The sequence below is a fragment of the Trachurus trachurus genome (genome assembly GCF_905171665.1).
Source record: "Trachurus trachurus genome assembly, chromosome: 1".
Lineage (NCBI taxonomy): Eukaryota > Metazoa > Chordata > Actinopteri > Carangiformes > Carangidae > Trachurus > Trachurus trachurus.
The window spans coordinates 730,171-973,963 of NC_139891.1; the positions used below are offsets into that span (position 1 = coordinate 730,171).

At 41.2% G+C, this 243,793-nt stretch overlaps 2 protein-coding genes across 2 annotated transcripts; one reads left to right on the forward strand and one right to left on the reverse strand.

The window, feature by feature from the left end:
• Positions 1-16,147: 16,147 nt before the first annotated feature.
• On the forward strand, positions 16,148-243,284 carry sorcs1 (sortilin-related VPS10 domain containing receptor 1; the record flags this gene model as incomplete). Its single annotated transcript, XM_083980323.1, has 27 exons — positions 16,148-16,861; positions 129,649-129,716; positions 148,502-148,601; positions 173,730-173,888; positions 180,534-180,607; positions 185,263-185,327; positions 187,595-187,713; positions 187,925-188,014; positions 189,646-189,825; positions 192,807-192,953; positions 195,459-195,561; positions 198,043-198,119; positions 199,588-199,679; positions 200,030-200,137; positions 206,598-206,715; positions 209,000-209,133; positions 210,831-210,944; positions 216,641-216,812; positions 218,587-218,773; positions 219,488-219,621; positions 220,963-221,086; positions 224,696-224,808; positions 230,204-230,338; positions 232,450-232,549; positions 234,174-234,279; positions 236,311-236,468; positions 241,879-243,284. The coding sequence occupies 27 exons, from the start codon at positions 16,148-16,150 to the stop codon at positions 241,938-241,940; spliced, it is 3,753 nt and encodes a 1,250-aa protein (XP_083836449.1). The 3' UTR covers positions 241,941-243,284.
• Positions 28,729-33,636, reverse strand: LOC310992385 (uncharacterized protein). The gene is made up of 3 exons (XM_083980423.1): positions 31,416-33,636; positions 31,238-31,300; positions 28,729-31,122 (listed from the first exon to the last, which is right to left on the reverse strand). The coding sequence occupies exons 1-3, from the start codon at positions 31,509-31,511 to the stop codon at positions 30,355-30,357; spliced, it is 927 nt and encodes a 308-aa protein (XP_083836549.1). The 5' UTR covers positions 31,512-33,636; the 3' UTR covers positions 28,729-30,354.
• Positions 243,285-243,793: the final 509 nt, after the last annotated feature.

Below are 243,793 nucleotides of genomic sequence, written 5' to 3' on the forward strand. Positions count from 1 at the left end.
TACAAGCAAATCTCATAAACCTTTTTAAATGTGAAAACAGCGGAGACTTATTCAAGATTTGCGGCCACATTAAGTGAAATTATTAACTTTACCGATTATCCATCTGATTATCTGTCCTGCTGCGAGCGAACAACTTCTATCAGTCGTGACTGACTGTATATAAAAGTAAAATATAGGCTATAGTCTAATATATAATGAGCTCCTGACGCTCAGCTCAACGGGTGAGGAGGCGGAGACTCGGCGGAGACGCTCAGAGAGAAAGTCAACAGCAGCAGATCATCTGATCTCTCCCTCCGTACAAACGCTCCGTTCTGATCCAGCTCCACTGGACTTTCAAAGTAAAGGTGACGCAGCTTTAAATGAGTTAAATAGTGAAACAGCGGCGCTTTTATAGCCGGTTTTATGATTAAACTCTGAACATAACCTGGTCGGGACCAGGTTATGAGCTAAGCATAAGTTACCATGGTGATCTAGCCTCGTTAAAAGACAGCCACCTTCGCAGTACAGGAGAGGCTGGCTTTACACTCAACATACCTCGCTAACCCACTAAACTGGCTTCGCAGTACAGGCCTCTGGGTCTCTGCTCCGTGTCCAGAGCCTGGTCGGGTCGGGACACGCTGTTTACGCTGTGAACCTGCTCGCTAATGTGTAAAAAAAATAAACGGAGGGATTTAGAAATAAAAGCCTCCCTCAAATAACTTAAATGAATGAGTAAACTTGTTTCGCCTATCAGTATTGCCCAAATGCAAATATTGAATACATCTCTATTTTCACAGTTAAAAATGTCTTTGTCACCTAAACTACCCCCCCCCCCCCCCCCAAAAAAAAAAAAAAAAGAAAGAAAAGAAAAGAGAAACACTGTAGCATATTTTCATACGCACACCCAGCCTGAATTGCGATCAGTAAAATATATAAAAATATAAAACAACATTAAAAAATTAAAGTTGTTCCTCTGGTTTATTTTGTTTAAATGGATAAAGCTTCATAATTAAAAGTAGCGCAATGTCCAGCCGTCAGAAATTAAAAGCAGCCTCTTATGTGCATTAAGTGTTGCTTCGGACTGTGATAGCGGGTTTTTTTTTTAGTTTAGTTTTTTTTAATCGCTCCTACTCTCTCCAAACAAGCTGCTCATCTTGGCCGAAATCAGCGGGGATACGGGGGATATTTAATTATTTTAACCCGAGTCTAGATGGAGGTGGGTGCAGGTCGTACAGAGCTCCACACACACTGGGACAGAAGATGAGGTCGATGCTCAAAACACTCCTGCTGTAAAAACTCACGCCTTTTCTTCCAGTGATTGTGGCATCCTCTTTATAATGCTCGTCATTTTTTGCGATCGACAACGGGGGAAAAAAACCCGGATTTGCCAACAAGAAACAGCTGAGAACGGACTCAAATAATCAAGCTACCGCTAATGTACTATACGACTTCCGGTCGTCACCGGAAGTTCCAACACAATCTGACAGCGTTCCACTGACTCCATGTGCCCCGGAGAATAAGGTGAATAGAATGAGGCTATACCCACGTTGATACTGGCAGCCAATCAGAATCAGAATTCTTGTCATGAGCCAATCAGAATCAGCAGAATCCTGAAATGTGTGTCGTGCAGGCTGTTGTGTGCGGCGCTCGTAAAGGTTCCCCGGCTCCTAAAGCCCATCCGGACCGATTTAGATGTAACACCGGTCAAAGTTCAACTGGAAATATTGTGGATTTACCATGTTTAAAGGTTTAACATATGGGCATCCAAAGGTTTATGTTAATTTGGACAAATGTTTGGGGATAAAGAAATGAAATCTTTTGAACAGCTATCGGTGCAATATGGTTTACCGAAATCTCATTTATTTCGATTCTTCCAAGTGAGAAGCTATCTTTTTGATGTTGTGAAAAAGAAATCTATTCATTTGTCATGCCCCAAGTTCTCCGCCACGTTGTGACTCGGCTTTTAGTTTGGGGTTTTTGACTGTCTTGTCCTGTGTAGATTCTTGTGTTAATTTGTAGTTCTGGGTCCTGTTTCCTTTGTGTTGTGTTGTCTCGTTTTCCCTGTTATGCACTGGTTTTCTGTTTTACTTTGAAGTCTGTGTCTGATCCTTGTCTTCCTGTTAAGTTTCCCGCCCGTTTGATTACCTCATGTGTCTCACCTGTGTTTGATTGCACCACTTGTGTCTCGTTCCCTCGTGTGTATATAACCTCTGTGTTTCCATTTGGTCTCTTGTCGCGTCATTGTCAACCCATGTCCACGTTGTTCCATGCTGTGTTTCTTTGTTCCGGTGCCTTGTCAAGGTAAAATAAAGCCTGTGTTCTGTAGTCTGCAACTTTTCACGGCAAAACAGCAAAGGTAAGAGGACATTTACAACCATGTTTTGGCCACGCAGTGTCTGTGTTTGCTCGACTTTGCTGGTTTTTGTCTTCTCTCTCTGCCGTGCTTCTGTGTAGCCGCGGGTGCTATGTATCGTTCGTTCCAATCTTTGTAGCCGGCTCTTTCATATGAGCGGTAGCTGATGTGTTTTGCATAATGTACAGTAGTATACGAGCCAGAAATGTGGCGACTGGGTCCACACAGAGGTGCTTCATGAAGTTTGATGTTTAGTTGTTTATTTGAGTAGTGTTTAGGTCATAGAAACATGGTTTTTACAGGTTGTAGCCCAGCTTCTGTTTAATTTGACATATAATACAGTATGACTATATTCTTTCATAATTAGTGCAGTGGTGGCTCTGTGATTGTTCTGTATGTCTCGGTTTTTAGCAGCATCATTAAAGGGCAACTTCGTTTTTTTTTTCCACCTGGGCCCTGTTTTCATATGTTTTTCTGTATACATGAGTGATGGATAATACTTTTATTGAGGTCGCTCCAGTATTGAGCCGGGCAGGCAGCCTGCAGCCCAGCTAACGCTCTTCAACCGGGCAAGTGGTTCCCGTCAAAGTTCAACCTATAAACGTCTGCTCAGATGTGAGGTCAATTAAAATATTTTGAAATTAGTAATTGTAAAATGTGGCCATGAGTGCTGGTGTACACTCACTGTGGGGGTGAAACGGCCTATGCTGCGTCACCTCCTCCTGGATCTGCCTTTCGCTTTCCCTCTCCTCCTCCTCTTCTCCTTCCAGTCAGTTGGCAAACAGCAGGGATGGAGGTCAGTCCATCGGGGTGGGGAGCACTGACAGTTTGCCATTCTGAATGGCAGGGTTTTCTTTCAGCTTGTTGTTTTAACCACCAGGTTGGTGGTTCGTCTTTTTTCCCCTGTACTGTTTTCCTGTTCTAAACAGTGAGTGCTGGGTGCAGGTCCAGCATCTTCCTAGGCTTTTATTCTTTTGATCAGAATCTCCATTCAGTGTCATTCTGTTAAGTTTACAGTCTTTTTTTTTTTTTTGAAAAGGGACAATGTACATAAACATTTTAACAAAATGTAAATGCATCAGTGTTACCTAGAAGGCCAATTTTCAGCGGTAGCCGCTTTGCCAGTTGTCAAAAGGCATCTGTTACACTAACCTTTGTCAAGCTGTTTTAATTGACATCATCTTCCTTGTTAAGTTTAGTCACAGATTCAAAGGGACAAAAGAGGGCTTAAACAGTTTATTGTAAGGTTGCACACACATACATGGCTGACAGGGCTGAGAATGGAACAGACAGGCATGGATTTCACGGAAAAGGCATCACAAAGCTTCTCCAAAGGGCAAACGGACAGGTGGGAGAAGAAACAGACTGCCAGTCATCAAACACAGCAACACATCTGGTTCCAAAAAGAGTCAAGCTGATGCTTTACCACTTGGTAGAATGGATGCTGAATGCAGAGGTGGGTAGTAACGCGCTACATTTACTCCGTTACATTTACTTGAGTAACTTTTTGGATAAATTGTACTTCTAAGAGTAGTTTCAATGCAGCATACTTGTTACTTTTACTTGAGTATATTTCTTCAGAAGAAGCTGTACTTTTACTCCGTTACATTGAGCTTCATTCCGGTCGCTACTCGCTACTTTTTCTTATTGATCCAATGTGAAAATTGTTTTGTTTTAATGAGATACTTCCGAGCCTCTGTCACATGACTGCGTTTCACCAATCAGATGTAGCCACTCGCGACGTTTGCCTCCGTTTAACCAATCAGACAGAGCCAAGCAGTCACATGACCGCACACAAAATCTCTGCGGTAAACAGGACGGCCACTCCGCCTCAAATTTGAGAAACTGCAGCTAGTAAATGATTAGGATGACGTCAGCCCTGGTATGTCGTGGATAATAGTGGATAATGTCCATCAAGGCAAAGATATTCAATATAAACCGTCTTTGGTGAAGGTTCTCAGTCATCCAGGTCATCTTATTTTTCTTCCTCCCCAGGAAGTTTAAACCCCATACACACCTGGAGACACTCGGGGGTGTGGTCATGTGACTTTGGTTTCACTAGAAACCAATCATAGGACCACCCACTCTGGGTTTAAATACCTGGTTCTGGCATTAGTCTCAGACAGTTCATAGACCTATGTAAGTTATTGTGGCTGAATTTGTCTTCATTTATGTTACTTTGTAAAAAAAAAAAAAAATTAGGCTATTGTCTTAGTTGTTAACTCATTGAGTGCCGCGCTCCTTTCCAAAGTTTTAGTCAAGTGTACCGGCAATTTAGACCATTTTTGACTTTTTATGTAGAGCCATGGTGTATTCTATATTATTGCCACCAACACATACTGTGGCTCAATTGAAAGGTTTACCTTAATGCTTCAAGTGGCCACAAACCGTTTGTTTCTACGTGCCTCTGTTCCTGAGAAAAGTCAAGCTAAACATGGCTGGGTTTCACCAAAATCCCTCCTTTTTTTCTAGAAAAGGAGATAGAGCGTCTTTTATGAAAGGTGCGCTGTTTGTGTCTGTCGCTCTTCTGACACTCGCATTTCTGGATCAAAGGGCTCGTATAAGATAAATATATACAACAATGGTTGTTCTATTCACAAAACCACCAGCGGGGGCGGGGGGGGCGCCACTAAACAACAATAACACAGACGCACCGTGCCGTGTCACAGCTTCTCGCCGCGGAGCGTGAGGGTCTGTCGGCCACCGCGGCTCGGGAAGACCGGTCCCGCCGGTGGTCGCGGTCCTTCTGTGGTACGGGTCGGTGATGCCGGTCTGCTTTGGCCCAGAGACCATCAGATTTTACCGCGGGGGGACTTTGGGGAGGACACGGTGTTGCTCGAGGTGAAGACCGGGCGGGACTGTCGGCTGAGAGCTTCCTGGTTCTGCCTCGAGCTGCTGCAGCAGCGCGGGTGAGAGCAGAGCAGCTGCGGAGCAGCTGCGCTGCATCTGCATGCAGAACTCCGTTTGCAGAAGCCGAGTTATGATAAAAACTTCCAGATCATGAGCTGTCATGTGACTTTGATCGTCATCTATTTCAGTTCTCCTCGTCGTAGAGTCCCCAAATTTACATATAATGTGTATTAAAGTGTCTATTTTCATAATATAAAAAAAAAGCAAAAAACGAAAAATCTCGTTTTCGGCACTCAACGCATGGGAACGAAAAACGAGAAATTACGTGGTTGGCACTCAATGAGTTAAATGTTGTTCTTTGGCAATATCTGAATTTTTTCATTGCTATTATATTTCTGTGTATTTGATTAGGCCTACATTTACGCGCTGATCATTGAGCGAACAAATCAGAGGTTACTCAGCAGTTACTCAGTACTTGAGTAGCTTTTTCACCAAGTACTTTCTACTCTTACTCAAGTAAATATTTGAATGGCTACTATTTACTTTTACTTGAGTACAATTTTTGGCTACTCTACCCACCTCTGGCTGAATGTGACGCCAGTGTTTAAATACTGTAAGTCTGCAGCCAGGAATGTCTTGATGAGGAGATGCGGTGTGACTGGATCACACCCTGGGGACAGACTGGAAAACCATAACACAAGAGGGACAAAAAGGAGACACAAGGGGGCATGAAAACACATGACAAACTGAAGAGGAGAGAGCGAGAGTTGTCCATCTTAAACAGTTCCAAAATAAACATGATAGATTATTTGCATCCAACTGTTCTTGTCCATCCTTGTTGTGGACCTGTTGTAAGCCTTGTTGTCTTGAAATTATGACGTTGTAACAATAGCTACTCAAACAAATTCATATTCAATACAAATTGTCAATTATATGATTTCATTATCGATATATTCATAATTCAAATGTGTCAAGTGATAATATGACAGACACATTTGACATGTGAAACTCCTTTGGTGTTATGGAGTTTTATAGTGATTTCCAGCTCATAGTTTAAAGCAGAAGTAAGTGATCCGGTCGTTTTTCTGACTTGTCAGCCGATGGAGTTAGCAGCCCCCGCCCTCGTCATGGATCTATTGGTCCTCGTCCCTACGTCACCACATTCATGCGCATCCCTTGGCTGCACACACAGAGAGGACCGCCCCTTTATGCCGTTCTCTCTCCTCATTGGATAAAGGTTGTAGGATACAAGGAAAGTTTTCTCCTCGGCTTACAGCAGAGCAGAGTGACTGACAGACCCGTGTTTCAGACCAAACACTCTATATAAGTGATAGCCGTCGGAAGATATAACTATTTAAGACTTATATTAAAGCAGAAGTAGGCGATCCGGTCGTTTTGGCTAATGCTGCGTTCCAGGCAGGCTTTTGAAACCGTAAATTACAGCTTCAGGTCACAACTTACGACTTTGTAGCGTTCCAGGCAACCCACTCGCGTTTCTCCGACCTGTTTTACCGGTGAAAGTCACTATAACGGCCACTCGTAACTTCCGACCCGTGAAATCGTACCAGATCGAACTGATACGACTTCACAGGTCGGAAAAACACGAGTTACGGGCTGCCTTGAACGCACCATAACAGTCCTCGTCCCTACGTCACCACATTCACGGCGTCCCTTGGCTGCACACACAGCCCTGCATGCCGTTCTCTCTCCTCATTGGATAAAAACTGTAGGATACGATAAATGTTTTCTCCTGGGCTCAGAGCAGAGCAGAGGGACTGACAGACCCGTGTTTCGGTCCAAACACTCTATGTAAGTGATTGCTGTCGGAAGATATACTGTAAATATATTTAAGACTTATATTAACACAAATATATCACTTACTTCTGCTTTAACACAAAAATTCTGCTTACTTCTGCTTTGTCATAGTTCACTCACACAGGCTTGGGTGTTGGGTGTGGTGGTAGTATTTGCTTTTGTGTGAATGGAATGAGTACAATCATGAATAACCATAAAGTTTACCTTCATGACCTGACCTGAAAACTGGCTTAGGGGCTCCTCTTCATGAACCAGAGGCCCCCAGTACTCTTAGTAACAGATTCCTGGCAGCAAAATGTGCTGCACTGCACTAACTGTATCAAATCCTTACACTGAACATTTTTTCTGTTTCTAACACATCAGCTTTGAGGACATGTTCACCTGCTGATATCTCCCACCCACTAACAGGTGTCATGACGTGTTATTCACTTCACCTGTCGGTGCTCAGAATGGTAGCCTATGCCTGATTTGTGTATATCCGATGAGAGTCAAGCTTGTGCTTTACAGTATTCTGCCATGTAAAGCAGTCCCTTGCTGACAAATAGGCACTCCTGAAAAAATTACTTTTAGATTGTGTTCAACTCAACTAAATGTAACTTAGAACTTTTATTTCCCTCATTCTTTCATGAATTACAATATAAAATGTAGTTTTTTTTTTATTGCTTATACTGCCTTTTGCTTTTATGCCTCTAAGACTTTTTATATAATTTGTCAAAGAACTCTTTCAACATCCATAGTTTAAAATGGGCTTTAGAAATACATTGACTTGTACAATTTTTATTTTTTTTACATAGCTAGTCCTTGTTGATAATTAGCTGATGTCTAGCATTCGCTATGCTAACAGTGCTGTGATGAAAGGTGAAATTCCTCTTTATCTTCAGCACCTGCAGATTTTGTAAATGACCCGCAACTTGTAGCTGTTTACAACTCCATTCAGCTTGACTGAGGCCCCAGTTGCAGCTGAAGAAATGACAATCCAGAGCCTGTTGCCCCCAACCATGCTTTGCAGCAACAGGGGGCAACAGTGCTGTTTTCTGTCTCAGACCATAACACATTTTCTCATAGGTTTGGGAGACTTTTAATGTATTTGTTTGCTAAGTTTAGCCAGACTTTGATTTTTTTTCTTTGTGAGAAAAGGCCCCCATCTTGCTAGTCCACCCCATAGTCCAGACATGAAGAACATGGGATATTGTTGTCACGTAGTACACAGGCAGTACTTGCCAGAAATTCCTGCAGCCCACTCAGTGTTGCTGTCGGCCTCTTGGCAGCCTGTCGGACCACTTTTCTGCTTGTCTTTTCATCAATTTTAGAGGGACATCAAGTTCTGGCTTGTTTCAAAAAGTGACATTAGCTGAAATGATCTCTGAAGTATCTTTGTCTCTTTTTTGGATCACAGTCCAAAGACTGGGACCTGTTGTCACTTTATGTGTTAGTTAAATGTGCTTGGTGCATAATTTGATCTTTCAGGTCAATATAGCCTAATGTTATGGAAACGTGTAGTTAAAACAGTAATGGACCTTCTGTTAGTGCAGAAGACTGTTGTAAGATGAATCATACATGTCAGAACCTCTATTTAGAAATGTTCTTTCCCTAAGTGATCATATCACCACAAAGTTAGACACGTGTTCTTATAGAGGAATGTTTGCCATGTGGGAGTTTGTTCATTTAATCCTGTATTCAAGCCCAACAGTCCTCAACTGAAGCTGATATTCATGCATGTGACCTGATATGGTAAATGTGTAAATATATATGATGCACATTTGAAGCTGGTGTATGTGATCCATGTCTTAAAGGGACAACGAGGAGTTTCTATTCGGTTATAAAAAAGTCTCACGTTAATGTGGATGAATCTCCGCTACCCACACTTGTTAATGGGCCCATTTTCGATAAATATATCGTTCTGTCTCTATCGTTATTTTGTTATTATTAGTGGTGGCGGAGATGCTGGTCGAGCCGACCAGCGTTTTTTACTTTCGGTTTCGCAACGAGTCATGAGAATAACGCAGCTGAATCGCTGTTTATGGTCGGAACTACGACGGTATGTGAACCTCTTGAACCTCTGACTTTAATTCTTGATGAATGAAAACATGAGTCCGTCTTGCGCCGGTCAAAAGAATTTTACGGTGCGCGGAGGCTCATAAATGTAGTGTGAAAACGCTTCGCTTTTCCAAAACTCCTCGTTGTCCCTTTAACTTGAGGTTTGATTTCCTGTCTTTCATTTCTGCTGCCGTTAGATAAGTTACATGGACTCACTGTGAAGCATGAATGGATTGTGCTTCATGTCAGCTTTCTTTGGCAGTGAACATGATTTTTTTTTTTTTTTTTCAGGGAGCGTGGTAGGAGTGGTGAAAGTGGTGTTAACGGTCCTCAGCCCTAATTGCATTTCTACCAGAAGTTATATGAAGTGAAGGTAGATTGGACACCACAATGAGTCACTGTCAGAAAGTAGCTATGACACCAGACCAACCACAGCAAGCTGGTTTGTTGACTAAGAAGAAATGACAGAAACAGAAGCAAAACAAGAGGCAAAATTGATGTTGTTCTTCAGTTGCAGAGACGGTGAATAAAGGCGTGCAGTTTAATGCTAAGCCTAATGTTTGTTCTGGAATGGTAGGTAAGCAGCTGGTATTTGCTTTCTTTTTCTTTTTCCTTTATTTGTTAGAGAGGGACAGTGTACATTAATGAATATTTTAAAAAGATAAAATGTAAATGCACCCAATTATAGCCAAAAGGCCGTCCGTTCCGTTGGCAGTCCCCCTGCCAGATGGAGCATGGCAATGAGACCTTTTCAACTTGAGTTTGAGTTGAGCTTTGGGCACGGCATGTAGCAATTTGAAATACTCAAGTATAGCAACTTTCTACCAGAGCTGACATGTTCTGATCAAATGACAACATCCAGGGCTAAAAAATGAAGCCAACATGAAAGTATCAAAAACAGTGAGTGGCTTCAAAAGTGAGTCACTCCCTATAGCAGAAATAAGGTATAAGTGATGTTTTATGTCTGGTTATGATCCTTCACAACAACTGAATGGGGAGTTAACCTCAACCCTACTCCCTTGTTTAAAGCAGAAGTAAGCGATCCGGTCGTTTTAGCTAATGCTGCGTTCCAGGCAGGCTTTTGAAACCGTAAGTTACAGCTTCAAGTCACGTTCCAGGCAACCCGTAACTCGTCTTTTTCCGACCTGTTGCCTGTGAAAGTCACTATAACGGCCACTCGTAACTTCTGACCCGTGAACTCGTACCAGATCGAACTGGTACCACTTCACAGGTCGGAAAAACACGAGTTACGGGTTGCCTTGAACGCACCATAACTTCTTGTCAGCCTACGGAGTTAGCAGCCCCCGCCCTCGTCATGGATCTATTGGTCCTCGTCCCTACGTCGCCACATTCACGTGCATCCCTTGGCTGCACACACAGAGGACCGCCCCTTTATGCCGTTCTCTCTCCTCATTGGATAAAGGTTGTAGGATACAAGAAAAGTTTTCTCCTCGGCTTACAGCAGAGCAGAGTGACTGACAGACCCGTGTTTCATACCAAACACACTACAGTATGTAAGTGATTGCCGTCGGAAGATAGAACTATTTAAGACTTATATTAACACAAACATTCCGCTTACTTCTGCTTTAAGGTAGGGCCATGGTCAGGTTAGCCTAGATTTGAACTGAATTGGGGATTCAGTAAATCCAAAGGAATGATGGTGGAGCCGAAACTTCAGTGCATACCAGTTTGTGGCAAGTTTTACTCATCCACCTTTCACTCAGTACTGACAAGACGCCATTGGAAAAGCTATACAGAATCCTATGGGTGGTGTTATTAAAGTTGAATCCACATTATACACAATCAATGGTTATGATGTAATTTGTAAGGCTTGAATAATGTTGCTTTTTATCTTACGGACGTCATGCTTACTCACACAATTACACTCGGTGACAAAGAAGTGATGCTGGCTGTTCCAAATGACGCCCTTGCCTGAAGCACTGATGAGTAAAAAAGAGCCTCATCAGACTATTCATGTGACAGCGTGGAATCTTTTGAAGTGATGTGGTTCTCCTCAAGTTCATGAATAAGTCATCTAGGGCACGACTGCTGAGGTAAACAAATCAGCAAGATGAGCTCCAACTGCAATAAAAGAATTGTAACAGATTGTTCATGTTCAGTAGACTGACTCCTGATGCTTTGCTTCCTCGCATAAGGTTGTAGTCTCTTTGAACATCCAGCACAGTGGTCTAAAAATGACAGTCATAAATAATTATTGTTGCCTCACTGCAAAGACACTGCAGTTCATAAGCAGCAAATATTAATATTTCAGCTCCAGGAGGAATGCTTTTAAAGCAGTTACTCATTTGGGCCCTTCAAATGGATTAAGATGGATCTTGTTCTCCCTCTTACCTGGCTTCTCAACCACCACCCACATCAACTCCCATATGGTTGATGTTGATATGGAAACCTCAAGATCGAAGCAGGAAGCAACGGTGACAGCCTCAGAAATGTTCTCCCACCACTCTGATTGTATTCTTCTTGGGGAAATAAATAGAAAATCTGATGAATAGAAGCTAATTGCTTATCTTTGCTGGATAAAACCATGTGAATAAACAGCAGGTGGGTTCAATTCTGCTAATATTAGAACACACAGCTGACTATGCGACCAATCACCAGCACTTTCCAGAAGAGAAGAAGAGTCAACAGGATGATGAAAAGAGGGGAATTCCTTGGAAAGCAGGTCACATCTCAGAAGCCTCTGAGAGCTGCTGGTAAGAGCTGGCTTTGTGTGAGAAATATGCACATTTCCTCAACTGAATGAATGAAGTCACTGTGTAGACGGACAAATCCTTCCGTCTTCCTCTGTTGTTCACAGACAATTATAATTTCAACAAGCCAGAATAGTTACTTTACTTGGGTTTTCGGTATATTGCAAGAAAACATCAATCTGTGGCTTTTCTATTTGTTCTGAGCGAATTAAGGCGAGTGTAATAAGGACTGAGACTTGCCCCTAAGTGCCATTGGAAACTGGGCAGTGGAGCATAAACTGCTCCAAGAGAAAGTCCAATGTGAGGGGAATGAATAAGAGCAACTCTTTGCCAACAAGTAGTCTCTATAGAGAAGAAGTGAACTTGCAATTTCGGTGTAGCATTTTTGAGCAGGAAGAGACTGTCAGTCAAACCATTCCATTATTTGACTGACAGTCTCAACGTTACTGTATGCGTTGTTTGAGATGACAGTATTACTCAGTACCATCCATATTCATTTGGAAAATCTCTCACTTCCATAAGTCTGGAGCCTCATAGCCTTCTTAAAATGGATTATCCAATTACTGCTTCTCAAATGCCTCAACAATAAAGAGCAGAGTTGCAGTCCAGCTCAGCCAATTTGGGGAAACTCCTTGAAATTCAATCCATGAATTGGAAATGGAATCCTAACTAACCACTAGTCTATTTCTGTAGGCTGTTTTTTGCCTCATAAAGGATGGCTTTGATTCTGCAGTTAGCATCTCAGATACTCTTATTGTTATGGGTGGATGGCTTTGCAATTTATGGCAGACTGAGACACAAACATGCCAAAAAGTGTTAGAAACTGAAAGACGGTGAACTCACATTCTGAACCCCCTCTTCATAAGCCCTCAACAAACTGATTGCTCCTGACCCTGTGCATGCTCTCTGGTGTGAATAAATACCAATAAAAATATGTATGTTACTAGGAAACTTATCTATCTGAGGTAACTTTCTATTTGTAGTTGAACACTATATATTTGTAGTTATTAAAAGCCTGCACTTTTTTGGCTCGTGACCCCATTTTGACATCACAAATTTCAGGCGACCCCGTCAATCAAGACGGCCAGCTCACATATTTTTTATATGCTGCATTTTTTTTTACTTGATTTATATTTGAGAAAGTGAAAGTATACAATACAGTTGTTTAAGATTGTGTGTGCTGTTTTTAAAGGTGTACAGAAAAAAAAATTGAATTTGAGCCCACTCTGGGTCATAAAATGAGTGTAATAACTCATCTATCAGACGATGTAGGCCAAACTTTGTGCAAAATTCTATGTTTGAGTAAATCCGGGCTGAAAGTGTGTGTTTTTTTTTCGCATTGGATAATGCAGGCGCACGGATTATACGTCAGCCTGTACACGATTCACCAGCCACTGATATTGGATCCATCATCCGTCATTCAAACGTCTGAGACACACACACGGAGCTCGGTCTTGCCCCAAGCTTTGAATATCCCGCCCGCTCGATAACGACCAATCAAATTCGTTTTCCTTACTCGGGTAAACTCGTGTTGCAGCTCGTGACAACTCGGCGCGACAAACAGGACAAACGGCCATTTCTGTACAGCTTTAATCATAATTGTAAAAAGAATAATAATTAGTTAAAAAAAAAATTATCATTAATTTTTTGTTATCAATTACTAGACATTTCAGGCAACCCCATTTGAATTTCAGGCGACACATGGGGTCCGGACCCCAAGGTTGAAAAACACTGCTGTAACTTATCTCTCTCTATATACTGTATATATTTGTGTTTGCATGTGTACAGGCTTGTGAAAAGGCTTTGAATCATGTTCCCTTTACTGTGTTAAGTTTGAATGCAAGAACATTATCATCTGATTTCTGAAGTTCACACCCTCATTATTTATTTGCAGTCTGAAAGTGTCCATCCAAATCAGACAAGTCAGGCCTGCACATTGCCTTATGTAACATCGTCAAAAATCCATTTCTGCTATTGGCAGAACATTGATCCACTGTATGGATGGTTAGTCCAGGAGGGGGCGGAGGATGATGTGGTGTGAGGACGGTTACGGCAGCAGACACAGAGACACAGAGACACACACACACACACACACACACACACACACACACACACACACACACACACACACACACACACACACACACACACACACACACACACACACACACAACTGGATGATAAGTGTCTGTGAGCCATGATATCCCGTTCATTGCAGTGCCATTAATCCAATACAATATGTCTGCTGAATGTTATGTGCCACGAGGAGAGGCAACACTTATCATGTTTAATGTCTTAGGCTCATGACTGTGGAGGAGTGCTCCCCCCAAAAAAGGGGGATGTATTCACACTTCCCTTCCCAGTGTAATTCAAAGGGTTATTTCATCCATATTACAAAAATGAACAAACAATTATATTAAAGGGACAACGAGGAGTTTTGGAAAAGCTAAGTGTTTTCACACTACATTTATGAGCCTCCGCGCACCGTGAAATTCTTTGACCGGCGCAAGACGGACTCATGTTTTCATTCATCAAGAATTAAAGTCAGAGGTTAAAAAACGATCAGATACCGTCGTAGTCCCGACCATAAACGGCGATTCGGCTGCGTTATTCTCATGACTCGCCACGAAACCGAAAGTATGGAAACGCTGGTCGGCTCGCCCAGCATTTCCACCACCACTAATAATAACAAAATAACGATAGATTTATCGAAAATGGGCCCATTAACAAGTGTGGGTAACGTAGATTCATCCACATTAATATGAGACTTTTTTATTGTCACAGAATTTTTCGTTCTGCCGACGGAGAAACTCCTCGTTGTCCCTTTAATAAATACAAATAACAATTCTCCATCAGAGACAAAACGTGTTGCACCCTATCTGATGGACTTGTAAATAAGCAAGACAATTATAAACTATTAATTTGTTTGTATATTTCATTAACCTACAGTAATAATCATAATACAATAATCTCCCACTGGTGCTGACTTCCCCCACTGATGTAGACAGGTAGAACGTGCAGCTTCCCACACCAGGATCAGGACCTTGGAGAGGGCCCTGCTGATTTCTGCTGCTTTACCCAATAGGTGAAGTGAATGGAGTTATATTTATGCGGCTCGATTTAGATTTGATTTGGGTTACCAGTGTTTCTCATTACTTTTCACTGAATGACCTGTGCGCAACAATAGAAAACATCTTCATTTTAAAAAATGAATTTGATTTATTTTTATTTCAGAGGTCATTGTGTATACATTTTTTTATAAACAGACAAAGCGGTGAACAGTGACCCTTTTTCCCAAACACATGATGCAGCATGTGCTGAGAGGAAACATTTGTCTAAAGACACAAAAATGAAACATCCCTTTTGGCAGATGTGAAACTCTTTCACTCTTCAATCTTAATTTGCTGTAGCCTGTAGATGTTTTTCCTTGTGGTAAAATGAATCACCTCTTAAGGCACAATTCGTCCATTTTATTCCCACATGACAACATATCCTCTGCTGTGAATTAGAAAGCAGCCAGCTGTTGGAGTATTCTGTGGTCATTTCTATATCCTTGTCTGCTGCTAAGTACTCATCAGCAACCACCATAACCTCCAGTCATTAGACACAGAGCACCACTGCCAAAATCAGGGATGAACTTCCGCACTTGTTGTTTCAGCCAGTAATACGCTCACTCCACTCACCTGAGACACTCTGATTTGTTCTAGACACCAAATTATGCTTAAACATGATCTCTCTCTCTGTCCCCCTCTCTATTTTCTGTTCTTTTTTTGTTTGTTTTTGCAAAGCATTTAAATATTCATTATGCAGTCCAGGCAGCAGGTTTCACACAGGTGATTCCATCCTTCTTAGCTATTATATCATCCCATAGAGATGTAATATAAGTCATACATATAAATATATTAATATGTTACAATTACCAGAAGCGCACCTGGAGGCCTAGAGGCTCTGCTCTCCTTGAAGGGAGGCTGATGATAAAATTTGCAACAGGAGGAAAAAAAAACTGCCAGGAATAACTTTGTCAGAAAATGTGGCAGTGAGGAGAAATAGAAGAGCAGTAGTGTATAACGACTCTATTACTGCCTGCTTTATTACAGGCGAGCATATGGTGGGAAATAACAAATATGGAGAAAGACAGTCGCAACATTATCCTCCATCTCTTAGTCTGGATCTTCAGCTCCTCCCCCATGCGTGCGGGGCTTTATTTGATCAAATCCTTCAACTTGGACCACTTAGGCTCAGTCGCACTTTTTGCAACACTGCGTTTGGGCAACACCACAACTTGCGCAGCAGTTCCTCTCCCCCGACCGAGCGACAATTAACGCCCCGGAAAGACAGAGAAAGGAGTGGGCAAAAAAAAAAAGGACTTCTTGAATCCACAGCATCCTGTCTGCCGCCAGCAATGGAGACGCGGGTCATATTTTTCCCAAAGTGGCATAGTGCGCTTTGGTTTTTCATTTTGATCATGTTCAGTTTCTGTCACATCGCCAAAGCTGAGATAACTTGCAGGTCGTGCCAGCCTGGAAAAAAGTGGCACGCACAGGAATTGCTATTGAAATTCGACAGAGATGACTCCTCAGCGGATATGAAAGGAGAAGTTTTTGGTCGCGGACACGGAGCAGGGAGAGCCGCGGCTGAAAGCGCCGAAAGTCGGCGGCTCCGTTTTGCGACGGGGCTCGATGAATACGCTCCAGATGGGGCGGAAGACACGGGGACAGGGCTGAGGCGGAATACAGGCAACCTGCGCCCCGCGGCAGATGACATCGGTGAGAGCGAGTTCACAGAGGTGAAAGTTTCCTCTGTGAAAACGAGCGGTCAGCAGAGGAGCGGTGATGCCGACCGTTTCAAAAAGCGCAGGAGGAGGAGGGATAGTGCTGATGATGAGAAAGTCAGGCCACTCGGATCAACCCAAAGTCAGAAACCGGGAGAGGAGGAGGGCACCGGATCGGCTGCTGCACGTAGGGTGACGCGCTCTGAATTGCGCTGGAGTGGAGAGGAGCGGAGAGCCGGTGGTCCGAGACAGGAGGAGCTCAAACTTAATAGTTCCACATTCGCCTTGACCGGGGATTCATCTCACAATCAGGCTATGGTGCACTGGTCCGGTCAGAACAGCAGTGTGAGTAACGTAATAATGTTCACTTTAAGCATCATTCATTCGGAGGAGGGAGTTGTGGATTATGTTCACCGTCAGTCTGGCAACCAACTCCCCAGGAGAACCCCATCTCTGTCTGATACACTGACTAACCTCTGAGGTGTGTGTGTGTGTGTGTGTGTGTGTCAGTGTGTGTGTGTGTGTGTGTGTGTGTGTGTGTGTGTGTGTGAGAGAGTGTGAGAGAGAGAGATAAAGAAGAGCAACAATCTCTCACTTTTTAATTCAACTGCTGCTACATCCTCGTTCTGGTCAGCATCCTTTCACACCACAGAATAAATTGGTTTAACTGTTATAAATTATTTTGATACAGAATATCAGGAGAATCACAAGACAAACATCACTATGTGAATATCATCATGTGTTAAGTTGCAAATTAAGGGACAGACGGATGGCTATCACTGAGCAGAGGAGAGGAGAGGGCATCTCTCAAGGGCTTTTCAGTCTGAGCTGAACGGATGTTGGGATAAAGCTGTTCATGTTGAGCATGGAGTATTTTTGACCAGAGGGCAGGATTTTCAAGTAGTGTGGTAGGTTGTTGGAGAGGTTAAGCAATTTCAGGCCTTTTCTAAAGCCACGTTTTCTGAGGCACAGGCCTAAAACACCTGCATGCTTTGGAGCTGAGATGTCATGGAGTCTTTTCAGCCTGTTGGCCTTGAATCCCTTCATGTAATGACAGGAATGAGAAGGGGAAAAAAAGGAAAGAAAAAAACAAAACAATCCAGCACTGGAGAAAACATAAGAAAGTTGGTGTGAGAGTTCAGTCAGTCGTGTGTCAGAATGCGTAGTTATTTGAAGATGATCTCCTTTATTTTTGCAGAAGTCTCTGCAAGAATGCCCAATGAGCTTCTGTCCCCACTGAGCATTCATGTGTGGTGTATCTGGCAAAGGTGCTAGATGTGTCATTCCGCACAGTGTCGTCCATTGTGCAACGTTTTATTGTTTGTTTCTCCAACCTTTTTATTTTTTTCATGATGCATTTTGTTCCCTCATTCAGAGTCTATGCAATCACACTTCATGTGTACCAATTAATTATTTTAGCCAGTTAAAACTCTGATTAACACTGGAAGAAAAAAGTATTTGGGAAGCTTAACTTAAAAAAAAATGGCAGTGAAACATATGAAATCAAGTTTCTTCCCTCAAAAAAATCAAAACAAGATAAGTCTTGACTCCTACATACTGCATAACTCGGGTTACACCCACAACGTTTTGCCCTGTCTGTAACAAAACCAGTCGGCTCTGATGTCCAGCACTTCTCACTGAAATCCCGTCCTCTGCCTCCGATGTTTGAGTTTAGAAACTGAAGCTTGTGACAAAAAGTGACCTCGCAAAGGGAAACAAGGAAAACCTGAAAATGTCAGAAACGCATCTCTTTATTTTTCATTGTTATCTCTGCCGCTCCTCTTCTGCCAGTTTGTGTTTACCCTCCAAACAAAAACAGTCATTACTATTTAGCAGCGCTGTTTGATTTTGTGATGTGAATAGATGCTCCATGAAACAATTTGCCCCTATTCTTTCAGTTGACGCAAACAACATATTCCAAACGTGCAAAGATAGAGGAGCCTGCATTAAATATGTAGCGTTGTTGCCATAAGCGGGAACAGACGTCTTCGGTCTTTACAATCAGAGCTGCTGTAGAAATAAACAGATGAACTAACAACATGGCACGCAGTTGAAGTGAAACGGAAACAGCTGCTCTCAATATTTAACCTTTAAGGCATTTATGAAGCGTCCCACATTACCAGCATCCTGCCTGTCACTTTGGATTGGAAGTTATAATTGGCCACAGGAGTCATGTATCAGAGATGTTCACAAGTCTTTTTTTGCAAGTCCAAGTCAAGTCTCAAGTCTTTGGTCACGAGTCCAAGTCAAGTCTCAAGTCTTTGAGGGGTGAGACTTCATCAAGTCTCAAGTCTTTGGTCACGAGTCCAAGTCAAGTCTCAAGTCTCTAAAAAATAAAAGTCTCCTGTCTCTTCTGGTTGTAATGACCCTTATCATCTGCTGCTATCCGGTCTACTAAAGATACAGCACAGCTATATCTAAGAGATTCAAAGCATTTACTGTAGGTTAATATCACTCCTTTATCTATAGGCTACAGTATTGATTAGTTGTTTATTATATGATCACTTTAAACAGGATATTGCAATGCAATATGAAGAAAACACACAAGGAAAGCTTTCCTTTAAAGGAAACTGTATTCTGAGTCAAGAAATAATCAAGGCTGCTCTGCCCCTCTGCACTGGCCTTTTCTCTCTTTTTTTGCTTTGTTGAATTCAGAAAACCCAGATGAACAACATGGAAAATGATTTAGGCTGTTAATTATAGGTCATTAGATCTGGGTGGTATAGCCTAGCTCACATCTTTATGTGCAGCAAAACCTTTCTGGATCCGCATCGTTGTTATTATTTTTATTAGCTCCGTCAACTCATGGGGGCGTGTCGACACATGCAGACTTCCATACGGGCCTTCAGTCATATTTCGCAGCAAAAACATAAATAAACAGGAGGATTTACCCTACAGTAGCCTGATATGTGCCCGTTATGCAGCAGCTAGTCCCCGTGAAGGAAAGTTTCACAACAAACGGGCGTTGTGCATGTAGGCTACGGACGGTGCCGCTATTAAAAATTTAAAAAAAAGCCAGTTCACAGTCACCTGTCACTCACCCGCAGCTGACTGCGCTGTCAGAGGAGCTCTGCTGCTCCTCTCTCTTTAGACACTGGTGTTTGGCTGCACTCTGTAGGAGTTCAATATGAAGATCTAACCTCCATCTGAATAACGTTACCGGCCATGTGGCGCTGCTCCGCTAGTGGTGTGTTAACGGCAAAACAAAACAAAAAAAAGAAAAAAATAGATCGTCGGTCGTCCTGTCAGGAGGGAGGCACGAGCCAAAAAAAATAAAGATTGTTCACGAGTCTCAAAACACGAGTCCGAGTCGAGTCTGAAGTCTTTAGGGCACGAGTCCAAGTCAAGTCTGAAGTCTCTGTGGGTGCGACTTAAGTGCGACTCGAGTTCGAGTCGCAAACTCGAGTCCCCATCTCTGTCATGTATACAGCAAATACAGTAAAACACATATTGTTGCAGCATGCAGCAGCCGAGTGGGCCGCACTTGATTTAGGGCATGGTGGGAAAATGTCAGTGTGATAAAACAGGGACGGACTGAAGCCACAGGATTCTTATGGCCTTTATTTGTGCCTCCATGTGAATCATGGTTCAGCTGTGGAAGGATCTACATTTTCAAATTTAAATCTTCACTGTGGGAAAAGTTTTTACAAAAATGTAGTGGCCTTGATATGACCTGCAGCTCCTGTGTTTCATCAAACCCTTTTATTTTAAATCCATTCTGAGATTTCCTATTTTGTTTGGTTACAATAAATGTTTTGGTGCCACCACAGCCTTTCCTTTTGAGCGTGTCAGCGTCAGTGACTGATTTTTTTTTTCACAGTCACTAGAAAGGCATTTGACAGACAAAGAGAATTGCTGTGGAGCTGTGTAGGTGGACAGCATTGTAGTGATGGAAAGGAAAGATCTAAAGAATGTGTTCTTCCGCAAATGAGACAAATCCAGGCACGCATTTTATTCAAAGCTAAGGCTTTTAGACGAGCATAGATTTTCTTTCGGCACTTGTAGAATGTTGGATTGCATGTTAAAAAGTTGGTAAAAAAAACTCACCATTGAGCAGCAACACATATTTACATTTACTATGATGATTTACAAGTTGTTAGCTGCTGTTAACATCAGCATGTTTGGCTGTCAAGTGATTAGGTTCATAAGGTTCATAACAATTTTGTTGAATTAGTATCAAAATTGCAATAAGGCCAGATGCAGTATCAAACAGCAGGAAATGTGTTGCTAGAGAGAAGCCTCGGCATACAAACTATACTCTTCTCTTGTGAGGGAATATACTTGCTTGGTGAAGACCCTATATGATCATTATTATTTTTATCTATTCCTGTGAAAATGAAATGCAAAATGACCATTGCCACTAAAATAGAATATCTCTATCAGTGTGATCTGGGATTGGCTGAGGCAGAGATTAAGCAGGTTATAGAGGAGGAGTATACACAACATCGTTTGCATTATTTGAAATAGAGAAGGTCTGGACTCTCCAGAATAATTACCCAGAACTAACTGAAGACAAAATAGATTACTAACTAAACCTTTATTCATAAATATGTACTTTATATTTTATTTTTTTTTAAGTTGTTTACGTTTTAGAGACAGACTCCCTGGTGGTGTTTGACCAATGAGGAATAGCAGTATTACCAGCTCCACTTCTGGTTTAAGCTTCACACAGATTTTCTAAACAGGCTAAAGACTGTTTACAACCTGTCTGAAGGTCTGATTGGACATGGTTGTGACTTTATTCAAGCTTCCAGGATATAAAAGTAAAGTATACAGCCATAACTGCAAAAGTGAAATTCCAAACGTTATAAATCATAGTTATCCTTTCCTTTGTACTTCCTGTTTGATGGCAGCCAGAAGCCTAGTGTAATAAAGAGGGGTGTACATTCTTCATTTAATTTGAAGCCAGTATTTATATAAATATTTCATAGTCATACAGTATTTTTGTTTCTTTTTACAAATATTACATATCCTTGAAGAAATTGGTACAGTCTATGTTTGAGCTCTTTGTTCTCAGTGTGTTCTCAGTGCCTCTGTATGAGATCCATGGGAGATGTGTGTGTGTTTGTGTGCAGTTTGTGTGTTTGTGTGCAGTCTTTTTGATAGTGAGCAAGTAAATGTGTCCCTCTAAGGCAATAGGCAAAATAAAACAGCAAACAGGGAGATTATTTGCATTTTAATCCAATCAAAGACTGTGTAAGGAGGAGCCAGCTCTGCCACCACAGGGTTGGGGGGTGTGGGTGAGTGACAGGCCGTTGGATCCATGACTCAACCACCGAAGACCTTGTAGTGTGAGCGTGACAGAGTCATTCAGCTGGAGAAGGTTTCAAACCTGCACTGCTTCACAGCAGGAAATTTGTTTGGGAACTCTGTCAGTTGCGTTGTGTGGTCAGGTGTGTAGTTCACAGCAGTGACATGTGCTACTGCTGTGTTTGACAGCAGAGGCTGTTGTGTATGGAGGATATTTAGGAGCAGCCATCATCTTGCCGAATGGAAACTTCACCACTGATGTCTCCACATGGCTGATATTAAATCTACTATAGCTTTAAAGTTGCCGAAATCACGATTATTTACACTATTATGTATGGACATGGGGATGGGGCAAGGCAATTATAGCCCGTTTTTACAAACAGTTTGTCTCAAAGGACTTCACACAGCATCATAACAGCATCCTCTGCCCTTAGATGCTCACATCCACTGAGGAAAAACTCACAAGAAAACTCTGAACAGGGGGAAACAAATCTTTATTGTACAATGACCTGCAACTGCAGGGCAGCAAGGTTATTATAGTTTTAAAATGTTTCATTAGTTTTTAATTTTATTAATTTTTTCTATTCCAGTATAATTTTAGTTAGTTCAACCAGTGATTAACCTTCGTCTTGTGTTAGCTTTTTACTGCCATCTATGGTGTTTCGGGTCAGTTTTGACTCATATTTTAAATTAGCCGTAAAATACACTAAATACATTTTTTTTTTCATCCAATTTGTTTTTCTTCTTTTGGTTACATTGTTAGGCTCCTTATCCATGAAAATATTGGTTTTAATATTTTTGGGTGTGGGCCTCTGGGCCTTTTTTGTCAGTATGACCCTTGGCTTCAATTCAACCTTCCTCTTGTCAGCTTTCTGCTTCCATCTATGGTGTTAGAGTCGGTTTTGACCCGAGTCTTAAATCAGCTGTAAAACACACTAAAAACAATTATTTATCATCCCATTTGTTTCTCATCTCTTGGTTACGTTGTTAGGCTTCTTTATCCATGAAAAGGTTGGTTTTGCAGTTATGATTTCAGTTTTAACTGTAATTATTATTATTCTTATCGTTATAACCGGGTCAAAATTGACCCGAACACCACAAATGTTACAATTTTCACCAGAGCATTTTAGAACTTTGTGAAAAAAATTTTTTTTGTTTTATTTTGTTTAAATAGAGGTTCCTGATAAAGTCAAAAAGTCTTGATTCTATAAACAAATTTATGTGGTACTTCTATGCATTTAAAACTTTAAAACGGGTCACTGGTGACCCGAACACCAGAGGAAGGTTAAGCAGTTTAAGTTTTTTCAGGGATTTTTCCCTTTTAGTTGCCTCACACCAATGTTCCCATCAGTCCTCATCCGCAGTATTTAGATGAGTGTTTTGAGTGTGGTAATCGTTTCCGCCATGTAGAGTGTGGAGCTGGATGGCCACAAACACAGAATGAAAGTTTGATCAGATGGATTAATAGAGAGGGGCAAATAAACTTATTGTGGAGCTGCAGCAGAAGAAACGAGGGAGATGTGGTTGGTAAAACAAGAAAAACCTCGGCAAACGAGGAAGAGCTGCTGTGATCAGTGTTGGGCAGCAGGTGCCCACTGACCAGAGGGATCACAGACGGAGTGAAGGCAGCGGTGACGTCTCTCAGTCCTGGTCCCAGAGCTGAGCAGCCAGGGACTGGAGAGGGAGGAGAGGAGAGGAGAGGAGAGGAGAGGAGCGCACAGGAGGAGAGAGGTGTGGCGTGCGTAACAGCGTTTAAAGGACTTTTAACACATCTGAAAAAACTGCTACAGCTACCCAGACGCGAGGAAATGCAGAGATATAAGAGCTTTTGCCCTGGAACATTAATTCAGTATCCGCAGCTATTTGTGCACAAAGCTGCGCCAAGACTTGCCTTTCAAACGTGCTAAATAAAGACACAAAAAATGCCACCACAATCTGTTTCAGGTTTGGTAAATCACATTGCGTGTGCTAAATACATTTATTTGCATCTACTCCTCCCAATATTTTGCACGTTCTGGCAGAAACGCCCATATTAAGTGCAATTTTGCCCGTTTGAGAGACGCAATCCTCGATGTGCCCGGTTAGTAGATCAGCTTTGGGGACGGCTCTCCATTTCGAAACACCTCCATTCGGACACCCCGCTGTTCTGAAGCCCCCCCCCCCCCCCTCCACTCCGAAACACCGCTATTCCGAACGTCCGCCCGAAACACCGCTGCTGACAGCAGACTGAGGGAGAAAAATAAATACATTTTGCTTTGGTTGGGCTTAGGCAATGAAGAAAGAAGTTGGTGAAGTTTAGTAAAAAGACCAGGCAGATACTAGACAGGCTAGAAGCATAACGTTGTATGTCATTAATATGAAGTATTTGCTTGTTTTGCAGTTAATTATGCACATGATCCGTTTGACCCCAAAAAGGAAAAAAAGGATCATTGCGCATTGCACAGCCTCCGTTTCCTTTCTGATTACGTCCGTCTGTCCGCTCGGAATGGAGAGGTTTCCCCCAATAGCCTTTTCGGAATAGCGGGGTCTTTTGAAAAAATATAAAACCCCGCTATTACGATGAATGGAAGTCTATTTTCGGAAAGGCGGGGTGTAACCATCAGCTTTGTGCGTGCAGTCAAGTTTGCACACGTTTTTATACACGCAATCCTTTAGTAGATCCGACCCTGAGTTGATTCACCTAAGTCTTATAATGTGAAGGAAAATCCTGTATGCTTTTGCGCCCCTTGTTCCCACACTAGAGAACTTGGTCTAACTTTCTTGTCGACCAAACGGCACTGCTCTCCCTCTGCCATCTTCACTAATCACTCATACTGATTTTTGAATACCACCGGTCACCACACACAATTTGCCTCGTTCACAGTATTGACTGAGTGCAGTGCAGGCTTCGGGGGTGGAATCCCACATGCACATGTCTTTCTGAGTAAAATCCCAATAATCCAGGAAAACGGCAAAACAATAGGTTTTCCTCAAATATATATGTTTTGCGATCATTTGGAGCCAAAATCGAAATCACGATTAAAATTTGATTAATTGCACAGATGGATCCACAACATGCACTGGGAGAGCACTATTTACAGTAGGAAATGTCAGGCATTACAGTAAGTACTTGAGTCTGGCAGTCAGACGGATTCAGGCTGACATATTGTCTATCAGTCTAAGACGTTTACTCTTGAGAATGCACAGACGCAGAACATGTCCTGCTGGAACATGTCCTACACAGTAAACAGGAGTGGGTAGATTATGAAATGAAACCCTGCAGAGACAGCAATAGTTTCTTCAAACTGTAAAATATCAAACGATTTTGTCACCAATTAATGAGTTGATCACATGACACTCTTTGAAGCAGAGTGAGAAACTCACTCTCATATGCTATCTCAGTCAGTCTCGCACTACCTTCCTCAGTGCTGAGGGAGTCTATTTATGGTTATGTGTGTTGTCATCGCAATGGCAACACCCAATCTACTGTAACACAAACCCCAAGATATATTTCACCAAAGTCACATCTCCCCTGTTCATTGATGTTATTCTCATCTGGTCATTGATGTGCACAACCTGCTCTACCAACATGTCAGAAATTCAATAATTCAAAACAGAATGATAATATCAACTATGTTTTCATGATTTTGTGCAGTGAGTAGACTTCATGTGAGGATGTAGACGTGTTAAAACAAGACATTGGGGAAAGATTTGACAATAACAGAACAGAATAACAGAAAACAGCCCCTTTGTCTTTAATTTGAGGGCTGCACTGTAGCCAATGTGAAAGTAGAAGATGTGTTAAGACATCACTCTCAAAGATGGCAGATGACAAAACATCATAATCACATAAACAGAAACAGGTAGAACTGTGAGCATTGCACCAAATATCTCCGGATTTCTAAAATGATTTCCGTCATTCAAGACAGTGACACACAGAAATCTAATGAAAAGCACCACAGAAAAAAATTTAACATCTCTAGTGCAAATTAATAGTCAAATGAACAGCACCTGTAAGACCTCAAAGTTCTGTGGCATTACGAGAGTCAGCACAACCAAATGAATGAATGACCAAATATGAAGTTGATCACATGAAATTGCTAAAACGAGTTAAGTTCAGTACAAAAATGGCCCCAACATTGCACATATCAAATCCAAATGTCTGACTTTCTGTATGTTTTAGACCATGGCTGCCAGGGGCGCCTACTGTATTACAAAGTAATATGGAGGGGTCTTAGAAGTGTCAATGGAGCATTTTGTGAGATGTTTTGTGAGTTTCCGAGCATACAGTATGAAAGCCCTAATTAAGCATAGCAGTTTTGTACCTTGTGTGACGCGTCACAACTTTTCACTCAGTTGGCTCCTTCCAGACCAAGTTCTCAAAACAAAGAAATATTTTTGTGTAACAATTTGACACACGTTCGGATTTTAAACTGCCAAACTGTTTCACCAGTGTAAATAAAGCTTCTAAGGAGTCAAATTATGTTTATCTGCTAGTCTCGACAATGTAAAATATGACAGAAGAATGAGAGGAAGAAACTATCATTGCCTTATGTTGATTACCTTGCTTGATTAAATTGCTTATTTCCTTCACACACTAGACATACTTAATGCTCCTAATGCTTCAGCTGTGACCGTCAGGGTTTGTCTTGTTTTCACCTGCCTTCATGTGTGAGTGTATGATCATGGCAAAATACTGTCAAGATGAAGGCCAGGTTTGAAAATGGGTTTGTTCCATCCCATGAATATAATGTAATTATAGAGTCTGTACACCTTCACAGCCCTCACAACCATTAGTTATTCATCAGATGTTTTCTTCAGCACACCACTAGACTTGACTCCCTGATCAAATGAAAGAGCTCCTCATCATCATATCTGAACAGCTTCCTCCTGCTCATTTATTGGTCTTTTATAACAGCCAAATAAATCACCTCCAAATTCTTCTTTACCTTGTGCTGCAGCAACACTCACCTGGCTTTACCCTGCAATTACAAAACAAGTCTCCAAATCAGGTGGTGAACAACCATTTGCCTTGCCAGCGGACTCTAATCTGTGAGTGTTTTTAGACCTGTTACTTAGCACATCCTGCTGACAGGAGAGAATGGGGAAAAAAAAAACAAAAAACACATCACAAACGACAAATATAACCAAAGCCACTGTGTGGGCTAAGTGATCCTTTGGGTACATACCTGAGAGAGATCAGGCAGGCGGATTCTGTCATGTTCCGCCAAGCAGCGTTTACTTGCCATCAAGCTGCATATGCCCATGAACAGACCAGGTTCCCAGTCCCTCTCTCTCTCTTTCTGACAAACAATCTGTGTGAGATGCTCAGATATGTAATCAAAGTCAACATTTCCTTGAGTCTGAAATTATACGCAAGGAAACTTTGGAGAGTGATTTATATACTTTGTCGTTAATACTGTATGTTGTGGATGTCGAAGACCTCAGGAAAACACACTTTCTCCACAGAGCATCATTTATATAATTCCTCCCACCTTTCTGTTTTACTCTAAGTTCTGTTTCAATCATGCATACCTTTCTGCCCACTTCTGTTACAGAACACTCAAATCTTTGTGCCATCTATTTACAGCAAGTGGCCATGATATTGTTTTCTTGTGACCACAGAAGTTCATTTACACACATTTACTACTAAAGCCCATACACTGGAGGCCGGTGGGTTATAGAGTCTTGTCCATAGCTTTTTTAGATAAAACTAAATATGTCTTTTTGAAGTTATTTGAGGGCATGTTTCAGCTTTATTGGAGAGGACAGTGAGGAGAGGAAAAGCAGGGAGAGAGTTTGAGGGAATAACATGCAGCAAAGATTGTCTTCTTCGAGAGTTGATTCTGCAGAGATGTTGCTAGGTTTTCAACATTATGAGTCACAGGTGGTTCAGATGAGTCCCAGAGAAATTCTACCCCATCTCCCTATCTTATAAAATCAAAGTCTGGTCTCAAATATGCCAAGTGCATCTCTCAGCTTTGTAGATTTGTTAGTGTTACACGCGATGCCTGCTCTTGATGCAACATATTTATTTGTGAACTTGAACTTGTTCATCATGTAGGCTACCTACTACTTCTGCTACTTAATGATATGCTCCATACTCCTGTAACTTATATCCAATTAACACAAACAATAATACATTTTATCAAAGACATACACTAATACTGAACATAGACACGTTAAACTTGGTATCATCAGTTTTTATATATACATGTATATATATTTTTTTTTTCATAAAGACATTTTTTAAGGAGAACTATAGTCTCAAGCAACAAAGATTAGAAGTGTATAAATAGGAGCAACTATACCAGTTATAAAAAAATTCTATTTATTAGTTTTTTAGCATATCAACAACAGTTCTAAGGGCTACGATATCAATGGTAAATAGCCAACATTCTATATACTAAAAAGGAGGGAGGGAAATCAATAAAAAAAAAATTCTCATATCATGTAAGACTTTATGTTTTTATATGTTAATTGAGTGTTGTTGCCCTCCGACAGGTGATGCTTATCAAAATTATTGGCAAATTGGCAAACTTGGCAGTCCTGACTACTGCTGCTTAGGGCTGGGACGATATGCTTTTCTCCCGATTCGATTCTTCTACGATTTTTTGGATGGCGATTCGATTTAAATTGCGATTCTACGATATTGCCGATTCTCTCGATTTTTAGTCTGCATTTTTAACATTTATCTGCACACAAATACTGTAAAAGCCTATAAATTAACATACTCCATTATAAAGTGAACTTAAACCCTTTTCAAAACCTGTACTCTCTGTATGTAAAAAAGGCTAACAAATGTACATTGCACAATATTTCAAAAAATTCAAAAAAAAATTTTTTTCAAAAAATTCTAAAAAAATTCAATTCAAATACACTGAGCCTTACCCTCGTTACAGCAGCTAAACCACATTCCTTACATGTAGCATTACTAAAGGAAGCCAAGTAGACACGCACACATACAGATGTTACTGGTTCAAATTTGCGGACTTCACGCGTGGTTCACGCGAGACGCCACAAGACTCATGCATTTTTTTTCTTTGGCGAGACAAGAGGTTTTAATGAAAAGCCTCAATGTGCCAAAACAACCGCCAGGTGGCATCTGTGAGAACGGAGGACGACAGGCGGATGACTCAGTGATCTGTGCAGTAATCCACAGCTTAAACTCTAGGCTATTAAACTAGAACTAACTACTGTATACCCTGCCTAAATCACAGAAAATATTGTAATATGATAAAGCCTGTCTTGCTTTATGACTTGATGATTATGTATCACAAATTATGAAGGATCATCTGCGCAAGGCAAAGATGATAGCATCAACAAAACACGGCGTAACACACGCGGCTGTATGGGACAGGCTTTTATTTAATTCAGAACAAACCGCTTAGCAAAAATGGAAAATATAGTCTATAATAATTAATTGATCTGTTGTTTGGCCACTGTTTGAAAATAACCCGAATTATGAGCAAATAATCTGATCCAGAGCAGCAGTCATAATCAGACTTCTTCTAAATAAACCTTAACATTCAATAACTGGGTCAGGTCGGACCATGGGGTTATTTTTTCTCTTCTTCTTCACAGGAGAAAATGAGGTGCCGCTCACGGACGCGTTGATGTTTTGTGATTTATCTGCTGCCTTGACTCTGCCCTTTATACATGTGCGTTCAGATTAACAATAAGACAAGCCATGGTTGAGTTTATTGAGTTTTAGCTGCTCAATCTCATTGTTTCAAAGAAAAGGGATTGATTTTTATAACGAAATGAAACGAAAACAATATTATATTGATACATTGTTGTAAAAAAAATCCAAAAGAAACGAAAATGAACTAAAGAAAATAACTTTCACACACACACATTAAAACAGTGCGATTGGTTGAAAGCTGATAATTAGCCATGTGCTTATAAGCTGATTGGCCGAAACCAAGAACAAAGCCGCGTGAATGGCCAATCGCCATGTGTTAACGGCCGACATGTAAATCAGCTGTTTCGATGGGCGTTATATGAATAGAGATGTTAATGTGGTACTTTGCACATAGGCTGTATACTTTCTGTAACTGGAAGAAAAACAGCCAGCTGGAAGAATGTGTTGCCTAAATCTTTTACTGTGTGGGAGATCTCCACCAACGTACTGTAGCCGGGGAGAAAGCAACCGTTCTGCTGCGGGGGGAGGGAGGGGGGCTGTCGGGGTGGAGGTGCTGAAATGGAGAGCTGTCCCCCACAAGGTGCTAAAGTGAGGGAGAGGAGTGGAGACGCCGGTTGATTTGAGCGATTTAAGCAAAGCAAAGCCTGGGCTTTTATTTGGTTTTATTATATGCTTGTGGTTTTTCTCTATTTTTGCCTGTTTTCACTCTGCACCTGCCCTAATGTGTGTCTCCCTTGTCTCTAGTAAATGAATATTTCCCACAATAAAATGAGTCTTTAGAACAAAGAACTGATTTTTTTCTCTAGCTTTATAGAGCTTTATAGGCTATAATAACCTTGCTTACTGCTTTTTGAATCACTTGACAAAATAAGATGCCTCGAGCAAACTTGGATATGAAAACATTTTATTGAAGAAGAAAAAACACACACACATTGTAGCATCAAGTACTGTAGGCTACTGTAGGCTACAGTAGGGTGAGGATAGGACCCTCAGATGATCTTCTCGGAGTTCGCAAGAACTCGTTGATCTTATCTATGCAGTATTTCAAGTCCTTTCTGTCCATGCCTGGAAACTCCGTTCTCAGTGACTGCACTACAAAGTTCTTCACATTTTGTGGCAGTTCATGTTTCCCCCGGGATCCGTCCCAGTTTGTCGTTTTGGCCCAGGCTCGGTAATTGTCCTCTGAAATGACTCTCCGGAACAGTAGGCACCCAAAACGTCCCACCTGGCCGTGGCTCTGGTGACGGACTTGAGCATGGTCTTCAGGTCCGACATGCCTCAAGCTTACATCGGGGTGTTGGTGAGAGATGTTAATGCTGTCCGAGGTTGAAGATAGAACCAGCGGAGACATCGAGGCTTGCGACGAGGAAAGATCAGGAGTCGATGTGTGTCGTGGGATCGGCCTGACGGGGGTAAGGGGCGTAACCGGGATGCGAGTTCGCTGCTCGCGGAAAGCATCTCGCAGTTCTCCGATCCCAGCTCGGATCTCCTCCATGAAAGCCTGCCCTCTTCCTTCGGAGTTCCCGCTCTCTCTGAGGTTTTGATTTTCCTGCCTCAGGGTTGCCAGTTCATCCTCCATCCGGGTAATTTTTGCGAGCAGGGTCTCTTTTTCTGCCAGAAGCTTGCCTTTTTCCTCTTTCTCGCGCTGCAGCTGCTGCGTTCTGTGGTCCAGGAGCATATTCAGAGCAACATCACCAGGAACACGAGGAGCCACCAAACGAGAAACCTCTGCCTGTGGTTTGAAAAACAAACAAGTAATGAGTCATGGTTTACGGTATAATAAACAAGGGAGATAGAGTAGTATACAGTACACGGTATAAAGTGTAGTCTAGGCCTATGACACTTACCGCTTTTTTTTGGATGAGACGCTTTGCTGGCGGGGCAGACGATTGTGCGGTTTTTGCTGCAACCTGTAACAAGGAAAAATAGCAAAGAAATTAGAGACTGAAAATTAAAAACGTTGATCTCTTCCATTAGGTTGACAAATGTTTGATTCTCGCTTGTAAATGTAATGGGAAAAAATACCTTTTTGCGCCCCCGTGCAGCAGGTGGTGAGTTCTCATCTCGGGGAAAGAGAGCCTTGCTGACCTTGGATGCTCCGTAGAAACGTGCGCTCTTCATCTTGAAGCAGTTGAATTCGGTCAGCTAAAGTAATCAGTAGGTCGAGTCGAGTAATCAGCAGGGGGCCATATAGCCCATATGGTACAGAACTGAGGACGTGATTGAACAAGGCAGCAGAGTTACAGTAGGGTAGCCACGCCCATTAGGCGAATGTGAGACCCACAGTAAAAGAAAAAAAATCATTTTAGACCAGACACGCCCCTTGGGAGAGGCATCCTAATCAACGCCCACTCAGCAAGAATAAATTGTTGTAGCCTACTGTACATGGACTACATTTGGTTAGTCTTCATTGAGTTGGACTTCGATTTACTCAGAGATGGCTATGATCGACGCGAAAACGAGTGAACTCATCAAGACTCTGCGGAGGAAAGGCTGGACTGCACGAGCCATCGCTGCACATCTCAAGTCGGCCGGAGTCTCAGCCTCCCTGCGCACAATTCAGCATCATTTCCTGCATGCAACTGTGGAGAAAAGAGTCTGTAAACCACGTAAACTGACAAGGTATTGCCAATATATATATATTTTCATTATTATTATTATTATTATTATTATTATTATTATTATTATTATTATTATTATTATTATTATTATTGTTGTTATTACCCTAACAATGTCTCTCTATCAGTCAGGTGGTGGAAAGACTAGATGCCATCCTGAAAGCAAACGACGAGTTACCTGCAAGAAAATTGAAAGAGATTCTTTTGCGTGACCACAACATAAACATCAGTTTATGGTCGGTGCGGAAGGCGTTGCATCAGCTTGGCTGGAACTATGGGAAGTCAAGGTAAAACATTAGGCTCTTTTGCATCTTGCATTGAAATTTGAAATTATGTTACATTTATTAGTAATGAACTGCTCGCTTAAGCCTAATTTCTACATATTCTGCAGATTTGTTCCTATGACGAGGGACAAAAACAAAGAAGCACGTCTACTCCAGGCTGAGAAATGGAAAGCTGCTGGGGAGAAATTCGACGATGTCCTCTTCACCGACGAGTCGACTGTGGCCCTTGAGCGTTTTGCCTTGAAGTGCTGGAGGAGGAGCAACTTTGCAGGGACGCCAAAGCCTAAAGCTAAACACCCCCTCAAGCTTCATGTCTGGGGTGGAATTTCACGCTGTGGCCCTTGCCCGCTTCTCATTTTCGACGGTGAGTGGGGAAAAAACGTAGTTTGAATATATATAGACCTACCTAACAATTTAGTCTGAAACAGAGTTAAAATAAAAAAAATAAAAAAATGAAGAATAAAAAATGTTGAAATTAAGCCCGTTATGTCACCCACAGGCATTATGGACCGACACTTTTACCAAGAGGAAATCATCCGAAAAGTTGCTGGTCCATACCTCAGAGAGCAGTATCCGATGCGCACACATCGATTCTTCCAAGGTATCATCTTAACACTTTTTTAAAACCATCCTTAACATTCTTAGGCTACAATAAAGGCAATGTAATGATGATTTAGTTGGTGAAATCTAATGTTTTCTTTATTTTCCCTCCACCAGACAATGATCCCAAACACACTGCAATCAGTGTCAGAGCCTGTATGAAGACAGAGGGAATCAACTGGGTGCCAACACCAGCAGAGTAAGTTAGTCATAAATTTGGCGTGATTACCTGCATTAATAATGATGCATTTATAATTGGGATAAATTAATAGCAGGAAATAAGTGCTAATCTATCATATTCTTCTGTTTAGGTCACCAGATCTAAACCCGATAGAGCTGGTCTGGGCTTCGATGAAGCACTACATCCGCTCTGAGGCGAAACCAACTAACAGGGAGGAGTTGGAAGCAGCGATCCAGACATTTTGGATGGAGAAGCTGACCATCAGCGTCTGTAATAAGTACATCGATCATCTGGACAGTGTCATTGAGAAAGTTATAGAACTGAAGGGAGGAGCGACTGGCATGTGACCGTAATCGATATCCTGTCCTGGGGATGCTGTTTGTGTGCCTGCTGGTGACTGTAGCCTAATATAAAGCTGCTGTATATTTTAAATAAAGCTAGAGTGCAGTCACTGAGAACGGAGTTTCCAGGCATGGACAGAAAGGACTTGAAATGAAACTTGATGCTACAATGTGTGTGTGTTTTTTCTTCAATAAAATGTTTTCATATCCAAGTTTGCTCGAGGCATCTTATTTTGTCAAGTGATTCAAAAAGCAGTAAGCAAGGTTATTATAGCCTATAAAGCTAGAGAAAAAAATCAGTTCTTTGTTCTAAAGACTCATTTTATTGTGGGAAATATTCATTTACTAGAGACAAGGGAGACACACATTAGGGCAGGTGCAGAGTGAAAACAGGCAAAAATAGAGAAAAACCACAAGCATATAATAAAACCAAATAAAAGCCCAGGCTTTGCTTTGCTTAAATCGCTCAAATCAACCGGCGTCTCCACTCCTCTCCCTCACTTTAGCACCTTGTGGGGGACAGCTCTCCATTTCAGCACCTCCACCCCGACAGCCCCCCTCCCTCCCCCCGCAGCAGAACGGTTGCTTTCTCCCCGGCTACAGTACGTTGGTGGAGATCTCCCACACAGTAAAAGATTTAGGCAACACATTCTTCCAGCTGGCTGTTTTTCTTCCAGTTACAGAAAGTATACAGCCTATGTGCAAAGTACCACATTAACATCTCTATTCATATAACGCCCATCGAAACAGCTGATTTACATGTCGGCCGTTAACACATGGCGATTGGCCATTCACGCGGCTTTGTTCTTGGTTTCGGCCAATCAGCTTATAAGCACATGGCTAATTATCAGCTTTCAACCAATCGCACTGTTTTAATGTGTGTGTGTGAAAGTTATTTTCTTTAGTTCATTTTCGTTTCTTTTGGATTTTTTTTACAACAATGTATCAATATAATATTGTTTTCGTTTCATTTCGTTATAAAAATCAATCCCTTTTCTTTGAAACAATGAGATTGAGCAGCTAAAACTCAATAAACTCAACCATGGCTTGTCTTATTGTTAATCTGAACGCACATGTATAAAGGGCAGAGTCAAGGCAGCAGATAAATCACAAAACATCAACGCGTCCGTGAGCGGCACCTCATTTTCTCCTGTGAAGAAGAAGAGAAAAAATAACCCCATGGTCCGACCTGACCCAGTTATTGAATGTTAAGGTTTATTTAGAAGAAGTCTGATTATGACTGCTGCTCTGGATCAGATTATTTGCTCATAATTCGGGTTATTTTCAAACAGTGGCCAAACAACAGATCAATTAATTATGCATGGCTGACGGTGTCACTTTGTATCGGCCGCGTCTTCTATCGAGGGAAAGTTATTTATCCTATGTTTTATCGCCCAGCCCCAAAGTGACACAGACCCGTTCATTCACAAGAAATCATCCAGCTGCACTCTCAAACAAGGTGCGGAGTGAGAAATCTGCGGCACTACTGCACAGTACTGTAGTTGGCTCATTTTAAAAACACATTTTGGAGATGACGAGACAGATGACCGAAAAAAGAGAGTGAGACGTGGGCTATAGTCTACTGTAGCTGCCGTCGTTACATTTTGTCATTGAAAAACTAGGCTACTATATTATTTACTGTCTGCAGCTAGTTCTCCTTTCATCCTCTTGTATTCTGTATCATGAACAGCGCCACTCCTAATCGCGGCTATCAGGCTGTCAGCATTGTCCCCAAAACGTCTGAGCAGTATTTAGTACGGTGCTGCCACCTAGAGGAAAACAGTTGTGGTGAAAAGTCACGCGATCACGCGATCCTGCAGTGCAGGAAAAACCCCGCAAATTTGAACCAGTAACATCTGTATACGCACACACTTCTCTGAGTGATCATTTGACAGTAAATTCATAGCTGAAATCACAGGCCAGTTTTGTTGTAATAATTTCTGCTGATAGGTGCGTGAAGGAATAAAACATGTTAAAAGGTGTGATATTTGGAACTAAGGAAATCAAAGTTTCCGGAGTCGGAGGGAAAACATTACAGCTTGTATCTGTATCCTGCACTTGACTGTCCACATGGGTACAGCTTGTCTAAGTAGGTGTACTTTATATTGAAGTGGCATTATCTCTTCACAATCAGTTCATCTGTATTTAGCCCAGGGCTGGTGACAGAACTGCAGCTGCCCAGCAGGTGCCCTTTAATGCGATTGATACTTTGACGTGAATAATAGCAATCCAGGTGATTGGTGTGTGGGAGAGAGGAGCGCTGCACACTGTTGAGAGAGCAGTGAAGCATGGCTTAGAGAGGAACACTCACACATCACATTTTGTGTGGACATTTGTGACAGTTGGTTGAGTAAAGGTAATTTCTGCATATGAGTGTATTAGTTACAGCAAAGCGTTAAAATGTCCTTACAATACATGAAAAAGTCAGATCATTGTTCAAGTTCATGGAGATAAAGCTGATAGTCTCTGACTGCAGCTTTTCAGGCAAAGGAGCTCATGGTGTTTATACCTGCTTCCTCTGAAACTGCTCCCCCCTCATAGCAATTCAGATTTACAAGGATGATTCTCCGAGCTATTGCGAGGTATAGTCAGTTTCTGGGGGGGAGAGAGTCCCATCTCACCTGCTGATCAGTGTTCAAATTGCAAAGGACATTTCTGTGGCACAAATTGAATCCCTGTCAATCTGTAAACTCAAGGAATGCATTTGAGAGTGAAGATGAAAAAGGTGTTTTTTAGGAGTAAAGCATGTTGACTGCAGCAGATGAGATGGCTGGGCAAGTTAATTGACCAAGTGTTATATTACGTGGATTTACAAAGTGGTGGAAACAGCTGAAAGAGAACCTTGAACGACACAAAGAAGAACAGGTGATGTCTTCTCAACACACACTGGTTTTCTTTGCATGTATAACAGAATCAGACATAAGAAGAAACCTTGTGTTGCCCACTCATGCTCTTGAAACAGACATGGTACACCAAGTATTTTTTTCATCAATAATAAAGACAACAGAGCTTTTTTCTCTACCTTTGCAGTAGCCCACACACTTTCTGGCTTTGCACGTAGATGACCCAACACAGAAACTCACAAATCTTTTAATCAGCCTGTATCACATTGCTATTCATCATGAGCAGTACGTTTTACAGCTTTCTTTTGCAAATGCTGCTACTTAAAAACAAACAAACAAAAAAAGAAAGAAAAAGAGTACAATCAATGCTATTAAGATCTTTTGCTGAAATTATTTTTTCTCTCTCTAATCTTTCTGGGTGGTGAAGTTCACAAAATGTCCCTTTTCTTTTAAGCAGCTCAAGGTGAAAGGTGTGTGAGTTTATCTATCTATCTATCTATCTATCTATCTATCTATCTATCTATCTATCTATCTATCTATCTATCTATCTATCTATCTATCTATCTATCTATCTATCTATCTGAGGATGTACATTTTCATTATGGAGTCTGAAAAATAACAAAAGTGACAAAAATGAAAGCAGTCAACATCCATACTAAGAATGTGTCAGAATAAGGTGAACTGCATAACAGCACTGCAAAAAAGTGTGTTCTAAAAAAGGGCTTGATTTTTGTGTATGTTGCTTGACATCATCTTCCCTTCTTGACGTTGCTTTCAAGTAGGCCAGGGATCCCCAATAGGCGGCCCGCGGGCCACATCCGGCCCGCGAGAGCAAAACATCTGGCCCGCGACGATTCACTGACACTGACGCACCTCTTTATGTTCTGAAGGCTGCATGACAGAGCAGGTGATTTAGCCAGATCCAGCCACTAGGGGCGCTATCGCGCTCTATTAGGCAGAGTGCTGCTGCTTATGAGAGAGAGAAGAAGAGACTGACGACGGTGTGGCCGGCAGAAGTTGTTTGCTACTTTGTATCGGTTGACCTGCCGTTTGTGGTTCAGTGTGCGTCCAGAGAAACAACCACACACACACAACCACACCTTCAACACACACCACCATAAAAGGATCGACTATCTCCTGCTTCCTTCTTCATTAAAGTCTTGGGGGAACTTTATAGACTGCGTTCTAACAGACGCACACCTCGCCATTACAAGTCAGAGAAACCAGGCTGCACTCATTAAGCCTCCATCACAGTATGAAACTAAGTGAACAACAGATAAGGTCTGCACTGCTCTACTGTATTTCGATCTCATCCTGCTCTGTACGTCGACCTACACTTGTGTAAAGAGTGAGCGAACTGAAGACGTACCGCGCGATGGAAACATAGGCGCGGTATTTTTTTTATTTTTTTTCCATCGCGCGGTAGGCTACGTCTTCACACCAGCAGCTGATCCACCGGTCCTCTGAGTGAAATATCCAAGTAAGTCAGGTAGGCTTATTAATAACATGACCTGCACCAAAAGGTAGGAAAGTGACTGGACTGATGAGTTTTGTTTTATTTTACCGGACCATGCCGACGCTGAGAGAAAGAAAAGTGACACCTCTCTCTCTCTTTGTTTACGTGTGTCTGCCTCACACAGTCTCTCAGGTGGCTCTTCTTGAGGTGAAGGGTTGTACAGATGCTGACAGATGTAGGCTATTTGTGGGCATTTTGCAGATGGGTTTAAAAATCTGCACAAATGGTATTGATGTTATGCATATGTCAAATATGTAGAAAGGTTGCTCCTTTCTTGCTGTGTGTCTCTATCTCTATTTATTTTTGCCATTGTGAATATCAGAATATATTCCACATACAACTACTGCTCCCTTCTTATTGTCTTACTTTATGTTACACCTCTATTTGGGAGCTCTAAATTAAAATGCTAGGATGCTTTTATTTTATCTAAACCGCAGCAGTGGCTGTTTTTCAAGAGTGCAATTTTTCTTGTTTGACCCTTTGGGACTCCCATGCCTAAATTATTACTTCTAGAATGTACTATGCTTTTCTTAAATTTTATCAACAATGATAACAGTGATAGCATTAACATTATCTGTACAAATATCAACTTTTACTGGCAAAAAAAAACCTGGACGTTTTGGCCCTCGGTTTGGCACATTTCACATACTTTGGCCCTCGCTGAAAACTAATTGGGGAACCCTGAAGTAGGCTATCTCTGTAGTGCTTGTTTCAGAGTTGTGGGTTGTTTTCCCTGTGCCTGTGTGGGCCCTCTCCAGGTTCTTGGGCCTCTTACCCCTAAAGGCGGGCGTACACTGCACGACTATTCGTCTGTTCACATCTCAAACTGCACGAGCTTCCCTCTTCAGTCCTACGTCTCAGATCAGTCTCAGACCTTCACTAATTGCACGTCGTTCTACGATTGCTCTCCACCACGATTACCCTGCGATGCCGCTGAGATTTGTGCTGCTCTATAATTGCTCGATTGTAAACATCAAATTGACATTGGTTCCTGATGTTGGTTCCTATAGCAGAGTCCATGGTGGAAGATCAGACCCACAAACACACAGACAGACAGCGTGCATCACCTCCAAGGCTGGTGCTGCTGAGAGAGAGTGAGAGAGAGAGAGATACTCTCTCCAGCCAGCTGACGTGTAGTTCACCTGCAGCTGTCAGAGGAGCCTCGCTAGTTCTCTCTCTGGCCTGCACTTTAAAAGTTCAGCTGATCAGGTCAGCTGAGCTGAGCCAGAGCACAGTGGACGTGGCTGCTGGTGTATAGGCTCGCTATTTTATACTGTAATGGCAAGAAGAAAAAAAATCGTCCTCAATCGCTGATTGTCTGATAGTAGCCTACGTGTGTGTGTATTTGTCGGGCTGATCTTCCACCACGGACTGCGCTGCATTACTGATCATCACCCGGTCACCCTGTCTGTCACAGCTGTGGTCTAACTTCAGCTTCTCACTCCCCTGTCCCTCCTCTCTCTGTCTGCCCATTTGAACTCCATCTGACGAAGTTCAGCATCACATTCAGGTTCATAAAGGCTCTGTGCTAAAACAATCTGTCATGGTAAAAACTTGTCGTATGTGCAGAATCGTGACGTAGGACCATACATTGTCCGTCACCACGAGAAATTTTCTTGAAGAAAAAAATTCAGAAATTAATCGGGAGGTCGGCGACTCGTCTTTAGGACGTCGGGACGTGACGCAGAGCCTCACTAACCATACGTCCCGATTATGCTCACGACCCCGCGATCCCTCTAAGATTATGCAAATTAGGCTGCGACTCGTCTGGGACGACAAAATCGTGGCAAAATCGTGCAGTGTAAGCCCGCCTTAAGTCCTAAGAAATGTACCGAAAGATGTAATGGAGACTCTAAATTATCTGTATGAATGTGAATGTGAATGTGGGTTGTGTGTATCTGTGTGTGTTGTTTGTCTCCATCACACACTGGTGTAGGTAATGAATTGCAGGGCTGGGACGATATGTTTTTCTCCTGATTCAATTATTTTATGATTTTTTGGGTGCCGAATAGACTTAAATTACGATTCTTCGATATTTCAGATTTTTTGGTTTGCTTTTTTAACACCAGACCATGTGAAAAAGTTGAAGGATGATGATAATGTCTACAGACTGGGGGGACAACCGCCATACTGACATCACACCAGTCCGACATAGGCCTCTAATTGTGTAAATGGCAACACTTAATTTTCTATCAAATGTCCCATCATTCCAACAATTCTTGCCTATATGGTCGCAATGACAGTATTTTTTTCTTTTTTTAAACATCCTGCTTTTCCGACAATTCCTTTAATAGCGTATTGTTTTCCCCAAAGGATTTTGCACTGGTTGGGCTTAGGCAATGATGAAAGTGAGTGTGAAAGAGAGTTGATTAAGTTTAGTAAAAATACCAGGTAGAGGATAGAGGACGATGGCATGTCGGAATAGCGGTATGTTGGAATGGTGGTATGTCGGAATGACAGAATGAAACCCTACATACTATATTAGGAGCCATATTTCCCCCAAAAATGTGCATCACATGACCGTCAGTGGTAACACTTTACAATAACCATAGTTTATAAATGGTAAATAAACCATTTATAAATGGTAAATAGACCATTTATAAATGGTAAACAGATAGTTTACTAATGTTTAATCATCATTTATAAACAGCATATAGACCAATTATAAATGGTAAATAGATAAGTTATTAATGTTTAACCATAATTTATAATTGGCAAATAGGTAGTTTATTTATGTAAGTTAATAGTTAATTTACCATTAACAAGCAATTAAATTATGATTAAAGCAGATATCAGTGGAATGTTTTTGTTAATATAAGTCCTAAATAGTCCTATTTTCCGTCAGCAATCACTTACATGAAGTATTTCAGCCTAAACACGAGTCTCTCCGTCACTCTGCTCTGCTGTAACCCGAGGAGAAAATTTTCCTTGTGGGATACAAGTGTTATCCAATGAGGAGAGAGAACGGCATGAAGGGCTGTGTGTGCAGCCAAGGGATGCGCGTGAATGTGGTGACGTAGCACAAGGACCAAATGATGCCTGACAAGGGCGGGGGCTGCTAACTCATGGTGCGTTCAAAGAAACTCGTACTTTGTGTTTTTCCTTCCTGTGAAGTCATACCAGTTCGATCTGGTACGAGTTCACGGGTCGGAAGTTACGAGTGGCCGTTATAGGGAACTTTCACAGACAACAGGATGGTAAAAACACGAGCTATGGGTTACCTGGAACGCTACCAAGTCGTAGTTGTGACTTGAAGCTGTAACTTACGGTTTCAAAAGCCTGCCTTGAACGCAGCATTAGCCGAAACGGCCGTGAAGCTGATATCTGCTTTAATAATATTTATTAATTATTAATGGACTATTTATTAAATGTTTATATAGGGTTTAAATATTGGTTGTAAAACATCTATAAAGATTAAAATGTGTATCAGTGGCACTTTGTAAATGGTTAATATTTGGTTTACAAACCATCTATAAACTGAGATGGTTATTGTAAAGTTGCAACATATGTTTGTAATACTTTGTAAATGATTAACAATTGGTTTATAAACCACCTATAAACATTACTTAGATGGTTATTGTAAAGTGGCGACTTATGTTCATAATTATTTAAATGATTAATACTCTGTTTGTACTGTAAATCATCAAGTGACATTTATTTGACTTATTTTAATGGTGATCTATAACAGAGTGATTATTTTTTGCAAAAGAATAGGGTCTGATCATCATATTGAACACATTTATGAACAGAGTCAATAATGCAACACTGTACCACAGATAAACATGGTGGTAGGCAAAAATGGTGGGATTACAACACAACAATGACAACGTAATTTTAAATTTGATGATTCAATTTGAATTGAAGTTAAAATTAAAGGGATAGTTCACCCAAAATTCAAATTTGACTCATTATCTACTCACCCTCATGTCGACTAAGGGCTGGGAGAAGTTTCAGAGTCCTCCGTGGCTTCTCTGAGTTACAGGGGGTCTCGGCGTAGCAGTGCATGTCCATATGACAGTAGCGAACAGGGCTCACTTTTCTTCGTCCAAAAAGACACACCAAAAAACATCCAAATACCTCCACACAGCTCGTCTGTAATGTCCGTCTCGTATTGGAGCCCCAACATGAGAAATTGTTCCGAAAGAAATTAAATAAGTCTATATTTTAAGCTTGTTAGTAGTGGAAGCTCCCAGTGTCCCAGTTCAGTGCTCTGCCTGTGCAAATTGCGCAAGATTTGCACGGAAGGGAAGAAGAACAAGAGGGACATTACAGACGAGCTGTGTGGAGGTATTTGGCTGTTTTTTGGTGTGTCTTTTTGGACGAAGAAAAGTGAGCCCCATTCGCTACCGTCATATGGACATGCAGTGCTGCGCCGACCCCCCCTGTAACTCAGAGAAGGCACGGAGGACTCTGAAACTTCTCCCAGCCCTTAGTCGACATGAGGGTGAGTAGATAATGAGTGAAATTTGAATTTTGGGTGAACTATCCCTTTAATTTTAAAGTGCAGTGTGCCTGAATGTTGTATCATCAATTCAAATTTAATCAACAAAATTAAGTTGTCATTGTTGTGTTGTAATCCCACCATTTTTGCCTACCACCATGTTTATCTGTGGTAGGGGAGAGTGGGGTAAGATGAGCCAGTGGGTAAGTTGACCCACCCCTTGTTTCTAGGAAACTATAGGAAAAAATAGCATGTGACCAAATATTAGGGAGGCAGGCATCATTTCATGGAGTCTGTGAAGGTTAGAACCATGTGAGTAAATTGGTTTAATATTTGACCCAAAAATCATTTTTCACTCTCGCAAGTGAATTTTGTTGATCATAAGTTTTATGAGAATTGTGTTTAGACTAAACGAGATTATTGTAAATTTGTTTTATACCTCGGTTGTGGTATCTATGAGCTACAACATGAGGTAGTAAACTTAGCATGAAAGTGCACAATTTTAGCTGTGGGAGTAATACACCCAAGCCAAGGTAGCTGTGGGGTAAATTGATCCATTTGGCCATGGGGTAAGTTGAGCCACCTATCCTATACACTTAGTGAATGTATTTTGGCTGTATATGTCCAATGATTAAATAAAGATTCTGTATGTTTGTGATTACAGTAAGTGTGTTCCTATAAACAGGAAAAGTTGTTTATAGTGTGCCAAACTTTACTTTCGAAGAAAAATATCTGGGATTCTTCCCAAGATGCCACGTAATCGCAAAACTCCCCATATCTCAGTGAGTTGGTGGCTCAGCAGGAAGTCCCTGCAGTTTGTGTTCACCTGTAACCTGGACAGATGAAATATTAAGTAGAGGGGGAGGTAGGAGATGGATGGAAGGAAAGAAGGGGGGGGGGGGGGGTGATCAATTTACCCCACTCCTATGGTCAACTTACCCCATTCATGGGGTAAGTTGAGTCACAAGACCACTTTTTTTGAACATGCTATATTTTAAGAACAGTTATATTTACACTCATTCTGTTAATTTGTAGGGATGCAAAACATCCTGAAATATATGCAGATGTGTTAGTTAGCAACAAAACTATAATTGTCTTGATGTAGTGATCCTGAATACAAAAAGTGGCTCAACTTACCCCACTCTCCCCTACAGTGTTGCATTATTGACTCTGTTCATAAATGTGTTCAATACGATGATCAGACCCTATTCTTTTGCAAAAAATAATCACTCTGTTATAGATCACCATTGAAATAAGTCAAATAAATGTCACTTGATGATTTACAGTACAAACAGAGTATTTATCATTTAAATAATTATGAACATAAGTCGCCACTTTACAATAACCATCTAAGTAATGTTTATAGGTGGTTTATAAACCAATTGTTAATCGTTTACAAAGTATTACAAACATATGTTGCAACTTTACAATAACCATCTCAGTAATGTTTATAGATGGTTTATAAACCAAATATTAACCATTTACAAAGTGCCACTGATACACATTTTAATCTTTATAGATGTTTTACAACCAACATTTAAACCTTATATAAACATTTAATAAATAGTCCATTAATAATTAAAAAACATTATTAATCATAATTTAATTGCTTGTTAATGGTAAATTAACTATTAACTTACATAAATAAACTACCTATTTGCCAATTATAAATTATGGTTAAACATTAATAACTTATCTATTTACCATTTATAATTGGTCTATATGCTGTTTATAAATGATGATTAAACATTCGTAAACTATCTGTTAACCATTTATAAATGGTCTATTTACCATTTATAAACTATGGTTATTGTAAAGTGTTACCAACTTCTCTTTTCAAAAGCCTGGACTGGGTGCATCTCGATTCGATTCCAAATCAATTCTCATAGCACATGCACAGAATCACCTGTAACAATGGTTCTGCTAAATAAAATAAAAAAATAAAAAAATAAGGACGGAGATGCGCTCTCCAGCTGGTCCACCTGCAGATCCAAAGATGAGCTGTCAGAGTTCCTCTCTCTTCAACCTGGTGTTTGGCTGCACTTTTGTATGAAAAGAGTTCAAAATGTGAAGATTCAACTTCCATCTGAGCGCTGACCAGCTGATCCATTGCACAGTGGATGTGGCTGCTCAGCTGTAGCAGCATGTGTGTTTTCTGACAGCAAGGAAAGAAATACAGGGATCATTCTCTCAATCGACGATAGGGGATCTGGTTGCTGATCAGCATAAGCCTATAGTCACATTCAATAGACATTCAATATTTAATCTTATCAGTTAATGGTTATTAATCGGTTAACAAGCATCAATTATCTTAGCATGTTGCAACGCTGTGTAAAGAAGCCTGTGAGGGTGCGCAAAGATACAGAGGAAACGTTAATAAAAAAATCAGTATTTGAAGTTTAAGAATCAATCCGGAATCGTAGAGGATACGAATCGCGATTCTTACGTGAATCGATTTTTTCCCCCCCACCCCTAATGGATTGATGGATTGTTTTTAAGCACTGCGAAGATGCTGTGTCCCGATAGAAGTTTGGAAAACTCTGCCTGCAGTTGCTCAGTCTTTCATATGTTCAGTGCAACCTGCAGGAGTTTCTGAGGATTCATGTCATGCGTTTTGTTGATACAGAGGAAATAACTGCATGACAGCTGAAAATGAGTTCAAAGCGTCTCCCGACGTCTTTACAGCAGAAATAAACCAGTGAGAAACTCTGTCAAATGGCAGAGAACGACATCCGTCACAGACTATGAGCTCAGTGAGCCTAAAGTCTGAAAAAATTTTAGTCGGAGAAAATAATTATGCCAGAGGAATGACACAGACAGAGAAAGAGAGAGAGAGAGAGAGAGAATCCAGATGCCAGAGAAACTCAGTCAGTTATTGTTATGGATGAGGAAATCACACTACAGATCCATTTTCTATAAGTCATGTTTTAGGAGTATTGTATTTGTATGGTGCATAGTACAATCAATCAACTTAATGTGAAGGATGATACTTGAAGACACAGTGCTCACTTCATCAGTGAGCATTCTTCTTTTAAAGGGATAGTTCACCCAAAATTGAAATTTCAGCCCTGAAATGCGAAATTGTCCCGAAAAAAATTAAATAAGTCTATATTTCAAGCTTGTTTTGTAGCGGAAGCTTCTCGGAGGACAGACCCGGACAGACCCTGGTTCGTCCAAATTTGATGAACCGGGAAGAGGAGCTTCCGCTACAAACAAACAAGCTTGAAATATATTATTTAATTTTTTTCGGGACAATTTCGCATTTCGGGGCTTCAATACAAGACGGACATTACATACGAGCAGCATGGAGGTATTTGGATGTTTTTTGGTGTGTCTTTTTGTTACGAAGACAGTTGGTATCCATTTGCAACCGTTATATGGACATGCACTGCTACGCCGAGACCCCCTGTAACTCAGAGAAGCCACGGAGGACTCTGAAACTTCTCCCAGCCCTTAGTCCACATGAGGGGGAGTAGATAATGAGTGAAATATATTTTTGGAGGCTTTTTTGCCTTTAATGTACAGGAGAGTCGAGAGAGAGACAGGAAATGGGAGGCAGCGAGGGGAGGGGATGACATGCAGGATAGGGCCCCTCGGCGCGGGATTCGAACAGGGGCCGCCTGCAGTGAGGACTATAGCCTCAACACATGGGGCGGGTGCTCCACCAGCTGAGCCAAACACCGCTCCCCATCAGTGAGCATTCTTGCGCTCCATTTACTCACTGGTTGTGTTGATACTGCCCAAGGGGCAGACTGTACTTTATGACGGGGGATGAGAGGGGGATGAGAAATTCGTTATCGTCCATATTGTTGCCTTTTACAATATTATAAATAGATAAATGCATATCAATATCCAGATAGATATTATATGTATCATTCAGTCCTGGTAATGCCCGTAAGGCTTCTGGTGGCCTTTCCTCCCACCAGAAGCTGCCTTCATCAGCTCTTGTTAAAGCAGAAGTAAGCGATCCGGTCGTTTTGGCTAACTTTGACTTTGACATCTTTATTGGCCAGATACACAATGTTTTAAAAACGAAAACATACGTCAACACAACTGCTGCCAAAGGGATAAAAACACAAAAAAGCCATCGGCTTATTTCCATTGTGGTCCCTTAGTGAGTGAGTGTGTGTGTCCGTGCGTGTCGGTGGGTGTAAGTGCATGTCCATGAGGGGAATGTGTGGGTGTGCCTCTTCTTGTCAGCAGATGGAGTTAGCAGTCCCCGCCCTCGTCCCTACGTCACCACATTCACGCGCATCCCTTGGCTGCACACACAGAGAGGACCGCCCCTTTATGCCGTTCTCTCTCCTCATTGGATAAAGGTTGTAGGATACAAGGACAGTTTTCTCCTGGGCTTACAGCAGAGCAGAGTGACTGACAGACCCGTGTTTCAGACCAAACACTCTATAGAAGTATTGTATTGTATTCTTTGGATCCCCATTAGTCTACATAAAGATGAAGACTATTCTTCCTGGGGTCCACAAACTCTATATAAGTGATTGCTTTTGGAAGATATAACTATTTTGGAAGATATAACTATTTAAAACTTATATTAACACAAACATTCCGCTGACTTCTGCTTTAACTATTTTCATGTTTTTCCATATTCTGTGTTATAAACTGTTTTCTTGTCTGTAACAGCATCTATTGCACGTCTGTCCGTCCTGGGTGAGGGATCCCTCCTCTGTTGCTCACCCTGAGGTTTCTCCAATTGTTTCCCTGTTAAAAGGGTTTTCTATGGAGTTTTTCTTCAGTGGATGTGAGGGTCTAAGGGCAGAGGATGTTGTTATGATGCCATGTAAAGCCCTTTGAGACAAACTGTAAAAATGAGATATACAAATAAAATTGCCTTGCCTTGCCTTTCAAGGTAATACAAAGTAGCACAAAGAACGAAGGCACTTCCTGCTTTTTGGCAGAGCCCATCTGCGTATCGTCATTCTGAAAAGACACACAGGGGGCAGATGAAGACATCTGGACATAGACTACCTGCCACATCTGCTAATGTCTGAACACATTTATCTCAAACCCGTCGTTACCATGTGAATTACCATGATGCTTTGATCGGCCAAGCTCCTTGTGTCACAGCTCTTGATGCCAGCATCCAGCCATCACAGTCCATTAGATAGCAGCAAAGTAAGGATGTTGACACTGCAGCTACACTACCACTGGTATCTTATTTAGAAGGAAATATCCACCTACTACAAGCAGCCCAGAAACATGCAGAGATAATGCAACTTATCCGAAAGATAGTGAATGGGTGTGGCTGGAACAAATCAAGGACAGATCAGCTAATCTACTGTGCATGGTAAATTTCTTCTAATAGTTCAACTACTGAACTGTGTGATTATTACCACTTTCATGCTCCATGCTTCTGTTTTTAACATAATTACTGCTTTCATTTACAGATAAATTGCATTTTCTTCTTTTGCGACAAAACATTGTTGTTTCAGCTGATACTTAAGTTATACTAATAACCCTAACCCTAACATCAGGTAAATAAAAGCCCTAGCCAGTATTTGAAAAAGTACATAGTATACCTTCAATCCAACGTTTATTGTCATACAAATAATGTACAGCAATGCAATGCAATGGAATGCAATATGCTGAACACCTTCCCTCAGCCCCCAGTTAAAATAAATTATATAAGTATGGGAACAATTCTGTTATATAACTAAAGTAAAATAAATAACCATTGCAATACTTCAAGAAAGCAGCCATGTTTGTAAACGGAGCTGTAATACAAAGTCTTGTGAAGTTAGTTAGTTATATAACAGAATTGTTCCCATACTTATATAATTTAACTTATTGGCTAAGATCCATCAGCTCCCATTATACACTGTTGTGGGGATGCAGGGACAGACAGAACTACTGCAGAACAGGAGAGATTAAGAAGAAAATCCTCTGATTCATTCTTTTCAACCTAAAATTTTAGGAAACTATAGCCCCGGGTTGAATTTGCCTGAATTGTCCCAGGCTACAGCTGGTGGAAGGACTGGTTGGACTATAGAGTGTCTGAACACAGAAGATGTCAGCTCATTAGTATTTCAGGTCTTCCTGTTGGACATCTGCAGTGAGTCCGTCCATCGGACGGATAGGACATTATAAATGAGGTGGAGTGAAACCAAATCAGCCTACTACAGGTAAAAAATGCCTGGTTGTCACACCTAATTTAGTGCCATCTCTGCACATTACACCTCTCATACAGTACTTCTCTCTGCAGTTGAGATAATGCACAGTTGAGTCAAAAGAAAGCTCTAGTTCAACTGTGTGAGATAAGGTGATACTCCATGTGATTACCATTGTGTGAGCAGTGGTAGGCACTTCTCATCTTTGACTCTCGCCCGTGGAGGAGTGTGAGTAGGAGTAGAGTACAGTGCTGTTAAATCAGGACACTGCTTCTCATATCCCCAGAATCTAAAGGAGATGCGTTGGCATTTAAAGAAACCCCTCCAACAAAACTCAAGTGTTTATCTGTGAACAAGTCTATGATATTATATAAAGATACAAGATACAAACTGGTTTGAAAAAGTTTGGTTGGCAACAGTGTGTGTCTGTCTGAAGCTCAAACATGTGGCTGAGGCTCTGGTCTTTTCTTTAACCCTTGCTGTGTTGCTGTGGCTTTTCATGTTCTTGACTCCATTACATGTCATTATTACACTGGTTGACATTTTCCTTCATTACCATGAAGTGGGCAGTGGAATTAATATGAATATTTACTATATATAATGGCCTGCTGTCAGGAATAATGACTAGGTGAATGGTGAATGAGGTCAATGAAAAGACATGTAAAATGAAATTTTCAGATGTCTTACATGTTTTTGAAGCCAAAATTAAAACGGATAAATCACTGTTTTTCTTGAGAGACTTTCTTTCACAAAAATGCATTTTTCTCAGCTTTCTAGAAAAAAAAAGTGATCTTTTTGGTGCAACCAGGCTCTATTCAACTTGTGATATATCAAGAATGGAACAAGGTACAAACAAATGTTTTTTCCCTAGTTAAATAGAGAGTCTCCTCTTTCCTTTGAGCTGTTTGGTGTTTTCAGAGTCATAGTACAAAATATTCTCTGGGTCTTGAAATATTACTCAAAATGCCCCAAAACGCTGGCACTAAGTATTAGAAAGTATAGTGAAATAGCTTTTGCTATTTTGTTTTTTTGTCTTTTCATTGGACATATTGACAATAATAAACCCGTAAAAATAACAAACCTATTCTTTAAGTCCCTTCTAAACAGTTTTAACAGATTGTAGTTGATGTCTCAGTGGAAACTGCATTTTATGACCTTTAGACCATCGCTGCTACAGCTCTCTTATTTATCCCGTGAATCAGAGTTAAAATATTCTGAATATCATTTATTTTTCAGTAACATGGTGTTTTCAAGGGATGCAGGTGAAGTTCCAGCAGAGCTGCACTTTGAACTTCTTTGCTCCAGTTGGTAACCTTCCAGCCAGAGGACCTCCATACTGAGTGGGCCCATGCAAATCAAAGTGATCTCTCTCCATATCTGGACAACTGCCAAAGCATGTGTTGCCAGCTTTACCAGGTGCCCGTGGCCCCCATGTAGGGGCTGGAGTCAGGTACAGCCCTTCAGACCAGATGGCCTTTCCATGGGACTACATCACTCAGCCCTCCCCCTGAACCCTTCTGGAGACAAAGATTTTTAAAAGGCAGAGATGCAGTGCTGTAGTTGTAGAAACTGTACTCCATGTATTAACTCATATATTGCGCAGTATAAATGTGTTAAATCATTTTTTTAGAAGTCTGAATGTAGATTTGTCTTAGAGGACCTTACAGTCTTCCTGGGTTTGAAATAAAATGACAGCAATTCTTCACACAGTATATGGCTAATCAGGACACATTTAGATTCAATGTCCATCAATGCATTCTACAGAGCCGTTGGCCATGTAGCCGCTTTTCAACACTTCTCTCAGTGCTTGATTGCCGTAAATCTAGGAAGGAACAATCAATGGTCAAATGACATACTGCACTGCGGCATAGAATGCTGAAGGAAGTTGAAGCTCACAGTGATCTGGTCATTTGCTCCACACACAAAGCACTCTCCCCCTGCAGGCATGTGCAAGGTCAAGGTTACAGGTAGAAGAAAAAATGCATGAACATATATTTCTGTAAAAAGCAGTTCAGACAGCAACTCATGCGAGACATCCCTCGGGCTACATACAACCGAGCTGTTGATAGTTTGTTATCTGTCCGTGGATGGAGACTGAGCTCAGACAGCAAGTTAAATGGTTTTTAATACAAATTAAGAAGATTTTTGAAGGTCATAAAAAGTGTTAATCTGTACTAATCAAAATATCTAGCTTTTTTTTTCTTCGGCAAATCTCAGATGCAGTCAATGGTAAAAGAAAAGATCACTTAATTTATTTTTGTGATAGTACATCTATCTATATAACAACGGTACCGTTATATTTATGCTGCGTTATATTTGAATCCTCAGCAGATACAATATTCTGGTGGAATGAAATTCAACCCTTATGAAAGCCACTACCCACAACATGGCACCTTTCACGTTTGTCAGTGGCAGATAGAGACAGCTGTATTTGCTTTGTGTGGGGGTACTTCCTTACATCTCCCTCCTTGCACTGTTTCTTTTTCCGTCTCACTCTGCTGTCAGATGTTGACTGAATCAGGTTAGAGATGGGAGGTGCAGAAACAGAGGCACCACTGATGAAAATGACAATGTATCTACCCTGTTTGGATATTGAGATGCACAAACTTGACTCCATCCCCAGGAAAACACAAGCTTATGTAAAAAAAAAAAAAAGGAAAAAATGTAAATGTGTGCTGCAGGTGTGCATGAGTAATTGGAAAGGGGATGGAATTTAAACAGGGCTTAAAGAATGCACAAACAATAACTACTGAAATATTATATGCAAGTCAGAGAAATTCATCATTTCCAACATTTACAGAATGGAAGGCAAGTACAGGAGGAGCGTTTTCTGATCTACAGGCAACACTGAGACAAAATGATACGAAGTGCTTTGCAGATAATATGACGAATGGCAGAACTCTGCAGGGTTTATTTGATGACTGTCACATTTACTGCTTTGTCATTCAACTAATGTCTGACAATGTCAAGACTATCTGTTTACCTGTTATCATCCGTGATGTTTGCTCCCATTATGCTTGGATCAGGCTTTATCACCTCCAGAATAACATGATAATTATTCTGAGCAGAGTGTTGAATAGCAATCGAGTATGAAATGTAAATGGTATAATCTGTTTTCTTCTGAGGGATGCACTGATGACTTTAGGAAGTGATTTAACACCCATGGTGACAGAGTCATGTGTTGGTCAGAGCGCTCCATCAGGATGGTGAGACAGTGTCCGTAAGGCTGCAACCGAAAAAAGAAAAGCATGAAAAACTTAAAATACTTGAAATGACTCGTGTTAAAGATTCTAACAAATATCTGGAGAAAGGTTGTATTTGTTCCTGTGTCCACCAGAACGTTCTTGCATCATTTGGCCAAGATTTAAACCATTAGTATGAACTCATATTTTGTTTGTGTTTGTGTTATGGCCCTGGGCCTGCCGCCATTTAGTGGCTCGGTTTTCTGTTGTTTTGGACTCTTGTTTTCTTCACTTCCTGTTTTATTTTCAGAGATGGACAGAGTACTCGACCCCTGTACTTGAATAAGAGTACAAATACTACTGGTCAAAATTGACTCCGTTACAAGTAAAAGTAGCTCAGTCGACATGTTACTCCAGTAAGAGTAAAAAAGTACTTGCTTTTAAAGGTACTTAAGTATCCAAAAGTACATGCTTTTAAATTTACTTTAAGTAAAAATGTGAGAGTAAGAGTAAATTTCCTATTTTTCACATCAACGAATTAGCTAGTACTATAATTTTTTCTAAATGAATTTAAGGACCTTTTAACTCTTGTTTCTGAGAATTAAGTCTTTGAAACCCCCTGCACTGATGTGCTGCTTTAGGGGTTAGGGTTTCCTTCTTTGACAAACACAGCTTGTGTCCAATAGGATTTTAGAAAAAAGAAAAAAAGAGCAGACCTGAAAGTAATGAGTACTTTTCAGCCTTCCTAGAAATTAACTTGAGTAAAAGTAAAAATATTTGTCTTGGAAATGTATTCAAGTAAGAGTAATAAGTACCAAAGAAATCTAATACTCAAGTAAAGTACAAATCCTCTGGATATGTACTTAAAGGACAATTCCAGGCGAATTCAACTCGGGGGTGTATTTTCATATCATTTTAGGTCTCAAAGCCACATTTTTTTTCCACAGACAGCGTCAGATGGCGACTCAAACATGCACCGAGAAGTTTATTTACTTCAAGCAAGCCGACATGTTTGTAAAACTAGATCTAATTCAAAGTCTCCCGGAGTCTCGCGCGAGCCCGAAGTTGCAGTGCTGGTGTGTTCAGGTGCAGTGGGAGCTACCGTTTGTGTCATAAACACAGGAATATCAACTCTTGACTTGCTTGAAGTGTACATTTTTTTCCCACAGACAGCGTCAAACATGCGCCGAGAAGTTTTTTTTACTTGAAGCAAGTCAAGAGTTGATATTCCTGTGTTTATGACACAAACGGTAGCTCCTACTGCACCTGAACACACCGCGCACGGCAACTGGGTTTCGCGCGAGACTCCGGGAGACTTTGAATTAGATCTGAAACTGAAAATCTTTAGATTCCTTCTTTTAGACCTAAAATGTTAGGAAAATACACCCCCGAGTTGAATTCGCCTGGAATTGTCCTTTAAGTACAGTACTCAAGTAAATTTACTCCATTACTGTCCACCACTGTTTATTTTGTAGTTCAGTTCTTGTGCATTTGGTTCTAGTATTACTTCCTGTGTTTTCCCGCCTCACTCTCCTTGCACACCTGTCCTGTGTTTCACCTCGTCAGCCCTGTCCTGCTCCTTGTGTGTCTCCACCAATCAGCTTTCTCTCCTGTCTCCTCACCTGTTGCTGGTTACTTTGATTAGTTCGGTTTGTATTTAGTCTTGTGTGTCTTTCAGTTTCTTGTCGGATTATTGTTTGTTGTCATGGTGTTATGTTTTCCTGGCTGTTTTAAGCAATTAACACTTAAGTTTGCAAGTAATCTGCCTGTGTTAGCTCTTGCACTTGGGTCCTTCCTCCTACAACCCTGACAGTTTGATCAAAATACCTAACGTCATTTTGAGTCAGAGTATAGATCCTTCTGGTCAAATACACAGTTGCCAATAACGTTGGAATAGATTTTTGTTTTACCTCTTCTCATGAAATAATTGTAATAATGTGATTTATTCATGATAGATCAAGTGTATAATTAACTAACCTACTGTTTTTAGGCAGAGATTAAAAACAAATTATTGTTCTTCATTAAAAAAATAGAATACAATCCATTACTCTGACTAAATTCTCTGCTTCACGGTAGTACTTAATAGAAATGTCGTGGATTTAAAAGTACAATATTTCTGTCAGAAAAAGTAAAAAAACTAAACAAAAAAGTGATTGTATAGACACTAGAAAAATATTCATATATGCTAAATAGTAAACCACCTTGTTACTGTCCACTGGGTTTGGTCCAAACCCACATCTGGCTGTTGATGTGCAATCACCATTCACACCTGCACTGATGTAAACATGATGACACCTAGTTGAACAAGCACATTTACATTTTTCATTTACAGTGCTGTGACATCAGAGCAAACACTGGACACACACCTGCCACATCCTCAGCATGATGCTGTTGTGAGTGATAAGAGCCCTTTCACAATGCCACATCTTTTTTTGACATTATTTTACTCTTCAGCTGTTTAGAACTGCAGTAATAAGTGTTAATGTCGCTGTATGACAAATGACAGTGAACTGTAATATGAAAGGCACCAGATACATTCCTATAATAATTTATTGTGTGATAATGAGTTAGATTTCATGCAAAGGAAGCAGCAGCTAAAGGTGGGTCTGATTATACAAATAATATCCACCAGTTGAACATAACAGCAAATTAGTTAAATGCCAATATTAGTAGGTACAGGTATGTGGGCATTTTATCAACCATATAGCAACTTCATACTCCAAAATGTGTTCAGTTTGCAGTTAAGATTTTTCTGAATATGAACATTAAACATGGAGGCATATCATATGACTCATTTTGTGAGGGGGAAAGAGATAATAATTGATCTATTTATCAGTACAAAAAATGAGCCATGAATAAAATCTATTAAAGTGGCTTTCAGTACTAAAGCAGAATCACTGAGCACCTCTCTCCTCCAGGGTCAAACATCATTGTGCTATGTCCATATAATCAGATTAGTCATATCGTTACAGCTTTTTAAAATACATCCTTGACAAAATTATTTCCACGGATGAAAGCAAATCATTGACTGAAACCTTAAACATTCGTCATTGTACACCTGAAAACCTAATGATCATACAGTACATTAATGCATTATCTTTAGTGCCATGAAGTTGAAGCTGGCCTAAAAGATGCCTCCAGATCTCTGTAGGAGCTGCGTTCATTGACTCACAGAAACGTTTCCTCCCTCAGCTTGCCTCTGAACACTGTCTAGATGTGGTTGAAGCTCGTCTACTTCATTTTTTCTGTTATTTTGCTGAGACTTTTATTCCGTTTGTATCTGCTTTCAGTGCAAGAACTTCCAGTTCTCCACATGGGAATCTAAAATATTGCTGGTTTGAGCGCTTTCACTTCATGTCACCTTTTTTAAAAAGCATATGCTTCTGTGCCACTGATGCACAGTGAAGCAAGCATGTCTTTGTTTCTTCAGGTTACCGCTTTTGATTACTGTCCTTAAATGTGGTTGCTTAGATTCCTTAAGCTTAACGTAGTGACAGGGCAGCCATGTAGGATTGTGCCTAATGAGATTTCCTTGTAATTTTCCCTTCGCCTGCGGCTTCAAGAGACTTGCTCAGTTCAAGTGAAGGTCTTATAACTGTATTCCTCAATTGAAGGACTTCTTCAGATTTACACCTCAAGCAAATTTCGGGCTGTTAGATCCCTCTGCACTGCACTGATGAGTTGATCTGAGGGAAAGAAAAAAATAATTAAAAAACTGCTTCACTCAGATGATGAGAGATGGAAGCATGCTGTGTGCAGCAGCACTTTGCAGGTTATAATTACTGGAGAAACAAAGATCATGTCAGAATAATGCAGGCAAAGAAGGGATTTTCTGTCTTTCTGTCTCGTCAACCAGAATCCATAAAGAAATGACTTGATGATTATTAGAGCAGCTTTAATTAGTGTACATGTTAATGATAGAAGGCACAGTCTTGGCCTGTTAATGATATCCAGGTATATGTATTAAACTTGCAACTTGCTCCTGGTTTTATTCATGTAATAAAATAAAATCTCAGTCTTTGCAGCATCCAGAACACTTTTTTTCTCTGTTTCTCTGACAGTGTGTTGTTTTCATACCCAGACTGTATAACCCACTGGGTGTGTGGAACTGGAACCTTCCGTATGTTAATAATGCTACAGATAAAAGAGACATCTCCAGCATCCACATGGGTGTTGAACTTGGTTAATGGAATTCACACAGGAGGAGTTGAGGCAGTTTTTCAATTACCATCAATCATTAACTTGTTAATTTCAGTGATTAATGTTGGCTTCAGTCTCTTTTGCTTCATCATGTCTTCATACACATATTTAGCTCATTAAGATGTTTCCTGCCAAAGCAATGTCATATCAAGGACAAATTAAGGGAATTAAAAAAAAAATGTATCAAGTAGAAATGAATGGGGATGCATAATTAGATGTCTTCATTAACAGTGATTTAATACTTAACAATGAACAGAAATGAAATGTTTGCTTTCAAAAAAAAAAAGTTTATTGTGATGGTTGCAGTGGCTGCATGCTCACACTGCAAATGTGGATTTCAAAGTGATACCAGTGATCAGGAAAACATGTCAGAGAAAATGGGAATGTCCTGAGTATGACAGTTACTATGATTAATTATGAACAGATACAAATAAGAATGTATCTTTGTGTAGCAGCAGGTTACAGGATTTGGTGCTGTTTCAACCAGCAGTCACAGGCCATGCATAATGGCTCCAAGCATATGGTATAAGATCTGAACACACACAGATGTAGATGGCTTTAGCTTTTAAATGTAGATACTGTGTAAGAATCAGTTATCATCTAGTATATTACCTCATAATCCAGTCTTATTTGATGTGTCTGTTCCTGTCTTACTGCCAGACTAATTACCCCGTGGGACATATACAGTAAATAAAGTTGAACAAGTTCTTCTTATCCAATATGAAGCTTGGTGCTTTGACATCCTGACAGACAGTAGATGAAATAGGAACCATTATGATTTATGTTACATCCTAAAATAACACAATGATGAGCGTAACACAGTGATTGAATTCAAAAGTACACAAATTTTGATGATTGACTGACTGAAGTCAAAGAAAAATAGCTAAAAAATAGTTCCTCATAGATTTGTATATGTTGTTGTTTTTGAATGAGTTTCATCTGGCTCTATTCCACCATGTGTATATATTGAATTAAATTTAAAAACCAAAATGTTCCCAGCAAAGTGTTATGCAATGTCTTTTTACCAGAAATGTTGGCCAGAAAATATAGCCTGCACACTTCCAGTGTGAATCCAAACACACAGACATACTGATACACTGATTCACTGATACACTTGTGGCAGAGATGAATGTATTCAGTTTTGTTTTGGGATTGAGTGTGCAGTTTAACTAAATTGTATTGCTTGCAAATTTTCATGCACACCTGTGACTGTAAGACAAAGTAAGCAAAATGTGTAGCTGTTCCCTCTCTCTCTCCTTACTACCTCCGATGTATAATGCAATAACATATTTCTATGAGGGTGGGTCGGAGTACTCCACCTAAGCTCTCTGTCGCCAAGTCATGTTGTTTTGCTGTAATTATAAAGTGGGAAAGGCAATGAAGTTTCACCCTGATAGACATTGTGCTTATGTTTTCGAATAGTTGTTTTTATTAGATGTAGACTGAGAGGTGGAGGTGGGAGCAAGCTGCTGTGGTGATGCATCAGCAGAGGGTCACAATACATTTTGGTCAAAAAGCTTTGGACATATTTACTTCATATTATATAAAATAAATAAGTGTGCCAGCAGCCTGTCAGTCTGCTGTCTCTGGCTGCATGTGGGATACGCCCACCTCCTGTCGAGAGCATAGTTTTTTCGACTTGCAGCGGCTGCAGCTAAGATAAAATGAAAATTGGACAACGGTAAAGTGGAGGAGAAAAATGCATGCTTATGTTGCTTCCCACACGGAAAGAACCTATAGGTTTTAATATAGGTTTGAATGTGACATACATAAAATTGGCGGTTTTCATATATATGCATATATGCTATATATACATTATATGGTGCATATATGCGTATATATGCACCATATGCAGCATATATGCACAGATAAACTGCATATAGGGTTCATATATGCACATATCCTCATGATGATATATGTGCTATGATATCTGTGCATATATGCGTATATGTAAACGGCCAATTTTATGTATGTCACATATATTCAAACCTATAAAACCTATAGGTTCTTTCCATGTGGGCTAGCAGCAACATAGCTCACCCATGAGTGTAGATCATGCACTAAAGGTCCTAGAGATGCAGGGTTGCATGTGTCAGTGCATGTCAGCACCGCATACACAGGCAGACAAACATACACACATGGGGTGTCACATCGGAGCGGTGCAGTGAAACAATAACCTGAATATAACGAGTTGAGCATTGCTTCTTCTCACTGCTTTTTGAATATATGTATGAAGAATATAATGATTGTGCTTTTCTTTTCATTTTTTTCTGTATCTTGCTTAATACAAATAAACATGTGCCATGTTCCAAAAAAAAAACTACACTCGCAGTGTAGTGAAAAGCCAAACCTGCAGGTTAACATGTAGGCAACTGTAGAAGGAGATATGTTAAGATGATACCAGGGCACACAGGTTCTGCAAAGAAAGACTATAGCCTGCAAGTGAGCTTGTGCTGTCAGACAATTCTGAAGACATTCTCTGGTTTCTTAAAGGGATAGTTCAACATTTTGGCAAATTGGCCCATTGCCATAACCGCTATAGTCATAGCAGTAGGTTCGTTAGCTTTAATTGTCGGTGTAAGCTATTTTTAGAATAGTGCAAAACGCTGTTGTGGACAAGTTGTGAGCTGCACAATCACCACGCTATGAGATAATAACAGAACGTTACGAGACAGAGTTGTTTTAGAGGTAAATAGGCCTACATGCAAACCCGCTGATGCGCATTGCGTTCAGGGACAGTTTTTCAGCAAGTAGATTCTGTATTTACCCTGTATTTTCCTCGAAAACGGCTCCATTTTGTAACGTTCCATTATTATCTCATAGCGTGGTGATTGTGCAGGTCACAACTTGTCCACGAAAGCGTTTTGGAGTTGTTGGATTTTGTATTTGATGAGTTTGATGAGGGAAACCAAGAAATTCCTTTAGCCTCCGTAGCGTAGCTCTGAGCAGCCTGCTGCTCCGCTCCGCTGTTCTAAAAATAGCTTACACCGACAATTAAAGGTAACAAACCTACTGCTATGACTATAGCGATTATGGCGATGGGCCAATTTGCCAAAATGTTGAACTATCCCTTTAAGGCCTCTCAAAATTAGACATTGTGTGTGACAAATTGGATGAAATAGACAATGGACAATTTGTAGTTCAACTCCATTTGGTCACAAATTGGACAGACATGTGTTATCTCTTCCTCTATATTCACATGTTGCTGTTTCTTCCCCTTTCCCCTGCAAGAGGGTGATAATCCAGACCTTCGGTGTCACTTGTATTGCATGTTTGTCCTGATCCCACAGTATTCCACTGTATAATGCTTCTTCCTGATCTTCCCCCCTAGAGGACCATAACTCTCTTTATAATGTCAGTGGCATTTTTTACTCTGACTTCACCCTGTCAGCGCCCAGAAGAGAGGACAGGTTGTGTATATCCATCAGTCATTGTGTGTAGTCATTATTTCAAGCCAGACATCAAACAGGTAGGAGTTTCAGCACTCTGATGTGCACCATATTGTAATTTGTAATTCTTTTTCACATCCCCTTTTTTTGCACCAGGAAAGATTAATGCTATGCCCTAGCTCGCTTCGGAAACTTTTTTATCACTCTAACTGCAGAATGATGGGTATCCCCATTAGACTAAATAAATGAATAAAATAACAAAAAACTTCAACTTGAAACTTGAATTCAATCAGCATGCTGCACATTTACCAAGTCAATGATCTGTCTCTCTCTAACCAAATTATTGTTTTATTAGTTTTTATTAGTTTGTCAATGTCTGAAAGCTTGTGAACACACATTGTGATGTATCAGAAAGTGTCAAGTAAGGGTTTTTTTGTATTATCATTGTGAAATGGAAGTTGAAGGGTGATAGAATTTCTTCCTGCATGGAATACCTGGGTTTGATTCCCAATTGTAGAATTCCCTTTTTTGAAGTGCAGTTTTTGTCATTTATGCCATTTTCACTGCAACAATTAGGAGAGAGAGGACATGACATGCAGCAAATAACAAGAGCTGGGTTCGATTCCAGGCTACATGTGTAATGACTAGAGGTGTGACGATACACTCGGCTCATGATACGAGGCAATACACAATATTGGGTTCACAAGAATGAGACGAGACGATATTTTAACGTTTCGTTCAAGAAAACTACAATGACAAAATATATGACTGGCCAAACAATGCAGGTGCATTTTGAAATGTCATGAGCTTTTAACTGTTGAACTTCTTTCCACAAATTGAAATAAATAAATCTAAAAATTATAAAAATTAAAATAAAATAAATAAAATAATTTTATTTTTTATGCAAACAATATGTGCAAAGCTGTAATCAAAGTACTACTCTGTCAATACAGAGTGCAGAAAAGTGCAAACACAGGCTGACTTTTTTTTTCCCCCAAGCATGATACTGACAACATGCCAACTGACAACTACACAGCCTAAGCTATGGTCATGTTCTTTTTCAAGAAGATGAGCATGTCCACATTTCTGGCAGCAGTTGAGACCTTTGGGCACTAACTATTTCTCCTGCAGTTGAAAAGACACGCTCACTTGGAACAGAGGTTGAAGATACGAGCAGAGTTGTTTTTGTTTTTTTTTAATTACCAGTTTATTTGGTCCTCTACTGCTTTTCATATGTTGAAATATAGCAGGTATGCAGGTATGTTGTGCACGGTATTGGATTATTTCTGACTGTGGACACAGGACAAAGGGCAAGGCAAGGCAATATAGCCCATTTTTTACAAACAGTTTGTCTAATCAGTTTGTCAGCAATGACAACAAAGTGGAATGGATTATGTGTTGATGACAACACAACACTGTTTGCAAAGAAGGTTTCTACTAGGGGAGAGAAACTGAACCTGAAAATGGCCCTTTTTTTTATAAAACTGTGCCTCTGCCACACACACATGCCTTAAAGAGGAACTAGGGAGGATTTGTAGCTTAACTATGCTACAACATTTTACCTTAATTAAACATCTTGGGAATAATTGTGATGGTTTAATAAATGGCTTAACTTGTCACAAGGGAGAATGGAGGCTCTCTGTCTTCCACGTGTGTATCACTTATTGTCTCTTGCTGAAAATCAACCTTACAAGATCCGGGCTGCCACCCCGGTGTCCCAGCTCTCGTCTCTGTGGCATGCGACACAAACACACCCTGTGACCCGTAATCTCTTGTTTATGACAGATTAAACTATACAAATATCATAACATTGTATGATGTATAACCGCTCAATTGATAAAATTCTTGCCAGGTTTGTTGTAAACAAATGCACATGGCCAGGACAAGGGTTAGCAAAACAGCAGAAAAGCGACCGGACTAACATAGTTAGTCAATATTATCAATCAAAAAACTTGCATGGAGTGCTGCATGGGTATCAATTGTCTTTGTCTCTTGTCTCTACCTCTGGTGCTCTTCAGTGTGAGGATCCAAAGACTGGGTAGTAGCGGGAACTGAGGCACTCAGAGTAGGGAGGTGATTTTAAAAAGCCTTTATTGCAGCATGGCCAAACAAATTAAAACCAAGCCAACGCATTGCGGCCACAGGCCTTCATCAGGGCTGGTATAAAATGGCCGCCCATATGTAACCTGTATATATAGGGAGAGGTCACATGACTGCCCGCCCAGTCATGTGACCTCTCTCTATATATACAGGTTAATTTGTTTGGCCATGCTGCAATAAAGGCTTTTTAAAATCACCTCCCTACTCTAAGTGCCTCAGTTCCCGCTACTACTTAGTCAATATTATCTTGGAAATGGGAACCCCATGCTCTGCACAGTAAATGTACAATACATGTATACATGTTGTTCCTGTGGAAACAATGCCATAGACAATGAAATCAAATGTGTGATAAACATCATACATGCATACAGAGACCTCTTACTTTCCTAAAATCTGTCACCAATTTCACATTAACACCTACCGTGTCTGGTGAGAGTGCACACCTCACATATTTCCTTTACCATTTGCACACATGAATGAAATGCAAGTATAAAATAAGTCGGATTTCAGCAAGCTGAGCAGAACATAAGTTTGGTGGCTCTGGTACTGCATGGCTGTGTGTAGATGTCCTGCAGAGAGGGGAGAGCTGTCCTGGAAATGAGCTCAGCTAAGTGCACCCCCCTCTGCAGAGCTTTACATTCCTGGGCAGAAGAGATTGTGTACCACACCGAGATGCAGATATATATAGTCAGCACACTTTCTGTGGCCCGGGGATAGAAACTTTTCAAAATCACAGGGGGGACCCTGCATCTTCTCAGTGGTCTGAGGTGATACAACTGTAAGCAGCAGAGAATATTAGTAGCTAAATGTCAATTAACATCATTGGCCAATTTATCTAACATGTCTAAAAAGTATGACAATGAATTGGATTTGCATTGTAATTACTGATAGGTCGCCTAATCCAGTGGATCTCAACTGGTGGGTCGGGACCCAAAAGTGGGTCAGGGACCCGTTCTGGATGGGTCGCGGACAGCTGGTCAAAAAAGTAAATAATATTTAATGCACATCTGATGTTGGACATGTCTTTTATTTTGAAAAATAACTTATATCGAAAGGTACACGAGACACTTGAACACATGCAGTTGTAATGGTCCTCCTCACTTTCTTATTATTTGCTCCATTTGCTCTGAATGCAAAGATATCAGTTTCTTATTAATGTGGCCTGAATGCAGTGAAAATACCTTGTTTTGTTTTGTGGGTCTTTATTTTGCAATTTGATATTTATTCACTTTTGTGAATATGCTCTGAATGCAGAGATGCATTAGAAGTCAAATATATCATTTTGTTGGTCTCCAGTTTGATATTTTTTTATTCACTTCCGTACATGCAGTTGTCATGGTCCTCCTCAGTTTCATTCATGTGCTCTGAAATGCACTTTGCTCAATAAAGAGCAAAATGAGTTTTTAAAGGCTTTAAAAAGAAAATAATCTTGGTTTGAATTCTATAAACGTGGGTCGCGACTTAATGACCATGGGAAAATGTGGAGCCCAGAGTGAGACCAGTTGAGAACCCCTCGTCTAATCAGTTAAATAGCCTACTACTATACATGGAATAGAACATGGGCATGACTGACTGACAGGGTGATCCAATCATGACAACACCAGCCTGCACTAATAAATAGAAATTAAGCGGTGGCGGCTGGTCATTCAAGTCATCGTGTCTCAAGTCACAAGTCATCAAAATAGCGACTCAAGTCGACTCGAATCCAAGTCACAGTGACTCAAGTCCCCATCTCCGGAGATAGGTACACCAACATACTTGTGTGTGAGTGTTGTTTATGATCCTCAGTATTGTATTGTTCAATGAATCAGTAAAAACCTGAAGGCAGTTGCTATTACCTGTGGTACAATATGACATAATGGTTGCTATTATGTTTTGTTTTGTTTAGTTTTTTTGATGTTCTGAGATTCACTGCATTAAATATGATTTCTTTTTTGTTTAATACATGTGTACTTTTCAGCAAAAGCAAATCAAAAGACTTTGTGCACTCTTCACTGTGAGTGTGAATTGAGATTCTTTGTTATCCCCGTTAAACAGCTGGCCCAGACAGACAGCTGAACCGAAGCTGTTTCTGCTTTGGGTTTGTTTTCAAAAGGCTGCAGAGAATAGAGCTTTATGGGGAATTGCATTACTCTGCATAATTACAACACATTATGTACCGTCATTTGTCATCCTGTGCTAAAAAGCTCATCAGACAAATGTTTGGTCTCTCAGTTGTTCCTTCATTTGTAATAAAATCAAGTTTCATTTCAATGCAGCAAGACTGTCAAGCAATTTGTAAGGATTTTGGTTTTGTTCACGTGTGTGAAGGCTTAATAAATTGGTCAGGTTACAGCTTATCATCCATATCAATTCATTCTATTATATATGAGTACAGGTAATTATACTGTAGGAAAAATAAGCTACTAACTGTGTTGTTTTGTAATGAAAGGTAATGTGCTTTTTTAGACCATACTCAGATGAAATACTGTGAGCCTGGTATAAAATTGCAGAGATTTCTGCCAACACTCTCTCCACTCAACATTAATATATTCATAAAGCTATCGTATTTAAAGAAACAGTTCATAATTTATGGTTCTGAGTATGAGTTGCATCAAGTCAAGTGCTGAAGCTTTTGAGCAGCAGAGTGGTGGCTGGTTGGTACAAACCCACATCTTTAGCTTTTTAAGACTGTGCTCCAGCCAAAGATGGCTTAAAAAGAGTGAATAGAAAATAACAATATTATACCAAATGTGATTTGCTTCAAGTGACAGGACTACATGGTCTAGAGGCCTTTGAATAATAGGATTTGGTTCCTTATGTATCCCCAGTGAGCGCGGATCCAACTAAAGGAAGCCCTAAATAACAGTAGCTTTGGTTGCCATTGTTAAACCTGTCAGCTGGTGCCCATGAGATCCAATGAGGCCTGAGCTAAATATGCTGTCTGTAGGACTCTTGACAAGCTGGAACAGAGAGCAGCTCAACCAGTAGCTTCTGGGCTTTCTCCAACATTGGCTACTTTTTATGATTTATGTTGTTTTTTTACAGTCAGTTTTACTTAAGAAATATAAGAACACGGTGTCCATGGGGTGGAACAGACCGACACGAGTTTAGAAGTTATCGAGACACTTACACTCATTCTTAAACACTCTTAAGTTTACAGCACATACAAGTTGTGTGATGTAAACTTAAGAAATGTTTGTATTTCTAATTATTATTGTGAACCTTTTAGATGAGCTTTCTTGATTTTTTCTTTTTCCTTTTTTTCATGTCTAAAAGTACTTTAGATAATTGGTTAGACTTGTTATGTTATATTTGTTAGGATCCCCATTAGCTGTGCTCTAGAACGCCGCTAGTCTTCCCGGGGTCCACAGTTAAAACCAGTACATTTAAACATAAATCTGCAATCACAATATGAAGACAAGTCAACAAAATCTCACATTAAATCTGTACCATCAGATTATCATCTACATCAAAGAACCTGTGTAAGATAACTCAGATGTACAGCAGTTATAAAATAAAATAAAATAAAATAAAATAAAAAGAATAAAATAAGAGGGTAGGGTAGGGTAAACGAACTGTACTAACACCTAACCAGCAATTTCTGTGCTTCTGAATCCCTGACCTCACTTACAGTGGTTATAACCAATAAATGAATAAACCAATAAAAGTTGGTAAAACTATGGATCTGAACTATGAAAGGTTTGCAGAACTCAAATTTAACAAACAAGTTTTTCTTTATGATACCATAATGCATCATATACTATTCAACGGCCAGTTGAAGTAGGCTACTGGATAGTGTGTTTAAAATGTCACTCTGTGCTTTTGTGTTTGTACTAATTACAATATAAATATACATAGACTCTTAAAGGATGAGTGGTCTGTAACACTGGTCCAGAATCTTCCTTCTTTATTGGCTTTGGATGCAGAATATTTGGCTCTAGATGAATTATCCTGGATCCCCAGACCTTTCATTTGTCAGCACTAATGACCGCTGCTCCCTCCCTCTCGCTCTGCTGTTGTTTTACCTGTGATAATGGATTGATTTTTTGACTAAGAGGCGAAGCAGCTGTGAGTGAGTGAGAGAAAGTTTGCATTGAACTCATTAAAGTTTGTACTATCCAGTGTTTAGCACAGTGATTATAGCAAAGGAGCCATCTGCTTGTGGGAACAGGTCTCCCATCACAGCTCTGTATAATTTACCATAGCAAGTTTGTTGTGCCCATCAGAAATCACAAATCCAGAGGGGTAGAGCTGAGGTTTGTGTCACTGTGATCTAAAATAGTGGGTGTGTCTTAAGTGAGTAAATATTATATAGATGATGTTGAGCTCTCCTTGTTGCTGTCTGTGCAGTGAGTTTATGGAATTGGCTATTAATCTGTTTTTCAAAATTGTTTTCACTAACTGAGAAATGGAATAGGCTTGTCTCTTATCAAAGGACAACATTACCATATTTCTCTTCAGCCCTATTAGTATTCTGAAATGTTATTCATGTTACCATCTAATCTCCTCTGTTATCCTCCTCACCAAATAATGATTTATCATTTGTGTAAATGTATCAATGAGACAAGCTCTTGAGGTGGGACAAGTAATGTGGGATTTTTATCACAAGCAAGAGCAGTAGTCACCTCTTGTAGTTATAAACCTCTTGCTGCAGACAGTGTTGCCAGGTGCCACAGACCAAATTATTGCAAAGGACACAAATAATTGAGTTCAGAATATACAGTATACATATCTTTGCCAAAGGCTGTGCCATGGGTCACAAGATGTCCATGGACTCACACAGGCAGTGCATTTTTTAATTCATTCTCAAGGACACTGATTTATCTTCATCTTTTTTGTTCCATCAACCAAAGAGAACATTGAAAAGAACCACAATAAATGAAACACAACACTCAAGTGTCATAAAGAGTTGCTGTGACTGGTTTTCTCAAGTGTCTCAGTGTTTGGCAGACCCAGCATCAGTGTAGTAACACATTATTAACAGTTGATCAGAGTGCGATAAACCATCAGCTGGTTGGTTTGTTACTGTTTTAGTGTTAGAGGAAAACGTTTTCACACACAGTGAAATTATTAATACAATCACCACAATGAACACAGTTTTGGTTTAATCTTAAAACAAGTTTTGCTGCTTAAAATTAAATAAACTCTAATTTAGTGAACAAAATTGCATAAAATTCAGCTGACTTTCAGTGTCATCACAATACAGGACACTTTGGAGTCGCTATTCAGATGATAACAGTAGGAGTGGTGAGATTGAACCAAGAGAGCACAATTGCTGGACAGAAAATTAAAACAAGGAGCCAATACTGTAGATCCCGTAAGGTTCCCCAGACCTGAAGTGACAGTCAAACTTTTTCCAAAACTTATTCTGCAGCTGAAAGAACATAAATGTGATTTTCTTTCTTTTTCTTTAAAAAAAAAACAAAAAAACATTTAAAATAAAACATTTTTGTAACTGCTTTATAACTACAGCAATTTGAAGACCTTCACAAATAATAACAATATTAGTCATGAGGTGTTGAAAGAACACATTGTTAAGAAAAGGCCACACATCTGACATTAGAGCTAATAAATTAAAAGAAAATAAAAATAAAACATGATCCCTAAAGTGTGACACATTGAGCACCAAACAAATGGCTGTTTGTTATAGATTCTTGATTGCCTGCATTGAACCCAGTTTGATGGAGAGCAAACGGGCTGCCATCCCACAGAAACATGATTGATGAAGAATTAGAGCTCCATTTTTCAAATATTACCCCACAGTCTGAGGGACTGATGGTCTGATCGCTCCTATCTATGTATAGAGTCTCAGTGAAGTGCTAAATGCAGGAAGAAGTTTGAAGATGGTTGTCTTGCACCTCTGGATTTGCAAAGACTCCTGTTTTATTTTTGGCCACCTTCATTTATTTAGAAGTCAATTTTAGTGTCTGATTTAAGTGCCTGCTCCATTTGTTTCAGCTAATAAAGCCTGCAGCTTCAGAGGGATAAAAAAAATGTTCATTACCTCTCAAAGTTCATTGGGTTTTTATCAGTCCTGTTAAGAGGGTTTTAAGTGCCTTGTTAAGCTGCCCATTTATTCAGGCCATATTGATCTCACTTGGCTGCCGCAGGGCTGGCCAAATATCATATTTTTGAAATCTTAATCTTGACTCTGTAAAATGCTTACATGCTAATTATTTTTGAAAAAGTTTGACTTTCTACACCCCCTTCCAACCATTAGTGGTCAATAGTGTTTGATATTTCTCTACATGTGGTCATTATTTGTGTCACTGCTGCAATTACAGCATCGGTGTGTATTGATGCGAAAGCTTTTGCTCGTCTCTGGTGTTTCACTGTTAGTTAAACTCGTGACAGAAGACTCAGCCCTGATCCTCCCTTAATTGTACTATGTTGTTGTAACTTTTCATCATCTCACCTTTGTTCTTGCTCCGTGATCTTTCAATTAATAATTTCCTCAAGCTGTATTTGATCTCGATCCATTGATTCTCTACCACTCAGACATTCTTTCACCATGTTCTGTGATGTCCTCCTGCTGTGGTATAACAATCCAGTAACTGCCTATTCCAGTGAGGGCACCGTGCATGAGACAAAACTTTTTCTTTAGCACCTATGACAAGCCAGAATAGATCAAGGACGAGCACAGTCACGATTCACTAATAGTTTCTTCCCTTCTCCATCACAAGCAAGTTCCAGACAGTGTTACAACTGCTGTAACTTTCTCTCTGCCATCACCCCCACATCCTCTCCTCACAGATGAAAGTTTCTCTCCTCCTCTGCTCCCCTCTTCTCCCTGTTCACTTGTCACATCTTTTGCCTGCCATAAATATAGACACAACTTTAGCATTTTCTAACACTTTTCACATTCAGCCCCATCTATCCATTTCCATGCCTGTCGGGCAATGCAGTCAATTATTTGCATGTCTGCAAGCAGCACTCCATATATCCTTTTACACAGATGCAGATATAGAACCAGGTACAACACAGGTACAAAACAACAATATGAACCCATTGAACCCACTATTATATACAACAGCTCTGGAAAAAATAAAGAGACCACTCCAAAATGTTCTTAATAAATCAGCTTCTATACATGTATGGCAGCCATCGATTCCAGTGTCTATTGAACTGCAACACAAGCACCTCACTCTACTTAGCTGATCACCTGAACCAAATCATATTTATTGAGGAAGAAAGATTATAAATAAATAAATAAAAACACTGCTACGATTAGAAATTGGGATTATTCCACCAATTTTGATTTCTAAACTCTTCCTAAGTTTAAAACGTAGTGTTGTGTTGTTTTAAAATGAATATTAACTTGTTTTCTTTGCATTATACAAGGTCTGAAAACACCAGAATTGTTTTGTTATTTTGACCTGTTGCCATTTTCTGCAAATAAATGCTATATATTCTTATTTCCAATTTGGGAGAAATTTTGCCAGTAGGTTATAGAATGAAACAAAATGTTCATTTTACTCAAACACATACTATGAATAGTAAAACCAGAGGAACTGATCATTTTGAAGTGTTCTCTTAATTTTTTCTGTAGCCTATATATGAATATTGACAAAATATTAAAGTGATTTTATGTATCTTTTCATCTGACCCACTTTGATAACAAATGAGGTGCTCCTGTATATTTTGACCAATGGAGACCAACAGCTGTGGCCAGAGGTCTTAGTAAGGCGAAGTCGCCCGAGGATGTAATGCGTTCAGACAAGACAGCTTCCAAAGCAGCAAAATATTTTCCACTGCTTTGGTCGCTCTTCACGTTATTGACGTCAAAGTTTGATCGATGAGATCAAAATTGATAAAGTTATCTACTTCCCATGTTGGCAGGCGATCGCTGGTATGACTCCTGACCGAGATGATCTTTACCACCTGTCATTCTCACAATCTGTCTCCCTCCTTTCCTCACTGTCCCTTCGAAATAAATTGCCCCCAAAAAACAACTGTAAAAACTCTTCAAATTATAATAAGTATAAGGGGGTCACGTGTTAAAAAAAACACTTACTGTATAACAAGGAAGGAAGCTCCAAAAGAACTAGACTCAGGATAGGGCAGATCAGCTGGGTTGACGGGAAGAAATTGAGGGAGAGAGGAGAGAAGAACGAGATAAAGACCAGGAACAGCCATTTACTGCTGTATTCAAGCACTGTCAGACTGATTGCCATAAGGCTAAGCATGATACTAATAATTTAAGTAATCTTAATAATAGTATTGGCAATAATGAGAACAGCACCGCTTCATGACAATAATAGAATGAATAGTGAAGATTGTGTGGCAGATCGACATTCCACAGAGTCAGAGATATACCTACAGAATGATGGCAGAGGTGAGGGACACTTATCCACTCATGCACAATATTAAATGTTGTTAGGATCAACCACATGCCAGAGCTGCCTTTTTCTGCCTAACTGAGTAGCCAGATGTTTCTCAGTTATAACCAGGCACAGCACAGACCAGTCTATCACTCTATTATGCTGGACATAGCATGTAACTGTGCTCATTAATGTCAACATTTCACAGATGATGCTGTTGTAGTTTTCTCATTCACAACAATACATGATTGACAATAATTACTATTAACAAATACACCTATTGTAAGGTGGATCTGGCCAACATTGTGGGGAAGAACATTTACACATAATAAGCAATGGCGGCTTGTAGCCATGGAAGTTAGTTCCAAAGTGGACATGCCTAGTTACCATTTTGACTACCTCTTGCAGTTAAACACTTTGGTTTCAACAGTGACGGATTTAAAAAGCTTCACAATTCAGCATTGCAAAGGTCTGTGAATTGCTCTGATCAAAAACAGTTATTATCAAGTAGGAGTTAAGGAAGAAGGAGTTTATGTAAATGGCAAATGAATAAATAATAACCAATAACTCTGAACTAAAGTTGTTGTACAATTTCTGCAGAGAGGTGAGAGGCCCGATGACTCAGCTGAGCATTTTCATGACCATCACACACTGCGTCACCAGGATCAAAATACTTAATTAACCTTCTACAGCAAATTGTTGTTACACAGCTCCAATTCACATATACAGTAGAATGAATAATAATAATACCTATATCTAATTTTCAGATTTTATCAGAATTGTATACAGATTTGTTATTTGTTATTGCACATTGTGAAAGAAAACTGTACAGGGATTGATCAATTGATGGATTGATTGATTCATTTAGAGGAGGGAGTTACGCAGGAGTCATTCCCTGTGGTGTCCGAATGCTTCTTCAGCTGAGCAGCACGTCATGGAGAAGAGAGTGTGAAGAGTCATCCAATATGTCTTTATTTTGGACAACATCTCTTTTCTCTGACACTATACTGTCAGAGACTCCAGCTCCCTTCCACAACGTGGCCAGCCTTGTGGATGAGCTCATTAAGTCTGTTGGTGTCTTTCACCCACAGTCTGCCGGCCTAGCACACAGCAGCAGGATGGCACCGGCCACCACGGACTCATCAAAACATCAGCGTCGTCTAGAGAATGTTGAAGGACCTCAGGCAACTCAGAAAACAGAGACTGTTTGGGCCCTTCCTGGAGAGGGCATATGTGTTTCTGGCCCAAGACTCAAGTCAGGGATCCAACTCCATCATTGTCCCTCACAGTGCTTGACAGCTCGTCCAGGTGGGCCGAGGCATGGCTGAGCAGGTAGATGATTGCATCCTCAACTCTAAGGGCTCTAATTTCATAGACCTGCCTTGGCCTGGCCTGCCCTGCGCCAACGGGGTGTGTCCAGGCGCACTTTGCAATTTTTGTGCACAACACAGCACGGCGCAGCCTGGCTTAAGCCCGCCTGTGTCCCTCCCACTGCCGCAAATGGCAAAGAGGGAGGATTAGGAATTAGGAATTTATTTATTTAAAACAGGGACAATGCACAAAAACATTAATCTTGTAAGACAAGAGAAGGCAAGGCAAGGCAAGGCAATTTTATTTGTATAGCCTGTTCTTATAAACAGTTTGTCTCATAGGGCTTTAGATGGCATCATAACATCCTCTGACCTTAGACCCTCACATCCACTGAGGAAAAACTCCATAGAAAACCCTTTTACTGTACAGTAACAGGGAAAAATTGGAGAAACCTCAGGGTGAGCAACAGAGGAGGGATCCCTCACCCAGGACGGACAGACGTGCAATAGATGTTGTTACAGACAAGAAAACAGTTTATAGTTTATGTCACAGAATGTGGGAAACATGGAAATGTTAGCAGGAGTTGATGAAGGCAGCTTCTGGTGGGGGGGGGGGGGGGGCAGGCTGGTTTAACAGCAGGGGAAAGGGTGGGAGGGGGGGCGATGCAGGCGGTGGCTGGTGCAGAGAGATGGAGCTCCGGTGGATCTGTGGAAACACAGAGAGAGTGCGAGACACCAAGGCCAAACTACAAAGTACAACAGAAAATGACAGTTCAAAAATGAGAGGAGAGGAGAGGAGGGAAGAGGAGAGGAGAGGAGAGGAGAGAAGAGGGGGAGGGGGAGGGGGAGGGGGGGATGCCTTGAGCAGTAGCAACATTTGCTAATTTCCACCTGTAGTCCCTGGGCAGGTGAGAGACAGACAGAATACAATGTTAAGATGGTTGAATAAAAGTGATATGATCTGATATAATAATATTTTAAAAATAGACAGAGTAAACTAGCAAAGGCAAGGAGCAAGCGCGCCAAATCATGAAATGTACAATAGAGTTAAATGAACAGCACATACTCTCTCTTATTCTCATCACACATTCAAACACAAGCACATACAGAGACAACAGTCCAACTATCTCCATCCCCATTCTCACCCTCATCTAATAACCACACTCATGCACATATTAATAACTAGACACATTTACATACACACTCACATGTAACTCAGCAATGTGTGCAAGCTTGCTTACTAAGAAACCAGCACTTACGTAAGAGAGGAGAGGAGGCGTGGAGTGGGTTTAATACAGCCGAGTCAAATCTTCACCAATCAAATGAGCTCCTCTCCTCGCCTTTAAATGCGCCGCGGGCGAGACGCACTACAAGTTTCATTTCGCCATGGTGTTAGACGGCCAAGCTTCTCCCAGGAGGAAACTGATGTTCTGGTCTGGGAGGTCCAAGCTCGCAGTGTCCGAATATATGGTAACATGAACAGACCTCCACGGGCTGATTATGCAAAAGTAGTCTGGGAGGAGGTTACAGATACTGTTACCCAGGTTTGCTTTGACATACTGAGAACCGTGGCCCTGTGTAAAAAAAACAAAACAAAAAAAAAACCCAGACCCTTTTCCCACTAATAAAGACGCTCACAAACCTATATTTAAATTTAAATTCCGTGTAACAAAGATAAGTAGTGCGCACACTGCACAGATCACAACATAAACAAATACCATGCATAATGTGAATGAAATCAGAAGCAGCTGTTCGTAAAGGACGCATCGCAGAGCGTCTCTCTTTTTCTTTCAAATTTTCTGAGATGGGAGATGCCGAATATTATGCTCACTATCTGATGCCGAGGCTGAGAGAGACGATAGTTTGTTTGTTTTTAGTTTCTCGTTATGGTCGCGTGATGATGCGGCCGCTCGCCCACTAATAAATCAATAAGTAAATAAATAAATATACCAGATCATCGCAACTAGTGTCAACACAGCAGCGACATGCAGTCATCCACCCTCACTGTCCTGCTCTTGGGACATCCACGGCTGCTTTTTAGTCCCAGTCCCTCCCTGGTTTCATCTGTGTTAATTCAGTCAGGCTGAGTTTCCATTACGCATGCCGACAGCCTTTGATCTGTCATCAGTGTGACGGGACAGTCGATATAGATATAAATGTATGTGCTGATTCAGATAGTTATGTTAAATAGTGGTTGTTGTGATTATTTATTGCATTTAAATGTGTCTGACATTCTGGAAACCTGCCTGTGAGGTTTTAGTGATGTGTGTCCACTGTGCGCCGGTCAACCAAACTACCACTGCACCGGCTGCACTTCGCCTTGCGCCGAGAGTAGACCAGGTTGGAGCTGGCAGGCTTTCAGCGCACCTTCGACGCAGCCTGTTGGTATGAAATTGTCACTGGGCCAAGCCGAATCTGTTGACACCTCCGCCGCCACACCCATCTGGGTGCACCTCGGTCTACCAAATTGCCAAATTGGCTGCGCACGGTGCTGTGCCGGACGTGAAATAGAGCCCTAAGTCTGGGCATCTATGCTAACCTCTGTAGGAGCCACCATTGTTGTTAGCAAACTGCAGCTTCTCTCTGTTACCAGACATAACACAGCTAACACACCCTCATTGCTGCCAATGGTTCTAGCTGGTAGCCTGGTGAGACACATTCTCAGTCCTGAGGAATCCAGGTTATCTGGTCCTGTGAACCTCTTTAAGAGGAAAATGGCAGTGATGTATCGCTGTTGCTTGGTGAAAATGATTGATATCACACATTGGAGGGACTAAATTGCCACAATTTGTTTGGATCCTTGGCAGAGAATATTTTGCATTAATAAAACATTATCAATCATTAGCATGAAACTGTGAGTAAGCCTGTATGCAAATCATTCTCCCGTTTTAGGCATGTCTCTCACTAAGACGAAAACACATATGTCTTGTCATTTGCAATCCTCCCAAGTCTGGAAAATTTGAATGAGCCAAATAAAATGTGTTAGTGTGCTTGAGGCTCAGCACTTAATCATGTTCCTAGGACGAGCATGGCGAAAAAGAAACATATGATTGAGTAGATTTTTTCCCATTTACTTTGGTTGTTCTATTAAGTAATTAGGCTAGAGAAGACAAAATGAATCAAGACATGATCTCTTTCTACTCATGCAGTGGCTCCTATGTTTTCTTAATGTTCTCTTTCTATTCTTTAAAAATACATCACAACATAGCCACCACACATGAATAAGCTTTGCAAAAAGAAAAGAAAAAAAGAAGTCCGGGTTAAGAGAAGTCAAGTTGAAAAAAAGTGACAGTTCCTTACCCTGACACTCCATTTTTTGTTGTATAAATAAAGATGGCAAGGCAAAGGAAAAAGGAAAAGGAAAATAAGGTAATAAGTCCCTGTAGAGATGGGAGTAAAAAAGACATATAAACCAAGAGTGTATAGGAATTAAGAGTGAAACTGACAGACGCTGTGTTCATTCACAGATAGTTTCTCTTACCTGTGGTATTTGGCTCTGTTTGCTGTGATTTCAACACTCCTAATTATTACATCAACTGTTTACTCTCCAAAATATGTGTTATATCCTCAGTGAGTGACAGATGTGAGTTATGCTTAGCCTAGAAATCTAGACGCACCCTAGCGGCAGCAAAAATATTTGCTCCATAGGTGGGTCTAGAAACGAGCCATAGGAACTTTTTGAGTCTCGAACACCGTTTGTGTTCACCAATCACAGCGCTCTATCTGTTTAGAGAGTCGTTGGGCAGGCTTAACGCGATGGCGACATACATTTTAATTGGCTTGTCAGGCTAACGTCATCCTGCTCTTTGCTCTGATTGGTCGTAGCGCTAGCTAGCGCTACCCTATTGCGTGCAGAGGCAGTTTGAAAGACAGCCTTCATCCCGCCCCCTGGATTGAGCCGAGGTCTACCGGTCGTTTCCAGACTATACATTTTAGTGATATAGTCTGGCTTGTCAGGCTAAGTTATGCTGGCTTTCATGTGAAAGTATAAGAAGACAAATAAGTTCAGCTACATCAAACAAATGCAAAGAAATATCCTTACACTTGACTGTGAACAGGATCCCAAAGCTGTAAAAAAAAATTATATATATATAATATATACTGTATATTTCACTGCAAAAACTCAAATATCTCACCAAGAATATTTGTCTTTTTTCTCGTCAAAATATCATTTCTAGTCAAAACAAATCTCATTATACTTAAAATAAGAAACATCACATAAAAGGTAGCTTGTTATTAGACACGTTTTACTTCTTTCAAGCTGATTTTCACTTGAAATTAAGTAGAAAAATTTGATAGTGGAGCAAGTTTTTCTTCCTCATTACAAGCACAAAAAACCTGCTTTCACTGGCAGATTTTTCTACTTATTTCAAATGAAAATTTGTTTAAAACAAGTGAAAATGATCTAAAAACAAGTAAATTTTTAGGTGATGAGTCTTATTCTAAGTGGAAAGAGATTAGTTTTGACTAGAAATGAGACATTTTAACAAGTAAAAGGACAAATATTCTTGGAAAGATTTTGAGTTTTTGCAGTGTTGAATGATAATCCACAGCATTAAATATATAACATTCTTGGTGGTTACAGTTCTATCTGGTCCACATTGCTTACCTAGAAATCCTGTTCTTCTCCTGTCAAATGCCGACCTATATGAAGCAGGTTGCTGTGGTCTGGTTTTGATGCTCCCTGCATGCTAATTGACAATAGCCTTTATGCTATTTATGTTTGTAGCATGTCTTTGAGTTAGGTCTGTTACACTGTCTTGGAAACTGAGGCCAGCCATCCTCAGTGTGAGGGTTTAGATCCAGTAGAGGTTTAGAACACTACGTACCCTTCACCTCTTCTGTGATCCAGGAGTGACAAACAGTCTGCAGTCTGCTCGAGGCCGGCGCGTCTGTTCAAAATCTTCACAAAGTGGCAAATGACAAGACCTCATGCTGTCTCATTGAGTTCTTTGAGCTTTTAGAAAGATCCTGCTGAGCTGAAAGCCTTTTGCACAAATTGTGCTTAGGTCACTGCGGATTCTATAAAACTGGGGATAATAGATGAAAATTATTCTTAGTCACACTCCAATGAAGTTTGTTAACTTTAATTTTTTTTTTTTGTCTTCAACTTTTCCAGAAGTCCCCACAATAAAGCTAGGATCAGGGCTGTACATTACTTTTTCAGCTCCCGCATCATTTCTGTAGGCATCTTTTCATATAAAATCTCAAGGCAATTTCTTTCATATGAAAAATTTACCGTCTGTGTAATACAGCCTCAGATTTGGGGCTGTGAGGGTGAGGAACGGAGCGACCCACAATCCTATCAACCCCAGAGGGGCCCCTCTCATTGGAGCAGTGCTGACAGCTTCCCACAAACCAGTGCCTCCATCAACTTGAAGGTATTTAAGGTGGAGACATTGAGAAAAAAAAAAGGGGAAAGAGAAACCAACAGAACATTTTCTTTTGTTATCAGCCATGCTCGGGGCTGGGTGAGATTTCCCATGAGGTCCGGAGTGCAAACAGACCTCATGGTGAAGTGAGTGAATGAACCTCCTGCAGAAGTGGTTGGGGCGGCTGCGCTCCGTATCATGGGACTTCAAACTAAATCTTCCTGGACATCAGAAGCCAATCAGCTCCTCAGAGAACCTAATTCAATCAACACATGCAGAGCGTCCTGATTTTCACAGCTCTGTAGTGTTAAATTCTAAATGAAAGATTTCCATCTGTGCGCGTTTTCCCTTCTGACCTCATCATCGCTTTAAAATCAAATCATCCTGACAAACGTAATCCCATGTTATGCTGAGGTTTATGTACTGATGAGTTCAGTGGCACTTTCCAAATTGGATCAGAGGGTGTAGTCTTTCATTGTGTTCCCAGATGTTTTTGGCCTATTGGAGAGGGCCGTAAGACTCAGGCTACTGTTCACACCTTGTCAGCAATAAAGGATTCCTTTGAATCTGTCAAAGATCTTCTTAAAATGCTCCACAGTTTGCCAGTGTGCACGCTGTGGCTGGCTCTCTGCAGCAAACAGTCTTCACAATCTGTTTGCAGCACGTATGTCTGATTACTGGGTGAAAGGGGTTGTCTCTGTAATGGAAAGGAAGAGGCTTACAGTAAGATTTCTGTTGGTTTGTCTGTTTAGAGGCAGACATAGTATATTATTTATATATATATTAGTATATTCACATCTTAACTTGTGTTATTTATCTTTTCTTTCTTTCTTTTTTTTTTTTTAAACGTATGACTTTCTTTCTATGAAGTAAAAACTCAGTTTGAACCTGTCAGTGTCCTAATGTAATGTCCCATAATGTTCACCAAAGACTATGGCTGATCTTAAGCCCATGTTGGAAGTTTGTGAAGTAAATACAGATTCCTTTAGTTTGAAATGTTCGCTCTGTTTGCCACAACCAACACAAGCATTCCAAGTTGTGTTTAATTCCGACTGACTTTCAGACAACTTGTACTAGTTTGCTCTCTTTGTTGATTCAACTGTTTTTCTACACCCATGTCTACAGGCTTTGTATCATATTTCTTTATTCTAATCTACGGGCTCTACAATCTTACAGAGCATCTTTCACTTGTATCTGAGAAATGTGTGACCAGAAGTTTTTACTACATACTAAAACTCAAGTAGATGAGTTATGTATTGTCCACCTCCTATTCTATTTAACAATACAGATTGATATCTTAAGTCAGGGGTTCCTTAAACTTATCAGCCCACGACCCTCCACTATCCCCAGAGGACATTAAAACATTAAAAACACACACTAATATACAAACACGGACATGACAACAACACAACAGAGCAGAAGAGCCTTACAACAACACATATACATATAGTAATTTACTATAAGATAAAAGCAGAATACCTCAAAGTAATATCTATGTAACTTATGGGTGAACATTGTTGCTGTCTTTCATTTGAATGTTGGCAGAAGAATATCCCCAAAACAAAAAATGTACCAGGCTGTAAATATGTTTTTTCAAGCAACAGCAAGTCCAATCTGGGTTGTAAGATTGGAGACGCAGACGGCCACTTGAAGATCATCCTCCATGTTTAGACATGATCTGTAAGCTTCTAAATGTTACTTTTCAGTTTTTAAATAAATAAATAAAAACAGTATTTCTAAAAAAAAAAAAAAAAAAAAATTCTGGAAATAATCTCAGAACCCCCCCCAGATGCCTCGCTTTTCCAACCCCCACTTTAGGAACCCCTGGCTTAAGTACTTGTATTATCTGTTTTTAATAGAAACATTTAACCATTCGAGTGTGTCCGCTTTTACCGCACACTGCTGTCATGCATGTGTAGCCAATGTTATCTGTCCCTCTGCGTTGTGTTTCGGTACGGACTGCCCCAGGTGGGGTTCGAACCCTGGTCTCCCGGTCCTGGCAAACCGTTGTGCCAAGAGGTCAATGACCGCTTGGCAGTCGGGTTTGCACGTCCCTTATGGGTGAGTGAGTGCACACGGACACTCCGTTACACATCTGCGCTTCTGTGCGTGTGAACGCCAAAAACAGAGAAAGAGCGCTATGCAGAGATGAATGAACAGAGCGATATTGCGTTGGTCAAACCAAAAGCCAAAAAATCTATGTGTGGCGGACGTAATTTATTTGTGACGGGCCGCCACGAATAAATGAATGTATGGGAAACACTGAAATTAGTGCAGTAGCATTTAAGTGTTATCAGGAGTGTGTAGATTCACTCCTTCACTCAAAGTCTCCTTTACACACATTTGTCCCAGGGAGGGAACTAAACCACCAACCAAATCAGACCTTGACAGACCTGCTGTCTGTGGGAAGTCATATTGATTTGGCTCATTGGTCATATACAGATAATAGGCCTTAGCCCTGTCCTGGAGGAAGCCATACATGTATGACAATTTGAGAAGTCTTCATGACAATATTCTAATGAAAAGTCTTTACGGTAAGTTGCAGAGGTAGCAGCCTGGTAGTAATGAGGAAAGAGTGACTTTGGTGTCTGGCAGAAGTCCCTGCTCCCCCAGTGGGACAGAACAAAATTTACATAACTAACACCTTGATTTGCTGTAAAGTGAAATTAGGGCTTGCGTTACGTTCAATTAACTCTACGGAGCCTGTAATTAAAACCCAGTGATCCCCCACTGCTCAATATTTCTGTGCCAGGAGAGAGAAACAGGCCCAGGGGGTGGGAAGGAGATTGAGAGAGGTAGACATGGGGAGAGAGAGAGAGTGGAAAGGGGGGAGAAAAAGAAGTAGAAAGATAAACTGCTGCTTCATCATGTTTTCATCAAATATGACCTTGGCAGTCATAATGGCAGGGCTTGAGATATCACTGGAGAAGAGCCACACTATCCATAAGTTGAAAGTTAATGTGAGGAATATCGGCCCTAGTGGCCCCTTTACACAGCCCTTGCCAGCTGTTGTATGGAGATCTGTGGCTGAGTTACCGGCCCCTAATGAGATGTTTTCTCTTAAATTGATTACACTGGGGACATATTATGTTCTTCTGCATAATAAGTACTCTGCCTTTTAGGTTAACTATTTACTATTCCATCACAAGTCCCTTGCTGTTAGCTACTTGCTGTACTTCCTATCATTTAAGAGGATATGGGACTAAATGCTTCTTTTAATTCTGATTATTTCTCATCCCAGCGGATGGATTAAAACAAAGACAAAGTGAATTTATCCCTCAGTAATCACATCTCTGATTCCTGCTTTTGATTCTTGGGGGGGAGTGATGATGAGGCGTAAAGCATTCCTCAGAAGTGCAGCATTGCAGACTCACGACTACATTGCTATTCGGGATGGATATGTACGTAACACTTGTCGTTATGATCTGTTGTTACTTTAAAACTCGCAGTTCAGCTCTCATGCTTTTCCTTTATGCATGCCATTAATCTCTATTATACATCTATCTGAAAGTTGCAAAGTGACAGAAAGGCAATGTCTGTAGTGTCCCCTTTGCTCATAGAATGCATCTTAAGTGGCTGCTTTATGACATCAGTTTGAGAATTCTAACTAAGCCATAATCCCTAAATTGACTAAATTGCCTCCAAATGTACCGCAATGTTTAATTCATGAGCAATAATATGCAGGTAATAAACTGAATGCAAAGGGCCCGAAATTTAAGCAACCCGATGCTGCCTGACTTTAAGATTCTGCCCACTATCACTGAGATTGTGTTTGCTGATTATTTTCAATGTTTCGAAAGGACTGTAAAAAGTATTAACTTTATGACCTCCATTAAATGCAAGGTATTACACTGCCTGAAACAAGGTGTCCATAGCCAAATGAGGATGAAAGATGCTGTATGTCATGCATTTCAATTTCTTTCCTTCTCTCTCTTTACCTTTATTTTCCTTACATTCATCCTGACTCTTTAAATCCAGCTTGGCGTGTTCATCTTGTACATGTTCTGCTTATGCCTGCAGTTCCCGGTCCAAGCTATCACCTTTACAAAAGGCAACATGGCACCTAATGGTTGCACTGTGAGGCATACCTCTTCTTCGAAAGAGTTTTTTTCTTAATCACAAAAAAAAAGTTAATCCTCAATCAATGAAAATGTAAAGCAGTGGCTTTCTGTTCTATTTGTGCTGATAGCAGCTTAAGGGATTGCTACCTAGGGGCTCAGACCGCATTTGCAAGTGTCTGGCATGACTCCAAGTTGTGCCTCGCCTGGTGCACACACCAGGAAAATAATTTGTTTTACATTTCTTGATGCACCCTTAAAGAGTGGTGAGGTGTATCAATAAATGGCCTACAAATGTTAGCTGGTCTGCTGATGGCTATCAGAGTTTTCTTTCTTTGTTTTTGTTCTCCTTGGTTGCTTGAAGAGGTTTTCCATGACCTTATTTTGACTACCAGATACATATTGACTATAATTTAAAAGGCTCTTGTGCTATACAGTACTCTTCTCCTTTCTATTTTCCCTTTAACATATTAAGATCAGCATGCATGTTGTCCTAGCCATATTTTGTTTTGCTGACACCAACAATTCCGCTCAGTCATAAAAAGCTTGTTATGGTAATACTTTGTCAGCTCGCGTGTCAGACCCTGATAAGGGAAGTTGGAACATTATTCACCCTTGAATCTTTATGGCTCTCACTAAGCAGCTCTGTTTAAAGGTCCCAAAGAAAAACTGCATCAAAGGGAATCAGGTTGTGGAATAATGGCTGACGTTAAAGTTGCATTAATGCATGGTGCAATTCTCTGCGAGCGTTGATGAAAAATTACAGCTTAAAGGGATAGTTCACCCAAAATTCAAATTTCACTCATTATCTACTCACCCTCATGTCGACTAAGAGCTGTGAGAATTCTCTCTATGAGAGTCCTCTGTGCCTTCTCTGAGTTACGGGGGGGTCCGCGCAGCAGTATTTGTCCATATAATGGTTGTCAATGGATACCAACTTTCTTTGTCCAAAAAGACACACCAAAAAACATCCAAATATCTCCATACTGCTCGTCTGTAATGTCCCTCTTGTATTGAAGCCCCGACATGAGAAATTGTTCCGCACAGGAAGAGCAGTGAACCGAGACACTGGGAGCTTCCGCTACAAACAAGCTTAAAATATAGACTTATTTAATTTTTTTTCGGAACAATTTCTCATGTCGGGGCTTCAATACAAGAGGGACATTACAGACGAGCAGTATGGAGGTATTTGGATGTTTTTTGGTGTGTCTTTTTGGACGAAGAAAGTTGGTATCCATTGACAACCATTATATGGACAAATACTGCTGTGCGGACCCCCCCCCCCCCCCCCCCCCCCCCCCCGTAACTCAGAGAAGGAACGGAGGACATGAGGGTGAGTAGATAATAAGTGAAATTTGAATTTTGGGTGAACTATCCCTTTAAAGCTGTGTATGTTTAGGTGATGTAAGCGTAAATAGCAGTGTTGAAGTAGTTGTTAACCCTATTTTCACTGTTGCAGTGATGGCAGTCGTGGTAAAAGTTTTTAAATACAACACTGAACTTTTCCTAACCCATGCTGCAAGGCACCAAAATTACATTCTGGCCTGGTATTTGCCTACAAGGTGGCAGAGCATTTTATTGATGCCGCATCAGTTGACTCATTTGTATTGTGTGAACACTCATTTTGCCCACTATAAATCATATCTGCTGCACCTCCAAGAATAGCTCAAAGCTAATACAGATTCCTTCCACCCTGACACTGTCGTAATCAGATTCGCCACCTGTTTGTCTTGCTGCTGGGACATTTTTCACCTCAGAGGCTCCTAATTATGTGTCATCTGATGCAACTCTTGTCATAACATCATGGAGCTGTTGGGAGAGCTTCCAGGATTTGCATTAGATTTGGGTTGGGATACCATGTGTGCATGTTTATCATCTACATGCTCAGAGAATGATTAATTTCATTTGGATACAGTTGATGCTGATGTTTGTGTTGCTGCAAACTTCTCTGGACCTATTAAACCATTCCATGCTTTTGCTGTTTAATAAAGCACTTTTTTAAATTACAGCTCTGAGGTGATTAAGGTGCATATTGCTTGTAGAACCAACACCTTTTCTTGTAGTTTCCTTCCTAGATATTACTCCCTCATGGCATTTGCCCTGTTGATGGTGGAATTTTCATTCGTCATTTTACGTTTTTTAATGACAGTTATGTTTGCACAATGACATAGTACATTCAATATTGTTACCAAAAACCGAAAATATAATTTTGCAGAGCTAATTAAAATGCCTTTCCCTCTGACACGCAAACTAAATTATACCTCCAGGCACATGGTGTTGATTAAATTCAAATGTATATATTTTTTCCGAGGGACTGAAATAGATCCAGCTATGTATATAACTTTACAAGTTTAAATGTTGAAAACTTTTTTACCAAGTTGTTGTTGGTATCATTGCTATTATTATTGGTATTATTCAGAGTATGTCAGAGAGTGCATGCCAATGGTGAAAATAGAAAGGCACACCATAAAATGTTTTGGAAAATCAGCCCCAGGCCTGATTTGTCAGTACTAGAGCCTGGTGAAAATGGAAGCAGAGTGAATGTGTCTGAACTTAGACAGATGCGATACCAAATTGGCGGGCAGGAGTGTGATAATCAGGGTATTGGAGAGGGAAAATTGCATCAGAATGGAATCATAAGCCTGGGCAGAAGTGAGGATTTACTGATCTCTGACCCTCTGTTTCAGAGCTCAGGGTTTTAAGTAATGAGATCTAGGCAGCGGAACAACTCTACTATGAGAACGACAGACCTCAACATGCTGGGAGCAGAGCATCTGCCCTTGCACCGAGCACAGCCAATGGATTTAAACCTGTTTAGAAATGTGCAGTGGCAGCAGTGAAAGACATAAAGGGTTAAGGAGGAGGAAGGAAAAGAGGAATGACATTTTGTGGCAATAAATAGACCTCGCTTGAAGGTATAATGTGCTGAAGAGCTTCCATGGTGGTCTGATGTTGAATATGTTATCCACCGGCCCTCTGACAGATTAGATTTTTTAGTGAATTCAAATGAAGCTGCAAATACCGAGTGTTTCTCTCGTCTCTCAGTATGTGCAGTGGGGAAGGTTTTCCAATTCAGATTTCTGAACCTCACTATATTTACAAATGAACAAGTATATTTTTGTTTCCCCTCTTGTGAGTAATACGGAACACCTGCAAGGTTGCAATTGTTATGCACTGCAGATGCCATAATCAGCAGGTTGTGTTGTAATAAATAAACTAACTGAAGGTTTCCTGTGAAGGTGAAGCTTCTTATTTCTTCACTATTATGATCCGTCTCATTTCATGGACATTGGGAGTAGCTCAGATTTAATCGACCAAAGAAAAGGAATTGCAACTGTAAACCTACAGTTAGACATGAGTCCCCTCTCTCCCGGTTGCCTGCTAATTGCTTCTCACATGTTATTTTGGCAGGAAATGATCCCAAGTTAAAAAGAGTGTCAGCCAGACAGAGCTGGAAACCCTTTCATTAATTCTGCCGTCATCGCTGGAATGATGAGATAATGTTCTGGAAAAAAAAGTTGCAAGAGGGTTAAAAAGAGTGAGATGCAGAATTACAGACGTCTGCAGTCTGCAGAACCCTGTTCTGTGACATCATTTAAACCAGACAAATTAACCAAAAATAATTAACCTAATTGGACTAATTTAGTTCATTATCTTTCTTCCAGATATTGTTTGTGGCTGGAATTAGTGTATTTATCTTGATGCTGAATAGGTTTATTCAATTATCTGTGACAGCTAATAATAATTAATTCACATCTAATCAGCATTTTATATTGATTATAATATTCAGACTCCTAAAGAGAATATAATTTCTCTCACTGAAATAAATCATCTATATTTTTCAGGTGGCTGTACAGTATGCAATTGCATTTACCTTTACCAATTAGGCCGGCAAAACCTTATAGTCTCATGTTGCTTCTCATCTAGTTCACTGTCATTGTGTAACTGTTAGGGCCACGTTCAGTGCTCAGTGGATACAGCTGGCTCTCTCTCCTGCAGATGAGGGTGCGGTCTGAAGAAATCTTTGCTGCGCTGCTGTCACGACTCCTGTCATATTTTGAATGAAAGAACTTAAAGTGAGTCAAATTAACCATGACAATAAACCATTATAATCAACCTGTTATACTTATAATTCAAATTTAAAGTGATTCAAATACTAAGTGCCTGGCATCTCTGCATCATAAAGCATGAAACAGGTTCGCTCCTAAAACACATAATGCAAGGTTGCAGCAATGTGAATCTGAAGGTTTTACACTATCTGTTGTGTTTATGTGTATTTTGTTTATGTCAGCCAAGATGCACCAGAAGGTGACTGTAAGACACACACATTGCATTTTGGTCCAAAAAAGTAAATATAACAATTTACTCAGTTCAGGTCAGTTTAAAAAAAAAATTGCTGCAGGAATAAACCCTAAACCCTGTAAATAGGTCCTTTTAAGATTGATCTTGTTCCAGAATCATTGTGTTTCTGACATTCTCCTGTTTGAGTCCATAACATAAACACATCTGTAAATATCCCCCTCTTGTTTTTGGTTTTTGAGGTTCACTAAAAATCACTCTGCTGTACAAAACAAGTTCCGCGGATTGACTTGCTTTATGTTTATTGTTTTGCAGTCATCTAAATCCAATCAAAGGAAGCATGGTGATGTTAACTCCTGGCAGGGGTTAGGATTAGATATGTCATTCCTGCAATTTAACACATACACATACATTTTATCCCCATTACTTTTTTCCATATACACAAACGAATTCCAATTAGATCTGGAAAAGTTTCGTTTGTTCAAGTATGCAGATGATATGGCCCTGGTTGCCTTATTAAAGAAGGGGGACTTAGTCGGAGAGGAAGCATATAGCACATGTGTCATCTCTCCAGAAGTGGTGTGATGAAAGTTTTATTTTATTTTATTTTATTAGAGATCAATGTAACAAAAACTCAGGAACTTGTCTTTCATGAAAAGGACCCTGTGCAGCCCCTTATAATTAGGGGACAAATTGTAGAGGTAGTAGACAAGTTCAAATATCTAGGTACATATATTGATTGTAACCTAAATTTCAGTGAAAACACAGACCATATTTTTAAAACCTGTAACCAACGTCTCCATCTACTGCGCAAGCTCAACTCCTTTAGAGTGAGTAAGCACATTATGGAAACAGTTTATAAGAACCTGATAGAGGGCATTCTAACTTTCAACATGGCAATGTGGTACGGTAATCTAAACATTAAAGGAAGAAGCAAGCTGCAGAGAATAGTAAACCTTGCCTCAAAAATCATAGGGACAAGACAGAAACAATTAAGTTGTATGTACGAGGAAGTGCTGAGGAAAAAAGCTGTCAAAATAGCAAATGATCCCTCTCATCCACTCAATAGGGAGTTTGAACTTCTTCCCTCTGGTAGACGTTATAAAGTACCAAGGGCAAATCGTAATATTTTTTAAAAATTCCTTTATTCCTAATGCAATTGGGGCACTGAACACCATGCCCCGTTGATGCGTTGATGTGATGATGTGTTGTAATGTAACTGCCACTGCTGTCCTGCTTTTTGCCATCGAAGATGTCTGTGTGTAAGTGTTGTTGTTGTTGCTGTTGTTGTCCTGCTTGTTGTTTTTTATGAGACCAAAGACAAATTTCCACATCGTGGACAAATAAAACTAACTAACTAACTAACTAACTAACTAACTAACCTTGGACCGACCCAGTTTGAATTTCAGAGCAGAGACAGTTTAGCTTGTAGTTGCAAGCTAAACTGTCTCTGCTAATGGTGGATAGAGAGAAAAATCCTCAAAATGACAAGTTCAGATGCAAAGTCTGTTCTGACTCAAGTGGTCAAGGAAATAGTCAAGTCACATGTCTTTTTTTAAACCTAACCAAGAGAGGTCCAGTACACCTGCTTCTGTAGGATCAGGTTGTATTAGGGTCAATGACATGATGCAACACACTCAAATGTGAAATAAATGTTATTCACTTATGCAATGCAACACTATGTTGATAAACTACATAATTCGTGACACATTATTTAGAGGATATGTCCTGCCAAGTGTTGCAAATACAGTAAATATATATACATATACAGATGTTACTGGTTCAAATTTGCGGGGTTTGTCCTGCACTGCAGGATCGCGTGATCGCGTGACTTTTCACCACAACTGTTTTCCTCTAGGTGGCAGCATCGTACTAAATACTGCTCAGACGTTTTGGGGACAATGCTGACAGCCTGATAGCCGCGATTAGGAGTGGCGCTGTTCATGATACAGAATACAAGAGGATGAAAGGAGAACTAGCTGCAGACAGTAAATAATATAGTAGCCTAGTTTTTCAATGACAAAATGTAACGACGGCAGCTACAGTAGACTATAGCCCACGTCTCACTCTCTTTTTTCGGTCATCTGTCTCGTCATCTCCAAAATGTGTTTTTAAAATGAGCCAACTACAGTACTGTGCAGTAGTGCCGCAGATTTCTCACTCCGCACCTTGTTTGAGAGTGCAGCTGGATGATTTCTTGTGAATGAACGGGTCTGTGTCACTTTGGGGCTGGGCGATAAAACATAGGATAAATAACTTTCCCTCGATAGAAGACGCGGCCGATACAAAGTGACACCGTCAGCCATGCAGCCGGCCTGGACTTTTTATTTTTAATTATGAAGGATCATCTGCGCAAGGCAAAGATGATAGCATCAACAAAACACGGCGTAACACACGCGGCTGTATGGGACAGGCTTTTATTTAATTCAGAACAAACCGCTTAGCAAAAATGGAAAATATAGTCTATAATAATTAATTGATCTGTTGTTTGGCCACTGTTTGAAAATAACCCGAATTATGAGCAAATAATCTGATCCAGAACAGCAGTCATAATCAGACTTCTTCTAAATAAACCTAAACATTAAATAACTGGGTCAGGTCGGACCATGGGGTTATTTTTTCTCTTCTTCTTCACAGGAGAAGAGGAGGCTATGTGCAAAGTACCACATTAACATCTCTATTCATATAACGCCCATCGAAACAGCTGATTTACATGTCGGCCGTTAAGGCAAGGCAAGGCAAGGCAAGGCAATTTTATTTGTATAGCCCGTTTTTACAAACAGTTTGTCTCAAAGGGCTTCACATGGCATCGTAGCAACATCCTCTGTCCTTAGACCCTCACATCGACTGAGGAAAAACTCCATGGAAACCCTTTTAACAGGGAAAAACAGGAGAAACCTCAGGGTGAGCAACAGAGGAGGGATCCCTCACCCAGGACGGACAGACGTGCAATAGATGTTGTTACAGACAAGAAAACAGTTTACAGTTTGTCACAGAATGTGCGGAATATGGAAATGTTAACACATGGCGATTGGCCATTCACGCGGCTTTGTTCTTGGTTTCGGCCAATCAGCTTATAAGCACATGGCTAATTATCAGCTTTCAACCAATCGCACTGTTTTAATGTGTGTGTGTGAAAGTTATTTTCTTTAGTTCATTTTCGTTTCTTTTGGATTTTTTTTACAACAATGTATCAATATAATATTGTTTTCGTTTCATTTCGTTATAAAAATCAATCCCTTTTCTTTGAAACAATGAGATTGAGCAGCTAAAACTCAATAAACTCAACCATGGCTTGTCTTATTGTTAATCTGAACGCACATGTATAAAGGGCAGAGTCAAGGCAGCAGATAAATCACAAAACATCAACGCGTCCGTGAGCGCAGCGCACCTCCTCTTCTCCTGTGAAGAAGAAGAGAAAAAATAACCCCATGGTCCGACCTGACCCAGTTATTTAATGTTTAGGTTTATTTAGAAGAAGTCTGATTATGACTGCTGTTCTGGATCAGATTATTTGCTCATAATTCGGGTTATTTTCAAACAGTGGCCAAACAACAGATCAATTAATTATTATAGACTATATTTTCCATTTTTGCTAAGCGGTTTGTTCTGAATTAAATAAAAGCCTGTCCCATACAGCCGCGTGTGTTACGCCGTGTTTTGTTGATGCTATCATCTTTGCCTTGCGCAGATGATCCTTCATAATTAAAAATAAAAAGTCCAGGCCGGCTGCATGGCTGACGGTGTCACTTTGTATCGGCCGCGTCTTCTATCGAGGGAAAGTTATTTATCCTATGTTTTATCGCCCAGCCCCAAAGTGACACAGACCCGTTCATTCACAAGAAATCATCCAGCTGCACTCTCAAACAAGGTGCGGAGTGAGAAATCTGCGGCACTACTGCACAGTACTGTAGTTGGCTCATTTTAAAAACACATTTTGGAGATGACGAGACAGATGACCGAAAAAAGAGAGTGAGACGTGGGCTATAGTCTACTGTAGCTGCCGTCGTTACATTTTGTCATTGAAAAACTAGGCTACTATATTATTTACTGTCTGCAGCTAGTTCTCCTTTCATCCTCTTGTATTCTGTATCATGAACAGCGCCACTCCTAATCGCGGCGATATGTGATACATAATCATCAAGTCATAAAGCAAGACAGGCTTTATCATATTACAATAGTTTCTGTGATTTAGGCAGTGTATACAGTAGTTAGTTCTAGTTTAATAGCCTAGAGTTTAAGCTGTGGATTACTGCACAGATCACTGAGTCATCCGCCTGTCGTCCTCCGTTCTCACAGATGCCACCTGGCGGTTGTTTTGGCACATTGAGGCTTTTCATTAAAACCTCTTGTCTCGCCAAAGAAAAAAAATGCATGAGTCTTGTGCCGTCTCGCGTGGACCACGCGTGAAGTCCGCAAATTTGAACCAGTAACATCTGTATATACAGTATATATTTCAATTTAATGTTTACAGAATAATGTATTTATTTTATATATAAGTACACTTAAATACAGTGTATTTGGATAAAATATCTAACATTTATCATTCTTTTGTGTTTACACCATCTGACATTTCAGGGACATTCAATCTGACTTTTGTTAAAAAAATGGTGCAAATGTCATTTGAAATGACATGAAACCAACATGAATACAAAATGTACATTTTAACAAATCTCTTTTAAAACAAAATTTCTTTTAAATATTTCTGAATGAAAAATCTGTCATTTACCCATTAACTGTAGTAGATAAGGCTGGATGACTGAACAGTGTTCATCACAACAAACAAACCTTTTCACACAAGACATGACGTACGTAATAGTATAAAGACATACACTATTGAAAGATGTACAAATTTAACAAAAGGACTAAACAGTGTCTTGATAAGCCTATAAGACTACAGCACTAGTACTAGAGGTCCTTAAAACAATCATTCTGTGCTATATTGATGGGTTGTGCTCTGCTTGCTCCAGTTAGCTCCTGCCTCCAGCTCACCACAGAAGTCTGCTTAATTCCAAGCATCAGTGTAAAAAAAAATTGGACCTGTCCTGCCATTGAATCCCTGCTTAAAGAGATAGGGATGATTGGATGGGATGGTGGAAGACAGTGCAAAGACACCTGCCCTTACAACTAGAAAGAGAGGTGTTGCCTTTGATGAAATTGGATGGAGGAGAGTGAGGGGCGAGGTGCAACACACTGTGAAGATTGACTCTAGACTGCAGTGTGGAGACCTGCATGTGGTAAGATGAACAAACTGTGAGCAAACAAATAAGGAGTAAAAAAAAGAAAGAAAGTTTAGGCCTCTAAGCCCCACCAATCCCCCACCCCACCCACCCCCATACATATTCCATCTAATGCTTGTTTGTTAAGAAAAGTGTTGAGGTGTTTGACTTGAAGAGTAGATGAGTCTAGTTTACTGCATGACCCTACTGAACCTTAAATCTCCCAAACTACAAAAAGTTTAAAGGACAAACACACTGTTATCTTTAACATTTAACACTTGACATTTAACCAAAACTAATCTATTTATTTTGTTCTCTCTACATAGAAATTATTACACCAAGTATTGTCAAACCCAACAGCTGAAACACATTGTTTCTCCTGTAGTTTTGTGGCTGACAATCGAAAATCAGGACAGATGGACCGATAATAAAGTTCAAGTTTTGCTTTCTCAAAGGACAGTACACAAATGCACCAATGAAAGATGACTGTTGATCGTGTGGAAATGAAATCACAATGTGCTGAAGGGAACTTTACCCTTTACCGCCATGCATGCTCAGTTCTTAGGAAATGACAGTTGCAGGAATTTAAGGCTGTTGTTGTTTTTGTAGGACTACTGCTGTCTTCTTATTTTCTCTGTATGTGAAAACAACTTGTGGTTTTATAACAGTGTCATTGCATAGTCATCTCGACTGATGAGTGCTAGGGTCTAGGGCCAGGAGACATATTTCCTTTTTGACAGGAGGTGGTGATGATGCATTGATCCTACGACACACTTGTCACAGTAGCAATACTTATTTTCATTGATCCACCCATCACTTCTGCTGGGTAATGTTTGGCTGGACTGCAGCAGCGGGGCCGGCCTTATAATCGTGGATGTCACTGACTGACTGACTGACTGAGAGATGGTGAGGAACTGAGGGGAAGAGGAAGAGTGCTTCCAACACCCTGAGCCTCGCCTCCATTACAGCAAATATACTCCTTACATCACATGTATCACTTTTACTAAATGAGACACAGGAATAATTAAACACAAGATAAAAGGAGGAGAGAGAGCACAAGAGAGGGAGGGTGACAAAGGTCATTGGATTGAGGCAGGAACACACTGGATGCCTAGCGTGATATGGCGGCTATGGAATAGAATGATTGTCATTTCAGCACACATGTTAGCAGGTTAGAGCCATGGCTGCATGAGTTCAAGCTGGAGCCCTAAGCCCAAGGGGCCCGAGGGGCAGGGGTGGGTCTCCCATGGTGGCACCCGTCCCCCCTGCAATCTGATTGGCCACCCTGTGTGCCCCCCCCCCCCCCCAATGGTCATTGACTTGTGGCAATGTCAATCATTGTATAAAGCTCTTCACCACTATGTTCACTGTACAGAGCTACAAGCACTTACTTCTGACTAAGGCTCTTAATCAACTCTGTACGGCAAACATCCCAGTGTTCTGTGTAATAAATAAAGAAATTGCTTATTATCGTTGTCAATTTCACCATTTGAGTAATGCTTGTTCTGGTTATTCTGCATACATTGACTGTTACACAAAACACTGAGATGTTTATTGTTCAGGGTTGAGCTCTAACTACTGGGTAAGAGTATAGGATATTTCTGTTCACTGTGAAAATATATTGTGTTGCTTATTCTGCTAAGACTTCTTATTTACAAGATAGAGTTGATCTTTGATTGACTATAATTTTAATATTGACAAGTGGAAAATTAAAAGATCATAGGCATGTGAAAGATTAAATGTGGCCAATAAAAGCAAGATGAAGACAGCCTTCATTTTTGTTTTGTTTTGTTTGAAAATACTCTGGACCCGCCCCTGCCGAGGGGCCTGAAAGCCCGACGGCCCGAGGGCTGGGCTTTGGGCCAATTACTATACACATTAGACACGGGCTCAGACTTCTTTTTAACCTGCCAATTAGAAAGATGTGTTTGTGTTTAAACGCAAACACATTTAAACGGCGACACTTGAACGCAGCAAGCCGCTGCGCCCCTCCCTCCCCGCTCCAAGTCAATCACATCACTGTTGCTCGCATCACATTACACTGATCCCACGGCAAACTGAAAACAATGGACAACAGGGAAAGACTCAGTACTGAGTAAGTTTAAACTCATCATAACCCTTGAAGACGAGCCGCCTGGGTTCATTCAGTGCAACTTTTGCGCACTGCTGCAGCTGTATTCCGCTCAGGGGTCCAGGGTGCCATTCCAAAGGGCCGCCATTCCGAACGTTTACTTTCATGTTTCGGAATGCCAATATTTTTTGAAAAGGAGTGCCATTCCGAACCTGAAAAAATGTCCACCATCAAAAGGATTAAGGCACCTGGCACCTCATATAGCAGAAGCTATGGTAGTACAGTGGTTAGAGTATCTTCCTCTGGTGTGGGAGGTCAGGGTTTGACTCCTGGAGGAGCTGCATTTTAGCAGAGACTTTCTTGGCCTCGACCTGATCTTTTCACTAAACTTAACCAACTTCTTTCTCCATTGCCTAAACCCAACCAAAGCACAGAGCAAGGACATTTCTTTTTCAGCAGGAGCGCCGCGGCTGCATCAGGCTCACGCCTGGGTGAAATTTCGAGGGGGGGGGGGTCTGGTCTATGTGCCGTGGGCGATCGTGTCAGGCAGGAAGTCAAACACAGAAATACGAGAGAATCCGGTCAATTTTCAAAATCATAACAGTCATAACAACAATAATCAATTAGAATATAATGAATATAGCTTAATAGCACGCTGAAACGTCCAATTAAACTATTTTTATGTTTGCAACATTAACAGCCTACAGATTGTTATGGAGGGGGAGGGGAGGAGGAGGTTTAAAAAAAAAAGTTGGGCTTGATTCGGGTTCCGGCCTGCGAATTCTAACTTGTCAGTCGGGGCCGGGCTTGGGCTCCACCCCCTGATGCCAGGGTGGGGCATGGGCCCAGATTCTAGGCCTGTGCAGGCCACTCGTCCAAGCAGTAGTGCAAAGAGATAAGACCTGTTGATGCTATAATCACACAATAAGAAGCAACATTCCATAAAACTAACACCTGTCACCAAAATGTCCAAATATATTTTTTATGAGTTGCATGTGGAGACAGCAACTATAGACTGGCGTTTTCTGCCAATAATAACTCATCTCATGGCAGGCTCCAGGGTGGCTGACATGATAGAGCGTGTGCCATTGGAACTGGTCTCTGCTGTGGTCGCCTACATTAGAGTCTGTTTATATGTGTCATCTACTCTCTCTCTCTCTGTCAAAAAGCAAAATGCCGAAAAATAACAGATCGACAGTCTGTCTCTCCTAACTTTCTCTCTTAATAAATATTAATTAATTGATTATTTGAATAATCATTAAATCTTATCAATTGCCTCATTAACTGAACCCCCTGTTCCTCTACTAATGCTGCTGTGGACTTTTTGTCGTCTTTTATTCACTTGTTTTTTGTTACTGTCACTTAATTGTGCTACTGGGACCTGACTAACAAATGTTGTTCTCTACATGTTTAGAATGACAATACATGAATATTTAATCTTGTGAACACAGCTGAAATGTCAGTCCAAGTCTTTGTCTTTTTGTATTTGGTGATTTTATCAGTTGATACTGCAGTTATACAATCAAGACTTGACCAGTGTTGGTTCGGACAGACACATTTTAGGTTTTGACCTATAGTTTGACTGTACAGAAATTGCAATCTCAAATGTAACCCACAGCTTTTTGGCAGGTTCTCAGGGTAAATGTAAGAACTGGGCAATATTTTTCACGTTTATGATTTATCGATTTTAAGCCTCAGTAGCTTGTATCTGGGGTTGATTGTCTTCAACATGTTGATGCATGCTTTTAAATTGTACATAAGAGCACCACATCTTTGGTGATCTTGTGGTGATTCGCCACCACAATACAAAATTACATTACGAATCATTATATACAATGTAAAAGTTGCAAGTCAAAGTGATTAACAAACATAATTGTTCACTCAAATTTGCTGCTGTATTTATTGGAAAAGCTTTGACATGTCTCCCAACTGTATCTGCCAAACAGCAAACAACAGATACACACAGTTTGCACTACATCACATTTGCATTTTTTCATTTGGCAGGAACTTTTCATCCAAAGCAACTGTAGGACATCAGTAACTGCAGTGCAAGAGGAACGTCTAAATATTAATAACAATATGTCTCTCAGATTGAATTACTTAGCCTACTTAACAGAGATGACTCCACTGTCAAGCAGCTCTTGGCATTTTTATTCCAGCCTCAACAGGTTAAATGCTCCATCTATTCTAATGTTCTATAATCACTCTCAGGTGCATATGTGAGAGACCCATTGCTGTTAGAGGAGACTCCATGATTTTCTTTTAATTATCTGTGAATGTAGCCTATTATTTTTATAAACATGGTTAAAGGTTGAATATGTAGAATATTTATTAAAAGCTATATTTTTTCAAAAATAATACATCCATGGGGCCTTTAGAGGGGTACAGAATGAAAGTATTGCTTTTCCACAAAAAAAATTTTTTTAGTCTGAATTATTATTTTAAATTTTTTTGACGGGCTCGACAACTGACTATCTGTCAACGTTCTGTTTACATTCGTACCTGCCTGTAGCCGACATGTGGCTCAGTTCTCCGCTGTTTTCCTGCCTCCTCCCGGTCGTATGCGTTTGTTTCCAACCAAGCCTTTTTAATAATTAATCGGTGGATCAATGGATTATCATATACTTGTTAGGATGGGTGTATTTGTGTAGTCTTATCTGTCATAAACACGTTTATCGTCGCGGACTTTCGGTGCCACGGAGCTCCTTTTTTCTTTTTCTTTTCCAACTTGACGAGAGCAGTGACAGCGGAGGCTCTGAGCAGCAGCGGTGTGGAAGGCAGAGAGCCTCCACTGTCCCTGTAACAAGCTACAAGTCATTTATTATGCTGTTAATGACGGTAAAAATGAAACATAAGGTAAATATCCTGCTTAGTCCTCCTCCTCTGCTGTCCTCTGATCAGAGCGGAGTCCCTAGCAACGGCCCGTTTTACCTAGCAACGGTCTGGCAATCGACTGCTGGAATTCTTTTTCTGTTGTTGTTCTTGTAATTCTACATAGTCAACCTTTAAACTGAGTGTGAGTTAAGAGCAGTTGGGAAATAGAATGTTCACCAACAGGTAGCGTGTGTAATTGTCATGGTTACGAGTGTTCTTTTGTTGTTGCTATGGTAGTTCCTGTGAGACGGGAGAGCGAAAAAGAGAAAGAAACATTGTAACGCCGTAGTTTTTGAGACGGAAACAAGAAAGTTACATGATAGCGCAGCAGTTGTGTGAAGAGAATAAACGGACCAGACGTGAGACCGAATCCGTGAGTCTGCCTGTTTATGACTGCTGCAACATATTTTGGCGAGCCAACCCAGGAGAAAAGTTGAACCGCGACCGAGGAAGAAGCTTTTCTCCGAAAAAAACCTAGACCAACGGACAACAACGGCCGAGAAAAAAACAACCGTTGTGATGGAATTGGAGATATTACTCGACCGTGTAAGCGCCAAGCTTTATCAGCTGAGCCGGGACGGACTTATGGAGGTCTGTAAATATCTCAAATGTTTTGAAACAGATGAAACAGCTGCTAACAAGAACAGACAAAGACTAATTATGACCGTGCAATCAGAGCTGGACAACATTGAAGACAACATGGACGTTGACGACGCGGTGAACACCGTAAAATTACTGTTAACGTTCATGGAGAGCGGAAGCGGCGACGCGGCGGAGCGGCAGTCCGACCGGGCGGCAGAGAGGGGAGAGAAGTGTGTGGAGCAGGCCCGCACCGCTGTCGATGAAGACATCAGAGGCGTCGGTGAACAGTTAATGACTTCCGACGTGAGTCACGTGACCACCGTCAACACCGTCCAACCACAGTCTCCTGCGAAGGTGCCAGAGGTGACCATCCGGAGGGAGTTCCGCATCTGTGGCCAGATCGGCGAGGGAGGACAGCGGGAGAAGCTGTCTCTCATCAACCTCATGCACCAGATGGAGAGCGGGCTTCGCAAGGGTCACAGTGAGTCAGACGTCATCGAGGCTGTGATTAGAGCCATCAGTCCAGGCTTGAAGCTCCGTGACATGCTGGAAATTAAGACTGATCTGACCCTGCCTCAGCTTAAAATTATATTAAAGGGGCATTACAAAGAAGATGACACATCAGATCTATACCAAAAGCTGGTCAATATCTCCCAGGGACCAAGAGAGTCAGCACAAGACTTTTTGTTCAGTGCCATTGAACTTAAAGACAGACTCCTATATGCAGCCAAGGGAGGAGAGACTGAGGAACACTACAACGCAACCCTGGTCAAAAAGAAGTTCCTGAGGTCAGTGGAGACTGGACTGCTGAATGACAATATAAAGTTTCAGATCAAGCCACTTCTGGATAATCTGAATGTGACTGATGAGACCTTAATTGAAAAAGTGACTGAGGCAGCAAACCTTGAATCTGAGAGACTCAACAAGTTGTCGAGAGCTGGTACCAAGCCACCGAGAGTGAATGAGCTGCAGACCATCGGTGATGCTGTTAACAGTTCACGGAGCTCCTTCACCTGCCCTAAACCATCCGAGAAGAGCACAAAAGGCCCTTCCAAGAAGAAGTTAAAGCCAGTCCAGCTCCCACCTCAGCCTGAGATGCATAAGCTGGTAAACGAGCTTCAAACAGAAGTAGCGGAGATGAAATGGATGATGCTCGCTTCTATGGGCACTGGGAGACCACCGCCTTCAAAGCAGACCGCAGAGGACATCCGAGGAAGAGGTTGCAGAGCCTGCCAGGACAACGGCGAGGGAGCCAGCTGCTGCCATTGCTTCAAGTATGGTCAGCCAGGCCACACCTCCAGGGGATGCAGAGCTCCGCAGGTGCAGGGAAACTTCGGAGGGTTACTGCCAAGGGACCAGCAGTGACCCAGCATCAACCATCAGAGTCCCGCCGCTGCCACCACTGCATTCAGGAAGAGGATGCCGAAAGAAGGTTCCAGTCCTGCACAGGTGAAGAGTCTGATGATGATTTTCCAGCAGTGACATTCACTTGGCATGCGGTTGAACCCCAGAGTTCACCTGCACTCAACCCCACTGCTGCAGAGTTTCACCCAAAAGCTGAAAAGGCTGATGCAGAACAGGGTGAGGTGTTTCCAGGTGTTGGGGAGGGACATGAGCACAGAGCACACACAACTGAGGTGGAGAACATTGCAGAGGATGTGGTTGTCGCAGACACAGTGGCCTCAGAAGATGAAACCCTGGAGGTCCAGAATAGGGAGCCTTATCCAAGGAGACAGAGGAGGCAACCTCAGACGTTGACTTATGAGAGACTTGGTCAGCCAAGTTCTAGATCAGTCTCTACAAGAGAAATATCTGTTGGAGGTTACTAGCGGCCGTAGATCAGTAAAGAGAAACAGATATAGTTAAGAGACCAGATGTGAAAAAAAAAAAAGATGTATTCATTGTGTTTGTTTTGTATATTGAGAATGGCTAAATGCTTTAAAATGTTAAAGGTCCAGTAAGAGAGTTATAGCCTACCTAAGAGCTTTCAGTGAATGTGATGTTAGAGAACACAGATACTGTTGGCCAAGTTTGTGTTCATTGTGTCTTGAGTTTTAGGACTGCTAAAAGACTAAGAGATCCATTCAATGGTGTGCTAGGAATTCATGGCATCGTAATGTACATTAAGAATTTAAGTGTTTGGGTAGTAAGACTGATAACATTAGGAGCAGACATGACTGCAGTGCACGGTAGTCTGAGTGTCTCATGAACCAATGGTTATAGCCTAAATGTTAGACTGTTAACATGCCCATTCCAGTTCATTACTTTCCATGTATTCATGTGTTGGTGAAAAGGTGTAACAAAATGTCGGGACGCCATCTTTTTTAAAGTGGGGGTGAGTGTGAGAGACCCATTGCTGTTAGAGGGGACTCCATGATTTTCTTTTAATTATCTGTGAATGTAGCCTATTATTTTTATAAACATGGTTAAACTGAGTGTGAGTTAAGAGCAGTTGGGAAATAGAATGTTCACCAACAGGTAGCGTGTGTAATTGTCATGGTTACGAGTGTTCTTTTGTTGTTGCTATGGTAGTTCCTGTGAGACGGGAGAGCGAAAAAGAGAAAGAAACATTGTAACGCCGTAGTTTTTGAGACGGAAACAAGAAAGTTACATGATAGCGCAGCAGTTGTGTGAAGAGAATAAACGGACCAGACGTGAGACCGAATCCGTGAGTCTGCCTGTTTATGACTGCTGCAACACATAGTATGTGTTGAACACTGTGGTTGTCTTGATTGAGAAGACATTTGGAGATACAGTACAGGCCAAAAGTTTGGACACACCTTCTCATTCAATGTGTTTCCTTTATTCTCACTGAAGGCACCAAAACTATGAATTAACACATGTGGAATTAACAAAAAAAGTGTGAAATAACTAAAAACATGTCTTGTCTTCTTTGTCTTATCTTTCTTCTTTTCTTCTTCCTCTCCTTCTTCCTCCCCCTCCTCTATCTCTGACCCCTCCAATTCTAGTTTCTTCAAAGTAGCCACCCTTCGCTCTGATTACTGCTTTTTGCTCTTGGCATTCTCTTGATGAGCTTCAAGAGGTGAACCTGACCTGAACATGGTTTTCACTTCACTGGTGTGCCTTGTCAGGGTTCATTAGTGGAATTTCAGTGAGAATCTACAATGTAAATAGTGATGAAAATAAAGGAAATGCATTGAGTGTGTCCAAACTTTTGGCCTGTACTGTATATATATTTACAGTATCTCTTCAAAATGTTGTTTATCTTGCCAACATAGCTGGTGGTAACTGCCAAGGATATGCACATTATTCTCTGCCATTCATGTATGACACATTATACAGTAGTTGCTGTGGGTTGCTGTTTGTGTACATTGTAAATTAGTTATGATCATTTAGGACTTTCTGACCATTCCCTCAAGAGTTCAGGATGTTTCTGCAGATATTATTGGCACTATGCTAAAAGTCCTCGATTGCCATGTATAGTCAAAAGTGGCCATCACTTCCTCCAGCACTGAGTCAACTTTTAATTATAGTAGGTAAATTTGCAGACAGTGAAACTGATGAGTCAAATAACATACAAGTGCTGATAAGGTAAATTTGGGGAGAGAAAGAAAATAGATGTAGAACCAAGCCTTTGCTCCTGTAGGCACTTGGCACTTGTCTGTCCTAATCACGGTATCTCCTGGATACTCAACTGTAATTACATTTCACTGAATACACATAACCTGAAGTACAGTAAAGCTGCTCAGTTCATACTTCTGTAACCACAGCAAACATTTGAAAATGTCATTTACTCAGCAGAAATGTGCAGATGGGGATTATTGAAGCCCATGTGATCGGAATTTGACAAATAAGGTCATGACCTCTTGCAGATTCACTTTATGCTTTGATTAAAATCCAGATAAGTTTCATTTTATCTAGTGGTGCCCACTTGAATCCAATGCATTAGTCAGACAAAAGGGACAATGTCATTTTTTATGTTTCCAGTCAGACACTTTACTGGCAGGTTTACCACAGACACATTTGGTTTTTCTGGAAATCATCCACGACCATTAAACTTGCTAGTGAAAATGAAATTATTGTTACAAGATCAACTGCCCGTGTATTGTAATGGCTCTTTAGAAAATGGACTTGTATAAAGTTAAAGGCCCCACTTTTTTTGTGTTTCAGTTGTTCAGTTTAATTCATGTTAAACACATAACTCAGGAGCATACAGGAAAAATAACATTTTAAAAATGAACACTTTAATAATAAATAATAACCTAAAAGAATAAATGTAAATATACACATAGGCCTATTTCACAACAGTGTAAAGTGTAACGTGTGGAGCCTTTTAAAAACAAAGCCTGTTTTTTAGGCCTTTTCTCGAAAATTGCATATCCATAATAAAATGAGTAGCTATCTCTGCAACCACAAGGTCTATTTGAATACTTTTGGTGTCATAGTAAAGGGAAAAAATTGAGAAATTGCTGAGATGTGTAAATTTCAGTATATGTGTTACTGGTGAAGAGTAAATGAAGATGACACACAGGAAAAAAAAAAAATTAATATTTGCCAAAAAAAAAATCATATTTTATTTAGAATAATGCTAATGAAGCTCAAACCCTATACAATCATTGTACAACATATGAACATTGTCTCTGCAGTGGTTGATTCTGATTAATTGAAGCAGGACAAAATTATTGAGATTTTACTACAAAATATTCAGAACTTTCCAAAATGTCCATTTTTGGCACAGCTTGGAACCACCTCCCACTATAAACCATTGTTTAATCTTTATTTTCACACAATTTGCATAAACTGAAATGAAAATGAATCTATTGGAACCGATTGGAACTAACTAACATGTCCATTTCAGGCCCTCTGCATAGCCTACTGCTGCACTGAGAGCAGCTTATTTGGGTGGGTTTGGCTATCAGCCTCTATCTCTACAGCGGATTGGTTGATTCGAGTGATTGACGGCTCATTCGAACCGTTAGAGCCAATAGAATGAAGCTAGACCCACGTGGATGTGATTGACAGCACTGGCAGCCATGAGCCAATCAGAATCAGCAGAATCCACGTGCAGGCCAAAGGATCCCCCAGGGCCGGACTGATTCCGATGTAAACACTAGGCAGAGTTCAACTGGAAATATTGTGGATTTACCCATAAAATAACCTTTTCAAGGCAAAACAGCAAAGGTAAGAGGAAATGTACGACCATGTTTTGGCCACGCAGCGTCTGTGTTTGCTCGACTTTGCTCGTTGTTGGCTTCTCTCTCTGCCGTGCTGCTGCTAGCTGCTATGTTAGCCGCGGTTGCTAGTAACGTCCCAATCTTTGTAGCCGGCTCTTTCATATGAGCTGTAGCTGATGTGTTTTGCATAACGTACAGTAGTATACGAGCCAGAAATGTGGCGACTGGGTCCACACAGAGGTGCTTCATGAAGTTTGATGTGTAGTTGTTTGTTTGAGTAGTGTTTGGGCTGTGTTTGGGTCATATAAACATGGTTTTTACACGTTGTAGCCCAGCTTCTGCTGTTTAATTTGACATATAATATGATGTATTCTTTCATAATTGTGCAGTGGTGGCTCTGTGATTGTTCTGCATGTGGTTGAAGAAGCTGCACTTTAACCTTGTTTAGCTTTTAGGCTGTGCAACCTACTCCCTGAGGGGAGTGGGGGGGGGGAGTTGATCTATCGGCTGGGTGGGGTCCTTTATGATGATGCTCTGCTTCTGCACCTGCTGACATAAATGTCCTCAAAGGAGGGGAGGCTGCTGTTGGTTGCTTTTTGTGCAGATTTGACCACTCATTACAGCGCCTCCCTGTGAGCCACAGAGCACCAGGGAGTGCTGCAGGATGTCAGCGTGTTCTGTTCTCCACCACACAACGGTAGCAGGAGGTCAGGACGGCAGAGCTGAGGTCAGCCTGGTTCAGCCTCCTCACTAAGTACAGACACTGGCACTGCTGTGCCTTCTCAATGATGCTGGCTATGTTGGTGGCCCACTTCAGTTCGCTGAAGATGTGCATGCCCACACAAAAGTGGACACCATCTCTACAGCTGCTCCGACAAAGGGGGTCGGGGTGGCCTCTCCTCCTACAGTCCAGGACCATCTCCTTAGTTTTCCCCATGCATTGATGCAAATATTGTTTGCTCTGCGCCAGGTAGGGCTGCACGATTATGGCCAAAATGATGATCAAGATTATTTTTTATCAATATTGAAATCACAATTATACATTATGTTAGATAAAACATGTTTTTATTGCACTTTCTATTTGAAACAAACAATATGTGAACAAGGCTTTCAGTTCAAAATGAAACTTAAAATAAATAAAAAATAATTTACCCAAGACAGAGGGCTAGCGAAAAATAAATGCCATTGCAGAGTGCAGAGGTGTCATTCTGGCTACAGTAGCCCACAGATACTGTACTTGTGTAAAAAACAAAAAAATAAATCTGGTAGAAGTAGCTGCTGATTCAACTCCTTTACTCAAATAAAAGTAAGAAAGTACAGGCTCTGAAATGTAATTTCAAAGTATAGGTAAAAATGTATTTTTGCCATCAATGATACACAGAGATGTGTGGGCAAGATCTGTTTTTTTCATTTTCTGAAAAATAACAGTTTTGGACATAGGAGGTTTGCGCCCGACAGTGACGAAATATAACTAATTCCTTTTAAAAGTGAAGTCCCCAACACTGGGAACCAGCTGAATGGAGCTGTGGTCAGGCCAAGGTGGGGGTGGAGCACTGCTCTGTGTCTCCAGTCTGTTGGTGTACACATGATCCAACGTGCTGTTTCCCCTGGTTGCTCTAGTAATATCTGTCAGATTAAGCCCGGTTTAGTTCCCTGCTTCCATGAAAAGTACTAACGTTAGCACTCACATATACAACTATAAACTCCTGGGGCAAGTAAAAAGGCAGCATTTCAGAGGCAGAAATTCCACAGACTCTATCTGAACAATGACTTCTTGTATGCACCATCGGACATGCAAAGCAGTTCCGCATGTCTCTGTAGCTGGTCAGCCGGGGTCACAAATCCTTTTTTTCTAATGAGCGAACATTAGCCAGAAAGAGCAGTGAAAGAGCAGGTCTGTTGCTAGTCTTTAGCCCACCCCTCCTCTGTCTCTGTTAACATCTCTTCTGTCCTTTGAGGCGGTGTGTCTTACAGTACTACTCCAGGATCCTGTCCTCAGCAGACACATGTGCTCAACACTGCTTTTTTTTTTTTTAGCTGAGAAGCAGAGAAGCTGCTGTCCTGTGCACCATCATTTTTATCATTTACATTGAAATGTTAATCGATGAGATGTTACATTTGTGGTTTTGAGAACTAAAAAAACATCTCAGTGTAGATTCTTTCTTTCTGGAGCTCTAATAAAAACAGGTCAGAGAGCCAATGACTGACTATTTTCTGAATGAGCTGATAACAATCTGACAGGCTTCACTGTCCAGGTGTATCATGGTCGCTGACAATCCCATTGGTTCTCTCCACTCTTTTCTTGGGAGCTGAGGTGACCTGTGTTTTTGTTTTGTGGCCATATAAGAAGTCACATACTGTATAGCCGTTTTCCCACTAAAATTAGCGGGTCGACGAGGGTTTTTTAAACGCGGGTCGACCCGCTAACAATCGGCATTTGGCCCCTTTCCCATTGACCAAAATGAGCCGAGTCTGACCCCCCGCTGAGGGATCAGACAGAGCATAAACCAGTCGCCCCGCTCTCATCCGCGGTGCAAGAGACACACACAGTCATGCCACAGCCGCCCGCCGCGGAGTGTCCGTCCGCCGAGGCAGACTCTCTGGCTGGCTGACCTGGAGCACCAGGACCGCGGAGGACAGAGAGTCTGCTGCGGCCGGATGACGGACGTCCGCGGCACAACACGTCAGTTAAACAGACTGTCGCTTCTTTTCTTTTCTTTTTTTCTATCGTTTTTGGTCAGTGTTCTTTGATGTTTTGATCCCAGTCTCGGATGAGAGCAGAGCGGAGCAGAGCTTTGTTTTGGTACGTGATATGAGACGCGACCGGCGCGATGACGTAGCGTCACGTAACGTTCAGTGTCATCACGTAAATTAGCGGGTTGACGCGGGTCTGGCGTTCCCACTGCAAGCCGAGCAGAGCCGAGCCGATTAAAGGCCCACTGCCACCAAAAGCCGATTGTTAGCGGGTTTAAACGGGTTTTTTGGCCAGTGGGAAAGGGGTATATGTAACTTCAGATTACAGAGCAGAAAGTTTAGTTTCACCAATAACTCTGTAGTTTATTGCTTTCTGTAGAGTTTGCTTCTGTTCCCTATATGCTCTGCAATAGACTCCTCATCTCCCTTCCAGTCAGACCCTTATTAATTTATGCATTAACTTGGAACAGGTCCAGGTAGAACTTTCCAATGGCATCCATTTGTTGGTTCAAGCTCAAATGATACCACAGTAAGTAATTGGATGGTGTTAGGAATGCTATTAAACCTATAAAACGGCTGACAGAAGCAGGTCAACGATAAATCACTCTAATTTCTCAACTATCAGACTGTCATCTATAGAGCACATTTCATTGCTTCTGAGTTGATTTTAATAGGAATTTGCTTACATGTATTTACTAGTAGTGTGACACAAAAATCATGCTTTGAATCTTGGCATTGAGGTCACAGTTCAGTGCATTTTCTCTCAGGTTCTTTACATGTGAAAGCACATTGGGGCAGAATATTGAACAGCTTTTTACTATTAAAAACCATTTTAATGAACAGACTGTCCTTCCAAAAATAAAAATCTGCCAAACTCTAAAAAAAGAGTTAATTTTACAAGAGATAATTAAAAATAAACATTTGCTCAATAAACAAAGATTTTACTATCTTTGTTTATTTAACCTTAACCAAAAGGGGCAGCATGTAGAATATTAACTGTGCTTGAATTTGAATGAGCAGCTTTCATCTTTACATTAGGACCACAACATGAATTCTCACACAAATAACAATATTTAAAATAAGTTGCAGCATGTAGAAGACTATCTGTGCATGTACCGTACTCAACATGAGCTTTCAGCTTTTTCTTCTTCTTTTTTTTTCTTAGAAAAATGCTATGTAAATATTCTTTAAAATAGGTTAAAAATAAAAAGCACACATTGTGGTGAACATGTAGAAAATCACCTGTTGAACTGTCCACAGTCCATCAAGGGTTAGCTTTGGTTATCAGTTCTGAAATACTGACACTCTGCTCTGTCAATTACTGTAATACAAAACAAGGTAACTTTGGTGCTGAAATCCTTTTAAAGCAATACTTACCGATCTGGCATTTCACTAAGCACAGCACAAACATTTGAAAATCAACAGCTCCACCTCCCTCACAAGTCCCACCCACCTCTACCTCCTGCTGCATCTCCACCAGCCCCCTCCCTCCCTGCTGCGTGCGTTGGCATGGCAACGGTAAACAGAACAGGAACACGAGTGAAACGGGAACAACACAAACAAACACAACACCGGAGTTTTAAACCGTATAAACGGACTCAGTGAGGATGACTGATGAGTTTTATAATAAACTGTTGTTAGCCTACTGCTACTGGAGACGCAGGGGAAGTGATTGTTACAGATTACAGTTCTCAACGAGCCGGGCTGGCGGCCGGACCAGCGCCACCTGATGCGCTGGTTCAGGGCCAAAATAAATCCAGACCGAGCCGAGTCGAGCTGCGCCGGTCCGGAGTTCCACCGGGTCCGGACCGCTGAGAACTCCCAGAGCTAACAGTAGCCTAGCCGTTAGCACAGAGCTAACAGTAGCCTAGCCCCCTAGCCGTTAGCACTGGATGCTTTATAGACACATGTGACTTCCTGTGTTTACGTATCACTCGGGGCTGCTCACTATCAACGTTACAATATCAGACATGAAACTCCGCGACCAGCTGCGGCTGCAGTTATTGGTCTTTTAAAAAAATATTTATTTCCAAAAACCTTCTTTCTTGTGTGTTGTGACTCTAGTCTCCTCTGCTCTCTGTGTCCTGCTACTGCTCTGTCAATAAGCGTTCTTCCTGGTCGGGAGGGGGGAGAGGAGGAGAGAGGTGCACAAAGTGATTACATATTAAGTAGGTTCGGTCGCTCGTCAAATCTTATTAATCGGACCGAATAATATTATTGGTCAGACTTTTCTCAGAATTATATGAGAATGAAAAAATGATGAGTTTTTAACCCTGTTGGGTTTCTATTACATTTTAATGTATCATCAGATTATTAATAGCATTTTAACTTAGACAAAGAAATGTGCAAAAGTTCCAGAAAGGTAAGTATTGCTTTAAGATATGTCAATTCTTTTCTTCTATAAAATCTATCTGAAAACAAGTATACAGCTACTAATAACATTTCAGAATAGGCCTAGCCAGTCTTATCATGTGAAACATTTAACTAAGACATTTATTGATAAAGTAAAAAACAACAACAACCTTTTGTGTGTAAAAAATGAACAAGAGCACATTTGATTGGTGACAACATTTTGTATGAAAGCAGGTGCATGAGCTACAGCAAAAAGGCGCTAGTCAAAAAAAAGAGCAACAATAGAAGATCTGCGTTGTGGTCTTCAAGTATAGTGGTTTGGGTGTGGTGTCCAGCAAAGCTACTGGTGCTGCTTCAGTCCTTAAATGCTTTTATGAACAAAAAATCTCACTGCCATGCAGGTCTCGACTGAAACTGTAACAAATTTAAAACAATAGCCTACATCAAGCTGAAACATCCGACCAGTCAATTGAACTTGTGTATTATAAACTTTGTGAACTGAACTGCTGGTAAATACAACTGCATTTTGAAACTTCATTAGGAGTGGGGATCGCATAGAACTCAATACAATATAATACTGTATGTTTCAGACATTTATGTTATCTCAATATAGTGGTCTTGCAATGTGCAATACATTACATTATATTTAGACTTGAAGACTGCAGTCTCCCAGTCTGACCAGCTCTATTATTATTTAGATGGTGGAACATGCCCAGTGTGTAGGTGTTAATGTACTGTGTGTGTGTGTTTGTGTGTGTATTTACATTCAGACTGCTGACCTTGTCATGAAGCGTGCTTGTGTTTATGCCCCGGAGGAAATAGAGCCCAAGTATAAAGTGTATGCGTATGTATTTCTGTGCAGCAGTGTCTCTGATCTGCTTGGTCTTGCAGTGTGTGTGTGTGTGTGTGCGGAGTGTGTGTGCGGAGTGTTAATGTTGTGCCAAGGCCTTATTCATTTTATTTGTGCCATGAGTATTGTAAAAGACATGAAAGATGAGGGTAGCTCTGTAATTACTTTCAGTTACTTATTCTTCACTATGAGTTGACAGTCATTCATTTTATAAACTCCACCGCAATAATTCATGCAGTAGTGAGTCTGTTATGTCAAATTATCTGGGGGATCCGTTCAGCGGCTTGAATGTTTTCATAAAAATATTGATAGTTGGTGCTGGTGCATTGACAACAACAAATCAAGCATAGTAACAAATGCATTAAAATAGATCTGTGTCATGGCAGCAACAGTTACCCGCACAATCACTTCATCTTTTGTGATTTCCCCAACTGTGTGAGAAATAGTTTGTTTTCATAGAAGTCTTATTTTGAGCAATTGTGGGCTTTTATTCTGTCAAGTTCTGACAGGAAATTCCAAACAGTCTGTTGTTGCTCAACAGGCCTCTTAAACAGTGAACATACAATACATGATATTAAAAAAAAAACCAGTGCATTAAGTGCAATATGTATCGTATGGAGCCAGCCATTTAAAGGGATAGTTCACCCAAAATTCAAATTTCACTCATTATCTACTCACCCTCATGTCGACTAAGAGCTGTGAGAATTTTCAGAGTCCTCCGTCCCTTCTCTGAGTTACGGGGGGGTCCGCGCAGCAGTATTTGTCCATATAATGGTTGTCAATGGATACCAACTTTCTTTGTCCAAAAAGACACACCAAAAAACATCCAAATACCTCCATACTGCTCGTCTGTAATGTCCCTCTTGTATTGAAGCCCCAACATGAGAAATTGGTCCGCCGGTCAGTGCCAGGAAGAGCAGTGAACCGAGACACTGGGAGCTTCCGCTACAAACAAGCTTAAAATATAGACTTATTTAATTTTTTTCGGAACAATTTCTCATGTTGGGGCTTCAATAGGGAGAAGGGACAGAGGACTCTGAAAATTCTCACAGCTCTTAGTTGACATGAGGGTGAGTAGATAATGAGTGAAATTTGAATTTTGGGTGAACTATCCCTTTAACTGATTAGAAACAATTTGACATGAGTTCAAACCTACTTGCCAACTAGTGCTATATAGCCTACTATTTACAATATTATAATATTATGTCAAATCTTCATCTTTATATTCTCTGTGTCATGTCACATCTGTCATATTACATCATACTGATGGGCTAACCACAGTAAATATTCAACAAGATATACAGAACAATCAATAGCAGTTCCACAGGACATGAAATAAATGCATACATCTGCTGTGCAGCGCCCCACATGGTCCTGACAGCCATCACTGTCTTTTGCATGGAAACATAATTTGAATCCAAGAGATTTAAACTGCCATCTATAATCAATATCTTCAGGAGTGTAACTCTAAGAGCGCCTCGTGAGGTGAAGCCTATCAGCCGTATTGACCTGAGCACACAGCCTATCAGCTGTATTGACTTGAGCATTGTAGACCCCAGTCAGTTACGCCACAGCAGACATTGATCACGTTAACGCGCGTCCTCTACATTAACCTGCAGGTAATGACACCCATTCTGATCAAAGTGTCTGACTGCACCAAACAGGCACTGCAAATGGATTCTGTGGTATAAACCTCTGATCTCCCACAGATGATACTTAAAGAGAAAAACATCAGAATGGATTCTGATTCAGATTCAAAAAACTTCATTGTCTGTCCTGACAGAACTTTTTTCTTTGACGTTGCTCGTACATGAAAAAAACATCAACACTCATAGACATTCTGACTAAAAATGTAAATTCCTAAAAATCTTTAAAAGAACCAGCATAAGAAAGTAAAGTGGCATAGTGCATCAGAGTACATATTGTAGCTTCAGGGATGAATGAGTTCTTGCAAGTGCTTTTCTTGGCCAGATGGATTTTACAGCTGTGACCTGATGGGTGATTTGTAGATCATTTTGTTTTTCTATTTCATGACATTTCTATGGTTTGTCAAACCTTAACTTGGCAAATACAATCCACAGAATCAGTTGCACACTGTTCCTTGGATGCCATTTAGTTTTTTGCCTTTATTTTCCATGGTCAGTTCTCTGCATTAAAGGTATATTGTGTAAGAATTACTCCCATCTAGCAGTGCTGTTGTATATCGCAAGCAACTCAGTCATATTTTTCATGCTGCATTCATGTGAAATCGGTTAGACGGCAGACGGACGACAGCCGCTGCACGTAACGGCATAAACAAGCCTCTATGTAAACAAGTGGTCCGTCAGCACGAGGCAAAACAATACACGTGACAATATGTTGTCATAGCGATGTCGTATTGTTTTTTTTAAGTATATTTTTTGGCTTTTATTTGATAGCCATATAGAAATAGACAGGAAAGGTGGAAGCAGAGAGAGGGGGAATGACATGCAGGAAAGGTCTGCCCGAGGTGGGATTCGAACTAGGGACGCCTGCGTTGAGGACTGTAGCCTCTACATGGGGCGGCCGCCTTAAAGCAGAAGTAAGCTATCCGGTCGTTTTCGCTAATGCTGCGTTCGAGGCAGGCTTTTGAAATCGTAAATTACAGCTTCAAGTCACAACTTACGACTTTGTAGCGTTTCAGGCAACCCACTCGTGTTTTTCCAACCTGTTTTACCGGTGAAAGTCACTATAACGGCCACTCGTAACTTCTGACCCGTGAACTCGTACCAGATCGAACTGGTACAACTTCACAGGACGGAAAAACACGAGTCTACGAGTTTCCTTGAACGCACCATAACAGTCCTCGTCCCTACGTCGCCACATTCACGGCGTTCCTTGGCTGCACACACAGCCCTGCATGCCGTTCTCTCTCCTCATTGGATAAAAACTGTAGGATACGATAAATGTTTTCTCCTCGACTCAGAGCAGAGCAGAGGGACTGACAGACCCGTGTTTCAGTCCAAACACTCTATGTAAGTGATTGCTGTCGGAAGATATAACTATTTAAGACTTATATTAACACAAATATATCACTTACTTCTGCTTTAACCACTGCGCCACGCACTGCCCCGCGATGTCGTATTGTTGACCCGACCCACGTTTTACCGGCTTTCTCTGGACTTCTGTGACTAAAATGACATCTGGTTTGTTACCGACGGCCGTTTTTCCGACTGCACCTGAATGCAGCATTCACGTGCAGTCCTCACAGTCCTCACTGCGTTACCACGGTGACTTTTCACAGACGCCACCTCCACCTGAGCCGACAGCTCCGGTGTCTCCGCTGAGTTTCCGTGGTTTCCTACCGTCACGCTGCCACTGAACGTAAAAACATGGAGACACCACATGGCAGCAGCACCGAGCTTACCCGCTCCATGGAGATATGAATGATATGAACGGCTCATTCAGAGCTGAAAGGAACACTTCACTTTGTTGATGGGGGGATTACTGATTAATGAAAAACAGACTTTTGAACAATAATCGATTTTCGTGAATAGATAACAGGAGAAGTTACACAATGTCCCTTTAAACCCATGTGTTTCATGTTACATGTGATCTTTTTACCAGACAAGTCAGAAGGATGTATATCTGACATACAGACCAGAAGAGTTGGGAATCAAATCATCAACCTTCTGACCTCAGGGCAGCCAGCCAGCTGCCCATAAAAAAAAGCATACCGGTATTCCAGTCTCATGTGGGGAGGGGGGCTTATGAACATGCCATTACTGTAGCTACTGTTGAAACAAGGTCATGACCAGCGTGATTACAATTTACAATCCTGCATGATGGCTCTGCCTATAAGCAGATGTGTCAGCTCTCCTTCCTGAAAAGTCTGTTTGTCTTTTGTCTTCCCCTCTATCTAATGCACTATCGTCACTTCAAACACTGTCAGTCTGTAACACTCACATTCCACACTAATGAATTACATGATGTTGGCATTGTGAAAGAAGTTTACAGTGTTTGATGATATGAAAGAGAAGTATGCAAACAACGAGAGAGTCAGTTCTGCATCGTTATGTGTGTTGATTGAGCTGTAGCTGAGGAGAGGAGAGGTGAACCTCTCTGAAGGAGCACTTCTTTTTTTTCTCAGTCTTGACTAATCACCTTTAATCAAAAGTAAATGATGAGAGTAGGGAATCTTTAATTCAGAATCACAAGAACAAAGGGAGGAGTGGGAGGGAGCATAAGAGCTTGTTAGTTACCACCACTGTTTGCTCTTCAGGCAGACTGCATTTAATCTGGCATCACTTTAGGCAACAAATACCCAATCCAAAACATCTGAACTGGACGGAATTCAGCAAAAACTAATCAGATGTAATTCTCTTTGAGAAAGTAAAAAAAAAAAAAAAACTATTATATTTTATCTGAGAATGATGGTAGTGTAGGTTCCTTTTTTTTTAACTATTAAACAAATAGTCAGCTAATATAGGGATGTCACAATTACTTGTTTTCACAAGTAACTGTGGTATTAAACGCCACAATTAATTAATCGTAAAGATTCTTAAATACCGTCACTTCCCAATGGAACTATATCTGCAGATGTGCACCAAAATAAAGGTAAATGCTCAGATACTGGTCCATTTAACTAACCTAACATTGAATTGGTAGGAAATTAAATGTTAGCCTGTCATTTGTATTAAAAATGACAACAAAAAAAGCAAAAAAACAATTCAAATAAATGTAAACATTTGGTATAGATGACAATTTATTTCAGACACTTCCCCTGGCGAATTAATAATTGGTCATATATTGATAGATACTTGAAATATTTTGTGTAAACAATGAGTAATATAATTATATTTTGATATTTGATTTTACACATTCATAGTGTTGTAAAATGAATTAATGCATAATGATCGTAACACCGTGATTATTTCTGTGACAATAATCGCACCAATAAACTGTATAATCGTGACATAAGCTAATAGTAGGCTACTCCTTACAATAAGATTCCTCTCATCCAGTTTGTCCTAATCCAACTACATTCAAGCAGATTGTAAAGTAAGTGATGTTTATGATATGACAGATGTTCCTGATGTTCTGACTGTGCCAGGACGTTCCAGGTGCCTGTACACATCATGTACTCTCTCCTAATCACATTTAGATTCCTGATTTTACACAGCTCACATCTGACGCAGAGAACTTCAGCAGCTCTCACCAACTTCAAAGAAATTGATGGCTCAAGACTATTTGTCACTGCATACAGAATATCAGGATATCAGCAATATTTATACACACTGATTAAAATGTATAAAATGTGCTTGTTCAAATTATCAGAAGAGAAAAGAAGAGAAGCTGTAATTTACTTTTACTAGGTGAGTAACCCTGTTTTTAAGTTGAATAGGGTTGTTGTTGCTTAGCTTTTCATTGGCTGCAGGGAGTGTATTACGCACATAAAGCGATGTTCTGTCTGTTATCAGCAGGACGAGTGACCATGAATTTCTTTTCAATAATTGTGTGTGGTGTTATCACTCCCTTATGACAAAGTGCTGAACAGTGATTTATTACCTCAATATACGTTCATTTCAGGCACATCACTCCTTTAGAACTTTGGAAGTTTTGCACAGACTTCAGGGGCCATACAAGCCTTTCTGGACATTTTAAATATTATGCACTTTGAACATTAGCGCTACACAAACAACTGGAGTGTGCTGATGATATTCTGACACGTATCGCTGATATTGCATATATTGCTGATATATATATATATATATACAACCTACAAGTGTTTTGATTGTTTCAATGGACAGATACTTAAATCTTCAACACAAACCAGACGAAGTTGGATGTGGCATCCTCAGAATGTTTGTATGCACAAACATACAAACATATGCTCAGAACGAATTAACTACATGATTATTATGATGATGATTATACACACACACACACACACACTGATCTCCCACCAAGAAATGTTTCTTATGACCATTATCAATGGCCAAACACAGGTAACAAAAAAGTTAATGATGTGTAGACATGTACTGTACATTTAACCATTTATCTGCCTATATTTAATGCTTATTAACAGTAAGTATTACTTAATGTAATGTCTTGACATGTCTTGAAATGCGCTCAGTTGAAAGATTGACTACATAATTGCAATAATTTTCCTACAGAATCTGTCCCAGACTCTGTAGAGGAAACGCTGCAAGTTGCAAAGTGGGTTAACAACCAATTAGGAGCACCAAATGGCTAAAGATCAAGGAAATACTCGCTGTGAATCCTAAGACTGCATCATCATCAAAAAACAAACAAAACAAAGGTGACAGGTCTTCATGGATCAAACAGGCGAAACATGAAACAGCAGGTAGTCACAAAAGCTCCTGACATGCTCAGTATTCTAGGAGCATCTCTGCAAACATCACACATCCCAAAATAATCTGCTCCAGTGGAATTGAAAATAGAAAATGTATATGTTTTTCTGTTATCACATGAAAAAAAAAATAGCAGAATGCGATTATAATCACTGACAGGAAAACATAACACACTGTGGCTGCATGTTTAAAATGTAGTTTTCTACAGCTTCTGTGTGTTTTAATGAAGACTTTAAAAACTATGGCTAAATGAGGCCACAGAGGACTGATTTAACAATACTACACCATGACATAGCCTATACCTCCCTGGGACATGCACATGACAGACATTGATTAATTTTGATCTCGATGAAGATATGTTATTTTTAAATTTGTGATGGGAAGCTGACAAGCCTGTTTCCCAGGTATGTTTCACTTTTATACTAGAAATAGGCACAAATGGTGACTCTTCCAAAGGAAGATGTGACAGGCTAATCCACAGAGAGGAGAGAGAGAGAGTTCCTGGCTCAGTGATCCCCCACGAGTCTGACAGTGTGAGCTATCTGGAAATGTTGGCAAGTAAAACTTGTTTACATCATTATATGTGTGTACTGCACCGCTTCTTCCTCTGTGAGTTTTCATTCCAGAATGAATTCATTGATGAACAGTAAAATGCAAAGCATTTGACTAAATGCAACTGTGTGCAGAGTTCTATATTTATGTCTCTGAATATGCATTGTCATCTGTGCATGGATCACTCTGTTGTTTTCTCCAGTAATGAAATGGTGCAAAAGATCTGTGCCCTGGAGAGATGAGAAAAACAAATAGATCATAAAGCCCTACAGAACGTGAACCCAGCACATTCTATGTTTTGGGGGGAGCTTCAGAATGTGTGCTAATACTCAGCATTTCATATTTGTTTATTCTGTCTTCTTGTGCCCCAGGAAATGGTAATTGTTGTTTGTATGCATGTTTGGGAGTTTTGATCCATGATGATATTTTCTCTCCTCCATCCAAGGACAATTACCATTATCAGCACAGGAGATAACAGTGTTTGCTTGCAGCAAAGACATATTTTGATTAAAAGGAAATACTGATATTTAAAAAATAAAAAAATAACCTAAAACACAGTTGTTGGCGATCTTCACGCAGATCTGAGGTTCCACTTTGGATGACTAACACTACATTATTACTAACACTACATTATTTATTTTACATTATTTTCTTCTCTCCTCCCTCTTGGAGAGAAGGCATGAGTGGGTTTAACACAGCCGACTCAGATTTTCACCAGTCAAATGAGCTCCTCTCCTTACCTTTAAATGAGCTGCAGGCGAGGCGCACTGCAATTTTGTAATTTTATATTTCGACAAAACATTTTACAGGAGGAAACTGATGTTTTGGTCCGAGAGGTCCAAGCTCACAGTCGCCGAATACTGTATATGGTAATACGAACAGACATCCACGGACTGAGCAAAAGTTGTCTGGAAAGAGGTTGTTTCCACTAATAAAGACGCTCACATTTAAAGGGATAGTTTACCCAAAATTCAAATTTCACTCATTATCTACTCACCCTCATGTTGACTAAGAGCTGTGAGAATTTTCAGAGTCCTCCGTCCCTTCTCTGAGTTACAGGGGGGTCCGTGCAGCAGTATTTGTCCATATAATGGTTGTCAATGGATACCAACTTTCTTCGTCCAAAAAGACACACCAAAAAACATCCAAATACCTCCATACTGCTCGTCTGTAATGTCCCTCTTGTATTGAAGCCCCGACATGAGAAATTGTTCCGCCGGTCAGTGAAAATCACGCGAGATTTGCACTGACACAGGAAGAGCAGTGAACCGAGACACAGAGAGCTTCCGCTACAAACAAGCTTAAAATATAGACCTATTTAATTTTTTTCGGAACAATTTCTCATGTCGGGGCTTCAATACAAGACGGACATTACAGACGAGCAGCATGGAGGTATTTGGATGTTTTTTGGTGTGTCTTTTTGGACGAAGAAAGTTGGTATCCATTGAAAACCATTATATGGACAAATACTGCTGCGCGGACCCCCCCGTAACTCAGAGAAGGAACGGAGGACTCTGAAAATTCTCACAGCTCTTAGTTGACATGAGGGTGAGTAGATAATGAGTGAAATTTGAATTTTGGGTGAACTATCCCTTTAACCCCTGTGTAATAATGATGAGTAGTGTGCACACAACATAAACAAATACCATGCGTGGCGCCGGGGATGAAATCATAAGCAGTTGTGCGTAAAGGACGTGTTGCTGAGCTCTGTGGCCAGCCCATGTCTCTCTCTCTCTCTCTCTCTCTCTCTTTGTTTTTAATTGTCAGAGATGAGAGATGCCGAATATATAATTACTCTCTGATGCCGAGGCTGTTTGTGGTTGGCTGAGAGAGATGTGAACTCGTTAGTTTGCATCACATTTTGATCTGTGTTAATTCAGTCAGGTTGAGTTTCCATTGCCTGCGCCAACCGCCTTTGATCTGACATCAGATGTGACGGGACAATCGATATATAAATTTACGTGCTGATTCCATCAGTTGCATAAAATAGTGTTTGTCGTGATTAAGTATTGCAAATACTAAATGTGTCTGGAACTGTGGAAACCTGCCTGTGAGGTCTTGGTGACGTGTGCGGCATTGTGCGCCGGCTGTGCTCCTCCTTGCGCCGAGAGTAGACCAGGTTGGAGCTGGCGAGCTTTCTGCAAGGCTTTTTGGCACGAAACAATCAGCCAAACCAGTAGATCACAGTTTGTTTAGGTAGCATCACCATCCACTGCAGCAGCAGTTCTTGTTCCTGAGGTGGACAACTTGTACACACCGTGTCTCAAATTCTATCTTATTTTAGATGCCTTCAATACATATAAAATAGAATAAAAAATTTGTAAGGCAACACAGATCATCAGTACAATACAGTATTGAGGCAGCATAGATTGATGTTTTGTGAAGACTCAGAGCTCTTTTAAAGGGATAGTAGCATTTTTTTTAAAAGTGGGGTTGTATGATCTACAAATAGCCCCTAAGTACTTTTATTGCAGTAGAAGACTCTCTGCACTCCTCCCGTTAGCAACGCCAGCCCATAATAGCCCTGCCCAGAGATTTACAACATACATTGTGAACAGACCCAAAGAAACGGCCTATTTTCACGGCCTAAAAGAGGTTTTACCTGAAAAAAAATACACAGTTCCATTGTTCACTATAATATAATTTTTTCCAGCCCTTCAAAGTGCAGGAAAAACACAGTTTTTATTTGGACCTAACTCATGTATCCCTCCGCCCAGGGTTAGCGCCCGGCAATCAGCAGTTCGTTAGGTCCAAATAAAAACTGTGTTTTTCCTGCACTTTGAGGGGCTGGAAAAAATTATATTATAGTGAACAATGGAACTGTGTGTATTTTTTTCAGGTAAAACCTCTTTTAGGCTGTGAAAATAGGCCGTTTCTTTGGGTCTGTTCACAACACTGTATGTTGTAAATCTCTGGGCAGGGCTATGGGCTGGCGTTGCTAACGGGAGGAGTGCAGAGAGTCTTCTATTGCAATTAAAGTACTTAGGGGCTTTTTGTAGATCATACAAACCCCAGTTTTAAAAAAAATGCTACTATCCCTTTAAGACCCATTTTGTCATCTGAGTCAGAGTGAGAAGCCAGCAGCAGGAGGCTCCTCGTCTTCTCTGCGGGCTCCTCTGGATCTCTGGAGTAGCTCCACTGTGTTTCTCTTGCGGCAGTGCTGAAAGGCTGCCTCAAGGCCGGTCCACACCTTCTTCCTTCTCTTGGTGGATACCATAAGTACTACCATAAGCTTTATTGCATTATTGATGTCAGCCACTTCAGCCGTCATCCAAGTAATCGACGGCGTGATCCAGTGGCAGGTAACAGCAGTGTAAGACATAAGTCTCACCGTGAGGAGTGTAGTTACATAGAGTGGCAGCAGTACATCACTAAAGAGATTTCATTTGCAGTATATTGCACCACTGCAGTTAATTCAAAAAGATTTTGAAAGTAACAACTTAAATAGGGTGGCCCACAGAGTCAGATTTAGCTACCGTCTGTTTCCAAACCTGTGTTTGAGTGTGGCTGGAAGATAGCGGTTGCTCACGGTGGAGCCAGGGGCCGAGCTGACCCTCAAGCCTGCTGCTGAGTGCTTTGTGTTGAAATGATATATCAGGCATGAACTTCTCTGATGGAGTGGAAACTCTGTGCTGCAGAATCCTCTAGCATCTGGGCATTTTTGAATGTGAAATTTCTCCATCATTATGTTTTCTCTTTGGTTGGTTGTCGGTATGTAGTTATGTGAGGATGCTATATGGATAATATTTCTGAATCTCTGAAATATCCGGAAGTATTGGCAGTGGTTCTACATATGTTTCCTGTTTGTTTTGTCATTATCCTTGAGAAGTGTATACAACTTCATTATAGTCCACCTGTGGCAAATTGAAGAGATTGGATATATCAATCAATCAATCAATTTATTATTTAAAGTGCAAAATCACCATGGTACATGGTCTCAATACACTTTCCAATAAAAACAAGTACAATAATAACAACAGATAATAAACAAACATTCGAAGAAACACCAGAGGAAAAGGATAAAACAATTAAAAGTTTGTTTACAATAATGACAGTCAATGAAACAATAGTAAAACACCAGAGGAAAATGCTAAAATAAGTTAGTTTAATCAAAGTATTGGGTAAAAAGGTACGTTTTAAGACGGAATTTATGTGTAACGGACACACACAAGTCACCCTGCATGTTAGAACAATAATCAAGCTAGGAATCATCTAGACTATTAATAAATCTGGTGAGGCAATGATCAAAAAGTGGGTATAAAGTGTTCCCAGGAGCACAGTGGCATCTGCACAATTAAAGGGCATTTACAGTCGTAATCAATGTTTACCTCAGGTCACCTGTGATCAGTTCATTTCATACCATCCATACTCCCAACTGCAGCATGTGGACGCTTATATTCAAACACAACAGTAGAGGGACTCCATGAGGGACTCTGAGGCGTTTGTTCTCGGAAAGGAACAATGTGGAAGCCGTGGTAACTCCAAATTCTGATTTAATTTAATTGTAAAGTGAATTTTAAAATTTAAATGATGGTCAAAAGGACGTTACTTGTGACCACAGAACAATTTTAAAATTAGTCCGGAGCCCATTAATGACAATTGAAAAAACTATAGATTCTTGAACAAAAACAAATATAAACATCCACACGCTGCAGTTGGGAGTATGGATGGTATGAAATTAACTGATCATAGGTGACCTGATATCTGAGGTAAACATCGATTATGACTGGAAATGCCCTTTAATTGTGTAGATGCCACTGTGCCCCTGGGAACACTTTATACCCTTAATTTCATCAAGGAGTTTGAAAACCACCAGGACTCTTCCTACAGTTGGCTGTCCAGCCAAAATGAAAGAAGGAGCTTGGTCAGCGAGGTAGCCAAGAACCCATCAGTCAGCATCATGCTGTGGGTATGGAGTAATACTATCAGATACGGAGCTGACGGTTGACCTTTCAGCACAACAGTGACCCAAACCAAAGAGCCAAGACAGTAATGGAGTTACTTTGGGACAGGTCTCTGACTGCCCTACCTCTTGTCATATTGCCATATGACAATAGTGAGAGGAACAGAGACAGGATAGTTTTGCAAATAGAGAGTGGATGACATGCAGCAAAAAAGGGCTGATTCAAAAGGAGTGACCCTCAATGCTCCTAAAAGCCCCACCAGGTGACCCCCAGATCACTGTCCTTGATATAAACCCTATGGAACAGGCAGTAATGACCGCTGATCCTGAGACTTTGTATGTCTGTGATTGTTTCATGTAGAATGGACTTGGAGTACGTTCCACACACACACATGTACCAGACTGTATCACACAGATGTGCACTACAAATCAAATTAAAAAGCTGCAACGTAAGAAATGTTTATTCTATTGGTCCTAAGATGAATCTATTTTGGACCATTACCTTTCTCTTGTGTTCAGGTCACCAGTGACCCGTTTTCAGGTTTTACAGGCATAAAAGTACTTAAATTTGTTTATAGCATCAAAGCTTTTTGACTTTGTCAGGAACCTCTATTTAAACTAAATAAAACCCCTTTTTTCCCCAAAAATTCTAAAATGCTCTGGTTAAAATTATGACATTTGTGGTGTTAGGGTCCATTTTGACCCAGCTATAACAATAAGAACAACAATTAGAGTAGAGTAGAGAACTAAAATCATAAGTGCAAAACCAACCTTTTCATGGATAAAGAAGCCTAACAACGTAACCAAGAGATGAGAAACAAATGAGATGATAAATAATAGTTTTAGTGTGTTTTACAGCTGATTTAAGACTCGGGTCAAAACCGACTCTAACACCATAGATGGCAGTAGAAAGCTGACAAGAGGAAGGTTACATTGAAGCCAATGGGTATACTGACAAAAAAAGCCCAGAGGCCCACACCAAATATTAAAACCAATATTTTCATGGATAAGGAGCCTAACAATGTAACCAAGAGAAGAAAAACAAATTGGATGAAAAAAAATGTTTTTAATGTATTTTACAGCTGATTTAAAACACGGGTCCCGGTCACGGTGACCCAAACACCATAGATGGCAGTAGAAAGCTAACACAAGACGAAGGCTAAAACAACAGTGTTGTAAAATATCTGTCAATCACTGCATCTCTACTCTAAAATCTGTAACACAACCACCAGCTACATCCTGTATCACTCTGATGCCTTCACACTCATGTGTGTGTCCAAAGGCCATCTGTGCTGGTCGTCATGGAGAGAACCTGGCGTCGTCATAGCGTTTACAGTAGGGGAAGCCTGCAGGCCTAATTGGAATGGTCAATGATGAAGCATATGCACTTTTCAGTGGAAGCCCATCTGACAGAGCCACTCACCGATGACTGCCCATGTCGTCTCCATATGCGGCAGACAGAAGGGCCCCTGCTCACACTGCCCTTCAACTAATGAAGCCAAGTCACCCAGCTTCTACCTCAGCCTTTTAGGGGCTTCATCTACAATCTGGAGCCAGAGCGCTCTCGCAGTGTTTGCTCTGAGAGATACACACACAAACATACTTATAGGATACTAGGAGTAATCGTAACAGGATTGCAAGAAAAATCTTTGAGTGGGACACTCTGACCAATGGGGCATGAGATAGGGACATAGGCGGCGCTAGGGCAGAAGGAATGGGGAAACTACGGGACAAAAAAGAAAACAAAGAAAAAGAAAAAAAAGTCTTTACCCAGGCAGATATACTGTATATAGTTTTGATGTTCATCAAACTGAGATGCAGCAGAATGATTCCTTTCATTCTCTACTTGTTTTGTTTTTGCTGTTGTAGTAGCCCATAATTAACCTAATCAATGTTCTTACCCTAAGCAGCACGCCACGGGGCTTTTGTGTCATATTTCTCAACTATTTCTTCAGGTTTAAATCCTCTTAGTTGTCGCACTCGATGTACAGAAGAAACAGAGTTGACAGTATCTGCTGTGCCATTGTCCTCATCCAGTTGCGCAACCGCTGTATCGCTGAGAATGTGCGCTCACACAGGTGTCCAGAGGTAGGCTGGTGACTGGAGGAGGGAGGCAGCAGGTGTCCGGGGGGTCGGGGCTGCTGTCTGGACGTAACTTAGGCCAGTGACTGGAGGAGGGTGTGCGCGGCTGTCCGGAGGTAGACCGGTGACTCGCGGGCAGTGGCCGGTATCCGGGGGGGGGGGGGGGGGGGGGGGGGCAGCCGGTGTCATGATGGAGGCCAGTGGCAGGAGAGAAGGCGGCAGCCGGTCGTGGAAGCATCGTGGTCGGCTTCATTGCTGCTGCTTCATGGGACTCTCGGACTCTTTAATTTTGATATTCAAAAACCTTCTAATGTCCGTTTTACCAGGCTTTTTTCTTTTAATTTCGCTGGACTGTCAGTGACTAGCATAGCGAGGCAAAGGGGAGCTTCTACGCTGCGCGTTGTAGCTACGCCGTGTGTACGTAATGACGCAGACCAGTCAAATACCACTGAAATAAAAAAATAAATAAACCATCGACATAGATAATACTTTAAAAATGTGTGTTTTAATGTATTTCCCACCTCTTTCTAAAATATAATTTAAAAACAACAACGAAAAAAAAAACATTATTTTATTTTTTCATTTTATTATTTGTGATGATTTTATTTTATTTTCTGTGACAATCTAGGGGAAGCTAAGCTTCCCTTAGCCTATTGGTAGCGCCGCCTATGGATAGGGACATATATGACATCTTGCTGAGAGCTGGATATGAAGACCATTATTATAACAAAGAGAACATTGAGATTCATGTATTAAAAGAAATTATTTTTCAACAAAGTAAAGATAGATGGGCATTAGATACTTGGGGTAAACCAAAACTGCGTACTTACTGTGAAATAAAACAGGTATTTGGCCCAGAAAACTATGTTTTGTATAATTTGTCTAAAAAGAAAAGATCCCTGTGTGCTCAATTGAGAGCTGTATTCTTGGTCTTCATATGGAGACAGGCAGATATGTCGGCACAGCAGAAGACCATAGAATTTGTAATTTATGTGACATCCAAGAGGTGGAGAATGAAATTCATTTTGTGTTCTACTGTCCTTTCTATGACTCTATAAGACAAAAATTGTTTAGTAAAGTAGATCCAAATAACGAATTTGTGTGGTTAGATGATGCTGAGAAGCTAAAACTTCTTTTTCATTTGAATATTTTTGCATTTTCTTTATTTCTTGGAAAGGCTTGCAATGAGACGAAGAGCGATATATAGTTGAGTACTGAAAGTAATCTTAAAGGGATAGTTCAACATTTTGGCAAATTGGCCCATTGCCATAATCGCTATAGTCATAGCAGTAGGTTCGTTAACTTTATTTGTCAGTGTAAGCTATTTTTAGAACGGCGGAGCGGAGCAGCAAGCTGCTCAGAGCTACGGAGGCTAAAGGAATTTCTTGGTTTCCCTCATCAATCTCATCAAATACAAAATCCCAAAACTCCAAAACGCTTTCGTGGACAAGTTGTGACCTGCACAATCACCACGCTATGAGATAATAATGGAACGTTACGAAACTGAGCCGTTTTCTAGGTAAATACAGAGTCTGCTTGCTGAGAAACTGTCCCTGAATGCAACACGCATCAGCGGTTTTGCATGAATTTACCTCTAAAACGTGTCCGTCTCGTAACGTTCCGTTATTATCTCGTAGCGTGGTGAATGTGCAGCTCACAACTTGTCCACGACAGCGTTTTGGAGTTGTTGTGTATTTGATGAGTTTGATGAGGGAAACCAAGAAATTCCCTTAGCCTACATAGCATAGCCCTGAGCAGCCTGCTGCTCCGCTCCACCGTTCTAAAAATAGCTTGCGTCGACAATTAAAGGTAACAAACCTACTGCTATGACTATAGGGATTATGGCAATGGGCCAATTTGCCAAAATGTTGAACTACCCCTTTAAGTTGTTTATTTATGTCACACCTGTGTGGCAGGTAACACCAACAGGATGGACTGTCCAGTCCTTGTTTTTGTATTTGTTATTGTGTCTTGTAATCTCATATGGGATGGGCCACAGTGGTGGCATGACACGAAAATAAAACATTCATTCATTCATTCATTCATATACTGTAGGTAAAAGCATAACTGCTCCCTCATGTTCACCTACACCCCCACCCCACACAGCAGAATGACTCAGAGATAGACAACATAATGTGCTGTTCACCCCACACTATCACATACTGCAGCACACATGTAGACTTGTAGCGGAAAATGGTGTTAGGATGTGATGAGAGAGAGAAATACTCTAAGGGTGAACAAGAAAGAGAGGGAATACAGGGGAAAAGAGAAGCTGCGTGGTGCGAGTGTGAATTCAGCCTCCAGCTGGGCAGCTAAATGGACTTGGTCAGTCATTAGCATGCAAAGGTCTAGACCGGACATTTAAGGTTATTCATTCCCCAGGCTAATTCTCCCCATGCTGAAAATGCCCAGTTACTTCCTGAATTGCTTAATCCTTTTTCTACTAGTTGTTGGTTATTTTCCACAACACCTCCACAACAATGCTCCAAAAGCCAGCCAGCCAGCCGGTCACAGGTCTGCAGAGTGCACCGCATGCTTTCCAGTGTTTTGGGGGCTACAGATGTTAGTGCATACTTAATAAGGCTGATCACAGGAACCCCAACCCCGCAATGTAATTCCACTACCCAAGGTGCATCAGTTATGCTTGTACTCCTAGGAACCCCATGGTGGTGGAACTGTTTCACAAAGTCACACAAGTCATAGAGTGCCCTTGCTGGCTGCTGCCTCAATAACCTGAAGGGATATCAAAGACAGCCATAGGCCAAGGGGAAACAGTTGGGTATTGGCTGTGCGCAACATGCCACATGATTTGAAGGCAATAGATATAAATTGTGTAGACTGAGGTTGTTTATTTTACTCAACACACAGGAAATAATCTGTTTGAATCGCCTGCCCCGAACATATTATTGTTTACCCAATGCAAAGTTAGAGATAAAAATGTCCTACCAGCAGTCGCATGCAATATGTGAATAGATGTTTTTTACAACAGATCGACATCTCCTCTTCACCCAAGCTATAACACTTGACCGTTGTGTAGTGGCTTCATTGCACGGCGTTCTTCAGATGACTATCAAAGCATAGCCACATAATGTCCTTGGGGATTTTCACTCAGCATTATCAAAATGAAACACAGCTCCTGAGCAAGAGAAGTATAAGGGCACAACACAACTGTTATAGACGATATTAAACCGAAACTGCAGCATTCCCTGTGAAGATTTTCTTGCCTCTTCTGCTTCTTCTGAGTTTTATCCATTTTAAATACACCTCCAGTCACAAAGTAAATAGATTGTGAGTTTCCGTGCTGCTTTACTTCTTTTATGCTCCAAGCAAAATGTGATGTTTCTGCCTCTGTTTTTCCCTGAAGACTCGGGCTGACCCACTTTCCCTCATCCCGTGCACCTAGAGGGTGTTAACGGAATGAGGGATATTTACAGTGGAGTGTTTAGAATCAATCTGATATGATTAAGTAATGAGTTTGGAATAATTAAAGGGAGCCACATTAGGTAGTGCAATGTACTGCATGGTAGTATGCATGGAAGAAACCTTGTTAAGAGCTTTCAAAAGCAGTGGCGTGGGAGTGCTGTTGGAAGTGGAGTCAGATACAACTCCCTTCAGAAGACTAACAACTCCCCTACACAGTGACAGTGAGTTGTTGAACTAATCAAGGTGCCTGGATAATAGACAAATGTATTAGTTTGAATGTCTTCTGATACGTCTTGTTTACGATGTAGTGCAACATTTTTCTTTTCCGTTGCGTCACGACCAGAGGCCATTGCTCGATAAGACTGCAATGGAAGCTCTGCTGATCCAATATGCACTGCTGTGTTTAAAGCAGAAGTAAGCAGAATGTTTGTGTTAATATAAGTCTTAAATAGTTATATCTTCCGACAGCAATCACTTCTATAGAGTGTTTGGTCTGAAACACGGGTCTGTCAGTCACTCTGCTCTGCTGTAAGCCGAGGAGAAAACTTTCCTTGTATCCTACAACCTTTATCCAATGAGGAGAGAGAACGGCATAAAGGGGCGGTCCTCTCTGTGTGTGCAGCCAAGGGATAGACCAGAGCGGCATTTTTATGCAAATGAGAATGACTGATGCATCCTGGGTAATTTAGGGGCAGCACCCGGCATTTTTAAATTGCACTCAGTGGCTTTTTGTGTTTTGATGGAGCGTAGACTAACTAACAATCAATTTGAATGTTTTATTTTTTGTTTCTTTTGTAGCACTATGTCTCATAATTATTTTGACACCCTCTTTGAAACCCACCGTTCACGCTATCTTGAAAAATTACTTTTAATGAATCTACCGGTATGATCATTTAGCCTCCCACAGTGATCAATGACTCCACACAGTGGCCAGAAATGTCTGACCCAGACATCTACACGTATTTGGTGGAATCACCGGGGAGGTTTTGGCTAAGTGTTGTCTGAAAATAGCCTGTTAATAGCCAACTTTTCGTTAGTTAGTTTGTCAAGCCAGTTAGGCTGAACTTTTCAATGGAGGGATGCCGGGCGCTGCCCCTAAATTACCCAGGATGCATCAGTCATTCTCATTTGCATTAAATGCCGCTCTGGTCTATGCGCCTGAATGTGGTGACGTAGGGACGAGGGCGGGGACTGCTAACTCCATCAGCTGACAGGAAGTTAGCCAAAACCACCGGATCACTTACTTCTGCTTTAAATGAACTAAAAATGCATTAGAACATGTTCAACTCTAAGATGCATTTGCTCGGAATCAGCAAACAAAAAACAAAACAAAAAAAACAAAGGTATTGTTATTATACTATCATTTACTGCAAAAAAAACACCAACAGTATATTAAAAGACACTGTTTTTGTTCTGTAAAATATACTATTGCAATCTAATATACAAGGTTGTATTGCCTATTTTTTTCAAACGTTCCTTGCAATTCGAGTTGCCACTGCTAGCTGATACATCACAATACAGAGAGCTGTTGGAGATTATGCTCACAAAAAAGCAAAGCAAAACAAAACCTTTATGAAAATTCAGTTCCGTTTTGCAATAGTCGAAATAGCCTGCAGCGAGCAGAGCCTGAAATCAGAGTCTGAGATAAACTCACACTCAGCAAACTCACATTAATAGGAAAGATGACTTTAAATTGGACATGTCAGGATAATGACACACCTTTCCATTCACATAGTGAGGAACAGATTACTCCTCATCTTTTGCAGGTGACTTCCACTCAAAACCATTCAAGGTTCATAAATCACTTGGGGAGTGGAGATGAGACTCGAGAACTGACTGAGTTCTTCTCATACACTTTCCCACTTCTCTGGCTAACCGGCTTTCCTGTGGTGGTGCCAGTGTTTGAGTTGTTTCTTTTCCACCTAAACATCTGGAGGCTATTACACAAAAGATGAATGAAGAAATCCAGGATAAATGAGAAGGCAAGGCTTGACCCAGCCTCATGAACAATCCCACCAATGAGGAGTATAAAAGACTGAAGGTAGCTGCTCACATATTTTACTGTCTGAGCTGATTTTACCAGTTACATAATTGGCTCATATGTTAAGCACAGCAGTCACGGGCCGAGTCAGGACACTTGGCCTCTAAAGTGATTACCATGCAATCACAGATCATCTGACTCAATAAGGTGTTGCCGATGATGTAATCTATTGTTTATAATAAGGTAATTATGCATGGAATTTTAATGTACATAAAGAATTTAAGTAGTTGACAGTGACCGTAAGTTATTATACCTGAATACACAATATTGTCTGTGCTCCTGATGGAATGTTTAATAGGTTGATTTGGATATCACATCATTAGAGGTATGCATGACTGGGTGGTGATGATCACAAGCTTAGGTAGCAGGTCCTTTTCCCAACTAGCCCAGGTTCAGAAGTACAACAATAACATCAAACTCAACATTTAAAGGGACATTGTGTAACTTCTCCTGTATCTATTCACGAAAATCAATTATTTGGTTCTTCAGTCTGTTTTTCATTAATCAGTAATCCCCCCCATCAACAAAGTGAAGTGTTCCTTTCAGCTCTGAATGAGCCGTTCATATCATTCATATCTCCATGGAGCGGGTAAGCTCGGTGCTGCTGCCATGTGGTGTCTCCATGTTTTTACGTTCAGTGGCAGCGTGACGGTAGGAAACCACGGAAACTCAGCGGAGACACCGGAGCTGTCGGCTCAGGTGGAGGTGGCGTCTGTGAAAAGTCACCGTGGTAACGCAGTGAGGACTGTGAGGACTGCACGTGAATGCTGCATTCAGGTGCAGTCAGAAAAACGGCCGTCGGTAACAAACCAGATGTCATTTTAGTCACAGAAGTCCAGAGAAAGCCGGTAAAACGTTGGTCGGGTCAACAATACGACGTGTATTGTTTTGCCTCGTGCTGACGGACCACTTGTTTACATAGAGGCTTGTTTAAGCCGTTACCTGCAGCGGCTGTTGTCCGTCTGCCGTCTAACCGATTTCACGTGAATGCAGCATGAAAAATACGACTGATGCGATCTACAACCGCACCGCTAGATGGGAGTAATTCTTACACAATGTACCTTTAAGTATTCACAACAGATGACTCAGTATTTAGTGTACTTCAAAGTAATGTTAAACCACTCCTAACATTGTACCTTGCAGAGGCTCACATAACAGAACTGCCATTCTGAAACAAAGTGCATTGTTCCAAAGTAAGCAGAGATCTCAGTACCAAGAAGCACAAAAAAAGAATCATGAAATATTCAGATATGTTTTCTGTTGTGGATTTCTACAACTGTTTTTGGCATGGTAGTTGTTAAAATATTCCTCGGTAGCTGTCCCACTTTGCTGCTGTGGTCCAATTAAGGGACCCATGCCCAGGGCTACGTCCATGCATCTACATCACTACTGACTGCCAACTCACACACCCTTGTGAGGAACATGTCAAGACATCCCTGTGTTATGCTCAATGAGTTCTTTAACATTTTCCAAGTCTCTTTAATATGTGGATCAATTGCCCCACTCATGATGGAGAAAATATGGTGAGAGGTATGCAAAGCTTATACAGTATATAAAAACAAATCCAATCCAGTCCTTTTGTTAGTTAGCAGCATTCTTTTTTATTAAGGTTAAAGGGATAGTACACCCAAAATTCAAATTTCACTCATTATCTACTCACCCTCATGTCGACTAAGAGCTGTGAGAATTTTCAGAGTCCTCCGTTCCTTCTCTGAGTTACGGGGGGGTCCACGCAGCAGTATTTGTCCATATAATGGTTGTGAATGGATACCAACTTTCTTGGTGAGAAATTGTTCCGCCGGTCAGTGCAAATCACGCGAGATTTCTCATGTCAGGGCTTCAATACAAGAGGGACATTACACAAGAGCAGTATGGAGGTATTTGGATGTTTTTTGGTGTGTCTTTTTGGACAAAGAAAGTTGGTATCCATTGACAACCATTATATGGACAAATACTGCTGCGCGGACCCCCCTGTAACACAGAAAAGGCACGGAGGACTCTGAAAATTCTCACAGTTCTTAGTCGTCATGAGGGTGAGTGGATAATGAGTGAAATTTGAATTTTGGGTGAACTATCCCTTTAAGTCTGTCACAACATACCTACCGTTGTGAGTGAAGCATCATGGTCTACAAATCCCTATCCTTGAGATGCATACAGAGCTGACCTCAGCAAAAATCAACATCATAATTTTCTCAGCGAAAACATTCATACTGAAATCATGACTCTCTTTTGACTCCAAACCATGGTACAGGGATCCAATTGAAAACGGAGAAACTTGAGCTTCATGTTCGTTGTGTAGTCCCTGATCTTTGCCATCTAATAAATAAATAAATCATCCATACTGGTGCAGTCATTGCCCTCAGCACATGAATATCACTTTCAAAAGCTTCAAATTATAATAATTTCACACTTCCATCTGCCTGCACATGGGCATGGATCACACTTGTCTTTTCTCTTACACTTCACTGGGATGCGTGCGACTTATCTACACGAGTCCCTGCTGGCAGTAATGACTGACAAGACTTTACTTTCCTCGTCAGTCATTTAAAATGTAAATGAACTTATGAAACAGACTTTTCCTAAGTCTCTGTTCTCCTGATAAATTCTGCATCATGTTTCACAAAGCAGAACTCTGATTGACTGAAAACACTCTCTGGCCAACTTTATTACACCAAACTGAGTGTATGGGGTAGTGCATTAAAAGAATAAAATTATAAAATGAAATGTGGAAATATAAGTGTGAATAAAACTATAGGACATTAAAGCGTTGTAGTGTAGTTGTAGTGCGTAACTTCTGTCGACCCTGCCCTACACTGTCTTTCCAGTGTAGCCCCGCCCACATTTAGTCAGCCCCACCCGCTTTCAGATATAGCCCCACCCACTTTCCATTATAACCACGCCCATGTCCAGTTATGACACGCCCACTTCCCGTTATAGCCCATGTCACGTTGTAGTCGACTTTCCGTTACAGCCACGCCCACTTTCAGATGTAGCCCCACCACTTTCCATACAGCCACGCCCGCTTTTCGTTATACCCCGCCCACTACCCTACATTAACACAAGATTTTCAGCCATAGCCTTGCCCACTTTCAGTTATAGCTCCGCCCACGCGCTATGGCTCTGCCAATTTTCGCTATAATATAATTTTTTCCAGCCCCTCAAAGTGCAGGAAATACATAGTTTTTATTTGGATCTAACCAACTGCTGATTGGCGGGCGCTAACCCTGGGTGGAGGGATACGTGAACCTTTTAAGAACTAGTTTGCTTTTCCACGAGCTACAGAGCGTACCACAGTAGAGGTAGGGTATGACATCCCTTTCTGTCGCCATTCTCCAAGCAACACTCAGTCATTTTGTAAAGTGTTGATGGTTTTTACATTCTTATTTTTGTCTATAAAACTATATGAGGCTTTTCCTTCACCCTCTCTTATGGAATACCATGGTCTTTATGATGAGATACACTAATTCGCACCAGTGGCATGAACCTTTTCACCTCACTGTCAGAATGTGAGTAACTAAAGTTGAACTATTTTGTGTTCAAAATGAATCATCTGGGCTAATACAAGATATTGTGACATTAATACATTGTGGTCTTTCATTCAAGTTAAAAACGTATACTACAACCAATGGAGCGTACACAACGTAGCCTACAGTAGATTAGAATAATAGCAGTGTACATTAATACAACACAAAGTAAGCTCCACCAGTCCTAAAACAACTTGCTTGTGATTTTACAATGTGTTGCTGTGGAAAAACAATGTCAGCTGACTGAGGATGAGTTGGGTCAGACAGACTGAAGGTGGGGAAAATATCTGGGGTTGTGTCTTTGTCAAAGTGAGTGTACCAAACCTCTGTAGCCCTCTCCCCATCCCTGCTTTTTTTGTGGTTCCTTTGCATCCATTTTTATAAACTGTCCATCATGAAACCAGATGTTTTATAGAAGTGAATGCTGAGTATGCTTACTGACTGCATGCTTATCCCATTTTGCAGGTGATTTTGATGCTGACCAAACTATTTGACTTCAACCTCAACAGTGTGACTGAGAGTTCATTATGGAGGTAAGCTTATCATACACAAGCTCATGACATTTATAGAAAAACACAATCTATCGGTCAAAGGCAGGGCCGTTGTATAGGGGAGAAAGGTGATGTTTATTCTAGGGGCCCAGGGCCCAGTGGGGCCCATAAAAAACCCCAGTAGTCTAATCTTTGTATGACTGATTTATTCTGCGTAAGACCCTGACTAATACTCATAGTACACTGTAAAAACTCAACATCTTTCCAAGAATATTTGTCTTATTTCTTGTCCAAATGTCTCATTTCTAGTCAAAACTAATCTCTTTCCACTTAAAATAAGACTCATTACCTAAAAATGAACTTGTTTTTAGATAATTTTCACTTAAATTCACAATAAATAGAAAAATCTGCCAGTGAAAGTAAGTTTTTTGTGCTTGTAATAAGGAAGAAAAACTTGTTCCACTATCAGATTTTTTCTGCTTGTGAAAATATGCTTGAAAGAAGTAAAACGTGTCTAAAAACAAGCTACTTTAATATGATGTGTCTTATTTTAAGTAGAATGAGATTTGTTTTGACTAGAAATAAGACAAATATTCTTGCTAAGATACTTGAGTTTGTGCAGTGTAATGCTGCATTAGCATCAAAACAAAGAAGGCTAAATAAAAAACGATAATACATATGTAGTCTAAGAAAAAAAAAGGTAAGGGGAGGGGCCCACTTTAGTAATCTTTAAGGGGGCCCAGAATTCCTAGCAACGGCCCTGGTCAAAGGGCATTGCTGGACTTCAATATGAAGCTAGTTCAGCTCTTGGTTTAAAAGAACACCACTCCTCAGAAGGATATTATAGTATGAATTAATGAAACATTAAAAGAGGCAACAGTCCAAGATAGAGCTCACAATTGACAAGCCAGAATAGCTAACTGCCCTGAATTGGTTTTAATGTCTGTGGGCACCAGAAATCCCTCACATGAAAGCCACTAATCAATGCCACCGGAGCTGCTGGTGTTATCCACTAAATTACCTTGACCAGCCTTGAACACAATGAAGCCTTGTCTGGAGTGTCAGCCTCATTTCTGACAGATGGAATTTTGGTAGATGCCTGCAGGGACGTGTAGTTGCATTTAATGTCTCTCAGAAAGAAAGTCTTAACCAAAGATCTGCTAAAGTCATTATTATCATGGGATATTTTCCATTATTGTTGCCTATGAAATGCAGTACACGTGTGAACAGCACTGTCTAGGAAAGAGGGAGAATAAGAAGAGATTAGCTTCGTGGAAATAAAAAGGAGTAAATAAAGTTGAAAGGGCTGATGAGCCTTGTCGTGTTTTAATTCTCAAGTTCTTAGGCTGAAAAGACAACAGTCTTTATTTTGTCATGTAAATGAGACAAGTCTTTTGAGAGTTTTCCAAAAATCTAATTGAATGAAACATTTGGCACAATCACATGTAACCAGTGAAATTTGTTTTTATAACGGGTTAAATACTGAACCTATTTAATTAATCAGAGCTGCAGTTTTGTACTGAATTTTGAATCAGAATATTATTAAATCAGAAAGTGGTCAGTACAGCGTGAATGTGATGATTTTATATTGAAACATTAACTGTGGTACAAAGTGAACAACAAAAACAAAACAAATAAATAAATGAATAGAATACCAAAACAATTTTAATTTTCCTCTTTTGATATCAGAGACTCATTTACTCAAGGCTGTTCCTAAATCCTAATGGAAATCCCAAAATGTGAAGATGCCACATTAATCAGGCAATATGATCAGAATAAGAATCAGAAAAGCTTTTCATGACTTTTAAGTAGTCATTCCACATGCAGGGACTTGATTTGACCAGGTGCATTGTCCAAAACAAAAGAAATAGTCATAGTTATACAATTGTTCAGTTGTGGGGAAACAAGAATAGCTGATGCACATGGCAACTTGATGGTTTCCATTTGACATAATGTTGCAGCTGTACACATATATGGGGCATCCTGGGTTAAAGTGTTAGCATCATGTACTGTAGCCTCAGTGAAGTGTTGATAGTAGCTAACTGTATAATACCTTTTATAAGGTGTCATTTGCAGTTATTTTAATTACCAAGGCCTTTCTGACAAATACATGATCTATACAGCTCTGTTTTGTAACTGTCTCTCCCACATCCACAGTCACAGTTCACGGCTGTCACAGCAAACTTTGATTGTAGCCTGGAAATACATGGAACAAATTAACTGGATATCTCACTGTTTGGACTGTTCAACTTTCTATTCCTTGGGCGTTTTTTTATTATTTTTTATTAGATAGAACAGTGTAGAGAGACAGGAAAGCAGGAGGAGAGACTGGGGGGAATTACATGTTGTCTCGGTCAGTCAAACCGGTAGCGCTTCAGGCATATGCCAACATGGGACTTGCTCTCTAACCACTCGACCAACAAACACCAGACATTTTTAAACCATGTAATTATGTGTATTCTTATTTTGAATAATCTATTATTAATACACATGGTTATATAAAAAGTGGAAACATGGAGAACTGGGAATGGATTTACAGTATGCATGCTTCCCTCCCAAGAAATTCTATTGTGCCCACCACCGCTTTTTAGTGTAGTTAGAATCTTTTATGTGTTGACATTGCATGATGATTGCCTACCCATGCAAGATATAGATACTGTGATGCTCCACAGAAGTGTCTGAGAGAAGGTTTATCTTCTGAGTAGATGTTTTATTTAACTCCACCAAAACAAATACAACGGTCGCATTCTCTGCTCACAGTTGGTTGGTTCTCTACTCTCAGACTCCGAGACCCCCCACCCCCCCACCCCCACTCTCTCTCTCCCGCACACTGATTGACATGACCTGCAGTCCCGTGTTTGACAGAAAGAGTTAAAGGGATAGTTCACCCAAAATTGAAATTTCACTCATTATCTCCTCCCCCTCATGTTGACTAAGGGCTGGGAGAAGTTTCAGAGTCCTCCGTGGCTTCTCTGAGTTACAGGGGGTCTCGGCGTAGCAGTGCATGTCCATATAACGGTTGCAAATGGATACCAACTGTCTTCGTAACAAAAAGACACACCAAAAAACATCCAAATACCTCCATGCTGCTCGTATGTAATGTCCATCTTGTATTGAAGCCCCGAAATGCAAAATTGTCCAGAAAAAAAATATTTCAAGCTTGTTTTGCAGCATGGAGGTATTTGGATGTTTTTTGGTGTGTCTTTTTGTTACGAAGACAGTTGGTATCCATTTGCAACCGTTATATGGACATGCACTGCTACGCCGAGACCCCCTGTAACTCAGAGAAGCCACGGAGGACTCTGAAACTTCTCCCAGCCCTTAGTCGAGTAGATAATGAGTGAAATTTCAATTTTGGGTGAACTATCCCTTTAAGGGTGACAGGCTATGGGTTTTAACTGGGGCCATTGCAATACGATATGTTTGTGAATTATGGATCCCTGAGTGTGTAAATAGGTTTTTGTAACACTCAGTAGTATGCTGTGGCTTTTACAGATCAGTTGGCTGCTAAGTTCTGCTTAACAGAACTTAGCAGCCAACTGATCAAACTTCAAATTTACAGCAGACATTGCATAGAGATGATAGATTAGTGAAATTTGCCTCTTTACTTGCTCCTGCTGCTGCTTAGTGCTTAATAAGCAAGTTTGTTTTCCACACACATCTGCACATGTGCATGATTACTTCGAACATCATAACTGATTCCAGAACAGTAGTAGTAGCAGTAGAAGTGGAAGGTTCAAGGACAGTGTTGTAGCTGTTCACCAGGCAAACATCACAGGATTCCAGGATTATCCTCAATGTACAGGTGCAAACTTCCATATAGCTTCTGTCCCAGACTTTGTCAAGACCATTGCCACACCCATGAAAATGACAAAAACAAACTGCAGGTGCATTGTACATTACTGTAGCCTACTGCCAGCAGTGTTGGGAAAGTTCACTTTCTAGATGAACTAGTTCAAAATTCAGTTCACAAATTATAAAATGAACTAGTTCAGTTCATAGTTCATAATTCAAAATGTTGAACTAAGTTCACGGTTCCAAAACTGAACTAGTTCATAGTTCTTTTTTCTTTTCTTTTTTTTTTCAATTTGTTGCTACAAGCTATTATTTTTCAAAATTATTGCTTCAGCCCATATCGAACCACAGACAGCAACTATTTTAGCAGTTTTAACCAGTATTAGTTATAGTTACTACTTTACTTTCCCAAAAAAGTAACTGAGTTACAACGTGATTAATTACCAGGAAAAGTAACTATTGCGTTACTATTTTATAAAATTCACAAATATGTCAAATGACTTGGACTTCCCTCTCTAACCCCCGTTTATCTTTTACTAACCCACTGGGTCAGTATTCCTCCACACAGACAGGCTGCACGACGCGCTGTATCACTCCGCCTCTTTCATGCACCGCTGATCCAAACAGCTGATAGCTGTTGCCAGATTGGCTGGTTTTTCCGCTGCACAATAAGGCCTGTTTACAGTGTGTTTTGCCTGGAAGGCTCTATGGAAATCTGGCACGCTCCTGAACGAAGTCATACTTTGAGAGAGCGCCGTTCACAAACGCCAGAATGAACGCCTTCACAATAACGTTCATCAAGTGGAAATACAGTCCGTTCAGTTCACGTTCGATCTGTCATCAGATGCGATGGGACAATCGATATAGATATAGCCTAAATGTATGCTGATTTAGATAGTTGCATTGAATAGTGGTTGTGGCTACGCACATTCTCCTGTTAACATTACACATATGAAAACAACTGTAGATGGTCACATGGTTTTCTATTACGTTTACGTTCTTTGTTACAACTCATCATATAATAAGAATAATGATAATATATCAGTCATCTGGAGGTGATGGTCCAGTCTACTCATGTCGCTGCAGAAAACTCTGCTTCACAAACATAATACAGTTTGAAATGGAAGCAGGGTTTCAGTGCTTTTGCGACGATCTCAGGATATTCTGCTTTAACCCAGAACGCAGGGAGATTTGAAGTTTCATGTGAAGTGATGAAGTGGCGGAGAGCCGGTAGCCACATTTATTATGCATGTGGAGCTCGGAGCATAATGAATCACCTGTTGCAATTAACCCGTAAATTAAACAGGACTCTTGGTTTTTCTTTTAGAACAGCTTTCTTCTTCTTGGCAGTCGTCGGGTCTTCTGTCGTTTTTCCCGGCGTCGTGTGTTTTTCACTCTTTTACGTTTGTGGACCTGCCTGTCAATTGCACAGCGCTGGGAAGATGCACAAACCACTGCGCTAAATGACAACACGCGCAAACCACAGTATTTAAATGAATGTTTTGCGCGTGGTAATCGTTTCCGCCATGGAGAGTCTGGACACTATCAGTAACTAAGTGTGTTACTGTTTTGACTCACATTGACCTATGTATGATATATTTCTGTTATCTAGACTAATTAAATACATGTATTCATACTTGGTCAAATTAAAACAATGACGTGTAAACATACACAAAGAAGTAAAATTTAAGGTAATGTATGGAGTATCTATATGAGTAATGGAACTAAAAGCTGCTATTGTGCCTGTTTGCACCATGACCATCAACCCATACACTTGGAGGATTTCATAAATCACATATAGTCATTCTATCTTATACCAAACAAATAACCTTTTTGGTTAAGTTGTCATTTTGAAAGATAAGATGAACACTGACTGATACAGGGCTACTTTCATTTGAGGAAAGTATTGCTCTCCTCCTCTGTCCTTCATGGAGACAAAGGCAGCAGAATCATGAAGCAAACATCCACAGAGGCTGCCTCAAGGCTTAAACACTCCCCATTATATGACTGCAATTTGCCTCATAGAAGCTCAAGTGAGGCTATTGCTCCACATTACCCCCATAATGTGGTACCAATAACACATCTACTACTCATGATGCATTACACACCAGGTATTATAAAACAGAGCTCATAGAACACTGATAGAAAGACAGATTAGTGAACAGATGAGAGGAATTATGGGAAAGAAAGAGGATAAAGAAAGTGGAGAACATTATGCAATATACAGCCAGGAAGATAGAGGGAGCACCAAAGCAACTTGGGATATCATGAGGGCCGATAGTTAGGTATGACGTTGATGCTAAAATTCAGAAAATATGGTGGTGTTTGTTTTTATGGTACTGAAATATGAATCTTCTAGGACTGAGGAGGGCAATATGATAATGTGACTTGGTTCCAGTGATCCAATTCAAAGAGAATAAGACATGTAGAAGCACTTGCTGCATCTCATTGTGTATTCACATTTGCTAATTTGAAGGCAAGTGTGTTCACACTGAAAATTTATTCAACATGTAGTGCACCTTAGGTATGTGGATGGTGTTTTTAGGATGACCAAAATGGGGACTGGTTCAAATCCCAGCTAACATATGAAGGCAAAGAACACTATGGGCAGGTTGTAAGTCTTCCAGCCTGCTGCTGCCATAGTAAATTTCATTCTTCTGACAACAGTACAAGGGGTACATTTTTATATTTCTCGCACATTAAAATTTTATTTAAGATTGAAGCTCTGTATAATTGGCTGCTTTGAGTGACAGGTAGATGAGCGTATGCTTGTGACAAACTGGTATGCACCAAGTCCCGGCTCCACACGCACACCACCTCCTCCTTGCCCATTTTCATATGAGCAGGAGTTCAGCAGTGTCGAGTACTGGCAAGATGGTGATAGCAGAGCAGCTCACTCTGAGCTTTAGAACAGCTTTCATTCATATATGTGGGACGTCACAAGGCTGAGGAATCTGATCCGACACATAGCAACGAATGACAACACTGGGATCACAGCAATAAGCGTAAATCACACGGCAAGACGTGATAAGAAGCGAAGGAGAGAAGCTGGTATATTTTAGAGAGCAACTCCAACATGAAGGTTATTAGAGGGATGTTTGTGTATATAGATAGAAATTGTTAATCTGTTTAACTAATCTGTTGGCTATGTACAACATTCATTAAGGCGAACAGTAGTAGCCAAATGCTCTCTGTGATATTTTGAAAATCATGGAATTTCATTGGTATTGGTGATAACTACCACATTTCTGGTATCAAGACATTGCTAAAAGCAGCAGAGAGGTACAGAGAAGAAGGTCAGTTGGTCTGCCAGAAATCCAGCACACTCCACGGAGAGTCTGAAGATGAACTACAGTAGGTACCTCTTAAATAGCAACACGAGGTAACGCTCACCGCTCACAAGCTTGACTTATAAGTTTGTCCTTCATGTCATGCTGGGGCCTTAAATCTAAATTTGAACCATAGGCTTAAAAAACCCTAACCTTAAACAACGTGCCCGTTTCTCCAACTGATAGTTATCCAAACCTAACTCAAGACCACTACATCCATTGGAGACCACTGTCTTATCAGGCCATTGTAACTGGTTTGGAAACAACTTGAGCCAGACTTGTGCAGAAGTATTAGGCAACAAAGATGCAGCAAGCTTCAACAAAATGTTAGGTTGAGTGTGGAGGTCTTTTCAAAAGGTCATAATTAAGTTATGTTTAATAGGTAATGGAGCCTTAAAACCAGCTCTGAGGAATTCTATAACTTTGTGACGTCACAACAAAGCACTCACAAATTTCCACCATGTCCTAAGCCCTTCTGGACCCATCATGCTTAGATTGGGTTTCTATAAGTGTTTACATGAAATCTAGCATAATATTTTTTTCATGCAATCAGTAAGACAAAATGGTCATGATTTGGTTCTTATGCAAATATCTCCTTATGGTTATTAACACCAGGAAAAAAGCCACCAGAAAATTATAGAATATGGGATCTTTTGGTTAATTTTTTAAAAACAGACTACACGTTGATTGGTTCAGTTGACATATTAATGTTCACTACATCTGTGCATCCCCATGTAAATGCTGTTTACACTTTCAGGATAAGTTAGACCCGCCATCATTTAGTGTGTCTATTAGTATAGTGGATTTCACACACCACAGTTAGATGAGTGGACAAGGAAGACGGTCAATGATCAATATACTTCTCATCATACTTCAAGTGATGCATAAAAGAAGTTAAACTGTGCAATGGAGTCAGAGGGTTATCTGAGGCCCTGCCAAAAATAGCATCAGTCCAGAAGCAGCTCAATTTGTGCCCAACGTGTGTTTGTATTTGAAAACATGCATTAGCTTCTCTTAAGGCTAGAAACCAGAGAGAATCCTCAAATCAAGCTCTTCAATGGACAAGATATTTGGCAGTGACTATGTAAAGTATCAGCGGTTGTGTATTCCATTAAAATATCAATTAGATGTCACAAGTGATTAATGAATTGCATTACTCTTTTTAATTGAACCCCACTCATTAAGAGCCATTGAGTGCTAATGGGAAACTAATACAGTATAAAAAGCTCAGTCTGGAAGTGTAGACTGGCTTGCAAGTGTCGTAATCTAAAAGAAGTCAAGGCTCGCTTTCATCAGTCATGCTACTGAAGTTATGTGGCTGGAATTACTTTCAGCCAATGGGGGAAATAAGCAGGGGGTTCAAAGAGGACTGGAACATATTTCTCAAAAGCACTTTTAATTGAAATGAACTTTTCTCAAATAGAAAAAAAGAATTACTCGTGTAAAATGAACAAAGTGAGATAGATAAAATGGTAAATATCAATGAGGATGATTATATGACAAAACCATGACGGCATAAGTCACCAGGCATCGTAGGCAAACAAACAATGAACCATACAGCACAGATTTAGACAAACAAACAAACAAAGATACTTAATTCACATACATGTATGTTGCTTTGTACCACTGTGTAACTGAGGGAGGTTTTTCTTCGATACATTGCTGCTAGGATAAGTTTACCCATTAATGTCAGTGGTCCTACAGATAATAAGAACTGCCTCATAGGTACATGAAATCAGACTGGTTCTGGCTTTACTGTTTCATGGAAAATTGAATTAGGCTCCATAGCGATATTTTTCCAATACCTAAATATTAGGGGACACTGATGATAGAAGGTCCCTACTTCTATTTTACACTTCACATGCATAGGGGGGAATTCTGGGGGTTAAATCTGCTAAATATTGCATTTCCATGCAATCAAAGTGCATTATTTTAAAATTCAAATTACTAAAAACCAAATGGTAGCATTTTGTTTGAACTCTTTATAGTTTATCAGTTACAGTCATTTCTAGACTCAGTCAGTTGTCACGTGAGGTTCTTTCTTTCATTATTCTTCATAAGACTAAGTCTAACCTAGTGTATGGCTGTCCGGCCTATGGTCAAATCCTGATTGATAAATGAAATGAGTTGTGATTTCAGAGGTATTAATGAAATGATGAATAAAATGATCAGTGAGAGAATGTTAGAGGAGAGAGACTTCCTTTTCTAAAAGTAATTTAGTAGTAACCCTAACCCTCGATAGTGAGACAACAAGAGGGGAGAGAGAGGATGACATGAAGCAAAGAGCCACAGGCCAGTCTCAGTAAGCATTAAGCTATTCACCAAGTAAACCACCGGTGTGCCCGCCCAGAGACAGTCTGTATTTCTTATTTACTCACTCAAGCTCATAGCCTGCATCTGGGATCCCGCTCCCCTCCTCCCTGCTAAGTGTGTCCTACGTTAAGTCATTTCTCTGCCTTCCTCAGTAATAATGAGACATGTAATGAAAGTAGTTTATTTGTTGTAATGGAGGCAGGGCTCATTGTGTTGGACATGCTCCTCTACTTCCCTGTAGCAGCCAGCAAACCAGAGTAGCTCAGTAGACTGAGGCTTGGCACTCAACCCACCAGGGATGGAAATATCATCATTCAGCCAGTCAGCCAGCAACACCTGTTGTTAGATAAAACACTGCTGTTGTGGTAGTCCAGCCACAAACAAGTTCCCATGATCACATGTAAAGGAAAAAAAAATTATGCAGTTAAAGGGATAGTAGCATTTTTTAAAAGTGTGGTTGTATGATCTACAAATAGCCCCTAAGTACTTTAATTGCAGTAGAAGACTCTCTGCACTCCTCCCGTTAGCAACACCAGCCCATAGCCCTGCCCAGTGATTTACAACATACATTGTTGTGAATGGACCCAAAGAAACGGCCTATTTTCACGGCCTAAAAGAGGTTTTACCTGAAAAAAAAAATACACAGTTCCATTGTTCGCTAAAATATAATTTTTTCCAGCCCTTCAAAGTGCAGGAAAAACACAGTTTTTATTTGGACCTAACCAACTGCTGATCGGCGGGTGCTAACCCTGGGCGGAGGGATACGTGGGTTGCACTGGAACTTAAGCCCCGTTTACACGACAACGCTCGCGGACGAGAACGACAAAATATTTAAAGCAGAAGTATGCGATTCCGGTTGTTTTGGCTAACTTCTTGTCAGCCGATGGAGTTAGCAGTCCCCACCCTCGTCCCTACGTCACCACATTCACGCGCATCCCTTGGCTGCACACACAGAGAGGACCGCCCCTTTATGCCGTTCTCTCTCCTCATTGGATAAAGGTTGTAGGATACAAGGAAAGTTTTCTCCTCTGCTTACAGCAGTGACTGACAGACCCGTGTTTCAGACCAAACACTCTATAGAAGTGATTGCTGTCGGAAGATACAACTATTTAAGGGTGATTTCACACCAGTTTAGTGCACACCCTGGTGCGCACCAAATGTTAAAATGATACATTGTTTCATTTTTCAGTTAGTGCGGTTGCGTTCACACCTGCTTTTTGTCACTCGGGACCAAACTTGGAGAACGTCACGTCTCCATGACTACCGGTTGGAATCTGGAAGCGCTGATTGATAAAACTTTCATGATGGAGACTCCAGTAGGGCCGGTTGTTAGTAGCTCTGGTCATATATTTCTATATTGTTTGCATGTATAACTCTGTTTGGTACTTCCGGCTGGTTTCCGGTTGCGTTCACCCAGCTCAGTCCTGTTAGTTCCCAGTTAAACGTTAAACACGGACCTCCGCTGCTCGGTAATCAGCTGCTCCGCGGACCCGAGGGACGGACCCGCCGACCTGTCCGGTGTCTGAGCGACTCAGCGGACACGCAGCGACCGGCTGCCCCGCTGCTGCTGCTGCTTCGTTTGTGGGGACAGAGCTCCGCAGCACCGGAGCACCGGGCCGTCTCCCCGCTGCGTTAACCCGTTGTCAGTGACTACGGGAGCCCTTTTAGCTCAAACTTGTTGAGTTGGCCTGGCAGTTGGCTCGCACCAGACTGCGGTTGCTTTCACACCTAAACTAGTGCGCACCAGAGTTCGGCTGGAGCCGAACCGAGACGAGACCACCTCCTCAGGCCGCACTAGTTTTGGTGCATTAGAGTGCGATGTGCTTTCACACCAACCCAAACTGGACCAAATTTATTGCGCACCAGATTTAGTGTGCACTAACACTGCAGGTGTGAATACACCCTAAGACTTATATTAACACAAACATTCCGCTTACTTCTGCTTTAATCAGATGTGCCCTTCGTTCGGCCCAATTCCAATCCGACCCCTCACAGACTCACTGACTTAGAGGCGTGTCAGTATTAACGTGCAGTTTGTGATTATTGATGATGATTTAATCAGATCTGATCCGGGAACATTTTGTTTTGAGTCCGTCCCCCTCACACACCTTGTGCGTATTGAAAGTACGGTAAATTATCGGTCCAAGACCAGAGTCAACAACATGTTGTTGTCAAGGTAACGTGTTGTGAGAGTGGGTAAGTGCTGTCACTTAGAGCTGACGTCACTTCACTTTAGTCAGTGAGGGTTCAGGGCTTGAGTCTTCAGGGGGCGGATTGGAATTGGGCCGTTGTGTGTTGTGCGGCACGCTGCCACCTTGGCTACAACATTGAATTACACAGACTTTTGCGTCACCCTATGCATGTGGATTTCCACCCCAAAAACGCTCGTAACGCGTAATAAAAAGTAGAGATGCGACGCCACTTTTGCGTTTTCTGTTCGGATCGTTTCCGTATAAACGTAGTGTTAATGCTGATTCCAGGGTGACATCTACAGTATGTGTTTTAATTTGACTTCATTATGAATTTGAGATGGAGGGATGCTCTTTTTCATGCAAAATGCATCAATAATAGTATGTTTTTTGACCTGTAACCTATCTTCCTTATTTTTATTTTTTTATTTTTTTTTAAACTTAGTCTTCTCTGGTGATGTTTTAGAATGGAAGATTGCCAACAAACCTGACAGGCAGGAACATGATGGAAAGGGTTTGCAGTGTGGGAGGGAAGGGCATGATTTAGCCTTCTGCTGCACACCACACCACACACAGGGTTTCATAAATTCATCGTGGACCACTCACCTCAGCTGCCATTTGTTCAGTATCTCAAGCAGTGCTGCTGCTGCTTTCTGTGCACTCATTTAGTGAATGACCTCATGTAAACCATCCAAGATGCATGATGCTCTCATCCTGTTAACAATCATTTATCAAACACAGAGAAGGCAAATGCTGCGTTCTAGGCAGCTGCCTCTCAGTATTTACAGCAGTAAAAAATGGGTTTCAATATTTTAGTCACCCTAAAAACATATCATTTCCATCAGCCATATCAGTACAATGTGAATCATATCATAATTGTGTGGTATAATAATGATATCACAATTGCACACAAGTACAATTATGTGCTAATCTCTCATTACCCTTTAATCAAGACATCATATTGCTTACCTTCAGCTGCAGTAGCACCAGCATGCTTTCTGATAAGTGATTCTGTCCTCATCCAGGAAAGGTTTGCCTGGTGGCAGTGTTTTTGTTGAACAACCCGTGATGAATCTCAACGCACCAATGTGTTACTGAAAATTGCCAGTGCACCATGATTATTTCTGCATTGTCATGGCTGTTGGTGAAACTTCAGTTGGGAAGCTCTCAGAAAACCCTTCAAACAAGTATATTAACCTCAACTTAACAGCTACAAGCAAAGAAAGAAAAATCATGTGAATGATTGCTTCATTTGAAGTCACATATAAGGCATTCTGTGGTGCCTTTGCTGCATTTTCAATCATCTTCATGCTTTGGGCTTCTATGAGGCCATCATGGACACACCATGACCATCATCTAGAATTACCAAACATATACATATGAAATCAGACTCATTCAAGTACACTACTGAAAACCTCACTCCCACATGCAAGTACAAAGCTTTTACAAACACTGTCACACCCTCACATACACAAGAGGAAGACAGACATATGAGGGCCATAAATGACAATATTATAAGGTGCCACTTGAGCTTCTGCTTTTCACTTTCACATTTGTGTGAGGTTTTCAGTCTGGTATGTGAATTAGTTGGTTAGTGTGAAATAGTGACTTAGCCTCCAGACGCCAGCCAAACATTGAAGCAGTCTGATATGTTGAATCTTAACATAACCTTCTGCATTAACTCCTTTACCAACAATTGAACATAAAAACAAGATCATCTTGATTTAAAGTTCCCCATCCAATCCTGCTTTTTAACTATTTCAAAGCGTTCTCAGTGGTCTTTAAAGGGACATTTCAACATTTTGGCAAATTCTTTTTTCGGCACGAAACCGGCTTCGCATTTACCTCGAAAACAACTCCATCTCGTAACATTCCATCAATATTTTATAGCGTGGTGAATGTTCAGGTCACAATTTGTCTACCAGAGCGTTTTGGAGTTGTTGGATTGTGTATTTGATGAGTTTTGAGGAAAAGCCGGAAATACCATGAGCCTCCGTTGCGTTAGCTGAGCAGCTTGCGTCTCGGCCAAGCCGATTTTGAAACAGCTTGCACTGACAATTAAAGTTAATGAAACTATTCCTAAGACTATAGGGATCATGGCAATGGGTGAATTTGCCAAAATGTTGAAATATTCCTTTAAATTGTGATTATGACGTTTTTAGCCAAAATCACAAATCCTGTGCCATATAGGGCTCTCCTATATGGCCAGTAGGTCGTTAGCAATGTGCACAGCAACCCCAGTCTGCCTAAACCTGCCCATTATGGGTCTGCCGTTTTTTTACAGAAATTTGAAGGCAGAAATACTCCGAAATGAAAAATGTACCCAAATGTATCAGATTCTTGTGACAGATGTTCTCAGGCACCTGTTCACTCAACCCATATGTTTTGGTCTTGTCCTATGTTAAAAGAATATTGAATATTTTTTTTTACATTTCTAACAGAAGTACTGGAGTTGAACATTGAACCATCACCAGAGATAGCCATTTTTGGCACTCCAGGAATTAGGATTAAATTGAACTCAATTCAGAAAAATGTAATCTCTTTTTCATCCTTGATAGCTCGCTGTCGAATTCTTTTACAGTGGAATGACCCTTTACCTCCTTCAAAGATTCTTAGTGCAAAGAGTTGCTCCTAGTGGCCAAATTCTAAGAAAATTCTTAGAATCATGATGTTTTCTTAGAATTTCCCCTAAAAGTTAAGAGTAGATCCTAGTAAAGATAAAAGCCTATCCCTAAAGAATCCTAACTCTTAAGAGAGCTCCTAAGGTGGGATCTGTTAAGAGTAGGGAAGAGGACTTTTAAGTGGCTTAGGAGTTCCCTAAGCAGAGGACAAAATGGTGGACAGAAGAGGCAGGAGAGATATTCTCCAAACACTGGATGACAGTGAATTAATGAAACGCTACAGATGGTTCCTGTTCCAGTTGGGTTACCTTGTTCTTTTCTTCTCCATTGCTGTTCACTGGTTTGTGGTAGAGTTCAAAGCCAACCAACACTGCTTCTTATAGGCCGGTCAGCAATCACAGACACTGATGAAAGCTGAGCCATTTTACCCTCGTTAATACCAAATTGAGTTGAAATGTTGAAAGTTGAAAGTGCAAAAATTACCAGCATGGTAATTAATATAAGCAAATAAATCTAAGTTTCACTATGTGAATACTGTGCAAGTTTTCACACATTTTGTAGGATAATTTTAAAGTATAGCTTATTATTCATTTAACAGATATTTTGTTTTATGTGAAATATTTTTTACAATTACACAGTCTTTATAAGATTGGATTCTATGGTTACATTTATCGATTTGAGGGTCCATCCTTTGCCGATTATCACCAAAATTATATTTTTTATCTAGCTTTTTTTAAAGTATATTTTTGGGGCTTTTTGGCCTTTAATTGACAGAACAATTGAGAGAGAGAGAGAGGAAGCAGAAAGAGGGGGAATGACATGCAGGATAGGACTGCTCTACCAACTGAGCTAAACACCGCCCCTTTATCTAACTTTATGGATCAACCAATCACAGCGTTTGAAATGATGACTCATACCTAGCAACGGGGGTCAACCACACCTCCTCACTAAGATAGGAGTTTCTGTCCACTCCTTGCTCAGAGTTCTCTGAGAGTGTTCTGGAATCACTCCTAAGCTAAGACTCCTTGCTAGGAATTTTTAGGTTAAGTTAGGAGCTCTCTGAGAGGATTCTTAGAATCTTTAGGAATACGGGCCCAGATGACATATTTGAAACTAGAGAAGGTCAAATTTACACTTCGGGGATCCACCAATAAATTCTATGAACACTGGAAACCTCTTATATCGCATTTTGAGAATATGAATTGTACATCATTAGACTAAGATACGTATTTTTCTAACTGGTTTATGTATGTGCTCATGCTGATAATGTGATTTTGGATAAAAAAATTATAATTCTTTTTTTTTAAACTATTATACATATATATATACATTGTTACTATTATGATTGCTATTATTATTATTTCATTTTTTATTGTTTATTTACTTTTCTTTTTTATTTATTTATTTGTCTGTTTGTTTGTTTGTTTTGTAAATTTGTTTGGTAGTTTTGTTTGTGGGGGAGACATGGGGTGGGATGGGAGGGGGAAAAAACCCACTTATGTATTGTTGATTTCTAAGGTGAATTCTCTGAACCAAAGTGGAATAAATAAATAATAAAAAAAAAAAGAAATATTCCGAAATGCAATTTTGGACTTACTTTTCTGCTGATATGTCCTCTAGCATCTGAAAAATGCCACATGAACATGTGAACAACATGAAAAACATGATTTTAATTGGAGGGAGATTTTAAGTATTTAACCTTGGTATTTTCACTTTTTACAAATTAATTATAGACAAAGCCCAGCTGCACCTGGATGGTGTACTGGCATCTATCAGAGAAAAAGAGAGGTGTGACATTATGATTTTAATCATCATCCCTTTTTTTTGATCAAGATAAATTTGACCATTTACCAACACAACTTCAATTCATTTGTGTTTTTACAGTTTAATTAGATCCCTACGCTGACTCTTCTGAAACATAATCACAAGGCGACAAGTTAGCCAGGGCAGTCGACTCATGAACAGACTCAGAGGGAGGTAAGATGCCGGTCAGGACCCCTGACCCAGGAACATATGGAACATCAGTAAGACTTAGGATTTGGGTCCAAATCGTGGGCAGCTCGAGAGCTTGTGGCCGAGGCTTAGATGCCAGCTGAGAGGCTGGTTGACTCTGGAGGTACAGGACTCAGGCATGATAAGAAGAAAGTGGTAGAGTCATTAAGTTCCTTTTAATCATGGCACACAGTCACATGTGATACATTTCTTTGTAACAACTGTTGTTTGAAAACCATCCTCCAAGTTGTCTCTTTGTACTCCCACTCAAACATGAATGAAGAAGATACAGGGGCGAAAATAGAAAATTCAGACTCTCGTAACACTGGTAAACGTGGGAGTACAGGCAAACTGAAGCATGAGAGAGACTACAGAGACAAGCTGAGAGGAAGGTCTGGTGCTAAAAAGGGCAGATGTGAGCGTAATTGTTCCCAGAGTCTAAACAGATGAACATGACTAAACAGTTTTAGTCATGAATGACCCCACCTTCAGCTCATTATGGCAAACTAGAGATGGCAGTGGTTCATGAATCAGATTCATAAACGTCATTGACTGAAACCATAAGTAAGGCCACAAACATGCAGGGTGCTTGGCGTGTGTGTGTGGTGGCTGCACAACGTCTTGGTTTTCATAGTAACGGAGTAAATTTACTTGAATACTGTACTTAAGTACATATCCAGAGGATTTGTACTTTACTTGAGTATTATATTTCTTTGGTACTTATTACTCTTACTTGATTACATTTCCAAGACAAATATTTTTACTATTTCTAGAAAGGCTGAAAAGTACTCGTTACTTTCAGGTCTGCTCTTTTTTTTCCTTTTTTCTAAAATACTATATGAACACAAGCTGTGTGTGTTTGTCAAAGAAGGAAACCCTAACCCCTAAAAGCAGCACATCAGTGCAGGGGGTTTCAAAGAGTTCATTCTCAGAAACAAGAGTTAAAAGGTCCTTAAATTCATTTAGAAACAATTATAGTAATTCATTGATGTGAAAAATAAGAAATTTACTCTTACTCTTACTTTTACTTAAAGTAAATTTAAAAGCATGTACTTTTGGATACTTAAGTACCTTTAAAAGCAAGTACTTTTTTACTCTTACTCGAGTAACATGTCGACTGAGCTACTTTTACTTGTAAATTTTGACTAGTAGTATTTGTACTCTTACTTAAGTACTGGGGTCGAGTACTCTGTCCATCTCTGATAACGGCCACTCGTAACTTCCGACCCGTGAACTCGTACCAGATTGAACTGGTACGACTTCACATGTCGGAAAAACACGAGTTACGGGTTGCCAGTGCGGAAATGTCGCCAAAGACACCAAATGCAAAAAGAACAATTATTGAAAAATACCGTGAGGTGTTAGAGGAGCCCAACGGCTTAATCAGCGTTGTATCATCTCCTCTTGTAGTGGCTTGGGTGAAGTTACATGTAGAAGTTACGCACTATAGCTTTAAAATTCACCCCCTGTACAGTTGCATGAAAGAGGAAATTAGCCATCGGGACCAAAACTGGTTTTTCCCCACCTCCCCCACCTGGGGTCAGCCCTACAGCCCAATGATCCCACAGCCCTGTGTTCCCTCATTTCTAAGAATTTTTTTTTCACAGAAAATTAGTCCCTATGTTCCCACAGCCCTATGTTCCCTCAGCCCTATGTTGCCTCATTTCTAAGATTTTTCTTAGATTTTTAAGATCTTAAATCACCCCAATAATGTCCGGAATTCCTGGTGTACTTACTGTACAAACTTTCTAATGCTTTGTTTACTACTACTAACGCTATTTGTACTACTGTAGAAGTTTGTTGTCTAAATTGCACTAACTCATGGAGGTGAGTTTAATTTCGGTATAAGGGTTCATCACTCAACCCTATGTTGGAGTAGTGGTGTTGGAAGGGGTCAGCCCTATGTTCCCAGGGCCCTATGTTCCCAGATTTAGCTAAAAGCTACATTACATCTGTAGTCAACTGCTACTGGATAATAGGTTGGGTGAAATTGACTACCAAATTGGGAGAAATGGGGATAAAATCTGATGCAAATTGATGATAAAGGAAATGTGGGAACATAGGGCCTAATTTTGGAAAGAAAAAAAAAACCTTAGAAATGAGGGAACATAGGGCTGAGGGAACATGGGCACGCTCCTACTATTTAGCTGCAAATCTCTGTTTCTGATGTAAAGTTACTCACTGTTGGCAAGAGGCTCTAGTGGTAATTACGGGAACTGCAGTTTTTATCATTCCTATATGATGGCCACATTTTTCAGCCTTGAAGGTTCCAGTTTGGCATCAGGACATTGTCTTCATTGTTTTCTCTCTACTCTCATAAAGACATCTCAATGACAGGTTTGCCATATCAATTTAAACGGTGAGGATGAACTTCACTGTGATATCTGCTGATAGTGATCGCTCAGATTGCAAGATGTGTTGTTTACGTGCATTACAAATGCAGCAGCTGAAGTCACCAGTGGCGGTGATGATGTGGCCACCGTACCCTGGGGTTCATGCTGCTGAATCAAGCATATGTGCATCAGTGCTCTATCCAAGTAATCAGTAATTCATCAAGTGTTCATCAGACCTTTCTGATTAAATTTCAGGTCCACCGACTACGGAGCCACATACCAGAAGCTGAATGACAAAGTCGGAGTTAAGACAATACTCAGTTATTTGTATGTGAGTCCTAACAACAAGAGAAAGGTAATGTTCCTCTTTTTTTTTCTGTTGACTTTGATAATTGTTGTGTGATTTGCTTTTGTTTTCTCATCATTATTTGTATGATACACAATGTTCACACTCACAGACAGACATATTGATGTTGTCTGACTCATGATTCACAGTTTGATTACTGTCTCTCCCTCTGTGGCTACAATATCAGTTGTAGTTCATTTATTAAATAATATTTGAAATACACTTAGACATTTAGCTGGCAGCACACACAATACTCTCCATTCTGTGAAATGGATAGCTGCAGCAAAGATTCAGAGTAGACACAGGAATGGCTACACACCCTGAGGTCCCTGCATTCTACCTTAATGTTTATGTCTGTGTTCACTGCACAGACTTACCTCTCTCCAGTTAGGTGGTCTGTCAGTGACTGGGACATCCCTGAGGTCAGTAAAGAGGTGTCAATCCAGCTGATTAGAAGGAGCGGGTGAATGAAGCCTGTGAGACAGTGAGAGCTGGGATCCGTATCTTGCTATTATTAAAAATAATAATAATATTTCATTTATAAAGTGCTTTTCAAGGACTCAAAGACACTGTACAGGAAGTAAAACGTGAAAGAAGAAAAAAGCAGTCGCTCAACTCATAGCCTTGATGTAGAAAAATATAATTTATTAAAAAAGGACCGACGTTTCGACCTCACACAGGTCTTCCTCAGGGTGTGATGACACAAAACACTGATGAGGGATAAGTAGATACAGGTGTGTGGGACTCCAGGGGGGCGTGTCCATCCACAAACAAAGGGAGTCGAGCCAAGACAACATCAGTATAAATAGGATAATTAACCCCATCCAAGTGTCACAATGAATGCAACAACATTAAAACAAAAAATGTATATTACATTAGAAATCTAATGGACACCCACATAATCTGGTGCCATTGAAAAAACAAAAAAAAATGCAAAAAATACAACCACAACACATAATACATAGAAAAAAATTACAAAGATGTCTATGTAGGCTACGTGAAATACGAGACCCAATCTATAAATAGAAGAAATAAATAACAATTAGTAGGAATGGGTGTCTGCTATAAACGATATAGAAACTGTGGAGAAATATGAGAAAACAAACTCCAGAGGGTAAATAAAGTGTCTAGCAGAACCAAAACCTGGATTTTCACACCAGAGTATCAAATAGGACGAAAAAAAACGACAACGGACATGTATTGTCAAGTACAGTCAAAAGTTGCACAGTCAGGAAGAGAGAGGGTCAAAAAAACCTTAATTAAACATATTTATCAAAACGGCAGTGCCACTTGCACCGAGAACAGACGATTGCAGGTGACTGCCGAATACACTTAATAGCCTAATGTATGTCTTCATTAAAAATAAACTAATACAATACAGGTGATAAGGCTGGAGGGGTGATGACAAAACCCTCCAACTCCAAGCAGAATAGGAAAACTTTCAGCTATTTATAAAAAATGTTTCAAATCAAAATCTACATTGCATTTGGGGTCAAAGTCTTTAATGAAAAAATCCAAAAAGACTCCCTTTTTAAGAGGAGGGTATCAAAGTCACAGGAAGTAAAACGTAACACAAGACACACAGAAAAGCTTTAAAACGTCAAAAACATTAAAACAATTAAGAATTAAGAATAAAACAGGCAACATTAAACATTAAAAGCAAGCTTGAAAAGGTGGGCTTGACAAGGGTCTTGAAGGTGGACAGGTCAGAGCAGTTGCAGATGGGTTCCAGAGGGAGGGGGGCAGCAGGTCCAGTGCTTGGTCATGGGGAGGAAGTGACAGGAGGTTGGCATCAGAGGATCGGAGGCAGCGGTTGGGAGAGGAGGGGTCAAGGAGGTCAGTGAGGTCAGAGGAAGCCAGGTTATGAAGTGCTTTAAAGAATTTTAAACTGTATATACGGTAGGGAACAGGAAGCCAGTGAAGGTTTTGGAGAACGGAGGTGATGTGGTCATGGGGGCGAGTGTGAGTGAGCAGACGGGCGGCGGAGTTCTGGACATATTGGAGTTTATTGAGGGTTTTGGATGAGAGGTCATACACGATGCTGTTGCAGTAGTGGAGTCTTGTGGTGATGAATGCGTGGATAAGGATTTCAGCAGCAGAGAAGGAAAGGGAGGGACGAATGGAGAGAGTGAAGTCATCAGCAGATTTTGTGAGGGATTTCTGTTCTGTTTTGTTGTTTGTTTCAGAAAGTTATGATGCATCCATGATTTAATGTGGTTGAGGCAGGAGGTGAGAGCGGCGTGGGTGGTAGAAGTGATGGAATTGGTGGATGTATAGAGCTGGATGTCGTCGACATATGGAACTGGAGAACATGATTATGGATGATGTTACAGAGAGGAAGCAAGTACAGGATGATTATTGGATGATTAAGACTCTGTTTCAATTGATATGTGATATATTGCAGTGATTGCAGTATTGCAGTTTCTAAATTATCATCATATGGTTGCTGTAGTTGTAGTTGCAGGTTAGGAAATCAATGTAGCACCTGTGTCACACTAATTAAACACTTAAGCTAATGCCCACAGCATTAATGGGCTACTTAGAGATGTAAAGATAATGTGTAACAGTAAAATACAACAGGCTAGTGATCAGAAGGCTGAGGTACGACCAAAGGAGGGAGCAGACAGAGACTGAGGTTTGCTGGTAGATGATACAAGATAGTGAAAAGATAACCCACAACAATAAAAGTGCGATTATATACAGTGAAATGACAGATCTGCTAAAGACAGACAATTGATGTAACTTAACTTACTTTAAATCATTTGCATATGCACAATCAGTTAATCAAGATTTCATAATCTAAAGTCAGCAATACAAAACGAAGGTTACGATATAGTAACCCTAGTTATATTAACACAGGCGGAGCCCTCTACTGGACTCTATGGGTATATCCCTCCTCCAATCGCGTACGCGCGATGGCCCACTGAAATTTGCATGTACGTAGCCGGCCAGTATGGCGTGCCTACCTTTCCCGCCCTTTAGCGGGCTATATAAGCAGATGCACCGCCAGCTGCCCTCATTCCACCAAACTTCAGCGTAAGGCGAAAGAGCGGCAGGGCCCTAAGTAGAGGGCTCCGCCTGTGTTAATATAACTAGGGTTACTATATCGTAACCTTCGTTATATCTCACACAGGCTTCGCCCTCTACTGGACTCTATGGGTACAGTAGGCGAAGCCCCGATTTATGTACTCCCTGCCGCGGGAGAGGCTCCGCCCACTGACCACACCAGCTACCGGTCAGGTACCAAGACCCAGTCACCACTTTATTAATCTTAACCACCGTATGGAGTGATAACGGGTCCAACTTCATCCCAGTTAGCAGCACCTGACTAGGCTGGGTGAAGTTGTGGTCTAACCTCGCAGGGGTCTCAACTCTAAACCTCCTGCGCACCTCATTGACAGTGTCCTAGCAGAGCACAGTCCAATGCAGGTGCATGACACCCTGTGGGGATCAAGTATTTAAAACACTTGACACATCCTTCCTCTCACATGTCCTGTGACCCTACAGTGAGCACAGACCTGGAGAAGGAGCCTGATACATCCAAGAGATAGAACCTTATGAACGGGCAGGGTGAAGACCACGATGCCGCCGTACATATGTCCTCAACACTCGCACCACTGAACAGGGCCGTAGACGTCGCCACACTTCTTGTGGAGTGCGCCCGGACCACCGTGGGCGGTTCTCGACCCGCTTGACTGTAGGCTGAGAGGATGCATTCACACAGCCACCTCGCCAAGCGTTTCTTGGACAGGGCTCTGCCAGCCGTCCCGTCACCATAACACACAAACAACTGGTCGGTGTTCCTGACAGTGGCTGTTCGGTCGACATAGTATGTCAACGCACGCACAGGGCATAGGAGATGCAGTTTCGCCTCCCTCGAATCCTCATGAGGGGGAGGGTGAAAAGCCTCCAACTGGATGATTCTGGACCGAAATGAGCTCCTTATGTTCTTAGGAAGAAAGGAGGGGTTCGGTTTAAGGATGGCACCACTGCGGTCCCCGCGAAGGAGTAAACAACTCGGTTGGACTGACAGGGCACACAATTCGCTCACTCTCTTGGCTGATGTCAGAGCAAGAAGCAACGCTGTCTTGAACGACAACACCTTTAAGGAGGAGCGTTCCAAAGGCTCATAGGGGTCCCTTGTGAGGGCCTCGAGCACCAGTGGCAATTCCCACTGTGGTACAGAAGTGCGTGCCACTGGTCGTAGCCTTCTGACCCCCTGCAGGAACCGTTTTACCAGAGGGTGGGCGAAGACTGGACCTCCGCCCAACCCTTCATGGCATGATGAGATGGCTGCAGCGTAAACCTTAACAGTCGCGTGAGACAGCCCTCTATCAACCAAAAGCTGTAGAAAGGAAAGAGTGTCCCCCACTGAACATGTCAGTGGGTCCACTTCCCTCTCTTCGCACCAATGCTGGAAACCTAACCACTTAGCCCTGTAACAGGCAATGGTGGATCCAGCCCTAGCCGCTTGGATGGTTTTCACCACCTGCGCAGTCAGCCCAGTCCGCATTAACCTGTCCCTTTCAGGGCCCAGGCTTGAAGCGGCTGGCCCAGGGTTGGCAGCGCCTGTATCGCGTCTGCCTCCTGTGACAGTGCCCCCCGGATTTGGGGAATGGGCCATGGTGGGGCCGCCATCATTGTGGTCAGCTCTGCGTACCACGGAGCCGACCGCCGGTCGGGAGCCACCAGAATGACCCTCAGCCGCTCCACTCTCACTCTCTCCAGTAGCTGGGGGATGAGACGGAGGGGGGGGAAGGCATAAAGAAGCCCTCTTGGCCATGGAGCGTGTGCAAACGCGTCCACCCCCAAGGGTGGATGGTCTTGCGGACTCAGGGAGAACCAATGGGGGCAGTGGGTGTTCGACCTGTTGGCAAACAGGTCCACCGTTGCCCTCCCGAATCGTGTCCAGATCTGCTGTACCACTTCTGGTTGCAGTCTCCACTCGTCTTCCAGGGGGCCGCCCCTTGACATGAGGTCGGCCCCCCTGTTCTCGATTCCTGGAACGTGGAGGGCTCTCAGAGATTGTAGGTGCTCTGAAGCCCATGACCACAGGTTCTCCGCCATCGTTAACAGGGCAGCGGAATGTACACCGCCCTGTCTGTTGATGTAAGCGACTGTGGTGCGATTGTCGGTCCTCACCAACACGTGTCTCCCCCTTAACCGGTGACTGAAGTGTTGGAGAACCAGGAACACTGCCTGTAACTCGAGGAGGTTGATGTGGCGGTCCTCCCCCGGAGGCCACACACCACCTATCGCCCTCCCCAGGCAGGTGCCTCCCCACCCCATCAGGGAGGCGTCCGTGAACACCGACGTGTACGAGGTCACTCGTCCTAGTGGTGTCCCGGTCAGCAAATGTCGTGGGGACCCCCAGTACTGCAGGTTGCCCCGCACTGTTGGGGGGACCGTCAGCAGCCGAAACTTCTGCCTCTTGAGGTCTAAGCGTAGGCTGGCGAACCATCTCTGCAGGCGACGCATGTGCAGCAGTCCTAGTGGAACCACCGGGTGAGCTGCTGCCATGTGCCCCAGTGCTTGCATGACGGTCAAGGCTGTGACACGTGGACCCTGTTGCAGCTTGAGAACCTCCTGCTGTAGGGTCGTCCGTCTGGACTCCGACAGAGTGGCTCTCAGGCTGACAGAGTCGAGCACAATCCCCAAGTATTCGGCCCGCTGGTTTGGTTGGGGGTTGCTCTTCTTCCAGTTGATGGCAAAACCCAACTTGGTCAGGTGAAGTATCAACTGAGCTGTGTGAAAAATGGCCCATTGTTTGGACCTGGCCATCACGATGAGGTCGTCCAGATAAAAGAAGACCCTCATCCCCTGGCTGCGCAGCGGCTGTAGCGCTGCGTCCACACATTTGCTGAACGTACGAGGGGCCAGGGAATAGCCAAATGGCAGCCTGTTGTATTCGTAGGCTGTTCCCTGGAATGCAAAACGCAGGAACTTCCTGTGTTTTGGTGCCACCTCGACGTGAAAATAAGCGTCCTTCAAGTCGATGGTTGAGAACCAATCGCCTGGTTGGACGAGTTCCAGCAGCCTCCTTGTGGTTAGCATGCGGAACGTTTTGCGACCGATACGTGTGTTCAGGGCACGGAGGTCCAGGATGGGTCTGTAGCCCCCTGTCTTTTTGGGAACCAAAAAGTATGGGGAGTAAAAACCTCGTTCCTTGTCGTGAAGAGGGACAATTGACACGGCCTGTTTTGATAGCAGGTCCTGAATTTCCCCCTCGAGGAACTCTATCTCTTGTTGAGAGGATAGATTCATCTCTTGTATGCCCCTGAACGCTGGGGGGAGCCCGCAGAACTGGAGAGAATATCCTAGTCTGAGGGTCCTGTCCAGCCAGTCTGTCAGTACGCAGCTGCTCTGCCATGCTTCGTAAAAACACGTGAGAGGGCGCGCAGACAGCTGTGGAGCAGCTTTTAGAAAGCTGTGGTACACAATTTCGGCCCTCTCCGCCGCCAAACCCGCCATAAACGGGAGTTTGGCCCATGGGGGGCCCTCTGTGAAAGGGCTGAGTCGTCCCTGAACGCACCAGGCCCGTTGTCCGAGCTCTCGGGGCCGTCCGTGAACGCATCTCTGTTGTCCGAGCCGGCGTGGTGTCACCTGAACGCACCACCGCCGCCCGGCACTTGACCGTCATGGCGTCTCTGTTGCTGTTAGATCCGCCCGTGGAAATAACAGTCACAGAACCAGAGCGGTCAGACACGTTGGCCGCTCTACTGCTGTTTACCGGGGGAACAGTTCGTGTTAGCCCGGCCGCTTCACTGGAGCGGCGCGGGTTAAACGAGCGTGAGGCAGCCGTCTCATTGTCCGGAAACACAGCCCTGCCGTGCTGTTGTGAACGATGCTTGTCACCGCTGTAGCCGTTAGCTCGGCGGTGACAATCATCGCTCGTCAGCCGGTCAACACGCTGAGCCGGACGCACCGTGGAAGTGACACGGTGTCGGCCAGCAGCGCGCGGGGCTAACTGTGTGGTCGCTACAACCAGTGGGGAGCGATGTTTTCTCGTGCAGCCTCGCCGGTTGTAGCGCTCATATAGAGGGACAACGGTAGCTTTTACCCGGTTGACAACGGTGCTCCGCTCTACCGCGTCTCCCACAACGGGGACGGTAGAGGGTGTGTTGTGTGAGTGTGCTTGTGAAACCGTGACCTGGGGGCCTTGTCTGTCGGGCCCGCTGCGGGGATGTGACGGTGTAACACAAGCCACCGGCAGCCTGCCCGACGGTGTAGCAGTGGCTACACCGGCCGGGGCTGCGCGGCAAGCGGGGAGCATGGTGGGGGTGGAAGGGGGAATTTTTGCTCTGTTAGTGGAGTAACATGTTTTAATAAAAACATTTTTCACATCCACAGAACAGTGAACACAAGCAGAACATACAGAACCATATGAACAATGAGGGAGGGCGGCGAGGCAGCCTGCCGGCGCCGTCCCTCCCGTTAACTGTCACTTAGGTCGCTGTGTGCCCCAGGACAGCTTCGGCCTGGGCGTGCTGCGAGCCGCCGCGGGACGGGACGCGCTGGGGTCCCGTGCGGGGCGTTGCTGCGGCGGGCCCGCTGGGGCCGGCTGTGGGTCAGCTGGGGGATTCGCCGCGGAGAAGCCTCTTCGCTGGCGGCGATCTCTCCGCCTCGCCGTAGCGTTGCGGCGGGGCAGCTGGACCTCTCCCTTCTGCTTGGCGGGGACAGCGAGCGGTAGATGACGGCTCAGCTGCGCCTTTTCCTCCTCCAGCCTCTTTAGCCGCTGCGTCACCGTAGTGAGGGAGCCAAAGAGACCGTCAGTAGAGACCGGTGCAGCCAGAAGATCCTCTCGGTCCCTTCTGGGGAGGGCGGTGAGACCTAGCCAGACGTGGCGAGAGCCGACGACCGACAGTGACATCACTCGTCCGGCAGCAGTAGCAACTCCCTGTATGAGGTTGTTCATCTGACCGATGGTCCGGTCGAAAAACTCCATAGTGTCAGGGGAAGGGGGGGCGTCGCGCGGGAGTGAAGCCGCCGCTGCTACGCCCAACACACCGAGGTTGTTTGCTGCTGCTGCTAGTTGTGCGCCCAGCTGGAATATCTTGTCAAAATATTCCAGCGTGTCCTTATCCTGCTGCAGCAGTGGTAGTGGCTTTCTGTGCCCTGACCAGCCGGCTGAGTGTGGGATAATGAGCGCTGCCAGAGCTTCTTCGAGCGGGGGCACACCGGGGAACACAGTCTCCGTCTCGCCCTGCACACGCAGGAAAGGCGCCATCCCCGTGACTGTCGCCTTGGTCCTCAGCGGCTCCTGCCAAGACGCCTTCACGCATAGCCAGATGTCGGGAAGCGCTGGGGAGACGAACACGGGTTGGGGTGGTTGAGCCGGGCCGTAGAACCCCTGGCGGAGACGGCTCACCGGCTTCGGGGGCAGCGGGGGGGGCAGGGGAAGCCCGGCACACTCCGCTGCAGTCGTCATGACTCTCGGGAAGTCGAGCTTGATAGAAGCGGCGCCAAAAACCGTCGAGCCGGCGGAGAGGGAGACTTCATCCTCCTCGTCTCGTAGCGGCGGCGAGTTTGCAGCAGAAGCTGAGACGGGTCTAGGCGGCGAAGCTTCATCAGGCGGCGTGGAGGTGGTGTACGCTGGAGCGGCATCCTCCTCCTCCATGGCGTCGTCCTCCGACTCCCGCTCTTCCTCCTCACTGCCATCAGGAGACAGGGTGAGAAGAGCATCACCGCCGGTGAAGTAGTCCGCTCGCTGCTGGCGACGAACCCGGGGGATGTCTCGGCAGCACGGGCAGGCCGGGCGCTGCTCCAGCCCGGCGGTGGCGTGCTTCCTCCCGAGACACTCGAAGCAGAGAAGATGTGGGTCTGCCGGGGCGATGATGCCGTTAGGGCAGGCCGGGCAGTTGCGTTGTTCCTGAAGCGGCGACTCCATCCTTGGAGCTAGTGTGACAGTGGGCACTCGCCGGCGCTGAAGTAAAAAGGAATGAGGGCAGCTGGCGGTGCATCTGCTTATATAGCCCGCTAAAGGGCGGGAAAGGTAGGCACGCCATACTGGCCGGCTACGTACATGCAAATTTCAGTGGGCCATCGCGCGTACGCGATTGGAGGAGGGATATACCCATAGAGTCCAGTAGAGGGCGAAGCCTGTGTGAGATATAACCCCCAAATGCTTGGTTCGCTATGAACGCAAAAGATGATCCCAGCTGCCCACCCACAGTTCATGTGAAACCCACATCTGGGTTGGGGAGTTGAGTCCAGGGGGAAGGAGTGGGATAGTGTGTGGGGGAAAGTGTGTGTGTGTGTGGTGGGCAGGGGCTGAGCGAGTGGGGTGAGAGTCTTTTTACTTGGCTACAAAGAGCCCCCTACCGGCCTGGCAGGAGGGATGCGACTCATTCTGTCAGTCCGTGGCTCCTTTAGCTCGCCATCTATAAGACCCTGGTCAAGAGAACAGGACCAAAGTTCCTTACATCACTCACCATGGTTTATCAATACATTAATCCATACAGTGTGCACATAATTCAACAAAGTGCTAATTGCACACTATAGTTAATATTTTCAAAGTCATGATTTAGCAAATAGAAAAATAAATAGCATCTGTATCAATCACACATCATAACCAGCAGTTACAACATTTAGCAAACATGATTCATTATCAATACAAACAGACATTATCCATTATCAATACTATTTAAACACATTGCAGAAATACTTTACATTCATTCACAAAAGAACCCTTGGCTTCTCATTACAAAGACCCAGGCCTGTTTGCTAAACAGCGCTAGCCACATTCATTAAAGTGAATGGCGGCGGCTAAGCTAATGCTAGCGGCTACAAATGATTTGACTCACCGGTCGTCCGCTGCGCACTACACATACATCCGGCCGTCACAGTCTCGGCATCAAGTTTGAGGAAAAGATGTGCTTATCAGATTCAAAGACTGGATTGTACTAAGTTGGCAGTCCTGACATTTTGTAATGGCTCTGAGCCAGTGGCAGCCCAGGCTGCAGGTATTAGGTTTTTCAGGTCGTCCACTCATCCCATTCTTATGAATGCAATATCTCTCTCAGTAATGCCTTTAGAGAATGCTAATTATCTTTGTCTCTCACATATCCTCACATTCTCTCTGGGTTTTATTCCTCTCTCAGGCTCATTTTGTCCTCATGTTGTCAAAGCAAGACATTTATAATGATATAATAGTAGGAACAAGTCAAAGTCTGTAGTTAAACTGGAGGGACTGATGAGAGCTAAGGGGAGAATGAATGTGGCAATATAGAGAGAAGTGCTTGAAGAAAACCTGCTCATGTACATGACCTTAGACAGGGGTGATGATTTTACACATCAGCACACCAATGACCTGAAGGAATAAGCCAAGACAACATTAGATTGGCTTCTGGACAAGTCTCTGACTGTTCTCCAGTGGCCCAGCCAAAGCTCAGACTTGAACCCCATAAAACATCTGTGGAGAGACCTAAAGATGGCAGCTCACAGATGCTTCCCATCCAGTCTCAATCTGCCAAAAAGAAATGTAGTGATAAACTACCTAGTCCAGTTGAGCAAAGCCCATTGAGACTTCACCAAGAAAATGTGAAGATGTAATTGCTGCCAGAGGGGCGTCCATGAAGCGCTGCAATAAGGTCTGACTACTTTTCTACTTATTTCTTTTTTTTAATGATTTGTCGATGATAAAAGACAACAAAAAAACTAAACAAAACAACAACATACATTTGCTTACTAGCCATAGATTATTGAATGCAGAGTGATGGGAAACAACCGTGACCTTATTTTGAAATAAAATGTAAATCATCATAAAGTTAAGAGGTAGGAAGTCCATTCATCAAGGTAATTAGAGGGTGCTAGGGTGCTGCATCCCCACTCACCAGTAGCTACCTGGAATAAGACTTTAAAAAATAAAATAAAAATACTTTGAAAAGTATATATTTTTAGATGAGCGAGATAGAAGTGAGTTAAACGTATCACCTGCAATAAAAATGTAGTTTAAACATGTTTGTTTATGTTTGTGTCGCCGCGGTGGCCCACATCTTACAAAGTTATTTTTCAGCCAAGAGACACAATAAGTAGGTTTGCCAACTTTCCCTTAAATTACGGAATTGTCCCGTATTTGGAAACAAAAAGCACGGGTGGGCGTCCGCCACCCAACGGAAAACCATTGCCAGAGATACTGGAGGTATAGCCGTACTCTTTCGCGTCTATTTCCAGAACGGAAAAATGTGAGCAACGTAATTCTTTTTAAAAATGAAAGCAGGACACTTCAGCCTTTACATCGATCCCATCCCGTGTTTGTAGCCAAGCAGTCAAGCCGGTATAGAGTGCCGAAGCGGAAGCAGCCCCATGGGTCCTCAATTCGAAAAAAAAGTCTCCATACGAATGAACGGGACTCCAAGTTTTATTTCGTGATCCGTTTGAATTGTGCCATGAAAAAAAAATATGTCCTCTACCTGTTTAAAACATCACGTTTCATGCCGAGAAAACAGCAGTTTATCGTAAAACGGCAACAGAAGAATGTATTTTGTGTGACAACGCTCTGCGGACTACAGATCTGGTATCACCAACTGACACGGGAAAGGGCGGCATTTGGTGTGTGACGTCACCTACGCCACCTGTAGTCTTTCTGGTTACGGACTCTTCTGAATTTTATTTTACAATAGGTTTACAACAAACTGCTGATTTCTCGGCATGAAACGTGATGTTTTAAACAGGTAGAGGACATATTTTTTCTCATGGCACACTTCAATCGGATCACGAAATAAAACTTTGGCTCCCGTTCATTTGCATGGAGCCTTTTACCGAGTTGAGGTCCCATGGGGCTGCTTCCGCTTCCGCACTCTATGAACGGGTGTCCCGTGTGCAGTCACATGACGGGCTAAAATCCAATGGGAAAGCTGTGAGCGGTCACATGATCGGCCAAAGATCGTTATGGTTACTCTTTTGCCATGTAGGATCAGGAAATCTCCTGTAAATCCTAATAAATAACGCATAAATTACCATGTATGCATCTTATGTGAGTTGAGACCACTGGGCCTGAGATCAAGGAGAACCTGTGTTTACTACAAAAACAGAACACAACTCATGTAAATGTCAGGGTTGTACTGCAGCTCTCTGCCTCACTACAAACACTGTGTTCATGCCAGACATACCAGGCGACTGGGCCATCTTTGCAAATAATGTAAATAATATATTTTATGTCATAGTTAGAGCCTTGATTATTTCCCCTCTAATCCCCAAGACCTAGAAGAACAGCTATATAACATTTTAAAACAACTTCATAATAATTTTCTGTGTGTTTACCATATGTGTGGAATTAATTTTATGTTTTTTATTTTCTCCTCTATATTGGTCATATCAATTTTTCTACATTCATATGACACCACCACAGCATGCATATTCTTAAAGCTCAGGCTGTTTTGAAAAGAAAAAAAGTAAAATACTTAATTGTACCTCACAGGGTTGAGGATTTATAAGAATTCATATACAAAGAGACCAGGTGAGAGGAAAATCATAGACCATTATGTAGGCTCTATAAACTGTGTTTCATCCCCCTGGTGCTGGGATTGGCACGCATCTTATAGCGTACAACTACAGTAGTTGTATGCACGCCCGTGAAAGGCAGAGAGCCTCCATTTTCCCTCGTGACATAAACCATCACAATTACTCCAAAGCTGTTTAAGTAAGGTCAAATTGTAGCATAGTTAAGCTACAAATCCTGCATAGTTCCTCTTTTAAACACAGTAAATGTGTAAATATAGAACAATTAAACTGTGCATCATGCACACTTACAACTTCAAGAGAAGGAAATTGAAACCTGCAATCTTAGCTGAGACAAACAAAGATGATACCTCAAACAATCAAGCTCAACCTCATCAGGTGGTTTGTTGAGACATATTTCACCGACGAAGGTGCATACTAGTGCTGCTATAATTAAATCCAACTATATACAGACAAAAAGATTTTGGAGGCAAACACACTAACTTTTTCACACTCAAACACACACCAAATCTATTCTTCCCTCCCACACACAGTTAATTCCACACACGCATTCTTGTGAGGGAGGGTATAGCAGAGATTGCAGGCTCATCATTCTTGCTGTCTCCCCTGGCATGGTGCCATGTGACCGCCACTGGTGGCAGACAAAAGCCCCTCTCTCTTCACACAGTAGCGTAAGTAAATCAGCCCTCTGTGGCTGCAGGGGAGCGAGGGAGAAAAGTACTGGAGGACAGAAGAGAGAGGGAGGGAGAAAAAAAACAGCACAGAGCAAATGAGAGTAAGTGGGTAGTTGCTACAAGAGGAGGGAAAGAGACAGCAAATAAACTGACAGAGAGCAAGTGAGCGTGGAAGAATGGAGGGGGGAGAAAATAAAAAAAAGAATGCCAGAGCAAAAAAAAAAAAAAAAATCACCCATGGAGAAAATAGACTGACAACACAGCAATTACATCCATTTTCATATTGTGGCTCCACACTGAGCCTCTACATGAGCGAGCACATCTCAAGTACACATTAGGGGAAATGATTTTAGGTTTTAGCCTGAGATTTTGTGCAAGGCCACATCATTACAGTAAATGGCTCGGGATGGTGAGTGCTATCAAAAAAAAGAAAAAAAAAAAGCTTATTGCCTCTAACGGTTTGAAAACAAGGTGGAGTGACAGATCTCTGCTGCCTTACTCTCAGTCTCAGGCTTGTATTTAAAGAATACATCACTTTTTTTCCTCATGAATATATTGACTAAAACAACAATCGGGACTCGTGTTTTGTCTTTATGTGCGTGTGCATTTTATAGCTTGTGTTTGCATGCATAGCGTTCAAAAGTAATCACAGCCTTGTGTGGCTTAGACGGCATCAACAGGCAGGTGGGTGGAATATGAATTCACCTCAGATGAGACCTCTCCCACTGTTAGTTGACTTTCAAAGACTTTTGTTCATTGTCTCACTTTTTAGATACAAGTTCAGACATAAAAGTGAACTTTAATATTTCATATCTTCAAACTCTTCTCAAAATGGCAATGACAAAAAATGTCAAGCATAAAGACAAACGGAATTCATAAACTATCAGGAAAAAAAGGAGTGTCCAAAGACTTTAGAGCATGATGCAAAACCCTAAAGGAATTTCACACATAAATACTCAACATTTCATAATAGTGATGCCTCTGCAGCAACAGGGAGTGTCACCGTACAGGAAGCAGAGTGAGAACGCCCTGATGGTAGAATCAGTAACAAAGGATCTTTTGTCTTACTTCTTTCTTTTAAAATTGCACTTTTGAATTTAAAATATTCACCTCCATTCACATTGCACATTATATCGTGTTTAGGATTAATGAATATATTTTAAATTTGCAAAAGCCCCTTCTGTGTTTATTAGAATGGGACAAAGGTCATGGACATGGGGGAAATGTTTGGACCAAGATCCAGCCATACTTTAAAACCCTCCACATGACTTCAAACATCATGGGACAACAGATGCCTTTTAATGCTTTTAAAGGAATAGTAGCATTTTTTTAAAGTGGGGTTGTATGATCTACAAATAGCCCCTAAATACTTTAATTGCAGTAGAAGACTCTCTGCACTCCTCCCGTTAGCAACGCCAGCCCATAGCCCTGCCCAGAGATTTACAACATACATTGTTGTGAATGGACCCAAAGAAACGGCCTATTTTCACGGCCTAAAAGAGGTTTTACATGAAAAAAAATACACAGTTCCATTGTTCACTATAATATAATTTTTTCCAGCCCTTCAAAGTGCAGGAAAAACACAGTGAACAATGGAACTGTGTATTTTTTTTTTCAGGTAAAACCTCTTTTAGGCCGTGAAAATAGGCCGTTTCTTTGGGTCCGTTCACAACACTGTATGTTGTAAATCTCTGGGCAGGGCTATTATGGGCTGGCGTTGCTAACGGGAGGAGTGCAGAGAGTCTTCTACTGCAATTAAAGTACTTAGGGGCTATTTGTAGATCATACAACCCCACTTTTAAAAAATTCTACTATCCCTTTAATGTGATGTTGTTGTAGCACGAAATTAGGCTTTTGCTTTTGCAATAAGTTACATACAAATCCAATATAGTGTACTCTATTTGTGTGTTTGAATCCAGCCCACAAATGGCCAAGTCTGCCACTTAAACTCAAATCTACTGTACAGAAAAGTACTGGGCTACTGAATATTTATAAAAAAGAAAAAACAGCGCACAACAATTTATGACTTTAAAGTGCAGAAGTTGCAAATGAGGATATAAAGATTGTCTTTTAATGCAGCGCTGCGAGCGTCCTTTGCTGCTTTGCTGAGAGGGAGAATTTTAAAAGTTATAGAGTTCATAATCAATTTATTAAGCCCTAGGTTCTGTTTTGTGACAGGCTGTTATATAGTAATAAGGAGAAAATCATTCACACATCTCAGGCTTCACACTAACATTTCCCAGCTTGGTCTTTAATAATCACTGTGTTTTAAAACACTCTTCTGCATGACTGCACTGATCACAGAGGTATAGCTAGCTGAAGCTGAAGACTCACTCTCAATTAAGATTTGATTATTTGGGGACAGCTATGAAATGAACATATGTACTGCAGTTTTAATATCAGAAAAAAAGTTTTTTGTAACTTTACAGCATAAAACATGATAGATGTGTCCCGATTTCAGCAGAATTTACCTGGAGTGACATAACACCTGGTGTAAGAAAGGTTTACTGGTATGAACATGTCTTCTAACTGCACATTGCTCAGGGGTAAAGGAGGGAAAAGGGAGGTGAAGTGTGCCTTTGTCCACTGGCTCTTAGAGGACACAATGCGAGCCAAATGAATCTGCACGAATCAGCCATGCTTTGCTGGCTGGAACGCCATGCACACAGTGGTGGTAACACAGTCTAACGGATGATGGTTTGAATCAAAATGGTAGGGTGGGGGGTGTGTGTGGTGATGCTGGGAGCGGACGCAACATCTGTCAGCCCTAAGGCACAATCTCCAAATGGCTGTGATGAGCGGGGAGGCAAGCGCCCCGGAGCCCACGAGAAGACACAGCGACAGAGGAGGAGAGACGGGCTGAGAGACACAAACACAGGCAGACAGAGAAACGGAGGGGGAGATGGAGACAGGTTGACAGAGTGTGAGACAAAGGGACAGAAGAGAGAGTTGTAAAGAAGATGGGATGGGTAAATCTAGGTGAGCTGGGGGGATTCCATCAGTTTTCTTTCATGTGCCCACTTTGCCCACCAAGTGAAGCTCTACAATTCAGTGCCTCACACTGCACATAGGACACGAATCCTCCAGAAACAGCAGCTCATGCTAACATGAAGTCTTCTAAATAAAAGCACCCACTAATTGGCATATGTTGTTGTGTTATTTATTAATCATCACGATGAAGAATTCATCATTTCAGTAGCTGAAGACAGAACAAGATGTCTGAACTGTGAATGCTCTCCTAGTTAATTATCTAAACTTATCTTGTTTGTCTTGTCTCTGTTCATTCATATGTAATGACTCTGTATTTCCACACACAGCTTGTATGCCTTCCAACTTATGTACCACCATAAGGTGCTGCTAACTCACTTGCTGAGATGGAAACGCAATTATACTGAAAGGCAGAAACTGACATGTTAGCGTTTGTCAGGTCTGTCTGAGCTCAAATGCCAGGCAGCATTCAATTAGTCCACGCTTTAAATGTCTCACATCAAGAGGCAGGAGTTTTGTTCAATTAGATGGATCAAACAGTTGAAAGCACCTGGTCAATGCAGTGGATGTGTCTGAGAGAGAAGTAAGAAGTAGAGGAGAAGTCATATTTATGAATATGCGCGCCACATGCCTCAATGGAGTTTAGCTGGTGTTGTTCATTATGAATATTCATGGGGAAAAGGAGCAGGAGTGATTTGATTTTCTATGTGCTGTCAACGCAGACAGTTTGTTAAGCTAACATGGTTCCACATGAATACACAGAGGCCCATTGTGTACTTGATGGGTACAGTTAACTCATTAGTAATCCTGCCAGTCTCTCCTTACGTCTGTTAGCATTAGCTGTGTAATTGTTCAAGCCCTTTTATTTTGCGGCAGCTGACAGTGAACGACATCGACGCGGCTAATGTTGTTTCTAGGTGTCTTCAGTGGCGTAAGCTAACAGACATGTCATGCAAACACAGGCACAAGATGCAAGTCAGAGGTCAAGGGCCAATTAAGAGATTAAAGTAAAATGATTTAGTTTGGCATCTGGTGTTAGAATTAAACCTTTAAATCTGTTGACCACATATTCATACTCCTTCCTCACATGCATCCTCTTTCTTTTAATTTTCCTTTAGAGGATTCTGAAACTTAATTTGACTTGACCTTTTGCATTGATTGGACTGAGGTTGGCCACTTTATATAGAAACACACCTTTGTATGGAATTTTCCATATTTTACACCCCAAGCAAATCATTTCCTTGTAGATCTCATAATACACTCTCATACATTCTCAATACAGAGCAATGTTACATTGAGTAAAAACAAACCATCAGACCATACCACAATGACATAAATGCAGCTAATGTGAGGAATACTCAAAGGTCATTGTGGGCCAATCAGGTACTAAAACGTCCATCAGGTGTTGCCATGGTCACCGAAGCAGAACCTGTGCTAAAGGTACTTCATTGTCAATATTTTACCCCCCCCCCATTGATATTATGGGACCACCATCTTCTTTCTATCTGCACAATAATGATATTAATAATAATAATAATAATAATAATACTGGTAATAGATTTTATTTCTAGGCGCCTTTCAAGGTTCTCAAAGGTTGAATATGGAGAGTGAGCAGAATACCATCATGTATTGATCAAGATAGGAATTGCAACAACAGAAAAATAATTCCAGCAGTCGGTTGCCAGAACGTTGCTAAGTATAACACACCGTTGCTAGGGATGTTGCTCTGAGGAGAACTATGCAGGATATTTATTATGTTTCATTTTTACCGTCATTAAACAGCTTTGGACTAATGATGTTAGATAAATGACTTGTAACATGTTACAGGGAGAGTGGAGGCTCCTTCCACATTGTGGCTGGAAACCAAACCTGCGATCAGAGCCTCGGACCCGGTGTCACAGCTCTGTGTCCGCAACACTAATGTTCCATGTAAACCGTAATCTCTTGTTCATGACAGATAAGACTACACAGATACACACATCCTAACATGTCTATGATAATCTATCGATCCACTGATTGATTATGAAAGGCTTCATTGAAAACTAATGCACATGACCGGGAGGAGGCTTAGCAAAACAGCAGAGAAGTGACCCCCCAATGCTACTGGCTGGTACGAGGTAAACAGGAAGTCATGGTCGAACCCGTTCAAATTTCTTAAATTATTTTATTCAGACTAAATATATAATTTTTTATTGAAAAATATTCTGCACCCCTCGAAACGCCCCGTGTATGTACTATTTAAAAAAAAGAAGCTTTTAATAAGCATTCTCCATATTCAACCTTCAAGGTTACCTTACGTCAAAACACAAATAAGATAAGGCAAACAAGAATAGAAACAATTAAAATACAAATAAATCAAATACAATGAAAGCAGAATGTGATGATAATGAGGGGTAAGCCAGTCTGAATAACACAGTCCCACTTGTTCCATCTGTGGTGCAAAGAGAAAAGAATTGTCATTCACACAGCAGTCAAACATGAATGTACTGTACACATGGAGGATAAAGTGTCTGACCAGAACATTGTTATTGGAGGCTTAAACCAAAAGAGAATCTTTTTGACTACATCCAACTTCCTTACAAACCCTGTGGATAATTTCAGCCCTGACATGAACTGTGATTCTTTTCAGAACATACAGAGAAACCACAACGGATCTGTCTTTCTCTTCTTATTTTTAGTTATTTGACACACTCCTCAGAACCTTCTGATTGCCTCAGTTATACGGCTCAGTACCTGAAGCTTAAGGACAATTTATATTTATATTTTTCACTACCACAGACAAATCACATTCATACTCATAATGGCAGCCTGGCAAATGGCATAGCCTTTTGTTGTCAAGTGTGGGTGCTAAAAAAAAAAGAAAGAAAATCTAAACCTTCAAACCTTTAACCTGAAGCTAACACTTGCTTTACTACAGCCTGCTGATTGGAAGTGTAGTTGCTTCAAAGAACATTTACACACAGAGAGTGAATAAATAAACTTTCTTTTGATGATACCTTTACACTTGAGTCGGAGAGGATTTTGAACATTTAGGATATTGGCTACAAAAAGACTGGTCAAAGGACTGTTGCTTGGTGAAGAAGTGAAATGCATTCTACTGCACAGTGTGCCTCCTCTCCAGTTCTCAGGCGAACGATAGCTCAAAAGCTGTAAAAAAAAAGTGCTTCTCAAATCTCCTAAAATAGTGAGCTAGACTTGACCCGTCATTATCGTTGCTTAGCTGCACTCTGTCAATCTGTCTTATTTCAAAACTGTGACATAAGGTAGATTTTGGTTTGGGTCTGTGTTTTTTTTTTTTGTGTGTCACAGAAATAAAAAAGAAACAGGAACTATGTAACAATGTATTTAATCATTCTCCACCAAGTTGCTGTTACAGTTAAGCCAGAAAACTGACTACAGAATAACTCAAAAGCTCTTCTCCTTGTTCCCTTTTTTCCCCCTCCAACATGAACACGCTTAATGTCTGACAGTAATAAAAGAAAAAAGATATCCATTACATAGAAAATTAGGCATAGATTTATAGAGAGGAATCACGGTCCAATTACTGGTTGACTGGGTGAAATGGAAAATATGAAGCTAATTTCATTAATATTCTATCTCTGAGTATTTACTGTGCTGCAGCAGCCAAATTAACTCAAGAATTCCTTACACATATCGTAAATGTCCTCCAGTCGGCATATATATGCTTCATTAACCTTTGTGATTTTCAACCTTTTTGACCTAATAATTGACAATCTTTCATACACGTACATGCACACATACACAGTCTACTGCTCCACTGACTGTGTGGAATAATGGATTCTTAACCTAGCCACTTGTCTGGTGGGGATATATGGCAACATAAGGTACAAAGCATATAGTTACCAGACTGTTCAAGTATTTTAAAGAAGAGCATTTTCCCTAAGGCTAAGACCCAAAAATATTCACTTTGAATTTACACCATTAAATATTTTGTTGGGAGTACTGGAGATAAATTACCCACAGATTGTAAACACGATCATCCTTTTGGGGAAAATATTTATATTTAAGACCCAAACAAAAACACTTTTGAATTTGGATTTTTTTTAGAAATAAAGTGCGACGCCAATTTCTTTTGGAAAAAATGATCGCATCAAATCAAGATAAGGTAGAAATGCATAACAAAAAATGGGAAAAACTTACTTTTGAGTGAATGCATACTAAGTAGTTACTGTTAATTTAATTTTAGTAGATTCACATCCTTCTTTTTGTTGTAGTTGTTTTGTTCTTCTGTTTTGTTTTATTTTTCTTGTGCGTGTTTTTTTTTTTTTTTCATTTTTCTGTCCTGTTTTGGTCATGTTCTTGTTGTGTTGTTGAGTTTGCTCTGTCGTTTGTCTCCTGTCTGTCTGTTTATTGGTCAGTGTATTGTCGGTTTGTACATTGTATATGCCTGTTCCCATTTTTTTTTAAAAAGAAGAGCATTTTCCTACTTAATTGATACATTTATTAATATATTTTGTCATTTATTTGTTTTCGCATTGTTCCTCCAAGTCCTCTGCCATTTGATGCTGGGCAGGGAGCTGCATGTAGCTACTGCAACCTCTGTGTTCTCCACAAGTAGTTTGTTGTTTTCTCTTCCAGCTGTACCAGTTCCAGGAACTGAGAAAAATCATAATTTGTATTTGTAGGTTGTAGTTAAAACAGTGTTTGAGTATTTTTCACTTTCTGTAACTGATTGGTGCGTCTGCCCACAATGACGGCTGTTACCTGCGCAGACAACTGAGTCTCTTAGTGTGAGAGAGCACAAACACTTGGCCGTATGGTGAGAAGGATATTGACTGTGAGAGCAATGTGTATTCTCATTCACACGGCTGTCTGACAACATAATGGGCACACAGAGGTCCTCCTGAACAAAGACCAGTTCTAAACCAAAGGTGAGCCCCTGTGTGCAGCGCAGTGTACGTGCTGCCTCTGCACTTACACAACAACTTGTTGACCTGTTGGTGACAGAGGCATCAGAAAGAGTCATGCACAGATTCAAACAGCCTGCAATTGACAAAAACACAAAGCTGCTTTCATAATTATTAACATAAAAATGTTGACACTCTGTGCTTTTTGTTTGGATCTGGAATATTGTTACCATGTTAACAGTTTTGCATCATCTAGAGTTTTGTGCATGTGAAACGGCAAAACTCTAGATGATGATCTAGAGTTTTGCCGTTTCACATGCAACACAAATCTCCACCAGAATAGACTGTCATGTTCCATAACTGACACTTATAATAGTCTCAGTGTCACAGCTAGGCTATATCTGAATATGTCAATGCCACTTGCCCCTGTTGTGTTATATCAGCCAACCTGCATTCACTTGTGCATTATTAATGCATTAAAGGGATGTTTTAACATTTTGGCAAATTACATAATCCCTATAGTCTTACCAGTAGGTGCATCACCTTTAATTGGCGGTGCAAGCTGTTTTTAGATAAATACACAATCCAACAACTCCAAAACACTCTCTTGGACAAGTTGTGACCTGCACATTCACCACGCTATGAAATAATAATGGAACGTTGTTTTGGAGGCAAATACGTAGCCAGAACTACATTACAGACACGGCTGCTGGGCGGAGTGATTTCAAAAGTGCAAGTAATTCTGAGTATTTGCTTCATGTGCCGTAATGTTACATAATTATACATTATAGTGTGGTGAATGTGCAGGTCACAACTTGTCCACCACAGTGTTTTGGAGTTGTTGGATTGTGTATTTAGTTTGATGAGGGAAACGTGGAAATACATTGCAGCCCGTATCTCTGCCCCGCTGATCTAAAAACAGCTTGCATTGACAATTAAAGGGATAGTTCAACATTTTGGCAAATTGGCCCATTGCCATAATCCCTATAGTCATAGCAGTAGGTCCGTTACCTTTATTTGTCGGTGTAAGCTATTTTTAGAACGGCGGAGCGGAGCAGCAGGCTGCTCAGAGCTACGCTACGGAGGCTAATGGGATTTCTTGGTTTCCCTCATCAAACTCATCAAATACACAATCGAACAACTCCAAAACGCTCTGGTGGACAAGTTGTGACCTGCACATTCACCACGCTATGAGATAATAACAGAACGTTACCAGACAGAGTTGTTTTTGAGGTAAATTCATGCAAAACTGCTGATGCGCGTTGCGTTCAGGGACAGTTTTTCAGCAAGCATACTTTGTATTTACCTCGAAAATGGCTCTGTTTCATAACGTCCCGTTATTATCTCATAGCGTGGTGAATGTGCAGGTCACAACTTGTCCACCAGAGCGTTTTGGAGTCCTTGGATTGTGTATTTGATGAGTTTGATGAGGGAAACCAATAAATTCCATTAGCCTCAGTAGCTTAGCTTTGAGCAGCTCACGGCTCCGCTCTGCCATTCTAAAAATAGCTTACACCGACAATTAAAGGTAACGAACCTACTGCTATGACTATAGCGATTATGGCAATGGGCCAATTCGCCAAAATGTTGAACTATCCCTTTAAAGGTAATGAACCTACTGCTAAGACTATGGGATTATAGCAATCGGCAAATTTGCCAAAATGTTGAAATATCCCTTTAACCCGACTTAGACTTAGACTTGCTTTTATTTAAATATTTAAATATACCTAGATGGAATGTGTAGATACTGTAATGTGTCAGCAGGCAGCAGGTGTTTTTCAGACAGCGTATAGCAACCTTCACTATTAAGGTCAGTCTCTCCGTAGTCTGAAGGGAGAGAGCCGTGGTAGAAAAAGAGTCAGCAGCATGCTCACCACATCACTTACAGCCGCTTGATAAGCTCACTGCTCTGAGCACACTGCGCTTATTGAAAGCAGCTCAGATGAATGTAATGACATTGGCCCCTTTCACACCATCTATTCAAGGTTGGAATGCTGCACCTTTCTTATGCGTTGCCATTCTGTGTAGCAGGCACAGACATAGAAATCGGGAGGGGAGACAGGGGAATCAGGGTGTGTGTGTCTGTGGGACAGGGGTGGGGGTGGGGTGAGTGATCTGTATTCAATCCACCCATGTATGGTGGGACACACTTTTGTGGTACATCACGTATGTGATTCCAGAACGTCAGCACTATCTAAGATCACATGGGGGAGCGGCAATCTGTTTGTTTGGCTTGGTGTGAACAGGCAACGGAGGGATCTTTTTAAGGGCTGTTTTCTTTTCATCAGCTCCTATCGTACATAATTTGGACTATGGTGTCTGACAGAGAATTTAGTAACAGAATCAGCCTGAAACAATAAATGTCAGGATATTGAAAAGTGAGGTGAACATGCAAGTGGAGTTGACACCCCTGAATTGTCTGAACCGAAGTCAGTGTTAAAGGGATACGCCAACATTTTTTTTTCGTGTCTTGCCTCACTCCCAAGTCCATGACCAGCAGATAGACACCATCCTTTCGACTGTACGTGCAGTAACAAGGGAGATACGGGCAGAGCTGGCGCACCACGAATTAGCTTAGCTCAAACACTGGAAGTGCGTAGGTAGTGTTAGCCTGCCTCCTACCTGAGCCGAAATCAGCAGTCAGAAGCTGATTTTATTTTAGCTCTAAACTCTGTAAATATATCACTTTATTGACATTTCAAACATGTTTAGGTGAGAAAGTAGCCGTTTAGATCAGCAGTGTCGTTAATTTGTCTAAATACCAGCTGTTTACAATTTTGTTCGGACGAATTTGGCGCTACTCAAGCTAGCCGTGACCAACGCACTTCTGGTTACTTTCACAAAATAAAACACCCGTTGCCCTTTACATACAGAAAACCATGACGATAGAATTTGTGCTTTTACTTTGAAATAGGAAGCTAACCTACCCTCCATGTAGCTAGCTTGAACCAAAATAAACCGTCTTTGCTTGAACCCTCCGTTTTGACCGATCTCGTCCCGTTAGCGGCATTTGACTTTACTTTACTTTATTTGTTTATTTAGTCGGGACAGTGCATATTAATGGACAGTGAGTGCTAGAGTACCCACAGTAAATACACCGGATTTAGCACATGTGCTAAATTACAACCGTTCAAGATGCCTTACCGGAGAGTTTTGTCAGCTCTGAGACGAAGATCGGCCCGCCGGTTTCCGTTTAGAGTTGCTGAAGAGTTTCTCTGATGACTTTAGATGGAGGCAGGCTAACACTACCTATACACTTCCAGTGTTTGAGCTAAGCTAATTAGCGGTGTGCCAGCTCTGCCCGTATCTCCCTTGTTACTGCACGCACAGTCGAAAGGATGGTGTCTATCTGCTGGTCATGGACTCGGGAGTGAGGCAAGACATGAAAAAAAAATGTCGGCGTATCCCTTTAAGAGAGGTTACAGTAGACACACAATTACACACATTCATTAAACAAACATGTCTTAAATACAAGGTCCACACCAGCAAGTGTGTCTCTCTAAACTCCCTGCAAGTGTATCGAGATCCACTCAATCAACTGTATTTGTATGTTATATTATCTGGAGGTATCTTTGTGATATTTCTGGGGATCATGCCACAACTGCCAAAGAAAATGAAAGGAGCTCTTGGGAAATCATTGCTGCGGGGGACTGACTGAGCATTCAGGATAAGACAGAAGCAAACAATCTGAGTGATGAAGCAAACACATTTGCTGATTATATGAACTGATTATGTCATCAAGCCTAAAACATACGAATGATTTTCTGAAGTATGACATCATCTGTAGAAAAATGCTCATATAAAATGCTATATTGCAGATATGGTAATTAGTAACTTGAACACAGATGGGTCCAAATTAAAGAAAAAGGTTCCTATAGAAAATAACATAGACAAATATATGTATATAGTATGTGAATCCAGATGTGTCGATACTGTAGTGCACTGTATGTACTATGTTACTGTGGCTCCACCTTTTCAACTACAATCTCAATCTCATACATTTACCATGCAGTCCAGCCATGTACACAAATTCAATGCAGTATTATTATGGAGTAAATGTTGTTTTTTTATTTTAAGTGTTGAAATACTGTTTGAGATCTCCTAATCCATTGATGCTGTCTATTGTCTCATCCATTGGCTTCCCTCAGATCATGCTGTTAACTGATCCAGAAGTGGAGAGCAGTTTACTGATCAGCTCCGATGAAGGAGCAACCTACCAGAAGTACCGGCTGAACTTCTACATCCTCAGCCTGCTCTTCCACCCTGAGCAGGAGGACTGGATTCTGGCCTACAGCCACGACCAAAAGGTTAGAGAGCGGGGAAAGGCGGCCTAAGCTGCCAGTTGTTCAAGATATCAAAAGGAGCTGAGTGTTAAGTCGGATAAGCAACAACAATCTGGAGATGCATCGCCTTTGAGCAGGCCGGATCAATGTGTGATCCTGTTTCACAACAGTTTGGCTGAAAGCACAAAGTCAGAGTTCATGAGGTTCATCTGGGAGGGAGCAGAATAAGCATGTATTGTATGCTGTCTTATACAATACACTTAGGTTATTTTTTAACAGCCTAATGAAAAATATACAAAAGTGTTTGTAAAAGAAAATCTAAATATGAATTTATCAAATGTTAAGTTTGACTTTCTATAAACGTTCTGTGAAAATGATTATGATGATGTGATTTGATTACAAAGAAAAGTAGAACTTTGAGATCATAAGACAGCACTTTGACTTTGAAAATCAAAACAAAATCAGCCTATGAATGTATAGCACATAATTATATCTTACGTCTTCATCTTAGTTCATTATCTTGACTTCACTTTTCAGAAATTATTCTTTACTGTGCATGTGCAATATATTCCTACCGCTATCATTTTCCAATAATATGATTTAGAGATCTAAGGGGGTGAATTTATTCACGTGTAAAAAGCACAAATTAGAGACAGATTGTTTTCATCTTATTGAAAATGTCAGATGAAATGTCAGCAGGTGTTTTGTGAAATGTTTCACATTGTTTAACATTGATGTTTGTTGACTCACCTCAACACATGCACACTCACCTCTTACTCTCTTCTCACTCACTCACTCACTCACTCACTCACTCACTCACTCACTCACTCACTCACTCACTCACTCAGTACGTTTACATGACTCTTGAGAAAACCAAATGATTGCCTTAATCTGACTATAACTGGACAACTGAGTGCATGTAAATGCGTTAGTCCTAACCCTAATATCGGAGTTCTCCAACTCCGATTAAGACACCCAGATAATGCGATTGGAATTCGACTTTCTGTATACACCTTACTCGGAATTGTAACTGGACAACGCATGCTCCACCCCCCCCCCCCCCCCCCCCCCACTGACAAAAACATCCAAGAAAAGCCGGTCGCAGAAGCTATTGTTGTAGCGTTACGGCGTTCTTGTCTGCCTCTCGAAATCAGCAAGACCACGAGGGATAGCCTGCACCTTACCTGCACAATAAGTAACGCACACATTACCGTATGTACGAGATGAACAAAGCTGTACAATTAAAGGGATAGTTCACCCAAAATTCATATTTCACTCATTATCTACTCACCCTCATGTCAACTAAGAGCTGTGAGAATTTTCAGAGTCCTCCGTGCCTTCTCTGAGTTACGGGGGGTCCGTGCAGCAGTATTTGTCCATATAATGGTTGTGAATGGATACCAACTTTCTTCCAAAAAGACACACCAAAAAACATCCAAATACCTCCATACTGCTCGTCTGTAATGTCCCTCTTGTATTGAAGCCCCAACATGAGAAATTGTTCCGAAAAAAATTAAATAAGTCTATATTTTAAGCTTGTTTGTAGCGGAAGCTCCCAGTGTCTCAGTTCACTGCTCTTCCTGACCGGCGGAACAATTTCTCATGTCGGGGCTTCGATACCAGAGGGACATTACAGACAAGCACTATGGAGGTATTTGGATGTTTTTTGGTGTGTCTTTTTGGACGAAGAAAATTGGTATCCATTGACAACCATTATATGGACAAATATTGCTGCGCGGACCCCCCCGTAACTCAGAGAAGGCACGGAGGACTCTGAAAATTCTCACAGCTCTTAGTTGACATGAGGGTGAGTAGATAGTGAGTGAAATTTGAATTTTGGGTGAACTATCCCTTTAACCATCTTGCTGTTGTTCGAAAATGCCAGTCTGACGCCTGGTTAATAAATCAACCGGAAAAGATTCCGTATTAACCTGCTGAAACGACGCATCATCGCCACCTGGTGTTGAGGAGGAGGACACGTTCCCGTCAGTTATTCGATTTTCTCAGTTGCATGTAAACTGGGACAAGGGGCCCTAGTTTCTTAGACCAGGTGAAGTCTAACATCAGCGCAGCTTCGCCACGCCAACGGGGTGTGGCCCAGGTCCATTTCGCAAGATTGGTGGGCCGCGCAGTCAGACTTAGACCAGCGCAAGCCCGCCCCTCGTCCCTCCCACCGGCGCAAACGGTGAAGAGGGAGGAGAGAGGGCGGGAGGGAGACAGGAGGAGGAGAGAAAGGCGTGGAGTGGGTTTGACACAGCCGAGTCAGATCTTCACCAATCAAAGGAGCTCCTCTCCTCACCTTTAACTGCGCGGCGGGTGATGCGCGCTGCAAGTTTGTCATTTTATACTTGGACATGGACGGAGGAAACAGCGACGCCAGAGGCCGAACCTCTCCCCGGAGGAAACAGCTGTTTCCCCGGAGGTCCGAGCTCAGAGTGACCAACAATGAGTTTACTAATATACTTAACCAGGATTGATCTGATACACTGAGAACCGGTGCTCATTGTAAGAAACAACAACTAATAAACTAATGAAGAAACTCACATTTATTCATTTCAATTTATTATTCCCTGTGTAAGACAGATGAGAGGTTTAGCCTACACTAATCACAACATAAACAAACACCATGCGGAATGAAATCAGCGTAAAGGACGCGCGCTCTCTCTCTCTCTCTCTCTCTCTCTCTGTCCTCCTCTCTTTTTTCTCTGTGATAGAGATGCTGAGTATAGGCTATACTGACTATCTGATACCGAGGCTGTGGTGGACTAAGAGAGATAATGATTTGTGTTTTGTTTTTCATTACGGCTGCCTGATGCGGTCGCTCCGCTAATGAATTAATAAGTAAATAAATAAATAAAGCGATCATCACAACTGCAGTGCGTAGTCTCAACACGGCAGTGACATGCAGTCATCCTCCTCCCTCAGTCCTGCTTTTGGGACATCCACAGCTGCTTTTCAGTGCCAGTTCGTCCCTGCTGTGTTAATTCAGGTGGAGTTTCCATTACGCGTGCCACAGCCTTTGATCTCTGCTTTGATCTGACGTCAGATGTGACGGGACAATCTATATAGATATAAATTCACGTGTTGATTCCGTTAGTTGCATTAAATAGTGGTTATTGTGGATATTTATTGCATTGAAATGTGTCTGGAACTGTGGAGATCTGCCTGTGAGGTCTTGGTGACGTGTGTGCACTGCAGGTCAGTCAGCCAAACTTCCACTGCACCTGCTGCGCTCCGCCCTGCGCTGAGAATAGACCTGGTTGGAGGTGGCGAGCTTTCAGCGCAACCTCGGCGGGACATTTTCGCACAAAACTTCCACTGCACCAAGCTGAATCTGTGACGCCTCCCCCTGCTGCGCGGCCACGCCTATCTCAGCGCAGCGCGATCTGCCAATCTTCCAATCTGACTTTGCGCTAGGCTGCGCTGGTCGAAACTTGCATTAGACCGGCTGCGTTACCTTGCGCCACCTGCGCTGCGCCAGCAAACTAGGGCCCAAGGACAGAAGTCCGATTAGACGCCAAAAAAATCGAATTTGGAGTGTAGCTCGATTAAAGGGATAGTTCACCCAAAATTGAAATTTCACTCATTATCTACTCACACTCATGTGGACTAAGGGCTGGGAGAAGTTTCAGAGTCCTCTCTGGCTTCTCTGAGTTACAGGGGGTCTCGGCGTAGCAGTGCATGTCCATATAACGGTTGCAAATGGATACCAATTGTCTTCGTAACAAAAAGACACACCAAAAACATCCAAATACCTCCATGCTGCTCGTATGTAATGTCCGTCTTGTATTGAAGCCCCGAAATGCGAAATTGTCCCCCCCAAAAAAATAAGTCTATATTTCAAGCTTGTTTTGTAGCGGAAGCTTCTCGAAGCTCCTCTTCTCGGTTCATCAAATTTGGACGAAGTGGGAAGAGCACAGACCCTGGTTCGTCCAAATTTGACGAACCGGGAAGAGAAGCTTCCGCTACAAACAAGCTTGAAAAATAGACTTTTTTTTTTCGGGACAATTTCGCATTGCGGGGCTTCAATACAAGACGGACATTACATACGAGCAGCATGGAGGTATTTGGATGTTTTTTGGTGTGTCTTTTTGTTATGAAGACAGTTGGTATACATTTGCAACCGTTATATGGACATGCACTGCTACGCCGAGACCCCCTGTAACTCAGAGAAGCCACGGAGGACTCTGAAACTTCTCCCAGCCCTTAGTCCACATGAGGGTGAGTAGATAATGAGTGAAATTTCAATTTTGGGTGAACTATCCCTTTAAGCTTTGCATGTAAACGTACTGACTGACTCACTCACTCACTGACTCATTTTATCATTTTCCAATAATATGATTTAGAGATCTAAGGGGGTGAATTTATTCACGTGTAAAAAGCACAAATTAGAGACAGATTGTTTTCATCTTATTGAAAATGTCAGATGAAATGTCAGCAGGTGTTTTGTGAAATGTTTCACATTGTTTAACATTGATGTTTGTTGACTCACCTCAACACATGCACACTCACCTCTTACCCTCTTCTAACTCACTCACTCACTCACTCACTCACTCACTCACTCACTCACTCACTCACTCACTCCATCTCCGCCTCAAAACTACTTCTCTTTCACTTTCCTCGTTTCCCTTTGGCAGAGCTGCTGCATTTGTTGATTGAGACACCTCTGGCGGTTGTAAAGGCTGTGCCGACCCCTCCACCCTCCACCCCCTCCCCCTTCACCTCCTGCTCTCTCTGCCTCTTCACGGTCACTTGCTTGGCTACATACTAACTTGCTGTGGGAGGATAATTAGTCAGAGTGATTTCAACCCTGCTTCCCCTAACCCCTCCCACCTCACTCATGTACCTTGCATCTGCTCAGCACCAAAACCATGGAAATATCACCTCTTGTTTGACATGAGATTAGACTACACCTGCAGTATAGTCACAGTGAAGACTGTATATATAATATGCATTTAGCCTTTATAGAGCAACAAAATGAAATGGACATGTTGGAGGAAAATTTATACCATATACTTCCCCTAATGTCACGACTGCATTTAAGTCACAACTCACATTTTTTACTGCCATCCCATAAATTTTCATCAGTTGATTTGTGTTAATGTACAAACTATTAAAGGTAGCAGTAACTCTTGTTTATACAGGCCTTTGACCGATGGTTGTCGAGTCCTTTGTTATGTTAAAGTACAGTGACGTATAAGCAAATAGCACAGGAAATGGAAGTCTGACACAATAAAAGAGAATTACTGATTTGACAGCAGTGATCATCTGTGTGAACGGTGCTCTCATGGATGCCTTTTAAATGCAGGCCTGCACTTCGCCCTTCAGGATAGAATAAATAAATACATTTAGAAACTAAATTAATAGAAACAAACATTCACATTTTTGTTATCCGCTAATAAATGATTGTCTACATATTATGCATGACTACTCATGCTTAAAATGAAAAAAAAAGACCAGTGCAAAGCGTTGAAATAAGTTTTACGCTTCATTAAATTCCAGCTGTAAGTCACAGAGTAAACAGATTTGTCTATGTGCTTTGTCAGAGAATGCAGGTGTGTTTGGAGACAGGAGGGCTCCAGTGACTATGTATCACTTTGTCAAAGTTGTTTATTTACAGAGCAACAGGATAAAAAAAAAAAACACTTTTTACTGAGTTGAAGCACTTGAAGGGCTGGACCACTTGAATAAAAACAAAATGCCATCTGGTACATTATCTCAACATCTAATTAGTTTGAGTTTTAAATTGAAAGGATATGAGGGTCAAAGTTTTTGCCTCTGCCTTAATGACAAATGCCAATCTGTTGTTTTCTTAGCATTGAAAAGTTATATTTCGGAACACTGTCCATATGGAGCTAGCAGCCCTCTTCCCCAGTACCTGCTGTATGTGGAAAATTAAACAATGACAGAAACTCAAAGCCTCCGTTGTGAACCCAGAGGAACTGGAGTGTTTATCATCCACCATGTGATCATTGTTCGAATAAGGCTTTAAAAAGATTTTACAGAAACTGTAAATTTAGTCCCATGAAAACTGGGGAACTTTGCCGTTGAATGATTTGAATGTAATTTTACTACAAATGGAACTAATTCTAGTTATAAACAATTGGATGTGGAAGTCTCATGGCTTAATTCAATATTTAGCGACCTGTGAAATCTCAATAGAGCAAATTAAATCAGTTTTTATGGACAATTAGCACATTACACAGGAATTTTCCATGCTTTCTCTGCCCCCTTTATGTACTGTGGCAATCTCAGCATTTCAGTGACTTACTGAATAGTGAACAATGGCTGTATTGAGACCACCCACCATGCTTTGGCTTCTCTCCTCATACCTCCCTCCCATTCACAGGCAGCAAGACACATTTCTGTAGTTCAGGAAACCTCCACCCTACACATCAGTCTTTACATTTCCATACATTGTGTAAATCCCCCTGCAGTGCTTCAATCTTAGGTAGATTAAAATCCAATTTAGTTGTCTTAAGTAAAGTGTTTGTAGCCTGTGTGTGTGTGTGCATTGAGAGAGGTATACTGTAAATCACAGTGTAAAAACAAACCCGTGTCAAACAGCATGTAGGCTACCCATTGGATGACCAGTGTTTTGCTAAATTTGATCAGCTGTTATAGTAAAGATGGTATTTTACTGAATTCTGACGCCTGGTTGTTTTCCAGCTCTACAGCTCCGTGGAGTTTGGGAGGAGGTGGCAGCTGGTGCATGAAAGAGTGGCTCCTAATCGTTTCTATTGGTAAGTACAGGCTCTTGGACAAGCTTAAACAAACTGTAAGCAAGAATGTAATCATGGAGATAAAGTAAGGCAAGGCAAGTTTATTTGTATAGCCCGTTTTTACAAACAGTTTGTCTCAGAGGGCTTTACATTGCATCATAACAACATCCTCTCACATCCACTGAGGAAAAACACCCAAGAAAAAAACAGGAGAAACCTCAGGGTGAGAGACAGAGGAGGGATTCCAACACCCACAATTTGCAATAGATGTTGTGTATAGGCTTTTAGGGCTGAGTGATGAAAAAATATGTAAAATAAATGTACTTTTTCCTCATGCATTTGCATAGCAATTTCTATAAATTCAACCCCAAGCCGGTACTGGTTGAAAAACAGGCATAAACATGGTTAAACCAGAGCATATTTTTGATAATGCACTTGTTGTGTTAGTCACAACATTTTTGATTGTTAAGAATTGAAGACCCCATGAAATGAGAAATGTATTTTCTCAGCTTTATTCCTGTATCAACATGTTAATTGTTAATTAATCTGTTGATATTTGCCAAATTCATTTAAGTGTAACCCGATCCGTGCTGGAGTGTCCCTTAACACCCTGGGACTCTGCATTGTGTTAAGATAAGATAAGATAAGATGAGTCTTTATTGTCTCCCTTGGGAGAAATTCATTGTGTTGGATGTGACGCCGGGTGTCATGCAGAGGGACGAAGCACGGGACACAGGAGTTCTGATTGTGGAACTATCGGCACACAATGTTAACTACAGCTCCACATCTGCTGCTGGCCTATTATAAAGTAGTGGAAGGAGCTCAGAAAATTATGTTCTAAAGTGCAAAGATATTCCAATGCAAAACATAAATTGTGCAAAAAAATAATGCTCTGATAGTGAAAACAATAAAGTACTGCACATTTGCATTAAATAAGGCACTTTCACCATAAAATCCAGAGCAATAGTCATTATAAAAAAAATAAATTACATGCACAATCAGGTAGCATACGATGACCAGAAAGCTAATGCTTCATCCTGCACTGTTTTAAATGAGTGAGTGCTCTAACCCTAACCCAAATCAAGGTTGATATTCACATTCAAAACACAGGTACAAAATCACACCAGCCTGTACGTTTACATCTTTAACAAACAGACTGTTTTGAACCAAGATGTATTAATGATGATGCAGGGAGTGTCCTTCCCCTATCTTCGTGATTTTCCCGGAAACACATTAGAATGAGCTGTGGAGCCGCTTCCAGGCGTCTGCAGGCTAAGACATGGAGTTGGCCAGTGAGTGTCATTGTAAAGCATTAAAGGAATAGTCATAGAAAAGTAGAAAAATCAGTTTCTACCCAGCAGCGGAGCTAGCTGCTAACTGAATATGAAGATGACATGAAATGCTTGTTTTCCACTGTAAGTCTTATCCACGTATCTGAGCATTAATCAGACACCTTCATGCTGAGATCATATTACCCAGACAACAGCCAGGCAATTTCATTAGCTACAGCAGATTTCATTAGCAAATGATGTTAACTCAGATTTATAATGAAAATTATACAAATTCACTCCATGCTATAAAAAGACTGTTGGTCTGTAAGCTAAATTGTAATTATAATCATTGCAGTGTATCATGCAGTTCAAGGCAGACCGAGGGTCTGTTGCTAAAAACAAAGGAACAAAACAAAGATGATACCTGTCAGAGAAAGTAATGATAAACTCCACAAACCAAAGGCGGAGCAGTTCTGACATTGTCATGTCCTGGATAGATGACGTCATTGTCTCTGCACAAAGTGAGGAGCTGATGAGCCAGCAAGGTTTTTCAGACTTTCATTATTCATGTGCTTGACATGCCTGATCTTCCTCTGTGGCAGACAGTTGGCCATCATTATGTGACTGACAGTGTTCAGCTGTGGAAGGATGCTTCAAAATAAGCCCTCAGTGCAATCTGACCAATACTTTCCTTGCTGTTATGTCCTGTCTATAGAGGTGGCCCAGATGAATGAATACCCCATTATCCCCACGGTGCCTCTCAATGACTGCGTTTGCATGCACTTCAGTACCCCGGTTTTGATGGGTATCCCGATTTTGATCAAATTTGGGATATGGTGTTTACATGATCTTAGAGAAACCTGGTTATTCAGTTTCCCCGTATACATGATAAACACCAGTATCCCGGTTTCTGATTACTGCATCTTATGTGCGCGTACGTGTTTCATGTTTGTTTACAACAGGAAGCGCAACAAAATTTACAAATTAAAAACGCTGCCAGAAGAAAATAAAATGTAATGCAGACTGATTGGTTCATTGTAAAACATTAATTTATAGAAGTGAATGTGGTGATTTCTGTACATACAGAGCCCCAGGCAGCGCTACTCCTCTGTCCAATACACACATGAAGCTTCCCTTTTCATTCAAACAAACTAATGCGCCTGCCACAATTGTTAGATTTCATCAATGAGACCAAAAAAAATTTGGTCTCCCAAAATTTTTTTTACCAGCCAGCGGTAAACCTCTACAAACCTGTGGGTAAGTTAACGATCGTTTTATTCCCCCAGGGTGACAACGTAGGTTGGCCGGCTGAGCAGCTCAGGAGACAGGGTTGCTGTCTCTGTTATGTCCCAGTCACAGCACACACAGTTGGAGCTTCACTCCTCCGAAAAACTTCGTAGCAGACTTCGAAATAGCCGTCATTTGGATGAACCGACTGCACATTGAGAATCTAAACAGTTACTTTTTCACATGAAAAAATATTAAAACTTAATAGTCTCCTCGTCGCTCCAGAAATATGCACTTGTTGTCGCCGGCATTTTGTAAGTAACGTATCTATGTATCTACTGTATCTCAGCTATCGGGGTACAGTGTTTACATGCTCCAGTATCCTGGTTTCTGTCTGAGTTCTCCAGGCAGCAAAATCGGGTTCCTCAAAATCGGGATACGGGCTTATCCCGATTTCTGAAATCGGGAAATGGCAAATGTTTACATGCGCAAACACAAAAACGGGATACTTAAAAACCCTGATTAAAATCGGGGTACTGAAGTGCATGTAAACTCAGTCAATGGGAGGAGAGTAGATTGCAGCTGCAATTTGAATGAAGGTTAAAATAACAAAATATTTTCTAACTCTTGTAACTGGAACCAAAAATACATCAACTAACCTTCAGTAACAAAACAAGAGAAGCGATGAAGGAAAATAATTGGATTTAGACGTAAAGTGGATGCTTTATTGGGACAGAAACAAAGTATGTAGATGTAGTTTTCTCCACTTGCAGCACACCTGCATCATATTGATTCATTATATCTGTGCACCAATCACCAGCAAAAAAAACCATACACAACAAATAAACAACAAAATGTCACTGCAGGCCTCCATGTTTTCCTCAGCTAAATGGTATCGCAAGCACCAGCACCGGCCCAGGGTGGTGTCAAACATAGTCATATCTGCCCTCTAAACAGCAACTAACACACAACAAAAAAATTAATAAATAAAAAACCCCTTTCTCCTCAACAAACTACGGAGGAACTGTCAGAGTATAGTAACGAGCCGGGCAGCCCGGAGTGAAGGGAGCCTGGAGGGCTGATGCTGCAGAAGCTGTCAGCGTTCTATTTTAGGACACACACTGTGCAGTTAGGTGTGGTGGGAGCTCTGGTAATGAGGCTGCAGAGGGTTCTTATGTCTGCTGTTCCTGTAGCCACCAAAACATGTGAGAAAGATGAAGAGTTTAATAAGCTTATTTGTGTAACGTGTTAGCCCAAGCAAGATGTGAGGCAACAATGAGCCATAGTTTTTGCAGCCATCTCAAAACAAAGTGATATTTTGTAAGGCTCGATCTGTCTCATGATCAAGTGCGACTCTTTTTTTTCCACCTGTTCCTCGCTTTTTCCTCAGAGAGCACACAGACAAAGACGCTGCAGTAAAGCTATGGGCTTAAACAAACTGCACCGCTCCCACTAACTGGAAGCCTTGTCTGTCTCGCACTGCTCTCGCGTACCTGAATGGATTTATCAGAGAAAAAAAAAAAATGTGGAAATGTGGTTTGGATAAGTAGGCCATCATATTCACAGCTGTGTTTCATCTGGGAAATCACCAATACTACCGATAAGTATAATGATTAGAAGCTGTGGTGGTCCGTGTCTCTCACTGTGTCTGCTTCTCATTCTCCTCACACAGACAGACGCTACACTTCTCTTCCCATTCTGTGTCAGTGTGTGCTACCTGTCGACACATTCTCTCTTTCTCTCCCCCTCCATGCATGTGTGCTGCCTTTGCTTCTCCTCTGATCCCCTAGTCTTTTTAATACATATTTAATGCAGTAATGATTATATGCTATTCCATCTGCGGGCATCCCTACTGTAGCGAGAAAATCAATGGCTTTTCCTCCCCTAATGATGTCAGGAAATGTCCTCCTCCATCTTTCTGGGGGGCGGAAAGACCTTCTGGGGGTTCTGAGCATTTGGGTCATACAGTAAACCATGAGGTCTTTCCTCCAAGCACTCTGAATGTAGACATGGACTGCTGATGTTTACCACAGCTGTCCTTGACTTGAGGTATAAGTTTGTCTGACTTTGCAGCGTGCAATCTGACAGGTCAAACTGCAGCAGCAGCAGCAGGTAGCATCTGTCCAGAGGCTAAAGACCAGTGGTGATGTTCCTGAAACACATTTGTCTGCCTTTCAGGTCTAAAATGGGTTTGGACAAAGAGCCGGGCTTAATTCATCTGGAAACCACCATCTCGGAAGGACGTGAGTAATTGAATTCTGACTTCAGCGCTCCATTTTCTGATGTCTTTGTACTGTATTGTGAGCATTTTTGCCAAAGTAGAGTGGGATTGGGAGTTGTGTGGACAGGTAATGCAAGGGGACAGGAGAAATGGCCCAGTCTGGGGACACACAATGACCCAAGAGAGAGAAGTAATGCATATATTAGAATGCTTTTAAAAGCAAGAGATTTAGCTCAGTAGCACTTGTGTAAGGACAGAAAAATATCACTTCAATGGACAGCAGAATATTGTGGGTAGATATATAGAATTTGATTTGATTAACTTACTGAATATGATGTCAGAATCCTTTCCCCCTATAATTTCTTCATTTCATTATTATTATTCTGTCAAAGTAATTCTATACTTGCATATTTGTCTCATGAATTCCTGTATTAATAATCTATAACATTGTGAATATATTGCTTATATGCAAATAATAATATTCATGTTATGTTAAAAACAAATAATGTGTGATGATGTCACACTTTGAAGTTTGGTTTTAAAGAGGACATATTATGGAAATATCACTTTTTGAAGGCTCTTTAACATAGATTTGGGTGTTGCATTCCGACCCCCAAAATGTGAGAATTGACAAAAAAAACCCAGTAATTTTCAGGCTCTCTAGGTTGAAATCCATGTGGTTTGTCTTCCAGTAGGATTCAAATTTGCATAATACCACCGCTACCTGGTACCAGTAGAAGGGGCGGGGCAAGCAGTGGTTCATTTGCATTTAAAGGGACAGGCACTGAAACCAGCCGTTCTGAACAGGACTGTTTAGAGAGGATGAAAAGAGCTGTGATGTTTGATCCTTGGGGTATTTTGACCAAAGCATGTCACAGACATGTCTTTAAAGGGATAGTTCACCCAAAATTGAAATTTTGACTAAGGGCTGGGAGAAGTTTCAGAGTCCTCCGTGGCTTCTCTGAGTTACAGGGGGTCTCGGCGTAGCAGTGCATGTCCATATAACGGTTGTAAATGGATACCAACTGTCTTCGTAACAAAAAGACACACCAAAAAACATCCAAATACCTCCATGCTGCTCGTATGTAATGTCCGTCTTGTATTGAAGCCCTGAAATGCGAAATTGTCCCGAAAAAAATTATCGTCAAATCGTCAAATTTGGACGAACTGGGAAGAGGACAGACCCTAGTTCGTCCAAATTTGATGAACCGGGAAGAGGAGCTTCGAGAAGCTTCCGCTACAAAACAAGCTTGAAATATAGACTTTTTTTTTTTTTCGGAACAATTTCGCATTTCGGGGCTTCAATACAAGACGGACATTACATACGAGCAGCATGGAGGTATTTGGATGTTTTTTGGTGTGTCTTTTTGTTACGAAGACAGTTGGTATCCATTTACAACCGTTATATGGACATGCACTGCTACACCGAGACCCCCTGTAACTCAGAGAAGCCACGGATAACTCTGAAACTTCTCCCAGCCCTTAGTCCACATGAGGGTGAGTAGATAATGAGAAATTTCAATTTTGGGTGAACTATCCCTTTAAGACACCTGGGAGGCTACAAAATGATGGCCGCAGGGCAGGGTTACAACCTAAGGAGTTTGAAAGACATGGGTAGTAGGCCTACCAGCTGACCAGGGAGTGTCCAAGCAAATTCAGATTCTTTCTGGTCCATTGTGGGGAATCAATGGAGCAGAATATTTAAAGTTCAACCAGTGGTGAACATGACTTGGTTTCACTTTCTTTGTGTCTATCTCTGGCGAGTCTCTATTTTTTTTTCTTACTTAATATTTCATTTCATTAAATACCAAATAAATAGTGTATCCTTTCCCTTATTTAATTCACGTTTCAAAATGGTATCTGTATCTGTGCCATCTTTCTGTCAGATCACTCTCTTTGAGGCCAACACAAGAGATGAGAGAAAATACAACCGCAGCAAACATCAGTCGTATCAGTTGTTACAGTCATGTAGCCAGAGACCATTCACTATTGATCATGAGCACATGGAGGCGGCCAACACATATTTGGCTGAGACTAACATGTGGGGACAGCTCCATCCCAGAGCTGCAATTGAAGGCAAAGAAAGCAATTGGCCTCTCTGGTCATCTGTCTTGTGCTCAGCCTCTCCTCCCTTACTGAGACCACTTTATTGACACGAGTAATGCAGCAGGCCGAAGAGGCCACTTGGCTTCGGGTGAAGGCTGCCTTTCTTCATTGTCTAATACCATTGCTGAAGCTGTGGCTTGACATGTGTGCATGTGTGTGTTTTGTGTGTGTGTGGGGGAGCAGAGGCACTGTACGTCACCTGCAAGCTGCAGAACTGCACAGACGCCAACAAGGGCAAACCATTCCCGGGCTACATTGACCCCAATTCTCTGGTGGTGCAAGATGAGTACGTGTTTGTCCAGGTGGGTAATTGGCCAGTTTGCTCAGTGAAAAAACATTAAAAACATTGAACAAGGCAGAAAGAGTGAGGATTTGTCAGAAATGTACCGAGATCAGTGTGAGAGATGTGCTACTAGTGCAGACTTACGTGTCTCTCTCTGTGCTGTGAGAAAATGCTTTTTCTGCTTTTCACTATTTGTCTCCAAAAGTGTTTTTACTCTTCATCACTTTAAGGTATCAACAGCAGGAAGACCGATCTACTATGTGTCTGCCAAAAGAGATGTCTTTACCCCCATGAAGCTACCCAAGTACACCCTGCCCAAGGTAACGTATACACATTCACATGAGAGTTTGATAATAAATTCATTTTAGGAATAGGCAGAAGTCCATATGTGAGCATCTGCCACCAGGAATATATGAGACGCAATTCTAATTTAATTTGTGGAGCTGCAGTTCATTGCTGGCTCGACATGACTCTTATCAGATTTTTTTCCCCCTGCTTCTCTGTGTGTGCATGTGGCCTCGCTTGTCACGTCCCCATTGACAATTATACATGTTTTATTCAATCAAGCCCTGAGCTCCCCGGGTGCTGTCACTGTCACTGCAAGGTGGTATTGGCACAGTCAGAGGCAGATGAAACACACAACCAAGCAGCTCGGCCTCAGCTGCATCATCTCTGCCCAGCGCACCAGGCACAGTGTTAATGATTGCTGTTTCCTCTTGGTAAAGATTATGTGAACATGTAGCAGTTGTAGTTAGTGAAGATCATTAAGCACATTTCTTTTGTTAGAGAGAAAATTAAAGCTATAACAAACATAATGGAGTGTGTTCAAGTAGATTTTTTTATTGTATTAAAGCAGAAAAGCGAAATGTTTGTGTTAAGTCTTAAATAATTATATCTTCCGACAGCAATCACTTCTATAGAGTGTTTGGTCTGAAACACGGGTCTGTCAGTCACTCTGCTCTGCTGTAAGCCCAGGAGAAAACTTTCCTTGTATCCTACAACCTTTATCCAATGAGGAGAGAGAACGGCATAAAGGGGCGGTCCTCTCTGTGTGTGCAGCCAAGGGATGCGCGTGAATGTGGTGACGTAGGGACGAGGGCGGGGACTGCTAACTCCATCGGCTGACAGGAAGTTTGCCAAAACCACCGGATCGCTTACTTCTGCTTTAATTGAAGAGTTCATTTGCAAAAGCAGATAACTCTGTTTAAAAAAAAATTAAATTAAAAAAAAAATCTTTATTTACACCAGGTGATATAAGTCAAACCAAAGTTGAGTGGCTTTGACCAAGGAGATGAGACGTAACAAAACAGATGTAGCTAAAAAAAATAAGGCTTTATTGAAAACAACACTATGCAAAGAATAATCCAAAAGCATCAGCTCATTTTTTTCAAAATGGCATTCATCTGCTTTTGCAAATTAACTCTTCAATTTTAGATCAGCCTAAAAGATGCACACTCCTTTTTATCAAAAAATAATTCAAAGCATTATAGCTTTTAACATTCATTTATTTTTGATATTTTACTATTACCACACGATTAATTTATATATAAAATCTACAGCTCAACCATTTTTTTCTTTTAAACAAGATATTCCAAATATAGATACAAATCTGCAGTATTTTTATTTGATCACTCAGATAACAGTCAGCCAATCAGAAGAGAGGATCTGTTGTTACTAGATCTTCAGAGAGAAGATGTTACACTACACCAAGATGGTTTTGGGTTTATTGAAACCACATATTCATCTTCTTATACATCAACATTTCAAATAAATCACAGGAAAGTGGAAAATATTGGGCTGAAAAATAGCCCAAATATTTTTATCTTTTCACGCCACAGCACAAAGGAAAGGTAAACACAAAAAGACGTAGAGAATATAATGGAATGCTGTTATAAATATAAAATACTGTGGTGTCTTGACATCCTGATGTTCATCTCTCTGCCTCGGCCAGGACCTGCATGTGATCAGTACGGATGAAAACCGTGTGGTGGCAGCCGTGCAGGAGTGGAACCAGAATGAAACCTACAACCTGTACGTGTCGGACACGTCGGGTGTCTTCTACACCCTGGCCCTGGAAAATGTGGTCAGCAGCATGGGCCCCGAGGGCAACGTCATGGTCGATCTCTATGAGGTAAACTATCTTCGATCTTCTACCTAATGAAATGATATCAAATCTGCACTTCAAGTAGCAAACCGTGTTGCTGAGTTTGAGGCAGACTTCCTGGACCCGTATGCTGCACAGGAGGCCCATTTTCACAGCATCAAATAAAGGCCTGCTTGATTAGTGCCCAGCCCACAAGTGTATTATAAACACTGATCAATACCTTACGGCCAAGGAGGCAGACACGTTGAAATGTTCTTCTTTTGTCATTTTGGAAACGAACCCTGCTGCTGTAGGCCTACAGTCTTCACAGCACAGTGTGAGAATATGAAGCAGCTTGGAAGTGCTGACATCGACAAAAGCAAAGGGGGATTGTGCCAGGGATATAGATTTTTGTGAGGCTGAGATTATTTCTTTCTTCGATGAATAACTGCAGATATTACTTCACAAAACGCATCTTGTACAAAATGAAAAAAAAAAGCATTTGCAGGCTGATGCTGAAACTCTGGAACGTGCATACACAGCTCTGTTTTTTTTCTTTTTTTTTTAACATCACGACTAAACTATGAATGAAATAATGAAGCTGTTGATGATGCCGCTCGTGTCTTGCTGTGGCCTCAGTGATAGAAACAAATCCACTATCTTGATTGGGGTCACAACCCAAAGAGGAGGATTTGCTGAATTGTTCCTCCGAGGGAGATTCAAGTATGCCTCGATCACTAAAGTGAAGTTTCTTTGCCTGATGCAACCGTCACTGACTCAATTCAGTATCAGTATCCCTTAACTATTCCTAGGGGGGGGGGGTCAAATTCATTAAAGATGCACATCGATTACTGCTATATTGATTACACACATTACAAGTCCCCAGACAGTTGATCATTTCCCCACTCAGTGTTTACGGCTGTACCTGAGTTTGTAGGCAATAAACAAGAGGTAAGCATGTGTGGGTGGACATATATATATATAAATATATACATACTTATATATCCACTCACAGATGCTTACCTCTTCTTTATTGCCTAAAAAATCAGGTAAATGCTCTTACAGTTGTCCTTGTCAAACTGGATCAAATCCTTACACTGCCCATTTTTCCACATATCAAGTTTGAGGACAGGATTCCTACACATTAGAAATTTCAAAATTCCATACTTCCAACCTAACTTCCAGATTTCTTGGTTAAAAAAAAAAAATAATAATAATTTGTGACATTTGAGTAACTAGATGTGTATCATGTAAATAAATTATGCAATTAATCATTTGTTTTCATAGTTCATAGTTTGTATGCCATTATGTTGCCAAATAATTCCCAGGAGATTGTAGCAAGGTACAATAGCACATACAAAATAATTAACCCAAATAACTTCAGGTAAGACCAAACCCAGATAAGTATTAATAAATATATTCCCATATAATAATTTCCATTTTCCATACTTTTCCCAACCTGGAAATGTATAAAATCAAATTCCATACTTTTCTATACTTGCGTAGGAACCCTGTGAGGACAACGTGTTCACCTGCTCGTGTTATTCACTTCGGCCTGATTGGTTTATGTTAAGTCTTATGGCCCTTTCACAGCGGAGACGTATTTTTCGTGCAAATAATTCACGGTTTTCATCACGGGTCCTTTCACACCGACCAGAATGTTACACGGCGAAAATGCAAGACAATTTTTTTTCGGGAGTGAGGACGATTTTTCTGATCTTTTTCCCGGCAAATAAACGCATCAACCAATCATGTAGCGTGAAAAGGAGGTACGTCACAACCCCCACGTCACAACACCATGACAACAATGTAAACAACCTGTGTCTCTCACCAAAGACGATTTAGAAGAGTAGTTGTGTTAAATTGATTTATTTACATGATGTGGAGGCGAAGAACCACCCGTCGCAAAGCAAAACTTGCGGAATATAATTGTCATGTGTCGCATATTAGTGTCGCCGCCGGTGTGAATGGTTTTGATGCAAAATATTTGCCGCTGAATGTTTCGCAATTTCTTTTTTTTTGATACTTTTTTTTTAGTAGGCTATTATCAATTTAAGAGACAACAAGTTGACAAACTTTGTCAACTTGTTGTCTCTTAAATTGATAATAGAATAATTGAATAGTCAGGGTTTCCTCTACATGTAATTGATCGTGGCGCACCGCCACGGCAAAATAAAAGCCGCCACACCTTCAGAATGATGATTTTTTTTTTAATGTTAAAACAATGTAAAGCAGGGTTTCCACAACCAGTTACCATTTCCTACTTTGCACCCCTTTCCACTACACAGTTACAACTTTCGACTCATGCTTTTCAATCACAGCTGAGTTCTTTATTTCCTCCTCATTAAAAAAACGAAACTTATCAACCAGCGCATCCAGCGTTTACCATTAATTAATGACTCTGTGGCGCTTCGCCCCTCAGCTGTGTGTGTTTGTGTTCATCTCTCGCGCTCTGTTTCGATTAATAAACATTATAGACTACAAACGTACACACTTCTTTGTTTCTTTGTGTGACTTCCTGCCAAGATTGACGCGATGGCTCGTGGCTCGTGCACAAAATAGACCGGACGCCGAAACGATCGCTGCAGGGCGCGAGGCGGCCGTGGAGGATTGGACGCCGAAATGAAAATGCCCCCGCTTCTCGGAGGAAACACTGATAGTTCTTTAAGAACTGTCAAGAAAATAAAACAAAAACACATGGGCTCCTTGGTTGAAAATCCTATATATAATGTCCAGTGTCTTTACTTGTGAGTGTGTAGCGTCCTCAATTGCTTTGATTAAAACAGTCCAATTCTCCCATTTCCTGGGGAAAGTTGGCTCCTCTTGATCAGAGAAAGGGAAAGTCATCTTTTCCATTAAACACATTTCCTTCACTTTGTCCATCCATTGGTTAATGCTTGGAGACTCATTTTTATACTGAATGTTTCGCAAATTTCATGTCATTTATTCGTTACATCCCCGGTGTGAGAAAAAGGCCTTTAATCTGTTCAACATGGAGCTGTGAGCTGCTTTTTGTTCTAATCTTCCAGGTAGCGGGGATAAAAGGGATGTTCCTGGCCAACAAAAGGGCAGACAACCTAGTGAAGACGCACATCACCTACAACAGAGGCAGAGACTGGAGGCTGCTGCAGGCCCCGAGCAAAGACCTGAGGGGCAACAGCATCCACTGCGTACTGGTGAGTGTCCGCGTGTCTGCCGGCATGCTGCGTTCATACATGTTTTAATAAGCGTGCGCTTCCATCAAAGAGCAGCTTTGACAGGAGCTGACTGTTCCCAGCAGCAACGAGAGGCTGAGCTCAAAAAGAGCACCGCCCGTCAACGCTGAGCGCTCTGAGGCTGCTGAGCTGAAAGGTCAGCCATTTTGATTCAGTCCAATGAGCTGACCTCCCATTTAAAACACACAGAGAGAAAGTGGTGTCAGTTAGAGAAGCACGCGATTTTTTTTTCACCCCCCCCTCCTCTGTCTTTGAAAGTCTCTGGAACTTGGAGGCTTCTCAGAGTCCAGCTGAGATGAGTCTTTCACTCAACGTTTGAAATGTAAAACACAACGACTTCAATAGTGGATCTTTTTGTTATCTATTGATGTGTTGTTTGGAAGCTTCAGTCACTTTCTACTAATGTGCTAAAATGATGAAGCAGCCAGACTATAAGATCACAGTGTATGTCATCTTCGGGTGGGCATTGCCCCATGAAAAAAAAAAAGAGAATAAACTCATTTGTATGATGAAGTAGAGAGGAAAACTTTCTGCCAACTCCAGTGACTAGCAACACATCAGCCCACTAGCTAGCTGGCCAATCCCCAATAGCCACCAAATGAGCTGCTATCTTAAAAAAAAGAAACACACAGCTTGCAGAATGGTGCAAACTCATTTGTGAACTGTACAAGACTAATGCAACTTATAAGAACCAAAGAAAAGAACGAACAACAATCAAAGGTATGAACGGTTTGAATTGGATTGCTGTGAGCAGCTAGCTACACACAGCTCTTGCAGTTCACTAAACTGTGTCTGTACCTACGTGTGAAGAAGTGTTGTGGTTTGGTGATAATGTAAAGGACGAGCACACCCACACCTTCAAAATGGCCAATAGGAAAGCAGTGCCGTTTTTGACGTCCAATGACAAAATTACATGAAACCATGAACACTCAAAAAATAGCTATGACTAGGGATGCACGATAACCATCGGTACAGATAATTATCGGCCCAATATTGGCTGATAATTATCTGCCAATAATTATTAGCAAATACACAGATAAGTCTGATAATGACATTACAATCAGCCAGTATTATCTTGATTCTGGTCATTTTCAGTCCATTTGCCACATAAGTTGATTTGAAACAATAACAATGTAGATTTTTTTAGAGAGTCATAACTGTTCTGGTTTTTGTTGTGATTCCAACAGTAGTGATGTCGGTTACTGTGTCAGAGGCAGAGCTGTAATGTTTAAAGGGATAGTTCAACATTTTGGCTAATTGGCCCATTGCCATAATCGCTATAGTCATAGCAGTAGGTTCGTTACCTTTAATTGTCGGTGTAAGCTGTTTTAGAACGGCGGAGCGGAGCAGCGCCGTAAACTCATCAAATACACAATCCAAAAACTCCAAAATGCTTTCATGGACAAGTTGTGACCTGCACAATCACCACGAGATAAGAACGGAACGTTACGAAACTGAGCCATTTTCGAGGTAAATACAGGGTAAATACAGAGTCTGCTTGCTGAAAAACTGTCCCTAAACGCAACGCGCATCAGCGGTTTTGAATGAATTTATCTCTAAAACAACTGTCTCGTAACGTTCCGTTATTATCTCATAGCGTGATGAATGTGCAGCTCACAACTTGTCCACGACAGCGTTTTGGAGTTGTTGGATTGTGTATTTGATGAGTTTGATGAGGGAAACCAAGAAATTCCTTTAGCCTCCATAGCATAGCTCTGAGCAGCTCACGGCTCTGCTCCGCTGTTCTAAAAACAGCTTGCACTGACAATTAAAGGTAACGAACCTACTGCTATGACTATAGCAATTATGGCAATGGGCTAATTTGCCAAAATGTTGAACTATCCCTTTAAGTGTCTGCATCGGTTATGAGAAGCAGGAAGTTATCGGTATCGGTGGACAAAAAGAGTTCATTGGATGGGCAGATGAGTCCACTAGGTGGGCAGTACCCACCCCAGCCCACCCATAGACACACCCCTGATGTAAATATGATGGTCTGTGCCACTGCTGCTGCTTTACACATGCCGTTTGCAATGCGGCACTTGAGCGTCTTCTCTCAACATGACTTTATATATGAAAATGATAACCCTTTTTTGATAAACCAATTAGTGATTCCGCGGCGTGCCTCACCTTCTGCCCATATTACACAGTCATTTGTCAGGAAATGTCAGAGTTTTAATAAACCTCTAAACAGCCCGTCACAACATGGCCTGCACCACTGGCATTTTGCTGGGTCGTAATGAGAATAGTGTCGGTAAAGGTTAACCCAATCAGAATTAATGGTGGGACGAGCCAGTGGGGAAATGGTGTTTGTAATCGAATTTATGACTTGGGAGGGTTTGTGGATCCAAATTGATGCCGCGGCCGTTTTTATTCACAAGTGTCTTTTGATGGTTTTTTCAGTGATTCTGATTCTGTCGGCTTGGTTTGATAGTTGTGATAATTGAGTTTGCGATTTATTCTCTGCAGCCATACTGTTCATTACATCTCCATCTCCATGTGTCTGCAAATCCCTACACATCTGGAAACATCGCCAGCAGGGACTCAGCCCCGGGGATCATCGTCGCGTCAGGTGGGTGAGACAGAATCGCTGTGAGAGGCGAGACTTTCTTTTTCTCTCTCTGGGATTTGTGGGATTTTCTCAGAAAACAAAGCCCTGCTGCATTTTTTCCTGTTTCATCCACTAAATAATTATTAATTATTTGTAATTCTTGACTGATAGAAGAAAGTGCCGACATGTGCCCCAAGTTTTAATAAGATAATCATTTAAAACTGTTAGATTTCATGATTTAGAAATACAGTTGCCAAACTTGTCAAAGAATGTCGAATGTAAATTATGTATGTCTTTCATCACAAGACAACAAAGGACACATTATTTTTATAGGCAGTGCAGTTCACAGTGCAGTTATGTCCTTCTTTTATTCATATATGGATGTTTTAGATAACATAGTGTTAACTCAAAGTGGAAAAGATGATAAAAAATCACTCAGACAGACAAGAAGGAAAGGAATCTCTCTTTCATGTAGCTGAAACTCTTGGCACTGGACATTTCTGTGCACTGGTGCTTCCACAGCAGCTCTCAAACACATATCTGCAAAATGCACTTGCCTGTTTGCAGTTTCTTACTCCTCTCCTCCTGTTTACAATTGTTTTGTCCCTGTCAGCATCAGCGTACAACTCCCACAGGCACCTTACAACACCTGACATTTGAACAGGGGGTAAATAACATAACATACCATGGCATAAACAAAAAGACAGAGCACCACAAAGTATATAATCCATATGATTTAATCCTCTGAGCCTCACTGTTCCCCGAGAAACAAAGGACAGACAGCCAAGACTGACTTTGACTCAGTGTCGAGGAAACAAAATGAAAGGAATATGAGATCAGCAACCCCCCAGGTGAATTCACACCTCAGTGATATTTACTCCTGCATGGACTGGCACTGTCAATAACACATCGGCCGACGCCTTAGGTGTCTGGAGAAGGCAAAGCTCCTGCTACAAGTTTGGGCATCTAGACCTTTGTGGGGCATTGTGATATTAACACATGACATAGATGTGTGTAGATGTGGGATCCAAGGAACAGCATTCATTTTTTTTCTTCCCCAATTACAAAATATTCAAAATATTTTTTAATTTGGTCATTTCAGTACAGCAGAGGGAATACGTTCATAGACCTAACTCTGTAAAAGTGGAGGACTCCATTGGACTGTTGTCAGTGACGACGGTCATGAAGCACCAGGCAGTAGGCTACACAGCAGGTGGAGACGCTAGAATGAGAGTAACTACCTTTCTATGAAGTTTTGGATGACAGCCAAGTACGCTGTGTTCTTCTGCTACACAAGTCTCAGAGTTAGAGGCCTGCTCCATCTGAAAGAGCTCTGTGTCTGGGCAGGACAGTGTTATTTGAATACATGAATGGGCTACATTCAAGGTAAATTATGTGAAGCTTTTTTTTTTTTTTTTTTTCCAAACTTCATTGTGTTCAAAATGTACATACATTCTCAAACAGGAAACGGTTGCATTCTTTTTTTTTTTTTTCCAAAGACATTACTTTTCTTAAGTAAAAATAGAAAATTAAATCTACAAGGCTTAGTACTGAATAAGTAAATAGCTATTTTAAATGTGTGAAAAAATAAAATAAAATAAAATAAAAGATAACACAAGTTGAAGGCATTGTACTTATTGGGACTCTTCATAAATAAACTAATTACATCGTATTGCAATTTCCCTCATATCATTAATTTTTTCATTTCCATCTGCCAGTAAATTTAAGGAACTAAAATATTTGTTTAGTTCATTTTTAAAACAGATTGACAGGGATTTATTTTTCCATTTACAACAGTGTATATGGTATTTGCCCAAAAGTAATACTATATTTAACAAATTTGACATTTTTGAAGGGGCATCATCTTTGAAAAAAGGACGTGTTCTTAAATTATGTGAAGCTGCTCTAGTCGGCTGAAAGTTGTAAGTTTGTTGAGCAGAGACTGATGTAAACATACCACAACTCTCCCTTCGCTGCGGTGAGGTGGGAACATCAAACACAAGGTCAACAAAATCAAGATGTTGAGCCGCTGTTAGGTCATCGCTAACAGCAGTCACTGTTTTGGATTGTAAAGCACATTGTTTCCCACGGAGGCTTCAGTTCAGACGAGCTCTGAAACACTCTGGCATTACATTCCAGCTTTGTGTTGAACCACCTGGCACCAATTACAGGCTGAATTAAGACAAGTTCAACGGTCTGTGCTACATTAGGAGAGCTTGTCTTAATATGGTCACAACTGCTGAAAGATGATTACAGTAATCTGGATTTATTGGTTAATTTAGAAGTATGGGCAAATGTCACAACAATCTCCAGGAGCAGCGCTGTAATTAACAAGCCCAGTCTGCAGCTGCAGGACCGGAGAGCTGCTGCTGTACTGTAGAACCACAGTTTGGATTTATTTGCCCTCGTCTAGAATTCATTTCCTGTGTCTGCATTATGCAGTTTCTCTACCTCAACTTTGTCTTGTGTGTCTTGTTCTGTGAATCTCGGCTGAACCTCCAGGCTCGGTCGGCTCAGAGCTCAGCACCAGCAACGTCACTGTGTACATCACCTCGGATGCAGGGAACACATGGAGACAGGTGAGTGGACTTTTTTCACTTTTGCATGCAAATGAGTCTGTGCATGTTGTGAGGACACGCTGCTAACTAGCTACGGTACTGTAACATGTTTCACCTTTTTCAAAAAAGCCACACAGTTTTAAAGGGATAGTTCACCCAAAATTCAAATTTCACTCATTATCTACTCACCCTCATGTCAACTAAGAGCTGTGAGAGTTTTCAGAGTTCTCCGTGCCTTCTCTGAGTTACGGGGGGGTCCGTGCAGCAGTATTTGTCCATATAATGGTTGTGAATGGGGCTCACTTTTCTTTGTCCAAAAAGACACACCAAAAAGCATCCAAATACCTCCATACTGCTCGTCTGTAATGTCCGTCTTGTATTGAAGCCCCAACATGAGAAATTGTTCGGGAAAAAAATGAAATTAGTCTATATTTTAAGCTTGTTTGTAGCGGAAGCTCCCAGTGTCTCGGTTCACTGCTCTTCCGTGCAAATCTCGCGTGATTTGCACTGACCGGCGGAACAATTTCTCATGTCGGGGCTTCAATACCAGAGGGACATTACAGACGAGCAGTATGGAGGTATTTGGATGTTTTTTGGTGTGTCTTTTTGGACGAAGAAAAGTGAGCCCCATTCACAACCATTATATGGACAAATACTGCTACACGGACCCCCCCGTAACTCAGAGAAGGAACGGAGGACTCTGAAAATTCTCACAGCTTTTAGTCGACATGAGGGTGAGTAGATAATGAGTGAAATTTGAATTTTGGGTGAACTATCCCTTTAATTGTGATTTGATTTGTCTGGGTGGAGCTATCATTTTGAAGCTCCTACTCCCTTATGGACGCTAACTAAGCCAAGTAGTTTACTTGGGAAGTGTTTCAGGATTTCTACTTTAATCTCTAGAGTAAATTATGGTCTGTGAAGTCTCTGTAGTTGGCGGAGATTGGCTCCCTCCAAGAATATTCACATGAACGCTCCAGCAAATATGTTCTGTTATTGATTTTCCAGACTCATACCTGCTGATAGATTTTTTTGCAATGATGTTCCCAGTTGAATCGTTAACAAACTAAAACGACCACACTGTTGACCTGCTGACCCGCTGTTCCCGCTGTCCTCACCATCTTCTCCTCATCACTCACTGTCCGTGATCAAATTACAACCCTGCAATCCTTTCCAGTTAATGATCAAATGATATCTTAAGAGTAATTTGCCTGCATGCAGTGCAGGTGGGTGGTTTGTACCTCACTTCATCCTGCCATTTTCAATTTATGGGCTTTGTTTCTAATTAAACACGGCAATGAAAAATGTAATTATTCAGAAGGTGATGTCGCAATCTGACTGTGATGTACCGTGTGGGGGTTTTATTACTTGTTACTTTGCTTACTTGAATGAGACAGTGTGGGTGTGTGCACACGTGTGTTAGACATGTACATGGATAACAAGCTGTTACAGAGAGAAGAGTTTTTTTTCCCTTTTTTTATCCCTTCAGATCTTTGATGAGGAGTATGCAGTGCTCTATCTGAACCAAGGAGGTGCCTTAGTCGCAATAAGACACACTCCACTTCCTATCCGACACCTGTGGTGAGTCATTATGACAGAGATGCCATTTGTCACTGCGTGACTAATTCCAATGTCTTAAGTTATTCAAACAAAGGAAAATGAGTTTTTTTTTCAAACTGGCAGACAATAATATTCAGGTTAGAAAACACACCATCAGTGGGAAACTTAGCTTCGCCAACTGTCATTCAATTTAACCTTTGTGTGTTTGAAGCCATAATGAGTCTAGCTTCCACTGATTAGTGTTCACTGAGCATTCAGCCTTGTGCTGAATATGACATAAAGTTGTTAGACAGCTCTCAGGGTCATTAGCTTGTGCACACAGTCAGGGGATTAGCACCGGTCCCCCGTGCTATGGCTGTTTGTGTTCCCAGGTTGAGCTTTGATGAAGGACGGCAGTGGAACAAGTACAGCTTCACTAACATGCCTCTGTTTGTGGACGGGGTGCTGGGAGAGCCTGGGGAGGAGACGCTCATCATGACGTGAGTACCAAACATTTGTCAACATGGAGATCTATCAATCACACTGGAAAGCAAAGTAACAACACATAGCCTGTGTGTGTCATGTCTGTCTGTGTCTATTCATATGTCTATACGTTGTGAAGAGCAGTTAAAGTTTCATCATTTGGACATTTTGGCCAGTCCTCACTACTTGACAGTGGTGTTCGATCAGGGCAAGTAAGGCAGGCAGTTAAAAAGAAAGAAAGGAAAAACAAATACTACTGACATGGATGATTTTAACAGCCATCTGTCTCATACGGGATCTGATATTGTCTCTTGTAAACGTGCTGCCCCCTGTTGACTGCAGTGTGCTACTTGGGAAGCTGGCTTGCCCACCAGCCCATGCTGACTTTTGTCATTTATATGGGTGCAACCACAGATCTAGAGTCTGCCAGTAAACATGGAGCTCCGTTAGCGCTTTTAGCACTTCCGGTTCCCTCGTCTTAAAGTCAATATGTTTTTTTGAATGGGATTTTGGTAAAATTCCTCAAATTAGTAGCCTAGAAATTAGGCGTGGAAGAAAAAATCGATTCACATAAATATCGCGATATATTTTTTGACGATTTTTTAATTGTTTTTTTTTTCCAAAAATCGTTATTTTTTTCCAAAAATCAATCATTTTTTTTGAAATTTTTTTTATTTTATTTTTTTTGAAAATGTTTTTAAATATTGTGAAATGTGCATTTGTTAGCCTTTTTTACATACAGAGAGTCCAGGTTTTGAAAAGGGTTTAAGTTAACTTTATAATGGAGTAGCCTGTTAATTTATAGGCTCCTACAGTATTTGTGTGCAGATAAATGTTAAAAATGCAGACTAAAAATCGAGAGAATCGGCAATATCGTAGAATCGCAATTTAAATCGAATCGCCATCCAAAAAATCGTAGAAGAATCGAATCGGGAGAAAAGCATATCGTCCCAGCCCTACTAGAAATCTAGCTGCACCCTAGCGACAGCAAATATATTTGCTCCGTAGGTGGGTCTAGAAACGAGCCATAGGAACTTTTTGAGTCTCGAACACCGTTTGTGTTCACCAATCACAGCGTTCTATCTGTTTAGAGAGTCTTTGGGCGGGCTTAACACGATGACAACATACATTTTAATTGGCTTGTCAGGCTAACGTCATCCTGCTCTTTGCTCTGATTAGTCGTAGCGCTACCTAGCGCTACCCTATTGCGTGCAGAGGCAGTTTGAAAGACAGCCTTCATCCCGCCCCCTGGATTGAGCCGAGGTCTACCGGTAATAACTACATACGGTCAGAATTTCACAGAGTTATGAGTAGTTTTTAAGTGCAGATGACCGCATCACACACCTTACTGTGACCAGAGTCAAAGGGAGTGGACCGACGATAAACAGCGATTTGGTGGCATTATTCCCATGACCCACCAGGCAGCGTCCGCGAAATGTAAAAAGTAGGAAATGCTGGGCAAGCCGACCACTAAATGATAATAGCAAAATAACGATAAAGACAAAACGATATATTTATTGAAAATGGACCCATTAAAGGGACAACGAGGAGTTTCTATTTGGTTATAAAAAAGTCTCACGTTAATGTGGATGAATCTCCGCTACCCACACTTGTTAATGGGCCCATTTTCGATAAATACATTGTTTTGTCTCTATCGTTATTTTGTTATTATTAGTGGTGGTGAAAATGCTGGTCAAGCCGACCAGCATTTCTTTACTTTCGGTTTTGTGGCGAGTCATGAGAATAACGCCGCCGAATCGCCGTTTATGGTGGGAACTACGACGGTATGTGATCGTCTTCCAACCTCTGACTTTAATTCTTGATGAATGAAAACATGAGTCTGTCTTGCGCCGGCCAAAGAATTTCACAAATGTAGTGTGAAAACGCTTCGCTTTTCCAAAACTCCTCGTTGTCCCTTTAACAAGTGTGGGTAACGTAGATTCATGCACATTAATATGAGACTCTTTTATACAAACTCCTTGTTGTCCCTTTGATCACACAATTTTCTTATGTGATTAATTGCAATTAACTCAATAAAGTGATTAAAAGTGCTACAGCGGGAATTAAAGCAGCTTTTTAGCTTCTATACTGCTATGGGTCAGCCGCCACTGGAAGTAAACAAAACAACTTTAATTGCGTAAATTTTTTTTAATGCGTTAAATGTTTAAAATGAATCGCCAAAATCAACGCGTTAACTTTGACAACACTAGTTTATTTATATCACCATTGAAACTCAAGACAATTCAAAGCATTTTACAGACACATGGAAGTACATCAATGGGCAACTAGACATTAAAATAGATTTTGAAAAGTATAAAACAAATAGATAAAAATGTACTAGATCAAGTAGGAAACATTTACAAGGGGTTCTGTAGTGATCAAATACAAGAAAATGCACAACTTCAAAAGATGTTATGTGATTAATTGGTAAGCTGCTGCAATAAGTAATGTTTCATTTCAAACATAGAAACTACATCCTGTTGTTTGGTTGTGATACTGAGAACACTGGTTCAGATAGCCTGATGCTTTGTCTTACACAAGAGCAGAGATATTTAGTCCACTTCAGTTGTTAGGGTTGTTTGAGTTTTTTGTAAGTTCTGGTTTATTGCTACACAGCCAAGATTTACATTAACAGATAACCACACAGTCTTCCAAAAGTTAGAAAACACCCTTTAAGCAGCACAATTTCCTCTGGGCGCTACAGTGCTTTGGTATCTTGGAAAGTGACAAGATGGGTGAGATGCTTCTTACCACTGGAGACAGCTGGAGACAGCTCTTAATGTGTAAAGAAATGTAGTTTGATGCTGATTTACAAGCTCTAGACTGCAATGTAAACAGTGCTTAATGCTGGCGATGGCTACCTAGAAATAGTCAAACACTCAGTTATCTCCTAATGCATGATGTCAACATGTTTCCTCACACAGGGAGCCGTGTGTCTCCTCTGCCTGAACATGAGCCTGTGCTGCATGCATCAATATCCAACCCACCGCTGGGTTCTGCATTCCTGGCTGCGTGTTTTGGTTTTCATTAATAAAAATGATTTTTTTTATTTTTTTTCAAGGTCTATCCAACATCAAAACAAGCTGTCTCTAGATTATGATCACAGGATAGCAATGCTTTGGCAGCCACTAACACGTTATTATCCATTTGAAGAACATGAAGGGAAATGATCAAAATGATCAAAAACATGCCTGAGAAAACCGACATGGAACTTTAGTTTAAAAAAAAATATATAACGGCATTAAAAAGTGGGGAGAGTGTGATTCAGAAACCAGATCTCTGAAGGTTCCTTTTGTCGTTTTTCACATTCATTATAACAACGGCCCACAGCTGAAGTATTATGTGCATAAGACTGTGACACAGCACAACTCTCTGATTGCCGAAGAGGACTGTAGGATGTTTTACCAAAGGGTTTCCACAGCCGTTACATCAGCGTCTCATGACACTTTGCCAGAAATGACAGACTGACAGTTGGCTCTGTAGTCAGCTCTACAGGAAAGTGATAGGGCACAGCTGGAGAGGCAGCGAGAGAGAGGCACAGAGAATGGGAATGTGCACAGAAATAGTCCACAAGCAGACAAAGAGCTGAAGGGGGAAAGGGCCAGTGCTCAGACGGAGACGCTGGCAGGTTTGCACTGAGAACAAGTTCTCAAGTACACAGCCTCTCAGCTGACAGACACACCATTAGTTTTCATAAGACCATGCACTGTTTTCTTATCAATTTGTACTCATTTTTACAATAAGTGCCTGTCATGGTTGGGTGCCTTGAGAGCTAATTGACAGATTGATTGTGATAAATCCGCTGTGGTATGGATGGTGAAGGGGTGAGTGCAGAGCAACACACCCACTCAATTTAGCTGGCGATGGAATATTTATTCCGGTTAGTCTCGTAACCTTTTATCCTGTTTTTGTTTTTGACCATTGCAAAAAATATGGATATTCATTCTGATTCCATTAAACCTCCCAAAGAAATAAGTTGATGTTTGTGAGTAATTGCCAGCAGTTTAAAGGGATAGTTTACCCAAAATTCAAATTTCACTCATTATCTACTCACCCTCATGTCAACTAAGAGAATTTTCAGAGTCCTCCGTCCCTTCTCTGAGTTACGGGGGGGTCCGTGCAGCAGTATTTGTCCATATAATGGTTGTGAATGGATACCAACTTTCTTCGTCCAAAAAGACACACCAAAAAACATCCAAATACCTCCATACTGCTCGTCTGTAATGTCCCTCTTGTATTGAAGCCCCGACATGAGAAATTGTTCTGAAAGAAATTATATAAGTCTATATTTTAAGCTTGTTTGAAGCAGAAGCTCCCAGTGTCTCGGTTCACTGCTCTTCCTGTGTCAGTGCAAATCACGACCGGTGGAACAATTTCTCATGTCGGGGCTTCAATACAAGAGGGACATTACAGACGAGCAGTATGGAGGTATTTGGATGTTTTTTGGTGTGTCTTTTTGGATGAAGAAAGTTGGTATCCATTGACAACCATTATATGGACAAATACTGCTGCACGGACCCCCCCGTAACTCAGAGAAGGCACGGAGGACTCTGAAAATTCTCACAGCTCTTAGTCAACATGAGGGTGAGTAGATAATGAGTGAAATTTGAATTCTGGGTGAACTATCCCTTTACGTTTGCAACACATAGTAGTAACATCCAAGATAGTTAATAGATAACCTTTCAGGTTCTTTCTTTAAAGCTTTTGTAAACAAGCTTGACTAATGATACATTAGCAAACAACAGTTTTCTGTGTAAAGATGGTGTTGTCATGGTGTTGTCATGGTGTCCTCTGCTCTAATCTGCATGTCTCTGGATTCTGTACTGGCAGCTGGTCTGTTAGTGCATGATGTACGTGTGCATGTTGGTGCTGGTGCATGTGTGTCCCTCCAGTTAAACTGTCGATCCGACACATTTATAAATAAACAGGCACCGCCCACATGCGAGATGTCACAGTGTAGCACACAGTGTTCAGGTGAAAGTGACCTTCCACAATTTCTTATAATAAAGAAATCTCTTTCTTTCTTCATTTTCTTGTATCTGAACCTCCCTCAGACAAAGATTTTAAGAAGTTTACTTCCAGCATAGCTAAGGCAACATTGCCAGCGTGGGCTAATGGTGGTGACAAGCTTGTTTCTTTTGTTTAGTTGTATCTTTCTTCTAGTGAGCTTCCTGTTGGCTGTGAGTGCTCACTGCTGCTGGGATCTGTAACACCTTGCTGACTTTCTGACGTGAGGAAACGTTCGTTTTGGTCCGAGATGCTTGTGATCTTGTGTGACATCTAGTGGCTGTGACCTAATGTGACAAAACACAATGCCGGGACTCGTCACCGAGTGCTCTGCTGTGGTTTGTGGAATAGACAAAAACGGAGCTGTGACGCACAGACAAAATAAGATCTTTCAACCTGCAGCTGCACAGATAACAGGCAGAATCACTTCACTTTAGCTGCCTTGTGACATTAATAAAAATAGTGCATATTTGATTTGATCTAAATGTATTTTGAACGAAAACCATTTATCATCCGTGGCAAAAAATAATAATAACAAAAACAATGTTGGAAAAGGAGTCAGTAGAAGTAAACACTTATGTGCTCATACCCATTTATCTCTTCTCCTCTATTGAAAATTAATTCTCTCTTTAACATTTAAATACAGACCAATAAAACCCGGTGCTAGATTAGGTGAATCAACTTAAGTGAATAATAAATAATAGGTAGAGCATACCTTAACACAGTGGTTCCCAACCTGTTTTTGGCTCATGAGCCCATTTTGACATCACAGATTTCTGGCGACCCGCGGCCGTCACTCAAGATGCGCCAGCTCAGATATTTTTATATGCTGCATTTTATTTGAACTCGATTTAATGTCGAGAGAGTGAAAGTATAGAATACAGTTGTTTAAGATTGTGTGTGGTGTTTTTAATCATAAATTGAAACAGAATAATAATTAGTTAAAAGAATGTTTTTATCAGTCATTTTTTTTTATCAATTACTAGACATTCCAGGCGACCCCATTTGAATTCCGGGCGACCCCACATGGGGTCCTGACCCCAAGGTTGAAAAACACTGCCATAACATATTCCCTCCTCATCTGCATAACCCTTAAGAATTCCTGTTCTGTCCATTTTTTTAATTGCCTTATACCTTATCTACTACTTACTCTACCCCTTCCTTCTGACATAGAAACTCTTCATTGTAATAAAATTATAACCCCACTCTCTGTCACAGAACATTTTTGAATGTTGCCCTGAAGTAAATCATTTCTAGTTTCATACATAGTAGCTTTTATACATAGCTTTTTAAATTTAACTAAAACCCTGAATTTCAATGTGTGTGTCTTTTGAAAACAGTGTGTTTGTGTGTTCTCTGTAGCATAATCCATTTCACTATCCTTTCTCCTTTAACATCACTTCACCTATCATGGTTATCTCTTGCATGTTTTGTATTTAACAAGCAGCAGCGTGTGTGGCTTTTTTCCAGGATATTTGGCCACGTCAGTCATCGCTCAGAGTGGCAGCTGGTGAAAATCGACTTCAGGTCCATCTTCAACAGGAGATGTACAGAGGCAGACTATCAGACATGGCACCTGCACGACCAGGTACACTCTATGCCAGCACAGAGGGACATGGTAATAATCCCACAGATGAAGTTATTTATTTATTATGAATTAGTAGAAAATACATCTCTCTCTTTTCTTGTTAAGTCTTAAACATTGACCTCTTCTTTATCAAATCACCATAAATGCAAAAATGTTATTTTATTTGTTTTTTTAACACTGAAATGACCTACTGAGGAGTAAATATGTCTTTGATATATTTTGAAATCATCACTAACATGCTCAGTTTTTTACACAGGCCTCTTTCTGTGAACAGATTCATTGTATGTTGCCAGTTAAAAGAATAGTTCACCCAAAATTGAAATTGCACTCATTATCTACTCACCCTCATGTCGACTAAGATTTGGACAGACCAGGAAGAGGAGCTTCCGTTACAAACAAGCTTGAAATATAGACTTATTTAATTTTTTTCGGAACAATTTCACATTTCGGGGCTTCAATACAAGACGGACATTACATACGAGCAGCATGGAGGTATTTGGATGTTTTTTGGTGTGTCTTTTTGTTACGAAGACAGTTGGTATCCATTTACAACCGTTATATGGACATGCACTGCTACGCCGAGACCCCCTGTAACTCAGAGAAGCCACGAATAACTCTGTAATTTCCTCTGAAAATTTCAATTTTGAGTGAACTATTCCTTTAAACATCATTCAAAAATGGTGAACTGGTAGCTTCAGATCATCTCAATATGAAAATGTCTGTTCAGTCAGTGCTGCAGATGAAGAGAGGCTGTCTCTTTCCACACTGACACCGCTCACCACAATAATCAAACTATATACTATAGGACACAATACAAAAAGAAAAAAAAAAACAGGAAAAATTGTACATTATTTCATAAACTATTATATAATTAAAATACAGTGAAAAGACCTTTATTATATTCAGGAAACAAGATACAATACAGTGGCAGGAGGGAAATAGAGTAGGAAGCATTAGGGAGCAGTCTCAGAAGCACCCTATGTTTGATGTCAGCATTGCATCTAACAGATGCACCTCCATTCTGCTACATAAACACTTCCAACTTAATGAGCTGTATTTATAAAAAATAAGACGTCTATTCCTCTGTGGCAGATTTAATAAGCAAAAGTCTGTGAGCGCGTCTGCTCTGTAGCACAGCATCTTTTTAGTTCTGCTAATACAGAGGTTAGCTTGATCAAACACTGGACGTCCTCATCAGGGGCCAAGCAGCTCTGCTTTTAGCCTGGCTCTAAGTGTCTCTCAGCTCCCAGAGCACTTATGTAGATGCTATACAGATTCCTGCTGATGCTGTGAGTGAACCCCACCCCACCCTGCATACATTAAACCTGCCAGAAAAAAACCCTCAACCTGGCCAGGCTTGAAGATGAGCCAGAGCCTTAAAACGTGTCATTGTTCATGGCCCGGTCCTGTAATTGGTTTAGACGCCCATATGCTCATAGTCTAATGATCAAAACATATAGCACAGAAGACAACTAGAGTCCAAGTCAGTTACAGGGCCATCCTGTCTAAATGTAGAGGGAGTGAAGGTCCTAATCTGCTGCAAAAATATAGTAGCTAGACACCACCTCATAACAGACACTATACTTTTGTTTTGAGAACACTGGGAAAGTTAAGGACATTATCAGTGGCTGTAAGTCTTTATGTGAGTATAGAGTTTGTAAGCATCTCACTACTGACCCCTGTTGCACAAAAACAGAATGTTCTGATGATAAACAGAGCAGCAGTGAGGGCTGGAGGAAGCAGTGAAACAGATTTGGGTTCATCTTTTTTGCATTTCCAACCGATTTTCTATTCACATCCCCAACGCACAGATACGTGGCTAAAAATGGAATGGGTGCTGACAGCTTCTGAGACTGACGCTCCTTCTTAATCATTCATCTGAATATCACAAACCCCCCCCCCCCCCCCCAAAAAAAAAAATGTACTTGAGCAGCACATTCTCCGTCGTGACACTGCGGTGACGGAGGAATATTGTTGAGTTTAGCACAATACGCAGCAGGAGCCTGTAAATAGTGGCTGAACAGGGATGCACAACAAGCTGAAGTAAAAGCAAGGCGACAGTGCTTTTCAAACAGTGCGATGCACCAAAGGCTGGTTGCATCACGTAAATTATTTATGTTGGCTAGTGCTACAAAAGCAGCTGATTTTTCTCTCTCTCTCTCTCTCTCTCTCTCTCTCTCTCTCTCTCTCTCTCTCTCTCTCTCTCTCTCTCTCTCTCTCTCTCTCTCTCTCTCTCTCTCTGTGTGACTTCCCTCTCGGTTTTCTTTAAATATGGGCCCCACAGGGTGAGCCGTGCCTCATGGGACTGAAAAGAATCTACCGGAAACTGAAGCTCACATCCAGGTGCGTTATGGGGAAGACGTACTCAGTGTCGATGGCATCCAGCTCCTGTGAATGCACAGAGGCTGACTTTGAGTGGTAAGTATACTTTTATTTCTAACCATATCGTGTTCCCATCTGCTGTGGTTGTTGTTCCACCAAATGTTATGAAGGCGAGTTGTGGTTTGAGTCATCATGAGAGCTACAATGTGAAAACAAATTGATGTGGTCAGAATCATTTTGACTTGGGATTACAGGCCGCAAATTTAAAACATAGGTACATGTATCGGGGCGTGGAGTTTGATAGATGTGGGTGTATGACGGGGTCTGATAGACAGATTCATTTTAGATGCACTATGGAAAATGTCAGATCCAGGGATTTTAGATGTTCATCCAAACCACAGAACTCTGGAGGCTACCCCAGCTGATGTAGGCCGAGGGCAGGGCAGGCTGTTTTTTGTACAAAATCTGTAAGAATGCTGTGATTCTATGGGCAAAACAGCAAATGCAATGGTATGAGTGTGTGTATAAAAATCCCATTGAAATCACATAATCATCAGAATGCTACAGGTGCAACAGTCTCTAACAAAAATTAATTTGCTGAATTCTGAATTCCAATATTGTTGAAATGAAATGCAAATGTGATCATCTTGTGATCTGTATGCAGTAAACAGGGACAGAAGAGAAAGGGCCATGTTTACTGTTAAAGGGATAGTTCACCCAAAATTCAAATTTCACTCATTATCTACTCACCCTCATGTCAACTAAGAGCTGTGAGAATTTTCAGAGTCCTCTGTGCCTTCTCTGAGTTACGGGGGGTCTGTGCAGCAGTATTTGTCCATATAATGGTTGTCAATGGATACCAACTTTCTTTCAGCTCTTAGTTGACATGAGGGTGAGTTTTTTGAAGTGAGGGATTAAAACATTAGAGATCAGCAGCATGGTTAATGTCATGCAGATTATAATTACAGAGCAGCTCTAACAGATTATTGCTGGGGCTGCAAAACAGGAACCAGCCTGATGGTCAAATGTATACCTGTCTGTGCATGTGAATGTGTGGGCAAGTTTGTGTATTTATCACGAGTTACTCAAATGATTTGATGAGAATGTGTGTCATCCTTCACTGCTAGAAGGACAAAGTGTTCAGAAGAAATAAATAATAATTCAAAGCTTTTGGAGACTCTTTATATCTCAGCTTCAACAAGAGAATATATTTTTCACATCCAACCTGCTTCCTTTGAATTATCAACAGTATTAATGTGGCTTTTTTTTTTTCTTGCTTTGGTCCCAATTCTGCAGGCCTCGAGTGAGGCGGCTCTTGAAATAAAGCACCATCAAAACCATAAATCACTGTGCCTAATAGCTTTGATTAACAATCACAACACTTTTGCATCTGTGTGCATGTCACACTAATTGGAGCAATTTGTCCCTATCATTTTGGGGAGACGCAGCTCTGCCTTTTAATTTGTAGGACAAACAACTTGTGGGCTGTGTTTGAAATCACTAAAGAGGCACAGAGCAATTGCTGTAACTACCATGAAGTTGTAAAATGAATTTCTTCCTATGGTTTTTTCACCGTTCAACTATTATGAAAACTTTAATATCGGATATTTATAAAATACAGAATGGGTGATTTATCAGCTCAGTATACACAACTTTACATGATTTGTCTGTACTCTGTATCTCATTTTTGGACATTGAAACAAAGATTCAGGAACTTGCTTAGTGTATTAGTGTTTCCTCTGTAGTTCCTGAATAATAACTGTTTCTGCCTTTGTCTGCTTGAACCGTTACAGTGATTATGGCTACGAGAGACGGACTGGTGGCAAGTGCATGTCTGCCTTTTGGTTCCATCCATCATCGATGTCCAGGAGTTGCAGCACAGGGATGACTTTCCTTAACAGCACTGGGTAAACACACAGTACCAATAGTGACAGGCAATGAGGAAAATGAATGGTGCATTTGAGTTGAATAGCTCAGGGCAGAGATGGAGTGCTATTTGTTTAAAGAGGAACTATGTAAGTCTGGTCGCTTTTCCTCTGTTTCGCTAACCTTCCACCTGGCCATGTGCATTAGTTTACAACAAAGTTGGTGAGAAATCATTCAATAGTGCGATACATAACATTATTTATCATATACAATGTTACCATGTGCATATTTGTGTAGTTTAATCTGTCATAAACAAGAGATTACGGGTTATGGGGCGCGTTTGTGTCACAGAGACGAGAGCTGGGACACCGGGTCGGAGGCTCTGATCTTACAAGGTTGGTTTTCAGCCAAGAGACGAGGTGGAAGGCAGAGAGCCTCCATTCTCCCTGGAACTAGTTACAAGTCATTGATTTAACCATCACAATTACTCCCAAGCTGTTTGGTTAAGGTAAAACTGGTGCATAGTTAAGCATAGTTCTGCTTTAAGTGGCGGAGCACAACTACAATGTATGTGCACGTGTGCACACGCATGGTTTAGTTGTTTGTTTTGTTATGTAACTACTATTCCTACAATGGTAAGTTCACATACGTTTGAATGTGCCAAACACCTAACTAAGTATGGGACACTTAAACAATAATTACCATGGCATTAAGCTATAGGTAAATGAGTAGTTTGTGTTTTGAATGATTTCATTAAAGGACAATTCCGGGTAAATTCAACCTGCTGTAGCTTCCTAATATTTTAGGTCTAACAGAATGAATCTGAAGATTTTCTTTTTAATGTCTCATGTTCTGCAGTAGTTCTGTCTGTCCCTGCATCGCCACAGCAGCGTATAATGGGAGTGAACAGATCTTAGGCTGTTTACATCCCACAAAACCACATTTTTTTATCGTCAGATGGCCGTTCAAACATACACCAAGGGGTTTGTTTACGTCAAGAAAGCCGACAGGGCTGTAATAAAAAGTCTTGCGGAATCTGGCGTGAGAATCAAGTTGACGCTCTCAGTATGTTTACAGGCAGAATTAACAATATCCAGACTTACTCTTACTGCTACGAAGATATTGAGGCTCTGAGTTGATATTCTTTGTTGATAAAACAAACGGACGACCTGGCTGTAAACATAGTTGGCCGCCAACTTGACTCTTGCGCGAGACTCCGCGAGACTTTGTATTACAGCTCCGTTTACAAACATGTTAGCTTTCCTGAAGTAAACAAACCCCTCGGTGTATGTTTGAAGCCATTGGATGTTGCCTGTGGAAAAAAATGCAGTTTTGTGGGATTTAAACAGCCTAAACAGCCTAAGATCTGTCCGCTCCCATTATAGTACACTGCAATGGTGATGCAGGGACAGACAGAACTATGACAGGAACAATGAAAAAGAAAATCTTCACATTCATTCTTTTAGACATGAGGAAACTAGAGCCCCAGGTTGAATTTTCTTGGAATTGTCCTTTAACATGTTGAGCCATGAATTTGCATTTGAGACATTTATTCTGAAGAGTGCAGACAGAAGTCAAGCTCATCATAAAGGCTATGAAAACATAACAGAGCAGGCGTTTATTTCCAGTATGCAGTGTGGCTTCAGCAGCAGCTGTGCAAGTTAAATAAGCCAGCTTTGTCATATTTATTTGCAAATAATAACAAAGAAACTTGCAGGAGTGAACGTTCTGTTAATTAATGTTTAGTAGAAACAAATGTTTAATTCACTGTGTTGTTCAAAGATGACCAGCAGCTACCAGCAACTTTTATTGTAAGTTTTTTTTTCTCCCCTGCCAGTTGCTCAATGAGTTAACTGCTGTTTTAAACCAGAAACCATTTTGTTTTTTATTGCTCTTTTACATTATATACACTATTAATTTCTAACAAATTATGAGTATTCTTCACTTGGACAAATATTGTGCTTTTGGCAGGACTGCAACCTATGGGTCAGGGTACATTCATACTATTTTGGATATTTAAAGACATGTTATGTAACTCCTGCCACTAGGGGAACAATAACAAAAGTCACCGTAAAACACTCTCTCTCAGAGTTGTTGTCTTCACCACCACTGACATCTATATACCTGTACAGCTGAACCCAGTCTGGATTCCATTAGTGCCAGTTGTTCAGGAGGTTTTTACCAGCAGCTGGTGTCTCCATAATCAATCACCAGGGAATTAAAACCAATAGAAACATCAACAGAAACACTAGATAAAACAGTTCCTGTGTCTTTCATTGATGCTAACTGGCAGACATGGGATGTCGGGGCGGGGTTGGGAGCTGAGGCTACCTAATGTTTCTTTGGCTTCTTTCTCTGATAACCTATGCTCCAGACATTCTGGTTCTTTTTAACAGCAGCCGATTTATTTCCACCTCCTTGCCTGTCTATAACCAAAGTACCAGACGATTACAAAACACTGAATTAAGCAGTTTATCTGGCACTGCTCGGTTGACAAATAACATCTCGGAGGAGCTGGCTAACAAAATCAGTCGTTGTTTTTTTGGCCAGAAATCCATGAACATTCAGCATGTAAGTAAGTAAGAAGTAAAAAGAATTCAAGGGGGGGAGTACCCCGTTTTAGACAAGTTGCATGAGAGAAATAAGATTTGTGTGATGAATCTCAGAGGAGAGCTCAGGCAGACGGCCTGGGGACACGGCAGAGCCTCAGCAGAAACACTCAGGTGGACAGCCCAGAGGCTGGAGAGCCAATGACATAAGCAGCTTGGACAAATGGCCAAACAGGTGGAACAGACAAGCTAAGCCGGTCCAGACAAAGGCCCAGAGGCAGGGCATAGATATGAAAGTGGTTCAATAGGCAGTGGTGAAGGCAGGGCACCTATGAAGGCAGAGCAGGAAGGATACTGCACAGGCAGGGCAGGGCTCTGTGAGACAACGGCCAGATGATGCTGACAGTCTGGGAGGTTCAGTAATGTGTCAACACAGACAATCACCTGGAGATCAGGCAGCAAATCAGCAGGGACTTTTGAAAGGAGATCAACCAAGGAACATAGAGACCTGGGGCCGGATTCACCAATATGTTCTTAAGAAAGATCTTAAGAAATGTCTTAAGAAGAAAATTTCATAAGAAAGTTCTTAAGTGCAATTCCTCAATATTAAAGAACAGTCTTAAGAACAGTCATTTCTTACGAATTTCTTATTTTTCCTACTTAAGAACTTATTAAAATATGTCACTGCATTGCATTGTACGCACCAACAAACATATACATATACATGTACATATACAGTTTGCATCTTAACCGTCAGTCACTCACTAACCATGGATGAGGACAACAAGAGATGCAGAAACGTTTCAAGGCAGGAGCTTGAGGTTATGGTGGATGAAAATGTACGAAAAAAAATTACTACTGGGGAAAATTAATAATATGGGAAAAGCAGCGGAAAATAAGACAAGAGGGTGGGCCAAAGTGGCCGTTAACTAACATGCTCACTAACAGTTAACAGGCTCTTTGTGTAATTAATTAGTTAAAAAATATATTGACTTACTATGACCTACTTGTCTAAAATGTGTTAATGAAGGTGATATTAGAAGCTTGCCTCTACGCTTCACCGTAGGAATTTTAAGACAGGTCAAGGTTGTCTTAAAGTTAAGATAAAAGTAAAGAACAAATTTGAGAACTTTGATTTCAAGAATACCATTTATTCTTAACTTTTTTCTTGAGAAGAAATTTAAGAAGAAAGTTGAGAAAATACTTTTTTGGAGAATATGACTTCCTCTCTTTTTTCTTCTTAAGACTGAAGTTAAGAAAAAAATGACACTAAAGAAGATTTTCTTTTCTTGAGAAGGTTTTGTGAATTTGGACCCTGGACTGTTGGCAGGGGTGGCCAACTTCAGATCAGGAAGCATCAGCTGAGACACCAACTTGGAACTGTTACCAGGTTTCAGTCGGGCCAAGGGAAGCAATGGCTTGGAAGGCTAACTCAGGAGCCAACTTGTGTTTACAGGAGCAGAATAGAAACAGGCACATGGAATCATTGACTAGAGAACAGCTGAGAACTAAGGAGGGACCCTCAACACAGGGATAGATTATGGCCAGCCATTTTAACATTTAAAAGCCAGACTGGATATGTGTTGTAGATATCTGTAATTCAGTTTTGCCTAGTCAAAAAGAACATTTCAGATATCTGCAACTACATTCTTTCTATCCACAACTGTCATTTCAGATCCACAACTACGTTCTTCCTAGGACAAATGACGTCACTTTTGCCATTCAGGTGTATGGGGTTTGTCATTACAGATATCTACAATTCAGTTGCGGATATCCACTATGTGAATTACAGATATCTGTAACTGAATTACGACTAGTACGAATTCCAGTTTGATATATCTACAATTTGATTCTGACTAGTCATAATTCCAGTTCAAGATATCTTTAATTCACCTCAGTTAAAGATATCTACATGTCCCTTTTCGGATATCTGTAATTAAGTTTTGACTAGGCGAAATGACGTTGTAGATATCTGTAACTGGAATTATGACTAGTCAAAATGACGTTGAAGATATCTCAAACTGGAATTCGTACTAGTCGTAATTCAGTTACAGATATCCGTAATTCACATAGCAGATATCCGCAACTGAATTGTAGATGTAATCACAAACCCCATACACATAAACGGCAAAAGTGACGTAATTTGTCCTTGGAAGAACGTAGTTGTGGATATCTAAAATGACTATTGTGGATAGGAAGAATGTAGTTGCAGATATCTGAAATGTTCTTTTTGACTAGGGAAAACTGAATTACAGATATCTTGAATAAAAAATCCAACTATTCAAAATGTAATTACGACTAGTCAGAAAGATGTTGTTGATATCTACAATGTTAATTTCGGATAGTCAAACTTAGCTTTTAAATGTTAAATCAGCTTGCCATACATAGATAGCATGTTAGCAAAGGCTCCTGATGCAAGAACTGGCACAGGCGGGCCGCCAATCTGGCTTAGGGTCCAACTGGGTGTCATTAAAGGCATCGGAGAAAGGAGGCTTTGTGGCACATGGCAACTTGGGTGTTTCAAGTCTACAAGACACACATTCTCTTTGAAGGGAAGAGGATTGTTTGAGGTCTTTGGGGACACCCTCAGGGTAGCCAAATCAAATCTAACAGTCCATCTTCAACAAAATCTGATGAAGCCATGGCTGGTCCTACTAGTAGCAGGACAGGTAGGGAGTCCTGCAATGCAGACAGACAGGTTTAGTGAAGACACTTTGAAGGTAAACTGAAGAGGGTTGAATGTGCAGGTCACAACTTGTCCACCACAGTGTTTTGGAGTTGTTGGATTGTGTATTTAGTTTGATGAGGGAGATGTGGAAATAACAGTGCGTCTCCGTCTCTGCCCCGCCGATCTAAAAACATCTTGCACTGACAATTAAAGGTAATGAACCTACTCCTAAAACTATAGGGATTAAGGCAATAGGCGAATTTGCCAAAATGTTAAAATATCCCTTTAAAGTGTCTATGCCATCTTCAACTTGGCTTTTCATTTCAGAAACGGTCCACATTTTAAATTCACAGTTAAAGGCCTTACTGTTTATGTTCCTCCAAATGCCCTCATCACATGCAAACAACATCATGAACACATAAGAAACACAATTTGTAGTGATTTTGACAAATGAGGCTGTTTCCACTTGTGTACAATCAGTCACATGATCAACTTCTCTATGTTTTTTTCCAACCTTCAGCTACAGGAAGGTGGTCTCTAATAACTGTACAGCTGGAGTTGGTGTGCAGTACACGGCCAAGAGACAGCAGTGTTCCAGCCAGCCACCCAAAGGTCTCCACCTGGTCACCAGTGAGGGCACGCTGACAGCCACATTAGGCGCCAATGTCACCTTCCTTGTTTTTCTAGAGGAGGTGAGCTGTGTTCTGTTCTTCTGAAAAGGCTTATGGGCCTTTACACCACGACTGTTCAGAACAGAAACCTTCTGAAAATCTTAATTTTCTATCAGTCCATAGTTTTACAATAAAGTTTTCCCCTTCATCAGACTGTAACATGGAAGCAAAAGTGACATAACCCTCCTGTTGTCTCCTGTTCCCTTCCTCTACCCTTCCCTCTGTCCTTCCTTTCTCCCTTCCTTCCTTCCTTCCTTCCTTCCTTCCTTCCTTCCTTCCTTCCTTCCTTCCTTCCTTCCTTCCTTCCTTCCTTCCTTCCTTCCTTCCTTCCTTCCTTCCTTCCTTCCTTCCTTCCTTCCTTCCTTCTTTCCCATCGTCCATCCTTCTGCTTTCTTCCTTGACCTAATCTGTTCCCTCCCTCCCTCCGTCCATCTTTCTTTCCTTCCTTCCCTTTTCCTTCCTTCCCTCCTTCTTTCCCTTTGTCCTTACTTCTTCCTTCCTTTTTGACCCAATCTGTTCCCCTCCCTCCATCTATCTTTCTTTCATCTTTCCCTTCCTTCTTTCCTCCCATTTCCTTTGTCCTTCCTTCCTTATTTCCCTTCATCATTCCTTCCTTACTTCCTTCCTTCCTTCTTTCCCTTTGTCCTTCCTTCCTTGACCCAGGAGGACAACAGGAGGGTTAAGACACCACAAGCACTTCCCTGAGTGAAAACCGAAACACTCATAATACCATGGAGTGTTTTAGTTTTAACACCATGGGTGATTGTGAAGTTGTAATGATATTATGTAAATTCAGAGAGAGGGGAACCATTTCATCAATCAGAACTTGCCCAAACAGCCTTTGCTGCTCTTTACCAAACACAACAAGACGTTTATGGATATCTGAGTTCTAATGAACATACAGTTATCATATTTACAATGAATGTTGTTCTTGGCAATAAATATCAACATATGATGAATATGAACAAATTATCAAATTTCAAAACCTTAACAGTCATGCGGTCCTATGTCACACTTTTAAAGGGATAGTTCACCCAAAATAGAAAGTCCTCCGTGGCTTCTCTGAGTTACAGGGGGTCTCGGCGTAGCAGTGCATGTCCATATAATGGTTGCAAATGGATACCAACTGTCTTCGTAACAAAAAGACACACCAAAAAACATCCAAATACCTCCATGCTGCTCGTATGTAATGTCCGTCTTGTATTGAAGCCCCGAAATGCGAAATTGTCCCGGAAAAAATTAAATAAGTCTATATTTCAAGCTTGTTTGTAGCGGAAGCTTCTCGAAGCTCCTCTTCCCGGTTCGTCAAATTTGGACGAACTGGGAAGAGGAGCTTCCGCTACAAACAAGCTTTTTCGGGACAATTTCGCATTTCGGGGCTTCAATACAAGACGGACATTACATACGAGCAGCATGGAGGTATTTGGATGTTTTTTGGTGTGTCTTTTTGTTACGAAGACAGTTGGTATCCATTTGCAACCGTTATATGGACATGCACTGCTGCGCCGAGACCCCCTGTAACTCAGAGAAGCCACGGAGGACTCTGAAACTTCTCCCAGCCCTTAGTCCACATGAGGGTGAATAGATCATGAATGAAATTTCAATTTTGGGTGAACTATCCCTTTAAGTATACTGACCACAGTGCCAACCAAAGACTTAATTCTTACAGTGAAAATGTTTGGATTCTTTTAGCAAAAAAGAGAAGAGAATGAGTTGGCCGGTACCCTGGTCTGAGGGAAACATTTTATTCTGTTGCTCAAAACTGGCAGAATCCTGAGAGTGTTTGTCTCTGCAGGGCGACGGGGCGAGGACAAGCATCACCATTGACTTTGGAGACGGCCACGCTCTGACATACTCCAATGTGAGCTCCATTGAGGACGGAATTAAACACATCTACAAAGCTGTAGGAATCTATCGGGTGGCTGCCACAGGGGAGAACAACCTCGGTTCAGAGACTACCATGCTTTTCCTGCATGTCACATGTGAGATAATGAAGGCTTCTGTTTTGTATTGTGAATACAAGTGTGTGCGTGTGATTGTGTATGTGTTATTTATATACATATATAGATAGACTTCGCTAGACTTCTGCTCTTTCCCTGCTCTCCACTTTTTATCACATTTAGTTGAAGTGCAGCTGTCAGATTGTACTCAGTGTACCACGTTGTGTGCCTTATCTCTTCACAGAACATGCTCTCCTCCCATATCCAAACAAACAAGTGAGGTAGAACAAATCCCATTACACTTCCACTCCAGTCAGCTTATGCTTCATAGCCACTCAACCCAGAAGCCTCTGCTGCAGCCTCATATGTAACGAGCCTGACCCCACCCCTGGTGTATTCAAGGGGTGACAGATGTAACGGAGCTGACTTATTGATCAGGGAGTGTTGATGCCCCACCAATCTGTCAATCCTATGCGCCAGCCATACAAATAGAGTCACCGCAGGCTCAGCAGTGCCACAGATGAAAAATAACACACAGATGGCAGCCGACGGTCCCAGCGCAGGAGAGAATTCTGAAAAAAACTCACAAAACCCTCTTATCCCCAAACCGGCACCAACCTATAAACCTTTCCCTCCCTCTTTTGCTTCCTCATTTAAAATGAAAAAAAAAAAAAAACTCTTCCTTTTCTGTTCTTTTTGTGCATTGTGATGCAGTACATCGAGTTCATTCAGTGATATATATGTGTGCCCGCGCAGGTCAGCTGGAGTATATTCATCTCTCAGCTCCCTTTGTGGCAGTGAGGAATAAAGAAGTGAATCTGACTGCTGTTCTGTGGCCCAGCCAAGTGGGAACGGTCACCTATATCTGGTGGATCGGAAATAACACAGAGGTACATTCAGGACGTTTCTCTCTCTGAGTTTCTACTTATGTTGCACCTTTGTCCGTTGGCAAGTAAGTAGGTTGTTGACGCTTGTGCTCTTCTGTTTCAATTTCAGTTTATTTCAATTTATTTAGGATAGCCCCTTGAAATGTACCATCTCATTTTCGAGGGGGTCCCACATACAAAAATAACACAAAGACATGCATTACAATGATACACAACAGACAAAAAACACACTGCTCTCCCACTTCCACAGCCCCCATGCCCCGCCCACCCTGTCACAGGCTCTGAAGAGAATAGATTACAAAATACAAATACATATGCATACATACAAGTACATACACACATAGCAAATACACATATGTCCCCATAACAATGCAACATCAGGAGCAAAATGAATGCCACTGCAGTTTTGCGAACTACATTTATGCATTCAGGTTGCAAAATGTTTGGTACTCTTCACAAAATCCAAAGTTTGTTTCATATCATGGCTTTGAGGTCGTGGTTTTTGGTTTGCTATACATTTACCATTTTTTAAATTCCCTCTGGTGACTCGTGTCTCATACAAATGTTTCCTGTAGCCACCAAAAAGTGATGAACCTGCTGTCTGGAAGTTAAAAGCAGTGAATAACAAGTGCACTTTTCTTTTTTTTGATATTTTTTGTTGTGGATGAAACCTGGGCTGTAGAAGTTAGGATTATGCCCTCATGGTGCGCCCTCTACCAGGTTATCTGATTACCTCTCAACATCTCAAGATTAAGGAAGTAGTATGTTTTGTGTGAAGTTAAGCTCACTCGTAAAAAAAAAACATTAGTATAACTTTACTGAGACTGTAAAAATAGTTTCTAGATACTAAAGAGCCCACCATCTCTCTGGACTAATAGAAATACTGCACACTAGAAGCTCTGTGTGTCCTCATAATTGTACTTTGGCAAATCTGTTTGTTCAGCACCAGCAGGGGCTTTCCACAGGGACCAGCTTAGTTATGTCAGGTCATAATAAACTGCAGCAGTATTAGCATTTTATAGCTATAGGAGGAACAAAATGTGACGTGAGTAATGACAGGACGGAGCTGCTGGTGTCACACAGGGAACTCTCCGTGGGCTCTGATACTGTGTGTGCAGCGCAGGACAGATTGTTGCTGGGCTCTTTGTCAGCTCGTGCATGCACATGTGTGTATGCGTGTGTGTTTGTGAGTGTAGCAGCAGGCTGACACCTCTGTAGTGTAAATAACAGCAGTGTGAGATGTTAAGCAGCCATTGATAAGGACCTCTCTAGGGAGGCCCCAGAGTGACTCTTTCTCTCTTTCTCTCTCCGCTACCTCTTCTCCCACGCTCTCTCCCCCAGCAGCCAGTCATCACCCTCGAGGGAAGCGTAGCATACACGTTCTCCCAGGAAGGTATCAATACTGTCACCGTGCAGGTGTCTGCAGGGGATACCATCCTGCAGGACAGAAAAAACATCGCAGTCCACGGTAAGAATGTTCAACTCCATCTCCACTGGGATTCTGTAACTCTGTAAACACACTGATGACATGTGTCACCACATGTTCTTCTCATTATTAAAGGATTACAAGGTCTTGTTTCTGCTCTGCCTGACATCTTTAACATTATGCTCCCCATAGTGGTGGATTGTGCTCATGTTAAAGAGCTGTTTTTATTTATGGCTTCTTTTTTTAACCTTTATTTAACCAGGCAAAATCAATTAAGAACAAGTTCTTATTTACAATGATGGCCTGACACAGGGGCGGAGTGGGGCACCAAAATCTACCGGGAAAATTCTGACCGCACCGGCCCACCATCGGCCCAACCCCCCCCCCCCACACACACACACCATTTACATATTTCTGTACCGCTCACCGCTCAAACAGAGCTATGTGTCATTCCATATGGCAAAATATATGAGTGCCAGAAGCAAAAAAAAAAAAAGTGGGTGAAACAACTTAATTGGGGGTCTGGGGGTCCTCCCCCAGAAATTTTTTTGTAAAGGCTACACCATTTCCCATATTCTGGTGCATTTTAACATCCATGATTTTAACACATTGTTACTTTTATCTAGCAAAAAAAAAAAGAAAGAAATTACAGAAATACAGAATGTGAAAGAGCTGCAATTAGTGCCTCCCAAGCAGATTTAGCCTACTTAACACTGCTGACCATAAATTTACATCCATCATGTTTACTCCTTTATTTCCCCCTCTCAACTACTCTGCTCTGCAAATTGATTTTACTGACAGCGCGCTGCAAACGCCACGGTTTCGGGTCTTGTCCTACTCACCAACATGCTTCGGTGCCCATGGAGAAGACAGAGTAGCTGCTGCTGTGATGTGAGAGGTTCCGGCTCGTAACGGTACCGCGGTCCGCGTACCGACGCGCACTGGCCCACTCACAGTAAAGCACAGCAGGACTGATCAGGTTTGCTGGGTAGCTTCCGTGAGTCGTTCTGTTTTTAGCCGCAGCCGCTAGTTTAATGATAACTTTAACAGTGATAGGCTCACGCATTTCCCATTTCCCATGAGGCTTTGCACCATTCTACATTAGTTTAAGAACAAACAAACAAAATAAATTGCTGGTTATTTTATATTTTGTGGTCATGAAAGTTCTGTAACATTGAAGTAAAAATAATTAGATAAAGATAGGAGGCTAAACAAAAATCATTTAGTAGGCTGGATTGATGAGAGTCTGATTCACTATCGCAACCATGAGTGAGAGGTAGAGAGACATGAAGGGGTACAAATAATGGGTGGACTTTTAATTATGAGCAAAGGTAGAGCTTGGAGATTGTCATGGGGACTTGTGAAAATATTACTTTTAACTCGTGAGCACCACACGGCCACGCAGGGCAGCTTGCGGGCCGGCTCACTTGGGTTTATTGGCCGCCGGCCGACCGGGAAATCTCCCGGTCCTCCCGATGGCCACTCCGCCCCTGGCCTGACAAGAGGCATAAGCTTCTTGAGGGGGAGGGGGGCTGTGAAGGAGAAAAGATTAAGGTTAAAAGACACTAGCAAATATGCACAACTATACAAACATTCAGCAAAAACAAGAACATAAAAAAGTTAATAACAAGGATTTTTCAAGCATAAAAATAATTAATAGACAAGATTTTTACAGACATTACAGGATTCTTTAGAGAGCCTAAAAGTTGAGAGGATAAAGAACAGGGTTATCAGTAAGGATTATTTACAAACGCAGAAACACCAAAAGACAGAGTTAGTTTCAGTAATTAGTACCAACAGTGTGTCAGCCTGGCCTAGGCCAACGGCGGCAGGTATGGGCATTCAACAAGCAGAAACTGAGGAAAAGGGTTAAATAGTGGGGAAGCAGCTGCAAGAATCTGTAAAAAGGTGTGAGATGGCCTCTTTGAAGGCCAGGATGGAGATGAAGTTATCCAGTTTAAGGTGTTTTTGTAACACCTTAAACTGGATAACTTCATCATCGTAACAGATTATCCTTATAGATAAGTAATAAAGTAGCATGCCCTGTGCAGAAGTCTATTGGGTTGGCACAGTAATATAAATGATGAGAAACTGCTAAACATCACTAAATGGTGATGATGAGACAGGTTTCAAACAAACCACCACACAGGGCAGGGCGACAGAGCCCGAAATGTGACCATGATGGGAATATTAATATCACTCTATGGATATTGATTGATTGATTTTTTTCTTACCTATTTGTATGTCCTATTAAAGGGATATAAGGATATATCAGATAGATTATGGTATTAGCAGGCTTGGGATTTGTCCATCCAACTGTGAAACTATCAGGCTGCTCTCTATCAGATAGTTCACATCCGTCTTCTGATGACATGTCTATAGCGAGGCACATGTGGCCATAGATTTATCCTCCAGGCTTAGCAGCACATTAACCCAACTCCCGTGGAAGAGAGAATTAAGTCCAAGAGAGTTTTTCTTTTCTTTTCTTTTTTTACTCTGGCTGTAAATTGTAAAAAGCATAAAAGTTTATCAACCGCTTTTGTGTTAACTTTTCTTACATTAATGACATTTAAGATTATTGATATCACCTTTTGAGCGCTGCACAAGAATACACTTGCCTAAAGAGTTTTTTGTTTTTCCCATATGCAGCTCATACCATGCCACCATAAGATAGATATACTTTATTGATCCCAAGCTGGGAAATTACAGTAAATTACATAAATCACAACTCCGCAGAGTCTCGGCATATCATTCAAAAAGTACTGCACAGGGAATCCTTTATTGTGCTTACCTTTCTTGTTTATTTGTCCTAAACAGCCAACAGCCGTATCACTGCTGTTATATTAGTACATTATAATTTAAAGGGTCTCGGACATGTGATGTCTACTCACATTCTTGTCTTTCGCCTCCCACCGACCCTCCCAGATCCCCAATTCTTCTCACCATCTTCCTTTTCTCCCAGTGTATGGAACTTTATGCATGATTCATTGATATGGATGAATATCAAAATGTGAAGCCCTAAGATTGAGGGGGTCGTTTTTTTAAAGCCTGCTGATGTCATCAGTGTCTGTGTAAGAAACTACCCGTTCATTTGCATCGTAGTGGAGGAGACCAGAGATGGGATGTGGAGTCAGAAATATTTTTGTCAAACATTGTTTGTTCCACCATTTTAATCATTTCTTTTTAGATGTGAAGAATGTGAAGTCTGAAAATACATTTGTTAAATTTTGAATAGTTTGGGGTATTTTTACTGGGGGGGACAATTCATGTTTTTCAGAAATTTGGGGGGACATGTCCCCCCCCGTCCCCCCCAGGATCTGCACCCATGTCACTGTGTCACAATAAGTTGAGTCCTTCACTCTCATTTGCATTATTTATAGCTCTATAATGACTTGTAAGTTATTCTAAGCAGATACCTTGAGCTCAGGTGTCAGGCTGATAAACTGTGGCTCATAGAGATCCTGTCTGATGGTCTGACCTCTTGTGCATTTTACCAGTGTTGTTGCATAGATCTGAAATGATGGCAAACCTGCCAAAATAATGACTTGAACTTATCATCTAACAAATGTTAATAGTCGATGTGAACATTGATCTGTACAAGCTCAAACAGACTGAACTGTGTGCATTTCACACCTATTTACCTTCCCGCAGAATATTTCCGATCTCATCTGCTCGCCTTTTCGTCAAACCTGGACGACCACAACCCCGGCGTTGCGGAATGGAGGCTGGATGTGAGCCGAGTCATCAAGAACTCTCTGATCCAGGTAAAGCTCTCTCACTTCCTTTCGTGAAAACCATTGCTTTACTCTGGTAAATACTGTCACCGCCTGACTGGACCTCTGAAGGTGCTTGAGTGCAGCGTGACCTCCCAGAGGCTTGCGAGACATAAATCTGACTTTTATGATGATAAATGACAAGGCAAGAGGGAGAAGAGGGGGGAAAATATAGTTCAAGAGCACGTGGAATTCAGTGGCTTGCCTCACAGTCTGCCAGTTCAGGGCCATACACAGTAATGAGGTTGGATGTTGAAGTGCACAGAAGAATAAATGTCATTTTGTGCCTCATGCGTGTTCACCACTCACCTGAGGGGGCTCTGGGAGTTGAGTGCTTTGACCTGTAAAGTGTAAGATAAAATTCCGAGCCACACAACATGACATGTCAGGTACAGATTTTGCCCTATTGACGTAGTGATTTCTACAGCATCCTCAGAACGTCAATACATATCCAATTTGGAGGAAGAAGAAGCAATCTGAGCCTCGCTTCATATTTTCACACTTATGATCCTGTAAAATGAAAACTGATGCCCATAATACACTGTGTACACTTTTTTTTTAATGACAACCACAGCCTGGGAGGCAGACGATAACTCTCAGATGAAAATATAAAATGATAGCGCAAATCATTCACAACATTCACTGCAGCAAAGCCATGGAAGAGCAGGAACAAGAACCAGAGGCTCATGCAGGAATCAGTGAGAACAGAACCAGAATCAGAATCAGAATCAGAATCAGAACTGTTTTTTGCCAAGAGCAGTAAAGGTTGGTTTACAGCACGAGGAACTTGTCTTGGTGTCAGGTGCAAACATAAAAGTATCAATAATAGAATAGAATAAGAATTTAGAGAATTAAGAATTTAAATATATATATACAGCTCTGGAAAAAATTAAGAGACCACTCCCAAAATGATCAGTTTCTCTGGTTTTACTATTTATAGGTATGCGTTTGAGTAAAATTAAATAAAATAAAGATACATACTGCATATACTGTAGCCTATACAAAAAGGAAATATGCATATTATACTATAAATACACATATACTATATAAAAGAAGCTCATTAAATTGCATGTTTTATATTTGTTGTACATTCCTGGTGGGCTGAGTAGAACTACAACACATATCCACCACATGGTGGGTACGGTTCACCGTCTGATGCTTGGCTGCGTGGGCACATTATGAGATGATGTCTAATAGGCATGAACAGCCGCTCCTTACACTGTGAGTGGAAGACATTTCACGTCTCTTCAAGTGACATTTAGCAGGTGAATTATGAGTGTAAGGGCGGCTCTGCACTTGACCTTCAGTGTTTTACCCATGCTGCAGATAAAGAGAGGCTGTCTAACTCCATTCAGAGGTTTTCTGCTCCAGCTCATCACCGCTGTTACTAATGTTGTTCACAATAAAATACAGAATGACACTGCTACTCCTACTGCTCCAAATATGAAGGTATGGAAATCTGTGGCATAGGTTCTGTTTTTGTAAAGCAGGATTATTTCTGTCAGACACATTAAAAGTGCTTTGTTAATGTAATGTTTAGTATTCTAACTAAAACATTTGTTACCAATTAGGCGTGGTGTTACTGTACTTAGCCTATCACACCAGCCCATATGTTAACACACTTAGAATCATTTCCTGTTATTGTGTCTTGTGGGTTTCTTCACTTCCCAGACACTTCAGGTCTGTGCTTAATGAAATAAAGGTCTGCTTCACTATCCCTTCATTATAGGAATTATGGAGCTGTCATACTAATGATGGACAGTGAGTCAGAGGTCTGCCACACCCCCCAAAGTGCAAAATCTTTGTCAAGGATTTATGTGCAGGCACATCTCAATAAATTAGAATATCATGGAAAAGTGCATTTATTTCAGTTCAGTCAGACAATTCTGAAATGATAACAAATAATTTATTGATTGTAAGCATTGCAAGCTGAAGCACAGCATAGGTATCATTGAGCATGGCTGCAGCAGGTTTGACGTCAGGCTCTGTCTCGGTTATTCGTTCCCTGAATGATCTGGTTTGCCAGACATTACAGGGAATGAAGCAGACCCCCGCAGGGGATCATAGAGACAGAGCCCACAGGTGGATGATGCAGCAGCAGCAGCAGCAGCAGCAGCAATGAGATGTATGCAGAAGCAGCAGCAGCAGCAAGGGCAGCAGAGCAGCAGCATATCAGAAAATAGCAGCAGCAGCAGCATAGCCAGGGATGAGCAGGTGAGCTGGGGGGTTTAAGTAGCCCGCCCTGTTTGGAGGTGGAGGGCATGTGACTGATCAGCTGATCAGGATGGGTGCAGCTTGAGTTGTCTGCCTGAACTAGCTCCGCAGCCTTTGCATCATTAGTTCAATTCAAATAATGAAATTCATATATTATATAAATTAATTCCACACAGACACACACATATTTCATGTCTTTATTTATTTTAATTCTAATGATTATGGCTTACATTTAATGAAAACCCCAAATTCAGTAACTCAAAGAATTAGAATATAGTTAAAAAGTTCACTATTGTTAAAGGGATAGTTCACCCAAAATTCAAATTTCACTCATTATCTACTCACCTTCATGTCGACTAAGAGCTGTGAGAATTTTCAGAGTCCTCCGTGCCTTCTCTGAGTTACCTCCATACTGCTCGCCTGTAATGTCCGTCTTGTATTGAAGCCCTGACATGAGAAATTGTTCTGAAAAAATTAAATAAGTCTATATTTTAAGCTTGTTTGTAGCGGAAGCTCCCAGTGTCTCAGTTCACTGCTCTTACCGGCGGACCAATTTCTCATGTCGGGGCTTCAATACAAGAGGGACATTACAGACGAGCAGTATGGAGGTATTTGGATGTTTTTTGGTGTGTCTTTTTGGACGAAGAAAGTTGGTATCCATTGACAACCATTATATGGACAAATACTGCTGCGCGGACCCCCCGTAACTCAGAGAAGGAACGGAGGACTCAAAAAATTCTCACAGCTCTTATGGCGCATTTCCACTAGCACGGCTCGGCTCGGTACGGCTCGGCACGGCACGGCTCGGCTCGGTTTGGTTGTGTTTCCATTACAACTGAGTTCCACTAGTACCGCCGTGACGTCATTTACACGTCGCCGAGCAACGCTCTAAACTCTGTAAATATATAACTTTAGCAACATTTGAAACATTTTCAGGCGAGAAAGTAGTCGTTTAGATCCCCAACGTGTTGAAAATCTGACAAAATACCAGCTGTTTACAATTTTGTTTCAACGAAGTCGGCGTTACTAAAGCTAGCCGTAGTGAGCAACGCACTTCCGGTTATTTTCACAAAATAAAATACCCGTTGCCTTTTATCATAAGGAAAGCCATTACGATAGAATTGGTGCTTTTACTTTGTAAACAGGAAGTGAACCTACCCTCGCTGTAGCTAGCTTTAAACCGCCGTTTTGACTGCTCTCGTCCCGTTAACGGCATTTAACCATTCAATATGCCTTACCGGAGAGTCTTGCCAGCTCTCAGATCGGCCTGGTTCATTGTAAAACATTTATTTATTGATGTAAATGTGGTGTTTTCTGTGCGTACAGACCCCAAGGCAGTGCTGCTCTTCTGTCTAACCACAAACAAACTTCTGCTACAGCCACAATTGTTAGATTTCATCAATGAGACTAACATTTAAGAGTTTAACCAGCCGGTGGTAAACCTCTAAAAGCCATCGGGGAAGTTAATTAGCGGTCTGTTCTCCTCGGGGTGACGATGGTAGGCTGGCCGGCGGAGCACGTCAGGAGCCGGGCTGCTGCCTCTGTGATGTCGCGGTCGCTGCTCGGACCTGGAGCTTCACACTCGAAAAACATCGGGGCAAACTTCTAAACAGCCGTCGTTTGGATAAACTAACCGCACATGGGGATCTAAACAGTTACTTTCTCGCATGAAAAAATATTAAAACTTAATAAAGTCACGTAATAACAGAGCCAGTCTCAATATTAGAAATTCTCTGGTAACAGGCTTCAGCAGGAACATTTCTGTTGTCGGTCGTCGCTTCCAGTGACGACACTCATCGGCCAATCAGTGGAAGGCAGTCGGCTGACGTCACGTTTTAGTAACGCTTCGGCTCGCTTGGAACCAGGGCTGAGGTGATACCAAAAATGTACCCGGTTGCAGGTACTGCGTGCTAGTGGAAACACGCAATAGCGCGCCGAGCCGTGCCGTACCGAGCCGAACCGTGCTAGTGGAAATGCGCCATTAGTCGACATGAGGGTGAGTAGATAATGAGTGACATTTTAATTTTGGGTGAACTATCCCTGTAACTAATGATGTCACACTCTAATCAGCTAATGACACCTGCAAAAGGCCTTTAAATAGTCTCTTAGTCTAGTTTATAGCTACACTATCATGGGGAACACATATAGCTACATGGCATAACAACCTATCAACAAAAGAGTTCTAGTGTCTTTAGGATAATTGTATAAAATGACAGATTAAATATTTTTTGGCAGCGTATGATCTAATGAACCTGAGCCTGAGGTCAGCTAAGATGCTGCTGCTCATCATCGTTCCATCTGGATTCACTGCCAGCTTTGTCTTGAAGGGATGGAAAAGGGATAGTTTGACCAACATGCTTCATGGAGTTCCTGCTGGTTGTCAACAAACATAACACAGAGCTGTAATTCTTCTTTTGTTAAAAAAAGAAGAAAAAAAAGCAGCGCTACAAGAAGAACACAGTCCAGCACAAAACTCAGATCCAATCCATTTTATTTATAAAGCACAATTTAAATAAACACAAAGGTTTCCAAAGTACTGTACAGTAATGAATGAATGAATGAATGAATGAATTTTATTTTCGAACATGTATAAAAAGAAAAGAAATGTATGTAACTATTGTACATACAAAAGAAAGAAAAAGAGAAATTAAAAAAATACAATAAAATAAAGAGCTAAGACATAACAAAACACTGCACATTGTTCGAAAAAGGAGTGGGAAGAAGTACAATACTTTTTTAGTTTCCCACCCCTTTTTAACTACTCTTCAGTTTATAACTACACATATATCATAACTACATAATACACCTATATAAATATATACCATATATACACTTCATAAATATCTATATAAATATATAATTACAAAAAATAAAAATATACTACATACATATCCTCGTAAACATAAATATAAATAAATATATATAAACTATAAATAAATAACTAAGAACACAATAAAACATAATAAAGACTGTCCACCCCAAGTAAAATATCACACATGAAAATCAACAACCTGCGTAGCATAAAAAGTAAAAGAAAAGAAAAGTGGTGACAGAAATAGTGAACACTGTTGTTCTTTGATGCTTGGTGCTGTGGACATGGACTGAGGTTCTGTACCCAGCCTGAACCGTCTCTCAGACTCTTTTAACAATGCTTTCTCTTATCCTCTTTCAGGCTACAGGTGTGAGAGAGGATGGGCTTCTGGTCACCGTCCTCCCAGGTTTACCGACTGCAGCAGAGTTTTTCCTCCTACCTGACAAACAGCTAAGCGAAGGGAAGCCAGAGAAGAGCTCTGCTTATTTAGATCAGGTGAAACAACTATTGTTGACTTGCTTTCTAACATGCACCACTTTTTGTCAAGTTTGCTGCCTGAAAAAATCATCTCAAATTGAAGTTCCTCTGTCTTCCAGCAGATGTCAGTATTGATCCACTGACGCATGTCCAGAGTTTCTCCATGGGAGTAATTCTAGAACACGCCTGAGGAGTTTTTGCAATAGACTCATCAATAAACCTGACAAGTATTAACAAGTTATCAGGGGGAATGACTTTTAAAATCCCTCAAGTCACATCCTGTGGGGTGTTGAGTTGGAAAGCGAGGGGGCCGGAGTCTCCGACGAGCCTTAAAAGCCAGACAAAGAAATTGTCATGGTTGATCAGCTCGCTAAATCACCGGCGTATCAAGATGGACCAAATTAGCTCTGAGCCTCACGTAACAGATAATGACTGATAATAATGTTGGATCTGCTCTCTGTGGGGAGAATTCCACAGGCGCATGTAGGAAAGGAAAATGGGAAGGAAATCAATTTGATTTTCCTCTTCCCTGCTTGCTCACACCTGGTTGATCGCCTGGAAGGATCCTTTCCCCCTGCAAGCCAGTGATAAATCTTCATTCAAGGTTGGCATCTTAAAAGTGCAGAGTGTGCTCTACTTATTAGAATGTATAATAGATTTACTGACCCTGGTATACATGGGGAAAAAGGTAATTAGTCATATGATCTAAATTTAAATTGTTAAGAAGTATAAAGGACGGAGGGCAGAGGACTGGAGAAATTACTCATATCACCATTAATTTGGCAAACATGGCAGGTAAGATGAATGGAGCCAATGCAAAGCAAAACATGGGATTTATGGAAATAAAATTAAGGATTTTGTTTGTCTTCAGCTTGATTATACAGAGAAAAGCAGGTGAATGATATTTGAATATCACTTAAAAAGGAACACTTTTAAATTGTGTTCAAGGATTTAACCTCAGGATAGAGATTTATGACTGCGTAAAGGAAAGAAACTACATGGAGAAGTAGATTGGGAGTGAATGAGCTCTGAGTCCGGCTTTCTATAGTTTACCTTCAGGTCATTGTAATCTGCCTGATTTATATCAAAGTTAGTTGTTCTCTGTAGTGCAGAAGGTTACTTGCCAGTGTGCAAAGCAGCATTGTATGCATTATGCATCGCAGTGGAAAGGTCCTCCAGACAAAGACTCTTACATAAACAGGAAGGCTCACACGGGGTCGTGAGGTTTTTTAGGTCATGTTTGCTTTCAAATAATCCAATTCTATACAGCAGCCCATAATACATTAACGAGGTGCAGTGTTTAAGTGTGTCTGAGTTATGTCCACTCAATTCTAATGCACTTTTGATAACGTATTGCAGCTGTAATCTCCTTTAATTAATGTTGATGGGAGTCAATACTGTCCATGTGACAACTCTTCCTTCCATCCCTTCTGTTCCCATGGACATGATATTTTAGTAACCCAATTGTGCAGTATGGAACCTATTCATATTGGCCACAACAATTAACTTGGACTCAAAGTGGTCAGAAGTGAAAGTTGGCCATGGATTCATTTAACTGACTACTAAAAAAGCTCCATGCATGCTGCGTGTGTAAAGAGGCAAGTGTTTGCAAACATATTTGACATATTTTCATATATATATATGATATACTGTATAAGTGAAAATAGTTGCGTGTTCACCCATGTTGTCCCCAAGGAGCAAGTGTCACAACAACAATGTGGTGTATGATAAGTATGTTGTTTTTCCTTCATCTTTCATATCTTGATCATCATCTCTTGACTCCTATACAGATTTATCTTGTAATTTGCCCGAGGGGTCCTGGGTCCCAAAGTGGGAACCACCTGCATGGCTTTTTCTTATATTTTTTTTATTTATTTATTATGATGGTACTTCTATTTTTTTCTCCACCCCCACCCACACACTGACCAGGCAGACATGCACCAGAACACATACAGTAATTCTGTCAAGGGCAAGTGACGTTTAGACTGATGTTTCAGTCGTACATTATAAAAAAGAGTCATTTCTCCAAAGACTAATCAGAACTACAAACAAATGTCAGTAGTTCCATTTTGTTGTAATGTATCTGTACAACATGAAACTATATTGTGTGTCCTTGTTTGCACCAACAGCTCTCTGAGGTTTTGCTCAGCGCCTTGAATCAAAATCTTGTCCAGTTCACATTGCGACCAGGCGTCCAAGTCACTGTGTATGCAGCTCACCTATCAGCAGGTAAACACACACAGCTCACAGCCTCACACTCATGACCTATTGTCTGAGGTTCAGTCAAAAAGTGTGAATGTGAATGTGTATGGATGTGTATGTGGTGGTGGTCGGAGGGGCTTACAGTACCATCACCGGTGTGAACAGGGTATGAATGAATAATGGTTTGTGTAACACACTTTAAACATGCAATGGACAAGTGCTATACTGTATAAATCCAAGCCATTGTTAGTATTCATACACATCATGTAACTATAGAGAGCATCCAGAGAGCAAGCATCATCACTTATTGGGGATGCTGCTACTGTCCTAAACAGGTTTATAAGATCAGGTGTCGGAGAGATCCACACTAGGGGAGAGTGGGGTAAAGTGAGACATTTTTTACATTTGCTCCCCTCCAAGCGAGCTAAAATGATTTATCAGTAAAATTTACACATTTCCCATTAATTCAGGATGTTGCCTAGCAATGGAAATGATCAGAGTGCATTTAGAACGAAGGACAGTGAAAATATGATTGTTTGAAAAAAAGTGGTCTTGTGTCTCACTTTACCCCAGCTCAGGGGTAAACTGAGACAGACTAGAGAAATCAATGGGGTAAACTGATCCACTTACTTTTTCCACTCTGAAACTCCCATAACAACACATGTTGTAACAGTTAGAATCCTGACAGCTAGCTTGACAACCACACTCCCCAGAACTAATGTCGGACTAGTAACAGAATCATGGGGATTGGTCAATTAAGCACTTTTTTTTTCTCAACACAAAGTTACTCAAGAACAAAATCAAATACAACACAGAATGTTTTAATTAACATTCAAATGACAGGTAGAACCAGTTAGATAGTCTGGGGGTCAGATTGTAGGCCCCGACAATTGTGACCATTTTGATCCTCTTGTCCTCTTGTGTGTGTTGGGAGCCGACAAAGTGGAATGTGACTAAAATTGAGTTAATTAACCAACCAACCAAAGAAGTGAGCTGACTGAGAGCACATAGCATAACAAAGCAGTGTGGCTACAGATCATGTTTGATCACGTGAGATTTCTGGCTTGGGGGACGAGATTCTAGTGTAAATCTTTGTGTGTCTTGTGCTGACAGTCTCACTCATGGATTTATTATAATACATCCATGGTCTCACTTTACCCCGCAGCATTTGTCTCACTTTACCCCAACACCCCCATTTTAGAAAAAACGACCTCTCTTAGAAATTCAGGCTAATTTTCAGCCAGCATCATCACATGGTTTTATGTGTTGGTAGTTCATCATCATGTATCATATAAGTTTTTCTACCTGAATCAATTTTCTTTGGCACAACAGTTGATTAAGTTGACAGCAAGAAAATTTACTTTTACATGCAAAAATCATATTTTTGTGAAAAAAACATGCTTTCCACAGCATCATGAGGTCCTCTCCTTCATGACCATGGGGAAATGGAAGGGGCTTGAAAACATAATGGTCACATGACCATAAATGTGTTCCGTTCTCTAGATACAGGGGGTGTCTCACATTACCCCACTCTCCCCTACTGTGATTTACACATGTGATCCTGTTCACTGCATTACTCTGCTGAGTGATAATACGGGTTGTGTTGTTGCAATTTTCAGTCTCTGTGGCTCTTGTCTTCCTGTCTCTGCAGCGCCCCTAGTGGACACCAGCGAGAACCACAGCAGCTCTGCTATGCTAATGCTGCTATCAGTAGTGGTTGTGGGTTTAGCTGTGTTTGTCATCTACAAATTCAAGAGGTAAAGTGTTCATGAAAATGTCTCACGTCTATAAAGCAGTCACGATGTACGTGATGAGGAGGCGGTGAAAGGTGTTGAAGCATCCTGACAGCTCCCAAAACAAAGCAGCCTGTGAGGCTAGAGAGAGAGGGGTGATAGCTGCCTGTCAAACGTCTAAACTGCCGTACCCGGCGCTCTTTAGTAAAGACTTGGATTTTTCATCGCACATCTGTGGGGATCCTGTGGAAATTCTTTTGTCAGGTCATTCTTTCCAAAAGAAATGTCAGTCAGCCTTCAACCGCTATCAATATTAAGCCCTTTGAATGTAGACAGGCGAAAATATCAAATTACATCTCCTCGCCAAGGTGCACTTCAAAGGAAAAGGGCACAAAGGGTCATGAATATTTACCACCAAGCATAGGCAGAAGAAAACTTCAGATTCACAGATTCTTATTGCTTTTAGTATTTCTGGGGCACTGTCTATCGGATTCAGAAAACATCTTCATTAATTTGACAACACAGGTGCTGCAAATACACACAACAGAACCACATTTTTAAAACTTTATAGTGTCTCCTGGAAACACGTCTGTTGTGCTGACTATTTGCAGGGCAATCATACCGTAGATGAATGCTTTCTGATGTTTTTTTTATGTTTGTTTTTTCTGTGTTAACGCACGCTGTACCAGCCCCGGTACGGCTCCAGTAGGTGGCGCTAGCATCAGTTACTCCCGAACATTTTTAACAGCAGCCCTTAAAGCAGATATCAGCTTCACGGCCGTTTCGGCTAATGCTGCGTTCAAGGCAGGCTTTTGAAACCGTAAGTTACAGCTTCAAGTCACAACTACGACTTGGTAGCGTTCCAGGTAACCCGTAGCTCGTGTTTTTACCATCCTGTTGTCTGTGAAAGTTCCCTATAACGGCCACTCGTAACTTCCGACCCGTGAACTCGTACCAGATCGAACTGGTATGACTTCACAGGAAGGAAAAACACAAAGTACGAGTTTCTTTGAACGCACCATGAGTTAGCAGCCCCCGCCCTTGTCAGGCATCAATTGGTCCTCGTGCTACGTCACCACATTCACGCGCATCCCTTGGCTGCACACACAGCCCTTCATGCCGTTCTCTCTCCTCATTGGATAACACTTGTATCCCACAAGGAAAATTTTCTCCTCGGGTTACAGCAGAGCAGAGTGACGGAGAGACTCGTGTTTAGGCTGAAATACTTCATGTAAGTGATTGCTGACGGAAAATAGGACTATTTAGGACTTATATTAACAAAAACATTCCACTGATATCTGCTTTAAGCATATATACATACATTGTTAGAAAGCTTAGATCGCCCCGATCAATTCAAGACCACCCATGAATTTTTTGGTTGCTCACAGCCCTAACAGGATTAGCAGTTAGGTCGGCTTCTCAAAAACCAGGAATGTATTATTTATTTATTTAGCCTTTATTTAAGGTCGCATAGAAATACACAATGTAGATAGGCGTATATTTCTACAATCCACTGCTTTCAGGCGTGCGCCCTCTACTGCGCGCCAGGAGTTTAGCGGTTGTATTTTTTTGACATGAAATTTGGACTTCAGGAAGCCAAGACCTGTGGCTGTGGCCTAATTGTGTCTATATCCTGCTAAGAGCTCCCTGAATGTCTGTACCCATGTCATTCTATAGGCAAACCTATGGGCGGGGAAACAATTTAATCATTCTAACCTTTGCCATTTTTTGTCAGTAAAGTCACAGAATCACAAAAACACTTTAACAGTAATCCTGAGAGTGTTACCTTTACAATGATACCAGGCACATCTCTGAATCTTAAACTATCTGGGATCTGTGCTGCTCACAACTTGGGCATGGCGTTATGGCAAAAAACATAAAAAAATAGGGGCGTACCTTAACTGGTTAATGTGTTTTCTCAAGTTGTAGTATGTTGAGCTGTCAATTAGCTCAATTCTATCATTAGAAGGCACAAAGCATTTGCTGCTGCCCCCCCCTCTTTGTGTTTTTGCTGTTGTCTTTATCCCTTTACCTCACTGTAAATCTTTTCTCAAGGAAGATCCCAGGCCTCAACGTCTATGCGCAGATGCAGAATGAAAAGGAACAAGAAATGATGAGTCCAGCGGATCCAACAGAGACCACGGCCGGCTCACAGCGGGACCTGGTGCATTCTTTGGAGATTCTGGACACAGAGTTTAACACACGGCCCGTCGGTGAGTATCCAGTCATGGTTTGTCTTTTATCTGTGGCAGACATTTTCATTTTATTATTTCTCCATTACTCATTTCATACCATGGATTCAATTGCTGTTGTTTCGTCAGTCTCACCCCATGCTCATTGTTGTGTGTTTCTCAGAAGTGAAACGGTCCAGTCAGGGGCCGAAACAGAGCTAAATGAGTATGATGGAAAGAGCAGCTTCTTGTGAGTAGCACAATTAACACATTCTCTCCTTTAATCACCTGAAAATACATATGTGTGACCACTGAAAGGAAGCCAGTCTAATATCAAGTCTTTACCAGTATGTCCCACCAAGGCAAGGCATGGCAATTTTATTTGTATAGCCCGTTTCTACAAAGAGTCTCAAAAGGCTTTACATGGCATCATAACAATAGACCCTCAGGCGGCCGCCCCATGTAGAGGCTACAGTCCTCAACGCAGGCGTCCCCGGTTCGAATCCCGCATCGGGCAGACCTTTCCTGCATGTCATTCCCCCTCTCTCTGTCTCCCCCTTTCCTGTCTATCTCACTATGTACTATCAAATAAAGGCAAAAAATATACTAAAAAAAACACACAAAAAAACAATAGACCCTCACATCGACTGAGGAAAAACTCCATAGAAAACCCTTTTACAGTAACAGGGGAGGAGAGGAGGAGAGGAGAGGAGAGGAGAGGGGAGGAGAGGAGAGGAGAGGAGAGGAGAGGAGAGGGCTCTGTGTAACCAGATGTGTCCCCAGCAGTCTAAGCCTATAGCAGCGTAGCTATAAAATGGTTCAGAGCTACATGAACCAGCCCTAACTAAAAGCCCTGTCATAAAGGAAGGTCTTAAGTCTAGACTTAATAGTCCAGTAATTTTAGGCCAAAAAAGGGGTCAACGTTAAACAAATTGCAACAGAAGCAAACTCAACTGATTTTGTATCCTCAACATGTCCTGAGTGAGGGAAAAAAAGCCCCGAAGAATCCCATTAGGGGAAAGTTTTGAAAAACACCCAAACATATCCCATTTATACGCATATAAAAAAATTTTTTCACATGAATAGGGTAAAATTTTTAACCTTTAGATATCTCCATGAAAATTACTGAGTTGATTACTTACATTAAGACAAACAAAAAATGTATTACAAGTTTTTTGAAATTCTTTGTTAACATGAACAAATTTGCATAAATCAATATAAATTTGCATAAATTGCACCGTTTTGACGGCACATGTATAGATGAAGTTGCTGTGGTGGTACCGGCATGAAAATTGGAATGAGTTGACTCCATCCGTCAACCGACACGAAACCACTTTAAATTTCAAGATGACTGCAATTTTTCAAGACAGCCACATCCTTAGTAGAGCAGGTATGACACGCTCCGTCTCTATTAATGCTCATGGGCCTAAATTGGTTCCATTCCTTAAGCTTTTTAACTGTAATATTAACAAGATTGAACAAGACATTTTCACCTGCTCTACCCAATGTTTAGATCAGGTGCTGTATGTATGCAAATTAGCCATACGTAATTGGATTATGCACTGTTGGCTCATGTCATACCTGCTCTACTAAGGATGTGGCTGTCTTGAAAAATCAACCAAAACCCGGCCATAGCAGCGTATTTCAGTTTGTGCGAATCTTAAATTTTTTTTACAGTCATCTTGAAATTTAAAGTGGTCAACTTGTCGGTTGACGGATGGAGTCAACTCATTCCAATTTTCATGCCGGTACCACCACAGCAACTTCATATATACATGTGCCGTCAAAACGGTGCAATTTATGCAAATTTATGCAGATTTATGCAAATTTGCTCATGTTAACAAAGAATTTCAAAAAACTTGTAATACATTTTTTGTTTGTCTTAATGTAAGATATCAACTCAGTAATTTTCATGGAGATATCCAAAGGTTAAAATTTTTACCCTACTCATGTGAAAAAAATGTTTTATATGCGTATAAATGGGATATGTTTGGGTGTTTTTCGAAACTTTCCCCTAATGGGATTCTTCGGGGCTTTTTTTCCCTCAATCAGGACATGCTGAGGATACAAAATCAGTTGAGTTTGCTTCTGTTGCAATTTGTTTAACCTTTTATCATAAAATGACTGGACTATAAATGTAGTTAGAGTGTCTGCCTCTTTGACCCATGGAGAGAGCTGGTTCCACAGTAAAGGAGCCCGGTAACTGAAGGCTCTACCTCCCAGTCTGTATTTAGAGATGCTGGGAGTCACTACCACCCCACACATCAACTTCAGTACAGTTTGGCAGTCTCTGGAGGACACTACTACACATATTACACTATACATAGGTTTACTGTATGTGTGTAAGTTAAGTTGAGATAATTATAAGGCTGTCTTTAAACTATAAGGTTCAAGTGGCCCAATTCCGATTTTTCCCTCTCAAGTGACCCAGATTGGATCTGTAACATGAACGTGGAAACAGAACAAATATGCATGGAATCGGATATTGTCAGATCAGATCCAGGCCCCCGTCATATGTGGAAATAATTCCTGTGCCCACACATTTCACTAAACCTCTATAGCCCGTGATTGACATGCGGGGCTGACCTGGACTACCATGGCCAGCTGTGGCCAGCTGTGGTCACTGTCACAGGAGTTCTTGTTTTCACACAACATTCATTTATCTGCGGATCCAGGGCAAGAAGGGGTGTAAAAGAGAGAAAACTGAAACCGATTAGAAATCAAGAGAGGAAAAACAAATAATGAACACATATGTGGCCAAGAGGCTTTGTCCAGTCCTCACTACGTGAACGACAGAGGAGCGGACGGTGGCACAACTGTCACCGTCACTGCACATGTGACAACAGGTCCCACCCACACAGACACTTCACTAACTTTATTTTGTAGGACAGACTAGATGTTCAATTTGTAAACAGTGACATGTTGCATATAAACTCCAGCACCAGACTCACCTTTGTTTATAATTATTATGGAATTATGATGTGACCTAATAAATCTCTCGTCTCTACAAAAGTTCACTAGCTTATTTCCTATTCAGTGGGTTGTTTCACGCAAGCACAGCAGGTGTAAAAGCAGATATCATATATGGGGCACTTCTGATAGAGCATGCAAACAGACAAATGCAAATCAGATGTAAGCAACAAATCAGAATTGGGCATCAAGGCCTGTAGTGTAAAGGCAGCCTAAGGAACCATTTGTGTTCAGTTTTGCTTTCTTTTTTTTGGACCATTTGAGCTGTTAATGCAGATGAAATTAGGCCTACATTTCCCAAGAGTCTGCTTTTTTCCCTTTTTTTTTTAAATTTGTCAATAATATATACTCAGTATCTCAGTATATTTTATACTCAAGAAGAACTGGTGTTCTGATGTTAGATAATAACTTCATGCAGTAAAAGTAGCAAATGGCCACAAAAAACTGAAAGGATAGTGATTTTGAACAAAGCCAGAGAGTTAAAGCAGATATCAGTGGAATGTTTTTGTTAATATAAGTCCTAAATAGTCCTATTTTCCGTCAGCAATCACTTACATGAAGTATTTCAGCCTAAACACGAGTCTCTCCGTCACTCTGCTCTGCTGTAACCCGAGGAGAAAATTTTCCTTGTGGGATACAAGTGTTATCCAATGAGGAGAGAGAACGGCATGAAGGGCTGTGTGTGCAGCCAAGGGATGCGCATGAATGTGGTGACGTAGCACGAGGACCAATTGATGCCTGACAAGGGCGGGGGCTGCTAACTCATGGTGCGTTCAAAGAAACTCGTACTTTGTGTTTTTCCTTCCTGTGAAGTCATACCAGTTCGATCTGGTACGAGTTCACGGGTCGGAAGTTACGAGTGGCCGTTATAGGGAACTTTCACAGACAACAGGATGGTAAAAACACGAGCTACGGGTTACCTGGAACGCTACCAAGTCGTAGTTGTGACTTGAAGCTGTAACTTACGGTTTCAAAAGCCTGCCTTGAACGCAGCATTAGCCGAAACGGCCGTGAAGCTGATATCTGCTTTAAGGTTGTAGTATACTGTATCTTCCATATCATTTTCATATTCATCAATTGATTCAATCACCCTAACACTCTGTATGTAGGTATTACACCAGTTTTATTCTTCCATCTATTCCTAATTTCAGTCACCTGTCTGTACTGTATATTCTGATGTATTTTCACAGCTAATAACCCAGTTTGTCTGAAATACATGTTGTCATTTGCACTTGTTGACAACTTGACATGTAGTCTCACTTTAAAGGTGCCACATTGTTTAAAGTGAGATTTCCATGTCATTTACTACTGTAACTTTGTGATGTCATTACAAAAACTCACCACATTCAACTACAAACCGCTCACACCTGGACCCATGATCTAACTTTATAGAAATTAGTGTTCATATGAAATTATTTTCTATATTTTCATCTGACCACTCTTCTGATTGGTTCACTGACCTGTTGTCAAAAACACTTAAGCCTGAGAGAGGAGATGGAAAACTACATGGAGACAGTATGTTCTTATAACTGACACACTTCAAATAAAACACAGCAAAAGTGACTTAAAGATCCCATATTATACTGTTTTTACTCATTTTCACTCAGCTGTCAGACGTCCAACTAAACTGTATTGTAAATGTATTGCCCCAAACTGATCCGTGGTCCTGAATGTCGGATGTAGGCGTTTTATTGCGCTGAGGGGCCGGCCTCACTCCCGTCGTGACATCACCACAGGAGCTGAGTCTGAACAGCCTGTATGAGCACCGTTTTACCAGTCGCTGGGCTGCAGAGTCGATGCAGGACCCGTTTGCTTTCCTCATTCTAGGAGTTGGTAGGCTCAGGGAGGATCAGTTTATGTGTGTAGAGACCAGAAAAAACCTGTTTTTCATAATATGGGACCTTTAAATAGCTGTTTTCAGTCCTCTTTAATGTCTAATACTCCCACTTTTTGCATGGCTCTTACATAAACTGTTGTACTAACACATGTTGTTTTTTTGTTTTTTTTACATTCACAAAGAATCAAATAAGTAAGTTTGATGTTAATGGTCTGCTTGTAGTGAGGAAGAGAACTGTTCCACTCTGCAGACCCCCGCAATTCAGTCTTGCTCAGTGTTGGAGCAGGCGGCTGTTTTGGGTGCAAATGTGCTGATAAACCCACTCTTGTGCTACTTCTCAGCATCACACAGCAGACAAAGCTGGTAAACACTGGAGTTTTTAACGACTAAAGAGCCAGATGTTCCTTAGGAACTAATGAAGTTTAAAGGAGAGAGACTATGGACGTGAATGCTTATATTGCTCAGTGTCTGCCGAAAGTATAAGTAAGAAAGGGTGATAGTGATCCCAATATTGTGTTTCCACTTCACACAGCTTCAAAGTATCACAGATTTTAATGAGAGCAGCTACATTTTCTAGATTTACTCTGATTCTAGTACAAAACGTCGTCTGACATCTGTGTCTGTCTGTTCCCTGTTTTCCCTCAGGATGTATGAAACCCCATGTACATGTGAAATTCTCTACAGAACTCCCCACATACATCGTCTGAACTCTGGACTGGATGACCACTCCAGCTGTGTCATGGATATTTTTTTACCATTTGGGAAACAATGGTTCTGAGCTTTATACCTGTGCATGTCGGACCCTGCTGACACATACTGTGCTCTGATCAAACCAGAAGAAACTGTGTACAGGTTTTCATTTTTTTTTTTTTTTTAGCATTATGTCTGATTCCATAAACATTTTAAATATTTCATTTATTTTTTACAAGTCAGATATGTAATCCAGAGGGAATGCCAGCATGAACTAGCAAGAGGGAATAATGAAATAAGCAACAATGTTTTGATTTTGCTTACATATCTGAGATGGGTTTGCTGTTCAGTGCTGAAGCGAACAGCATCAGTGTATTATTTATTCATACTTCTGAAGTATGTTATTAAAGTGGATTACACATTTATTTTGTAAATCATGAATGTCTCTGTTAGAAATTTGTGTATTTTAATAACAAATGTCTTACTAAACATAAATGCTGTTATAAAATATGAATAGGGAACTTCAAAGCTTTTGGTCTATTGTCTCTTGGAAAGCTGATATATGGCACAATACACTTTTTGTTTACTGAAATATTTCTTTTTTTTTCCTGATGTCATTTAAATTATTAACAAAAATACAGGGTTAGGTTCCTTGCTGTTAATCTAATGCTTCTGGCACTATTTATGATAACCTACATACCAGTTTGTAATTAAGGTTTTGTGCTTCAGAATAAGAGACCACTTAATGTAAAAGGTGCTAAACTGCACTTTCCAACTGTTGATCCCCAAACATCAGCATATATGACACCTTTTAGAAAAAAGTGGAAGAAATGGAAAGAAAGAAACATTTTACAAAGAAGTCTGTCACACCCCAGTTACAGCCAACATCCCTACTGGGGGGGTAGAGTATTATTTATCTAGTCAAAGATTTAAGGTGGTATCTGTAATGAGATACAACTGCTTTGCAAGAGGATTCGATGAACATGGCAGTGGGAAAGAGAGAGAGACACAGAAAGAGGTTTTTCTGGGGACGTTGGTATTGGACAGGATAAAAGAGGTTGACTTCTTGAAAACTTGATGTGGCCAGTCAAGCTCAAGGCTGGCTAAGGTTGGGGACACATTTAGGCTAATGTCCTGAGCCATTCCAGAGTAGCAGCCATCTTCATCCCAGCTCATTATATCGTGCTGTAGGAGCAGGAGAACTAGAGCGCATATGGTACCAGGCTATACGGATGGTTAGCTTGTTCAAGGGACTGTCAAGCCCTGCGGTGGTTTATGTGCAGCATCTGACAGATGGAAATGCCTGATAGATCTTATGAGGCAACCTTTTTGGAATTGTTTCCTCCTCTTTTTTTTTTTTTTTTTTTACTATAGGAGACGTAGAAACTCAGAGGGAGCATGGTTTTGTCAGTTTTGAATATGTTCTATGCTTGTTCAGTCGTGGCTGCATAGACTGAGGGACTATGTTCACTTTAACTATGTGCAGTAGCATTCTGTTGTTGTGAATGCAGCTCTTCAGTTCAGTGTTTAGGAGACCATGAGGCTTTGTGGACGGGTTCTACTTAAAGGGACAACTAGGAGTTTCTATTTGGTTATAAAAAAGTCTCACGTTAATGTGGATGAATCTCCGCTACCCACACTTGTTAATGGGTCCATTTTCGATAAATATATCGTTTTGTCTCTATCGTTATTTTGTTATTTTAATTGATGGTGGAAATGCTGGGCGAGCCGACCAGCGTTTCCTTACTTTCGGTTTTGCGGACGCTCATGAGAATAACGCCGCCGTATTGCCGTTTATGGTCGGGACTACGACGGTAACTGAACCTCTTTGAACCTCTGACTTTAATTCTTGATGAATGAAAACACGAGT

What these genes read in the sequence shown, in the direction of transcription:
- LOC310992385 (XM_083980423.1), bottom strand. Translation starts at nt 31,511, where the DNA reads ATGAAGAGCGCACGTTTCTACGGAGCATCCAAGGTCAGCAAGGCTCTC. An exon ending in CTGCACGGGGGCGCAAAAAG is followed by an intron (nt 31,301 to 31,415) that starts GTATTTTTTCCC and finishes TCCTTGTTACAG; the next exon opens with GTTGCAGCAAAAACCGCACA. An exon ending in GTCTCATCCAAAAAAAAGCG is followed by an intron (nt 31,123 to 31,237) that starts GTAAGTGTCATA and finishes TTCAAACCACAG; the next exon opens with GCAGAGGTTTCTCGTTTGGT.